This window comes from Homo sapiens, chromosome 10, assembly GCF_000001405.40.
Source record: "Homo sapiens chromosome 10, GRCh38.p14 Primary Assembly".
NCBI classification, from domain to species: domain Eukaryota; kingdom Metazoa; phylum Chordata; class Mammalia; order Primates; family Hominidae; genus Homo; species Homo sapiens.
The window spans coordinates 108,645,202-108,933,559 of NC_000010.11; the positions used below are offsets into that span (position 1 = coordinate 108,645,202).

The window sequence follows — 288,358 nt, forward strand, 5'->3', positions numbered from 1 at the left end:
ATTCTGCCCAGGCTATTCTAAAACTTCTGGTCTTGAGCAATATTGCCTTGACCTCTCAAAGTTTTGGAATTACAGGTGTGAGCTGCCACCACACCAGATCAAATATATTCTTTGAAGGAAGAAAAATATTCAAGAAGGCAAAAAAAAAAGTTCTTAAATCTAATAGAGGAATGACCAAGAAAGTCTTTCTGTGGTTAATGCTCAGGTCTTCTTGCAATGGAAACAGAATTATAATAATATAATAATATAGATCCATGTTGTGAAACACTTTACCTCTCATATATATATATATATATGAGAGATAGAGCCCCAATTCTGTGTCTTCCACTGCGCTTGGTACATCTCATGAGATTTTCACAAATGTGATGCGGTAACTTTGAGGGATTCAAGTCACTTCCTCCACAAGTGAAGCATTTTTAGAAATCACAGTATTTTAGCTTATTTATTGATTTAACTTGTGAAATGATCTCATCACTTCCAAAGTGCAAAATAAAAATGGCATTACTATGGCACTGTAAAAAGAGTCCTGGGCTGAGTGGGGAGACTATGGGAATGAGGTAGGAATCCTTAAGAGGTGGAGCTAAATAAAACAAGTAAAACAGAGAAAATAGAAAACCTCAATGAACTTCAGGCAAAAAAGACTATTTGAATATTTGACTATTTGAATAGTCTTTTTTTGTGTTTCCTCGGGCATTTCTGGGCTGTATTATTCTCTAATGTCACAAAACACTTAAACATGGTTTTCACCTGATATTCAAGGTCCAGTGTCAACTTGATGAGAAGTCTAGAGCTGAATTATAGGACTTTTTCAAAACAACTTTTCTTTTTCATGAGTGAAGCCATAGAAGGCACATTTTACAGTATATAGAAGACTTCCAGCAGAGGAAGAACAAATTTTAACACTCAGAATCATACGCAGGGCATCCAGCTAAAAGGGAGAATGAATATCAATACTTAAAAAAACCAAGTAGAATAAATTTATCATTGCTAAATTGAAAGATTTAAGATTTAAATTAAAAAAAAAACTCAAATTCATAAGTGTAAGATAGAGGAGCTACCATTTAAAAGCAATTCACTTTGTAGAAAACTCTGAAGGGATCATTAACCTCTGGCTGATTATGAACTTGTAGTCCAACCAGAAGAATAATAAGAAAAAAAAAGTTTTATATGATTTTGATATCTTTAGCCTCATTATTCTCAGTTACATAATTCTTTTGTATCAAGTATGGTGCTATACACTTAATATAAAATATGTCATTTAGCCCACACAATTGATTTTATGACGTTAATATTACTATCCTCATTTTGCAGCCAGGATTCCAATGTAGGTCAGCTGATGCTAAGGTCCCTGCTATTAATTCTGTATTATATTGTTGCCCCATAATGTCTATCAAAGGACCATGATCTGGGAATTTCAAGTAACCTCATAGCAATAAAATAAAATAAAATAACGACCAGCATAGAGAAACAAAAATAATAAAGGAGGTTAAAAATTGGTGCATGCACAAAAAAAATTTAACATTTTTTAAACTGAATTCTTTTGAAAGGTGAATGATTCATCTAGAGAAGTTGATGTGTGAAGACTATAATAAGTAGTCATTACAGAGACATAGAGCTGTCTATGGCTTGATATGCTCTGGGAATCTGAAAAGGGATGATAGTTCTTGGCTGCAGAAAGGCAAATTTTGTCTGAGTATAAAGAAGAAGCAATAATTTCAGAAATTGTACAATATAATTTGTAGCTTTGCAAAAACGTAAACCCCCTGTAACTGGCAGTGCTTGAGAAAACTCACGAAGATGCAAGTTGAGATTCTCAGAGGAAATGACAAAACAACCAACTTCGATATAATCTATCATCTATTCCTCTTTCAACTCAACAAATCAAGGTTCTAGATAATGGTGAACTTCTTTATCAGTGTACACAGAGTCAGAAAACAATCATTTGAGGCCGTGTCAATTATTGCTGAATGAATTGATCACTATCAGCTTCTTTTTTTGTAACTGTATTTATACATTTTTATTTAGCTAATCTTTAAATAAATGTTTCCAATACAGTAGTTAATACAGTAGGGTAGCTTTAATGATTTAGCCATGCCTTTCCTCACATAACAGATTTAACTTTAACAATGTAAATGGGCATTTTTAATAATCTCTCATTTACATTTATTTACATTACACTTTATTTTTGTGGAATTTTATTGAAAATTTCTAGAATGAAATTTGCACAAGTGACTTTATTACAAAATACCAATTTTAGCCATTAGAGGCCGAATCCACATCCAGTTTCCCAAAATTTACCACTGATACTAGATAATTTATTTCCCCTAAAGGAACCTAATAGGAGTATGTCCACATCAGTTTAGTTCTTCTCCCCTTCACTGTCCAAGTTAACATTGTTTCCTGAATTCTCAGTCATGGTTTACATCACCAGATACCCAGTTTCCATCATCAGGATTCTTGGATTTGCCCTGAAACTTGTCTTCTCTTTTACTATCCTCCCCACCAATGCAACTAATCAATAATCAATAATTAAAAAGCAAATAATCAGTCATTAAATCCTGTTGGTTGTACCACAGCACTGTCTCCTGAATTTAGACACACCTTGCTTAAGCACTGTAATTTCCCTAAGCCAGGTCCTCATGGTCTCTTTCACTCTTACAGTAGTTTGCCCTCTCCTTCCTACTTCCTCCTTTAGTCCATCAAATCAGTCTAGAAAATGTTGTCTCCAGATCTATTTTTCTAAAAATAGCAACCCTTTAAGCCTACAGGCTTACTACACACATTATATTAGGCATACAAACTCAATGATCACATTTCCCCCACTGCCAGTGAAGCCTGCTCCTCCTCCCTATGCCTGCTGTGTTCCCAACTGCTATGGTCTGAATGTTGGTGTTTCCCCACATTTGTATACTGGAACCCAATACCCAATGGGATAGTATTAGGAGGTGGGGCCTTTGAGAAGTTAATAATTTATGAGGGTCCCACCCTCATGAATGGGATTTAGTGCCCTTATAAAAGAGGCTTGAGAGAGCTCCCTTTCCTCCCTTGCCATGTGAGAACACACAGAGGCATCGTCCTTGAAGAAGGCCCTCACTAGGCTGAATTGGGGCACCTTGATCTTAGACTTTCCAGCCTCTAGAACTGTAAGTAATAAAATTCTGCTGTTTATAAATCACTCAGGCTGATTTTTTTTTTTATAGCAGCCAAAGCTAACCAAGACCCCACCCAAAGATACCTGCTGGGGAGCTACTTAAAATACTAATCTTTAAACTATTATTAAAATGTATTATGAAGGAGAAATTTGTACTCCCTAGTACAAATTTTGCATCAGGGAAAATATTGTACTGATTCGAAGGAACATTTTGGTATACCACTTGAAGGTGGAATTCGACTTCTAAAAGTCAAGAATGAATCACAACTAACCATTTTTTTAAGGTGAGTGTGACTGGTTTCCTGAAAAATGTTTTGTTCTCTTGAGAGGGGATATTAGCGTAGAAGGGAACTGATCAGAAAAATAAGAGGCAGAGTAGCCTCCCAGGTGTCCTCTTTAGTGATCACTACTCCATTTGGTAAGCCATTCAATTCTAATTAAGTAAATATAAATACATATACACAGAAACAAACAATATTGGTTTAAATAATCTCTTCTTATGATCGGGTCCTTTCACCTATCTGCCTAGGTCTGGCCCTTCTCGCTTTTGCTCTGAAAGTTTTCCTACGCTCTGGATATGCTGGACACTCACATTGCTGTGCCTTTACCCACGTTGTTTTCTGTGTCATGAATGACCATCCACTTTCTCACTCCCTGTCCTCCATTCCTGAGAATATTCTCATCGTTAGTAACTGAGCTTAAAGAGTATCAGCCTTTCCTTATAGCCCCAGGTACTGAATACCTCTTTGTGTTGTATCCTCCATGTATTTGTTCACACCATTTTATTTTTATTACCTATCATTTTTAATGTTATATATATTTTTTCGCAAGTCTATTTTCAATAATAGTCTGAGTTACTCCAGAGCAAGAATTCTTCACTTATTTTCATTTTCTTAGTGCTTATCTAGTCTCTCCGCATTGTCTAAGTGATCAAATAATGTTTTTTGAATTAACTGAATTAGTTTCTGTTACTTTTTAAATTTTACAAAGGAGGTTCTAGCCTTGATTGAGTCACTGACCCATTCAGTAACTTAAAAAGTAATGAGAATGGCAGGGCATGCCCATACACATTGGAGCGCTATGTGAAAAATCAAATAAGTTAATAAATAAAAAATGATACATTATAGTAAAGCACTGTACCAACTTATGTTATCTAGCATTAAACATCATTTTATCACATAAGATTATTTGTTAAATGGAGTGGAATGAATCAGTAGTAGATCAAGATCTGTGCAAAAAAAAAAAAAAAATCACATTAATGTGAAAGTCCAAGGTGTTTAGTTACTGGTCCATGTTCCCTGACCAGAGAGTGATTGGCAAAGACTGCATCATGAAACACCTCCTCTTCTAAGGAAATCTCCAAAAGTTTAGCATTCTAAGTCAGCAAGCACATAAGTCCAGAATAGCAAAGCAATTGTCCAGCGCCTTACCAGTCTCTAAGATACTTGTGGACATGGAAAGAAATCTGGGACATGGATACTCATACTGTTGAGAATGGATAACAGCACAGAAAGAAAATTAAAATGTCATTGAGACAGACCTTGGCAGGATTCTTCAATTACAGTGCTCTCTTGATATGGAATACAAAGGGCAACCATTACAAGGTCCTAAATGATACACTCCCCACCTGCAAATGCAAGGTGTCTACTGTATCACTTAGGATCTTGTAGTGGCTGCCTCTTTGTATTACTTGTCACCACACTCTATTCCTCCAAGAAACAATAACAAAATTAAACAAATGAGTCTACAAACTTGTTTCAGCTAACACCTGTTTCACTAAATATTCTAAATAGAGCCCCCTGGTAGTAAATACCTATTGACTTTGTCCAACACACATTACTTTGTTAAATATCTTTGATTTTCAGAACCCATCCATCCTCCAATCTCAGTTCATGTTGTTTGAGTGAGACTGACCACCGGGGGTAGATATGTGACTCTAGCCATCCTCTTGCCACACAAAGTGTTTCTTGTGTGGGCATGTGACCTAAGTTGGGTGATGAGAATCTTACCTAATCCAGTCGAACCATTGCAAAACAGAGACTGCTTGTTTCTAGGGTTGCCAAGTAGGTAGGTGTTAGGTCTGAGGCTACTGATGACTATTTTTCTTCTACATGTAAAGAGCTTGCTTTAGGATTAAATCAACATTAAGGAAGCAAGGAAAGAGACAGAAGGAGTAATATTTCTAATGACAGTGTCTCATTGTTTATAAACAATGAGCCACTTTTCCACTTAATCTAATTGTTCTTAGTTTTCTGTTTCTTGAAACCAAAAGATTCTTGAATAATACATCTCTAGAAGTCCTGCATTGTGTCCTCTCTCCAGAGCTGTGTTCACTCTGCCCCATTCACATGATGTATCCTTTCATCAAGTCCCTGATTAAGGCTTGCCTTCTCCAAGAAGTCACTTCCCAACCAGAGACAGTGATGGCCTTTTCCTCTGGTCTCTCAGACCACTAGTGATCTGACCCTTTCAGATGTACTTACTGTGGGTTTCAAGATTTTGGAGACATTCCTCTGTAATTGGGGTGTCAGTGAGAGAGCTATCCCCAAATCCTCATGCCCTACACTGCAACCCATCCACATCCCACTCTTCAGAGGTCTATGTTAACGTGGCTGATGAAAATATCCTAAAACACTGCATTTGGACATTCTTCACCCTTCCCGTGGTCTCTGCACATCAGAGAACTCAATTTCTCCTGAGCCGCTTGGCTTCCATCTTGGGATCTGCACATGGTGTTTATGTGTATCTCCTTTTTAAAGCTCTTGTTTCTTCTTTATGAATATTGCCTAGATGCCAAGGATTTGAAAGTTAAGAAGCATAAGATTGTGTCATCAGAACAGAGTATGCCACAGAGTGAAGATTTCCAGCATCTTACTGGTCTCTCTATATCTTTTTCCTCTCCCCTACTCGATATTTATCTGTCTTCACCCTATTTCCAAGAAGCAAAATGAACCCTGTTTATTTCTCCATCTTCTTGGTTTAGTGAGCATCTTTATTGCTTTATCTGACTATATGAAATTCTCAAGTCCTTGTCAAGCATATCTTCTAAATTAATCTTTGCTCTTCCTGAGAATTCCAATATTTATGATTACATCCATCTCACTCCTCTTTAAGCATGCATTGTTTTACCAACTTGATGCTAAGACCTTTATAAATAATGCAGTAAGGAGTCAAAGAATCTATCTTTGTGAATAATTTTTCAGTATTTGAATCCTAGTTCTACTGCTTTCCAACTCTGCAATCTTTAGCAAGTTAAGTCTCTAACCCTGTAAATCTTCATCTATTGGGATAATAAAATTTACCTCAAAGATGGAATAATGCACATTAAATGCCCTGCACATAGTGGGACCTCAATATATGTTAGTTTCCTAATCTACCTGCAGTATGCATTTAACACTTAACATATGTCTTGGCATAGTTTCTTAATAAATAACTAATGGTGTAATGATAGTGGTGCTCTGGCATTACAGCATAATACTGCACTCCTGATGAAAACTGGGCTCCCACACATATTGTGACTTTGATATGTCCCTGAAGCACGGCCTACCATTTTTATTTCCTAATAAGTTATCTGTCCTTTCATAGAGCATACTTATGGGTTGCTTTAAATTTAGTACTTTCTAGTCTTTGCCAAAATCCATGATTCACAAACATAAATAAGATTATCAGAACAAAAACTAAGACATGGGTGCATGGGTGCATACGCACATGTGTATATTTAGAAACTGGAAAAACTAAAATGAAGATAGCCTTTTTGGGACAAAATATCCCTTCATTAGAAATATTAAAAATACATAAGAAAATATCTCTTCATTAAAAATACTAGAAGTGCATAATTTTTATAAGCATACCCACAAGAATTACTACCTATCCCATTACCCAGTGAAATTGCTCCATATTGCCAAAGATAATACAATTAATACTAGTGCCCAGAGAGGCAGGTGGCACATCTCTAATTCTTACTAACACTGAGTGTTCCAAATAAAATATCGCTTCAAAACTCAAACCTTCATTATATTATCTAATGTAAAGGGAACAGTGGCAGTCACAGGCAAAGACAAAATTTCAAGAAACATAGTGCAACTGCAAGCTTAGAACCGACATCACCAGTGTTGTTTCTGAATACTGTAATCAAGTTGTACTTCATTTTACTTCCGTGAAAAAGATGTGGTCAAAAAATATATATGCACTGAGGCTTGGTGTTACTAAGAAAAGAAGAAATACTTCAGTAGGCAACTGTCTTTAAATGAATATAATTAGCTCAATTTAAGAAATTGACCATTGTTTTGAAACATTACATACAAAGGCTATTTGTATAAACTGCAAAGAGAAGTCTGTCTCTCCCTGTTTTAAACACACACACACACACAGAGGCAGAAGGAAAGAAAGAAGAGAGAGAGAGAGAAAGAAAAGAGAATACAAGAGAAGAGAAGAGAAGAGAAGAGAAGAGAAGAAAAGAAACGAAACGAAAGAAAGAGAAAGAAGGAAGGGAGGGAAAGGGAAGGGGAGGGGAGGGGAGGGAAGAAGGGAAATGTTTCAAGCTATTGTAGATTAATTTTAAAAATGTACCCAATTTTTTATGCCTCCCTGTATACAAATCCTTTGCAGTATGACCTTGTAGCTTCTCCCATTAAAAGCTGGAATCAATTGCACCACACTTTAATCCTGGTGGGCTTTAGTTGCTTTGGCCAATAAATTGAGGTGTAAGTGACATTGTGTCTGTTCTAACGAAGGCTGCAAAAGGAATATTGGTTAGTTCTCACTGTTTAACATACCACTCACAACCCAGTATCTTAGAACAATTAGCATTTTTTGTTGCTTGGAAATCTATGGATGAGTTGAGTGGTTCTGCCAATTTGGGCCATGTGTGGCTGATCCTGGCAGGGCCTGCTCATCATCCAGCAGGCAAACCCATATCTTTTCACATGGTGGTAGCAATTTCAAAGCGAGTCAGGAGAAGTGTGACAGGCCTCTTAATCTTTAGACATGGAACCAGCACATTTATTCTTTCTGTTTTCCAACACAATTCAAAGAGTCAGCATAGATTCAAGGGACTGGGAAACAGATTCTACTTCTTGATGGAAGGAGCTACAAATTAACATTTTAAAGGTAGTAAATATGTATAAATAGATAACTGAGGACATTTTAATAATCTAACACAACAGACTCTGAACACTCTTTTAACCCTTTTGAAATCCTACTTCCATTATAAGAACAACCCCAGTCAGGCGCCAGCCAACTTTCAAACTTGTGAGTAAGACCGTCCTGGAGCAACCGACCTCAAGATGACTAGTCAGCTGACAAAAGATGCAGGAAGAAAACAAGGAAAGCTCAAAACCACTCATCTAAGCCAGCTCGAATTGCTGCGCACAGAATACTGAGCTAAATAAATAAATAAAACTAAAAGTCAACCAAATCTTGGGAAAGTATATAAAGTAGAAGCATTAAGGTGTCAACAAGTCACTGGTACGTGGCTTTCATTTGATAGATGTGCCTGCTTTTATGATTAATCAGCAAGGAAGGAGCAAAGTGGACATAAAACACAATATTAGTCTCATGCTGCTGACAATCTTGCTAGTAAGACAAAGGCTCAGGCATCATCTACCATTTCTGGTGCTATGTTTAATATATGTTTATATCTGCATGTATTAAACTGCTTTCTAGGAAGCTCATAACATTTTTTATGTGTTAATATCTTTTTTAAAAATGTACTCTCTTCAAATATTTAACTAAATGTAGCATTTTCGCATACTGAATTCAGCCATCTGATAATGTTATGCATGATCCAAACCACGTTATTTTTATTTGCTCATTTCTATAATCATTCATTAAACCACAACCCCACTGTGGGCTCCAACTATATGTAAATTGTGTGGAAAATTTTAGATATATAGTAGTCACGTATATATAAGAATTGGCTTCAAGAGTCTTCCAGAACTGATAGATAGATAAAGAAATAGAGAAGCAAATAGAGAATTGCATACTATGCTGTCAGCATTGGAATGGGTTTATAGGAAAGTTTTTTGGGTCTAATATATGGAGAAATTAATACTGTCTTGGTGCAGTTGTGGTTGGCAATATCCTCCAATGGCCAATTTTATAAAAATGGTCAAAAAGCAGAGGGTTATGGGGGGAAGAAAACATTTAGGATTTTGTTAAAAATATCAATTGTAGGGCTCTAAAAACAGACTTGATGTATCAGAATCTCTGTGGCCAGAGCTGAGTGACCTACATTTTAAAGAGTATCCCAGGTGATTCTCCTGCCCAGTGAAGTCTGAGAGCCACCACTGCAGATTAATTGACATATGTTTGGAGACATGGATAACCAGTATTGCTAAGTTTGATTCTTACTTCCTCTTTAATGTGTTTAATACATGGACATTAATTTTTGAAAATGCAATTCAGTGGGAGAGATTTCTGAGACAGCATTAAAATGTAAGTCCTTGACAGACTGATTATTTTAACTGTGATTAGTAACAAATTACTTGCAGCCCACTCCATAACTGATGAAAACACAGGATGCTGAATTAAGAGTTCCTGTGTGAAATCCTGGCTCTGCTCCTTACGATCTGGGTAGGCTGAAATAAAAAACCTAGTTTTTCTCTGTCTTAGTTACCTTTATATGATGTGAAATAGGGATTTTAGTGACCTATCTACCTTATGGGTATCTGTGTGGGCAAAATAAGTTATTATATGTAAATTACTTGATATATAAGTTAATATATGTAAAGAATTTGGCACATAGCAAGGGCAAAAAAAAGTGTTAGGTATTATCTTTAATCTCAGTCTCTCAATCCTTTCCCTCTCTAGGCCTAGCCTAACGTCACTACCTCACGCTTTCTTCCACATCATTTCTCTGTTGTCTTTTCTGATGTTTTCCTGGACAGGCACATGAGACAGAGGTGTCTGATCTCCACAGGAGGGTTGCACTGTGAAGAGATTTTTTTCTAATGAAAGCATGGCTTTCATCCAGGGTCACATGATCCTTAGGAGAACCAGCCACTCTGCCCTTACAACAGAAATCTAGAAACCTGGTATTTCATTTTCACCTCTTACAACCAGCAAATAATTCCTCTCCCTCCGTCGTCAGCAGCACAACCCTTAGTTCTTCAAAATGAAGTTATTTGGATGTGAGGATTTGCTGAGAGTATGAATATTAGGCAGTTGGCATTTACTCTCAGATCTTTTATCTTCAGATGTGCTGTGTGAAAATTAGAATGCCTTGTGAACTGACTGGGCATGATGGCTCATGTTTGTAATTCCAGCACTTTGGGAGGTCAAGATGGGAGAATCACTTGAGCCCAGGAGTTCAAGACCAGCCCTGACAATATAGTGAGACCTCATCTATAACAAAAATTAAAAAAATAAAAAAAAGCCAGGCGTGATTGTGCATGCCTGTAGTCCCAGCTACTATGAAGGCTGAGGTGGGAGAGTGGCTTGAGCCTGAGAGGTCAAGGCTGCAATGAGCCATGATTGTTCCACTGCACTCCAACCTGAACAGAGCAAGATCCTGTCTCAAACAAAAAAGATTGTTACAATGCCTCTTCCTCCGCTCTCCTCTGTGTGTCCTACTTATATGCATGTGATGAAATGCGTCTCCAAGGTCATCATTAGGGACTACTCGAAGGCCTCTCTCTGCTCTTAGAAATTGCTTATTCTTCACGTCATGTAATATTCTAATAATGTAATTTGAGTCTCACTACATAGACCACTTCTCTAAAATTTGGTAAAATTCCAGTGCAATTAGTATACATATTGAATATTTTAAATCCTAAAAAAAGTTAGACAGATTTTTTACAGTTACTTACTTTAGAAATTAAGCCTCTTTGTTTAGTAAGAACAACTTTTATGGCTATGTTTAAAAGTGATGCATTTATGTATTTGGAACAAGTTGTGTCTCTTATTAATGAGTTATAATATTTTTAAATATATTATAGGTATGAGTACTTTATCACGTACATGTCTTGCAAATATTTTCTCCTAGCCTGTGTCTTTTTATTAAGAGCATTTTTTAAAAGCAAAAGTGTTTATAAAATCTTAAAATTGTTGATAAAGTCTTATTTAATGTTTTTTCAATGATTTTTGCCTATGTTCTACATAAGAAATCTTGGCCTAACCTCAGTTACAAATCTTCTCTCCTATGTTTCTTTTTTTCTGAAAATTTAAAAACTTTAGTTTTTGTATTTAGCTCAATTATCTATTTCAAGTTAAAATGTGCAAAATATTTGAACAGATGCTTCACTAATAATATGCAAATGAAAAATAAGCAAAGATACATAATACTAGACATTAGGGAAATTACATGAAAACTGTGATGATATGATATTGTACCCCTAGTCCAATAGCTAAAGTTCAAGAGTCTGATAATATTAAGTGTTGATAAAAAAAAAAACAGAGTAAATGAAACTTTCATACATTAATGATGGGAAATCAAAATACTATAGTAATAATCACCTTGGAAAACAGTTTTGCAGTTGTTTATAAAGTTGATCACAAACTTATTGCATGATCCAGCAATTCTGCTCCTAGGTAATTATGTAAGAAAAACAAATAACAGCAACAAAAACAACAAAAAGCTATGTCCACATAGAGACTTATAAAAGAATGGTAATAGTAGCTTTATCTGTAATGACCCCAAACTGCAAAGAACCCAAGTATCCTTCAACTTGATAAATAAATAAAAAATAATGATGGATTTATAGAGACACACTGCTCAGCAATAAAAATAAACTAACTATTGTTACATGAAATAACATGGATAAACCTCAAAAGCAGTATGCTAAGTGAGAAAAACTGGAGGCAAAAGACTACCTACTATATGATTCCACTTATATGAACTTCCAGAAGAGATAAAACTATAGTGACAGAAAACAGCTATGACATTTTTCGCATCTAAGGGCAGAGGGAAACGTTGACTGTGACAGGGCTAAGGGTATTTTTTGTAGTGGTGGGATTATTATTTTTCTTTATTGTGGCAATAGTTACATAATCATATTTATTGCCAAAAGGCATTAAAGTGTACACAAAACTGGTGAATTTTAGTGTATGTAAATTATACTTTGACAAGCCAGTTTTACAATGCAGTTAAGTAATTGTCATTAAATTGGAAAACAGAGTGACTTACAAAGTCTCATTTGCCCTTCCCTAAGAATAAATGAGTTAAATGTCTTCTGTGTATGTAGAAATTTTATGGCATTTACATTGTGCTAGAGGAACCATATCAAAGCTTTTAGCTCAGTGTTAACACTGACGGTTTTAACTGCCTCCCTTCTTATTGTAGCATACATTGTTTACAGATCACAAGGAAACTAAGAGCATAGTTATTTGCAATTTTTAAGGTATTTAAAACCATTTCACCTGTCCTCTAATTTCAAAGACTTTTTAAGTGGCTGCAGCACTTTTCTCTGGGGGAGTTGGGATTGGTTATTTTTTTTTTCTTTTTTTTTTATTATGCTTTAAGTTTTAAGGTACATGTGCACAACGTGCAGGTTTGTTACATGTATATACATGTGCCATGTTGGTGTGCTGCACCCATTAAGTCGTCATTTACATTAGGTATATCTCCTAATGCTATCCCTCCCCCCTACCCCCACCCCACAACAGGCCGCGGCGTGTGATGTTCCCTTTCCTGTGTCCAAGTGTTCTCATTGTTCAGTTCCTACCTATGAGTGAGAACATGCGGTGTTTGGTTTTTTGTCCTTGCAATAGTTTGCTGAGAATGATGGTTTCCAGCTTCATCCATGTCCCTACAAAGGACATGAACTCATCATTTTTTATGGCTGCATAGTATTCCATGGTGTATATGTGCCACATTTTCTTAATCCAGTCTGTCATTTTTGGACATTTGGGTTGGTTCCAAGTCTTTGCTATTGTGAATAGGACCTCTTCAAGGAGAACTACAAACCACTGCTCAACGAAATAAAAGAGGATACAAACAAATGGAAGAACATTCCATGCTCATAGGTAGAAGAATCAATATCATGAAAATGGCCATACTGCCCAAGGTAATTTATAGATTCAATGCCATCCCCATCAAGGGATTAGTTATTCTTTAATAAAATGCTCAAGGATCAGTTCAAGTAAACCTGTCCTTAGAAATATTATATTTTTTAATAAATTAAAATATCAGAGTATGATAATCTTTATTAAATTATTATTATCAGTAGTTTCTCTGCTTCTTAAAGCACCTAAAATTTTTTGGAAACAAGGTGAAGGAAATGAAAGCAAGAGAAATACGTCAGGGATTTCCAAAATATGTAAACTGTTCTCAGAATAGGTAAAATATTCTATGGGGCTACAAAATAACAAGGAGTTTATAATATGTTTTGGAGATTAAATACTGACAAAATAAAATAATGACATTATGTGTTCAAGAGCTTGTAGTCCCTCAGCTGCCAGGAATTTAAATATTAAAACATGACATGGTTCATCACACAACCTGTAGGATTTGAAAAGTTTGTTTAGAAAGAGCAAGCTATCAAGAGCTCGAAGGGGCAGCTACTAAGAAACTTACAGCACCTCCTTTTCACTGCCATGTGTATAGCAATGATCAAGTGTAAGAAACTGACTACAAGATTTCAGGAAAAGGAGAGAGAAGGACTGGGATAGTCAGAGACCTTCTTAGGAAACATGGGCTTAAGCTGGACTTTGTTGGATGAACAGGATGTGGATGGGTGAAAGGGAGAACAGAGAGTGCTTGAAACGAGATGGGATACACTGAGTATAGCGCACGGTGGTGAGTAGTTAGTGATGTGTTCAGTGACCATTGCCAGCATGCCAAGCAGTGTCTCTAGATCATTAAACCAGGAAAAATGGCTTGAATGAAAATATAAATGATTTTTAATGAACATAATGAAAAATTTTTAAAAATTTATCATCGACTCCTGACTGAAAATGATGGCTTTCAAAAGAATATTTACAAGCAAATTTTTCAGGACTGAATGACATTCAAGTCCAGATTAAAAGCATACACCAACCATTTATAAAAATGAATAAAAGGGATACAAACCAAGGCACATATTTGTGGAATTTCTGACTGCTAGGGCTGAAGTAAAGATCCACATGCATTGAGACAGCTAGAACAATATGGGAATCAGAAGGCCATCAGCATTTTCCCCAAGCAGCACCGAATGCTACAGACAATAGAACCATGTCTATAAAATTTTAGGCAGGGCAATTAATTTCAGCTTATAGTTGAAAGCAGTCTTCTTATTGATTGGTTTGTTTTTGTTTTGTTTTTGTTTTTTTGCTTCCAAAGCATCTTTTTCAAGAAACTACCACTGAGGAAGGAATCCCACAGAAAATGGGGTAAGTTAGCTGACTAAAAGAGAAAGAGAACACACATCTAAAACATAATAGATATGTAACAGATCGAAAAAGAAATTGATAGAGATTTCAATATTTCAATGGAAAATAGAAACTTTAAAAGAGAGATCTCAGAGAAAATAAAAATTAATCATTTTCAAAATTGTTTGAGCCATTTGGGGAAAAATACTGATAGCCATATAATAGTAATGATAGAAATAATTTATAATGGATATGCTAAAAACTATACAAGTGACAACAAACAAATATGACCATAGTTTATTATATTATTATTGGATAGTTACTTAAATAATTTGTATTAAATCTATTGGGAAAATAGGAGAAAAATAGGAACTGGAGATGCAGTATTATGTGATAGTAATATTAATAAACCCCCATCTATCATAACAGGATATGAACAGGCATACATTTGTAAAGCAAGAACACCAAGATATAGCATTAGAGATTTATGTCAATAATTAAAACCACGTTTTTTTTCTGGGAAACTGAATTTGGGAATTTGAAATAGTGAAAAGCATCAGTCTATTTTATTATAAATATTTTAGTTTGAATTTAAATGTTCATCTTTAAAATCTTTAAAGCTATCATCATTTTAAATTTCTTAACATTTTTCTAATGACAAAGTAAGAGACGTCATCAAATCTTTACAGAAAATTAAATAACTGCCTTTCTAGAACTGGAAAAATGAACTACCGATGTTTCCTGTGTTCTGTTCTACGATTTTCATTTGTTACAAAATGTGTTAAATGTTTTGGCAAACCTAAGGAGTAGTTGCTCCTCGGAGGACTGGATTGCTTGGTGGTGCCATAACAGGCCAAGTATTTCAGCAAACTTGGTAGAAGAATATTTCCTTAAGGAAAGTAAACTTGACATACTTTTCCTACTAGCCATTCCATATTTGAATGTTGTTTTAAATATCCTAGACCTATATGACTCTCATATGGAATACTGACTTCTGAGCCACCTTTCACGAGGCTGAGATATGGTGTAGGGTACTTAGAGGAATAAAAATATCTCTAGATCACTCATTTGTTGAATTGGTCAAAGAAATTAAAATTGCTTCACATGTAAAAGAAAAATCTGTTGGGGGCCGGGCGCGGTGGCTCACACCTGTATTCCCAGCACTTTGGGAGGGCAAGGCGGGCAGATCATGAGGTCAGGAGATCAAGACCATCCTGGCTAACACGGTGAAACTCCGTCTCTACTAAAAATACAAAAAAAAAATAAAAATAAAAAAAATAGCCGGGCGTAGTAGTGGGCGCCTGTAGTCCCAGCTACTCAGGAGGCTGAGGGGGGAGAATGGCGTGAACCCAGAAGGCAGAGCTTGCACTCCAGCCTGGGTGACAGAGCGAGACTCCGTCTCAAAAAAAAAAAAAAAAGAAAAAGAAAAAAAGAAAAAAAAGAAAAATCTGTTGGGACATGTAGGCTGGTTTATAATATTTCTGCAGGTCTATTCTAATATTTTGTGTGCTGAAAAAATACAACTGGGGCCAGTTGGTTAGAAGTCACAGAGAGGTTGATCTCAGTTTTATAGGGTCAAAAAAAAAAAAAATAAGGAGATTATCTACAATTATAATTGCGGGATAGAAGTCTGAGTTCTCTGTTCCTATAGTTGCTTGAGGAAGGCCAAAAATTCTCATATGTCATCCAGTAGAGCAACAGAGCTGTTTTATCCTGTAGGAAATTTAAATATTCTTGCATTTTATGTGATTAAATTCCAGAGTGTTAGAACTGCAAGGGCCTTTTAACACCGTGCAGTCAAACTTCTTGATTTAACAGATGATGAAACTAAGGATCAGAGGTATTGGTGGGATTCAGTGGGGTTACCGGATGAATGAGGATGGACTGAGAAACCAAGTCTCTTTGAATTCAATCCTATCTTTTTTCTACGTTTCATTGCTGCTTTAATGTGAATGTAATCCAAGAAAAAAAAAAAAGAGAAAGACACCCAGATGCAGATAACAGAACTATCTAATAGAATGACAAACACGGAGATTAACAGTGTGTACCAAGAGGCTGATCCTGAAAGAGAGCAAAAAACAGAACTATGGCTCTGCAATTTCTACTTTCTCTCTGGCTTTCTTTGAATGGAAAGGCTAATATCGGATTCTAGGCCAGGTGTTGGCAAACTTTTTTCTGGAATGGTGCAAATAATAAAAATTGTATGCTTTCCAGGCCACAGATACCCTCTGTCCCATATTATTTGTTTTGTTTTTATATTTGTTTGTTTGATTATCACTCTTTAAAAATGGGGAAAAATCCTTTTTAGTTTGAAAGCTACACAAAAATAGGCTACTGGCTAGAATGAACCACAGAGAGCAGTTTCCTGACCATTGGTCTGGTCTGTTTAGTAAGAGGGAGTAGGACATTAAATGTCCTTTGAGAGACAGAATGTTGCGGACAAGAAAGTATGCTCCTCAAGACAGTAGTAGGTAGATGTTTATTGTCTTCAGAAAATAAGTTAAGGGTATCTAGGCTGTTAAAAAGTCCTCTCCAATCTGTTAGAAAAAAATACATAATAATAATAATAGCCAAAGAAGAGAGACAACCATCAGCTCTCTATGGGCCATGTGTAGTCCCTGTGACTTGATGAGTTTTATGCAGAAAAAGACTGTTAGTTGCTTGATGTGAAATCAATTAGTGCCATAACACAGCAATCAGAAAGTAATTATAGTCAAATCTAACAATAGACTTTATGGGCAAAAATAAGATGAAGAAAATAAGATGCATAATTCAGTAATGGAAATGTTGTTTACTGAATAACTAATCAAAAACATTAAAAAATAATGGGGTTTTAGAAAATCTCTTCCCTGTCACATTTCACAGCAGGGAGAAGGATATGACTCCAGTGTGAAGCCATGAAGTAGGTGACTTTTCCTCAGGGCAAATTGAAAAACAAGGAAACAGAGGAATTAAAATCACACTTGTCCTTCCGCTCAAGTATTTTTGCAATGCTCCTAAACATGGAGCTCTCTGTGGGCATGATCTGGAGACAGACGATGAGAGAGCGAGAGAGAGAGAGACATACATACATACCTATATACATACAAACATACACGGATGATAGCTGTTGAGCTAGAGAGATACACAGATAAATATATTTGTACTGTGAAGTCCACTACTTCATACACGTTAATTAATCCTCATGAAGAAAGTTATACAGTAGTTATTATATTCCTCATTTTGAAGATGGGAAATTGAGGCTCGCAAAGGTTAGGTACTTCTCTAAGGTCTCAGGCAACAAGTGGTGCGGTCAGGATTAGAATTTTGGTAACTCCAATGCCAAATTTTTTACTTTTTTACCATCTCCTGCTTCCTCTCTTGTAGCCACCTTCTACCTCTGCTAATTACAAGATTCCAGGCTAATTCCCAGGCTCTACATTCTCTGAGGCAAGCACAGTAGATGGTCGATTGCTGTAAGTTAATAAGTAGACTCCACTGCAGAGTCACAAACAGGCTCTGCTAATACGCTGCCTCTGGGGAAATGAAATCTTGGAGAAAGAGGATGTCTTAGAACTGCAGCATGAGGCAATGTCATGGAGCCAGTAGAGTGTTGGTGAGAGAGCTGATAGATGGACAAAAGGAATCAGCAAAGGAAATCAAGGATGCCTGTACCCTGACTTACTGAATCAGCTTAATATCACCCACAGGAATAATTGCTCCCTGCCCCAGCTCTTAATCTCTGACTCTGCTGATTAATAATATTAATGATGATAATAACAATCATAATTTCTTTCATCAAAACTTTTTATACTAACAGCCTTTAGCTATTTAAATGTTCACATAGGATATTCTATGACCCTTCACAATTTTATATTGTCTTTTATGGCGTTCAATCTTGTATTAAGATAGCAGAATTCTTTTCCCTCTGTATCTTGTACATAAAAGAAATCTGAAACACAAAAGGATCTAACCAGTGAGAGAAAACACACTCTTCCTACTGTCTCAGAACCATCGGATGCTTATTAATATTTAAATTTAAGACAGTAGAACAGCAACAATAGGAGTCCATTCTTATCAAAGCTCAGAAACCCCAACAGAGAACACAGGAAGAGAAGCTGGAAGGTGGTAGAGGTGCATAGTAAAAGGGTCAAAGGATGGAATTTAAATGTAACAAGGACAGCAGGAATGTGTTCTAGTCAAATCAAAGACTGAATTCATCCCTGATGCTGTTTCACAGTGACAGGCATAACCAGTAACCACAAATGACCTGCAACTTCAATGCTGAGGTCAATCTGTCACAGGAAGACAATCTCATGAGCAGGAGCAAATCCCCTTTTTATGGGATCCAGACTTTTGATCAAGCTTAATTCACTGAAGGGGTACATGTGGGCATGTGTGTTTTCTGACCAATGTGAGCATACATAAGAGACAAGGACTTAGAAACACACACCTGAAAATTAGACATAGAGCAGAGAGAAAATACCCTATCAGTTAAACAGATCTTAAAATTGCAAACAATTAAATCTACTTATGTGTGTCAAATTGCTGGAATTGACCTCTAAATTTAACTTGGAATCATAAATACAAGCAGGCTTGAGAGAAAATGTCATTTTGATGGAACCCAGGTATTTAAAATTTTTTCATATAGGATAAGTTATAAGGTAGAAATGGGAGAGGCTTTGACAAGTAAATATATTTTTTTCAGAGGAGTTGAGTTTATTAATACAGTTTTGTAATTAAAACTTTGGGAAGGAAACCTTTCTTAAATTTATTTGGAAGGATGGCCACAAGGAAAGAGAAAAAAAACTGTCTCCAAAGGCATCACTGAGCAGTTGCATTAACCCAAGCCTAAGGTATTTCAAGACTTCTAGGGTCAAGGTGACTGTCTCTTGATGTATGTGTGTGTGTGTGTGTTTGTGTGTGTGTGTGTGTGTGCGTGCTCATTTAAACATTTACAAATTAATTTTCCAATACAAAGTCCTTCCATTTTCTGCAAATATCAATAAGGAGATTCTTCATTTGCTTGTTCTCCAGGTTTTCTTGTGAATTGGCTCCTGATGTGCTTTACTACTCCTTCATGTAAAAGACATAACCAAGTGTAAAGAATCCTGCCATCTCCCTCACAATAATCAACTCTAATTCTCAAAAGCTGATAAAGAAAGGAGCATCCTCCTAGCATGAAGCACATGGAATCACAAAGATTTCTTGAAGATAACGTGAAGCTCATGGGACTGGAATCTGTTTAAATTATCCAATTCTTTCCAAACAAGAAAGTTCATGGGACTCTTCCACAATCAGTAAGAAAGTTTTGAATTGACTATTGTATTGGCTCATTTTAATATGTAATGTAATTGCTGACTTTTTTTAATTCTGGTTGTTCATTTTACTTGTCCCTAATCTTTTAAATATCTAGTTCTAGTTCTTGAGAATGGCTAGGATCTCATACATGGTGGTATAATTATACATACTTTTAATTTTTTAAAGTTTAATTTGCCCTTTAAAGATAATTATTCTTGCTTCTAATATAATCTCATTCTCAATCAAATTTAGAAGCCAAAGTAATATGCCAATATCATTTGGACTGCGATCTAAACTTGCATTCAAGTGTACTGCAGAGAGAAAAGCCAAGGCTCTCAGGAGTAAATATTGATTCTTTGGAGGACACCCAAGACACCAAAATAAAGTTCTGAGAAGAATTATACAAACTAAATATGCAGGAGACAGGATAGTTACTCTGATCAAATAAGAATTTGAATGAGTGCCGTTGATTGGAACCTCAAAGGACATACCCCACCACTGTGGGAAAGTTTCACCTCCCTAGAGCAGAGGTCACAGGTTCCTCCTTAACTTGGGCCTCAGTGCCCACTGCCTGGAACTGCTATTTATTTTTTCTACACATACTGCTTTTCCCTGGCTAGGTTAGATGCCCCTCATGGACAGGCTGTTTCTGTAACTCCAATTTCTAGCCTGCACAATGCCTTAGATGTCATTGAAAAGCAATACAGCTCTGTTGTGAAAATTTATGCAGATGAAATGAATCGTAGCTCCTGCAACTTATGTTGACTCGCTTAGAAAAAAAAGTAGAATGATGACTTCAGAATTATAAGAGAATAGAAGATGTTACATTTCTAAAATGCTTTTTATGTATTTGATCTAAAAATATTCAAACTTAAATGAGAAGTAAAACTTATTTGCACTACAAGCAACATAACAAACATCATATTCTGAGGAAAGGTAATTTCATCCATCAACCCATAGCTTCTCACAAAAGAACTCAGACATCCTGCTTTCTGTCACAAATATTAATACTTTTATAAAAAGGAAACAGATTAATAATATAACAAATCTGTGCAGAATGTGTTTCATTAATTTTCCAGGAAGGCAGCATTGCAGAATTACTTGAGAGTCAAGTTTAACCTTATTTTCTACTATGTACTTACTGTTGTTCCAAAACATGATCAATTTATTTTCTGCAAGACACTGAGCATTGCTGCTAAAACAAGATTGATTCCGAATCTCTCCAAAGTAACTGCTTCTTTTATTTTTATTTTTTATCAATGTTAATGAAACCACAGTGTCTTGGCAAAATTCAATTTAAGATCCTTTTTCCACCTGGAATGTTTTGGGCACTTAAAAACCTTAGACATTTCTGGAACATGAGTTAGAAGAATATTTTTTTCTACAGTATTGTTTTAAAATAATATTCTAAAAAGATGTTATTTAAATGATATTCTAAAAGGATTATTTTTTAAGGGGAGAGAAGAATTACTCTATTTTCATACAAATCCTCCACAGGGAAATAGACAATAATGACTGTTCTCGAGGAATTTTTGCGGTTATTTTTGCTCACAAACAATCTAAAGTGGAACATGCTATTAGAATACTTTCAGTACTGTGTGGTAAAACTAGTATTTACTGAAAAACTAAAATGAAAGGTTTATTTTACTAGTCAGGCTTACAAAATAAAACATCCTTAGAAAATGCATTTCAAAATAAATCTCATGAAATGGATATTTTGCCTTTGCACAATGATCTTTTAATTTTAGTAAATATTTAACTTGCCACAGAATAGTAGCAAAATATACTGTCATCACCATTCGTTCAGGTTTCTATCAATTTATTAAGCACCTACTTTACGCTAGGGAATATAATAGATTCTATCTATTCTATAATTATGTCTACTTTTACAAGTTACTATACAACTATTCTTTTCCAGCTAAAGCAAATATTTCTCTAATCCCAAATCATGTGAATGGTACTTTTAAAAAAATTCTTGAAGATTAAAAAGTTTGTGCTGTTTTGGATGATTCCTTTGGGCACAGTATATTTGCTTAGTATTCATACGTATTTAAAACTTTTTAAATATCCATGATACTACACATTATGGATGTAGCTTTATTGTTATGGTTATTAAATGAGCATTATTTAACAAAATATTAATAGGATCAGTATTCTGAGGGATTGCTTATATTTACATAATTTGTTTCTGAACATATCTCCATTCGGTTACTGAAAATTTAGCATCAGATAGATGTTTTAAATATAAACCGGTGATGAGCTAATCTTTTCAAGAGTCATATGACATTAATGTATTCCAGGATTTAGTTTTAGAAGAATATTAAAACTTAGGCTTCTGCTCTCATTAATACCTCTAGTAAGAATTCATTTTTCTTTTGTCCTAGTTCCATTATCTTTAGTTTGAGCAGTGCTAAAATCTTCCTCTTACAGTGTATGTCTATATATATGATTGTGTGTGTGTCGTGCATGTGTATGACTGTGTATTGAGCAGTATATAGTAATTGAGAGTATGGGTATGAAATACAACAGATATGTGTTTTGATTCATCATTTCCAGACTTTGAGGTTAACCAATTTATTTATTTATTATTATTATTATTTTGGAGATGGAGTTTCACTCTTGTCACCCAGGCTGGAGTGCAATGGTGTGGATCTTGGCTCACTGCAACATTTGCCTCCCAAGTTCGAGCGATTCTCTTGCTTCAGCCTCCCGAGTAGCTGGGATTACAGGCGCCCACCACCACGCCCAGCTAATTTTTGTATTTTTAGTAGAGACAATGTTTCGCCATGTTGGCCAGGCTGGTCTTGAACTCCTGACCTCAGGTGATCCACCTGCCTCGGCCTCCCAAAATGCTGGGATTATAGGCGTGAGCCACAGCTAAATTATTCAAGTTCGTTAGCCTTATTTTTGTCAACTGTAAAATGGGATGGTATAAGCTATTGTGTTGTAATATGTTAGATCCATGTCACATAACTTCAATAAACAGGAGCTATTTATTTTATGTTAACAAATGTTCTCCTCATACTTATTGTTGATTTTTGATGAAATATTTTATTTAATCACAGTAAATGTCTAATAAGTATTTCTTAAGCTGAATGCCTTGGATCACATTTCTAGGTGAAAAAAGAATCATTAGCAACTGAAAGCCTTAATTACTCAATCACTGATGGCTGTACAACATATCTGCTATCAAAATGCCACATTTTCTGTAATATATTTAAATCCATAATTGTTTCATAAATCTTCCTGTAGAAAACATTTAAAAAGTTACATAATCTCAGCATCTAGATTTTATTTTTCATTGATAATTAATACAAGAATGAAAATATCTCTGTTGCAAAAGAGATCAGTTCTGTAACAACCCAGATTAGCAAAAAATATAAACATAAGTTTCATGTCTTGTTTCAAAAAATGTACAAAGATATGCAATTCACTCAATGTTTATGCCTTTAAAATTAACGTCTAAAGCAATCTGACTTTGCAAATTAAGTGGGAAGAGTTTTTGAAACAATATGCTTATTTTAACCAAAGTCTAATATACTGAAAAAGGTGATTAGTTGCCATTGAAAACAGTAGTCCAGGCAACAGGATTTAGTGGCATCTGTGTAAAACAATTCAGTGACTATATTCCAGTGTTCTCATTAGTTCACTTCTAAAAAAATACATTTTATTAGCTAAAAACTGCTTATTGATCTCAAAAATAGTATTTTAAACAGTGGTCATAGGTGCTTTGGTAGCCCACAGAAAGGATATAGCAAAACTATAGAACTTAGAGGCAAATTTGGAGAAAATAATTTGCTAACGTTAACAACATATAATGGGCATGCAATTCATGCAGACCTATATTTCCCAACTAGGCATTCGGGCTGTGCATAAAATTATTTAGATAAAGATATTATGTAACAGTAAGTATTTTGTTAAAGTGTAAAGGCATAACCTTAAAGTCATGGTTAGCACCCTTTAAAGAGAAAAAAGACCTGTCATATTCCAGACCATCACTGAGAACTACAACTGCATTATATAAGAAATCAAGAAAAAGATATATAAACCAAAATAGGTCCACTATTTCAATATGTGGTTAAGGTCACTTTCATTATGTTCTCTAGATGCTTGTGTGCTGGTTTATGACTACCTGGAAGAGAAAATGTTTCTTCCTAGGCTTATTTGTGTCTGAATTATCCATATCTTTTCTGGTTGGCAATCCATATCATAGGCACAGTAGCATATCAGGGTGGAAATAAAGCACGAGTGTTTCTAGCCTTGGTCCTTAAATGCTATTTTGTTACAACACATGCTTTTATTCCCTAATTCTGGGATACTGGAGTTTCCTATTTTCTCCTGTGGCTCAAGACTTTTTCTTCTATCTTCATTTATATTTTTATATTTTACTGTTATCTTTACACCATTGCACAATAACCAAAATCCTGATTTATCTTTCACAATTTAAGCAGTACATTTTATATATAGTATAGGTTTTATTTCATTTTGTTTTTTCTTTTTGGTTTTTGGTTTTGGTTTTCTTTTATTTTTACAATTCTCTCCAATCCCAGAAATTAAGGAGTCTATAACTTTATCTTGAGCGTCTCTGATATTGCACATGGGATTTGATCATAAACTAAAAAAAAAAAAAAGTTAAGTCAAATAGAGAGGGTGAAAACACAATGCAAAGAATATGTAGGACTTCAGTATTTTGCCTAGAATCACTTATCTCTAATTAAAAATGTATACAAATGAAGTAGCATATTAGTGCATTACCTTTCTCATATAACAAGGCATAGACATGGCCAGGATTAAATTGGCAGCTAGGTTGCATCATCAGGAACTGAAATGCTTTTATCTTTCTATTTGGCATCATCAACAAATTAGCATTTGCTCTCAGGCTTAGTCACTCTGCTCACACCATGGCTGCATTACTCTAGCTATCAAGTTTTCACACAAATATGTCAACATGTGAGAAAGAAAATATTTCCTTCTGCCTGTCTTTCTGAGAAATCCCTGTGTGGTCTTCCTCTCAGGTCCCATTGGCCTGGATAAAGTTACATGCTTATTATCCTGCTGTAAACTGAACTATGTCCTTTCCAAAATCCATATGTTGAAGCTCTAAACCACATGACTATGTCTGGAGATAGGGCCTTTAGGGGGCAATTGAGGTTAAATGAGATAATAAGGGTGAGGCCTGACCTAATTGGATTGGTGGCCTTCTAAGACGAGAAAGAGAGGGAGATCACTCTTTCTCTGTGAGCATCCACCAAGGAAAGACCATGTGAGCACACAGGGAAGGAGGCAACTTTTCGTGTACAGCTTACGAGGCAAGCCGTCACCAGACATCAATCCTGTTGGCATCTTAATATTGGACTTCCACGATCCAAAACTGTGAAAAAATAAATTTATATTGTTTAAGCTACCCAATCTATGGTATTTTCTTATAGCAACCTGTGTAGACTAAGAGAAATCTTAACTTCACAAAAGGCTGAGGAAGCATGAAAACTCTCTGGCATTTTCAGCTTTTATGTGGAAGTTGGTCTCTGTCAACAAACCAAAAGTAGAGTTTACGAACTAGCCATAACTTAAAAAAAAGAGACAGAGAGAGACAACAGACTCAGAAAATGCTTCAGATTAAACAGTATTGTGTGTGTGTGTGTGTGTGTGTGTGTGTGTGTATTAATCCTTATTATTCCAGAAGTCAATTGGGAGGATAGTGAACATATGCCTGAGAGGAGAAGGGTTGTAGCAGGCCTTGGATGTCTTCAGCCTAGCTCCAAAATAGGGAGCATGAACTTGGTATTTAATAGAAAGAGAAAACCTTATTTCACTATTCTACAACCCATTTTAATTCTAGGGCTCTACATTCCCCTTAATGACCAGCCTGGTATAATTGGGAGGTGTGAACTCAGAAATGCCTCTCAGAAGGAACCTTCTTGATTCAACTTGAAGCTGTCAATACCATGTGACTCTGCCCATGAACTTTCTACGATTCAGACTGTTAGGTTCAGTGGTGTTTTAAGTTCCTGATCCCTGTCCTGCAGTATTAGACACAACAAATATCCAAAATCCTAGAGAATTTTCCTATCGATAAAAAAATTCAAAATAGTCTAAAACAAATACAATGAGGAAACAAAGGTTATAACCAGGTGGTTCATTTTAAAACATAAGAAAACGTCAAGGAGAAGGTAGCAACAACAGTTAACTCAGAAGAATCCAGGGCATTAAATTACTTGCCTCTTTCCTGAGGAGCCTGCAATATTCTTTAAGTTTTATTTAATAAATGGTCATGTTCATTCTTATTCTTCTCCTTTTTTCCCCATTTAAATCTATGCTTGTCATCCATTACAGCTTGATTGTCCCTCTATGCTGAGGGCTGCAACACAATCTTTGTAATTTTCTCTACATTCTACTCTGGCTGAGGAGTGGTGCTGGATGGTGAACCCTACCTGGGCAGTTTCAAGACTTTTTAGTGCAAGAGAAAACACTGCTGCCAGGCTTGCACCAATATCCTATCAGCGGTGCCAATTCACTTTGGCTTTGAGGTTGATTTGAACTGAGAGTCATTTTCTTGCATATATTAAATATTTTTAAATGGATGTAGGTCAGAGAACACTTTATTGCTAGACATTAGTAATGGTTGGTAAGACATTGAAAAAAAATTTTCATTAACCCAAAAGTTTAAGTTCTAAAAGCAATTCTAGACAAGCGTACAAAATCATATGCAAAAAGATACTCATTTCAATGTTGCTCATGAAACATAAAAGTATAAGCTAGTATGCATCAAAAATAAATTATATCTATGCAATGAAATACCAGTGCAAAAAAAGGCAATATATTCTATTAAGTTGTACACAGATATTAATGGTAATTTGAGTGCTCAACATGTGCAGATATTGTAATATTCCTAATAAAAACTAATACACATGAAAACATTGAGAAATAGTAAAATTACATTACTTCCTTAAGGTCACGGAGCTTAAACTTGACTAAAAGAAAGTTTGAACCTAGTTCTATGTAACTCCAGATAGAGATCTATTAATTCCTTCATAAGACCACAAGAGCTGCTAGATCTTCAAAATATTCCTCACTAATGTAACAACTTTAACCAGTTTGCAGTTGATCAAAGCTGTTTTTTTTAAGTATCATGATTTTTACACTGTCATAATATTATTCACAGTTGGGACGAGATATTGGGGAAATACGGTCCTGGGCATAAAAAGGACCAAGAACCAATAAAATGTAAGCAATTTGGAACCATAAATCTAGATAGAAAATAAAGGGAACAATGCTGTTGGTTAATGAAGTATGCACAAAACACACAACATAATATGAGGGTAGAGGAAAGAAGATAGTTTTTAAGTGTGGTAGAAAGAGAAATATGCTTCTCCTTTGTGTACAAAGACAGGTGTTTCTCTTGAAGTCAGTGGCACTACAGACATGGCCAATGTACACATTGGATTTTCCAAGAAAGTTCCCAATATACGTAAGTTTATTGTTTTCAATTAGAGTAGCTCAATGAAAATTACAACTAAATATCTGTTTCTAATGGTTGAAAAGTTTTCAAATGCAGATAATTTTACAATCAGAAAAATATTTTGTTAGAACAATTATTTTACTTTGAATTTTGGAAAATATAGGAACTATAATCAGAAAATTTTGGTTTAGCTACCTATTTATTAGGATGATAAAAGTAATATGGATGACTTGGTTGTTTCTAGATTATCCAGCCTCTGCAGCTAAATTTTCCCAGGGCTTTATGAACAAGAATATCTACTAATAATAGCAATAATAGCAATGATGATGAAGCTAATTAAAAAAAAACCAGAACAAGAAAATATATGAATTGAAGCTTTCCTTTTTGCAAAGCTCTGTGATAAGCACTTTTCAGGTATTTTCTCAAGCAGATAGTGCACATATATCTTAGAGAATGTATACATTTTTTGCCATGTTACAAAACAGTAATCTTATTTGGAGAAACTACATAACTTGCACTAAGTAACACAACTGTTAAAGGCTAAACAGAGACTCTTTCTCTCCAGTTCGTTTGATTCCATATCCCTTGATCCCCATGCCTCTAGAAGAGTAAGACGTGCGTTATATAAATATATAATAGTAAACATGAACAAATCTAGAGGAAGGAAAGCCAGCCTTTACTTGTTACTCCAGAGTTGAGGGTCTCCTTTTGAAAGAAAACGTGCAGACACTGCTGACTTGTGATCTTTTGACTGGGATGCAGTATGGGAATATGACTAGCACCTAAGTAAAAACTCTATGCCCCTGGCCAGGCACAGTGGCTCACGACTGTAATCCCAGCACTTTGGGAGGCCGAGGCAGGTGGATCACAAAGTCACGAGTTTGAGACCAGCCTGATCAACATGGTGAAACCCGGTCTTGAAACCCGGTCTCTACTAAAAATACAAAAAATAGCTGAGTGTGGTGGCACTTGCCTGTAATCCCAGCTACTCAGGAGGCTGAGGCAGGAGAATTGCTTGAACCCAGGAGGCGGAGGTTGAAGTAAGCTGAGATCACACCACGGTACTCCAGCCTGGGCGACAGAACAAGACTCCGTGTCAAACAAACAACAAACAAAAAACTCGGTGCCCCTTGCTGGCTTTATGCCTTCAGCAAGATGTACTCTGCACCATACTTACCTCTTCAATAAAATAAAAAAGGGTAATAATTGCCTGTTTCTTAGGAGCAAATGCAATATTAGGGGTATATAATTTAAACAATAGTTCATATGCATAATAAAAACTCAATAAATTATTGATAATACTGTTCTTATATTGCAGCCTATTGCATGATTATATTTTCTTCTTTATCTGAACTTGAATAAAATAGTGCTTTACCTTACAACTTGAGGAATGATAATCCTTGCAAGGGACAACTCATCTTTCATTACATGAGCTTGAAAAATCACAGCACCAGATGCTCCACACTTACAGTGAGTCTCTACTATATACAAAACACTGGCCCTGGCATTGGAGCCTCATGAATGAAAGACAAACAGCTTCCTTAACTTTATGGACATTTCAGTATTCTGTGTGGTGTGGTATGTTTCACAGCAGGAGGGAATTGAAAGAATGTGAGACACAAGACCTACTTTTGGGGCTTAGGTTTCAGAAGACAAAATAATCACCAATGAAACAGAGAGTGTCCTGGTGCTAAGCCATTAACTTTAAACACAACATTCAGAGAAAATTAGAATGTAGGAGAAAACCTCTAGGAGGAATCTCTAGAAGAGGAAAATCTAAAGAAATGTGAAATGTAATGATACTCAGCCTAAAAATATTTTAATGTTTAAATTTAGTATACACTTTTTTCAGACACACAAAAGTATATGATGACCATTATATGCTTGCCTCTCAGCTGAGTGTTATCAATACCAGTTGACGCTGCCTTTGAACACATTTCTGCTGCATCATGTGATTCTTACAGATGTATAAGTCTGGACATCTATGTAATGTACTAGAAATAAAACACTTTTAATGATGTCATAAACAAGATTACTTACTTGCATGATATGCATAAACAGATATGCTCTGCTGCTGCAACACATCCCCATGTAGGGTACACGTATAGCTGATTTGTGACCTCTGGTATAGCTCTACAGTTTAGAACCAAGGGGAATCTACCTGTATTTTGCTAGTGTACTAGACACTTTCTCACATATTAGCTTATTTAATTCTCACAGGTATTTTATTTTTTCCAATTTTCAGATAAGAAAACTGTACCTCCTGTGAGATGCTGTCCAGGGTCACATGAGTAAGCAGAAGAGCTGGGTTTCTACTCAGTCCTTCTGACCACAAATTTACTTCAGTGTCTCTGTCCCAGTCCTGATGCTATTCAGAGATGTGATAACATTTAGGTTCCGTGATAATCCTACATGGGTTTCAAATACTGGTTTTAACAAATGCTGTGTGTGTTACTTTGAGCAAGTTACTTGAACTCCTTAGGTTTAACTTTTCTAATTTTCAAAGTAGAAGGAATAATGAAAACTATGTATTAAGAATATTCTAAATATTTCACGGAGCCACTTATTAAAAGTAATTAGCATTATCCCAGACACATAGTAAATGCTTAATGATAATAGTTATGATTGATATTTCTTTTGTGAAGGTGATTTTAAAGCTCTACAGCAAAATGTACAAGGCTGACACTTGGAATTTCTATGTAAATGAGTTGGCTTTGGGAGGCAAATATAGTGGATGTTGGTTATGACCAACTGTCAGAGAGCATCTGCTGCCTGCATGGAGCTGGGCTGTCCTTTTCTCTATGATTAAATAGCCCAGAACCTTGAAAACTGAGGTCTCCTCCTTATTCCACAATGACTGCATTAAAATCCTTCTCTTTCCTCTAGGGACTAGTCAGTTCAGTCTTATAACGACTTTCAAAATGCTGGAGAAAGGTTTGGCTTCCTGGAAAAAATTATACTAAAGAGTAAACGCATAGAATTAAAAGATATCATCTTCTTTGATAAATACAAAGTTAAAGCTGAAGGCTTCCTTTACTACCACTCCACTACCATCCTGTAACCTAATCCTCTGACATATTTCCCCTCCCACAAGAAGAGGAACACCGAATCTGAACTAGAAACAATCACTTTTCAGTTCATAAAACATAAATCTGAGTTTTTATTAAAAAAGAAAGCTGCTGAAATTTTGTTAACGAATGCAATGAATCTATAGATCAATTTGGATAGAATTGATACCTTAACAATATTGAGTCTTCAAAGAGCATGGTAAAATGTTATCTCAAAATATTTCTAATTTATAAATGCTATTTTTTAAAATTTTCATTTTCAAAATGTTTATTGTCAGCAATTAGTTTCTGTATACCGATCTTGCATTGTAATTTTGCCAGTTATTAATTCTGATAATTTTTCTTTCAGCTTTTAATTTTCTATAGATTCATATTCTATGTAGAAAATCATGTCCCCATAGAGATTTTTTCCTCTCTCTTTTTCTCATGAATTGCTATCTCTTTCCTCTTCTGTTCCCATTTTGATGCACTAACTATGTTGAATGAAAGTGGTAGAACCAGTCATGTTTGCCTTATTCTTGGTACTAGGGAAACAGAATTTTTCTTTATTAAATGTGATGGTAGCAGGAGGATGCTTTCACAAACACCTTTTATTAGGTTTAAGAGTGTTGTTTTTTTTTTTAATTTAAATCACAAATGATTGAATTTTGACAAATGCTTATTATTTACTGAAAGAACTACTTTAACTGATCACCTTTTTTTTCCCTTTTCAGTATATTAATTTGGTATATTTGACTTTCTGATATAAATTCCTTTTGATCATAATTGTTATATGTTTCTGAATTCAAATTACTACAATCGATTTTGTGAAGGACTTTTGCATCTATGCCTATAATGAACATTGTTATATAGTTTTCTTGATTTTATTATTTCTTTCCCTTTTTTGGTATTAAGTTAATGTTGGCTTCATAAAGTGAATTTGGAAATATTTATTCTCCAGCTTCTGCATTGCAGAAGAGTTGTAAATATCTGGCATCATTTCTTCCTTAAATATTTAATGGAATTACCCAACAGGTTCATTTAGGCCTACAGTTATTACTGTGAGGAGAATTTTAACTGCTAATTCAATTATTTTAAATAAACATAGAACAATTCAAATTATATTTTCTTCAGCAGGTTTTATCAGTTTGGACCTTCTACGAATTTTTTCTATCGTATCTAAGTTTTTAAAGTTATCTTTATTTAATTATTATTATTATTATTATTTTTGAGACAGAGTCTCGCTCAGTCACCCAGGCTGGAGTGCAGTGGCTCGATCTCTGCTCACTGCAAGCTCTGCCTCCTGGGTTCACGCCATTCTCCTGCCTCAGCCTCCCGAGTAGCTGGGACTACAGTCGCCCACCACCACGCCCAGCTAATTTTTTTGTATTTTTTTTAGTAGAGACAGGGTTTCACCGTGTTAGCCAGGATGGTCGCGATCTCCTGACCTCGTGATCCGCCCACCTCTCATTATTTTTGTGTGTGTATTGAAACTCCAGTGATGTCAGCTTTTTCATCCTTGGTATCAATAATCTTTTTTTCTTTATTGATATGGTTAAATGTTTTCCAATTAATTTCTTTTTAAGGAAGCTGCTTTTTTCCTGTGTTTTTTGTTTCTTTTTCTCTGTCTTTATAATTTTGTTCCATTTGATTAGTTTGAATTTAACTCATTTTTTATGTTCTGATGTCTTATAGTGGAAGCTTAGATAATTGTTTCTGACCATTCATTTTTTTTTCCAGGATAAGCAACTAAGATGATAGATTTCCCTGTAAGCACTGCTTTAGTTGCATCCCAAACGTTAATGTTTTGTCTTTTTTCCCATTCAACTTCTTTTCTCATCTTGTGATTATTTTTTATTCTTTCTTTATAGCAGTACTTTCATTCTCAAGTAGTTAGAAATTTTTCAGATATTTTCATTTTTTTCTATTTTTAATGTAATTGGATTGTGGTAAGAGAAGATACTTTGTATTATTTCAATTTCATTAAATCTGGTGATTTTATTTTTTTATGGCCCAGAATAGTCTACCCTGGTAAATGCGCCAGGTGAGCTTAAACAGAGTGTATAGTCTTCTATTTCTGGGTGAAATGCTTGATGAATGTCAGTTATGTCTAGTTGGTTGATATGTTTCGATGTGTCCCCACCCAAATGTCATTTTGAATTGTAACTCCCATAATTGCCATGTGTCATGGAACGAACCCTATGGGAGGTGATTGAATTATGGGGGCGGGTCTTTCCCATGCTGTTGTCCTGATAGTGAATAAGTCATGCAATCTGATGTCCTTAAAAAAAAACGGGAGTTTGCCTGTGCAACTTCTCTCTTTGCCTGCCATCATCTACATAAGATGTGACTTGCTCCTCCTTGCCTTCTGCCATGATTGTGAGGCCTCCCCAGCCAAGTAGAACTGTGAGTCCAATTAAGCCTCTTCCTTTTGTAAATTGCCAAGTCTTGGTTATGTCTTTATCAGCAGCATGAAAACGGACTAACACATTGGTTCATAGGATTGTTCAAGTCTTTGTATTATAATTTTCTCTATAATTTTACTAGTATTTAGAAAGTATAAATATCAGTAACTATTATTGTGGGTTAGGCTGTTTTTATTTCAATTCTATTAGTTTTGGAATATATAATTTGAATATGTAATGTGTTAAGTGCTTATACAATTATGTACCCTTGTGTTTGACTATGTGCATGTATTTGTGTGTGTCTGTCCTCTTCATCATCAACAAACTCATGAGAAGCTTCTGAATTGAAGCCTGGATGAGAATGAAGTATGACTGCCTACCAGAAATGTGACAAAAGTCAAGTTTATAACTTCTCTTAGACTCAGATTGGCCATCTTCAAAATTAGAATGTGTTCTATCTCACATCATGGTTTAGGGACATGAATTTAATTTTTAAAAATCTATGAAGCAGCCAGGCGTGGTGGCTCATGCCTGTAATCCCAGCACTTTGGGAGGCTGAGGTGGGCAGATCACCTGAGGTCAGGAGTTCGAGACCAGACTGACCAACATGGAGAAACCCCATCTCTACTAAAAATACAATATTAGCCAGGCATTGTGGCACATGCCTGTAATCCCAGCTACTTGGGAGGCTGAGGCAGGAGAATCAGTTGAACCTGGGAGGCAGAGGTTGCGGTGAGCCAAAATCACACCATTGCACTGCAGCCTGAGCAACAAGAGCAAAACTCCGTCTCAATAAATAAACAAATAAATAATCTATGAAGCACTTACCATATGGTCTAGAAACATAAAAGACAATCATTAGTGGCAATTCTTTGTTAATAGGTTTTATAGCTACCTTGGTGAAGAGTAGGATTAATTATAGAATTGTATAAAATTAACTACTAAACTTGAGGCATAATTTCTTTCCTATGGCTCCTACCTAACTCTCCAGTCTCCTCTTATAAAGTACTTCTCCACCAGGCAACTACGCTCAAAACACAATAATGTTCTCTTTGTTCTCATAGGACATCATGAAATTTTCAATTCCATGTAATTCTTCAAATCCCAGCAAACTGTAAAGTCCTTGGTAAAGCTTTTGCTAATTCTCCTAGAGTAAGGGAGATTATCACTACACTTATCTGTAATCCACATAACATTCTGTATGCTCATTTTTTGCCCTTCTAGTTTAACATTAGAGGTTGTTTATTTATACGACTCCATCAACCTGCAAACACTGAAATGGCAGAAAAGGCATAGTTTGTTTCATCTTTGTATCTCCAGTAAGCAGAATTGATTAATTAACTATAGTAAAGCTTAATGTACATGCATGTTCTGTAATTCAGTCACAAACATTTACTGTGCAGCTGTGTTAGCCAATCCTTGTCCTTGGTATCGAGATGGGAATAAAAGTATAAAATACACTAAAGAAGAGTAGAAAAATTAAGACTCAAAATCTCTGAATAAGTGCTGGATGTGTAATCATGGATTCTAGTGTCTTCATTTCTAAAGTAAAATCATTAAGAAATCCTACCACACAGAATTTTTTAAAACACAAATTAAATTGTGGCTATCAAAGTGTGTAATTTTTGGTTGTCTTAAAGACATAGCTTTTTGATTTTATGGAATTCCTAAGGTTTACATTGAATTTAATTGAGATTTATGACCCACGTATACCCAGGAAAATGCAATATCTATAACATGATATTAATATAAGACACTATACTATATGTCTAAAGAATAAGCCATTAGTTTGTTTTCTAACAAAAAAGATAAGAATAATGGAGTTGAAGGCATCAGAGGAGTCAACATAGGGGAGATATAACTAAAACAGATAAGATTTAAACATATGAACTGAAGACTAGATATGTATTTGTGAGTTTCCAGATACTGCAGCACAATGTGAATTTGCAGTGCATCCAGCAGTTTCAAAAGGTGACTGCTGGTTCAATTTGTTTGCAATGACAGGAAGCAAAAACAGCTAAAGGTGTAAAATGGCAGCAAATCCTTCTTCATAACATTATAGTCAACAAAGGTTATTATACAACCAGAAATATGACCAGAGAATGTCTTGGATAAGAAGGTGGAGATCACAAGAGCTGGTGGCTGCAGAACTGAAGACTTGGAATGGATCCAAGAGTACCGTTTCCCACTGCACGTCCCTCCACCCCATCACCCATTGGAACCTAATTCTTCACATTAACAACAATGAGCCTCCCCACCACCTACTCTTTCACCTAAAGGCAGTTTCTGATTTTTGATTGTGTTGATTTCCCAGGGTGCAAGTCAATAATTCTGTTTCTTTTCTTTCAACTGCACCTACTCATTCTGAATAATGTTGGATTTGCTGAATAATTTATCCAGATTTTTGCACGTGCATTTCAAGATAGGTCTCTTTACAGAATTGTCAGTGTTAAAATGATTTACTACAAAATAAAATAAGAATAAAGTAGGAATCAGAGCCAACTACCATAACCAGGAGCTGAGTAAGAGTCTTTTAGGTGGTTTTGGTAAAAATTAAGCCTTCTCCTTTCTTCCCCAACCCCTGACTCATAAACAATATCCTTCTAAATCCCTCCAGTTCACTTTTCTCCAGTAATAGAGTTCAAGTTGTCTTTCAATTTCTATTCTAATGGCATTGTATTCGATTTTTTTGTGTGTGTAGAAAACATACAATCTGTACACCTAGCAAACATGTTCAGGACTCATTAGATTTTGCTTTAAGTCACAGTAATGTTCTTTTTTGCAGAGGCATTGCACTTGACAATTACTCACCCAGATAACTGAATGCAATGAATAAATATGTGCTTTACAATGTCTGCAATGTCCAGAAGACAAATAGTAAAATAGACCTTTATTTGAAAATAATTCTGATCATTTATCATGCGAACATGTATTTATCTTCGTGACTCTGTTCATTGAAATTGGAATTTAACAAACTTTGTTTCTCAAGGAGCCAAGGACATTGGATATAGATATTTGGAAATAGCTCATTTTTTTATATTAAGACAGGCTGGTCCAGCCACTTTCTGCACAGAGATGACTGGAAAGGCTCACTTTATTCTGGAACCTGATGTTTTCAATAATTAATAAAATATTGGGTAAGAATTGTCCAGAATCACAGAAAATCTCACTGAGAAGAATCCTTGGCTCCACCATTTTAGATTGAAATTACTTGGTTTCTCCTTCTTTAATGCTCTTCTATAAAAGGAAAATGATTTTTTACCAGACTTTTGTGAGCAGACATTACACATTTCAGTCAATGGCAGAAACAATAATCGTTAGATTTTGCCACGAGGAAAGTTCTCTACTAAACCTGTTATATGGGTTATTTCATTTCGTGCTTCAGCAATCCCACTCACATGTCCAAAATTATTTCCTACATCCCTCAGTCTCCCCACTTTACACATACTGGCTTTCTTTAAGTTTCTGCCAGCTGCCATGATCTTACTTACATATGATCTTTGCACATCCTATTTCTTAGGATTGGGTGGAGTTCCTTCTCCCTCATTTCCCTCATCATTGCTCATTACCTAATACATTATTTTCATTTCAATTTTATTCTATTTTTAATACATAATAGATGTAAATATTTTCAGGGTACATATAATGTAATACATTCATATAATTTACAAAGATCAAATCAGTGTACTTGGGATATCCATTACCTGAAATATTATTCTTTTCTTTATTCTAGAAACATAATGATTATTCTAAGTATTTTGATTGAAATATACAATAGATCATTCTAAACTATTGCCACCTCACTGATCTATCAAACATTAAGTCTTCTTCTTTCAAATTGTATTAATATTTTTCTACCCTGAAAAATATTAAATTTGCCTATTATACATCTTATTATACATAGAAACTTAGGGCCTCCTCTTTGGAGCTTTTATCACATTATTCATTGCTTGCAAATTTCATCTTTTCTGTATATATCTGATTCCAAGTTCAAGTACTTAGTAGTTGCTAAAATTCAGGTTACCTAAAATTTCTCAAGGACAAAATCATAGACAAAAGGACGTCCATGTGGACAGTTAATCAAGGCCACAATAGTCAAGGAAAATAATAAATGAGTAGAATGTTATAGTTATATGTTTGAATAGTATAGTCAAATAACCAAGGAAGACATTTCCTAAATTGCACTTCTATTTCTGTAAATCTCTGTCAACATGGGACACAAGTGTATTAGTCTGTTCTCACACTGCTGTAAAGAAATAACTGAGACTGAGTAATTTATAAATAAAAGAGGTTTAATTGGCTCACAGTTCTACAGGCTGTACAGGAAGTATGGCAACATCTACTTCTAGGGATGCCTTAGGGAGATTTTACTCATGGTGGAAGGTAAATGGGGAGTAAGTGTCTTACATGGTAGGGCAGGAGAGAGGAGGAGGAGGTGGTGGTATAAACTTTTAAACAACCAGATCTCACGAAAACTCACTTACTCACTATCATGAGAACAGCAGCGTGAGTGCTAAACCATTCATGAAAGATCCACCCTCATGATCCAGCCCCATGGTCCAATCATCTCCCATGAGGCCCCACCTCCAACATTGGGGATTACAATTTGACTTGAGATTTGGTTGGGGACACAGATGCAAACTATATCACTAGTAAATCAAACAAGTTCCTAACACTGTACTAGAGAAATTGTAGGTGCTCAATAGGTATATTCTACTTGATTGATATAATCAATATCTATCCCACTCTACTCTCATAAGGAGTCTCTGGAAAAATTAAAGATCCCATTCTTCTAATCCAATGTGTGAACGTTTAAAAGATCAAGTTGGTGTAGATATTACCCCTCAGCCTTTTTCCACTGCGAGTTGTAAAGAAAGTCTAGAATGGAGGTAATAACTTTATTATATATCTGCATCCCAGATGGTAGCTTACAATATTTATTTGTTGCTGGGAAATATACAAACAGATTTATGAATGTGTCTGTATTATTAGAAAGACTATGTGAAATGTAAATCTTAAGTACCAATAAGCCTTCGAAAAATAAAATGTCACCATTTTTTTTGTCATCTTTTCTTATATTTGACTTCAACCACACACAGGCCTTACTCTGGGGTTGAGAAAACCTTTTCCCTTATAGGTGTTCCATTTGGGGTATTTGAGTCATGTGCGAATGTGTTTTGCTACAGTAAATTTCAATTTTTTTCTCTAATAAGAAAATATAATGTATTTATTTATTATAACAATAAACACAGCTGTAAAATGAACCATAAAAATAGATGACATGAAAATTCCTGTAACTAATGTGTCAGCTATAATTGAGAAATAAATTAAATGATCCATCTGCTTCCTACCATTGATTTCATCATTTTCTTCACTATTTGGGTATTTAAAACCAAGACAGCATTATTTATACTAATTATTCACTAACAAAATTGCCACATCTATATTGATTGGCTCTGTAGTATAATTTTGCCAATCTTTAACATACTGTTGCTTTTTCCAATACACTCAAACCTAATGAGCATAAGAACTCCTTGTCTCATTAATATCATTTTGTCTTTCAATTATACCATTAAGTTGTATCTGTGCTGGTTACTTACAGGCTTTTGTGCAATGAGTGGAAGAGTAATCTATTACTGTGGTTGTGATTTCAAATGAAAGAAGAAAATAAATAAGAAATAAATATGCATGTTTCATGTGTGTTAAATCATGTGATATAACCTTTTGGCTAATTTGGTTTAGTGGCAAGAGTCCAAATAACCAACAATCATTGAAATAAATTAACTATAATTATTTCACATATTTCCCCTCATATTTTTAAGCATCTCACAATGAGATAGGGGACACAGCAAGAATTTGTTTTCATTTTTTTCAAATATATGTGTATATGTGTATTATTATTAGTATTTTAACCCTTACCTATTGCTGAATTCATTTTTATCTTGAATTCACACACATATTCATGACTTAGCCTAACAAACTATTTGCAACACTTTAGAGAGGCAATGATAATACAAACCTGCCTCTGTAAGTGCTTTTACTTCCAATGTTTTATTTTAACTACATAAGAAATTCATGTAGAAATTCAGAGATAATAATAGAAACATAGGTAAGAAAAATAAAATATAATTCATCAGATTTAATGGCCCCTTACACCTTCTGTGCCTGCTCCATTTTTCATTGCTGCACAATGAAACACTGCAAAATCTTGAAACCTAAGACAAGAATGTTTATTTCACTCATAGACCAGCAATGTGGGTGGCAATGTGGGTTCAGTTCTTCTTTATTCCATTGGCATCAGCTGTAGTGGTTTGACTTTGAGAAGCTGGAATCATCAGAAGATGCGCTTGCTCATGTCTGACATGTCTCTGGGACCTCAGGTTAAGGAGTGGCTGAAAAAACTACATACATCCTTTCTATGGGGCTGTTTGACTTCTTTATAGTAGAATCAATGTGTTCCAAAAACAAACATCTCAACAAGGTTTGGCATAAACTATACTGGCCTTTTCGAAAAAGCATTTTCTTATTTGAGATCATTTTAAACTACAGAGCAGTTGCAAAATTAATACAAAGACTCTGAATACCCTTCACCCAGCTTCTCCTAATGCTAATAATTTGCATATTACATGTTTTTCCACCACGAATGCCCTTTTTTTCTGCTCATGATTTTGTGGTCTTGAGAGTCAGCAGTTTGTGCTGGACATATCTGTGTGTTTCTGCTCTTGAGTGCAGGACTTGCTGGTCTTAGTTCGGCTCACTCCTGTGATTGTTGGCAGCTGCTGGTTAATCTAACAAGTCTCAGCTGGGTTGGCTCCTCTCTACTCCACATGTTTTCTTAACCCCCAGCAGGTTAGCCTGGACTTGTTCTCAAGGGAAGAGCAGAGGTATTCCAAGAAAATGACCTAAAGTAAACCACACTTCTTCAGACCTAGGCTCAGAACTCATACAATATTGTTCTGCCATCAATCAGTCATATGGCCATCCTAGATTTAAGGGTGGAGACAAAGACACCATCTCTGATATTTCTCATAGGAAACTTAGTAAACTTCAATTCAAAAAGTCAAGTATTAGCATTAATAAGTCTGTTCTTTTATCCTTTATTAACTGGGATTCTCAGAGCCGAAACAAGAACCACTAACTTTCTTATGTCAATACACATAATTCAGTTTCTGTGAAACCTGATAGCTACCTTATTTTTGAAATTTTAATCTGGTTCTAGCATCTTTCCCTTGACTTTTCCAGCAGTCTTGCTTGGACTACTCTGTCCCCTGTCTCCAGACACTTGTCCTGCTTAACCCACTTAGAGGATTAATACAGTCCTCATTCCCTGACAGATCTCTGGTGTCACCTGAAATGCCAAACTCCAGATGCTAGGCTTTGACAGACTGTTTTCATAAATTTTCTTTTCCTCTGCCATTTTTTTTCTTCTCCTTTCTTGTCCTTGCTGCAATGTCTTCTGCCAATGAGTAGAGGCAGAATAAAACTGAGATTCCAGAATCTCATTAGCTTCAGAGGGGGAAAATGCTGCAATTTTTGTTTTAATATGATACAATGTGACAATATCTATCATTTATTTATTTCTCCATTTATCTATCTTTCCATATGCATGGGCACAAAATACAAATATGTGTAAATATATGCATATACTTGCTTATATAAGCTTCAAAAAGCAAAAAAAAAAAAAATGAAAAAACAAATTAAGAACCCCTTGAAAGAAGATTTATGAGGAAACAGCAAACATATTTAAAAATTGGAACATGTTAACTTTATATAACAAAATTTTTCAATTCAGTCCAAAAGAAAAGAGCAGCCATCACTTCTCTGAGAATATTAGTTTCCAGATCCACATCTTCCTTTCTGTGCTTCTTCTGACATGCCTGTCTAGCTTGCTAGTCCTATCTACTTGGATGCTGGATGGGACCTGGAAGATAGTCCAAAATTGGACTCTTTATCTTTACCCTAAAATGCATTCCTTATGCTTTATTTCATTGTTTTTTTGTTGTTGTTGTTGTTGTTGTTAAAGGTGCCAGTATCTACTTTGCTATCAAAACCCATAGAATACTCTTTGGTTTTTCTTTTTTTTTTACAATTTCCTAGTCCTAATTAACAGTGGAAATAAATGATTCTGAATGTCTCAAGCTCCTGACAATCATTCCCTTTCTTCCTAATGCAGGCCTTAGTTACCTCTTCCTCTGTGGCATTGTAGTCACCTGACTGCATTTCCGCCTGCAAGTCACTTCTTACAGGAGAGAGAGAGAGAGAGAGAGAGAGAGAGAGGGAGGAGGGGTCTTGATGCTAGCTGTGCTATCTTATTTTTACTTACTATTTAGGAGACCTTAGGATGTTATTTACTGTAGCATCTCTGAGTCTCATTTTCCGTTTCAGCAATACAAGCATAATCAAACCACGTAGGTGATACACTGTGAGTCGACAGCATTCTATGCCCTACTGTACATTCAATTTTCATATATCATAGCTCTAAACACACTAATCCCTGATGCTAACCCCTTTCATTGTGCTTCATTGCCCTCAGAATAAAGCACAAGTTTCTCAGCTTTGACTGATGGAGCTCACTGAGAACTCCCATTAACTCCTCATATATTCCTGACCCTGCTTTTATGGTAATGTCTTCATTTGTCCTGGAATGCCCTGTAGCAGGGTGGTTAGAAGCTGGGTTTTGCAGTCAGTCAACAGGGCTTTATATCCCAGTTCTATTGCTTGTCAGCTGTAGGCCCTTGGACAAGTGGCTTAACTCCAGTATGACTTCATTTACTTACTCATAAAATGGGATAATAATAGCTAATTCATAAGATTATTACAAAGGTTAAGAAAGTATTAAAGCCCTTAGAACAATACCTGAAGACATATTAAAGCCCTAAGAATACCTGAAGACATAGTGAGATTTCAATAAATATCAACTATTATAAAAGAGTTTTTACTCTTAGCATCCTTCAAATATCAGCTAAAGTTCATCCTTCAGGAAGCCTTTTCTAGTGCACTCAGTCAGATATAAACTTCCATTCCTAGCTCATACTCTACCTAGACGCAGTTGTTGATATTTAGTTTCTGTCATATATTATAATTAAATGCATGCAGTATTCCTACTAAAACATCTAGTCCTTAAGAGGAAAAATATCTCTTTCATCTAATACATCATTGCTAAACGCAAAGTAGAAGTTCAGGAAATATACAATGAATTAGTTGATTTCCACCTGCCTACCAAAAAAATCACACCAAAAGATAGAGTACAATTAATTTAGACCATTCAAAATGTCTTAACTGGTTTCATAAGGACTATAGAAAATGCCAGCTTCAGAAAATAAAGTGTTTCAACTTTATTTCCAGAAAATAAATCACAGAGTGTACAGCAACTGTAAACATTAAATATGTTTAATTGGCCTATCTTCATTAGAGGTCAGAATTAATTCTGCTACTGAGTTTCACTTATAGTACATAAAAAATAAACCATGAAAAATGAGAAATTTAAGGCTAAGGATTGGCATGTCTTGTTATACGTCATGTTTAAGCAACACATAGTAGCTCTTAGAAGCTCAAACTCTCACTATAAATTAAGGTATTATATATCAAAAATATGTTCCTGCCCATTTTGTTATCTGCTTTCTGACTTAAAAAAACATCTGCAGGGAACTAATGCCACACAATGGGGAAATAACAGTCTCTACAATAACGGTGCTGTGAAAATTTTATGTTTTCTTGCAAAAGAATAAAGTTGGACCCTTTGTGCCATATACAAAAATCAACTAATAATGAGTTAAAGGACTAAAAATAAGACCTAAAATCACAACTGGAAAAAATGCATTGGGAAAAAACCTTCATAAAATTGGGTTTGGCAATAATATTGTGGAGACAATATAAAAACAAACATAGACAAATGGGAATGCATCAAACTCCAAAAGTTCTGCACATCAAAGTAAACAATCAGTGGAGTGAAAAGGCAACCTACAGAATGAAAGAAAACATCTGCTAATCATAAATCTAATAAGGGGCTTATATCCAGAATATATGAATATCTCCTACAACTCAACAATGAAATAACCCAATTTAAAAAATGCTTATGAAAATACATCCTAACATCACCAAGCATGGGAGAAATTAAAATCGTAACCACAATGACATATCACTTTCACCCACTAGGATGGGCACAATTAGAAAAAAAACATATTGTCAAGTATTTGCAAGGATGCTGAGAAATTGGTTCACCTGTGTATTGCTTGTGAAAATGTAAAATGGTGCAACCACTATGGAAAACAGTACGGTAGTGACTCGAAAAATTAAAAATAGAATTACCATATCATCTAGGAATCTTGCTTCTGAGTTACATCCAAAGAAATTCAAATCAGGATCTTGAAGAGATATCTTCACAACCATGGGCATTGAAGCATCATTCACAATAGCAAAAATGTGGAAGAAACCCAGATGTCAAAGGATGGAAGAATGGATAAAGAAAATATGATAAATACACACAGACACACACAAACACACACACACAGTGGAGTATTATTCAGCCATAAAGAAGAATATTTTGCCATTTGTAGCAACACGGATAAATCTGGACATCTTTGTGCTAAATAAAATAACTCAGTCACAGTCACAAGACAAATACTATATAATTTCACTCATGGAAACAGAAAGTAGAATTGTGGTTTCCAAGGATCAAGAGAAATTAAGAGTTGGTGTTCAGTGGGTGTAGAGTTTCAGTTTTACGATATCAAAAATTCTAGAGCTCTGTTGCACAAGGTGCAGATAATTAACATCACTGAATTGTACATTTAAAATGATTAAGATAGTAAATTTTATGTAACATGTATTTTACCATAATTATTATTTTTTAGTTGTTCAGGATCCACAAAAATTAATTAACATGTTGGGATATTTTGGAAGAAGTCACATTGAACAGCTCCTTCTTTTTAATTGAAGAGATATTTCTCATTCATTTTTTCCAAAACTCAGAATTCTAAGTGCAACTCTACTGCCATTTCCTGAGACCAGACCTACCAGTAATTAAAAGCAGAATTTAAGGTAATGTATTAATAAGATAAATGAAGGTGATTCATATTTTTTCTTCCCTCCCACATTTCTTTTTCCTTTCATCTATTTCTAGAGATGTTCATCTCCTACATACATATTACCTAGGTCATTGGATCTGCTAATTAACCTTTATGTTGAGTATACCTACAACATACCTGGTAGCGCTGAGATAAAAACAGAGTAAGCTGGCATGACATATCTTATCAGGCTGGACAGATCAGTTCTCAAGTCTCTGGGGGGACCAAAACTCCTTGAAGGAAGAAGCTATATTTGCAATATTATGCTGACTGCAAGGGCATCAAAAGGGGCCAGTAGACTGTCTACAAAGTTTGAATCTGTGAAATTATTGACCAGGTGACAATGTTCTTCATACGTTTAGGCCAAACAAAACTGCTTTCATTCCAAAGGTCTTCTTTCTGCATAAGTGAATTGATCTCTTGGGAAAAGCCCTCATTCTCTGGGTACCCAGGAGTATATTTTTGGCTGCAAGTTACAGAAATCCTAACATAATTGACCTAAATGGTAAACACATTTATTGTCTTGCATAAGAAGAAGAACTGTAGAAGTAGGATATTCCTGGTTCATTAAACAGCTTAATGACATCATCATGGCTTAGGTTTCTCCTCCTAACTTTCTTTTCTGCCAGCCTCTCTGTGTTCACCCCTTCCATGGCCAAATAATGTCTATTGGAGTTCCATCTGGCATATACTGCTAAGCAGCATTATGCGAAATAATGAGGCTGTGTCTTTTCATGGGTCAATTTTGAAGGTTAAAAACAAGCCAAAAATACCATCTCTCTGAAGTCCCACTGGCAGATATCTCCTAACATTTCATCGGCAATCACATCACAACATTTATTGGAAATGGAAATTGGATGACCTTGTCTTACAAGCAATCAATAATGTTTCTCATGTTCTGCTACTAACCAGTTGTACAACTTAAGTGCCTTTTCTCTCTAGGAGTCAACTTTCTTTCTTTTTTCCTTTTGAGTATCTTATCTATATTTAACTATATGAATTCTTGGAAAATCTAATTCAACCAGTCTTTTCTATGTATTTGGTGAGTAGACTCCTACACTTGTAGGATTCTATGCTAGACTGTAAGAGTTTAAAAGATTACTGAGATATGCTTTTTGCCCTTAAAGATCTTAAGGGATTAGACAAACAGACATTCTCCCATGACACTGGATTCAATCTGAAAAGACATAAATCCATAGCTACTGATAAGTGACTTGACACCTGGGGGACTCTGAGACTAAAACAGTTGAGATCAGATTTAGGGGATAATAAGGAAAGACACTGGGTACTGAGGATACAACTTGAGCCTTAGACTGATCCCTTTAAAGCTAGGAAATTCTGGACTTTTCTATAATTTAGACCAGTAACATTTCTTCTAATTTAAAGGATCAAAGTGATAGAGTGAACAAATGCATGAAACTGGAGAAGGCCTGAGTGTTTCAGAAACAGCCAGAAAAAAATGTAAAAATTATCTTGGAAAAAAAGGAAAAGAAGAATAAAAATATTCTGCAATATAGGGTACTTGTCAACAACCAGCACATTTGCAAGTTGACATTTTCCTCTAATGCCAGCCCATATCATATATTTCCATGAAAATCAATCTAAAAGCTAATAGAAAGTGGGGCCAAGTTGATGAAATGTCATTTTCTCTGACTGCTTGATTTCCTTTCACCCTCCTCGAATTGACTCCCTGACTGTGTCATGCATAGGTTAATTGACACAGATGGTTTTTTTTAAATGCAGAATTGTGGGCACATACAGCTTAAGTTGTAACATGGAGATAGCTATAAGTCAGGCTAAGATGAGACATGATGATGATGATGATGATGACGATGACGATGACGACGACGATGATGGTAATGAAGATGTCAAAACTGTAACATCTACAATTTATTGTTTGTTTCCCATGTTCCAACCATTATTCTAAAGATATTAGAAACATAATTTCTGCATACCACCACTACCATTTTGTTGAGTGTTGCTGAAGCTCCAGAAACACAAGTTACTTTCTCATAGAACTATAGCTTTAAGTGACAGAGCAAAAACCAGATACAAATCTGTCTAACTCCAAGCTGTGGTATGTTATCTAATATACTATAGTTACTTTACATCTTGTCTTAGAGGTTCATGTTGGGATGAACCCCTGGCATGTACCTAATAAGTGTATGATGACCATGGCAATGGAATGCTGCCCATCCTTCTCTTACTGTCAGGGAGATTAATATCTCTTTGCTTATTGGGAGGGAGTTTGAGGGGGCTAGCTGGATACCCAGCTCAGTCTAGATCAGGACTTCTTAATCTTGTTATTATTGACATTGGGGACCAGATAATTTTGTTTGTCATGAGGCCTGTCCTGCAAATTGTAAAATGTTTAGCAGTATCCTTGGCTTGTACTACCCTCTAGATGCCAGCAGCACCCCCTGCAGGTATGACAACCAAAAATATCTCCAGATATCCATCAGATACAAATCTACATTTGGTTGTAAACGATTGGTCTAGAGTCTTATAAAAGAGATAACTTGCCTTAATTCATTTGTGCTACTATAACAGAATACCTGTGACTGCATAATTTTTAATTAACAGAAATTTATTGGCTCATGGTCTGGAGGCTGGAAGTCTAAGGTCAAGGCATTGGCAGTTTTGGTGTCTGGTGAGGCCATTCTCCTCCTCCAAGAAGGATGTGCCTTGTACTCTGCATCCTCTGGAGGGAGGTAGGCTGGATCCTCACATAGCAGAAGGTGGAAGGGCTGAGAAAGGCAAAAGGGAGCAAATTTGACCTCTTATAATTGCATTAATCCCATCCCTGAAGGTGGAGCCTTCATGGCCCAATCACCTTTTAAAGTTTCTTGCTCTTAATACAGTTACAATGGCAATTAAATTTCAAGATTAGCTTTGAAGAGGACAAACATTCAAATAGTAATATACTGATAAAACAGAGAGAGTCAACTTTGCTCTTTGTGATTGGAATTATCATATAATACATTGTTCTGAAATATGCTGTGTTTTTCTTTATTAAAAGCATAACTCCTATTGATTAAAAGAGAAAGACAAAGGCCAGACAAGGTAAGCCTCTCCAGGAACTAGACTAAGTCAAGTCAAGGACCCAAACATTCTAGATTGGGCTGTGGATAAAAACAAGCTCCTGAAGGGAAGTTTGGATCTGGGCCATATTTAAGAATCAGTAGGAGAGATTAGAAAAAAGAGCTTGGCAGGCTACTGACCTGGTATTCAAGTCTCATCATTGCATTATTTTAGGCAACTCTGTACTGCAGAGCAAGCTGCCCAGTTCAGCTTCAAGGAGGGAAATAAACTGGCATTTGCTGAAGCCCAGTTAGGGACTAGGCATATTTATACTTCATCTCATTTTGTATGTTTGCTGACCATGTATACAATATGCCTTTGAGTTAGTTCTTATTATTCCCATTTTAGCAAATACAGACTTGAGATATAGAGATGTTAATAGTTCTCCCAAATTGCCAAACTAGTAAGAGGAGAAATAGAATTAGAATTCTCCGATGTCTAAAGTCAGGCCCATTAAATCAAGCCCTCTCACAATTCAGAAGAAAAAAAGGTGATGGGACAGAGTACTCCAATAACTAGTAACTCAATTATTTCCATGAACAGGTAAGACAATTTTGTGGTTCTTACTCGTTTAAAATATGTATAGAAACATTGCATTTTTCCTTAGAGAGCATGCAACACTTTGAAATGAGCCAAAACATTCTTTTCTCCAAAGGAAATACGTAAGCCACTTTACATAAGTCAATTTCTAGCTCATAGGTCTCAGAAGTATCATAAAGAGCATAAGTAAATATAAATATGTGCACATATTCTCACAGCAATTGTTAAACCATTATTAAACTACATGGATAAGAAGACTAAGAACTGAAGGCCAAGAGGAGGAGTCTAGGAAGATGACTGGGTAGGAAGCACCAGGAATCTATCTCCCCCTTACATAACAATTAAGCTTGCAGAATCTGCCTTATATGACTGTTTTGGATCTATGGAGTCTATTAAAGCCTTGAAGCTTCCAAGAGAAGGCTTCAACACTCAGTTGTGGTTAACTTTGGTCAATTTCAGCTTTTAGCTCAACAGCAGCTACTACTTCCCCATGCACAGCCCCATGGCAGGCACCGGTGCATGTGCTCCTGAAGCAGCTTCCATGCATATCGTAGGAACTGGGGTGTGGGACAGCAATAAAGACCTGTCTTCTAAATATTGGGGATCTGTGTTCTGAACTCTGATTGCTGTTTCTAATCACTGAGGCCTAAGCCAGAGGTGAGCAGCTATTATTGTTTCACACCCCCCCATTAAAACAAACCCAATTCCCTTCCGTTGAATGACGTTGAGGAGATTGAAATGTCCACTGCCTTTTTTTTTTTTATCACTTTCCTTTTTCTCTTTTTCTTCTTTGTGGAGCCAAACTACACTAGGACATTGAAAAGCAACTGCATACTTTGGAACATTTTAAAAATTACTGTGCATACCCAGGCAAAGGCTCATGCTCAGAAAACACCTGAAGAGAATTTAAGTTTACACCTCAGGTTGATCATCAGCACAGAGACAGCCTACAGAAATTGAAAACAACAAGTCCTGGAGAAAGAGGAGAATCTGATTTTCAGAGCTGCCACATTATTAGTTCAGATGTCCAGTTTTCAACAACAACAACAAAACTACGGGGCATACAATTAAATTGGAAAGTGTGGCCCATTTACAGGGAAACAAAAAACACAAACACAAAAGAGGAACTATCCTTGAGAAAGACTTCATAGCAGATTTACCTAATAAAAAAAGACTTTAAAACAGCTCTCTTAAAGATACTCAAAGAACTAAAGGAGGGAATCACTTCCAAGATGGCTGTATAGAAACAGCTCTGGTCTACAGCTCCCAGCAAGACTGATGCAGAAGACGGGTAATTTCTGCTTTTGCAACTGAGGTACCTAGTTCATTTCACTGGGACTGGTTGGACAGTGATTGCAGCCTACGGAGGGCAAGCAGAAGCAGGGCAGGGCATCGCATCACCTGGGAGGTGCAAGGAGTTGGGAGATTTCCCTTTCCTAACCAAGGGAAGCCATGAGTGGCTGTACCTGGATGAATGGTATACTCCTACCCAAATACTGCACTTTTCCCATGGTCTTGACAACCGGCAGACCAAGAGATTCCATCCTGTGCCTGTCTTGGTGGGTCCCATGCTCACAGAGCCTTTCTTGCTGCTAGGACAGCAGTCTGAGTTCGACCTGCGATGCTGGAGCTTTGCAGGGGGAGGGCTGTCCACTATTGCTGAGGCTTGAGTAGGCAGTACTATGCTCATAGAGTATAATAAACAAAGTGGCAGGGAAGCTTAAACTGGGTGGAGCCCACTGCAGCTCAGCAAGGCCTAGTGCCTCTCTAGATTCCACCTCTGGGGGCAGGGCATACCTGAACAAAAGGCAGCAGACAGCTTCTGCAGACTTAAACATCCCTGCCTGACAGCTCTAAAGAGATCAGTGGTTTCCCAGAACAGTGTTTGAGCTCTGATAATGGACAGACTGCCTCCTCAAGTGGGTCCCTGACCCCCATGTAGCCTGACTAGGAGACACCTCTCAGGAGGGGCTGACAGACACCTCATACATGTGGGTTCCCCTCTGGGACAAAGCTTCCAGAGGAAGGATCAGGCAGCAATATTTGCTGTTCTGCAACCTCCACTGGTGATACCCAAGCAAACAGGTTCTGGATAGGACCTCCAGAAAACTCCAACAGACCTGCAGGTGAGGGGGACTGTCTGTTGGAAGGAAAACTAACAAACAGAAAGGAATCGCATCAACATCCACAAAAAGGGCATCCACACCAAAACTCCAACTGTAGGTCACAAACATAAAAGACCAAAGGTAGATAAAACCGCAAAGATGGGGACAAACCAGAGCAGAAAAGCTGAAAATTCCAAAAACCAGAACACCTCTTCTCCTCCAAAGGAACACAACTCCTTGCCAGCAAGGGAACAAAACTGGACAGAGAATGAGTTTGACAAGTTGACAGAAGTAGGCTTCAGAAGGTCAGTAATAACAAACTTTTCTGAGCTAAAGGAGCATGTTCTAACCTATCGCAAGGAAGCTAAAAATGTTGAAAAAAGGTTAGATAAATGGCTAACTAGAATAACCAGTGTAGAGAAGAGCTTAAATGATCTGATGGAGCTGAAAACCACAGTACGAGAACTTCATGAAGCACACACCAGCTTCAATAGCTGATTTGATCAAGTGGAAGAAAGGATATCGGTGATGGAAGATCAAATTAATGAAATAAAGTGGGACGACAAAATTAGAGAAAAAAGAATGAAAAGAAATGAACGAAGCCTCAAGAAATATGGGACTATGTGAAAAGATCAAATCTATGTACAAGATTCTATGTACTCAGTAAAAGACATCTATGATTGCATTAAAACCTCATAACACTGAGAAGTGTGTTTGCACCTCCTCTTACAAATGAACAATTTATGTTAGGAGAGATTAGGTAACTCACCCAAAACAAAATAGCAAGAAGAAGACAGAGACAGGATTGGGTTTGGAGATCCAGCTAAACTGAGGACACTAGAATTGGGAAAATTGCTGTAAGAGAGGCTCGTGAGAGAAGGAGGTTGGTAGGAGAAATTACAGATTTGGGAAATTAAGAGTGATTTCACCTAATTTTGCAGCAAAACAACTAATATTTAGGTCCCCCTTTAAAATAAACTCATTTATGAGTTCATTCAAATTATGTAAACGGCCTGTGGCTCATACCCTAGACTGGGCTATCTGTGAGTATTCAACTGCATAAATCCGTTTAAATGCCATCACATGCAAAGAAACACTGTTCCTTCCAAGAGACCAGATTTAGCCATAATTTCATTTCATTCACTCATTTGTGCAGTTACACATTTACTCTTTCAAATATTTGATTTTCCAGTAAATGTCAGACACTGGGGCTATAGAACCAAAGGTGTCATGCTCTGTCCCAGACCTGGAGGAACATCCAACCTTACTAGAAGCAGTAGTCAAGAGAATAGACCCAGACAAACACAGAGCCATACCCACGTGTCTCCAATCCTAACATCTCTTCTGTGCATTAAAGGTCAGCTCAACAAAATCCAACTCTTGGAAAGTCTTTGTGAAGTGTAAACACTTGCAAAACTCTCTCTTCCACACATTGTTAAGCCAACTGAATCATTTAACCACAGGTTCTCAGGATGATTTCCTGGTAAGTTAGAATATCTTTTTAAGCATCAATCAGTTTCTCTCAGTCTTCTCTCAACTAGAAATTATGGCATTAATTAAAAAGAGGAAAATCAATGGAAAACATGTGTGTTCCTTTACATCAATTCACTAGCCATTAAAGTTACTTTTCAGCTTATTCAATGAGAAATAAAAACCTATCACAAAATTAAAAAAATTGATTATATATGTGGAAAGAGTTTTTTTTTGTCTGTTCATTTTGTTTTCTTCAATAATCTTAAAGCTTTTCAGGATAAGAAAAATTTAGGTTTCAAGTTGCCTCAACTCTAAATCTGAACTTGTGAAATTCAATTTTCCTCTAAATCACAGGCCCAACTCCTTTCCATTCCCTTTAAGACAGGGATAAAATGATTAAGTAAACCCCTAAACTTAAGGGTTTGCTGTCATGACATTTTTCCTGAGGTAAGGGCAAAAAATGTGAAAAAGAGTATAAGTCCTTAATTGTATGCACAGTCAGGAGACAAAACATTGTATAAATGTAAGTTGGCCGATACTTTGGTTACTTTTCTTGCCTTCTGAAAATGCAATAAAACTGCACTAAAGAAGCAAAGGGGAGAAATGGCTTCTTGCATACAAATTTCTCACTTTCCAAAGACTGGCCAGAAAATCAGCTGTTTTTATCTGTGTTCATATCTCTCAACCATTTAGATACTTATTATATTCTTCATAACCTTGACGATATTTCATAAGAAACAGAAATGCTAACAAAGAAACTTAAACAAATTAAATGGAACCTACTCTTTGACATGCAAATGTGTTTTAGTTTTGCCCCGCTAGGTCGTATGTTTCATTATGATTAAAAATGTCAAACAATATTTCGCCTGCTGGGAGTGTAGGTTTTACTTCTACTTTTCAATCTTACTCAAACCTCCTTACTGAATAATTTATGAGGTACAGCAGCCTTTGGTTGCTTTTCTAAAATTACAAACTATGAACCCCATGGTGGCATTTTGCTAAATGGTTTTGCACATATTGGCTTTTGAACATTTACAGAATAAAAGTACACAATAAGAATATCTTTTAGATGATTATTCTCTTATGTGCAACTTTCAGGAAAGAAAATAATCTGGCTACATCAATAGAGCAACTGAGTGAGTCAAATCTTCTGTCTACTCAATTCATGAGTTTGTCTTTCATTTTGGGTGATGTAATCCTCAAATACTTATCAGTCTCTCTCATTCCTCACTAACACTCTTCCCCTCAACCTACCTTTTGCTGAAAAACTCATTGATTAGGAGTTATGTGGAGAGCACTTACTAGCTGAAAGCCAAAGTAGTATATTGAAGCCACCTGCTTTCTCTCTAACTACTTCCTCTGGTGTTCTGTGAGCTTAAATGAGCTTGCCAGGGGTGTTTTCAGTGTGCCAAGGTCACTGGAAAAATAATTCCCTTTGTAATATGAAATACTTAAAGGGCACTCATGAGAGAAATGGAACAACCTATTTGGGGAAATCAAGACGGTTGGGGACACTGAGGTTTTACAACTGGGGTTTTAAATAGGTATGTTTTGTTCAATAACTTTTTAGAATAATAGACTACCATGGTCGTATGTTCTTGTCCATCCAAAACAGCAGTTGAGAAGATCTAGTGAGATAATATACGCTTAATGTAGGTCCCATCCCATGGAAAATGTCCAGTATGTTTGTATTAATTTTCCCTTTATGTGAGAGTCACTGTAAACATGCCAAGGGGAACAGGGCTTTCTTTAGGAGGAACTCTGTATTAGAAAACTTACTTTAAAAAAAGGAAGATGAGAATTTTAGCATCATAGCCATGATTGACAAACGGGAGACTCTACTTTATACCCATTAGGATGGCTATAATCAAAAAGAGCCAAAATTAAAAAGTGATGCTGAATATGGGAAGAAATTGAAACTCATATACATTGCTAGTAGGACTATAAAATGATGTGGTCACTTTAGAAAACAGCTTGGCAGTTTCTCAAAATGTTAGATATAGAGTTCCTCTATGACCCAGCAATTTCACTTCTAGGTATATAATCAAGAGCACTGGGAGATATACCTAATGCTAAATGACGAGTTAATGGGTGCAGCACACCAACATGGCACATGTATACATATGTAACAAACCTGCATTTGTGCATATGTACCCTAAAACTTAAAGTATAATAATAAAATAAAAATTAAAAAAAGAGTAATGAAAACATATGTCCACACAAAAACTTGTACAGGAATATTTATAACAGCACTATTCATAATAACCAAAAAGTAGAAACAACCCAAATGTTTATCAACTGATGACTGGATAAACAAAACGGTATATTCATATGACAGAGGATTATTTGGCCATTTGAAAATAATGAAATGCTGATAAATGCTACGACATGGATGAACTTTGAAAACATCATGATAAATAAAAAGTCCAGATACCAAAGACGACATATTATTTGATTCTATTTGTATGAAATGTCCAGAATAGGAAAATTTGTAAAGACAGAGGATGCCTGATTGGTTGCTTCAGACTGGGGGATGGAACGTGACTGCAAATGGTACAGGGGTTTTCTGTTGGGTGATGAGAATGTTCTAAAATTATTGGTGATGGTTGCACAACTCAGTGAATATATTAAAATCACTGAATTGTGCACTTTAAAGGGATGAATTTTATAGTATGTGAATTATATCTTAATAAATACCTTAAAAAATAATAATTAGATAAGAACCAATTCACAGGGTCCCAGAATGGGAGATATTACATACATGTGCTGTGGTATCTTATACATTAAAGTAGTATATCAATTTGAAAAGTAATTTTTTCTATCAAAAGTCAAATCAGGCCAAATTAAAGACGTTTAGTTTATTGCACATATAAAAGAACAGTTTGAGAACTGAAAAACTACGAACTGAAAAGTGGTAAGAAGCCTGCTAACAGCAGTTACGCAGTTACAGATCACAGCGAATAAGGGAGAATGTATTTTGACCTTTTTAAAAAATACATTAGCATTGTGTGTTACATATTAGCATTCTTTTTTTTTTTTTTTTGAGATAGAGTCTCATTCTGTCACCCAGGCTAGCATGTAGCATGCAAGAGCAAGATCATAGCTCACTGCAGTCTCAACTTCCCAGGTTCAAAGAATTCTCTCACCTCAGGCTCCAGAGTAGATGGGACTAGAGCACCAATCACCATGCCTGGCTAATTTTGTTGATTGACATGGAGTCTCACTGTGTTGCCCAGGCTAGTTGTGAACTCCTGGGCTCAAGTGATCCTCCCATTTTGGCCTCCCAAAGTGCTGGGATTACAGGCATGAGCCAATGCACCAAGTCCATTAAGCATTCTTTTTTAGGTAAGCCGACTGTTTAAGCTGCTCTGTCTATAGCTGACTGTCTTAATTTCACTGAATCATGCTTATAAGAACTTATAACTTCCTTTTTTTATTTCATTTATGATTAGAGCTGGCATTCCAGTGAAATCAGAATGACTTATGTTTTGGTTACCTGGTTTAGAGCAGTTGGCCTTGGGGTATATCCAAACTATGGCCTCCATTTTTTCTTTAATTTTTAAATTTTTTATTATACTTTAAGTTCTGGGATACATGTGCAGAATGTGCAGGTTTGTTACACAGGTATACATGTGCCATGGTTGTTTGCTGCACCCATCAACCCATCTACATTAGGTATTTCTCCTAATGCTATCCCTTGCCTAGCACCCCCACCCTCCAACAGGCACCTGTGTGTGATGTTACCCTCTCTGTGTTCATGCATTCTCATTGTTCAACTCCCACTTATGAATGAGAAGATGCAGTGTTTGTTTTTCTGTTCCTGTGTTAGTTTGCTGAGAATGAAGGTTTCCAGCTTCATCCATGTCCCCGCAAAGGACATGAACTCATTCTTTTTTATGGCTAACGCTCCTTTCTCTGTATAATACATCTTGAGACAGTCTTAAGAATCTACCTTGGAGAAAGTGTCACAACAAACTACTATGTCTCTCCAAATACTGACTTTGACCTCTTTCAAATGGTCAGAACTGAGTACTTGATAACCTTTCATGCTCAGCATGAGGACCTGAGGAACCTCAATGAGTATTAGAGTGTGGATCTGCAAGACCAAGTTCAGTGACAGACAGAGCTCATTCTGTGCTTCTCACTTTTTCTTGTGTCTCAGGATCAACTCCCTGGCGTGTGACCCAGATAAAGAAAGTTTATTCTCTTTAGAGAAACAGAGAGAGGAAGAGGAGAAGGAGAAGGAGGAAGAGGAGAAGGAGAAGGAGGAAGAGGAGAAGGAGGAGGAGGAGAAGGGAGGAAGAGGGTAGGCAAGGGACAGAGAGGGAGAGGGAGGAGGAGGGTTGGCAAGGGAGGGAAAAGCAGAAGGGAAGGGAGGAGAAATGAGAAGAAAGAAAGAAACAATGAAGGGAGGGAGGAAGAAAAGGAGCCGTTGCATTCACACAGTGGTAGTAGCCACCTTCTTCTTGTTTTGTTTTGTGTTGTTTTATTTTCTTTATCTTTAGCTTTTAGTAGAAGAAAACTGAAGGCGTGTTTTTCTTTCACTCTCACCTTTTACTCTTTCTATTCCCATCTCCCATCAACCTGGTACGACTTATCTCTTGTAGTTCCAGAGTCTGGTACCTTTATGCTGACTGGACTCTAACATGATAGCTGGTTGTGGAGAACATACAGGCATGGTTCCTGTAAGCCTCCCATCACCCTGTCACAAAGTACTTACTGTGTATTTTTACTACTTTGGGGAAAATTCATTAGCAAAGGATTGTTGCTGCAAAGTCTGGAAATTATGTCTTTCTGTGCATTCAAGATAACCTCAAATGCTGCAAGAACCCAAACATTGATAAAAATAACAATGAAACTAAACACCCATTTAACATTTATCATATACAAGACTTTGTTCTGTGTTTTCTGTTTATTAACTCAACTAATTCTCATACAGCCTTATGACATGGATACATATTCATTTCTATTTTACAGATAAGAAAGTTGAAGCTTAGCAAAGTAAAAGACCAAGGTCACACAGTGATAAAGCAGGATTTGAACCTAGGCAGTCTGATCCTAGAATCTGGGGTCTTTGCTCCTGAGCTAGCAGTGCCCCAGCCTGACTGTGCAAATTATCATTAATTGAGAAATTTTGTAGATGATTAATGCCAGGATTATTCTCCCAATTTAATAAGACTTTCTGGAACCCTACGCATAAGTCAATTTTTAAAAGCTTCCTCAGGTGATGATAATGGGTAATAAAGGTTAAAAGCCATTGCTGTGAACTGAATCACCTAAATGAAGAAAGTTTGTCCTTTACAATTATTTTAATTATTTTGTTTTAATAAAGGCAAAGTCTCAGTTTGGAGCTATTATGTCAAGTTAGGTTTGATAACATTATTTTATTTTCACTGTATTTATTGTATTTATTTTTACAGTTATTATCTATATGTAGCAGATAAGAAATATATAGATGTATACAGATATATTGTTAAATATAGATATATGAAACAAAGATAGGGCAAATATTGAAAATAAACTTAGTTTAGTGAGCTAAACTAAGGTGGTTCATAGTGGGAGAATTAAGAGCAATAACATCAAAATGCAGAACTGGACGTAGAAACCCTGAAATCAGATACTAATGTGCCTCTAATCCTCAATCAGCCCCTTTGCACCTCTGGACATCAGTCTTTAATGCCAAGTGGACACCCAAAGTGATCCACTTCGAGTTTCCACTTGAATGGTCTGCTATTTAACTTCTTCACGGCTATGTAACACAGAGTGGGTGCTCAATTGTTAGTGAATTTAAGAAAAAAAAAAAAAGCGAGAGAGAGAGAGAGAAAAAAAAAAGGCCAGTGGGAAGATAGGAAGGAAAGATAAAAAGTTAAGGAATAACTTCACAAAATATATCGCCTTTCTCAGGGAATATATATATATATATATATATATAGAGAGAGAGAGAGAGAGAGAGAGAGAGAGAGAGAGAAAGGCATATATATATATATGTGTGTGTGTATATATATGAGAAAGGCATATATATAGATAGATAAATAGAGATATCTCTCTCTCTATATATATATATATACATATAGATATAGATAGATAGAGAGAGAGAGAGAGAGAGAGAGAGAGAGAGAGAGAGAGAGAAATCAGTACATTAGGCCAGAAGAATAAATCTTTATGTGGAATTTCAGTCACCAAGGATAAGTAGGTGATGAAAATAATTTTAAAAGAGTTTCCTAATAGCCCTCAGATGGCCCCAGGTTGAATGACTTGCCTTTTTCAGGCATTTTCTTTTTTCTGCCTCTTCTCTAGCTAAACGAATATACAATCTCTGCTTTCATTCTCACCCAGCATTAACATGACACTAGTAAGTACTATTCTGACAACCCAGGATTTGCCTCTACTTTGAGGAAGTTAATGCTCTGGTATAGCCACAATCTTGATTTCTGAAGGCAGAAAATACGTCTGGAGGTCTTAGCAAACTCACAGCTTAGACTCAACCCTGACTTTCAACTCACCCCTTCCCCAGCCAAAGCCCTTGGATCATAGAGCATGGATAGAGGCCTATGGCGTTTTCTTCCCAGTCCTCAGCAGACATATTACATCAGGAGTGGTCTGTTGTGTTTACAGCTGGTAACACTGGCTCCAGTAAGGCTGAAGGCAGAGAAAGAAGGTTGAAAGCTGTTGTAGTATCCAGCCAAGAAATATAGCAGGTGACAAATCTTTTAATGTGTGAGTATGCATGTGTGTGCTGATGTACGTAGGAGGTGGAGGTGTAGGCAGAGTGACATATTGTGAAAATAAATAAATGTATGATCAACAGGAGTCAGTGATTAATTTAGAAAGAAGGAGGAGAAAAGAGGGTTTCTTAGTTGATTTTATACTATTATGACAGAATGTCTAAGACACACTTATAAAGAACAAAAATTTATTTTTTTAAACCTACAAATTTATTTTCTCATAATTCTGGAGGCTGGGAAGTCCAAGATCAAGGCACCATCAGATTCTGTTGGTGAGGAATACTCTGCTTCCAAGATGACACCTTGAAAGCTGAGTCATCCAGACAAAAGGAATGCCATGTCTTTACACAGTAGAAGGCAAAAAGGGAAAAGGGGACCCATTCTGTGTCCTCACATGGAAGAAAGCAGAAGGGCAAAAGGGATGAACTTCCTCCATCTAGCCCTTTTATAAAGTTGCCTAATCTCATTCACGAAGGCAGAGCCACACCATTCAAAGGCCATGCCTCATGGTACTATTGAACTGGGAACTAGGTTTGAGCATGAATTTTGGAGATGACAAAAACATTCAAGCCATAGCAGAAGGTCTCTGGCCTGAATAGCCAAGGAGATGGTGATGTCACTAATGAGATGATGAATCCTAAGAAGGAGGTGTTTTGAGGAGCTCCCTGGAAAGCTCCATGAATCAGAGGAGGCTGTAGGATTTTGGGCTGAGAGTGAGCTGCAGCAGTTAAAAATTCCACGTGGAGATAGCCTTTTAAAACCAGCCATTTTAATTCAAAATAGCAAAAACATAGGATTCAAAGCAGGAACATGGAAGGAATACATGACATGACATATGAAATGAAGACCTTTCATAAGCACAGCCAATAAGAAGAGGAAGAGACTAAGGTGAAGGAAAGAGAAAAAAAATCAATAAAGAAATACAATTTTCCGCAACTGTCACTCTAGCCAGGAAGGCCCATGGAAACGAATTTTGATTAAGTGCAGTAATCCTCTGAAGCAAAATGAGTCACTGACCCCTACTATTAGGTTGGTGCAAAAGTAATTGCAGTTTTTGTCATTATTTTTACCTGGCAAAAACTGCAATTATTTTTGCACCAACCTAATAGAAGCTGGTTTTCTCTGAATCTATCAACTTCAGATGAACAATTTTATGGTAGAATATAATGAGTTTGAGATGATTTGTTTAAATGCCACGTGAATCACTATTCAATGATTTGAGGCATCATCTCAGACCACCTCCCATCTCCAAGCTGTCATAAACCACCCTATCGTATGGCAGAGTTTAGCTTTTAAATCACATCCAGAGGGGTTTGCACAAATGCAGACCAATACCTTAAAGATTACTCTGATGTTTACATGTGAACTTAGTAGTGTGCCTAGTTGGACATGATGTGAGGGCAAGAGAAATAGGCCCATCTATTCTGCAGGATTTGAAAAGAGGTAGAGCTGCTGAGATTGAACAAGTGTTTTGGGCCAACTAGAAATTCAAATGTCAAGTAAGCTGTAATGGCAGGCCCTAAAATAGCAACTCTGACCATAGATGGAAGGACAGTCAAATGAGAATAGTACTAAAAGTGCAATTGAACATTTACTAGACTTCATAGCAACATTTGCACCACAGAGAAAAGTCAGCATCAGCATCCTAAAGCAAAACGCTCATGACACATGAATTAAGAATGTTTGTCACAGCCAGGTGCCAATGACTAAAGTCTGCAACAGAAAAAGAGAATGAGCAAATACAAGGTAAATCATTTTTATCAGGGAGATAGCCTGCTTAAAGTTATAAATGGTCATTATTAAAAGGGGCTTTGTGTGTCCTCACTTGTATATTAATTTCATACATTTCACAGCAGGAACCCAATTAGTTTCTACTTCTATAGTTAATCAAAAATATTAGGTAATTAAATTAACTTTCACAATACAGTCTAACCATGTTCCTAATACAATAATATACTGAATGTTCTCCTCTCACTCAATGTATCACTTTACTGTACGTTCTTTTCTTCTGTAGACATTAACTGGGTTTCATATTTATTTGCAACGTTTTGAAAGCCCTGCTTAATGATAAGCTGAGTATTTTTCCTTAAATTGAAATTTGTTGAATGTTATTCAAATCATCCAACCATAAAATGAAAATGAAATTATATCTGTGGAGATCAGCTTGAACCACTTTCATATCTTTACTAAAATAACATCCAGGTAGCATTTTTAACTTTCCTAACAACATATATACCAAAGCATAATTTGTTACATTTCAGCATCATATGAAGTTATAAACAAAACATTCAAGACTACAGTTAACTGGTTCTCCTTTGAAACCTTATAAGTGAATTCATTATCTCCAATAATGTTATTGTCATCTCAGTTATCTTTCTAAATTGCATTTCTTTTAAGGATAAAGAGAAAACTAAATCACTTCGGCTTACTGTTAGTATAAGGTAGAAGGCAGTGATTCACTGCAAACTTGGTCAGTAAAGAGGCTCAATTTCCAATACTGTTTTGACTGGCACCAAATAAGTGCAAGAGAAGAGATTGTTTCACAGGGCTAATACATGTATCATACCCTCACGATACAAATCTGATATACTATCACGAATCACTAGCTTTCCTTCTGCTGAGCTAATCTTTTTATTTTTATTTTTTTTTTTTTTGAGACAGAATCTCACTCTGTTGCCCAGGCTGGAGTGCAGTGGTGCAGTGGCGCGATCTGGCTCACTGCAACTTCTGCCTCCTGGGTTCAAGCAATTCTCCTGCCTCAAACTTTCCAACAGCCGGGACTATAGGTGCCCACCACCATGCCCAATTAATGTTTGTATTTTTAGTAGAGAAGGGGTTTCACCATGTTGGCCAGGATGGTCTCCATCTCTTGACCTTGTGATCTTCCTGCCTTAGCCTCCCAAAGTGCTGGGAAACTAATCTTTTTTACTCCTAATCATATATATGATGGTGCTCCATGTTGACAGATAGTGTAAGAAAAGCCAACCTTAAGAACTATTTTTCAAATCCTTCAGAGGGTAAATCAACTTATTTTCCCAAGAATTTTTTTCAAGATTTTTTTCAAGGGCACAAATGATTGTGAATGGTCTAACATAGTTTTCCCAAATTGGTCCATATCAATCTGCCTATTTGCAGAAAGATAAGTAAATGGCAAGATATTTACATATGGCAAGATGGCAGAAATAGAAATAAAACAAGGACAAGAGATCAAGACAGAGTGACAGACAAGAAACTAAACCTTGACAGGGACATGGAAATGTATGTACATAAGTGAATAACTTGTCCCCTTAGTTCCATTCTTCCATTTTTAGCTTAGTTCCATGGGCAGGACAAGAATTATGGAGAAAGAATGGAGTTTGAATCTTGGCCAATCACATATTAACTATGTCTTTAGGCAAGTCACTTAACTTCTCTGAGACTCATGTTTCCCATCTATACAAAAAGACATACAGCTAGTTCACAGGGTAATTATGAAAATAAGCAGAAAATGCAGAAAATGTAGCCTTGCATAGAAGCAATATAGGTCCTGGCCCCACTTTCTCTCAACAAATATGTATTATCATATTTTTAAACATAGCTCTTTCAAAACGCCTTTCGTGGTACTGGTAGTGAAGGTACTGAGTTTATTTCTCAAGCACGGGTACAAGATTACCTTCAAAACAATTTAGCTCTATTTCCAGACCATGTCCACTTCTAATACTATGCTTGCTCCATCTTCTGCCTGCTTCCCAATGATTCTGGGTTTGTTGTTTATGTAACATGATTATGATTTGTCAGAGAGGATTTGTGGTAGGGGTGTGAACCTTCTATATGAGCATCTGTCTGGCTTGAATCAGAATAGCGAACAACATACAGATGGTCTTCCTGGAGTGGTTTATTACATTCATTACCTGAACATCACACAGCAGTTTTCCACAGTTGGCTAACACCACTCATGCTCCCCATCTCTCTAATGTGTATTACACATGTTCATAATAGCATTCACTGGCCTTAAACTAGTTTTTTTTCAGCGCGTTTTTTTTTTCAAATATTTCCTTGTCCCTGTAAGTGTTCTTAAAAGTCACTTTCAGTGTTTAATTTTTTACCTTTTTTCACTTGGCCTAGTATAACCATGTTTCACTCTGCTATATAGTCTGTCTAGCCATTAAATGGCTGCTTGTTATTTCTTCTAATGAATAAACTGTGGCTTACTTCACCATTTTCCTGTTGTTGAACTTCTGAAGCTATTCTAATGGTTTCAGAAATTAAATAATGTGGGACTGAATATCCTTACTCACCACTGCACTCCAGCCTGGGTGACAGAGCAAGACTCCATCTCAAGAAAAAAAAAAAAGGTCATAAAAGCAATAAGAATTACGGGGGAAAATGGGATTAGTGGCCTGACACTCAAAAACTTCATTAGTGGTTGGGGGGTGGGGGTGGGAAAGATAGGAGCATTCAAAAAGGATAGTAGCACAGTTTTGCATATATAAAATAGTTAAGAAATACATAATCCTTAATAAATGTGACACTTTAAGAGAGCTGAAGTTTGCTTGTGGAAGCAGTCACTTGAAGGGTGTAGCTTGTGAGTAAAGTAGTAGAAGGAGTGTTGTCTGAAATCAGACAGAAAGTTATTACACCAGATGTGCATGAATGTGGCTCAAAACACACCTGCAGTGAACTGAGGTAGCTTATAGGTGTTGGAGGTGTATGCATGTATGCTTGTTTTGTATATTTCTACAGAGTCTGTTCAGCTTGGTGAAGCTTTCTAAGTTCACGTAGTATTTCACATGAACAAAAATATGCATAGGCAAACACAAAATTTGTGTTGTGCTCAAATCAGTCCCTAGTATATCAGTTATTAGAAGAAATTCATGTTTTTAAAATATAATATTATCACAGAAATGACTGCATATACTTCATCCTCAGAATATATATATACACACACTGCATTGGATGGAGCATGGGCCTGACAAAACATTCTCAAGTGAGCCTGCTTTTCTTATGCAATTAACCAATACCCATTTTAAGAAAGCCAGCATTGTTTACTTTTCAAGAAGTAGATGGGATTAATGAATCACTAATTTCAGATTTGATTAAGTTGACTTGGTTGGAATCAGTTAGAGACCAGATAAATTGTAACGCCATCTATTTTTAATTTTGAATCTCTTTGATTAAGGCAAATTTATTTTGCAAATTAGATTTTATTCCACATTATGTAAAATTGACGCCCTTTCCAAGATGGTACTTATGTCACTGAAGTGGGGCAAAGTCTGAAAAGAAATACATTGGGTAGGAACCATCCTGAGCATTATATTTTTCTTCAAGGGTTCAATACCAGCTCGACAGCCATGTGTTTAAAACCAATTGTCAGGAGCCAAATCTCAGAGTGGCCAGTGCTCTATGAGACCCCCAGTCCTGATCCAAATTTTCTCATCTGAAGTTCCCTCTCCCACACTCATTTTAGAAATGGGATGTTCTTACTGAACAGCTACCTTTTTTAAATTATTATTATTATTTCTGGCTACATTATTTGTCTATGATTTTATTTATCCAGGGTTTTCTTATTTTTTAATTATAGTATATAATATATACATAGTTGAAATAGCAAATTGTATTTATGGGTTTATCAGCCGTGACAATAACAACAGAAACATGGAGAAAAATAAAATACTGCATTGTGACTTCACCCTCTCCCACCAGAACAGAATCTTTCTATCATCATTCTCGCCAATCCCCTAGGCAACAGCGGAGGTATGCTGGGAGATTTCCATATAAGGGTGGGTCTTACTTAAGCTATTAAATAGAGAGGGAGGAACAGGAGCAATAGTCTTTATCTGGAATAAGCAGCACTGCACATATTATTTTTTCCCTCCTCGTTTCATTCCTGGAGCCAGCCTGAGACAAATACACAGCAGAGCCTGCACAGTCCCTACCCCTCACTCTTGGTTTCACTTCCCTGCCCACCAACCCATGTGCCTGCTACCTTTCTTCATATACCTCACAAATCCCTTGTGCCTTAGCCCCACTTCTGTCCTGCTAAGCTTTTAATATTCTGTTTCCCCTCATTTTCTGTATCTCAGCCTTGTCTCAAGTCTTGACACCAAGAAGTGAATGACTGTTAACAACTGTGTTAGAGATAGGATTGCTTAGTGGTTAGCCCAGGACACTTGGGTTTCTGTCCGATCTTTGCAATTTTACTATGGCCTTGGGGAAGTTACTTCACTTTTCTGAGCTTCAGTTACACCATATCCAAAATTAATAAAATAACATTTCGTGATTGCTTTGAGCATAAAATAAGCGATGTCAAAACCTGGCATATAATAAGTATAGAACAAATACTTTCACATCCCTTGTAATTACATTCTTTGGCAAAGAAGAAACACTAAGAATTTAGGTATTAAAAGGTTAATCCTGGCCAGGCACAGTGGCTCACGCCTATAATCCCAGCACTTTGGGAGGCCGAGGCGGGCGGATCACCTGAGGTCAGGAGTTTGAGACAAGACTGGCCAACATGGCAAAACCCCGTCTCTACTAAAAATACAAAAATTAGCTGGGCATGATGGTGGGCACCTGTAATCTCAGCTACTTGGGAGGCTGAGGCAGGAAGAATTGCTTGAACCTGGGAAGGCAGAGGTTGCAGTGAGCCGAGATTGTATCATTGCACTCCAGCCTGGGTGACAGAGCGAGACTCTGTCTCGAAAAAAAAAAAAAAAAGAAAAGAAAAGAAAAGGTTAGTCCTACCCTCTGTAATACAAGTATGTCTCAAGGACAAAGGAAAAAGTTAATTGATGGTTGGGACAGGTTCCAAGACCTTTGCTTTAAAGATTTCAGGTAGTCTTTCAGATAAGATGTGATGTGGCCCATACATAAACCCTGAGACTGATTCAAAAAGACACAAAATCCTGACTCTGCTCTTATTAGTTGCCTGGGACAAGTTACTTAGTCTTTCTATGCTTTGCCTGTAAAATAGTGACGATAAAAATACCTATTTCATGTTGTGTGTGTGTGTGTGTGTGTGTACATGCCTAAATGTATGTTGTAGATAATTAAATAATGTATTTAAAGTCCTTAGGCCAGAGTCTGGTATGTATCAATACGTATTTTCATATTTATTATTTTGATGATGATGATAAAGATAATGATATCATGAAGCATAAAAAATTACCAAGACTTCAAACAGGCTTAAGATGTCTTGAAAACATCATGAAAGAGCCTATTTCTGCAACTGCTGTAGACGTTTAACCAGACCATTAATATTGATGTATAACATGCTGTGTGAATTTATTTCTCTGTCCAAGGATAACCAGATCCATCAACTGTCAACACAACATTAAATGCTTTGAAAGGTTGTCAGAATAATTCTCTGAGTAAAATGCTTACTGAACTTTCTTTCATTTTAGTGCTTCAGGTAGTAACGGCGCCAACATAAATTTAGTCATGGATAACTTCAAATATTTACGATGGTCCCCTGAGACACCACCTGAAATGAAGTCTCAGGTAAATGACATTATAGAGGACAAAAATGTTAACTGTTTACAATAGCTTTTTAAAAAGCAGTTAATCTTTAAGGAAGGCACAGGGAATATTTCCAAAGCAGACTGATTATTGGAGTAGATAAATACTAATTGCAAATAAAAACTAGAGATTTTTTTCTGTCCACCTTCAGGATCCTGTGTTTCCTGCACAGTCCACAAAGCACGATGTTGAGTCACCTGCTCTCAGAGTCCATGACAGGTCTGTACAAAACCCCTAACAGATAAATCAAGCCCAACCTCCCTGTCTTGTGGATTATTTGAGAATAGAACTGGAAAAATATGTCAATAGGATAAATACATTGCATTTAAATCATTCTCTCCACCTTAACTAAATAAGTGTTTTGCCTACTAAATATATCTGTTAAATAGATTGAATTATTTGTTTCCTAAGTTGACTTTCTAAATTATATTTTTCTCCTCATGAAAATATATATGCAAATTGGGCAATTATTTATGTTGAATATTCTCTTCACATACCTGGCACATTCTCAAACCTCAGAGAAAATCTTCCATTTGAGGTAATGTTCTAGCCTCTGTGCCTAGAGATACAATTCCCTTATCTGTTACCACCCAATTCTCTGCCTGGCCTAGAGGCAGACATCATCTGTTGTAGAACAATCCATATGTAGGTCTTAGAGCTATATTAGCCCTGTTCACACATAATATTTCCCATAGATAGCATTATGTTTTCATTATGACTTTATTTACTTCTAGAAAATAAAAGCATACATACAAAACATCATTATGTGATGTACAAACTTAATATTGTAGTACAAATAATAACTTGGAAACTTATCTGCTTCTTCTCAGCAGGTAAGCAATACTAGTCCAATGCCAACAAGCCACTTGTTCCTCCCAGCACAAATTTTAACCACCTTCCACCCTGTATTAGTCTGTTCTCACATTGCTATAAAGAACTACCTGAGACTGGGTAATTTATAAAGAAAAGAGGTTTAACTGACTCACAGTTCTGCAGGATATACATGAAGCATGGCTGAGGAAACCTCAGGAAATTTACAATCATGGTGGAATGCAAAGGGCATGTCTTACATGGCCAGAGTAGGAGGCAGAAAGATCAGGGGGAAATACTACACCCTTTTAAAGAAACAGATCTTGTGAGAACTCACTCACTATCATGAAAACGGCAAGGGGGGGATATCTGTCCCCATGATCTAATCACCCGCCACCAGGCCACTGCTCCAACATTGGGGATTATAATTCTACATGATATTTGGGTGGAGACACAACTCCAAACCATGTCTTTCTGTCCCGAGCCCCTTCCAAATCTCATGTCTTTTTCACATGTCAAAATATAATCATTCTTTCTCAACGGTTCCCCAAAGTTTTAACTCATTCCAGCATTAACTCAAAAGTCCAAAATGTCACCTGAGACAAAGCTAGTCCGTTTCCCCTGTGAACCTATAAAATAAAAAACAAGGGTCGGGCACAGTGGCTTATGCCTGTAATCCCAGCACTTTGGGAGGCCAAGACAGATGGATCATTAGGTCAGGAGTTCGAGACCATCCTGGCCAACATGGTGAAACACCATCTCTAGTAAAAACACACACACACAAAAATTAGCTGGGTGTGGTGGCACGGACCTGTATTCCCAGCTACTTGGAAGGCTGAGGCAGGAGAATCGCTTGAACTTGGGAGGCAGAGATTGCAGTGAGCTGAGATTGTGCCACTGCACTCCAGCCTGTAACAGAGCAAGACTCTGTCTCAAAAACAAAAAAACAAAAACAAAAAAACACAATTTCATTACTTCCAAGATACAATGGGGCTAGAGGCATGGGGTAAATACTCCCTTTCCAAAAGGGAGAAATTGGCCAAAACAAAGGGGCTACAGGGCCCATATAATTCCAAAATCCAGCAGGGCAGTCATTAAATAAAGCTCCAAAATAATCTCCTTTAAGTCCGTGTCTCACACAGGCCACAGTGACACAAGGGTTGGGCTCCCAAGGCTTTGAACAGCTCTGCTGCTGTGGCTCTTCGGGGTACAGCCCCTGAGGCTGCTTTCACAGGCTGGCATTGAGTGTCTGTGGCTTTTCCAGGTGCATGGTGCAAGTTGTCAGTGTATCTACCATTCTGGGGTCTGGAGGACAGTGGCCTTCTTCTCACAGCCCCACTAGGCAGCCTAATAGTGGGAGCTCTGTGTGGGGGCTCCAACCCACATTTCCCCTCTGCACTGCCCTAGTAGAGGTTCTACATGACAGCTTCACCCCTGCAGCAGCTTCTGCCTGGATATTCAGCTGTTTACATTCATCCACTGAAATCTAGTCAGTGGCTCCTCATATGGTTTGGCTGTGTCTCCCACTTAAGTCTCATCTTGAATCTTTTTCTTTATAAATTACCCAGTTTCAGGTATGTCTTCATCAGCAGTGTGAAAATGGGCTAATAGAGTAAGTTGGTACCAGTAGAGTGGGGCACTGCTGTAAAGATTCCCAAAAATGTGGAAGTGACTTTGGATCTGTGTAACAGGCAGAGGTTGGAACAGTTTGGAGGGCTCAGAAGAAGACGGGAACATGTGGGAAAGCTGGGAACTTGTTGAATGGCTTTGACTGAAATGCTGATAATGATATGAACAATGAAATCCAGGTTGAGGTGGTCTCAGATGGTGATGAGGAATTTGTTGGGAACTGAAGTAAAGGTGACTCTTGCTATGCAAAGAGACTGATGGTATTTTGCCCCACCCTAGAGATCTATGGAACTTTGAACTAGAGGGAGTTGATTTAGGGTATCTGGCAAAAGAACATTCTAAGCAGCAAAGCATTCAAGAGGTGACTTGGGTGCTGTTAAAAGCATTCAGTTATAAAAGGGAAACAGCATAAAATTTCAAAAAATTTGTAGCCTGAAAATGCAATTATAAAAGAAAAAAAAATTTCCTGAGTAAAAATTCAAGCCAGCTGCAGAAATTTGCATAAATAACAAGGAGCCAAATGTTAATGACCAAGAAAATAGGAAAGATGTCTCCAGCGCATGTCAGAGACCATTGCCATAGGCCCTCCTATCACAGGCCTGGAGGCCTAGGAGAAAAAATGGTCTCATGGGCGTGGCCCAGGGCCCCCCTGCTGTGTGCAGCCTAGGGACTTCGTTCCTTGAGTTCCAGCCACTCTAGCCATGGCTAAAAGAGGCCAAGGTACAACTCAGGCTTGGCTTCAGAGGTTGCTAGCCTCAAGCCTTGGCAGCTCCCATGTGCTGTTGAGCCTGCAGGTACACAGAAGTCAAGAACTGAGGTTTGAGAACCCATCCTAGACTTCAGAGGATGTATGAAAAAGCCTGGATGTCCAGGCAGAAGTTTGCTGCAGGAGCAGGGCCCTCATGGAGAACCTCTGCTAGGCAGTGTGGAAGGAAAATATGGGGTCAGAGCCTCCACACAGAGTCTCCACTGGGACAGTGCCTAGTGGAGCTGTGAGAAGAAGGCCGCCATCCTATAAACCCCAGAATCATAGATCCACTGACAGATTGCACTGTGTGCCTGGAAAAGCCACAGACACTCAATGCCAGCCCATGAAAGAAGCTGGGAAGGAGGCTGTACCCTGAAAAGACACAGGGCCAAAGGCCCAAGTCCATTGGAACCCATCTCTTACATCAGTGTGATCTGGATGTAAGACATGGAGTCAAAGGAGATCATTTGGGAGCTTTAAGATTTGTCTGCTCTTGATTTTGGAGTTGCATGTAACCTTTAGCCCCAGGTTTGGCCAATTTCTCCCATTTGGAATGGGTGTATTTATCCAATGCCTGTACCACCATTGTGTCTAGGAAATAACTAACTTGCTTTTGATTTTACAGGCTCACAGGGAGAAGGGACTTGCCTTGTCTCAGATGAGACCTTGGACTGTAGACTTTTGAGTTAATGCTGAAGGAATGATTGGTTTTGAAATATGAGGACATGAGATTCGGGAGGGGCCAAAGGCAGAATGATATGGTTTGGCTATGTCCCCACCCAAATCTCATCTTAAATTGCAGCTCTCTTAATTCCCATGTGTTTTAGGAGGGACCCAGTGGGAGATAATTGAATCATGGGGGTGGTTCCCCTCACACTGTTCTCATGGTAGTGAATAAGTCTCATGAGATCTGATGGTTTTACAAGGGGAAACCTCTTTCACTTGGCTCTCATTCTCTCTTGTTTGCTGTCATGTAAGACATGCTTTCACCTTCTGCCATGATTGTGAAGCCTCCCCAGCCACATGGAACTGTGAGTCCATTAAATATCTTTTTCTTTAAAAATTACCCAGTCTTGGGTATGTCTTTACCAGCAGTATGAAAACAAACTACTACAGATCCCAAGCTACAACTCTTGCCTTCTCTCTACCCACAGGCCTAACACTATGTGGAAGCCACCTAAGCTTTTGCCTTGCACCCTCTGAAGCAACAGCTCAAGCTATACATTGGTCCCTTTTAGCCACTGCTGGAGCTGGAACAGCCATGATAGAGGGTGCCATGTCCTGATGCTGCACAGAGCAGTGGGCCCTGGGCCTGGCCCATGAAACTGTTCTTCCCTCCTCGCTCTCTGGGCCTGTGATGGAAGGGCCTGCCACGAAGGTCTCTGAAATGCCTTCAAGGCATTTTTCCCATTATCTTAGTTGTCAACATTTGGCTCCTCATCACTTGTGCAAATTTCTGCAGCTTTCTAGAATTCCTCCCCACAAAATGGGTTTTCTTTTCTCCCATATGACCAGGCTGCACATTTTTCAAACTTGTATGCTCTGCTTCCCTTTTAAAAATAAGTTTCAATTTTATATCATTTTTGACTTACAAATTTGAGCATAGGATGCTAGAAGCACCCAGGCCACATCTTGATTGTATTGCTGCTTAGAAATTTCTTCCTTCAGATACTCTAAATCATCTCTCTCAAGTTCAAAGTTCCACAGATCTGTAGCATGGAAGCACAATGCCTCCAACCTCTTTGCTAATGCATAACAAAGTGGCCTCTGCTCCAGTTCCCAGTAAGTTCTTCATCTTCATCTAAAACCACCTTAGCATGGATTTCATTGTGCATATCACTATCAGCACTTTAATTACAACAAATTAACAAGTCTCTAAGAAATTCCAAACTTTCTCTCATCTCCTTTCTTCTTCTGAGCTCTCCAAACTGTTCAAACCTCTGCCCATTATCCAGTTCCAAAGCTGCATCTACATTTTCAGGTATCTTTAGAGCAATGCCCCACTATCTGTACCAATTTAGTTTATTCTCACATTGCTATAAAGATACCTGAGATTGGGTCATTTAAAATGAAAATATGTCTAATTGACTCCTAGTTTTTCAGGCTGTACAGGAAGCATGGCTGGGGGGCCCCAGGAAACTTACAATCATAATAGAAGGCAAAGGGCTCATCTTATATGGCAGAGCAGGAGGAATAGAGAATAGGGGGAGGTGGCACACACTTTTAAACCACCAGATATCATGAGAACTCACTCGCTCTCATGAGAACAGCAAGGGAGGAATCCACCCCCATAATCTAATCACCTTCCAACAGGCCCATCCTCCAACCTTGGGGATTACAATATGACAAGATATTTGGGTCAGGACAAAAACCCAAACCATGTCATACCCCATCTGCCTTTGTAGGTTAGTAGAGGGGTAATAGGGAAAGGAGGCAACACCACATCCATGAACTGAGAACTGACAACCTTGACAATAGTTATCTATTGTCTTGGTTAGCATCATAAGATGTTTTGTGTGGACAAAAAGGATTTGATGTTTGAGATACAAAAGGGAAGCATTAAACAAAAGTGGTATTTAGCACCCAGACTGAGACTCATGCGGGTTCTCTGTAATGATAATACTACAGGTTGACCAGTGGCTACAAGTCAGAGATCAAGCTGAAGCAGTGTTGGTTTCTTTTGAAGGCTGTGAGTAAAGGATCTGTTTCAGGCCTCTTCCTTGGCTTGCAGAGGTCTGTCTTCTCACCGGGTCTCTTCATTTTGTCTTTTTTTTCTGTGTGTGTCTCTCTGTCTGAATTCTCCTTTTTTATGTATACCAGTCATGTTGGCTTGTGGTTCATTTTAATGACCTCACCTTGACTTCCTCTGTAAAGATACTGTCTCCAAAGGTCACACTCTTAGGTACTTAGAGTTAGCACATCAGCATATGAATTTTACAAGGGACACAATTCAAACCATAAAACATGTACAGGAGCATTCATCACATAATTGTTGTGAGTGTTGTCAGCTAATACTCCACAGGAGCCTCCTACCTCTGAGAACTGCTTTCAACCAGAAGCTGCTTTGCCTGCATATTTATTCTCTATCACTGAGAGATTAGTAGGCCACAGATAAATATTGGCTGACTTGTGGGTATAAAAGTCCTGCCTCCTTCCTCCAGATTGGGCCAATAGTGTTATACAATTAAGGCTCCAGAGTGTCCCAAGGATTCTGGCTGTGATTTTGCAGAATCATTAAGGATTTTGTAAATTCAATTCATCATACCAGATTGCAAGCTCCTTCCATCTTGTATATGATTATAAACTTCTATAATAATTAGCAGCATTTGTAATTAATGATTAGCTTTGTCCATACATTAGCGCTTGTAACACAGCACAAGTGCATCCTTGATAAATACACATTTGGAAAAAGATCTTGCTAAGCTGGGGCTCAGCATCATTTACACAAAACACATTATGTACCCATATAGAAAGAGTAACAGATAAATGACAGTGCTGACTTTTATGTGATGTAAATGATCTTCTAGGCACTAAATGATGTGTGTATGTATTACATATGTGTATATATATTTTTACGTCTTACATGTGTGTATAAATATACATTGTGTGTATATATATCACACACATATATGTATGCATGTATGTTTATATGTAAGGTTTAAATATATACTTAAATATATAATGAGCTTTAAATACATATTTAAATAAAATAATAGTCTTCAACATGAATTTTAATCTTCATTAACTCAGGTTTTGAAAACAAATGACATACTAGTTTATTAAATAAAATAATAAACATTTAAATTTTGGAAAAATAAGAATTATGAAATACATTTAAAAGGCACAATAACCACAATCTGTGTAATAAAATGCTACCAAAAATAATTCCATAATGAGAATGCTTTAGTGAACTAATTCTGAAAATTTGTCATTACCATATTTACTGTTGGAATGAAAATAATGTTCCCAGAGAGACTTAAAAAAGCATATCTTTTTAAGTAATGTAAATTTTTCTTAATATACTTGCCTGCATTATTGCTTCTAGGATTTGTTCTTGGCAATGTGTTTTTACATTTGGGTTGGACTTCTAAAAGCAGATTATCAGAGGATTTCTGATTCTGGCAAAGATGGAGTGGTCATTTTTATTTAGCCCAACTAAAAACTCTGGACATAACATAATAAACAAGCTTTGGAAGAGTATTGAAGATGGATTGCCTCAAGTACTCAGTACTTGAACAACATGGTAATGAGTATCCTCAGTTTTCTTACTTCCTCCCATATATCTTGGGCAGGATATTGCATAAGCCTTTAACCTGTAATGGCCAACAGGCATGGAAAAAAAAATTATCCAAGAAAAGCCTGTCTCCTTTAGCCAAAATAACAGAAAATGGGTAACCTAAGGAGGAAAAAAAATCCCAATACACAACCTACTCCAGGCAAACACCACAGAAATCCCAATCGCATACCACTCCCACAGTTTCACTCGGGCCAACTGGGAGCTGACCTTCTACCCTACCACTAGAGAAGCATCCTGTAGAAGCAGGCAGTGATGCTCCAAATCTTCTGCCTAGTGATGTCTGCAGGACTGAATAGGGAGTTGACCATCAATTCTTTATTTATTTAGAGAAGGAATGCTCCAAATCTCATGCTCCAGTAGTGTCACTGGGTCACAGTAGGGAGCGGATCATCATCCTTTATCTGGTGGAAGCCAGATACTCTAGAACATACTCTGATTATCCTTCCAGGGTAGAATTAGTGGATTCCAGGGTCAAGCTGACTCTCCACTCCCATCCCCATTTAACAAGGGCCTGGGAAATGAAGTTGGTTAGCACTTTGTTTATTCCCATTCTTCCCCTAATGTCAGTGAGGCCTAGTGTGGAGCTAAGCGGCAGGCCTCAACTTAAAACAATAAAGTGATGTGATTCAGATATGTTTTCCCTCCTCGTGGTGTCAGAAGGGCACAGTAGGGAACTAATATTGGTACACCACTTTTAAAAGGGATGTGGAAGCTGAATTTCTAGCTGATCTATTTGCAAAGGGGCAACACTCCACTTTTTCCAGTTGGAGCAGGTGGAGGAGGGGATCCAGCAGAAAGCCAAACATACGTGCCCCCTTGCCCTCATGCTACACATCAACAGGGGGAATACAAGATTCAGAATATTGTAATATCAAAAATGTATAGGGTTCAGTTTTAAAAAGAACTTATCATACTATGGACCAGGAAAATCACAACTTGAATAAGAAAAGATCATGGATAGATATGCCAACATTAAAGTGAATTAGATGTTGAAATTGTCTGATAAAGATTTTAAATCCAGCTATTATAAAAATTTTTTAATGTACATTTACCAATTCTCTTGAAACAAATGAATAAATAAAACATTTCAACTGAGAAATAAAAGTTATGAAAAAGAACCAAATCGATAATTTAGAACTAAAAATTGCAGTATTTTTTCAAAATGGCTGACTAAGGACATTGGACGCCAGATTTCCTAAGAAAAAAGATGAAAGTTACAGGTTAACGGACAAGTTCTGAATGGAAAACTGAGTGAAGAAAACTAGGACCTCTCATCGTGTCCATGGGGAGAAGCTGGTGTTCACAAGAGAAAAGCAGCAAGACTCTGGCAAAGACCAACCCCAGGGGAACTTGAAGTTCTGTGGAAAGGATAGGTGGGAGTGCTTCTCTCCTTCCCTCACCCTTGTGACCAAACTGTTAATGAGCCCCTCTGTCCTCATGATCCAGGGCAATGCTGTCAGTGGAGATTTAGGGTTTCCTGAGGAAAGAACCAGGTTTCCATGCCTGCACTGCCTTCACACCTGAACTGAGGCATTGGGAACCATACTTGTTGTTCCCCTGTGGTGGGCCACTGCTCTGCCTGGGGATTCTCTGCTCTTGAATCACTGCACCACCAGATTCTTCATAAATGTACCTCACAACCTGGTCTGATTTTGGCAAGCACAGGCTAATGATGGGTCCCTGGAGAGCTGTGGAATCCCCTGGAGATCTAACCCTCAGCATGGACCACTCCGAAAAAAGGGGGAGTACAGTCCACCAAAACCTCCTTTGGGACAAAGGACACATTTCTGTGGCACAAATTGATGAAAATGGCAGCGCTGATACCTGGGAATAGATGTGGGGAGGGTGTCATCTCCCACCCCCCATACCCTGTCAACTGGTGTGGACACATTAGTGGTTCTTCCCACTGGGAAGTCTGCACATGTGCACTTGGAGAAAGCATTTTAAGCACTTTTCACAGTGGCATGACTTTTGCTGAAAGTGAGCCCTTGCTGCTTGGGCACACATGAAGGACTGGACCCAAGTCCCCTTTCCTACACAGAGTGACAGTATCTCACCAATGGAGATAAGAAATATCACAGAGTTGTCTGTACTGGACTCAGGGAAAAGGTTCTGCCCAAGCCCACTTTGATGGAGTGTATTCGTGGCCCACAGCTGCACTGTGGTTGGCAAACAAGAGGTCAAGTCTTTATGAACTGAAGGTCATGAGCCCAGAGACACAGGTGTGATAGGGAAATGAACCAGGTTTCTGCTGGCTCAGGATGAAGAACTGGTGCACTCACTCTTCCCCTTCCCTTGAGACAAGAGCACACCACACATGATCTCTTCCCAACACCCCCTGTCAGGGCAGGTGCTTCCACCCATTATCGACCTATCTGGGCATGAGCAAGCTATTACTCTTAAGCTCCACTTATGGACTACGGTCTAAAATGCATCACCAAATAACAAACCTCCTTCCAGAAAGGCTTAGTGCTTGCCCACAAGACAAGCTTGCTGACCTCCACATCCTCAGACCCACAGAAAATAGTGTGTCCACTCATTTGTCCAATGCATAGCTATAAAAGCAACATCCAAGAAAGTCACTGCACAGAAGTTATCCACAACCAAGCAACACAAACACAGCACTGCCCCACTGAATGTGTCCAGAAACAAAGCCAAGTGATCATATACAAAATACACCATACTCATACCATAAAGGGAAAAAAGAATTTTAAAAATATCCCAACCAAATGATAGGAAATTCAAAAATAAGAAGCAACAGCTCCTTAGAGATAAACACAAAAACACTGGCACTACAAAAAGCCAGAGTGTCTTGATACTACCAAAGGATCACACTAGCTCTTTGCAAATGGATCCTAACCAAATTGACAAGCCTGAAACAACAGATAAATAATTCAAAATATGGATCCAAGGAAACTCAATGAGTTCCAAAGGAAAGTTGAAATTTAACACAATCCAATAAACTGATTATATTTAATGACATACAAGATATATATTAATGACATACAATTTATGACATATATTAATGTCATAAATTAATATATTTATGACATACAAGATAGCTATATCAAGAAAAAATAGAACTTCTGGAATAGAAAATTTCGTGACAGGACTGTCAAAATATAGTAGGAAGCTTTAACAATAAACTAGATCAAGCAGAAGAAGAAATTTCAGAGCTTGAAGATGTCTTTCAAATTAACCCAGTCATACAAAAAAAATTTAAAACTAACAAAGCCTTTGGAATTATAGAAATATGGAATTATGTAAAATGATCAAGCCTAGAAATTATTGGCATCTCTGAGAGAGAATGATAAAAAATAAAAGAGGTGGAAAACAACTTTGAGAGAATAATTGAGGAAATATTCCCTAACCTTGCTAGGGAGGTCAACATCCAGATAAAAGAAATATCAAAGAAGAAGATAATATATTAGATGACTGTATGAGTTTGCTCTTACATTGCTATAAAGAGCTACTTGAGATTGGGGGATTTATAAAGAAAAGAGATTTAATTGGCTCATGGTTCCACAGGCTGTAGAGAAAGCATAGCTGGGGAGTCCTCAGGAAACTTTCAATTATGCCAAAAGGTGAAGGGAAAGCAAGCACATCTTCACATGGCCAGCAGGAGAGAGGGCAAAAGGGGAAACGCTACATACTTTTAAACAACTAGATCTCATAAGAACTCACTATTAAGAAAACAGTGAGGGAGAAATCTGCCCTCATGATTCAATCACCTCCAGTTGGTCCCTCCCCCAATAATGGGGATTACAACATGACATTTGGGTGGGGACACAGAGCCAAAGTATATCAATGACTATTCCAAAGGCATACAGTCATCAGATTATCCATTGTCAACACAAAAGAATAAATCTTAAAGATAGGTAGAGAAACAGCCAAATTATCTATAAAGGAAATCCCATCAGATTAACTGCAGATTTTTCAGTGGAAACCTTATGAGGCAAAGAAGATTGGTGGCCTATTTTTAGCCTCCTTAAAAAATGTCAGCAAAGAATTTCATATCCTGCCAAACTAAGATTCATAAACTAGGAGAAGTCTTTCCCAGAAAAGAAAACACTGAAAGAATTGGTCACCACCAGACCAACCCTACAAGAAATGTTCAAAGAGCTTCCGAATGAAATTAAAGAATGATACTTGACACCATAAAAGCACATAAGTTCAAAGCTATCAGATCCTATAAAGCAATTACACAATTGAGTTTACAAAGCACCCAACTAGCAACAATATGACAGGAACAAAACCTCAAATATCAATATTGACCTTGGATGTAAACAGCCTAGTACAATATGACAGGAACAAAACCTCAAATATCAATATTGACCTTGGATGTAAACAGCCTAAGTACTCTACTTGAAAGACATGAGTAACAAATTGGATTTGAAAAAAGGCTTAACCTCTGTTACTTTCAAGAGACCTATGTCACATCTAGTAATATCCACAGGCTCAAAGTAAAGAGACGAAGAAATCATGTAAGTGGAAAACAAAATGAGCAAGAATGGCTATTCCTGTATCAGCTACAATATACATTAAATCAACAATAAAAAAAGACAAAAGACAAATAAGGCCTTTATGTAAGATAAACGACTTAATTCAACAAGAAGACTTAACTACACTAAATATGTATGAACCCAACATCAGAGCACCCAGATTTATAAAACAAACAGTACTAGATGTAAGAAAGGAGATAGAGAGTCACACAATAATAGTGGGCTACTTCAGCACCCCACTGACAGCAGTATACCAAGGCAGAAAGCTAACAAAGAAATTCTAGAAGTAAATTGGACACTTGATAAATTGGACCTGGTAGTCATCTAAAGAATACTCCATTCGACAACCACAGAATATGCATTTTTTCCATCTGTACATGGAATATTTTATATAATTAACTACATGTTTGCTCATAAAGCAAATCTCAATAAATTCAAAAAAATTGAAATAATATCAAGTATCTTCTTAGACCACAGTGGAATAAAATTAGAAATCAATATGAAGAGGAACTCTCAAACCCACACAAGTACATGGCAACTGAACAAATTATTCCTTAAGAACTTTTTAGTAAACAAAACAATTAAGGCAAAAATCAAAAACACTTTTTAAAACAAATGAAAATAGAGACAAAACATACCAAAACCTCTTGGATGCAGCAAAAGCAGTGTTAAGAGGAAAGCTTACAGTACTAAATGCATACCTCAAAAAGGTAGAACTATCTCGAGTTAACGACCTAATATTTCTCCTAAAAGAACTAGAAAAACAAGAAAGAAACCAAACCCAATGCTAAAAGAAGAAAATAAATAGCAAAAATTATAGCAGAACTAAATGAAACTGAGAATAGGAAAATGATAGAAATAATCAAAAAACAAAAAGTTGGTTCTTTGATAGGATAAACAAAATTAACAGATCACTAGCTAGATTAACCAGGAAAAAAAGAAAGATTCAAATAAGCAACTTCAGAAATGACAAAAGTGACGTTACACACGTGGAAATACAAAAGATCCCCAGTGACTACTATAAAAATCTTTAAATGCACAAACTAGAAAACCTAGAGGAAATGAAAAAAATGCTGGAAACACACAACCTCCCAAGATTAAACCAGGAAGAAATTGAAATCTTTTTTTTTAATTTTATTATTATTATACTTTAAGTTTTAGGGTACATGAGCACAGTGTGCAGGTTTGTTACATAGGTATACATGTGCCATGTTGGTGTGCTGCACCCATTAACTCATCATTTAGCATTAGGTACATCTCCTAATGCTATCCCTCCCCACTCCCCCAACCCCACAACAGTACCTGGTGTGTGATGTTCCCCTTCCTGTGTTCATGTGTTCTCATTGTTCAATTCCCACCTATGAGTGAGAACATGCGGTGTTTGGTTTTTTGCCCTTGCGATAGTTTGCTGAGAATGGTGGTTTCCAGTTTCATGCATGTCCCTACAAAGGACGCGAACTCATCATTTTTTATGGCTACGTAGTATTCCATGGTGTATATGTGCCACATTTTCTTAATCCAGTCTATCATTGTTGGACATTTGCGTTGGTTCCAAGTCTTTGCTATTCTGAATAGTGCCACTATAAACATACGTGTGCATGTGTCTTTGTAGCAGCATGATTTATAATCCTTTGGGTATACACCCAGTAATGGGATGGCTGGGTCAAATGGTATTTCTAGTTCTAGATCCCTGAGGAATCGCCACACTGACTTCCACAATGGTTGAACTAGTTTACAGTCCCACCAACAGTGTAAAAGTGCTCCTATTTCTCCACATCCTCTCCAGCACCTGTTGTTTCCTGACTTTTTAATGATTGCCATTCTAAAAGGTGTGAGATGGTATCTCATTGTGGATCTGATTTGCATTTCTCTGATGGCCAGTGATGATGAGCATTTTCTCATGTGTTTTTTGGCTGCATAAATGTCTTCTTTTGAGAAGTGTCTGTTCATATCCTTCACCCACTTTTTGATGGGGTTGTTTGTTTTCTCCTTGTAAATTTGTATGAGTTCATTGTAGATTCTGGATATTAGCCCTTTGTCAGATGAGTAGGTTGCAAAAATTTTCTCCCAATCTGTAGGCTGCCTGTTCACTCTGATGGTAGTTTCTTTTCTTTTGCTGTGCAGAAGCTCTTTAGTTTAATTAGATCCCATTTGTCAATTTTGGCTTTTGTTGCCATTGCTTTTGGTGTTGTAAACATGAAGTCCTTGCCCATGCCAATGTCCTGAATGGTATTGTCTAGGATTTCTTCTAGGGTTTTTATGGTTTTAGGTCTAACATGTAAGTCTTTATTCCATATTGAATTCATTTTTGTATAAGGTATAAGGAAGGGATCCAGTTTCAGCTTTCTACATATGGCTAGCCAGTTTTCCCAGCACCATTTATTAAATAGGGAATCCTTTCCCCATTGCTGGTTTTTCTCAGGTTTGTCAAAGATCAGATGGTTATAGATATGTGGCATTATTTCTGAGGGCTCTGTTCTGTTCCGTTAGTCTATATCTGTTTTTTGAAACCGACAAGAACAAAGACACAACATACCAGAATCTCTGGGACACATTCGAAGGAGTGTGTAGAGGGAAATTTATAGCACTAAATGCCCACAAGAGAAAGCAGGAAAGATCTAAAACTGACACCCTAACATCACAATTAAAAGAACTAGAAAAGCAAGAGCAAACACATTCAAAACCTAGCAGAAGGCAAGAAATAACTAAAATCAGAGCAGAACTGAAGGAAATAGAGACACAAAAAACCCTTCAAAAAATTAATGAATCCAGGAGCTGGTTTTTTGAAAAGATCAACAAAATTGATAGACCGCTAGCGAGACTAACAAAGAAGAAAAGAGAGAAGAATCAAATAGACATAATAAAAAATGATAAAGGGGATATCACCACCGATCCCACAGAAATACAAACTACCATCAGAGAATACTGTAAACAACTCTATGCAAATAAACTAGAAAATCTAGAAGAAATGGATAAATTCCTCGACACATACATCCTCCCAAGACTAAACCAGGAAGAAGGTGAATCTCTGAATAGACCAATAACAGGCTCTGAAATTGTGGCAATTATCAATAGCTTACCAACCAAAAAAAGTCCAGGACCAGATGGATTCACAGCCGAATTCTACCAGAGGTACAAGGAGGAGCCGGTACCATTCCTTCTGAAACTATTCCAATCAATAGAAGAAGAGGGAACCCTCCCTAACTCATTTTATGAGGCCAGCATCATCCTGATACCAAACCTGGGCAGAGACACAACAAAAAACGAGAATTTTAGACCAATATTCTTGATAAACATCGATGCAAAAATCCTCAATAAAATACTGGCAAACCGAATCCAGCAGCACATCAAAAAGCCTATCCACCATGATCAAGTGGGCTTCATCCCCGGCATGCAAGGCTGGTTCAACATATGCAAATCAATAAATTAATCCAACACATAAACAGAACCAAAGACAAAAACCACATGATTATCTCAGTAGATGCAGAAAGGGCCTTTGACAAAATTCAACAACACTTCATGCTAAAAACTCTCAATAAGTTAGGTATTGATGGGACGTATCTCAAAATAATAAGAGCTATCTATGACAAACCCACAGCCAGTATCATACTGAATGGGCAAAAACTGGAAGCATTCCCTTTGAAAACGGGCACAAGAGAGGAATGCCCTCTCTCACCACTCCTATTCAACATAGTGTTGGAAGTTCTGGCCAGGGCAATCAGGGAAGAGAAGGAAATAAAGGGTATTCAATTAGGAAAAGAAGTCAAATTGTCCCTGTTTGCAGACGATGTGATTGTATATCTAGAAAACTCCATTGTCTCAGCCCAAAATCTTCTCAAGCTGATAAGCAACTTCAGCAAAGTCTCAGGATACAAAATCAATGTACAAAAATCACAAGCATTCTTATACACCAACAACAGACAAACAGAGAGCCAAATCATGAGTGAACTCCCATTCACAATTGCTTCAAAGAGAATAAAATACCTAGGAATCCAACTTACAAGGGATGTGAAGGACCTCTTCAAGGAGAACTACAAACCACTGCTCAATGAAATAAAAGAGGATACAAACAAATGGAAGAACATTCCATGCTCATGGGTAGGAAGAATCAATATCATGAAAATGGCCATACTACCCAAGGTAATTTATAGATTCAATGCCATCCCCATCAAGCTACCATTGACTTTCTTCACAGAATTGGAAAAAACTACTTTAAAGTTCATATGGAACCAAAAAGAGCCCACATTGCCAAGTCAATCCTAAGCCAAAAGAGCAAAGCTGGAGGCATCTCGCTACATGACTTCAAACTATACTACAAGATTACAGTAACCAAAACAGCATAGTACTGGTACCAAAACAGAGAAATTGAAATCTTGAACAGACCAATGAAAAATTTCAAAATTAAATCAATTATAAAAAAACTACCATCCAAAAAAAGCCCTTGACCAGAGAGATTCACAGCCAAAGTTTACTAGAAGAGCTGGTTTCAATCTTACTCAAACTATTACAAAAAAAAAAAATGAGGAGGAGTGTTTCCTCTCTAATTCATTATGCAAAATTAGTATAATCCTGAAACCAAAATCTGGTAAGGACACAACAACAACAACAAAAGAAAACTGCAGGCCAATATTTCTGGTGAACACAGATGCAATCATTGTCAAGAAAACAGTAGCAAAGCAAATCTAACAGCACATCAAAAGATAACTAACCATGATCAAGTGAGTTTTATCCCTGGATGCAAGAATTGTTCAACATAAGCAAATCAATAAATGTGATTCACCACATGAACAGAATTAAAAACAAAAAAAATATATCATCTCACTAGGCACAGAGAAAGCATTTTATAAAATCTAACATTCTTTCATGATTAAAAACCCTCAGTAAACTAGGCATCAAAAGAACATACCTAAAAATAATATAATCCATCTATGACAAACCCACTGCCTACATCATACAGAATGCACAAAGTTGAAACGATTCCCCCTAAGTACTGGAAAAAGACAAGGATGTACAGTTTCACTACTTCTATTCAATATTGTACTGGAAGTCCTAGCCAGAATAGTCATGAGAAAGAAATAAGTACATTCAGAAAGGAAAAGAGTAAGTCTAACTATCTCCATTGGCTGATAAGATCTTATAATTAAAACACCCTAGTGATTCCTCAAAGACACTGCTAGACCTGATGAACAACAGCAGTAAAGTTTTAGAATACAAAGTCAATGTACACAAATCAGTAGCATTTCTATACACCAATAATGTTCAAGCTGGAAACCAAATCAAGAATTCAATCCCATTTACAATAGCCACACATATACACACACACACAAATAAAATATAACTGAAAAGGTGAAAGATTTCTACAAAAGAACTACAAAACACTGCTGAAAGAAATTATAGATGACACAGCAAATAGAAAAACTTCCCATGCTCATGGATTAGAAGAATCAATATCACTAAAATGATCATACTTCTCAAAGCATTCTACAGGTTCAATGCAATTCCTATCAAACTCCCAATGTCATTTTTCACAGAGTGAAAAAAAAAACTATCATAATTTTCACATGGAACCAAAAATAGCCCAAAAAGCCAAAGCAATCTAAAGCAAAAAGAACAAAGCTAGGGGCATCATATTACCTTACTTCAAACTATATAATAAGGCTACAGTAACCAAATCAGCATGGTACTTCTACAAAAACGGACACATAGATCAATGAAACAAAACAGAGCATCCAGAAATAAAGCCACATGCCTACAACCAACTAATCTTCAACAAAGTTTACAAAAATAAGCAATGGGAAAAGTACTCCCTATTCAATAAATGGTGTGGGGAAAGCTGTCTAGCCATATGCAGAAGAATGAAACTGGACCCCTACCTATCACCATATAGAAAAATTATCTCAAGATAGATTAAAGACTTCAGTGTAAGTCCTGAAACTGTAAAAATTCTAGAAGAAAACCTAGGAAAAGTCTTCAAGACATTGTTTGAGGCAGATAATTTATAACCAGGACCTCAAAGGAAAATGCAACAAAAATAAAAGTTGACAAATGAGACTTAATAAAACTAAAGATCTTCTGCACCACAAAAGAAATAACAGAGTAAACAGACAACCTATAGCATGGGGGAAAACATTTGCAAACTATGCCTCTGACAGTAGACTAATTTTCAGAATCTATAAGGAACTTAAATTTATCAATAAGCAAAAAAAAATTAACTTCATTAAAAAGTGAGCAAAGACCAGGAACAAATATTTTTCAAAAGACATACAAGCAGCCAATAAAAATATGAAAAAATGTTCAACATCACTGATCATCAGAGAGATGTAAATCAAAACCACAATGAGATTCCATCAAATGGCTATATTAATAGCCAGTCAAGTGGCTATTATTAATAGCCAGTCAAGTGGCTATTATTAAAAAGTAAAAAAATAACAGATGTTGGTGAGGTTGTATTGAAAAGGGAATGTTTATACACTGTTGGTGAGAATGTAAATTAGTTCAACCCCTATGGAAAACGATATGGAGATTTCCCAAGGAACTAAAAATAAAACTACCATTTGAGCCAGCAACTCCAATACTGGATATCTACCCAAAGGGAAAAAAATAATTTTATCCTAAAGAAACCTGCACTCGTAGGTTTATTATAGCACTATTCAAAACAGCAAAGTCATGAAGTTTACCTAGGTGCCTATAAGTGGTGGATTGGATACAGAAAATGTGGTAACATGGATGCAGCTGGAGGCCATTATCCTAAGTGAAATAAAATGGAAACAGAAAATAAACTACCACATGTTCTTACTTACACATGCCAGCTAAACGATGGTACACATGGACGTAAAGATAGAAACAATAGACACTGGGGACTGCAAAAACAGGGAGAGAAGTGGGAGAGCAAGGGTTTTAAAATTACATACTGGGTATTTGTTGGAGGCCGCACAAATGTTTCTTGTGATTAGGTACCTCTAAAACCTGTTAGTAATAATATGAACCTGTGGTCAATTAAGCAGCTGACTAATCATATCTCCTCCTCCTTGTTCTTGTTACCCAATAAATAAAAAGGGCTGTGGAAGCTCAGGGCAGCTGTCTTTGCTCACTAGAAACAGGGAGCCCTTTTCTTCTCTCTTCTTCTTCCTCATGCTTAGCCTTTCCTTAAAATAGTTACTTATGTTTTTTGTTATCATTTCTACATTCGTCCCTTCGTTCGGTTGTAATGACGGTCTCAAGTGGTAACAGTAGTAACTGCTGTAGTGATGGTCTCAGGCAGTAACAGTAACTGCTGTTACTCAAGTAGTAGTAGTGGCAGTCGGCCACAAGTGGAACCTGCACAGGAACTATCAGGGACAAACAGAGACCTGAAGGGACCTGAAGAGTCCTGCAGGGACAAATAGAGATAAATAGAGATAAATAGGTAGAGGGAGGGAGGTGGAGGTGGAGGGAGGGAGGTGGAGGTGGAGGGAGGGAGGTGGAAGTGGAGGGAGTGAGGTGGAGGGGGAGGGAAGGGGAGGGAAGGGAAGGAGAGGGAGGGAGAGGGAAGGAGAGAGAGGGAGGGAGAGAGAGGAAGATGGAGGGAGGGGGAGGGAGAGGGAGGGAGAGGGAGAGAGGGAGGGAGGAAGAGAGGGAGGGAGGAAGAGAGGGAGGGAGGAAGAGAGGGAAGGAGGGAGGAAGAGAGGGAAGGAGGGAGGAAGAGAGGGAAGGAGGGAGGAAGAGAGGGAAGGAGGGAGGAATAGACAGAAGGAGGGAGGAATAGATGGAAGGAGGCAGGAAGAGAGGGAGGGAGGTAGAGGGAAGGAGGGAAGGAGATAGAGGGAAGGAGGGAAGGAAGGAGGGAGGTAGAGGGAAGGATGGAGGGAGATAGAGGGAAGGAGGGAGGGAGGTAGAGGGAAGGAGGGAGGGAAGTAAGTAGAGGGAGGGAGGTAGGTAGGTGGAGGGAGGTAGGTAGAGGGAAGAAGGGAGGTAGAGGGAGGGAGGGAGTTGGAGGGAGGTGGAGGGAGGGAGGGAGGGAGGTAGAGGGAGGGAGGGATGGAGATAGAGGGAGGGAGGGAGGGAGATAGAGGGAGGGATGTAGAAGTAAGAAGGTAGAGGTAGGTAGGGAAAGACAGGGACTTGAAGGAACTAACGGACCACAGGGACAGACAGGGTCAGCTAGGGATAAAGACTATCAAACTAGCAATATAAGGTCAGTGCCCTAAAGAGGTAAAAAAATGTAGACTAGCAAAGACTAGCAGAGATTTGCATGGAAGGTATGCTAGAACAGGAAGAAAAAAAAAAACCTAAAACCAACTAGATGAATGACCAACCCTGTTACAAGTCTTCAGGCAGCATGTACTGGTCTAAAAATGTACTGGTCAGTGCCCTAGATGTACAAAGAATGGGAAGCTTTTGAATTAGGGTAACAGGAGGAAGAATTTGGCTATTTCTTTTCTCTTTTTTGTTTGGAGTTTGGTACATACCATCTTTTATTTCAGGGTTTTAGAACATTTTTTGCCCCACCTACAGCACCTATTGAAAGTGGTGAACAGAAGAGGGAGGATGAAAATTGGCTTGTACTGTCTTTTGTGGCTACAGAAAGGCTAACTTTAGCTTTGGCTTTCGTGGATTGTAAACGTGCACTGGCACCTGTGAGATGTGCAGAGGACTTGGGAGGTTTTCTCAGAGCTTGTCAGGATATGGAAGCTGAGCTTCATTGCTCTGCAGTATTGACTCAGGCAATGGCTAATTGGGTAGCTGATAGATCTAAAGGAAGCCAAGGGTCAAGCCCTAAAGTGGGAAAGTGTTATAAGTGTAGACAAATTGGACGTTTCAAAAAAGAATGGCAGCAGACCTCTTGGCAAAAGGGATCTTGTAACACAGTTCCCCTCTTAATAGAAAAAAAGGCCAGGACTTTGCCCTCGTTGCAATAAAGGAAATCATCGGACTAATGAATGCCACTCAATATTTCATCAAAACAGCACTCTCCTGTCGGGAAGCAAGAAGGGGGCCTGGACCTGGGCACCTCAAACTATGAGGGCATTTCCCGTCCAGGCCACAACTCCATCTCAGGGGTGGGTTTCCGGAGGCACATGGATTGCCTCTCTCCAGGAACACCTGGAAATGCAGGATTAGATCTCCTAGATAACAAATTATGTTAATGGAAAGAAACAAACTTACTAAGATTCCCATTGGTATTTGACGACATTTGCGAACAAGATACATGGGATTGATTTTGGTAAAAGCTGTCTTAACTTACAGGCCCAGGAGTTGTTGACTTTGATTGTGAAGGAGAAATTCAGGTAGTGGTAATGTCACAAAATCTTTGGGTTTGTGAACCGGGAGAATATGTTGCTCAACTGTTGCTTATTCCCTGTAAATTGTACCCTTCTCTACGTAAGAAGAAGCAAGGAGGTCAGGAATTTGGAAGTGCAACTAGGAGAGAGATTTATCTTTCACAACCCATAGCATCTAGTGGACCCACCTGTACAGTGCAAATTGAAAGTTTAAGGATTGCTTTTTGCTATACTGTTGTATGAAAAGGATAAGCCTCGATTTGCTTTCTGTCTTCTGTTAATGAGAAACAGCCTGTCTCTCATTGTCACTGGAAAGTTTTACCCCACGGTAATTAACCAAAGAAGCAGAAGCTGAGCTAACAAATGCTCAGCAACGGCATGCCTTCTGGCTACAGCCACAAAAGGTTTTTGCTTCTGTTTCAGTAGGTTTACTAACGTGGGGACGAGGGTATGCTTGTGTCTTTACAGAAGATGGACAAGCCATGCAGGTGCCCTCAAGAAGTGTGCAACCATGGAATGGGAGACTGGTGGGACCCATGGATTCCAATTACAGGCCTGGTTCCCCTAGTATGAGCCATGAGCCAGTTGAATCCGAATGAGAAGACAGAACGCGGACCGACGGAAATCATGCTGACATCAACCCCCATAATACGGGGACAGATCAAGAAAACCACACAGGAAGCTGAGAAACTGATGGAGCGCCAGAGTTTCACCTTTTGCTGGAACTCAGAGGCACAATCGATGTTTAACGAACCAATGCTTTCTGACTGAGCTCCTCTCTACCCTGAATACAAGAGACCCTACTAGGCAGGAATATCATTGCCCTTACTCAGCATGAAGAAGTTGCAGAAGACGGACCTTCATCCTTCTGCAACCCTTAGGATTAAGGGTCCTCTTGTAAAAGGGAAGGGGAAAATATGTAAGAAGCATTCAAACCAGAGCAACTCTGTTTTGAATAAGGGTTAAGAAAAATGAAGCTGGATCACCAACTGGCAGTTAAGGGCTGCACAGCCTGCAATTGCCTTGCTCAATTAATTTGAAAAGGGGAGGCCGCACAAATGTTTCTTGTGATTAGGTACAGCTGAAGCCTGTTAGTAATAATATGAACCTGTGGTCAATTAAGCAGCTGACCAATCATTACCTCCTCCTCCTTGCTCTTGTTACCCAATAAATAAGAAGGGCTGTGGAAGCTCAGGGCGGCTGCCTTTGCTCACTAGAAGCAGGGAGCTCTTTTCTTCTTTTCCTCTCTCTTCTTCCCCATGCTAGCCTTTCCTTAAAACAGTTTCTTTTGCTTTTTATTATTTCTACATTCATCCCTTTCTTCAGTTGTAATGAAGGTCTCAAGTGATAACAGTAGTAACTGCTGTAGTGATGGTCTCAAGCAGTAGCAGTGGCAGTCTGCCACAGGTATTATGTTCATTACTGGAGTGATGGATTCACAAGAAGTCCAAACCCCACCATTACATGATACACTCATGTAACAAACCTGCACATGTATCTCCTGAACCTACAATTTTAAAAATGCAGCCAGTAACCGAAATTTAAAAAACAACAAACAAAAACTTTGGATATATTTAAGATACAAAAGAACTGGATACATTCAATTGTAAAGTGGTATGACAGGATAAAATCAGCTTGAGGACAGAGCAATATATTTTACAAAATCTGAACAGAGAAATAGTAAACTGTAAAAGAATTAACAGTATGAGGTACCTGTGGTACAATAACAAAGATGATATTCATATCTTAGTTGTAGTGGAGGAGAAAGTGACTAAATGTGTTGGAGGAAATGATTACTGAATTTCTCAAACATAATGAAAGATGCAAATCTATAGATTCAAGATGCTTAGTGAACACCAAATAGAATAAACCTAAGTATCATAATTACAATTCTGAAAACTAAAGACACACAAAAATTTTTTACAGCAGTCAGAAATGTGATGCAATACATATAGGGAAACACCAATTTGAATGATGGAAGATTTCTTACCTGAAAGCAGAGGCCAGAAAGAAGTGTAGCATTTTCAGCTACTGAAAGGAAAATACTGTTATTGTACATCTGCTAAAAAGCATCCTTTATAAATATATAAATTAAGGGGATAGCAAGATATTTTTTGGGAAAAGAAAACTAAAAATTTGTTGCTAGCCTAAGTATCCCTCAATGAATGGTTCAAAATAGGTTCTCTAAACAGAAAGGGAATGACAGAAGGAATAGAGTTTTACAAAGGAAATAGGATCAAAAAGGGAAAAATAGGGGTGAATACAGTATCTTATTTGGTATTAATTTCTTAAATAATATTTAATTGTTGAAATAAAAATTATAACAGCATATCACATGTTGCTCAATGTATGCTGAAGAAATAGGCAATTATATTTCAAAAGCAAGGAGAGTAAAAGTGACCCAAATAAAAGTATGATTTATATGCTTTATTCAAATGAATAAAAGCACATTCTCATTTAAACCATGCATGATCTTAGGAATGAGGTGAAGCAGGAATTACTATGTTCCCATGTAAATAAAGTGAAACTTAAAGATATTTCTTACTTGCCCAAAGTCATCTTTCATATACAAAATGCCCATTTTTCAATCACTTTAAGTCATGGGCTCTGAATAACAAAATTTTTAAACTATTTTTTTCCTATATTGACAGAGAATTTGAGCTTTTTGGGATAAATGAAAACTATCTAAAATAGCATTTTTGTAATAGTTGCACAACTGCTTAAATTTATTAAAACCCATATAAACTTACACTTCAAATAATTCATTTTACTGTATGTAGTTTACACCATATTACTGTTGAGAACAAGAAATATTAGTATGATTTTCCAATAAAGTAAAAATTCAAGGTCAAAAGCAAAGTTCTTTCATTGATTTTCTGTAGTTCCTAGTGACATGTTTCATGTCATAGAGACTCACTGAGGTTCAGGTAGAAAGAAGGAAGTCAATTTTGGTAGTTTTGAGCTGGGTTTGACAGAAGTGAGAAATTTCTCTTTAATTTTTTTGATTTTTATTTTTTTTAACTTTTAAGTTTAGGGGTAAAAGTACAGGTTTGTTATACAGGTAAATTGCATGTTGCAGGGGGTTGGTGTACAGACTATTTTGTCACCCAAGTGATAAGCATTATAACTGATAGGTAGTTTTGCATCCTCCCCATTCTCCACTCCACCTTCCAGTAGGCCTTGATTGCTATTGTCGCCTCCTTTGTGTCCATATGTACTCAATGTTTAGGTCCAACTTATAAATGAGAACATGTGTAATTTGGTTTCCTGTTGTTGTGTTAGTTTGCTCAGGATAATGGATTTCAGCTTTATTCATGTTGCTGCAAAGGACATGATCTCATTTTTTTAATAACTGGATAGTATTTCATTGCATAAATGTACCACATTTTATTTATTCAGTCTACCACAGACAGACATTTCTTTATCCAGTCTACCACTGACGGGCATTTAGGTTAATTCAATGCCTTTGTTATTGTGAATAGGGTAGCAATAAACGTGCATGTGAATGTGTCTTTTTTTTTTTTTTTTTTTTTTTTTTTTTTTTTTTTTTTTTTTTTTTTGATACGGAGTCTTTCTCTGTCACCCAGGCTGGAGTGCAGTGGCGTGTTCTCTGCACACTGCAGGCTCCGCCCCTGGGGTTTACTCCAGTCTCCTGCCTCAGCCTCCCGAGTAGCTGGGACTACAGGCACCGGCCACCTCGCCCGGCTAATTTTTTGTATTTTTAGTAGAGACGGGGTTTCACCGTGTTAACCAGGATGGTCTCTATCTCCTGACCTTGTGATCTGCCCGCCTCAGCCTCCCAAAGTGCTGGGATTACAGGCGTGAGCCACCGCGCCCGGCCATGAATGTGTCTTTATAGTAAAACAATTTATATTCTTTTGGGTATATGCCCAGTAATGGGATTGGTGGGTTGAATGGTGATTGTGCTGTAAATTTTTTGAGAAATTGCCAAACTGTTTTCCACAATGACTCAACTAACTTACATTCCCAGTAGCAGTGTATAAGCATTCCATTTTCTCCACAATCTTGCCAGCATCTATTACTTTTTCACTTTTTAATGGTAGCCATTCTGACTGATGTGAGACGGTATCTCATTGTGGTTTTGATTTGCATTTCTCTGATGATTAATGATGTTGAACTTTGTTAATCCCACATATGTCTTCTTTGAAAAGTGTCTGTTTATGTCCTTTGCTCACTTTTTAATAGGGTTACTTTTTGCTTGTAAATTAAGTTCCTCATAGATTCTGAATATTAGACCTTTGTAATATGTATAGTTTGCTAATATTTTCTCCCCTTCTGTAGGTCATCTGTTTACTCTGTTGATAGTTTATTTTGCTATGCAGACCTTCTTTAGTTTAGGACTCATTCGTCAATTTTTTTTTTTCTTGCAATTGCTTTTGTTGTTTTCATTATGAAATCTGTGCCAGGTCCTAAGTCCAGAATGGTATTTCTTAGGTTATCATCCAGGCTTTTTACAGTTTTAGATTTTATATTTATGCCTTTAATCAATCTTAGGTTGATTTTTGCATATAAGGAAGTAGTTCAGTTTAAATCTTCTGTATATGGCTAGCCAGACCATTTATTGAATATGAAGTGCTTTCTGCATTGCTTATCAATTTTATTGAAGATCACATGGTTGTAGGTGTGCAGCATTATTTCTGGAATCTCTATTCAGATCTGTTGGTCTATGTGTCCTTTTCTGTACTAGTACATGCTGTTTTGGCTACTGTAGCCTTGTATAGTTCACCATTGAGTAATGTGATGCCTCCGGCTTTGTATATTTTGCTTAGAATTGCCTTGGCTACTTGGGCTATTTTTTGGTTCCATGTGAATTTCAAAATAGTTTCTTCTAATTCTGTGAAGAATGACATTGGTACTTTGATAGAAGTAGCATTTAGTCTATAAATTGCTTTAGGTAGTACAGCCATTATAACAATATTAATTCTGCTATCCATGAGCATGGAATGTTTTTCCATTTGTTTTTGTCCTCTGAGATTTCTTTGAACAGTGCTTTGTAATTCTTGTTACAGCAGGCTTCCACTATTTTGGTTAGATGTTTCCCCAGGTATTTATTATTTTTGTGGCTGTCATGCATGGGATTGTATTCTTGATTTGGTTCTCAACTTGAAAGTTGTTGCCATACAGGCATACTACTGATTTTTGTACATTAATTTTATATCCCAAAACATTGCTAAAGTTGTTTATCAGATCAAGGAGCTTTTGGGAACAGACTGTGGGGTTTTCTAGGTATAGAATTACATTGTTGGCAAACAGGGATAGTTTGACTTCCTCTTTTCCTATTTGGATGCCTTTTAGTTCATTCTCTTGCCTGATTCCTATGGCTAGGACTTCAATTTATATCAAATAGGATGATAAAAGAGGGAATTATTGTCTTGTTCTGGTTTTCAAGTGGAATACTTCCAGCTTTTATCCATTCAATATGTTGGTTGTGTGTTTTTCATATATTGCTCTTATTATTTTTAGGTATGACTAGTTTGCTGAGAGTTTTTAACATGAGGAGATGTTAAATTCTATTAAATGCCTCTTCTGGATCTATTGAGATGATCACGTGGTTTTTATTTTTAGTTCTGTTTATGTGGTGAATCACATCTATTGATTTGCATATGTAGAACTAACTTTGTATTCTAGGCATAAAGCCTACTTGATCATGGTAGATTAAGTTTTTGATGTGCTTCTGAATTCACTTTACTAGTGATATGGTTTTGCTATGTCCCTACCCAAAATGTCATCTTGAATTGTAATCCTCATAATCCCCATGCCCAAGGGTGGGACCAGGTGGAGGTAACTGGATCATGGGGGTGGTTTTCTCCCTGTTGTTCTTGTGCTAGTGAGTGAGTCTCACAAGATCTGATGGTTTCATAAGTATCTGACATTTCCCCTGCTTGCACTCACCCCATCCTGCTGCCCTGTGAAGAAGGTGTCTGTTTATCCTTTGCCTTCTGCCATGATTTTAAGTTTCCTGAGGCCTCTCCAACAATGTGGAACTGTGGGTCAATTAAAACTTTTTCCTTTATAAATTCCCAAGTCTCAGGCATCTTTTTCATAGCAGTGTGAGAACAGACTAATACAATTAGTATTTTGTTGAGAATTTTTTGCATCAATATTCATCAAGGAAGAATATTGGCCTGAAGTTATCTCTTTTTGCTGTGTCTCTGCTAGACTTTGGTTTCAGGATGATGCTGGCTTCATAGAACAAGTTAGGGAGCAGTGACTCCTCATCAATTTTTTTTTTTGGAATAGTTTCAGTAGCAGTGCTGCTATCTCCTCCTTATAAATCTGATAGAATTTGGCTGTGAATCCACCTGGTCCAGGGCTTTTTCTCATTGTTAGGCTTTTTATTACTGATTCAATTTCAGAACTCTGTATTGGTCTGTTCAGGAATTCAGTGTCTTCCTGGTTCAATGTTGGGAGGTTATATGTTTCTAGGAATTTACCCAGTGCTTCTAGGTTTTATAGGTTGTGTGCACAGAGGTGTTCTTAATAATCTCTAAGGGTTTTTGTATTTCTGTGGGGTCAGTGGTAAGGCCCCCTTTGTCATTTCTAATTGTATTTATTTGAATTTTCTCTCTTTTTTTTCTTTATAGTCTAGGTAGTGGCCAATCTATCATATTAATTTTTTCAAAGGACAAGCTCCTGAGTTTATTGATTTTTTGCATGGCCTTTTGCATGTCAGTTTCCTTCAGTTCAGCTCTTATTTGGGTTATTTCTTTTCTCCTGTTAGCCTTGGGGTTGTTTTGCTCTTATTTCTCTAGTTTCCCTAATTGCGATATTAGGTTGGTAATTTGAAATCTTGCTAACTTTTTGATGAGGGCATTTAGTACTGTAGACTTTTCCCTCTTAACACTGCTTTGGCTATGTTCCATAAATTCTGGTATCTTGTTTCTTTGTTCTCATTAGTTTCAAAGAATTTGTTGATTTCTGCCTTAATTTCATTAATTACTCAGAAGTCAATCAGGAGCAGGTTGTTAAATTTCTATGTAATTGTACAATTTTGAGTGTTTTTTAAGCACTGATTTATATTTTTATTGCACTGTGGTCTCAGAGCATGGTTGGTATGATTTCAGGTGTTTTTAATAAGTTGCTGAGGATTGTGTGGTTAATTTTAGAGTATTTGCCATGTGTAGATGAGTATAATGTATATCCCTTTGTTTTTGGCAGGAGAGTTCTGTAGGCATCTGTCAGGTCCACTGTCCATATCACTATCAGCATTTTGGTCACAACCATTTAACCGGTTTCTAAGAAGTTCAAAACTTTCCCTTATATTTCCTGTCTTCTGAGCCCTTCAGAATCTTCCAATCTCAACTTACTACTAATTCCAAAGTTGCTTTCACCTTTTCAGTTATCTTTACAGCAATACCCCACTTCTGGTACCAATATGCTGTATTAGTTCATTCCTGCATTGCTATAAAGAAATACCTGAGACTGGGTAATTTCCAAGAAAGAATTTTAAATGACTCATGGTTCTTCAGGCTGCACAGGAAGCATAATAGCATTTGCTTCCGGGAAATCCTCAGGTAGCTTCAACTCATGGTAGAAGACAAAGCAAGAGCAGGCACTTTACATGGCAAAAGGAAGACTGAGAGAGAGGGAGGGTGCCACACACTTTTAAACAACCAGATATCATGAGCATTTACACAATAGCACAAGAACAGCACCAAATGGATGGTGCTAAACCATTCATGAGAAATCTGTCCTCATGATTCATTCAGCTCCCACAACGTTCCACCTCCAACATTGGGGATTACATTTCAACACGAGATTTGGGTGGGGATGCAAATCCAAACTACATCATAACACGTGCCTTCTTACATTTTGTGTTTGCTTGGTAGAATTTTCTCCATCTCTTTACTTTTTCCTTTGCGTGTCATTGCCTATGAGATGAATCTCTTGATGACAGCATGATGTTGGGTTTTGCTTCTTTATCCAACTTGTCACTCTGTGCCTTTTAATTGGGGCATGTGGCCTGTTTACATTCAAGGTTAGTATTGATATGTGCAGATCTGATCCTGTTATCATGTTGGTAGCTGCTTATTATGCAGACCTGTTTGTGTTGTTGCTTTATAGTGTCAATGGTTTATACAGCTAAGTGTATATTGTAGTAGTTAGTAATGGCCTTTCCTTTTTAACCTTAGCTCTCCTTTTAAGACATCTTGTAAGGAAGATATGCTGGTAACAGATTCCCTTAGCATTTACTTGTCTAAAAAGAATATTTCTCTTATGCAGCTTAGTTTGGCTGGATATGACATTCTTCACTGAAAGTTGTTTTCTTTTTTTTTTTTTTTTTTTTTTTTTGAGACAGAGTCTTGCTCTGTCACCCAGGCTAGAGTGCAGTGGCACAATCTTGGCTTACTGCAACCTCTGGCTCCTGGGTTCAAGCAATGCTCCTGCCTCAGCCTCCTGAGTACAGTAGCTGGGTCTACAGGCATATGCCACCATGCCTGGCTAATTTTTGCATTTTTAGTAAAGACAGGGTTTCACCATGTTGGCCAGGCTGGTCTCAAACTCCTGACCTCAAGTGATCTGCCTGCCTTGGCCTCCCAAAGTGCTGGGATTATAGGCATGAGCCACCACGCCCAGGCCAAAAATTATTTAAGAATGATGAATGTAGAATCCGAATCCCTTCTGGCTTGTAGGGTTTCTGCTGACAGGTCTACTGTTACCCTAATGGGGTTACCTTTGTAGGTGACCTGCCTCTTTTCTCTAGCTGCATTTAACATTTTTCTTTCATTTCTACCTTGGTGAATCTAATGAATATGTGTCTTGAGGATTTGTCCTGTAGTATTTCACAGGGGGTTGCTACATTTTCTGAATTTAAATGTTGGTCTTTCTAGTGAGGTTGGTGAAATTTTCATGGATGATATTCTGAAACACGTTTTTTGTATTGTTTGGTCTCCTCTTTTTCAGGGACACTAGTGAGTCATACATTTGTTCTCTTTGCATAATCTCATATCTCTTGTTCATTGTTCTTTATTTTTGTTTGAGTTATTTCAGAAAGCCAGGCTTCAATATCTGAGATTCTTTCCCAACAGTGGCAGGGGTGGGCAGGGTCATGCACTCTGCTGTCTGCGTGTTTCTTGGGACAAGAGGAGGCTGCACCCTCCAGCTGAGTTCACACTGAAGTGAGACCTCTGGGATGGAAACTCTAGCAAGTCTTGCCCCTCTGGCTACTAGTGGTGGGGATGGCTGGAGTGGCTGGTTGAGTTCCTGCTTAAGTAGGACTGCTGGGGTAGAAGCTGGTGTTGTGTACTGCCTGGCAAGGGGTGGAGGTGGAGCAATCTTACTACTCATAGGCCCTGCTACTGCAGCCTCTGCTGGGGCTGTGGTGATGGTGCTTGTCTGCTCTGGGGACTAAGGTGTGTAGAGGTTCCCTTAGACTCAAGTATTGCCTCTGCAAAATGTCAAAATGGCTCTCTGCCTCAGACTAGAAGTATGGTGTGGGGCTAGGGGTTGGGGAATGTTCATGGGGCTAGGAATATTCTCCCATTCCCAGTCTTGCCCATGTCCCTGTGGAAAACGTGATTCCCCCAGGGGCCTCTCATTCACTCACCCTTTCCCATGTTGAAGAGGTACTTCTGGCTCCATGCCAAGCCCAGTCAGGCTGCTGCCCAGCTTTGCTCATCTCTGCTGTGTTCCCCTGCTGCCATGATGGATCTTGATGTGTTTTCCCACATGAATGGCCTGCAAGGTCAATATTCATTAGCCCTTTCTTTCCTCTCCATGATAGCAGCACACATGAGCTGCTTCTAGTCTGCCATCTTGGCCCTGCCCCTCAAATTTGTCTTGTTAAAACATTTGTTAACTTGTTTCATTTAAAAAAGATATGCATGTACACACATAATTTCATCAAAAATTTAATAGTAGTTTTTCCCATCTGTTTAGAAAGAGTAGATACTTGAAACCAAATCATCTTTTGAGGTTTTATCCCAGAATCTCTCCTTCTTTCCTTTCATCTGTATTACTACTGAAGAGCATTATATATGAAGGAAATTAAATTCAAAATTTGCACATAACACATTTTTAGCTAGTAGCAGTTCTGGTTCAATTAATTCCTTTAAATAATAGGAGTAAAATATGGTTATTGTATTATTCTTGTAGCACAGCAGAATTGATATGGTTGAACATTTCATTTTGTAACAATGTTTAATGTCAATAACAATAGTGCTGAAAAATATTTCATGGAGTAGAGAGGGACAATCTGAGGGGAAATGTAAGCAAACATCTAGGTCCTGAAATCAAAGACATGACTTTTATTTATTATTGGGGATAAAGGGAGGGCTCTGTTGCAGAAATCAGAATACAAACATCAAATAAAAAACTGTGTAAGGCATCTCATTTTGATCATTTTAATCACTATTACATAGTAAAAGCTAATATTATTAATGGGACATGAAACAGCAACAATTAAAGGAATATGGAGTTGAAAACAAGTTGAACAATGTCCTTGAGGGTTGGTGAGTCACAACCTATATGAACTGACTTTTTTTGTCATCTGGAAGTTGCGATTAATAACACTATTACCTTAAGGATTCAATGCACTAATATTCGTAATGTGTATTGATAAGGTATAAATTATAACATGAATTTGGGACAATTGTTCCTTCTGAAGTTATTTTAGACTATAATACTTTGGTCATTAGTTCTAGATAATAAAAGTCTTCCCAAGATAGGGTTTAATTATAATAATAAGAAGAATATTCACCAATTTACTTTAATGCCCTTAAGATGAATAATTTGCCCTCTTCATTCCTCTTGAGTACCTATTTATTCATGTGAATAGGCTTTTTAAAAAGATAATAGGAAAGTTCATGACCTTGTGCTAGAACTGCAAATGGTTTCAGTAATTGAAGAGATAGCCAGAAGTACAGGGGTTCTGTAATGAAATTGAAGCCAGGTACTAAAGATTATTGGTTTATAATCACCACTGCATTCTACCTGTGGCTAAAACCCAACTCTACCCCACAAAGATAATAGACTGACAATCTCAAAAATACTTTATTCATTCACAGGTAAACTAAAGCTGAAGATGTTTAATTAATTTGCCTAAAGTCAGAACACTAGCAATTGAAATAAATGTATTTGGTGTGGATTTTGCCTGGGAAGTATGTTACCCATTTCCTTTTCACCACTCTGCACTGACAGAAAAAGCTAGGTATTCCTTCTTTAAAGCTGAGCCTTCAATACTGTCATTTACCTTTACTTAATGGCTAAGACTGAACCCAGCAATTCCTCTTCTAGCCTCCAACCTTAGGTAAAATATCCATTAGAGCTTAATAACACTCTAAGAAGAAAAGGTCATGTAGTTCCTGGATGGCTCCTATGAACCAAATGAGGGCAGCAATGAAAGGTAGATGGGCTTTTCCTTTCTCAGCAATATGAGAATGGAGAATCAGACACTGGGCAGTTCAGCAGCTTGGAATGCCAGGCCTCAGAATGGCCAGCTGGCTGCTCTTTTGTAGCAAGCCTGGGAGCAGGGGCAAGAACATCAATGAATATTGATCCTTTGACCAACCCATAAGCCCAAAGGAGGCATTGCCTCTTTTTCACACAAAAGAAACTAACCATGGGAATATTTACCTTCAAACACAAGGAGCCCATTTGTCCCATGCTGTTGCTTAGAAAATATTTATAACTAGCATCAGCCATTGGCATGTCCAGGGTCAAAGATTCAAGTTGGTGAAGTCATTGGACCATTCTATGGCAAAGCTTGACATGGCTTGCCTGTGCGTATGTATGCATTGTTTCCATTAGTTCATGTACTGGGAAGGCAATGATTATAAGGCCAGAGTTAAGAATGTGACATACAAATTTGCTTTTTCCACAATTCGTCCCCCTATTCCATCACATCCAACTCTGCAGAAGCCACAGAGAGGGCCAGGAAAGAAATTATGGGTGACACAAATAAAACTATCCAGCCTATTAGAAAAAAATTAAGACAATCCCCACCCCTTGAAAAAACAAAGAGGTGTTACCTGGCAGAGGCATAATAATCTCTTTTTTAATACAGGAATTATTGTTAGGCCTTTCCCCTAATGCTAGAGACAGATTTTTTTGTGGTAAGAAGTATCTTTGGAATAGACTAGACTCTTATGCAATTGTTTGAAATAACTGAATTTATGTATGTTAGTAGTGATAGGTTATGTTTTGATGCAACTCAGATCCTTAAACATCTGGCTTCAGACCTATCTGAACTACATATTCATGAGGATATTCAGCAAGGAATTATACAGGCAAATGTATTATTATACTTTTGTGTGTTATCCCCTAACCTCCCCACAACCCCTGCAGGAGGGGCTCCTAGTCTTATTTGATCAAAACTAAAAGAGACACAATACTGTAATCAGTTGGCAGAGACATCTGACATAAGAGGGCACATATCCAATGTTCTGTAGAAATGAAATGTTGAAAGAAAGCAGAAAGAGTAATTAGAAGGTGTGGATTTCCACCTACGAGAAAGAATCAAAAGCAGAAATGAGAGATTTCAGAGACTCAGAGAAATAGAACAAGGTAAAAAGAGACAGAAATTAAGACATGTAGGAAAAGATCAGAGACAGGGGCAAAATCAAAGATAAACAGAAAGGAGACATGGTTTTTATGTCCTCATAGTTTTCTAATTTCTTGATTCCATATTGATGAAATCCTTGATAGCACTGTATCCTTAAAATAATCCCAACCTACTTTCTACCCTGTATAGGCAAAATCATTTAAGTAAATTTCTTTCGTTTGTATCCCAAAGACAAGCGCATGTCCTCAACTGCATAGTGTCTGTCACACAAGTTCCACCCCATTTGGGGGCAGTCTCTTTAATCCTCACAGAAACCTTGTGGAGAAGATACAATCACTCTCCCCACTGCTAGTGTAACCATGAAATAAATCTTGCAAACCAGGACAAGTGAATATGGGCATAAACTAAGAGTGTCCTTAGCAGAGCAGATCATGTGGTCATAAGACCCATTACAGAGGTGAACTGGGGGGTACAGAGGGCCAGGGCTCTTTGGTGATCTCTCTAAGACATGAGGTCAAGAGATCCAGACCAGAGACATGTCCACTTTGTTCCTCTAGTTTCCTGATACCTTGCAGTTTTGCCTTCAGTGAGCACTATTGTTTACCAAATAATACACAAAACACACAGCCAAAAAAGAATAACAACAACAAAGGAAGAGGTCACATTGCTATATAAAGAATTACCAAATGCTAGACCGAAAAGGTGAGACATGCAATTAGGATCCTTAAAGTAAGAAAATAAACAACCTTTGCAAGTTTAAGAGATACTCCTCTGATTAGGCCATTAATCATGAACAGGTCTGTCTCTGTAGCCATTAATTCTGACACCACAGTCGTGGAACAAAGGGAAATAGCAAAGCTGACCTAGGTGTCTTCCTGTGAGCTCAGGTGCTTGACAGCTGACCTGGAAAGGGAGTTGTATTTGTCAGCTTTGTCCTTCTGATTCTGATGGAAGTGTGGTTGAAACCTTTAGAAGGAGAAGTCAACCCTGCCCTGGAGAGAGTGGTGAAATATTCCTATGCCTTTGGACTACATTTTATGATAGTCAGGGAGTCTGTGGTCATCTCTAACATGAAAGGGTAGAGGAGTAAGCAGATTGTACATTCAGCATATAACAAAAGAATTGCATGTTGCCAAAGTTGTCCTGGAAAATCTCCTGAGTCATCCATAATGTGCAATATGTGCAGTTGGAAATATACAGCCCTATACAGTTATACCTATACATGCTAAAGTGAAAGAAACACTGAACCAGATTAAGATGGAGGGACTGAAGTCCCCGTGTTGTAACTCAAATCATTCTGTTTTCAAGGGAACTGTTGGAACCCTGTCAATGTTTTCCCTTGAGAACTGGATGGGTCGCCCACACCCTAGTTGTTACATCCTAGTGAAAAGTGATCCACATTCTGCCTCCACATGGGCAGCCACAGCAGAGTGCAAACACCTTTATAAATAAAAAAGTGTCTGTTAGTATCAGCCATTTTAGAGTCTGTGCCTACATAATTTAGTATGCATCAGGTTAAATTCACCCTAATGCTCTTGGTGATGCAGATGTCTTTTTCACTCTTGATCAGCACTGGGATTATAATGAGCTTCCACTGTATTAACTCCAACCAAAAGAAACCATAAAACAAGCCCCTCCCTGAAGGAGGCATGGGCTCATGGCGGGGTGGTCATTGGTCGACCTGCCGTGTAATGTGCCAGTGCAAATGTTCATTAAGCAGAGCGCTGGCCATTCGCAAGGATGGATTTCAGGGAGACTGAAATGAAGCTGGAAATGTGAATGTTCACTCATGTTGACACCTGGACTTTGTCTGCTGCCTGCCCCCAGTGATCAATCCCAAGCTTCCTCTTTTAGGGATGAATTCCTCCAAGCCAAAGACTCAGAAATATGATCAGAACAACATAGGTCTAGGAAATGTGAGTCCTGGAAAAGGCCTTGTACTGAACTGCATCACTTTACAAAGAAGAAAACTGATGCCCAATGTAAACTTATGGCCTGTTGAAGAGAAAATTACACAAAAGAAAAAAATATGTCTCTAATACTAATATTCCTTTCACATCTATTACAGATATGCTTGTCACTGTGTTCATTTTATTTAAACACTTTTCTAAATTCAAGGAGAACTGAATCCTCACAAGGAAATTACTCCTTTCTCACTTGAACCCATTGAAGTGTCCTTTAATGTGCTTTTACTCTTTTAAATGTTTCCTTAACATGTCCACGACATTATTCTCATGTGCTTTGTTCAGGTGAAAAATCCAAAGAAGAGCAAAAGTTGTTAAATGTCTGATAAAGACCTTCACACTTTTACACCACTCATGTGTCTCATTTTAACACTGTACAGGGTGGATGGAATAGAGTTAATAATTAGTGAGAATCTACTCTTGGGGTGAAGATATTGTATAGAGGTCTATGATATATCCTGTAGCTTGCATCACTTCTGTGATAAAGGCATCATTTTGACCATTTTACAAGAGAGACAACTGAGTCCCAGGCAGTTAAAGAACATCTTTCCAGATTATTAATTAAATGATTGGCAAGAATTTAAATCCAGTTCTACCTACTTCTAAAGTGCACACTCTTTCAGCTCCTACACATCCTCCCTAAGGCACGACTTTAAGAACTAATGCAGTAGTAATCTATCTACTGCAGTGCTGATTTTTGAGTCAGAAGTAGGTATAATCTGGTGTTTTATAAGTGAGACAAAGTTGGATTTATCTCACAATATAAACAATATAAAAAAGGGAGGAACATATTTTTGTATAATTTTGTATGCTTTTAAATGATTTTCAGATAAACTTTATAACAGCTCATAAGGAAAATAGGACAGATTTTTATATCCCATTTTTACAGATGGGAAAACAAGAGGTCAAATGAAGTGCTCATGATTCCACGGTGAGTTAGCGAAGGGCCCAGGTTGACCCCCTCTAAGTCTAGATCCCTTCCTACTACATCATGCTGCTCGGATATATAAACAGAAGGACCTCATTTTATTCTGACATTACTGACATTAGGTACTTTTTTTTCCCCTCAGAGAAGCTAAATTATCCTTCACTCAAGACAGAAAAGTGCAAGGGCAAATGTTTCTTCCACCACCACGCTTAGGAGCTGTTGACACATCCTGGATTTAGCTCTTTTTGAACCCTCTCCTGGTCTCAATCCCTCCTCCCCAGAGAAACTGCAGGAACATTTCACTGGAAAATCTCCCCACAGAGGAAAGGACAACCCTGGCAGGGGTTCTGATGGGCCTCATGCTGTCGCTGGTTCAGGATGCTTGGCTGCCTCCAGCTGCACTGTAGGGACAAACTGCAGAGGGAGAGGTTCCCACTGTGCCCCATTTGAGCACTGATCTGTCTACTGCCTGCAAGCTTAACCTCCAAATGGACTCTGGGCCTTGCCAGTCCGAAGGACAAATATATTATCCTTTAAATAAATAAGCTAACATTTATAAGGAGCTTTACAAAGTTCTGCCACGTGTATCATCTAATTAAATCCTGAATCCAACCCCATGAATATCTGCATTTTTTTCACATGGGGAAGCTGCTTAGTGATGAAATTACTTTGTTGACTTAATTTGTGTCATTTGGCCTCCAAAATCCCATGCCATTTTCCCCCGCATATTTTGTTTACTTAATGACCTTAGACAATCATCTAAATCCTGGTGGTTGAAACGTCCCCAAGACATCATTCAAAGACCTTATCTCTCACTATATCAGATATCCAGGCGGCAAGCAGCTCTTGAATTCTACATGAGATCCCTTCTCAGACACATGTCACCTTTCCATTATCTGAAACGGAGGGGCTAGGCTTTGAGCTGATGCTCAATGAACCACATATGTGTTTCTGACTTGAATTTGCAATCTCAGTCTTCTCTCTTTATTTGGGATGATAATCCATGACTTCACGGCCAAAGCCCAAAATTGTCCTGATTTATGTTCATCTATCTCATCCTAGAAGCTTTAGGTTCTTAAGAAGTTTTTGAATTTGTTGTTGCAGAGAAAAAAATCTAAGTGTAGGAAGTAGGATGGAAGGGAAACAGCAGAGCAATCTATTTGGGCTTTTTGCTATACTCTCTAAACACAGCTGGCTCTTCCATGTCCCTTAACACAGCCTGTTTGTATGAGTCTGGGACATCACACTATAATATCTCCTCAAAAGAATTTCTCTGTACTGTTTTCTGCCTTGACCCACTACTTTTTGATTATCTCTACGACTCTACAATGTTGGACTCCATTTCCTGGACCTCTATAGTTGCACCTAGTCCTTCACTTAGTTAAAAAGTCAAACTTTTCTTTCTGGCTTAGTGAATTTATTCCTCATTTCTCAATTCTATCACCATAACCCAACGTAGAGAGTCATTAACCGTCAGATTTGTTTTCATCTCTAAAAGTAGGAAATTTGACTACATTATCTAAAGAAGGAAAGGAAAAGGGAAGGGAGCAGTACACACAACATGAATGATCAGAATTTCAGAGGTAGAAGGGAATTTAGTGGAAATAAAATCTATTGTTTTTGGTTTTACCAATGGAGAAACCATTATGTCAGTAGAATTTATTAGACAAAAGTATATGTACAGATAATTGTAGATATGCATATAATTTCACTGAAGCTTATCATAAACTTAGGTTAAGGACTCTGCAACTGGTGCTCAGGTCAAGACTCAATGCAATTGGTGTTTGGGTCACATATTAGGTACTTAATTTAGAACACATGTCTAAGTGTCACATAATTATCTTTCGTTATCTTTAGTTGCTTCATGTGTATTAAGCAAGTGTATTTAACTATAGAACTTGCTGAATATGTTTACATCAAACCTGTAGAAAAAAATAGGACAAGAAAAAGGTAAAAACAGCTAAGACAAATGAAACAATGAAATTTGTGATACAGCCGTCATTTTACATCAAATGTATTCATTTCCATGAGGGTAATAAAGCTTTATACCCTCATGTTGATTTTACCAATTAACAAACAATAATTATTTATCACATGGAATGTTCTAATTTTTAGTGTAGATAATATGATTCCCATATTGAGTGTTTAGATAATTTGAGTTCAACTTCTTATCTGAAGTAAGTTTAGCTTCCTATTCAGAGATATTTGAATTTGAAAGGTTATAAGGTTAGGTATTTATACTAAATGGAGGAAGTGAAAACTAGAGAACAAAATAGGTGCCTCTCTGCTTGGGTGATAAATGATTGTGCATCTAAAATGTTATTACAGTTCTACTGAATCATGAAACATAGCTTATATAATTAATCATTAAAACATACTGAATCTGCTGAAGAGAGATAAAGAAAAAAATGAACTCAGCAGTATTTCAAAGCCTAATAAAGAGGTGTTTAAAATGTTGATTTAATCTTTATTATTTTCAAGTAGCTTTATATTTTTATTTAAAACCAGTTTTATTATACTTCATTTAAAAATATATAACTACATAAGTAATCCATTAGGGTAGTCAGACTTCCACCAAAAACTACCAAAAAAAAAAAAAAAAACCTGGAGGGCAGATAAATGAAAATATACCAAATGTCAGAAAGCTCTCAGACACATAAATGCATTTTTCTTAACATGTTCAATAAGAAAGGCAAACAGAAGCTGAATCCTCAGCTATTATTAGTGAAGGAGAAGTTGTCCAAGTGATTCATGAGGCAGAGTTTAAAACTTTGTATAATTGCTGGTGCAACAAAATTCAGCTATAAAAATTCACAGGTGCCTTAGGTCTCCCTAGAGTAATGAACTCAATGTAGTCATCACACAAGGAACATTTCCCAAGATCTTTCAGCTAAAGACAAGTAAGACTTTAAGTGTTCCAGAGTCCAATTCCAATCTAGATAATTCAAACTCAGAAAGACTCATGTCGATTCCAGACTGGGATGTAAAGGAGTATGCATTCCCAACCATAACACCATTCCACTAAATGGTCTGCAGAAAATATAGATCCAGAACTGGAAGAAATATATGCTATATTTAGTCAAACTCATTCTGTTTCCGATCAGAAATATCCAACCAAAAACGGCTTAAAAAAGAAACAAAACAGCTGGGCGTGGCAACTCACGCCTCAAATACCAGCACTTTGGGAGGCTGAGGCGGGCTGATCATGAGGTCAGGAGATCGAGACCATCCTGGCTAACACAGTGAAACCCCGTCTCTACTAAAAAAACAAAAAATTAGCTGGGGGTGGTGGCGGGCGCCTGTAGTCCCAGCTACTCGGGAGGCTGAGGCAGGAGAATGGCGTGAACCCGGGAGGCGGAGCTTGCAGTGAGCCCAGATCGCGCCACTGCACTCCAGCCTGGGCAAAAGCGCAAGATTCCATCTCAAAAAAAAAAAAAAAAAAAAAAAAAAAAACTAAAGGGAATTTATTTAATTCCCTCCAATAAACTAGGAAGTAAAAGGAATCTGGAAGTAGATCTTCAGTTGCACCTGAACTCAAATACTGAAACAATATCAAGGGGGATTTATCCCACTCTTCATTATTCAGTTACGATACACATCTTCATCAACAACAGCAACATTATTAACTATATCCTGGAATATAATGAAGGAAAAATACCAATTGATTAATCTTTATAGTATAGTCTCACCCTCAGATTCTAAGAGAGCCTAAGCACATGGAGTATTTAATATTCATAATATTTATCATCAAATATTTTGTATTAATATTTTATTATTGTTGATGCTGGAAAATTTTCTCAGTTTTCATAGTGTGCCCTTAATACTATGCTAGAGATTAAGGTTGAAGTTGGCACAAGAATACTTGGGAGGTTCCATGAGATTGAGAGCGGCATAATCCTCAGTCAAATCCTTTCTCATCAGCCATGTGAACTTAGCTAATTAATTTATCTTTTCTGAGCCTCAATTTCTCCATTTGAAAATAAGGATAATAATGTCACCATCTACTCCAAAAGGTTATTGCAGCTAATGAAGGATACGATATATGTACACTGCTTAGCACAGTGCCTGGAACATAGAACTAACTCTAATTCCAAGAATTTCACTAACTGTAACCCAAACCCAGCAATTTTTATTGATTCAGAAATATTTATTGATTGCCTACTAAGGATCAGGTACAATGGTAAATATCAGGAATTTAAAATGTGGGCGATACACATTCTCTATTTTCCAAGCATTTAAACCTAGTCAGATGAAAGGAGAAAAAATATCAGGACCCCAATGGGGATATGCTCTAAGCCTTTAATGCTATACTGAGAATTGACCCTCTTTTCCCTGATCAGGAAACTGTAAGAAAAACTCCATCTCTCTGAGGAAGAGCTGTCTCTCAGGATGCAGCCTGGTCTCATGTAAGATAACTAGTTGGCAAACCACCTCACTAGTCAATCAGGCATACCCTAACATGTATGAATGCTAATGTTAGAACACAGCATAATAAAGTCACGGTGCCAATCTCATTCGACAATAGGTATTCAGAATCTGATAAAATATTGAACTGACCCTTTCCTCTATATATAATCTGATTGCATATATTCATTGAGGTCAATTATTTACTCACTTACAAGAAAAAGTCAGCAAAATTCTGTGATGGACCCAGAAAAAGAGTATCTGCATCAAGTGTGACCAACTTTAGTTGCATTTGTTTCTCCCTAACACAGATTCCTGCAGTCTGGCAATCACTTCAGGTCCTGAGGGTATTTTAAATGTTACTGTCACTTAAGTCAAAGTATTCAGTCAGCCTCTTTGAATATGGACTAATGGAAATTGTATTTGAATCCACAACTCATGGATTGAAAGAGGTGCTGAGGGAATGAGATTCTAAATATAAATCCGATAACCTTGGATACAGCTGAAGCATCACTCAGCCCCTTAACTTGATGTGTTCTGCCAATCACAAGGGACAGTGGAGAGAAGCGTTGAATAGTAGAGAATTGAAAGGGATTTTCTCAATTTACAATGTATTCATTGACTTTACTTGGATATACATAAGAGATGTATGAATACATACGTAAGAGAATATGAGTCATGTATACTGTTCCCACCATTGTATGTCTGGGACCTGATACAGTCTCTAGTATATCATTGATGCCCAATAATGAACTCCAAGTACAGATTGCGACACTCCACAGATGAGGTATTTCTCTTGCAGAAGGGTCTTCTGAAAACAGATGTTTACTCTGTCACTTGCTTCTCTCTTCACACTCTTGGCAGCCAAACTCATACAAAGTGCTCTTCAATGCCACCATCCTACCAATCCTCTACTAAACTAATATCTCAGTGGCAAAGTTGGACATCCTTCAGCAAAAACACTACTCTGGGGATGAATATATATGGCTCTGTTAAAAAAGAGGGTATATTCATTTGAAGAAGAGATCAATCAAAAACACCTTTCTTTCTTCATTCATACATTCATTCCTTCATATTTGGGTCTTAAATATGTGATTTGTCACAAAGCATTTTGGAGTCCTACAGTCCTAAATCCTAGCTCAGCTACCTAGAGTATTCGTCCATTTTCATACTGCTATGAAGAAATACCCAAGACTAGATGACTTATAAAGAAAAAGAGTTCAATGGACTCATAGTTCCACACGGCTGGGGAGGACTCACAAACCTGGTGGAAGGCGAAGGTGGAGCAAGGGCACATTTTGCATGATGGCAAGCAAGAGAGTGTGTGAGGGGAACTGCCCTTTATAAAACAATCAGATCTCATGAGACTTATACACTATCATGAGAACAGCATGGGAAAAACCCACCCCCATGATTCAATGACCTCCCACTGGGTCCCTCCCATGACACATGGGGATTATGGGAGCTGCAATTCAAGATGAGATTTGAGTAAGGACACAGCCAAACCATATCACCTAGTAATTGTGCAAACTTACACTAGTAAATTTTTCTCTCTGGGTCCCAGTTTCCTGTAAATTGGGTTTACAGTAATATCTCTCTTACAGAATTTTAACAGGAAATTTATTTGAGAGACCATGAGTTATGATCTTTCACATTCAGTATGAATCAATACATCAATTAAAGGAAAACAAATGGTAGTCCCATTCTATTTATTTCATTCTTCACTTATGAGTAAAAGTTGTATTAAACTATCCAGTCTTTAGGGCACATACCCAGTGAGGTACATAAGACAGCTGGTCTGGAACAGGAGTCCATGTGCTCTGTGTTGATAAAGATAGGTTTTATCCATGAGAAAGAATCTATCTGGGAAGTTCTATAGTACAAATGCCAGACTCATTATCCATAACACTGAGCCAAAGAACCCTGAACACTCAATACTAAGTGCCACCTTGGCTTCAGAAGCAGAGGAAGTGGTTTGCTTCCATAGTACATCCATGGCACACTTGGTCACGTGCCAAGTGTTCTCTTTAATGTCCCCAAAACTCTAAAGATTCTGAACATGAAAACATGTATCATACTGCCAAAATCACTAATGACCAAAAGCAAATAAGAGGAAAATGAGAGCACTAAAGCAACCTGACCCAATTTTGGATCCTGCCCACATGTTAAAGAAGTGCCAAGTGATTTCCACACGTCACACCTGCTTAGTTAGCAATAATAAAAGCTTTCAGAAGATCAGAGGGAAATTAAATAGTTACAGATAAATGATCTAACAATTTTATCTCAGCCAGAGAAGGGACAGGATGCAATTTAATAACATGATCACAAGTGGAATTGCAGTTTAATGACCTTGCACTTTATAATTTAATGGGACACACATAGTACCACACTGAAAGTAAATGGATTGTCAAATGCAAATGCATATACTGGCATTTTATAAATAAATTATTACGGCACTAATTGCAATTAAATTGCCATGGTTTAATATGGCCTAGTAATTAAGTCATAAGTGGCTTGCTGCCTGGTTCTTGCCTGAACCTGGCAACAAAGAAAACTATTTGACTCAGCTAAAGTAGTTCTGAATATACCCTCAAACTTTTGTAGGGCAATGGAGGTCCAAAGGAATCCCAGCTCTACACTTAAGGGTTATTTCTCCTCCCCCTTGCCTTTTTAAATGAATATTTACAAAGAAAAACAATGCCAAAGTAAATTGGGTTAACTTGAACTCTTCTTGTGTGTCAAGAAATACTGCCAATTCTGACTCAGTCTTCTCCAAAAAATTTTTTTTCCCTGAAAGCTTAGGGCACCTCTCCGGTTAGCTAGTTTCACCACCCATATATTCCTCGGTACTGAAAGGAGAATGCCTTTGTCAGAAATGCCACTACAGTTGTGAGCGTTGGTTATACATAAAACTTCCATGGGATCCCTTTGGGTCATCTGTCCCTGTCTGTGCTCCCATGGCTCCTGTGTTTAACCATGTCAAAGTATTGTTTTCTCCACATTTCAATCATTTATTCCTGGATATATGTATCCATTTACCTGAGGGCAGAACTATGACCCTTTGTATTATTTCCAGATCCTAAAATATGCTATGTATTCAAATCTATTGGTTGTTAGTGAAGGAAAAAAAAGAAAGTAAAGCTAATTCACAACTCATCATAATCACTAAAAGCCCATATGTAATAATTAATTAAATCAATTCATACTCATTTCAGTGTCTGCCAACTGCAAGGGTTTTTGAAGATATAAACAGAGATACATGATAATCCCTGTCTTCAAATGAAGTACAGTCCACTTACCAAAAAGAATACCCATATAAAGATAAAATCACTTTTTGCCAGACACTGCTTTGAAAACAATATGAGCTCTTCAATCCTCACAATGATGCTATTATTGTACTATTAGTATCCCTACTTCATATATGAGAAAATGCACACCAAGTTTAAGAAACTTTCCCAAGGCCTCTCTACTGGTAAATGAAACAGCCAGGCTTGTGTCCCAGGCTAGCTGGCTCCTGAGCCTACATGTTTAATTACTGCAAGATTTAACTACAAGAATACTCTATTTAAAGTATTAAATAGAGTATTTAAAGGAAGTGAAGGTCAATGATCTTTAATGCATTGAGGCAACTAAAGACAGGGTCAAAGCAGAAGTAGTGTCTCCAAGGGTGGGCAGGGTCAGATGGAGAAAGGAGTTGATGAGTAAGGAAAGTCAGAATGGAGTCAAAGGTGAACATGGTATGGTCAGAGCAAAGGGCTCAGGTGGACCACAAGGAAAGATAAAGCTATAGTAAAATTGTGGAGGACTTCACCACCCATGCTAAAGAAACCTTCAGATGTTGTTGACATCTGATCTTTGCAGCCAGAAAATTCTGGTCACTTGGCCCATCTTTAAGCTAAATTTCTTGACTGAATGCCCACTGAAGCAATAGCATTTTCTTCTCCCCAACTTTGTCATGCGGTCACTCAAATAAGGTTAAAGCAGCAGGTAGATAAACTCTGCCCTCCCTTTTCATGCCTTGTCACACACAGTAAGTCTAAAAAGGGTGAGGACAGGTACATTCCATCAAAAAAGGGCAGAACATAGAAGCTGCTTCTTTCTTCCTTTGCAGACACTTCCCTGGGAGAGTTTCTGCACTTGCTAGTGCTTTATATGTCAGTGCTGACTTCTTTGACTGAGGCCACAGGTTTTGGATAAACCAGGAAGTAAAATGCTTGGATACTCATTTCATATTGTCAGTGTCCTCCCAAATCTACTTTGGCACATGATAAATATTAGGAACAAAAGCTGTTTCATGCATCACTATTTTAACTGGCAAGGTATTTTATTAAACTAGGGTAATGAGTAATGGGGATGTTTTTGAACTTCATCAGTTATAAATGATCTCTTGTGTAAAAGAACACACAATAGGCATCTCTTACCCGGTATCAGTTAGGTCAATGTCTCCATAAGGACTGGATTTCTGGGTTACTCTATGACCAAATTCCATCTTGCTGATCCAAGCTCCAATCTACTAAAAACCACAAATTCTTGTGCTTAGTCTTGACTCATTGAGGAGAGCAGATTCCCACAAGGTAGACCCTGACCTTCAGGAATCCCCTGGGAAAATTTTAAACCCTTGAGACCAATTTCTCTGGAAAAATCACAAGCAGAAAAAGAGACCTGCAGAGCTGTCTGAAAGATGGTGGCTAACTAGGAGTCCTAAATATATGAAAAGTCTAAGCATTTCAAATCAATACTATTATCAACTAGGCTAATGATTGATGGGCTAAATGTGTAGGCTAATGATAACAGCAAAAGCATTAGAACTCCAATTTTGGTGTTCTACTATAGGCTAGGCACAGTGTTAGGTACTGCATCCCACTTCTCATTACAACCTTAGGAGGTGATCATTATTACATTTTCACATTTCTAGATAGGGAAACCAAGCCTCCAAATGATAAAATAATTTGCCCATATGGCAGGCAATAGAATTTGCCAGAGTTAATACAATATGTCTCTAAATTCTGTGGTCTTAAGCACCACCCTGTAGCTAGTTCACCAATCTACCAACATTCATCAATGTAGAACAGGGGTACATCTTCCAGATGACCCAGTATTTTTATTGAAGGACCTCTCCATCATGTACAGATTTGGAAATAACTAAATTCATCTGCCCAACTATTTACCATAGGCCCAAGATTGCATTGATTTAGCCTTGCTGGATTTTCTTTAAATTAAATTATTTTGTGTTTGAAGAGAGTTCACAGAAGAGTAGGGATTGACTGTTGCAATCATCAGCAGAATTAAAAAGAATTTTTGGATTATCCTCAGGTATCTGTTGGATCCTAAGTAAAATATATAAGAGAAAACAGCGTATGAACGGGGAACAGTCTATGCTCACTGTATAAATGAGGTCCTAAAACAAAGCAACCTAGTTTATTTGTTCTGTTGTTTTTCTGAAAATAACTGTCTTCAGAAAAATGGTCTTATTTGATAAAAGGGGCTAATTTTTTGCTTATTCATTTATGTAGGTAGGTATGCATATGTATACATACGTGTATATATATGTATGTGTGTATGTATATATATATATTTTTCCCCTATGTCCCAGACATTTTCAGTGACCAAGAATAACAGCTATTTTCCTCTTTCTCTTTTTCTTCCTCCTCCCCATTGTCATATACATTTGATACTTTAAGGGGAATTTGATCTTTATTAGCTTCTTTTTTCCTCTCAGCAACCATGTAGAAAAGGTAGGCTGATTATGACCAAAAGGTCTTAATGTTTCCTTCAGCTTGATGAGACTTTCAACAGGTCTCCTCCTAACTATAGGCCTCTGACCTACATTTTCTTTGAGCATTCACTTTAGAAAACTTGGTATTGTTAATTCTTTCTCTGCCACTTTGAGTTGGAAATCTTCTCCCACCTCTTGCTGGTTTTACAACCCAGGAATATCTTTCTCAAGGAACTGAAAGCCATCCTTTTGAAATGTAATCATTAAGGACGATAGTTCCCCTAGATCGCATCTCTATGGAAGGGTAGGGGGTTAACTTTGATAAGTGCCAATTAGAAAATACAGATGGCCTGATCTTATTGAATAATCTACCCACTAACATCCTTCAGTATTCTTCGCCTAGCTCACCCCAGCACTTAAAAACCCTTCTGCCCTTGTTTCATCAGAATTGACTTCAATATCTCTCCCCTGTTGCAATAGTTTTGAATGAAGTTTCCTTTGCCTATTTAATTCTGTTCAACAAAATTTTTCTTTGGCAGTTATTGTCACTACTGTTCTGCAGATGTGGAAACAGATTCTAAGAAAGTCAAGAATTTGCCCAAGGACACAGAACTGGCAATTAACAGAGACAGAGCCAGAATTTGTTTGTTTTGCTCCCACTGCTCTTTCTGCAGTAGCAATGGGGCAAATGGAGAAAAAGAGACCTCAGAAGTCAGATGTTTCAGACATTTAAAAGCTGGGGATCAAACTGCTTTTGCAAAAATTATAACTAGGAAATTACGACAGTGAAAGAGATCTGACCTAACCTACTCCATCTTGCTTCTAACCTCCAAACTGTCCTTGTTCATTTTGGGGCATCAGCCATATTAGCTTTGGGAGGAACTTGATTTATAATTTAACTTTGAAACAAAGACAATAACAGCATTTTCCCAAAACAAACCCCCTTCTTGCCTGGGACTAGATTGCCTTTTCAGGACTAAAAACTTAGTCATAAGATGAGAAATTGTGGTTTAGGAGTCACTGTTGAAAAACCTGAGATCAACACTTAAGATATTTTGCAGACCCTGCATTCCAATGTACCACCTAGATGGATAAACTGGCTCATCTGGTCTTGTGGCCCCGACCCAGGGACTAACAGCACAACAGGACAGCTTTAACTCCCTATGATTTCATTTTTGACCTGACCAGTCAGCACACCCCCCCTTTCTCAACCCCTACTCACCAAATTACTCTTCAAAAAGCCATCCTCAAATTTTCAGGGAGACTGATTTGAGTAATAATAAAACTCAGTCTCGGGTACAGTTGGCTCTATATGAACTAAACTCCTTCTCAATTGCAATTTCCCTGTCTTGATAAATCAGCTCGGTCTAGGCAGTAGGCAAAGAGAACCTGTTGGGCAGTAACAGGAGTGTTGATCCTTTCTGTCTGGGTTATCTCCTGCTTATACCCACATCTTGTGAATGAGAATCAAAGGAGTGTGTGTGTGTGTGTGTGTGTGTGTGTGCGCGTGTCTGTGTGCGCGCACACCTGTTTAGATGCACAAACAATATGTCTTTTGTTTTGTTTTGCTTAAGTGGGGGTGGAGAAAGTGAGGTAATCCTAAAGTCTTCTTCTAAGATGTAGGTAATGGCTAAATGTGGAATACGAACAGACCAAGTTTGCTTATGTGGAACATGGACTAAAGCCCTTCTTACATCCCCTTTTTACCTATTTCAGTGACTAGAGAACAGAGTGCTCTGAATGTTTTGCAGGTCGTCTTGTTGGGAAGGTGAAGAAGCTGAGCAGAGGTGATGAAGGGTGCTTTATGGTCTTTATTAGCCAATAATGACAATATTGTTTTAAAGCCTGCCTATAACAAAGGCAGTTTCATAGCACAGGTTTTGTGTGTGGGATATGCAACAATTCATTTCTTACCATATAGTGATCCATTAACAAGTGGAGGAAGGAAAGAATACAGCAATGTTTTTAGGGACAATTTTAGAATTACATTAAGCAAATTGATCACAGGAACAGACCAATGAACCATATAATCACATGCCTTGACTCTAATCATTCTAATTACTTCAGAAAGAACTGTTTAAGATAATGATAGTGACTCATGATTGCCAGGTAGTATCCATCTTTGGGGTATAAAATTCAGAATAACAAGTTTCAATATTCTTATTCTCAGAATGCTAATCTGAAATTAAGTAGAAGAAATTGCTGTTATTTTAACTCGACTTGGACAGTGCTGATAGCTGAAGCATGGTCTAGATGAACAATAAGAATTTGAGAGTTTAATTGGTATTTGCAACTTGGTCTGTATTATGAGGACACCAGAGGTATATTTTAAGGTTTCTCCCCATTAAAACTTATGTTTTGAATGAAGACACACATCTTAGACATAGCTTCATCATGCACACACAGAAAACTCAATCAGTGGTAGATGTTAATAGTTCATTGTTTTGAGTATATGCCCCAAAATTAATCACACCTAGGTTTATATTCCATCTTGGTCACTGTGTTTTCTTTGGTAAAATATTCAATCTCTCTGAAATTTTATCTCCTTTTCTATAGAAAAAAGATAATTATATTAGCTACCATATACAGTTTTGTGACAGTCCGATAATGAAAAGGCATAAGACAGTGTCTAAGACATAGTGAATGATCAATAAACGTTATCTATCACAGTTATTACTAATAAATAAAGATAAGATAAAAGGCAAGGCAGGGAATGCCTAGGTGAAGCACAGGGTGTGTATTGGAAGCAGCATCTTAAGGAAGTATTATGCCAGAGTCAAGAGGATGACCTGAAATTTGTCAATCTAGACAGGGCTAGTCAAGAGCATACCTTCTCTTGAAGTCCAAGGTGTGTGTAAGAAAGGAAAACAGATGAAAGGAGGGATTTAAAGCAAATGGTGAAAATTAGACCTGGGAGTTAATTCTTAGCTGGCATGCATGTAACTCAGGTGAGTTTTTACAGACTAGGTTGATGCAAAAGCACTTGTGGTTTTTGTCATTCCTTTTATGGCAAAAAATACAATTACTTTTTCAGCAAACTAATAATTCTTCCAGTCATTCGGCATCAGTGATGGTAGTAGAATGGACACCACAAAATATAAAGAGCCAATTATTATTATTATTATTTTTTAGAATTCTAACAACCACTTCATCCTCTTCCTCTTACTGCTGGGCTCATTTATTTTTATCATAACAACCTCTTCCTTGGAAAAAGACTATGACTACTAGGCCCCTGACTGTACTTCAGGTCTATTATTGCCCCTTACCAAGTAGTTGACTATCTGAGGACAAGCACAATTTGGTGCCAGAGTAGTTGTGACACATTTGAGATTAACTTTGATACCCATTATTTATGTACCTAACGGGGGCTCCTCCCACTCACAGCTCCTACAGAGTGATTATTTTAACATATAACTCAGTCAGTTCACTCTGAATACCTTAATTGGCTTAGAGATGGACATGTAACTACGAGTGGACCATCCAAAAATTGTCTTGGAAAGAAAAGCAATGGCAAAGAGACTCATAGTTTGGGAATATGAACTGGAAGACACAGATGGCAATTTCAGATGTTGGGGTTTCAAAGTCATGTAATCTTGAAGCTGAGGCTGCTGTTTCCAGCCTAGATGCACATACAATTATAAATGAGTAGAATCTAGGAAAAAGGGAATGAAGAGAGACAGAGAAGAAAGTACATTTGCAGAGAGTTAACCCAGAGAAGACAGGGAAAGGTGAAATGAAGAGAGTACTATGGAGCAGAACTGCCTTTCTAGATATTTGATTCTTAATCTTCCTAAGGCCTAGTGTCGAGCTGTTTTCAGAGTGTCCTGCAAACTCTCTGTGGCTGTACAATGATCCCTCCAACTGCCCCTTTTATTTGAGCTTGTTTGTCTTTCTTACCATAAATATGGACCTAACTAGGAGAGAAACCTCATGTTCACTCTGCAAGCAAAGAGCTGGAAGAACCAACTGAACACAAACTTGTTTTTTTCCTAAATTTCCACATCCATACTGGCCAATGTTATGAGAATGGCCCAGAGAAACTATAAAAAAAGCATCATAACCACTGGAAGGGTCATGGGACAGCCATTTTAAATGTAGTCCAGCTCAGTGAAGACAGTGCCTTTTCCCAAGTAGGTCTATTGCTAATGCAGTAGGAGCCTCACAGCTCAGGGGAAATAAGCAGGGACTGGACAGCCCTGAAGACCATGGTTTAAATCTGACTCCTCCACTTACTGACTGTGTTACCCTGAGAGAACTAGTTTACTTCTAAGACACTCAGTTTCTGCATCTGTGAAACTAGGATAGTGACATCTAACTTACATAGATTTGGAATAGACCTACTATAATAGTGTCCATGCAGCTTCCAGTACAATTTCTGCCATGAGTTTGAAAAAATGTAGCATTTTTTTCTTGCTGGACAATTTGTCAAGCTGAGTGTAGACTGGATTTCAGCTCCAATTTACTTTTTCAGCTCTGTCCTCTTCAATAATGGTGCATGGTGACCCTCAATATGAGATACAAGGTAAGTGGTGGTTATCATCATGTTTGTGTGGGTGATTTATATCAGGAAAACAACATAGATTCATTTAAGGAAGGTGAAACTAACGTTTTCCCTCAGAGAAGTTTACATAACTGGTAGAGAAGCTTGGATAAAAATTCTAAAACGAGGAATCACAAAGTGTTTCAGCTAGTTAGGAAAATCAGTACAGATCAGTGAGCTGTCAAAAGAATGAATTACTTCTCATTGGTTATAACGGAAATTGGTTTGCACTTACCTATTTCGGATTAATTTTTTAACCCGATGTCTGACCAAATGTCACCCTACGCACCAAATCAGAAACAAATTGACAAGGGAAGAAAACATGCCCCAGACTTCCAAAAGATAGGCTACCCACCAAGAAACAGTTGATCTCTGTATAATGCAGAGTACGTAACTGAAAATGACACTAAATGGGGAAAAAGTCTTGTCTAATTTTATGAACATGCTAGATACAGTTTGCTGACAGATTTATGGATTATAACTGGCTGACATCCTTCTGTTTAAATGTTCACTTGTTTCCTTCGAAGACAAGAAAATCAGTTAATCTTAAGGCCCTTTGAATGATCTTTCCCCAGAACTTAATGGACTTGAAATCTGTCTGAGAGCAATTCATTCAATCTGACGCAATGCTACAGATGGTAACCATCTGAAGCCCTGAGTTGTAGAAATTCTAAAAAGTGACAGACTTCCTCAAATAGTATTCTACATGGAGGTGAGAAATAATTAATGCATTCCAAATTAGAAATAAGAGGGAGGCATTATTTGCAATCCTTGATCTTCTTTGAGAGATCTACCTTATAAAATTGCTGAGTGACTCAAACCCCAGGATACTGTGACAAGTGCTTAGTCCTTCTGTGTTCTTTCTATACCTTTCAGGAAAGGTGGAAATAAAAGAACTCAGAACCATGTAATTCTTATCTTCAAAGCAAGGGGACAAGACAGATAAAAAGAGTGCCTTAAGTAAACACTGAAAATTTGTTTAAAAGTATCATCTAAAAGACAAGTCAGAAAAAATGCTTTTACTTCCAGGTTTGGCAGATGTTAAGAAGTTTCGCAGTTATCAAATTCAGAAAAAGCTTCAATTTTGTATTGATAATCATGAAAAAGCCAAGAATGTTTAATATTCCACCACTACATTATGTTGTTTTTATTTATTCTACCCATATACTTTATCCCAACTTCTATAAAGGTTTAAGAACAATAAAGGAAAATAGGAAGAAGATTCTTGTGAGACAGGTCTGAAAAAGGTTAGCAAATAGCCTAAAGTACAATAAATTCTCAATAAAATGACCTTCCCTTCCTCCGATAGGGCATCTTGATTCTATCTTAGGGATTCCTAGTAAGTCTAGTAGAAGGCAGCTGGCTAATCCTTCCCAAAAAAGAAGTAGTCCTGAAGAGTCTCTGAATCTCTGATAGAAAGCTGTTCTCTCAATAAGAGTGAATGGCACATCCAATACTGAAAAACACTCAACTCATATCGGAGGGTAGTGAGGGGAGATGCCTGCTAATCCTCCATCAGGATCAGTCTTGGGTGCCTACAGCCAAGAACTACACATGTCCTCTACCAGGTAAAAAGAAGTGATCATCTGGAGTCCTAAGAACTAAATAGACATGATTTTGAATCCTGTGGGACACAGTATAACTTTCTCTGACCCATAGTTTATTATTCAAGTGGACTAAAAATTTCTACTATGTAAGAGTGAAGTAAAGAATAAAAGATAATATGAGAAGATATTAATGTAGTTCCTGGCACTTGGTACATATTAAATGGTAAAACAGTAAGTTAGTAATATCTCCATGTGAATCAGGATACTAGAGATGAGAGGAGATTTCTGGGGAACATGGAACCCCAGCTGATGATGAAGAAGACTCAGTACATTAAGAAGTGGTAGGACTTCCAAGCACAAATTTTGCTAAATTTGCAAAATTCCACAAATCGTCAGAAGTATAATATTCTTTAAGAAGAAATAAAGTCAGCCATCTTTACATTACCATTATCTTATTCTCTCAAACTTGGGCTGAAATAAAAATAGTCCACTGGACTGATGTTAGAATACTGGGCACCAAAAGCTGTATGATAACTCAAATTCCAAACTCAACAGAAAAAATACAAATGTTCCAGACGTTTCTTTTTCTTTCTTTTTTTTTTTTCCAGACAGGGTCCTGCTCTGTCACCCAGGCTGGAGTGCAGTGGTGTGATCACCACTAACTGCAGTCTCAACTTCCTGGGTGCAAGTGATTCTCCTACCTCAGCTTGCCATCTCACCTCCCCAGTAGCTGGGACCGCAGGTGTGCATCACCAAGCTCAACTAATTTTTTAAAAATTTGTTTTTGTAGAGATGGGTCTCCATATGTTGCCCAGGCTGGTTTCAAATTCCTAGGCTCAAACAATTTTCCTCCCTCAGGCTCCCAAAGTCAGACATCCTTCTTGATGGGGAAAAAAAATGGAAAACAAAGAAAGAAATGGGAAGAAGAAAATAACATCCAGTCTTGAGAGCAATTCTCTGGCTTTTAGGTCCTAGCATCAAAGTAATCTGAGTTCACTGAGGCTTTGTAAACAGCCCATGTATGTTTCTGTTTTCAAATACCTGCACACATTCCTCCAGACCGTAAGACTTAAGAGATTTTAGGAACACAAAAGAAGAGATCATGGCTAAACTTATGTAATACATAGTCACATGGCCTGAGTTTGAATACCAGGTTGAATTCTGATTAGCATGTGACTTGTGAAGACACTCAGCCCTCTAAAACATGGATTCCTTCTTTATGAGGAGGACAAATACTAGTACCCACCTCATAGGGCTGAGGTGAAGGTTCCAATGGGATGTTGCATATTCAATTCTATGTCAAAGGCTGTTCATGATTAGTACCTGTACTTTGTGTTTTTGATTAGTACCTCTATTTTGGGCTCTGTGAATAATCTTATCACCTGGTTTGGTTGTAAATGTGATCCATAGGTTTTGAGTTCTTCTACCTAGATTTTCTGGCTAGTTTTACGTGGAGATTAAATAAGATTGAAAAACATCCCTACTGCATTTCTAGAATATTTACTGTTAGTTTTGAAATCTCCACTGAAACTTTTAAATAAGATTTTAATAAACTATTTTAGAACAGTTTTTGATTTATGGAAAATGTGCAAAGATATTACAGAGAGGTCTCATGTCAGCCTTTTAAAAAACTGGTCCTGAGTCTTCAATTTGATGAGTTTGTACAACTGTAGACAAGATGCTTAATTGTATACCAGCCATGTGACTGGTCTTTTTTCATCTTGCTAGCATGCTCTTCCTTGACCTCTTGCTCTCTCTCTGATGAAGCAAGTTGCCATGTTGCAAAGTGCTCTATGGAGAGATCCACAAGTCTTCTTGCCAACAGCTCCTGAGAAACTGAATCCTACCAACAGCTATGCGAGTCAGTAAGGAAGTAGTTTCCCCCTAGTCAAGCCTTGAATTTACAGTGACTTTATGAAAGATCCAGAGCTGGAGGACCCAGCTAGGCCATGCCTACAGAGCCCAAATACCTGCATACATTCCTCCAGACTGAGAGACTCCGAAGATTTTATTTTAGGAACGTAATGGTGAGGCTGTGGCTAAATGCATACACTTTAGAGTCACATTGTCAGAGTTTGAATACCAGGTTGAACTCGGATTAGCACTGTGACTTGCGGAGACACTCAGTTTCTCCAAGCCCCAGGTTCCTTCCCTATAAGGAGGGCAAATAATAGTGACCACCTCATAGGACCGACATGAGGGTTTTAATGGGATGGTGCATATTCAATTCTATGCCAAGGGCTGTTCGTGAATAGTACCTATATTTTATGTTTGTGATAAGCGTATCTAATGTACAGAAATTGTGAGATAATAAATGTAATTTTAAGTCTAAATTTTGGAGCAATTTGTTATGCTGCAATAAATACCTAATACAGGGAGCCACTGTATTAGGTATTAGTATTAGTGTAGGTATTAAGTATTAGTGTAGACTCTGTGCTAACAGCTGGGAATATGACAGTAACAATCCGGGTTCCTACCCTGCCCTTTGGGGCTTACAGTATGGGGTTTGCTTGGTGACTCTGAAAGTCCATGGCCCAGTGCTCCCCAGTTCTCTTTCAAAACCAAAGCCCTGAACCACCCTACATCACAAAGGGGCTAAATGGGAAGGTGGAGCATTTTTCTAACCAGAGCTTAATTTTTCAAATAGACTGGAAGAAAAGTTTCTACATGCACTCACTGCATGTTTGACATACCCCTCCTGGTTAATATTCATAGAACCTTGAAGGAATCCCTGTTAATACCCAGATTTGAAATCTCAGAGCCAAGTGCTACAGCCTTGGGGCCTGATTTGCATCCATGAATATGCAGCAGCACGAGCCCTTTGCTTGGGATTTCTGCCCTATGATGGGTGTCACTGGTAAGTGTATGGCTGTGCATTTTCTCTTTCTGAACTGAATGTCCAACTCAGGAAATGAAATCTGAGCTGTACAGCAGAGGATAACTCCCTTTTCTATTTTCTTTCTACAGCAAAAACTCACTCTGGCTTCAGCAGCCCCTAAAATGTTTTCACTTTTGTATAAATTCTGGGAGAGATGATGTGATTTTTTATGGCTTCCTCCAGCCCTAAGGTTTGAGGGATGGTGAGTAAGCCATTTAACTGCAGTCAAGTGTTCTACTAATATACCACTTAGACCCCAACAAACAAATAAGCAAACAAATAAAAATAAGCAATCACTGCCATGTATGATGATCTTCAAAATGTAGGCAAATAGCTCATTTCCAGAAACTTATGATTTGATATTTTCAAATCATACTATTTTCACGTGATTGGCACTTACCATGTAGATAAGAAGCCTTTGGAATAGACTCAGAAAAAAATTTAGAGACTCATTTTGTCTTTTGTTAAGAAAGACACCTCTCATTTTCTATAAATGAACAGCAGGGGAAATGGGTCTTGAGTCCTACTGGAATCACCACCGTTATGCACATGTTCACTATCTATCTTTATCTCCTTCATGTATTCCTTTGATGGGGCCAAAATGATCTCAAGAGGGTAATGGGTGCCTCCTTTGAGGAAGTAGTAAGAATTATGGCCCAGGTGGACTTGATGCTATCTAAACTCCATCTCCATTGGCAGGAGGTGAAGCAGCACCTCCTTCCAGACACTCGGTCTCAGAGTGTCATCAGGCCACTGAGGTAGCGGCTGGTCAGTTGGGTTCATTGGGCATAATGTCTCAGTTTTTTGAAATACTTGAACGAGATTCACAGGCAGTAATGCATAGCTTTAAAAATGCCAGAGTACCTTAAAAAAGATAGTATGCCATTTGGTAAAAAGCAGGATCACTGCTGTTGAACTAGATGAGTAAAGACTCAATCCAAAGTTGGTCTACACAAAGGGAAGGGAACCAGCATTCACAGAGTACCCACTGTTGACAAATGTTATCTTAAATTCAGCCAAATGCCTCAGAAGATATTTGTCATTATTCTCATTTCACAGTCCACAAAACTGAGACTCTGAGGGGTTAGGTGAGTTGCTGAGACTACAGGGTCTGTATATTGAAGATGCTGAACTCGAAGACAGCTATGCTTTTCATGTCTGGGTTCCTTCTATCCTACTGTGGTGGCATAAGAGATGTACACCTTGGCCTTGGCTCTGTTTCTAAATGGCCAATGGCATAGGCTTTTAGTCTGTACATTCTCTGCCACTGGGTTCTTCTGTGAGGAAATGAGTTGTTTAGATTAGGTAACTTCTGTGTTTCTTAAAGTAATAAGGTCCTCATCCTGTGACCTAAGGGGTCAGTGTGGTAGGTGTTCAGCAGAGGAGTAGAAATCAGACCTGAAAGCTAGGCAGATTGAAAGAATTACATTGAGATAATAATTCCAGTTTTCTTTAGAAGAGTGATTAACTCCAAAAACAACAAATGGGGAGGCTCACAAAAGCCTGCCCCAAAGCTAAACTGGCTTAGATTTGGCTATAGACATCAAAGAATAGGATGTAGCGTTTCAAGTCTGTGTGCGTGTGTTGGGGCTGCAGGCTCTTCAGACACCCTGTGACTGACAGGCCCATCCCCCAAGGAGACTGAGATGAACTATAGTCCTGGTCTCAGAGCCATGATTAGCAATACCATCCCCCACTGGCTTAGACAAGCAATTCTAACATTGCTGGTCCTCAATTTCTCGAAGTTTAAATCAGCATGGTGCCTATGTTCTCATTTAGATCACATGAAATGGTGAAAATCAGATGTAAAATTGCCTCAAGAGGATAAAATGATCTGAAACATTGCCACAACTTTAAGAGAAAGTATTTACAATATAAGATATTAAGTAGAAATTACATACCATTTATTTTGATAATGTATGCCTTTTCGTATTACTGGTCTGTGTAACGTTTTTAATGCAAACACAAACACACTAACACACACCAGAGAACAAATTATATATACATATGGGTTTTTTTTTTTTCAAATTTTGGCATAACATACCTGATATGGTTAGGCTTTGTGTCCCCACCCAAATCTCATCTTGAATTGTAATCCCCAGGTGTTGAGGGAGGGACCTGTTGGGAGGAAGTGACTGGATTATGGGGGCGGTTTCCCCCATGCTGTCCTCATGATACTGAGTGAACTCTCATGAGATCTGATGGTTTTATAAATGGTAGTTTTTCCTGTGCCCTCGCTCACTTCTCTCCTGCCACCTTGTAAAGAAGGTGTCTGCTTCCCCTTCTACCATGATTATGTTTCCTGAGGCCTCCCCAGCCCAGCAGAACTATCAGTTAATTAAACCTCTTTCCTTTATAAATTACCCAGTCTCAGGTAGTATCTTTATAGCAGTGTGAAAATGGACTAATGCGACTAATGCAATACCTGAGTAAAAAACACCTAGTAAACTTATTTTAAAAATCAGATTCCCAGGCTCCACTCAGAGCTACTGAAATTAAATCAGAATTTGATGGTGAAAAGTTTATAGGAAGCTGCATTTCCAACTCATTTCCCAAGTATTCTTTGGTCTCCAGACTATATTGTGAGAAAACTCAATATCTCTGACTATACATATTGAAATTCTCAGGCATAATTTGCTACTGTTGGTGTTTCTACTTAATCTGAGCCCTCAGGAAAACTCTGAGACCTGTCCTGTGAGGATTCAAAGATGCTGCCCTTGTGCTAGAATACAGGTTTATTGCAAACAATTGGCATTTATGTAGCTTTCAGACAGTTTGGGTAGGGAGACATGGTGGAAAATAGGAATTGAATACAGAATTCGTATGGGTTCTTTTCTTCCTCTGGTTCTCATTAAGGGTAAAGCTATTTCTTCATCTGAGAATGACAACCCAAAATGACTCCTAAAAATTTGAAAAGCACAAACCAAATTGGCTCAGTTTCCCTCCTCATCCCTACTTTCATATCTAACAAATGAAATATCCTCTCCCACCTTCTGCTGCAATCAGCATCAATGAGGCAAAGAATAATTTGAATGCATCTGATCAAAGTTTCCAGTATTTTTCCCAACACAATTTATTGGGCTTAACTAAGGGTAGGCATGAGAAGGGTCTTGCTTCCATGCATACCCGGAGCAGGAGTCCAGCAAAGTTAATCCAGGAGCTCCAACACATGGCCCAGTGAAAGCTTCCTCATCACTCTGTGTCTACAGAACCAAAACTGGCTCAGGAGGTGAGAACAAATCATTTGGTTTGTAATCCTTTCCAATACAACTGACCCTCCCTAGAAGCAATAGCGAAATAAAATATTTAAGAACAAGAACTCTGGAATCAGACTTACTGGGACCAATTCCCAGCTAGACCAATCATTTACTCCTCTGAAAAATAGAAAAAAAAGTTCAGCAAATGCTCGATAGTTTTTATAAATTGTAATTTGAATGACTTTGATAAGAAAACTGCTGGACAACCTTTATTATTTGTTTAGCTTAGTTGTCTTAAAGGGAGAGGGTGACACTTCCATGAGTTTTGTGGAAGTGTACCTTTTTTTTTTCTTCTAGGACTAGTCACCTTAAATGAAGGCTTAAATCAATGAGTGATGACTCTGTGAGTATAGATATTGTCCCTATGTGAATAAGTATTTTTTTCTTTTGAAATATACATCCAATAAAGTATCGTCACTGATATGACAAGTTCCCTTAATGATATCAGGCACTAAATGAATGACTTAAGGCTTACATATGTAGTGCATGAAATGTGTACCAACCTTTGCATTAGAGTGTACTAATCCAGGAAAGATGTTTCCTTGACACTAACCCATTTTGATTTGTATTAACAACTTCTATTGGGTAGATACCATCACCCACTTTTATGGGTGAGAAAATGAAGTTTAGGGAGATAAAATAAGGTCATTTACTAACAGAGTTGACATTTCCATGATTCTTCTACACAAGCGCATGCTCTGTGTAAAACACGAGGGTTAGATTTCACAACTCCTCAAATCCCTTTCAGAGCTAAATTCTGAGACTCAGTGATATTGTGGACCAAAATATGACCCACCCCCATATCATATCAATTTTATGCATTTAGTTTCTGATATAAAATGATTATTCTGGGATCCTAGTCTACAAACATTAGCCTTGTTTTATGGTACCACCCATCCTATCTTTACCTTCAATTCTCTTCAATCTTTCACATATGTCAGTCATTGTTGAGCACTCTCTTTTTTAAGGCCCTAATGATGCTCAAGAATAAATCTGATTTCTGTATACCCTGACTTGAAAGAACCACAATCTGGTCCCACAGTTTTTGCCTTCTGATGAAATTCAAAACTTTCTATCAAAATACCACCATGAAATTGGCCCATAATATCATTTAATAAGTTATTTCTTTTGACTTTTCTTCTTTATTTTTGACCTTGAATACACAGGCTGATATGCTGTGTGAATTTCAGGATGCTAAACCAAGAAGTATAATCCTCAGGGAACAGAACTTTTGTCACAATAACATAGTCAATTTAGAAATTTTCCTTCACTGTCCTCCATTGCCTTATGTTCTTCAATGATGGGCTATTTGATTGAATATCCTTTTCTGACAGATTTCCTCAACCTTACCCATAAAACAAAGCACTCATACCCAATGACATTCCATGATATATTACACCATAAAAAAATGAAAAAATAAAATGTTCTACGTATCATAGAGAGTTTTTCATTTAGTTATTATTTTAGATATGCAGGTTTGTCAGCTCTCACTAGCTGAATCATTAGTTCCAGATCATTACTACACATTACTAGAACAATGGCTATAAAAAGACAATAGGCATAAGCATGACAAGGGTAAGAAAAGATATGATTATTTGTACCTACTTGTAATATACCATTCTAACGTCATATTTTTTTCTTCTTCAACCAATGAAAAGTTGATACATATTTAATACAAATTTTATTTTGTTTTATTTTTAATCATACTTATTTCTACTTCCTTTTAAATTGCTCATCTGGATTCCAGTGACAGCCATGACAGAGCAACAGACGGCAGATCTAACCTCTTTCTTTAAATAACTACAAAGCCAGACCAACTATGAAGAAACTGTTTTTAGATGTTGAGTAAGATAAAGCATAGGACTCTGATCCATGAGCAAAGGAAAGAAATGAGGTGAGCTCTATATTTTCCATGACTTAAGACACTTTCCATACAGAGAAGTGAGTGCCAAACATAGAGCTTCCCTTCATTCCTTTTGGTCTCAATGAATGGAAGAAACAGAAATGATGTATGGAGCTGCTGTGGCTATTTGCATTTTGTGGGCAAGGTTACATAGACAAGGAACCTTAATTGCCAAAGACCTTGAGAAACTTAAATAAGAGTTCCCTTGAGACTTTGACCTAGTAATTAGCTGCATATGTGCAAGTGAGAACCAAGGAAGCCTGGCAGAATAAAAAAGCTACTTTGGACTGAGAGACAGTACACTGTTGAGAGATATTGGCATTCAGAGTAGATCAATCTTACTTCCCATCCCAATAAATATGTTAAAAATCCAATAAGCCAGACCTTAAAGAGCAGGGCTACTCTAGCTCTAGGTAAGGACTATTTAGCTCCAACATTATAAAGCCTAAGACCAAGCTTAGATAGAGCAAGCTGATCTGTCAAAATTTAAATAACTGCAAGAAAAAACACTTCTTAATAGAAGACAGCAAGCAGACTCTCAGCAATGCAACATCCACAATTTCCAACATAAATTAAAAAATGATAAAGCAATAAAGTGCGACACATAAACCAAGAGAAATGACAATAAGGATAAAAATGCTCAAAGATGATCTAGACATTGGAATTAGCAGATAAGAAGTTTAAAATAGCTATCACTAGTATGTTAAAAAAGTTAAAGGAAAATAAGATCATTATGTGTAATCATATGTGAAAACTCAGGAGATAAAAGGAAGCTATTAAAATAGAGAAACCAATGACTAAATACCGAGATATCTGAGATGATATATTTATTTTGTCTGGCATTTGAGTGCAGTGTTCTATAAACATTAATTAGTTAAAAGTAGTTGACAGTATTGCTCAGATTATCTATGTCTGTTTTTTTTTCTTTTTGGTCTAGTTATTATGTATATAACTGAAAGTCAGATAAAAATTTCATTTGAGATTGTAAATGTTTATTTTTCCTTTAAATCTGTCAGCTTTTGCCTCATATAATTTTGCTATTAAGCACATGTACATTTATGATTTTATTCCTAATTCATACTTTGACATTATGAAATAGCTCTGCTAGTATTTCTTTGTTTTGAAGACTGTTTTATTTGCTATTAATATAGGTTCTTCAGATGTATTTTGATTATCATTTATATGGTATAATATTCTATTTTCAGCCTATTTGTGTCTGAATATTTAAAGATATCCCTAATAGACAAGACAGAGTTGGTTCTTTTCCATCATTCTAATAATCTCTGTGATATTTATGGATTGCATATGCTATTCCACTTAATGCAGTATGTATGAATATTGCTCGATTTACTGTTTTCTTATTGTCACCTTTATTGTTTCTTATCTTTCCTTATTATTCCTTTCTTACCTCTTTTGTATTACTTGAAAAAGTGTTAGAATTTCATTTTAATTTGTCTGATGATTTTTATTCATGTCCATTTGTACTCTTTTTAAAGATAAGTTTCTCTGGGACATACAAAAAGTATTTTTAAGTCTTCACAGATTTCTGAGTCAATATTGTACCACCTCATGTAAAATGTGGAAACTGTGCAACCCCATAGATCCTTTAACTCTCCAATCTTTCTCATCTTACAGATGTGATAAACATCCAAGTCAATGTTATAACATGTTTTAACATTCTATATATTCTACAGTAGTAAGAGAAGTAAATATATTCTGTTGTATTTACCATACCAAATTGTCTTCATTTATTTTCTAAAGAACTGAGTCATCCTCTGGTTTTGTGACTCTTGCTCCTTAACTAAACTATGCTTTACTGTACGGCAGATATGATGGTCTGAGAGTACAAAAAACAAACCCAAAGTGTTTTATTCTCTCATACCACTACAACCAACACAGAAGACTTCTGTGACCAGATGTGTGGTCACACATCAAGCAAGCAATCAGTTCTGCACGGGGCACCAGCTTGATGTCCTCGAATGCAGTTCAATTCTGACACTATCTACCCAAAGGTAGTATCAGATCCTACAGGTTGAGGGCTTAGCCCCCAAGACTGCCCACCAGCCCCTTCAGATGCCAGTCACAAGCTCCAGGTTGTTTTATCTTTCTTTCTCTGACCGGCTGGCTATAAACTGGGAGTTCCATGACCTCTTCACAAAAACACACCCCCTGCTTCATGTAATTAGGTTCAATTAAGTTACTAGAGTGGCTCAAAGTATTCAAGGATATACTTAAATTTACAAGTTTATTTTAAAGGACATTACAAAGGATACATATGAGAAATGCACAGTGCAAGGTGTGGAAGAAGGAGTGTGGAGCTTCCATGCTCTCTCTGGCTATGCCATCCTCAAGGATCCTTCATGTGTTCAGCTGTCCTGGAGGCTCTTTGAACCCTGTCCTTATGGTTTTTTTATGACGGTGTCATTAAGTATGATTGATTAAACCATTATCTATTGATAATCAACTTAATCTTCATCCCCTCTTCCCTCCCTGGAGGTTCAGGAGTGGGGCAGAAAGTCTAAGCCCTCTAATCGTCCCTTCTTTCTAGTGACCAACCCCCATTCTGAAGCTACCTAGGGGCTGCCAGACATCATTAAACTCATCAGAGAACAAAAGACATTACTTTGGGGCATCTAAGGATTTAAGAAATTGTATGCCAGGAAACAGGATCAAAGACCAAATATATATTTCACAATATAACAGCTGGATAAAAATTACCAAAGAAATATATGTATTTCATTCTTATTTTTGCCAGATATACCAATATGACAATATCTACTGTCTCCCTACAAACACGTGCATGCATGCACATGTGAGCACACACACACACACTACTTTCAAGTGACTGTTGCATCATTACCTGGACTCTATAGTTTCTAATGAGAGGTTTTAAAACATTTTTCAAATCATTGTTTATCACTGTGTATCATTTTTATCTGGCTGTTTTCAAGATTTTGCTTGTTTTTCAGCAGATCTACCATGATGTTTTGGTGAATCTATAAATTTATGTTTCTGCAATTTGTGATGTTTTCAGATATTTCTTTGGATACATTTTACTTATTTTTCTCACTCTTCCTCAGGGATTCAAATCACATATATGTTAAATAATTTGATATTTTCTTATATGATTGTAAGTCTTTGACTTTTATGGATTATTTTTATTTCCTTTCATATTTGTGTCATTGGATAATTTCTATTGTTTCATGATCTTGATTTTTGACTTTTTCATGTCCTTTATGAAATTAAACAAGTCTTTAAGCCTTAATTTCATATTGCTAAATTTTTCAATTCTAAATGTTATTGGGCTCTTTTACGCACTTTCTGTTTGCTGATTTTCCTTACTTTTCATCTATTAAAATAATATTGTCTTTAATTTCACTGAATATACTTATAATAACATTTTATAAAATCCTTGCTGGCTAATTCCAACATCTCTGTCATCTTAAGGTCACTATATACTGATAATCTTTCGTTTTGAGAATGGGGCACATTTTTCTCTTTCTTCACATGTAGAGTAATTTTATCACATTATACACATTGTGAATGTTATACGTTTATTATTTTAAGTGTCTTTAAATGGAATGTGTGTGTGTATAACACACAATAAGTCAGTTAGACTGAACCTCAAAATGTCTTTGGGGTAGCTAAAATCTCAGCTAAGTTTTTATCCGTAGCTTGGCTATTTGCAGTTCGCTACACATTTGCATGTTTCAGAAATGGAGATTTAGGCAATAGTTTTTGTTCTTTCTCTGGTTGTCTTGTCCCTGGGATTCTCCCCTCATTTTCTAGTGGTTGTAAGCTAAGGTTGTTCCAAATTCTTCCCCTGGTTCTTCAGGCCAGAGAAATTTCAGGAATTGTATTGAAGTTTTAGCTGATCCTCTCACATGAATCATGACCCACCTTTAGGTTAAAAGATATAAAAACTGGAAATGCACCATATATTAACACTTTCATTCAAGTGTTGCTCATCTTACTAACCTGCCTTGTTGGGTTGATTTTTTTTCTTTTTTTACTTATTTTTAATTTTAAGTTCTGGGATACGTGGACAGGATGTGCAGATTTATTACATAGGTAAATATGTGCCCTGGTGGTTTGTTGCACCTATCAGTTGATAATCTACATATTAAGCCCCACATGCATTAGCGTTTTAACTTGATGCTCTCCCTGCCCCTGCCCTCCCCAACAGGCCCCAGTGTGTGTTGTTCCCCTCCCTGTGTCCAGGTGTTCTCATTGTTCAGTTCCCACTTACAAGTGAGAACATGAGTTGTTTGGTTTTCTGTTTTAGTGTTAGTTTGCTGAGGGTAATGGCTTCTAGATCCATCCATGTCTCTGCAAAGGACATGATCCCATTCCCTTTTATGGCAAAGGACATGATCCCGTTCCCTTTTATGGCATAGTATTTCATGGTACATATGTACCACATTTCCTTTATCCAGTCTATCATTGATGGGAATTTAGGTTGATTCCATGTCTTCGCTATTGTGAACAGTGCTGCAGTGAACATTTGCATGCATGTATCCTTACAACAGAATGATTTATATTTCTTTGGGTATATACCCAGTAATGGGATTGCTGGGTCAAATGGTATTTCTGGTTCTATATCTTTGAGGAATTGCCACACTGTCTTCCACAATGGTTGAACTAATTTACATTCCCACCAACAGTGTTAAAAGCATTCCTATTTCTCACAGCCTCGCCAATATTTGTAGTTTCTTGACTTTTTAATAACTGCCATTCTGATTGACATGAGATGGTATCTCTATATTGCAATATATAAAATTATGAGCTCTAGACAACTTGGCAATATGTGAATTGTTCCTTTCTCATTCAATGCCTGCAGTAGAAGTGAGAGCCCTAGATTCATTTTTGAATGACAGCCCAGATGTCATCTATAATTCAAAGGGCCCTGGAATACTCTATTCTCCCAGGAAGGGTATTACATCTGCGAAAAATGAAAATAAATAAATTTGAATTCCCAGTTGCTAAATGAAAACGTCATCTGTGAATTTACAGGTCAAAATATCCAACCACAATCAAGAGTCATGCATAATTCATGATTAAGGCATGACAATTATACATTTCAGCTTGTGGGAGAGAGGGTGAAGGTGTACAGGTGCTGAACAGGATGTCAAAAGCATTCCAGGCAGCCCTCCACTCTCTCCTTCTGGCCACCACAATTAATATACCAGGGTAAACAAAACTGCTTAGAATAGATTTAGATCATTTATTCATAGTTTTTAAAATTAAATGTTTGTTATAGATTTTTAATGCATTAGTAGTTCAATGTTTTCCTGAGTTTTCCGAAAGAAAAGGTTAGGAAAGAATCTCTTTTGTACTTCTCTTTCAATCCAATACCCAAGTGCATTCCAGTACTGAGGGAAGGGGATCATTTCTTTTTCTTTCTTTCTTCTTCTTCTTTTTTTTTTTTTTTTTGAGATGGATTCTCATACTGTTGCCCAAGCTGGAGTCCAGTGGTGCCATCACGACTCACTGCAACCTCCACCTCCTGGGTTCATACGATCCTCCTGCCTCAGCCTCCTGAGTAGCTGGGATTACAGGTGCACACCAACACACCTAGCTAATTTATATATATATATATATATATATATATATAGTATAGACAGGGTTTCACTGTGTTGGCCAGACTGGTCTCGAACTCCTGACATCATGATCTGCCTCCCTCGGCCTCCCAAAGTGCTGGGATTATAGGCCTGAGCCACTGTGCCTGGCCAAGGGGGATCATTTCAAGCACCTCATTATTACAACATTTTCTAACAATGTCAACAAATATGGTCTTTGGCATAATGCTGCTTAGCTATATGACATATAAAATCATACGGCTGAAAAATATAACAAAATTACTAGCTGCTGGCTGGCATTTTTAATACCACAAGAGTGGCTGAGTCCTCTTTCTATATATCTATAAGGTACTACAGAAGGGAATCAGTTTCACTGGTAACACTTCCCCCAGCAAACACATTCTCTCTCTCTGTCATACACACACACACACACACACACACACACACACACACACAGTCAAGGCCTAGAAGCCCTCTTTAAGGTACAAAAATGTCATCGTTGTATCATAGTCTGGAAATAATGACAGATTCCTCAGCAAACCCTGGTGCAGTTACATTATTTACTTTTTAAAAAAATTTCCAACTTTTAAGTTCAGGGGTATATGTATGTGCAGGATGTGTAGGTTTGTTACATAGGTAAACGTGTGCCATGGTGGTTTACTCCACAGATCATCCCATTACCTAGGTATTAAGCCCAGCATCTATTAGCTAGTCTTCCTGATGCTCTCCCTCCCTCTACTGTCCCCTGACAAGCCCCAGTGTGTGTTGTTCCCTGCCCCCATGTATCCATGTGTTCTCATCATTCAGCTCTCATTTATAAGTGAGAACACGTGGATATGGTTTTTCTGTTCCTATATTAGTTTGCTGAGGATAATGGTTCCGGCTCCATCCATGTCCCTGCAAAGGACATAATCTCTTTTCTTTTTATGGCTGCATAGTATACCATGGTCTATATGTACCACATTGTCTTTAATCAGTCTATCATTGATGGGCATTTAAGTTGAATCCATGTCTTCACTGTAGTGCTGCAATGAACATACACGTGCAGGTATCTTTTTTTTTTTTTTGAAACATAATATCACTCTGTTGCCCAGGCTGCAGTGCAGTGGCATGATCTTGACTCACTGCAACCTCCACCTCCTGGGTTCAAGCTATTCTCCCACTTCACCCTCCCATGTAGCTGGGATTACAAGCAGGTACCACCATGACCAGCTAATTTATATATATATATATATATATATATATATATACACACACACACACACACACACACACATATATGTATATATATATACACATATATATGTATATGTATACATATATATGTATATATATACACACACATATGTATATATATGTATATATGTATATATGTATATGTGCATATATATGTATATGTGCATATATATGTATATATGTATATATATGTGTGTGTGTGTATATATATATGAGTATATATATGTTTTTTTTTTAAATGGAGATGGGCTTCACCACGTTGGCCAAGCTGGTCTCGAACACCTGACCTCAAGTGATCTGCCCACCTTGACCTCCCAAAGTGCTGAAATTACAGGTGTGAGCCACTGTGCCCAGCCACATGTATCTTTATAATGTAATAATTTATATTCCTTTGGGTATATACCCAGTAATGGGATTGCTAGGTTGAATGGTATTTCTGCCTCTCAGTCTTTGAGGAATAATCACACTGTCTTCCACAATTGTTGAATTAATTTACACTTTCACCAACAATGTGAAAGCATTCCTTTTTCTCCACAACCTCTCCAGCATCTGTTGTTTACTGACTTTTTAATAATAGTCATTCTGACTGGTGTGAGATGGTATCTCATTTGCATTTCTCTAATAATCAATGATGTTGAGCTTTTCTTCATGTTTCCTGGCTGCATGTATATCTTATTTTGAGAAGTATCTGTTCATGTCCTTTGCCCACATCTTAATGGGGTTGGGTTTTATTTTTGTAAATTTGCCTAAGTTCCACATAGATGTTGGATATTAGACCTTTGTCTAATGGATAAATTGCAAAAACTTTCTCCCATTCTATAGGTTATCTATTCACTCTGATGATAGTTTCTCTTGCTGTGTAGAAGCTGTTTAATTAGATCCCATTTGTCAAATTTTGCTTTTGTTGCAATTGCTTTTGGCATCTTCGTCATGAAATCTCTGCCTATGTCTATGTCCTGAATGGTATTGCCTAGATTTTCTTCTCCAGTTTCTATAGTTGTGGGTTTTACATTTAAGTATTTAATCCATCTTGAGTTGATTTTTGTATATGGTGTAAGTAAGGGGTCCAGTTTCAGTTTTCTGCATATGGCCAGCCAGTTCTCCTAGAACCATTTATTAAACACGGAATCTTTTCCCCATTGCTTGTTTTTGTCAGGTTTGTTGAAGAGCAGATGGTCTGATCCATTGATCTATGTGTCTGTTCTTGTACTAGTACCATGCTGTTTTGAGTACTGTGGACTTGTACTATAGTTTGAAATTTGGAAGCATGATGCCTCCAGCTTTGTTCTTCTTGCTTAGGACTGTCTTGGGTATTTGGGCTCTGTTTTGGTTAGACATGAATTTTAAAATAGTTTTTTTTCCTAATTCTTTGAAGAATGTCAATGGTAATTTAATGGGAATAGCATTGAATCTATAAATTGTTTGGGACAGTATGGCTATTTTCACCATACTGAGTCTTCCTATCCATGAGCATGGAATTTTTCTCCTTTTATGTCATCTCTGGTTTCTTTGAACTGTGGCTTGAGTTCTCCTTGAAGAGGTCCTTTACTTTCCTTGTTAGCTGTATTGATAGGTCTTTCATTCTTTTTTGTGGCAATTGTGAATGGGAGTTTATTCATTATTTGGCTCTAAGCTTGCCTATTGTTGGTGTTTAGAAATGTTAGCAATTATTGCACAATATTTTGTATACTTAGTCTTTGTTGAAGTTGCTTATCAGCTGAAGAAGATTTTGAGCTGAGACAATGGGGTTTTTTAGATATAGTATCATGTCATCTACAAACAAAGACTTCATCTCCTCCTATTTGAATGCCCAGGACCAGATGGGATCAGAGCTGAATTCTAGTGGCACAAAGAAGAGCTGGTACCACTTATAATGAAACTATTTCAAAAAATTGAAAAGGAGAGACTCCTCCCTAACTTATTCTATGGGGTCAGCATCATTCTGATACCCAATCCTGGCAGAGATATAACAACAATAAAAAATCTTCAAGCCAATATCCTTGATGAACAGCATTGCAAAAATCCTCAAATAAATCCTGGCAAACTGAGTTCCAAAGCACATCAAAAAGCTTATCCGGTACAATCAAGTAGGCTTCATTCCTGGGATGCAAGTTTGGTTCAACATACAGAAATTAATGAATGTGATTTATCACATAAAATAACTAAAGACAAAAAACCACGATTATCTCAATAGATGCAGAAAGGTCTTCAATAAAATTCAACATCCCTTTATGTTAAAAACACTCAATAAATTAAGCATTGAAGGAACATACCTCAAAACAATAAGAGGCATATATAAGAGACCCACAGCCAATATCATATTGAGCGGGCAAAAGGTGGGAGCATTACTCCTGAAAACTGGCACACAACAAGGATGCCCTCTCTCACAACTCCTAGTCAACATAGTACTGGATGTTCTGGCCAGGGCAATTAGGCAAGAGAAAGACATTATTTATTTTCAGTACCCTCAATTTGTCGTTGAACTGATTTTTATATCACATAATTTTAATTCTTACTTCACTCATATACACAAATATGGTTAACTTTTTTCCCACTAATTCCAAAGTCTTTCACCAAATTTCTTTATAATTTGCCCCTACGCTTCTTTTCCATGTTAATCTTTCCTTCCTATCATTCAAAATAACAACCTGAGTTATGAAATATACGCTAATTTGTAGGGCTAGATAAATTATTAAACATCTATTCCATAATGAAGTACCATGCACTTTTTTAAAAAATAAAAAAGTTCCATATATTATTATGGATTTACCACTGGGATATATTGTTAAATGAAAAACATACAATCAATATGCATGTTTCTGAAAGTGAGAAAAAAAATGACATCTGCTGAAGAATACAAATAAACTAATAACATTGGTTTCCTCTAGGGAAGAAAGCCTGACAGCTGGAATTTGAGATAAGTGGCACGTGGCAGAATTTCTACTTTGTAACTTTTGTACCTACTGAATTTTGAACAATAAAAATGCATTATCTATTCAAAAAATAAACATAACTGCATTTAATTAAATATAATTTCAAAAACTGAATTCAATATGAATCATTATGTCCTTGGATTACCATTTTAGAACAATGTTTCTCTTACATGCTAGGAGGATGTCTCAGGGAGACTCTGAAATTCAAGTCAGAGGATGCTGTGAGGCTCTCAGCCAGGCTAGACAGGAGGGAAGACAAGAGTAGAGAGAAGTAAATAGGAAATGTTCTTGGGAGCTCACAGTGGGGAACTTCTTCCCTACAACTGGAAAGCATCTGAAAGTTACCCTATAGCCACACCCTCTCTTAATAAAGATCGCTCCCTTCAAATAAGAAATAATAAAGATGAAGGCAGTATCAAAAAATTAGTTCAAACTATCCTTTTAAGAGAGAAGAAGGCTCTCTTTATTCTTTCAAATATTCTTTAAGTCTACTAGAATAGATAGTGAAAAAGAATAACCATTGAAAAGTACATATCAGTATTTAGGAACATTTATATCAATGCCCTTCACTAATGCAGTTTTAAAGACTTTTTTTTCTTAGTGCCATGATCTTTGTCAATATAAGTGAGGAGAGAGGATGAATGTATGTGAAGATTTCTTTTTAAAGGTGAAAAGAAATGATGATCTGCAAGGCCTAGGAAAAAAACAAATAATATACTGTGTTAATAATTGTGCCAGCAAATTGACAAAATTCATATCTCTCAGGAAACCTAAGGAGTGGTAATCCTGATTTCCCTTCTGCAGGGAGATTTTCTTGAGCTCTTTAATTTTTATGTCCTAGGAAATAATTTATTTCTCACATGTATTGAAATTCTTATAGTTGCAAAGGGCTATATCAAGATTGAATTAATTATTTCAATGATTAAGGATATGGTTTTCAATTCACTCTACTTAACTACTTCTTACTGGGATTAAAGCCAGGGAGTCATTTTAAAGGAATAATGTTGTCTCAACCTTAACATTTTAAAAGAGGAGTGTGATGCTGTTACTTTGTCTTATACAAAATCACAGCCACTTAACCACAGAGATATATTTGAGTTCAAATACCTGCCCCAGAAAATGCCAACTACTGTGGAGAAGAGACAGGGAATGACTTGAATACTTTAACCAGCTGGTAAAACATATGTTGAAAATAAAAATGGGAAAAATGGTTGAGAACTCACCATGAACTCAACTTTGGGCCTCACATAGTTTATTAGTTTTCATATTCATTTTCTATTTAGTAAATTATCATTTTTTCCATAATAAAATCCTTATTTTTGATAACCGTTACAATCTTTGACCTCTTCAAAATGTCTTTACTAGACACACTAAAAAACCTTCTAAGAGGCCAACCCTGAGCTAATTTCTAAGAAAAAGAGAACTTCTTCATTTCCTCTCCAGTATAGAAAAGACAAATATCATCAGCGTTCTGCATAGTAGAACCAGTCTATAGATGCCTGATTACTCTCTGAAAGACTCCACACTTCAGATCAGCCACATGAAGCACATATGATGATACCAATTACTACAGATCCTGGAAGATAAGATAGGGTGAGGGCAATCGGACACTTTTCCTGAATTCTCATAGGGTGACTGGGAGGTTACTGTGGCTCTTGTCTGCTATTACTCACTTACAGGAGCATTTGGAGAAACTATGCATGACATTGCACTGACTTCTAGGAGTTAAGAAGAAATCACTTAGGCAGATAGTAAGGGTATGGGAGACTTCAGTAACTTTACTTTTTAATGAAAAGCAGCCCCAAATCATTTTCTAACAAAGAGTAGCCTGTAAAGTCGAGCTGCAACTGTAGACAAGCCAGCTGGGAACTTGCATGGGTGAATGCTGGCAGGAACTAGGGACTAGACATGTTCAAGATGGAAGCTCTATCTTTGCTTCTCTGCCAGCCACGTGTACAGTAAGAAGCAGACAAGATGGCACTGGCCAAGGGAAGAATTCATTTGTGTAATAAGATTATGGTGGGGCAACCAGCCTTCTGTATGCACTATGTAAACATCATACCTGATTGAACCTATCTGTGAGTCCTGTGTAAATCAGACATTGCTTCCTCTCAAGCCAGACTATAAAATCCAGTGCATCTGCCACCAGCCGATCTTCCCTCTTGGAAGTCCCCTCTCCCTTACTAGAGAGAGAATGCTGTTTTCCTTTCTCTTTCTTCTGCCTATTAAACCTCTACTCCTAAACTCCTTGTGTGTGTCAGTGTTCTAAATTTTCCTAGCATGAGATGACGAACCCCAGGTATACAACACAGACAACGTAGCTGTTTCATATTGGGGACCTCATCCAGGATACCAAGTTACAACAGTCATCAAAATGGTGAGTAGAGGAGTGAACTCCAACTCTGTCCTTTCATTTTGGGGCTCTTGGACTCCATTTTAAAACCAAATCAAACCAAATACTGGGCCACCTTTAGCCATTTAAAAATGAGTAGCATGGATGCTAGCCTTATAAGACTTAGGGGACAGGCTTGCTGGGGAGAACATAGAGAATGCCCCAGTACCCGTGTGTTGCTGAGCATGTTGGCCATATTTGTATCAGCTTCCTTTCATGGAAGACAGCCATCACTTGAGGCTGGAAGAGGTTCTGGGGCAACTGAGGATTTCTGGCTACCCCCCGGTGTTATCCAAAGACATCTGGACTGACACCAGCCTCCAACTGCCTTATGGGGTGTCAGCAACAAGATCTCCAACTTTTCTATCATAATTTCCTCCTTTCCTTTCCGCAACCACCATATCGTCTATCCTCTCTGTGTATGCAATGTGTGGGAAGTTTTACGGTTCAGGGAAGTAATCTTGTTAGGCAAGATCAGGGAATGCATAGTAACTGGGGAAGGGAAGGCATCTTTCTGATTTTCTACAGAGGGTCCCCTCCACCACAGTGAGCATCACTCTTTGCCCTTGGTCTAGAGAGCACAAGTCATTTTCAGATTCTCTCTGCCCTCGATCTGGAGAGTGCATCACACTTCCAGGTCTCTCTCTGCAGTTGGTCTGGAGAGCACATGGCATTTCTAGGTATCTCTTTGCCTTTGGTCTGGAGAGCACATGGCATGTCAAGGTCTCTCTCCCATTGGTCTGGAGAGTACATGGCATTTCAAGGTCAACAGCACCACCTAGTGGAAGAGGGAACCTGTCCATGAGGCACATTGTCAGTCCTTTACCTAAATATTCTATCTTCCCAATTATCTTCCCCTTTTGCTCCTTTCTACTAGAAATTAGGCTTCATGTTGCTTCTATAAACCAGAAAATCCTGCCTTCAACAACTAGGAGTAAAATATTCTCCAAAGCCAAATTTTAGTCTTGATACTGTTCCATAGCAGGAAAATGGCCATTTGGTCCCTCCATTCTTTTAAGGCACCTATTCCTCCTCGAATTAGAATGGTACTTAATTAGTAAGGGGATTTTAAGTTTGGAAGTTAACCAGAACCATTCTCTAAGGGTAAATGCTTTAGTATGCTATACTAAATCATATTTAAATTTAGCATACTAAATTATCTGGCTATAATAGCAGGATACAGACCTCAAACCAGTATACTTCCACCATTAAAGAAGGAAGTGCAAAAGTTGCCCAAATGTAATTGTCACATAGTCTCTCCCAAGATCCATTCTTTTGAGGAGCCAGGCGGGTCACACAAGTCTAGGAAGTCAAAGGGAAATCACAGGCAGAGGACTAGATCTGCATGGGTGAGTGTGACTAATCCCAATATCTTAGTTCCTCTGGTTCCATGGCTGGGGGTCACACCTGGAACGATGGGCATTGCATCTAACAAGGTGCGGGGACCCAGGAACCAAGGAAGGAAAACAGCAGGGGGGCCGTGCCCATCGTCTTCCTCTCCACCCTGGGTCACAACAAAAGGAAGGAGACTAAAGGGATGCCTTTTTCTCACTTCTCTTTCTAGATGGGTAAGAGATTATCTTCAGCCTATACCCCTCTGGAGTGCATTCTGAAGCACTGGGATTCCTTTGACCCTATGACTTTGAAAAAAAAAAGTGGCTCATTTTCTTTTGCACAAGGGCTTTACCTTCTTACCCTCTTGAACCAGCCTGGCCTTTGGAAGGGAGCCTTAATTTTAATATCCAACAGGTAGGTCTTTTCTGCAGATGGGAGGGAAAATGGTCCAAGGTACCTTATATACAGGCTTTCTTTGCCCTGTGAGACAACCCAGACTTTTGCAAGTGTTGCACAATCAACCCAGCCCTTTTAGCAATAGTATTAGGCAGCCCCAAATGGAATGATTCCCCAAGACTAGAAAAGCAACTTCTGGGGAAACCACCTGAGGCAGCTATTGAGTCCGCGAGCCCTTCCAGTCCCCCTTATCTAAGACCACCTCCAACAATGCCACCAGCTCTTCCACCTCTGCCATTTCCAAAATTCTCCACTCCCCCACCCTCACTCTGACCCAGACAGGAAGTGCCCAATGGAGGTGATGTCACTAGGATTCAAGTTCCCTTCTCATTGTATGACCTTAGGCAAGTAAAGGGAGACTTAGGCTGATTTTCTGACCCTGACAGGTATATAGAGGCCTTCCAAAATGTAACTCACATATTTTACCTCTCATGGTGGTATGTTACGCTGCTCCTAAGCCAAACTCTAACCATAACTGAGAAGCAGGCAGCTCTGCAGGCAGTAGAGAAATTCAGAGAGGAGCAAAATGTCTCCTACAGTCGGCCTAAGAGGAAAGGAGAAAATAGGGAAGGCAAAGAGATAATGGAAACACCATTCTCAAATGGAAAAGGAAGTAGAAGGAAGTAGTTCCTCTAGACAATGCTAATTGGAACCCCTATGATGCTACAGATGAATGGAAAAGGAAACATTTTTTAATGTGCATATTGGAGGGCCTATGAAGAACTACAATCAATCCTCTTAATTACTCTGTCTGTGATAGATCAAAAGCCAGATGAGAATCCTGCAGCCTTTATAGAAGGACTGAGAGAGGCTCTAATAAAGCACACCTCCCTATCCTCTGAGTCAGTGGAGGGACAGCTAATCCTAAAGGACAAGGTTATTACACAGGCAGCTCTTGATACTAGAAGGAAACTATAGAAGTAGGCTTTAGGACCAGATAGCACTTTAGAGAACATCCTGAAGGTGACTACCTCAGTCTTTTATAACAGGGACCAGGAGGGGGACCAGCAGTAGACCAGGAGAAAGAGAGGAAGCAAAAGAGAGGGTCAGAGGCTCTAGTAGCTGCCTTATAGGCTTGCAAAGCCTAGGATCCCTGAGGTGCATCCACCAGTTGCTATCAGTGTGGCAAGTCAGGGCACATTAAGAAAACACACCCAGGCAGCAAGAAGAAACCACCACAACCCTGTCCAGCATGTGGTGGGGACCACTGGAAATTGGACTGCCCCCAGAGATGAAGGTTACTGGGTTCAGAACCAGTCTCATGGATGGACCAACAGGACTGATGGCTCCCGGGGTTGGAACCCCCAGATCCAGTGGCTCAAACTTCATTACAGCACAGGAGCCCTAGAGGAAATTGAAGGAAGGAAGATAGATCTCCTTCTAGACACTGGAGCCAGGCTCTCTCTTCTCCTCTCTAATCCAGGCCTTCCTTCTTCCCATAGCACAACTGTGAGCGGTGTCTCAGGAAAAACTCTAATTTGATACTTTTCTCAACCCCTTAGTTGCAAATGGGGAAATCTACTATTTGCACATGCCTTTTTAATCGTGCTAGAAAGTCTCACTCATTTATTAGGTAGAGGCATTTTAGCTCATATGGGGACCAGCCTCCTTATGGCCCCAGGACAATCTCTTTGTCTCCTCCTAGTGGAAGCTGATATCAATCCAGAAGTGTGGGCAACTCAATGAAGTCTTAAGTGAAACATGCTGCTTCTGGATCTCTAGTCAAGTAGAAGAAAACCTACAGATGCTTTAAGATCAAGTTAAAAATCACTGACCAGTTAAGAGAAAATGCAAGCTCCAGCCCTGAATTACTACAAAACCTCTTTAATGAATTCCAGTCTTCTTTGTGGAACTGGTCAGCTCCATTATTAAACCCCTTCTTGCTCAAATGTTTTATACTAATGTTTGGACCTTGGCTACTGAATACTGTAACTCAAATAGTACCCTCTCACCTAGAAGCAATCCAACTTCAAATGGTGCTGTAGACCGAACGATGCATGGGCACACCTTTCTTCCAAGGACCCTTAGATCACCCGCAGGAGGAGCCCTCGCTGCTGTTCTCCACACAATGCCCCTTTTCAGCAGGAAGTAGCCAGAAAGAGTCATCACCCAAAACCCCCTAACAGCAGTTACGGTTACCACTCCTGAGGAGGGAAAGCTACAGGAGTTAAGAAGAAATCACTTAGGCAGATAGTGAGGGTAGGGGAGCCCTCAGTTGGGCTTTTCTTTTTAATAAAAAGCAGCTCCAAATCATTTTCTAACAAAGAGTAGCCTGTAAAGTCGAGCTGCAGACATAGACAAGCAAGCTGGGAGCTTGCATGGGTGAATGTTGGCAGGAACTATGGACTAGACATGTTCAAGATGGTGGCTCCATCTTCGCTTCTCTGCCAGCCATGTGTACAGTAAGAAGCAGACAAGATGGCACTGGCCAAGGGAAGAATTAATTTGCATAATAAGGTTAGGGTGGAGCAACAAGCCTTCTCCACGAGCTATGTAAATGTCATACCTGATGGAACTAATCTGTGAGCCCTATGTAAATCAGACACTGCTTCCTCAAGCCGTACTATAAAATCTAGTGCATCCGCTGCCAGCCAGTCTTTCCTCTTGGAAGTCCCCTCTTTCTCACTAGAGAGAAAGCTGCTTTCCTTTCTCTTTCTTCTTCCTAAACCACTGTTTCTAAACTCCTCATATGTGTCTGTATCCTAAATTTTCCTGGCATGAGACAACAAACCCAAGGTATATACCCCAGACAACGTAGCCACTTCAAAACCCACCTATGTCTAGGTAGTGATCCCATGCTGAACTGCCAATTATCCCTACTGCATTTGTTGTTTCTCCCTGGTTTTCTTATTTATAGTTTTGCACAACCAGAGACAGGCCTATTGCTTTTGATGGGCTTGTTGGGCTCTTCAGCTTTTGCTTTTTCACAGCCTTCAGATTGGGTCAGAGCTGATTTACTGACTCTCTCACATTCTCTGTTCTTCCTTTTGCATGAGTCAGAAAATCAGTGAGTAAAAGAAAGTGAGTCAAGATGAGAGACTAAGCTTATATGTCTCTTCCTCATCTCTCCTAAAATCAGATGGTATTTCAGAAACATAAAACACTAAAAACGTTGAAAAAACATATTTTTAGACCAAAAAATAAGGATCTGTAAAATAGACAACAGAAAAAATAGGAAAAGAATCTCTGCAAAAGAAGACTGCTCTGGAAGTAATCTAGTGATCAAGAACCATCAACTGCTGAAGACAGTGAGTGTCATGAATGATAAAAAAGAATTTAATAAACAGAAAATAAAATGATTCCCAAAGAGACTAAAGATAACAAATGATCAAAGATATTAAAATCAATAAATCAATACTGTTAGAAAAAAAGAGATAATGATTGCATCCAATTAAATAAGACAAGAAGTCTTATATAGAACATATTTCTGAGAATCATAAGTAAAATATGAATTAATTGACAAAGGCCATAAAATTGAAAAAAAAGTCATAGCCCAAAGTAAAATTGTCAGATATTCAAAATTTGTGTGTTGAAGGTAAGCTGCAAATTCGTCTAAGAGCTGCTTAAAAGCCAAAGCAAATTCCAAAATACAATTTGATACACAAATTACAGGGCTTACAAAATAATAAAACAAACAATTGATAAAGAGAAATTGCAGCTAGTCTCTTAGTGGAAGCTAAAAGAAAACTCTCCCACAGGTTTTCATAATGATAACATGCTCATCGACGTCTCTACAGCAAATATAATAACCGTGTTCATAAGAAGGTTTGTTAGCACATCCCTCAGGTCAAAAATGATTATTATTATTTGAAAGCATTTTTCCTTCCTCTCTTTAAATTTATATTAGCCTAGTGACCCTTGGCTTTTGTGGGAATGTACAGTATGACTCTACTTAGAAGTTACATTGGTCCTGATGTCAGCTTATAAAACTCTCCTTTGCCTCAGGCTTCCTGTAAAATCCATCTGATCTCTTTTAATTGTCACCATGAATTCCTGATTCTAGATGGTGCCTCTAAAAGAATAACCAGGAGAATGCCTTTAGTCTCTAATAAAAACAGAGTATTTATGTGGAAGGGAAATGATAGAGACCAGTTTTGCAGCAAGTAAATTCTGAAACATTCCCTTATCTAGAATTACTTGGACAACAGAAGAAATTGTTTCTATGGCTGTGTTGATATAATAAAATGTAACTAAGCTTGTTATGATAAATAATTTGCTATCAAATATATACAATTTATTTGAAAATAAGAGGAAAATAAAAGAAAAACAAACCTACATTCCTGTTGGAGTGCTGACAGCTTGATAGTAATACGAAACTATGATATTTCAATTCTTGTTGCTAGGGAGATTCTAGAGAACAGATATAAACACAGAAAAAGTCAAAGTAACTGGCACATTTTTATCAGTTAGCTTTAGTCCCAAAGCTGAGTTTTATGGATGTCAGCTTCCCCAGTCTTTCCCTCTGTTCCACCCCCTGTTGATAAAAAGAAGAGAATTCGGCATTTGGTATTAAATAATCACTACATGTGACATCAACTCCAGTGTATTCCAGAGGTTCAACAAAATTAGCCTATTGCAAGAAAGAGGAAGCCCCGACTAGCTAAGAGAAACTGACCAGTCTAAAAGTCTGACCTCTGGTCATAGCTAGCATTTTGACTTACTTTGTATGGTCAACTCTGCCAAGCTTTAATTTGGTTCTGATATTCAAAGAGAATTAATCCAGAAATGACAGAAGGAGCTCATGTATAAAGAGGAAGAAGGGTCATTGATCTGATCATGAGTTTATTTACAATAAGACATTAGCTTGTGGCTGATGATTCAGGAAAAGATTCACCTTTGCAGGAGGGGATGATGAAAAAGTCTAGGTAGCATGCCTAAGATTGGGCAAGTATACCAGGATTCAGAGACAGATTTGTTTTCTGACTCACTCAAGGTCTAGGATGAATAAGCCACAAGGGAGAGGACTAGTCATATTGAATCCAATAGGGCAGGAAGCTGAGGTTAATTTGATTGGCAGTCCAGGGTCTAAACCATACAAGTGGCACAGCAGATGCTAGGTCCATGGCATCAAGACTTATTCCAGACCTCATGCTTTGGTGTGCTGGAAAACCACTGGTGTATTTCCTGTCCTGGACAGGAATGTCTCAGGAAGTAGGCACGGTGTGACCTAAACACAGGAAGTCCCAGTACTTCTAATTTAGAGGGGATAATAGAGTAGAAACTACATATTATGTCTGCATAAAGCAAAGACTAATAACAGAAAAACCATGCAAGGGTTTTTAGAGGTCAAACAAGTAAAGAAACAGAGACATGGGAAGGGAGCTAGGAAAGGTGGGGGTGGGGAGACTGCCAAACCACATTGTTACATAGCAGTTGAATAAAGGAGAGAATGAAGGTTAGATGGAAGTCACCTAGGTAGTCCCAGGAAAAGTCAGCAAGGTCATCTGTGAGTTCTTGAGCCAAAGTTTAGCAGTCAGGGGAGTCTTGTGTCTCAAAGGAATGGGCCTGCCTTAGTATACCTGCTGTGCTCTATCATCGGCCAGAAGTCCTGAGAAGTGTGGTGTTAGCATAAACAGAGGAATGGATTTCATAGAACAACCAGGGCCCTTGCTTGATGATACTCTATGTTTAGAAGACTGCAAAGACATTCTTACGGTGCTATAGGCTGACTTAGCATTTCTCCTAATTTGGTGACTTAAGCTGGTAGAACAACATCAGTCAAGCTTGCCTAACACCTATTTCATAAATGTTTTGTAATTATTAGGTTATATAAGAAAGTATGTGTAATCTTTAAGATGAGAAAAAAAAGGAGACATAGAAAGTTTACTTACTAGTCCGAGTTGACCTTGCTAGGAAGTGAGCCAGTCAGTATATAAGGTAGAACATCCCTACTCCGGAGCCCACTTGCCGAAACACTGTACCTAATAAATGCCCACCTCTACTTGTTGGAACACCATCTGCTGAGGATAGAACAAAGAACCATCTCACAGCTCTGAATGCAGATTTGTCCCTATTGCTAATCATTATTTCATATCAGAGCAGGTCTTGGCTTTTGAGTATTAACAGAGACCCTGTGCGTGATTCATGAATCATAGGAAATGAGCTTTCCTTTGAATACTGGAGCATTTTGAAGAGAGGGAAAAATCAAAGTTGCCTGTGGTACTGGAGTTCAGTCAGGAATACAGGTTAAAACCAAAGGCTCTGTCTCATCATATAAGGTTATTATTTTCTATGTAACATCAGCAGAAATACCTGGGGGAGGAGATGTGAGCACGAATAGACAATACCATTTTTAAAACAAGAGTTATAACAAAATATGTATTAAACTCTGTTTGTTATACCTATTTTGAAATACACAGAAAATATTTGGCTATTGAATTCAGCATTTATGATGTGATAATGACTTTTAATCACGTTTTCCTCCAATGTGCTATTCCCATAAATTGGGACTTTTATCTCATTTTACTATAGGCTAATTTTTGGTATATTTCAAAAAAAAATAAACCTGAGTTTGATAAATTATTTAGTAAGTGCTGGATAAACAATCTAGTACCCCTGTACATAAAACAACTTTAAATAAATAGTATTTTTGATAAATGAGTTCTGCCTGAATGATTTATCAACCTAATGCGGAATTGTCCTACAATTTCATAGCACTAGACATATTTAACATTTGAAGCTTTTATTGCAGGCTGCAAAATGAAGGCAAAAGTAGAAGTTATTTCCAATTGGAGGTTAAGAATTAGTTTTGTGTAAGTTGACAGCGTATGACTCAAATAACAGAAAATAAAGCAAAAGCAATAAAGACACAAAACTTTACTTAAATCTGGACTCATGAAATGACTCATGTTTGCTGAGCAAAAGAAAAAAAATACCATTAGTATTAACTAAACTTACTTAACACTAAACCAAAATGTGATTCCTCATATCATAAACTTTCTCAGCAGTCTCCTGTCTACTTTTATTTAGTTAGCTGAGCATTAAGCAGCATTAAAGATCTTTGGTACAGTTTGAATAGGAAGAAAATTCTATAGCTAAGAGGTATACCAAGTATACCACCCAAAATCAGCCTCAGGAAGATGAAATTGCAGAAGTTTACAAGCTTAAGGGACTTACTTCATTGGCTCATAGGTTGCTATGACAAGTGAAATGATGCAATCAATTATACAAACTTAAAACCATATTAAACATTACCAATATAAATTGTGAAATAATTTTTAGTCCAGCTAAGGTAACATGCTGGTATCAATTTGGAGTTCTAAATACATAACATGCAAGCTATAAGATACATACTCATTTACTCACTTAATTAAACATGTATTAAAATATTTTCTATGCCTGATACTATGCTAGTCACATGGGCTGCTATGGTAAATAACACAGGACTATTTTATGCACATGTTGAATTTTAATCTAATGGGTGAAACTAGCATTAATAATGGTGTGTATAATAAATAAAAATTGTGCTTCCAAACATAGAGACAACTGAAAATTATGTATTTCTCAATGGAAGTACACAAGACCAGCTATTACTATAATATGCTTATTGCCCCTCAATTGGCACAAATCTGAGAAAGGCTCTGAAACTAATCATCAGTTCAAAGATAATACATGAGAAGAGGGAAATATGTTAAATAACACCATAGGGATACATTCTGCAAAATTCAGACTGCAAGAGAATTTACAGGGCAAATGCACTAGATTTAAGAAATTAATTTTTAAAATGAAATAATATAGGAAATAATTAAGACTCTTCAAAGATATATTAAGTAATTGTAATGCTTGAACTCTTATCATATTGATCATCAAATAAGAAACAGAGAAACTGTCTACATGGTTAACACTAATAGAATATTGAATATTATTAATTTTAGATTTGAAAATGACTTTTTTTCTAAAAAGACATACATTAGAAACATATACTGCCATGTTTATTGATGGAATAATATGATGTCTGAGATTTGCTTCAAAATAGTCTCAAGTTTATTATTGCAGATGAGTATGAGTGAAATAAGACTGACAAGTTGTCAATCACTGATGTTTGATGTTGAATATGTGTAGGTTTATTATGATAATTTATTTTGAAGCTAAGAGGCTTAGTTACACTGTAGATGGAAAATAAAGTATGAAAGAGAGAAAATTGCAAGAAGAGTGTGGATGAATTGTTGGTATCTTAGAAACCTTGTTAAGTATTTTGAGAACACTCTTACAATTAATGAGAAGTCATCAAAAAGATTTAAGCAAGAAAGCAACAAAATTAAATTTAGTTTTGGGAAAGAACATTGTCTCTTTCTTAGCAATGAATTAGAGGAGGGCAAGAATGGAGAGGATACTGCAATACTTCAGGTTAGGAAATAATGATGGGAATACATACATAGTAAACTGAATAGGTTCAAGAGATGCTTAGATAATAACATCACCAGTAACTGGCAGTTCACTAGATACACAGGGTTGTGTAGAAAGAGATGACAAGGGTAATTCCTATGATTTTTTTTATTATACTTTAAGTTCTAGGGTACATATGCACAATGTGCAGGTTTGTTACATATGTATACATGTGCCATGTTGGTGTGCAGCACCTATTAACTCGTCATTTACATTAGATATATCTCCTAATGCTTTCCCTCCCCCCTTCCCTCACCCCACAACAGTCCCCGGTATGTAATGTTCCTCTTCCTGTGTCCAAGTGTTCTCATTATTCAATTCCCACCTATGACACCTATGAGTGAGAACATGTGCTGTTTGGTTTTTAGTTCTTGCGATAGTTTGCTGAGAATGATGGTTTCCAGCTTCATCCATGTCCCTACAAAGGACATTAACTCATCCTTTTTTATGGCTGCATGATATTCCATGGTGTATATCTGCCACATTTTCTTAATCCAGTCTATCATTGATGGACATTTAGGGTGGTTCCAAGTCTTTGCTATTGTGAATAGTGCCATAATAAACATACGTGTGCATGTGCCTTTATAGCAGCATGATTTATAATCCTTTCGGTATATACCCAGTAATGGGATGGCTGGGTCAAATAGTATTTCCAGTTCTAGATCCTTGAGGAATCGCCACACTATCTTCCACAATGGTCAAACTAGTTTACAGTCCCACAAACAGTGTAAAAGTGTTCCTATTTCTCCACATCCTCTCCAGCACCTGTTGTTTCCTGACTTTTTAATGGTCACCATTCTAACTGGTAAGAGATGGTATCTCATTGTGGTTTTGATTTGCATTTCTCTGATGTCCAGTGATGATGAGCATTTTTTCATGTGTCTGTTGGCTGCATAAATGTCTTCTTTTGAGAAATGTCTGTTCATATCCTTTGCCCACTTGTTGATGGGGTTCTTTTTCTTGTAAATTTGTTTGAGTTCATTGTAGATTCTGGATATTAGCCCTTTGTCAGATGAGTAGATTGCAAAAATTTTCTCCCATTCTGTAGGTTGCCTGTTCATTCTGATGGTAGTTTCTTTTGCTGTGCAGAAGCTCTTTAGTTTAATTAGATCCCATTTGTCAATTTTGGCTTTTGCTGCCATTGCTTTTGGTGTTTTAGACATGAAGTCCTTGTCCATGCCTATGTCCTGAATGGTATTGCCTAGGTTTTCTTCTAGGGTTTTTATGGTTTTAGGTCTAACATTTAAGTCTTTAATCCTTCTTGAATTAATTTTTGTATAAAGTGTAAGGAAGGGATCCAGTTTCAGCTTCCCACATATGGCTAGCCAGTTTTCCCAGCATCATTTATTAAATAGGGAATCCTTTCCCCATTTCTTGTTTTTGTCAGGTTTGTCAAAGATCAGATGGTTGTAGATGTGTGGTATTACATATGAGGGCTCTGTTCTGTTCCATTGGTCTATATCTCTGTTTTGGTACCAGTACCATGCTGTTTTGGTTACTGTAGCCTTGTAGTATTGTTTGAAGTCAGGTAGTGTGATGCCTCCAGCTTTGTTCTTTTGGCTTAGGATCATCTTGGAAATGTGGACTCTTTTTTGGTTTCATATGAACTTTAATGTAGTTTTTTCCAATTCTGTGAAGAAAGTCACTGGTAACTTGATGGGGATGGCATTGAATCTATAAATTACCTTGGGCGGTATGGCCATTTTCACGATATTGATTCTTCTATCCATGAGCATGGAATGTCCTTCCATTTGTTTGTATCCTCTTTCATTTTTTTGAGCAGTGGTTTGTAGTTCTCCTTGAAGAGGTCCTTCCCATCCCTTGCAAGTTGGATTCCTAGGTATTTTATTCTCTTTGAAGCAATTGTGAATGGGACTTCACTCATGATTTGGCTGTTTTTCTGTTATTGGTGTATAAGAACGCTTGTGATTTTTGCACATTGATTTTGTATCCTGAGACTTTGCTGAAGTTGCTTATCAGCTTAAGGAGATTTTGGGCTGAGACGATGGGGTTTTCTAAATATACAATCGTGTCATCTGCAAACAGGGACAATTTGACTTCCTCTTTTCCTAACTGAATACCCTTTCTTTCTCCTGCCTAATTGTCCTGGCCAGAACTTCCAACACTATGTTGAATAGGAGTGGTGAGAGAGGGCATCCCTGTCTTGTGCCAGTTTGCAAAGGGAATGCTTCCAGTTTTTGCCCCTTCAGTATGATATTGGCTGTGGGTTGTCATAAATAGCTTTTATTATTTTGAGATATGTCCCATCAATACCTAATTTATTGAGAGTTTTTAGCATGAAGGGCTGTTGAATTTTGTCAAAGGCCTTTTCTGCATCTATTGAGATAATCACGTGGTTTCTGTCTTTGGTTCTGTTTATATGCTGGATTACATTTATTGATTTGCATATGTTGAACCAGCCTTGCATGCCGGGGATGAAGCCCACTTGATCATGGTGGATAAGCTTTTTGATGTTCTGCTGGATTTGGTTTGCTACTATTTCATTGAGGATTTTTGCATCGGTGTTCATCAGAGATATTGGTCTAAAATTGTCTTTTTTTGTTTTGTCTCTGCCAGGCTTTGGTATCAGGATGATGCTGGCCTCATAAAATGAGTTAGGGAGGATTCCCTCTTTTTCTATTGATTGGAATAGTTTCAAAGGAATGGTACCAACTCCTCCTTGTATCTCTGGTAGAATTCGGCTGTGAATCCATCTGGTCCTGGACTTTTTTTGGTTGGTAAGCTATTTATTGCCTCAATTTCAGAGCCTGTTATTGGTCTATTCAGGGATGCAATTTCTTCCTGGTTTAGTCTTGGGAGGGTGTATGTGTCCAGGGATTTACCCATTTCTTCTAGATTTTCTAGTTCATTTGTGCAGAGGTGTTTATAGTATTCTCTGATGGTTGTTTGTATTTCTGTGAGATCAGTGGTGATATCCCCTTTATCATTTTTTATTGGGTCTATTTGATTCTTCTCTCTTTTCTTCTTTGTTAGTCTTGCTAGTGGTCTATCAATTTTGTTGATCTTTTTAAAAAGCAGCTCCTGGATTCACTGATTTTTTGAAGGGTTTTGTTTTTATCTCTATCTCCTTCAGTTCTGCTCTGATCTTAGTTATTTCTTGCCTTCTGCTAGGTTTTGAATGTGTTTGCTCTTGTTTCTCTAGTTCTTTTAATTGTGACGTTAGAGTGTCAATTTTAGATCTTTCCTGCTTTCTCTTGTGGGCATTTAATGCTATAAATTTCCCTCTATGCACTGCTTTAAATGTGTCCTATGATTCTAATTCACACAATCGAATGTTGGTATCATACACCAAGATATAGAAGATGACCTGTTTGAGGGGCAATTCTCATGAGGTCAGTTCTGGACTACAAAATTTGAAGCACATTTATGACATCCAAGTTGAGGGCCAAAATAGTTTTATATAATAATCTATAGCTTAGAAAGAGGTACCTTGGTTAGAAATAGAAATTGAAGACTCTCGAGGAGATAAAATGGCAGAAAAAAATTGTGAATATAAACAGATCCTTCATTTAAGCCCTGAGAAATAACACTCCTTAAGGTGAAGGTGGAGAATTTTCCTTCTCATTAAGTGTCTTAGTCCATTTTGTGTCACTGTAAAAGAATACTTGAAAAGTGTTAATTTATAAAGAGAAGAGGTTTCTTTGGCTCACAGATCTGCAGGCTGTACAAGAAGCAAGGTACCAACAACTGCCTGGCTTCTGTTTAAGGCCTCAGGCTGCTTCCACTTATGATAGAGGTCACATGTACAGAGATGGCAAGAGCAGAAGGAAGAGAGAGGAAAAGGTGCTAGGCTCTTTTTAACAACCAGCTATCATGGGAACTCATAAAGCAACAACTCACTCACTTTCCACTCTCAGGAAGAATAATCTATTCATGAGGGATTTGCCCCCATGAGCCAAACACCTCCCATTAGGACCCATCTCCAACACTGGGGATCAAATTTTAACATACGGTTTGGTGGGGACAAATATTGAAACTATAGCTGTAAGATATAACAAGTCATTGAACTCATTGAGCATTCATTAAACATAAAGTGGGTAACTTATACAAATTATAGTTTTAAAATATTAGAGAATGATGCAGGAAACATGGACTATATGACTCATATTTCCAGAGGGATTATTTTCAAAGACAACTGAGTGTTCTAATTCTTTCCCTGAAGGCATTTGCTGATTGTGTGCATTAACTGAGAATCAGGTCTGGCCCAAACAAACATAGTATATTGGAGAAATGAGAAACCAACATGTGGTTGTCACGTACACCTGAGGTGACAGTCTAGAACCCTGAGTCACCTGAATAAGCACCAGTTTTTCTATTGTTCTCTCCTAAGGCTGTGTGTAGAATGCTGCAGGGTCATGCTAAAAGTGGTATATGATCTCTTGTAATCTTGCCAACTTTTATAGGCAAATTCTTCTATGAGAAGGGTGTCTGCTTCAAACATGTGTCTGACATTGCCATTGGGATTGTTACCAGAGGTGAAGCTGCAGAAGATGGGAAAATAAGACTTAAAGACAAAATATTAGAAGAGCGTAATTAAAAGTCTTTTATTCTTGTAGCAATGAGAAGACCAGTATTTGCCAGGTTATCAAACAAAAGGACAGGAGAGGTGCATATGGAGTACTGACAAACCAAAGTTGTGCTAAATCTTACTGTAATTGCAATACATTCCACATGTATTGGGGAGAGCAGGCTCATGTATTATATAACAGATGAGAACAGGGCTCTCTCTGGAAGGAGATATCGTTTACAGGCTCCACACATCTATTATATACAACATATGGCTTAAAATAAAAAAAAAAAACTACTTGATGGGCAAAAAGACAGAAAAAAAGTAACATTATAAAGATGAAGAAAAAAGCATACTGCAGAAGTAGACTCTCTCGTGACTGAGATATTGGAGTTAGCATACAAGGGATTTATATAATAACTATGACTAAGAAAATAGAGGATGATTACATTAAATGGGAAAAAGATAGAAAATGTCAACAAAGAAATCAGTGTCCACAAGGAAAAATTGAACAAACATTTTAGAACTGAAAAAAATAATATTGGGAAAATAAAACTCATTACCTAGATTTGATAGGCAAATAAACAGAAGACTAGATTAGAAAATTTGAAGCTGGGTCAATGGAAATTTGAAATTGAAACATAAGGAAAAATAATGAATAAAAATCATGTAGTGTAAGCAGCATATGAAACAAGTGAATGAAAAGGTCGTATGAGTATACGTTTTACTGGCATTAAAAGGATACAAAAAACATGTTATGAATAGCTTTGTGCCAGTAAACTCAGCACTCTATATAAATTGATCCATTTCTTGAGGAAAGAAACTTGTCAAATTTGACAAGTAAATTTTTTTTTATAATGAAACAACTTTGTGTCCCTTGAAGAAATTTAATTTATAATGAAAACCTGAACAGCAATGACAACAAAACCAAACTCTCTGAGCCAAGGTGATTTCATAGGAAAAATTTTACAAATATTTAAAAATATATATATAACTTATTTATTCTAGAAGAAAGCAGAATAGAATATTTTGCAACTGATCTTGTGAAGCCAATATACTATTGCTTTCAAAATCTGATAATGTTATGAGTAGAAATTAATAAATTAGTACCTCATAAATGCGTACACAAAAATGCTAAATGAAATAATATTAATCAATAGCAAATTATACCGCAACATCCTCAAGTAAGTATTTACTTTGTGTATTCAAGATGGTTTTCTCATTTGAAAAGTCAATCAGTTTAAGCAAATATACTAACAAAATTAAGGATAAAATATTTAAACATCACAACAAATACAGGAAAGTTATTTTGTGAAATTCAACACTCACTCATATAAAAATGTTGGACATAGTAAGAATAGAGAAAGCTTCCTCTGAGATTAAAAAATATAGGGAAATAAAGGTATAGATACTGAAAAGAAGTCAATTTTGTTCACTTCTGTCTGAAAAACAACACCATGCCTGGTGCATAGATTCTCAATGTTTAATTAATTAATATTCATGCTTAACTTGTCTTGACCTTGGGGTGTCATGTAAGAAGATAAGATATGAAAGGCATTTTCTCTATCAAAACATCAAATGGAATCTTAGAAACTGTTTAAGTTTCCAGAATTTATTTCATATATAAAATTAAACTCAAAGGATTATATAAAGAATGATCAAAAACTCGTGGGGGGGAATGATAGTCTAAAATGCAGATGTTTTCATATTCCAGAATGAGTATAGCTACAAATACACTTTTTAAAGACAATAGTTTAAAATTTCTATAGCAGGAATGAAGAACAAATTATATCAGAAAATTATTTTCCACAACTGTCAGGTACCAATTTTCTAGCAACCAGAAAGGAGGTACAGAATTATCTCCATAGTAACTGCTATTAAATTATTCTAGCATAATATTGCTAACAAAAGATGTATATCAGGCAGGGGATATGGCCTGTCCTACAATTTGTTTCTCTGAGACACTGACCTAACACTTCTCACATGTAATCTGGGAAAGAATAGAGCACAGTTTGCTGTGATGGCTGCCTGGAGAGAGAAAATAATTCTGACTTACAATCACCCCAGCTTCTCCTGGGAAATGTCCCATCTAACTCCATTTTTCAGCATGATATACATGACCCAAAATACAGTGATGAGTGCCAGCTGGGATTTTCATGCCTTTGAATTTGGGAAATTATTTTTATTGCTAAAAATTTTGTTATTATCTTTCACATTAATTTTGGCCATTATATATAAGATGTTTTGATTTTTTTGTTCCCTGTCTGCATGAAAGCAGAAACATTACAGGCCTCTTTTTCTGTTTTCCACAAAAGAAATAATTTTGAAGGAAATTACAAAAATGAATAGTCAAGTACTGCAGGCTGGGAGTAATTATCCATCCCATGTACCCTGGTTGGTCGCCTGTGCTCACCAGATACAGACTAAAGAATCTCTCACTGTGGTGCTTGGGCATTACCATAGCACCAACTGTCATGGCCTCCCTCCTGGTCTCTCTGCTTTCATTCTTGCTCAATGCAACTTATTCTCCACTCAACAGCCAGAGTGAGTTTTTAAAACAAGTTTTATCCAAAACACTTGAAGAAAATATTCCAGGTGTTTAACAGGTGAATGTTTACACAAATGTGGTACATATGCTGGATGTTTCCAAAAAGGAAGCTAATTCTGCTACTCTAGCCATCGACCATTGGACCAGGGACAGGAGCATGAACAAAAAGACTTCACACATGGATTGGACATGAAGGAACCAGACCCGCAGTGGCTTTGTGTGAAAATCTGACCAATGTTAGTTAGCACTCAATTTTTAAGTAGTATCAAATGTTCAGAGACTGTTTGTCAGAAAATAAACTCAATAAAAAATGAAAACAACAATGTGGGTAATTATGAGATGTTACTAATGATATCATAATATCTTTCCTGGTTTACTTTAAGGCCTTTATATAATCCATTCTTGAGAGCACTTGAATCTAGATTTCCTGATAAAATGACTTACTTTTATAGCCTATAGTTTAAAATATTTTAAAATAATTCCTCTCCTATTATTAAATATTTTCTATAAGTGTCTTCCTTGACAAGCTTCTCAGATATCTTACATAAATACATATTTCTAGGACTACCAAGATGCTCAATTTCAGCACCCCTTTTTGGTTTCCATATTTTATTAAGAAGCCTTGACTATATCTTCATTCTTTTTCTGGTATTTTCCTGATTCAAAGACCAACTCTCCTAGTACATGCACTCTATCTCTCCGTTCTAACATAGATAAACACAACTATTATTGTAAAAGTCAATGATCTCTTTAGTGAAGTTACCCAACTCTGTTCTTGGTAATTTGGGTGTGTGTGTGAATCATGCATCCTCAGATACCTTGCCATAAATGTGAGCATGTGATATCAGCAGGCTGATGAAGAGCACACTATACCTAACCCCTTCGTCAACACAGTCTTGTTAACAATGACATTAGAGTCATTTTGTGGACTAGACTTAATGGACATAAAAATTTTACCAAATGATTTGTTTAGGACATAAGAAATTATTCCAGAATCATTAGTCTAAGAAAACCGTTTGGAATGTGGAGCTAAGAGATGCAAGAAACAAAGTTGATGAGATCACCTGAGCCACCAAACCTGTTCCTGAAGTTAAATCCACACTTTGCCAAATCTAGATGCCCTCTTCTGTGACTCCTCAATCCAATCAATCAATCAATCACAGCCACAAAATGGTGCCATTGTAACACATTCTGAAATGTGTCTTGACTCTGTTGTCTGCCCTTTCTCCACACTTCACTTGTTTGTTCTGGCTTCCTTTATCTCTCACCTGTTTCTTGAAATAGCCACTAATTTCCAGTCTCTCTTCTCCCTGTATCAGGCATGTCCTCCATACTATCACCAGCCATTCCTCTGTATCACAAAATATGACTAAGTGTTGGTCTATCTAAAAGAGATCTAGGGCTTCCACTGCCCATTGCAGTGATTTCTAATGACTGGGATTTTTATTTGAGCTATGGAGGGAACAGACTTACATTTCCTTTTTATCTTTGATCCATTTTACCAAAAAAGAGTAAATTGGTCTGGGAAGGGGCTCTGAATTCTGATTTTTAAAAGCATACAGGTGATTTTGATATAGGTTTCCTTCAAATGACTCCTTAGAAAACTATGACTATGGCCTTTTAGAAGAAACATTCTGCCTCCTGTAACTTAACTACTGACTCATAATTCTCCACTGGCTTGTCAATTCTGTTAACTAAACACAGCATTCCATCTAACTCTGAAAGCCCAGTTCATGTGAATTGTGGACTTTCTGAACTAAAGACTTTACCACACATATTTTTCTTGTCTTTGTGTTTGAATCTCTGCCAGATATTTTGTGTAATGTTTCAAAATGGCACTCATGCACAATTGGGTCTGGAAAGGTGAGTTATATATTACTTTACACAGAAAAGTGAATATAAATTTGTAACTCCTTTCTTTGAAATAATTACTTAATATGTGCTAAATTTATTTTAGGTACTAAATTTAAATTCATATATGATGCTTTTATAATTCATATTTGAGATTTTTGGTGAATATTTGCATATTTACATATTTAAAAATATTTCATATTTTAATATTTTAATGTTATTAAATATATTTTTAAATATCCCATCTTTGAAACATATTGTATCCTGTTATATATGTGTCATAATATGGTTTAACTAAAAGCAATATAATCTGATGTGAAAGCATTAATCAGAGAAATGAAGGAAAATTGGAAGATTTTACTAAGAAATAAGCATAATTTCACAGCTAAAATGAGTTGACAGATATAAGCAAAAAGATGAAACTCAGTGAATTAAAGAGGTTAAAATAGAGATCGAATAATCTGTCGAACAGATGAGTTTTCATATATGAATAAAATAAGGAAAGTTAGAGGAAGGAAATGGATAAGAGAAATATCTGCATGACAGTACCATCTATAGATAACAAAATATGAGCTATTACTACCATGAAAGATCGGTGTTTAAAATCTTGAGTTTCTCTTCCATGAGTTGTATGCTAATTTCAGCCTCTTAGATGAGGACAGAAAATGAAGCTGGAGCAGGGAATGGCACCTCGCCAGGGGATATACTGCTCCTACTATGCTTCATTTCTTTCTTACTGGCTGCATTAGTTTTTAGCTTTTTCACTTCTATGACTCCCCATATTGTTTGCAGAATTGCACTGATCTACATATGACCGTAAGGTTTTTAATTAACCTACTGTGAATTCAAACTTCAGCTCCGTATTTGTTTGTTACTTGGGTAATCTTGACCAAGTCATGGCATCTTCCTAAGAAGGTACCCTTGTATGTAAAATAGGTATGTTAATAGTACCCTACTTACAAATGCATTGTGGGGATTAAATCAGTTCATGTATGTAAACATACATAAACCTGGGCCTTCTGTGGGTTAACCATTCTATCAATATTGACTGTTATTATTACCATCATTAGCAGTGACTTGGTTAGAATGCTTTTTGAATTAGTTATCTTGATAAGCCTTTAATTCCTAAAGACTCTTACACCTAAATTTCAGAGTGTTAGAGTTTCTTTAGTTCTTATAATACTCTACTTCTTCACCAGGTTTATCATGTCAGAAAATGTCTTTGTCTTTTCCTCGTTTTCCCCAGTTCTCCTATTTTATCACGCTTTTTGTTTTTCCTGGCCTTGATGTTGGGGACAGTCATTATTCAGCCAAATATGAATATGGTAGAGTTTAAGTCTTTTTTTTTTTTTTTTGAGATGAAATCTCGCTCTTGTCCCCCAGGCTGGAATGCAGTGACTCGATCTCAGCTCACTACAACTCCCGCCTCCCGGGTTCAAGCGATTCTCCTGCCTCAGCCTCCCAAGTAGCTGGGATTACAGGCGCTTGCCACCACGCCCAGCTGATTTTTCTACTTTTAGTAGAGACGGGGTTTCACCATGTTGGCCAGGCTGGTCTCGAACTCCTGACCTCAGGTGATCCACCTGCCTCAGCCTCCCAAAGTGCTGGGATTACAGGAGTGAACCACCATGCCTGGCCGAGTTTAACACTTAAAATAACGGATATTCTCTATTATCTACAGTCTAAGATTGATGAGTATATTATTAGCTTCCAGGAGTATCTGCCAATAAGCAGCAGTGCCTAGGACTCATGGCTGAAACACTGCTGTGATGGTCAGACATTTTTGAAAAGCTTCAGCTAACTGGCTAAAGAACACAGCTGCTGAGCTCAGACAAGAGAGGAAATAACTTCATTTTGCTGAGACTTCAAGATGTGATTTCATGTGTTCTGTGTGGGGTTGAATAGGAACAGCAGATAAAGGCTTTGGGAGTGTTTCAAGTTCTGTCCTTCCCTAAACTCTTCTAATAGCAAGCAAAACCTTGTTTTCTGTGGACAGCTTCACTTTTTAAAGGACTATTTATTCCCACAAAGACTCCTATATTTACAGGCTCCTCATGATTGCCACCAGCCTAGAAAAGTAGTTGTTCTTTGAACTGGCAAGGCTGACTTTTTGACCACTTCCTCTATGTCCTTCTTTAGACTCCTGTCCTTGCACTTCATTAGATTAGGCCAGGGGAAAATAGACCCCCAGCTCCACACAACTTCTCACAGTCTGATACCTGAGGTCAAGATGGTGTCTCTTGTGGGATACCTCAGTGACCCAACCTAGGAAAGAGAGCCCATTGGGACTTTGTCCATTTCCTCAAGATACTTAATGATGCAACTCTGTGAAGATGAAGGAGAAACAAGCTGAAATATTCCAAATATCAAAGAGAGCACATTTTATGGTATGGAGTAAAAATCAATTTAATTCCACTATTTTCTAATTTAGATTGCGCCATTTATCTCTGTCCTTACTTAAGCTGCGATTTAACATAGATTTAAAATTCCTTATTAAAATATGCTTCTAAGAAGCAGCCAGATGGACATAAATTGACTTTGAGGAGATACCCCTTTGCTTTACTTTTGCTTATTGAAGCCGCACACTTGGCAGACAAGATCCCATGTTAACAATTGCACCTCCCCCAGCGCTTGTGCCTTGAAAAAGAGATGGTAACAGTATTTGAAACCAACCAAGAATATCAAATGTGGCAGGGCAATGCATGAATAAACTATTAGAGTATAAAATATTTAGCTTGCATGTTGCCAAGGTGTATGAAAAAGCTGGGGTGGGATGTACGAACCATTTCCTGAAGTTCAGTCCTGCACCACATCCCAGAAGATAGATTATAGGCTCCAGAGCTGAACTATGGTGCTAATCATTTCAACTCAGCTTTTTGCTCTTTTACTGTATAATAGTAAAATTTAAAAAGTGTGAAGATTTATAGACAAAAATTCAGGGTTTTATTGTTGTGCAAATACCCAAAGAATCAGAGCCAGAAAATATTGTTTGAATGACTATTAAGTCATTGTAACAATTATTAAACTTCCTGCACTATGCTGAGGACATTGGGATATCCAGATATTTTTCGAAGAGTGTAAAATTTATATGAGAGTATAAGATTAATCTGAGAAAAAATCAGGAATCAGAAGAGGGTGCAAAAAGACATTAGAGGCTTAAATATAAAAGATATTTGGAGAGGTTGCCTATCAAAATTCTACCAAGCCAGGTAAATAAAGTGATCTCATCTAAAGTCTATGCATATGAAGATGCCTACATTTTCATGAAAGGTGTACATTAAAATGTCAAGTAGTTATAGCAAATGTTATCCCAGATCCCATCATCAATATACTTTAATGCAAATTTCAAAGGGACCTCTGGAAAAGTAGCAATGACTGTTCATTTCTAGCTAGTAAGGGTGAGCATATGCTGTGCTTAGTATTAGATCTATTTGTGTTACGTGGGAGCATCTCCAGAAACTCTAACTATCCAACAAGAAAGTGTATATCCTATGCTTTCATTTCTCTGCACATTTGCCTGTGTGAGACACTCACCAGGAAGGCTTTCATCATTTCCCACTATCTATGAAAACCTTTCTTGTTCTTCAATGTTCACTTCAAATTCTACTTATTAGGAAACTTTCTCAAATGTTAGAACTCTCCATCGTTCATTTAGATTTCCTGTGTTTCGCTTGCCTCCTCAAGCGAATCATATGTGTTTGAAGAGAAAAGGCTATGCGTGGCAGAGATAATGCTAAATGCTAAGTGTTCCCCAAATCTTCTCATTTACCTCCAGGAGACACATGAAAATGACATTCCAGCCTTTTGTCGCTATGTAGGGAAAAATGACTAATTTTGATTAGTGGAATGTGGGGAAAACAATTTTCAAATGTGGCTTGTAAAAATTCCACATCTTTATTTTCTTTCTCTAAAAGAGAAAGAAATGGGATTGTACTCCCATGTTTAGAGCAGTAATATTCAGAGTAGCCAAAGATGGAATCAACTTGTTTGTGAATGGATGACTAAAGAAAATTTGGTACATATACACAATGAAATACCATTCAGCCACAAAAAGAATGAAATCCTGTCGTTTGCAGAAACATGTATGGAAACAGAGGTCATTATGTTAAATGAAATATGCAAGGCCAAACAGACAAGTAACTTATGGTCTCTCTTATATATAGGAGCAAAGAAACATGGATCTCATGGAGATAAAGAGTAGATTGTTGGTTACCAGAGGCTGAGAAGGATAGAGGAAAGGAAAAGATAAATAGAAATTGATTAATGAGTACAAAAATACTCAGTTAGACACAAGAAATGAGGTCTAGTATTTGATAGTTCAGTAGGGAGACTATAGTTAATAATTTATTGTATATTTCAAAATAACTAAGAATTTGAATATTCCTAACATAAAGAAGAGTGTTTGAGGTAATGGATATTCTGATTACCCTGATTGGATCATTACACATTGCATGCATATATAAAACATAACATGATCCCCAACATATGTACAACTATAATGCGCTAATTTAAAACATGGAAAAAATCCTCCCATGTCCTGTTTTCTGCCTATTATCATAGCAATAGAAGCTCTGTGATGAGGAAGGGCAGTGACACAGGCTAGAAAGAGCCTGAATCCCTTAGTAACTTAATGGAGACGTGATTCCCAGAAGAAGTACCCAATAAGTAACTTTTTTTTTTAAGGTGGCATCTCACTCTGTCACCCAGGTGGAGTGCACTGATGCGATCTCGGATACCTGCAAACTCCACCTACCAGGTTCAAGTAATTTTTCTGCCTCAGCTTCCCAAGTAGCTGGGGCTACAGGCATGCACCACCATGCCTGGCTAATTTTTGTATTTTTTTTTTTAGTACAGGTGGGGTTTCACCATGTTTGCCAGGCTGGTCTTGAACTCCTTACCTCAGGTAATCTGCCTGCCTCGGCCTCCCAAAGTGCTGGGACACAAGCCACCATGCCCAGCCCCTATCAGTAACTTCTACATAGGATTTTGAATGAGTGAACATTTAACTCCTAGTGTGTAAAGGTACTGATTTTTTTTTTTTGTATTTTATGAGAGTTGGCATTAATTACTCTTAATATCTAGATATCACAAGACTTATATAGGTTTACACTAGACTTATATAGGTTTACACTAGACTTTTTGATGTTCAAAGAAAGAATTTCTATTGCAAATTAGAATAGTTTTAAGAAACTTCAGGGAAGTCAAGAAACAAAATAGCATAAAGTATGAGTTATACTGCTGTATCGCAAGAAGAAATGACATCTCAGGGGGTTTAGATTATGACAAAAAAAATGGTAAAGAAATTTAATGACATTCTGTTTAGGAAAAAAACTATTCAAGCTGTATTTTTCCTCTGCTCTTACACCGACCCAAAAACAAGCAACACAGAAGACTTCTGTGACCCCAAAATATGTGGTGTTTTTTTTTTCCCATAGCAAGCAATCAATTCTGTAGTGGAAACCATCTGGGTATACCCCAATCCAATTCTGTTGTTGTCTAGCTGGGGTCAGTGTTAGACCCCACAGGTTGAGGACTCAGTCCCCATGAATACCTCCCCCAACATCAGATACTATTAACAAGTATGGACCTCTGGAACTTCTGCCTGACTGACGTCAAATCGGGGTTTCCATGCTACCTGCTTTGGGTTTGATTAATTTGCTGGAGCAGCTCACAGAACTCAAGGAATCACTTACTTACATTTACCAGTTTATTATAAAGGATACAGATGAAGAGATGCATAGAGCAAGGTAAGGGAAAGGGGCATGAAACTTCCATGCCTTCCCCAGCTGCCCCACCCTGTAGGGATCTCCATGTGTTCAGTTGTTCAAAATCTCTCTGAACCCCGTCCTCTTGGGTTTTTATTAAAGCTTCATTATGTAGGCATGATTGATTAAACCATTGGCTATCAGAGATCCACTTGACCTTCAGCCCCTCTCCACTTTCTGGCAGTTGGGACATGCAGCTGAAAGTCCAACTCTGTAATCTTGCATTTGTTTTTCTGGTGACCAGTCTGCGCTAAAACTATCAGTCAACATTAGCAGAAAAAAAGACAACATTTTGGATTCCAAGGATTTTAGGAGTTGTATGCCAGGAAATGAAACCAGGAAGGAAGACCAAATGTATACTCTACAATACCACACATACCATTAAAGATGTTATTAAAGAAAGTAGATATTTTTAGACTACATATTGAAAGATTAGTGAAAAATTAGGGAGAAGATGTAGCAGGTCTCTATAAATCAATCTGTCAAAATACTTCAATTTATCTTTTTTGACCCCTTCTACTAGGTGGAGCTAATAGTGGGAGTCAAAAGGAGCTAAGACTAAGGAGTCATAAGGAGTCATAGGAGATTGCTTTTGGTTTGATATAAGCCATTTGTTCAGTAACCAAAATTGTCCAGATGAAAGATGAGCATCCTACTCCAGGGGGAGTGAGTTTTCCATATCGAAATCATTCAAGCACAAGCTAAGCATTAAATTATAATGGACATTTTAGAGGGATTTAAGATCAACTAAATGCTACTACTATTACTACCATTTCCAAAGCTGTCTAGTGGGGAATGTAACAATATCCAACAGGACTTCAGAGAGAACACGACAGAAAACTCTACCAGAACTTCAATCTTCAACTTTTATATGCCACAACTAGCCTTGGCCTTTTTCTACAGACCCTCTGAGAAGTTGTATCACCCATTTGTGGTAATGACAGAAATCTTTCTTGATGCATGACTATAGGAGGGAAAAAATATTTCTCCTAGGAAGTTATAAATTACTGATCTGAGGAAAGCCCTGGGAGAAAGTAAAATTTTTCCTATGTATTATAAACTACTCTTTAGAAAAATCATTTCCCCCCTCAATGCTTTCAAACTTCACAATTGTTATGGTGAGTCCAGTACTACGATACTCTTACATAACGCCTCCTCTGTGGGCCACTCAAAGCCATTTGTAAATGATACTGGAAACTCATTCTCTTTTTCTGAATGAAGTTCCTTACTTCTAAGGCACTTTGAATCCACCCACCGAATAACCAGTGCTCAGAATTAAGTACAATCGCCTATCCTATTCATTGCCACCTGGTTATTTTCCATTTTTCATCACTTACAAATTCTGACAAATTATGCATTGCACAATTGTCTCTACATTTCAAGTTTCAAGACTGATCTTTCTCTGTTAGAGAAAGAAAGTATCATAGTCTGAGAGAGCACAGATCTCCCTGTTCCTTTCTTACAAACAAGGTCTTATTTCTATTCTTGAGTCCTTTTCCTACTTGAATTTTGGATTCTTCCTGCTCACAAAGGATAGATCCTTTTTCAAAAACTGTGATGTTGCTCTGTTTCAATGTTTAAACTTTTAGCTAATTTTATTTCTTTTCATTTCTCTTGTTACTTATAAGAAAAGAAACTTCTGACTCTTACTTGAAGTGGCTTATTCTGAAAGAGCAATTCATTTTGTATTTTTGGAGCCCAACTCTATGAATGTTATATTTAGATAGCATAGGCTCATCTAAGCATATCAGCCTACAATGTCTTAACGACTCCTGCTGCTTCTTTCAGTTCTGGCTAATCACATTTAGAATGAACTAAGGAACACAGGAGAAAAGTTTAAATCTTTGTACTTGGACTACAAAATATATATTTCTGAGAAAAGGCACTGCTTGATACTTTTATAAATCTTCTTAAATACACTGAATTGGAAAAAAAGCTATAAGATCAGTAAAAAGAACACTGAATTTATTGATTATTCATGAGCTATGTATACATTTATGTTGCTTACTCTCCCTACTCTTGCACTGTTAGTTTGAACTCTTTTGTCTTTGTTGAAATCAAGGAGGCTACTGAAAGATAATGAATTTAAATTTCAAGGTATTTTTCATTATCTAAAAAAGAAAAAAAAGTCTTTCTTCACCTACTAATTATCATATTTCACAGTATATTACAGAAGTTCCATATAATATATTTATGTATTTTTTCTACTGTGGGCATCAGCCATTTTATGATTCTGGCCTTAAAACAGAGTATAGTAATGTCATTATTAGAATGGATAAGAATATCTGTCACTGACTGTAACATTGGAAAACTACTTAGCATTTACAAATCTTAATCTCCATATTTGTAAATTTAAAATAGTGATACAATTCCCATGAAGATTAAATAAGATTATACAAGTGTTAGTTTTGTTGCTACTTGAAACTCAGAATTTGTGTTTTCTATAGGCAAGTAATGGGAGTCATCAAAGGATGGTACTCAAAGGGGTGACATGGTGAGAGAGTTCCCTATAGAAATTGATCTGGCAGCAAGGACAAAGTTAAAATAAGAAGTCAGAAGTTGAGAAGTGTGGTGATCATGTATCTAGAGAGAGTTAAGTGGGAATAAAACTGCAGATATAAATCTGAAAGAAAATGATGAGGTAAGATATATCAAAATCTGCAATTGATGGGATATAGGGATCTCAAAAATTTAAATTTGAAGTGTTAACAAGTGCTACAACTTTTTTCTTTGTTTAAATATATATATTTATATTTGTAGAGACAGTCTTGGTTTGTTGTCCAGGCTGGTCTCGAATTCCTGGCCTCAAGTGATCTTCCTGCCTTTGCTTCCTAAAGTATTGGGATTACATGAGCCACTACACCCAGCCAGTGCTATGATTTGAATATGGTTTGTCTTTACCATAACTCATGTGGCAACTTTAATTTTTAGTGCAGCAATTCTAGAAGGTACAACCTTTAAGAAGTGAGGCTAGATTATTCAGGGTTCTCCAGAGGGACAAAACCAATAGGATATATGTATATGTGAAAGGGAGTTTATTAGGGAGAACTGGCTCACACAATTATAAGATGAAGTCCCACGATAGTACGTCTGCAAGTCAGGGAAGAGAGAAGCTGGTACTCGCTCAGTTTGACCCTGAAAGGCTCAAAACCAGGGAAGCTGACAGTGCAGCCTTCAGTGTGTGGCCAAAGGCCTGAGAACCCTCAGCAAGGCACTGGTACAAGTCCAAGACTCCAAAGGCTGAAGAATTTGGAGTCTGATGTCCAAAGGCAGGAAGAGAGGGTGGAAGCATTCAGCATGGAAAAAGGAAAGAAGCCAGAAGACTCAGCAGGCAAGGTTATCCCACCTTCTTCCACCTGCTTTGTTCTAGCTGTGCTGGCAGCCAATTGGATGGTGCCCATCCACACTGAGGGTGGGTCTTCCTCTCCTAGTCTACCAATTGAAATGTCAGTCTCCTCTGGTAACACCCTCACAGACACACCCAGAACAATGCTTCATCTATCATCTAGGCATCTCTCAATCCAATCAAGTTGACACTTAATATTAACCATCACAGAGGCCTAATGGGAAATATTTGGGCCATAAGGGCTCTGATCTCATGGGTGGCTTGGGACCTTTTTTGTAATAGTGAGTGAGTTCCTGCTCTGGTGACACTCTATCAGTTCTCATAGGAATGGATTAATTTCCAGGAGAATGGTTCATTAAAAAGCCAAGGATGCCTCTTTGGTTTAGCCTCTTCATACATGTCTGCTTTTCCTTTGACCTTCTGACATGTTGTGATGTAGCACAAAAGTCTTTAGTGGAAGCCAAGAAAATGCTGGTGGCATTCTTCTTGAACTTTCCAGCCTGAGAAACTGTGGAGTAAATAAAGCTATTTTTTAAAAAATTACCCAGCCTCAGGCATTCTTTTATAGCAATACAAAACAGACTAAGACAGAAAAATGGTACCAAGAAGTTGGGTGTTTCTTTGTAGATACCTGAAAATGTGGAAGTGGCTTTGGAACTGAGCAATGGGCAGAAGTTAGAAGAGTTTGGAAGACCAGGGGAGAAAAAACTTGTACTGCAATGAAGGAAGCATTAAATGTGATTGTGATGAAGGCTCAGAATAAGACAAAAATGTTACTGAAATGCCAGAGGTTCAGTCTAGGTTTTGTTGCTAGATGCACAGAAAGCTGATCACTGAGACAATCAGTATGGCCAGGGAAGAAAGGGGATGAGTAATGTCGGCTGGGGAGACAGGACATAAATTTCAAATCTATCTCCCCAACCATCTAAAATTGTGGGTTAATGTAGTGGGGGAGAAATACAACTATGTGTGGGAAAACAGGAATTAGAGAGGAGTAAGGAAGCAATCATAACAAATGAGGGATCTGGTGTTTCATTTTCTGGATGTGGTAATCTGGTAAGCTTCAGTTTCTTGATACTGTGAGGCCTGAGGTTCAGTTTCCTGAGAAAGGAAATCAGGTAAGTCCAATGCAAGTTTCCAGTTTTAAAACTGGGAAGGTCAATTTCTGTACTTATTCAAACACAACCATAAACATCAGTTCTATAGGGAAACTGGGTTGGTTTCAAAAAGATGAGAAAAAGATTGGAACTTCTAAGAGATTTGTTGAGTGTTCACGACCAAAATTCTGACTGAAATATCAACAGTAAAGGTCATTCTGAAGAGGTCTCAGAGGAGAATGGGAAGCAAGATATTGGGACCTGGAATGAAGGCCACCCTTTTTATAAAGTAGTTCAAAGCTTGGTGGAACTGTATCTATGCTCCAGGGCTTTATGGAAGTCAAAACATATGCGTGAACTAGTATATCTGGCAGAAGAAATTTCTAAGCAGCAAAGTGCTCAAGAAGCAATGTGGTTACTTTTAATAGGTCATGCCCAGTTATAGGAGCAAAGGAATTGCTAAAGGCAGAATTTGTAATTAAAAGAAAAGTGAAGCATAAAATTTGGAGAATTCGTAGCATGGCCATGTGATAGAGAATGAGAAATGATTTTTCAGGAGAGGAATTCAAGAGTATAGCTGAGAGACTCTTTGCTAAAATGATTAGCATAGCTAAGACAGAGGCAAGTGCTAACGGTCAGAACAATGGGGAAAAGGCTCCTAAGGTGTTTCAAAGATTTTCAAGGCCACCCTTCCTACCACAAACCCTGAGGCCTAGGACTAGAGAATGTTTTCTTGTTTTGTTTTGTTTATTTTTTTGAGACAGAGTCTCGCTCTGTTGCCCAGGCTGGAGTGCAGTGGCAGGATCTTGGCTCACTGCAAGCTCTGCCTCCTTGATTCACCCCATTCTCCCGCCTCAGCCTCCCGAGTACCTGGGACTACAGGTGCCCACCACCATGTCCGGCTACTTTTTTGTATTTTTAGTAGAGACGGGGTTTCACCGTGTTAGCCACGATGGTCTCGATCTCCTGACCTCATGATCCACCCGCCTCGGCCTCCCAAAGTGCTGGGATTACAGGTGTGAGCCACCATGCCCAGCCGGACTACAGAATGGTTTTAAGAAAGAGGACTAGGACACAGCTGCTCCCTTATCTGGCAGTTGCTTCTAGAGCAGCCATGGTTCAAATGACCCCATTTGCAACTCACGTTGATAATCCAGAGATTGCCAGTGGTAAGCATTGGTGGCTGCCACATGGTATTAAGTCCGAAGGCCTGAGAATGCAAAAGCTAGGTAGGCCTGACTTTCTCCACCAAGATTTTAAAGGATGTATGGAAAAGCCTGCAACCCTGGCAGAGACTTGTTCAGGAGTAGTGCCAACGGAGAAAGTCATCTCAAGGGCAATACCTAGTAAAGCTGCAGTGGCAAGGTCACTACTGAGACCCAAGAACAGCCTGAAAAAGCCACAGGCAACCAACTCCAACTTGTGAGAATAGTCACATGGGTTGCATCCAACAAAGCCATGGGGCAGGGATTCCTTGGGAGACCACCCCTAGCAACAGCGTGCCCAGATGCAGGACATGAAGTCAAAGGAGATTATTTTGGAGCTTTAAGATTTAATGTCAGCCCTGCTGCATTTTTGACTTCTGTGGAGTATGGCTTTCCTTTCTTTTGCCTTATTTCTCCCTTTTGGGAAGAAAGTGTTTACCAAATTCTGTTCCACAATTATATCTTAGAAATATATCATTTGTTTTGACTTTAACTGAAAGGAACTTGCTTTGAGTATAAGATGAGATTTTGACTTTTTGACTTTTGTGTTTTGAGTTGGTTTTTTTTTTTGAGTTGTTTTTGTCTTTTGAGTTGGTTTTGTCTTTTGAGTTAAGACTTTGGAACTATTGGTATGGAATTATTATATTTTGTATGTGAAAAGCACATGTGTTTTGAGGGCACGGGGAATAATGCTAAGGTTTAAATGTGATTTTTTCCCCATCAAAACTCATTTTGAAAGCTTAATTCCCAGGGCAGCAATGTTGAGAGGTGGAAACTTTAAGAAGTGTGACTGGACCGGGTGCGGTGGCTCACGCCTGTAATCCCAGCACATTGGGAAGCCGAGGTGGGTGGATCACAAGGTCAGGAGATCAAGACCATCCTGGCTAACATGATGAAACCCCATCTCTGCTTAAAAAAAAAAAAAAATTAGCCAGACATGGTGGTGGGCACCTGTAGCCCCAGCTACTCAGGAGGCTGAGGCAGGAGAATGGCATGAACCTGGGAGACGGAGCTTGCAGTGAGCCGAGAATGTGCCACTGCACTCCAGCCTGGGCAACAGAGCGAGACTCCATCTCAAAAAAAAAAAAAGGAAGTGCGACCTAATGAGAGGTGTTTGGGTCATGAGGGCTCTGACCTCTTGGGTGGCTTGATGCTATTCCTACAGTAGTGAGTTTCTGCTCTGGTGAAACTGCATTGACTCTCACAGGAATGGACTAGTTCCTGAGAGAGTGGGTTATCATAAAGCCACACACACCTTGGGTTTAGCCTCTTCACACATATCTCCTTTTCCTTTGATCTTCTGCCATGTTGTGACACAGCATGAAAGCCCTCACCAGAATCTGAGAAGATGCCGGTGCCATGTTCTTGAATGTTCCAGACTGCAAAACTGTGAGCTAAATAAGCCTTTTTTCTTTATAAATTGTCAGTCTCAGATATTCTGTTATAGTAACACAAACCAGACAGAAAGTTGGTCATTTTCAATCTCGAACTCCATGTTAATTTGGAAATTCAGTTATAGGAGAGAACCCCAAGTTGTCATAGACAAAAACGAAAGGCAAAGAATGAAAGACATGAATGAAAATAAAAATCAGAGATGTGGAAGTACAAAATAATGTAATTGATCAAGATTTACAAGAGCCCAGTGCAGGAAAGGTAAGCAAAATTCAAACTAAAAAGGCTTTGTGTTTGGGAGGTCAATGCACTTTTCAAAAAATAATTATATAATTACATAGATTTAACATAAATCTAATTATAGTCTCAGCAGGAATTTTTGTAGAAATTGACAAATTGTTTCTAAAATATCTATGGAAATACACAAGCAATTCCAGGAGCATTTTAAAAAGCAAACTGGAAAACAGAAGACTAGATTTCTAGGAATTATACTACTGGACATCAAAATATTTATCAAGGTAATATATTGAGTTGTGAAAAAAAGCGTTTTTACATATGATGCTGAAATAACTGAATATTCATTAAAAAAATAAAAACCTTGATTTATATCTTACACTGCACACAAAAATAAATTTGGGATGAATCATATACCAAAATATGTTAGTTAGCTTGATTTAATCATCCCACAATGTATACACATATCGAAACATCACATTGTACCCCATAAATATATACAAAATGGTGTTAAGAAAATGAATAGGGATTTAGAGTACCTACTAGAAAAGTAAATCTGCAATGATAATACATAGACTAAATGGTACAATAGCAGTATTCTCAGGCAATAGAGAGTAGGGATTTCCTGCAAAGGGCGCTACGTGAGTACAGGCATACAGGGGTGAATGCCTGAGTAAACCTTGTTAAGTTATGGCATTTTCATGTAGCTTGGCATAGCCGGGGCATAGTATGTCAACATGTATGTTTTAAGAGATGAGGCTGGATAGGCATGCAGGATTTGACATACAAATAAATAAGACCTTATGAAGGAGATGGGAATTTTTCAAAGGATTTTAATCAAGTGGAAAACATGATTCCATTAGTATTTTAGAAAGACCACTATGTAGCTACATGGTGACTGGAAAATGGTATGAGAATGATGGCAAAGTAGTCATCTAGAGAGAGTGTCAGTAATCCACATGGGCTTTGGTAAGGAGCCACACTAAGGTATATAAAGTATGGGCAAAAGAACTGAGGAGATGGAATGTAAAGCTCTTGGGGGATCAAATTAATAGATTAATAGGAATTCTAGGATCTGTTGAGCCAGGGATTTAGGAGAAGAGCCTACAGTCACTCTTGTAGCAAAGAAGAGTGTTGTTAATTAAGAATAAGATGGAGAGATAAAGGCAAAGTTTAGGATGTAGCCAGGGAAACTGATTCCGAGGGAAATCTAATCACATAACTGAAATGGCAACCCGCAGTGTTCAGGTTGGAACAAATGAATTTAATGAAGGCTGGGGAAGCTAGTGGGATTGAAGGTCAAGGTGCCTCAAAGAGCAGACCCAATGAAAATTAGAAAGTGGAGGTGGTAAAATATGAGGAGATCTCCTCTTCTCAAAAACATGTGACATATCTCCTGTATCCACAACAATGGCACCAAACACAACCTATTAATGACTATAAAACCTAAACTTCTCAGGTCAGGTAAGTCCTGAGTTACATTTCAACCTCCAGAATATTATCTTCAGGGGTAGGGAAGTTCAAACTTTCCATCTTAAGGTAGGAGTCTAAGTCTGCTGAAATGAAATGGCAATAGATAAATTAACAGGAGAAAAGGCATACAAATTTATTAGCATGCATATGCACATGGGAGTCCAGTTAATATGAGACTTAAATTAGGGTCAGATGATTTAAGTCTTCATATAATACAGAAAGAAATAGAAGCTTAGAGCATGGTGACAGGTTATGACAGGGAGGCAGGAGAAAAGGCTTGGCACACAAAGGCTGTCTTTTTATGCAGATGAAATCTCTGAGATAGCAGCTCTCTGGAGGAATGGATAGAAGCCTGTGCTAATAGTTCCTCTGCCAGAACTTCAAAAGCGTCAGACTTTTTATCTCCTTTTCCCGCGAATCAATCTTCTCTAGAAAGAAAGATCTAGAAAGCCTCTGCATCTGCTGTTTACCTCACTAATGTAGATTCTGTTTACAGATGCAAATTTCTTCCACATAGTGACAGTTTTTCAGAGCTGTTCCTGTGTCTGCAGCCCCTTCCAAGAGCCATATCAAAATATGCCACAGAAGTACATTTTGGAGTGGCATGTTTTGGCTTCTTCTACAAGTTATCCCTGGACTTCTAGACTTCTATATTCAGTGGACATCTCACATTTTACCCATTTCAAATCCAATTTATAGTACTAGGTCAGGGTTAGCATTCAAAACATTTCATAGCCAGAGCATCGTACGTTTTAACTAATCAGAACAGATGCCAGTTGACTCTGAATGGCAACCAGACATGAAGAATTGGAGCAAGCCAAACCACAACTTTCTGGCTAAATATCTGACATGTCACAAAACAATTTAACTTCCAAACCCTTTTGTTCTCAACTTCAGTTGATGATACCATCACCTAAGTCACAAAGTCAGATGCCTTAGAGTTATTCTCTATGCCTTTGTTGCATATAAGTGACTTCATGTCTATCTTTTCCTAACTTATCTTGTGGCAGACAATTTATCATTACTGTATCTTCAGTTTCTAGCACAGAATTATGTACTACATTTAGGAAATATTAAAAGCTTCTCTTTTTTAAAAAAGGAAGGAAGAGGATAAGTAAAAAGGAAGAAAGATAAGCTGTGTCTCTCCCTTTCAGCATACTCCACTACCCCACTACGTAATGAAGTAGCTAAAATACCTTCTTTGCTATTATTTTACTCCAAGTCTCAAATTTCAAGTTACTCATTTAAATTAATTCACATGGGACATGCACAGAGCAATTATATGTAGGCCACATGCCTAATTCAGATACCATAATCTAGAGTGCCCTTTTAGTCAAAAGGCAGAGTATTTTTAAAAGGAAAATCCTAGCTGAACTGAATTTAACAGACTTTAATTGAGCAAAGAATAATTTGTGAATCAGGCAGCTTCCAGAGCCATAGTAGCCTCAGAGACTCCAGCGGAGCAACATGGTGGAAAAGGATTTATGGACAGAGAAAGAATAGTGACAGATAGAAGACAGAAGTGAGGTACAGAAACAGCCGAATTGGTTACAGCTTGACTCTGACTTATTTGAACACAGTTTCAACAATTGGCCACCTTTCATTGGCCAAAAGTCACTGACTGGTACAAGAGTAGGCTACAGTCCGTTTACAACTCCCTTAGGTTATAGCTCACAATGTACAGAGAAATCTTCAGGCCAAACGTAAAATATTTTGTTTGATTTAGCAGTATAAAAGACAGTGTTATGGTTAATTTTATGTGTCAAATTCACTATGTTAAGGGATGTCAAATAGCTCATGAAAACATTATTTCTATGTGTGTCTATGATGGTATTTCCAGAAAATACTAGCATTTGAATTGGTAAACCTGAGTCAGGGCCATCTGCCTTCCTAATGCAGGCTGGCATCATCCAGTCCAACCCATTCATGGCCCACATAGAACCAAAAGGTGGAGGAAGGGTGACTCTCTATCTCTCTCTCCCCTCTCGAGATGGGACATCCTTCTTATCCTGTCTTTGAACACACAATCTCTCCACCTCTGCTTTGGGTTCTCAGGCCTTTAGCCTTGGGCGAAAAGTTACAACATCAGCTTTCCCGGTTCTTAGGCCTTTAAACTTGGACAAAATTATGCCACCAGATTTCCTAGTTTTCCAGCTCAGAGATGGCATATCATGGGACAACTTAGCTTCCATAATCACATGAGCCAATTCCCATAATAAATCTCCTTTTATAATCTATATTGTGTGTGTGTCTGGGTGGGGGCATATAGATTTGGATCCTGTTTTATTTTCTCTGAAGAACACCGACTAATAGAGGGTATTTATTCCCCAGACACGTCCAAGGGTGTCATTCTTTAAAAAATATTAACAGAAGCTAAATTAAGGCATCTAGTGGCATCATTGTCTCTGGACTGTAGCAATTTTCAGTTCAGTTTGGAAGACAAAGTTTTACCTGTGTATGTACAAGGAGCCACTCCAAGATAGCACAGAAGAAAATGCTTAACTGAGTAGAACTGATTCTTCTGCCATGAGAACTCTCCTGTGTCCTGAATTATGTGTATAATTTGTATAATAAATCCTGATAGTAGGTGTTTCAAGTTAAGAAAAGGACATCTTTATAACCCTATTAATATCATGGTCCAAATTAATTCACTAAATCAAATTCTGCAGATCACTGTTCATCAACAGTAATGACTGAGCTGTCCAAATAAGCCATAGGAAACAATGAAGAAAAAGTCTTCACCATGATAAATAATGTTGACACTACTTGTCCCTTAGGAACCACAGTCTATAAAATCAGAATCAACCCTCAAATACACCAATCAAAAAATGTGGGGAATCAAGTGATTCCCCACATTTTTTACTTTCTCATTTAAGTCAATATTACATTTTCTTCCCAAATGAGGGATCCATTTCTACAAAAAGAATTTATTTACCTATAAGTCTAAATGCGAAGCAAAAGCTCATCTCATTTTTGATCAAATTATTTTTGTATATTAAGAAATTCAAGCTTATGGGCTTTATTTCAAACTTAAGCAACACACATTATCATACTTAGAAAACTAAAGAAAAATGCAGTTTTCTTTAATAAATTATTGATTTAGCAATGCACAAAATTTACTAAAATCCTGCAAAAATTAATGCCTTGTTGTTAGACTAAAGCAAAAATATAATTAGCAGTCACTTCACAAAACATGACAGTGGTCAGCATTTTAAAAACAAAGTTTTATTTAGGAAATATAATTTTCTTCATGGACTCCACCTTGGCTTTTGACATCTCTTTGTGAGCAAGGACAAAATGTTTGTGAAAAACCAGAATGTTTTGTTATCCTATGCTTTACACTACTTTAAGTGAAATATGCCTGCCTTCTACCACATATTTTCACTATTTCTCCTGACCACAATGATGATGGCAGCATAAAGCACAGGTAATTAAATGCCTTCCATTATAAGAGCTTTCATAATTATTTTTATATTTAAGAAGTAAATGAGAGATTATGAAAATAAAATAGGGTTAAAGCCAAATAGTATTAACAGAATTCTCTTGAAATTTTAAGCATCATGATAAAAGGGGAGGAAACAAAATCATATACTTGGATGAAATGGCCATAAACTCCAAGACAGGCAGATTCAGGTCATGTTTTTGCCCACAGAGCCATCAGATGGGCCTGAAACAAAATAGTAATTAATGAGAAGAATTTTGATATTTTGTGTGTTTGAGTCTCCCTCTTGCAATAAATATTTTTAAAGTTCCCTATTGTTTTTAGAATAAATCACCTGGTAAGCCAAGTTATACAAATCACCAATTTTGTTGCTTCTTCTGGCTTAAACACTGAGATAGAAATTTTGCATATTTCATATCAAAGACTGATAATAATTTCATGCAGTTATTATCCTTAATGTAGCGAAAAAAGTTTTAAAGATATTAATTGTCCTATTATTACACCATGTATAAATGATAAAGCCAGAAACAAGAAATCCAGTGGGTTTAAAAATGATTCCTCATGTTAATTCTAAATCACAATTGTAATCTTGAGGCTGAATAATTTCATACTCAAATCTTATTACTCCCTTCTTCTTTACTCATTGCCTAGATTCATTTTGATTTGTATAAGAATCTACTCAGCTGATAGTATTTTAAGGTCCTCAAAAGCATCTTACTCTTTACTGTGGTCTGAATGTCTCTGCCAAAATCTATGTGTTGTAAATTTAATCCCCCAATGCAGCAATGTGGGAAGTAGGGCCTTTTGAGAGGTATTTAGGAGTTAGGCGGAGCCCTCATGAGTGGATTAAGAAATCCACTATAAAAAAGACCTGTGGGAGTTGGTTTTCTCTTGCCCTCTGCCTTCTGTCATGTAAAGATGCCATAGGAAAGCCTTCCCCAGATGGCAGCGTCTTGATTTGGTATTCTGTTATAGCAGCAGGACACAAACTAAAACAATCTTTTTGTGTCTTTTATTGCATGTCTTCATCTACTTGTGTTGCTATAAAAGAATAACAGAGGCTGGGTAATTCATAACGAGGTTTACTTGGCTCATGATTTTTCAGGCTGCACAAGAAGAATGATGAGCCAACATCTACTTTTGATGAGGGACCCAAGCTGCTTCCCCTCGCGGTAGAAGGCAAAGGGGAGCCCGCATGGAGAGATCACATGGTGAAAAAGGAAGGGAAAGAGAGAGGAGGCAGGTGCCAGGTTTTATCTAACCAGCTCTTGTAAAAACTAACAGAGTGAAGACTTACTCACCCCTTTTCCAATGTGGAGCATGAATCTATTCATGAAAGATCCACTCCCATGACCCAAACATGTCCCACTAAGTCTCACCTCTAATACTGGGCATCAAATTTCAACATGAGGTTTGGAGGGGCAAATATCCATACTACAGTACTCCATAAGGCTGTGGAGAAGGAAGCACCATTTAGTGGACCTGGAACTCTATCCATTGTCTGGCTAAAAGGGTGCTGAGACAAATGGCTAAATCCCACATTGATGTGGTAGGTAGGGCTTTCCATGTAGACAACCATAGTGAAGTCTTTTAGGTGGTTAGAAAGATTACTCACCAAAGGGGCTTAATACATTACTGGCTTCACCAGTGACAGCCTTTAAAAACTAGAGATTTTCCCATAGAGGGTTAGAAAAACCAGCTGTGATTGAGCTATCTAGCATTAAAGACAACATTCATCCTAGAAGCACCATTAATACTGGATTTCTTCTTTTACCCTGGTCATGACCCTAATCAAGCTCAAGTTTAACTATGTCCCTCTGTCTCCCTTCTAAACTTTGAACTGCTCTCTATATTTTTTCTAATGGATCATTGCTCACTGGCCCCTGGTGTCAGAGAAGAATGCCCAGACACATCAAATTTCTTGTTGTTTTCCAATTAGCTGTGCTTCTTTCACACCCCATCTCTCCAAATTTTGTCTTTTCTAAACCAGATGATTTTTTACTCATGTTTCAAAATGTAGTTTGACTATCTTCTTTATGAATCCTTTCACAAATATCATACTATGAAAACATGATTTTTTTCCTGTTTCTGTTCTTTTACTGCACTGAGTGTACATCTCTCTGAGAGCAACTGTCAAATTGAATCTGTTCTTACTTTGTTTTTATCATGTTTGAAAATTGGCTAGTGGATCAGTAAGTAGAAATTGATCATCAAGTAGGACTTAGAGACAGTTATTGTTGCCATCTATTCTGGCAGTGGAAACTAAATGATGCTTTTACAAGAAGATTTATTTGAGCCCTTGTAGATATTTGAAAGGTTCTGATAAAGTTGGGGAATTCTTTCTTCTACTCCCCAATCACAACAGCCTTTTCTACCTCTCACCTTACCATTTTACGCAGTTAGTTATAAGGCCCATGATTGAAACCAGATGATGAGTCTTCCTGGCCCTCAGAAGTGAAGTCCTTTAAAGATCTGTAAAAAGGGGAAAAATTACTAGATATTTCCTACCAAAGCGGTGTTGCCTGGAATTGGATCTAAGTATTTTATTCACTTCGTGGACATTTTATGTTTTTAGATTTCCCTATATTAATTTAATTATCTGCCTCAGGGTAGCTGATTAAAGGCATATTGTGTCCCTTTGAAAGTGAAGACAAATTGCAGCTGAGAGGCTGTTGAAACAGACAGTGAACAGAACATGACTGCTAAATATTTACTAGCTTCTGATGGCAAGGAATCTCTTTGATTTTTACCTCAGTAATATTGGGTGTAGGGGCCTTAATCAGCGGGACTACAGCATTAAGATTGCACCAACTAATTGTGAGGTGCTATTTATCCTTTTCAAGTTTTAGAAAGGAGCAAATTTGGCTTATAATTGTCACAACAGTAGCCATAATCACTATTTCTCTAAATAGGTCTTGCATAATGAGTTTCAATATTGAAGGCCCTGTTTTAATTTATATTGGGCTGTGTTTATTATTTTAACCAAGGAGGCAAGTTCATAGGGTCCAATATTATCAAGCCAATTCGTGTACCAGAAACTTCATTTAATTTTATTTTATTACTCATTGAGTGAGTGTGGATATGCTAACTATGGGCTATTTTAGGGCAATGAATGCTATCACTATGAAGAAATTAGGCAAGATAATAGTTCTGATGGTTCAGATGAGGCTTATCTGTTTTGTGTTTGGTTGTTTTTCCCCTAAGAGTATAAAAAGTATCTTGTTTAAATTGATAGCAATTCCCAGGCATAATGGTAATTTGAAGCCCAATATTGATTAAACCACAAAGTTTTGCCAGATAATACATTTTAGCATATTTTAAAGATGATTCAAATCTAGGCTATAGAAGAGAATAATATTATATAATTATTCATTACATATATGAATCTCACCTGTGCCAACAATTTATATTTTTATCTAATTTTTTTCTTAAAGTTTTAGTTTGTGGAGAAACTAGTTTTGCACCTGTATGGGGGCTCGAGTATCCTTTATCTGAAATGCTTGTTTTGGAAATCAGATTTTTTAAGATTATGGAATATTTGTATTATACCTACTGGTTGAGCATCCCTAATCCAAAACAATGCAAATATGGAATGCTCCAGTGAGCATTTTCTTTTGAGTGCCGCATGGCACACAAAATATTTTGTATTTTGAAGCATTTTGGATTATTGAATTAGAAATGCTCAACCTGTATGACACTCTGATTCCTCTTGAAGAAATCCAAACAACATAGAGAAGTCTTCTCATAAATTTTGCAATCTGCTTGTGGAATTTGGACACATATGTTAAGCAACTAAATGACATTTACAAACCAACTGTTAGCAAGTTCTAAATGTTATTACAAATTAAATACATAAGAAATCCACTTACATTTTTAATGCTCTCTTTAATACTATGTTTTATTGTCTTGTTCTTCTATTTACTAAAGTTGTAAAGATCTTTAAGAAGCATTACAAAAATAACCTGCATCAGAGACACGTGTGTTTTCTCAATAATAATTTTATTGCTTCTCTTATTTTGTTAGTGCAGCATGTGATTATTAAAACCAAGCTCTGGTGATTAAAATAAAGATATAGCATTCTGCAATCCAGGCTGCATCTCACTCACAGGTGAAGAGATTTGTGAAAAATGGTGGACCTTAAGATTTAACCACAATAAGTGACACCTTGGGACGTAACGTATTGTGTTAATATAAGACTCCAACAATTAACTGGAAGTCAACCCCTGGTTATCAACAGATATTCATGGACTCATAAGCAAGGATAAGGAAGGGACAGTTACCATAATAGTGCGTATTAGAATATCGTTACCAAGGCAGGAGCATGGAGCTTCATGATTTTTTAGTGAAGAGTAGAATGCTTTTATAATTTAGAATTATTCATCCCAAAAGCTCATTAGCCATCACATTATCCAGTGCAACAAAATTTACCAAAGGAAAAAAATGGGAGGGGAATAGTTAGCCTATACTTCCAAGAGGGAAATATCAGAATTTGCAATTTTCCCATAAGTTATTATAGTGTTCTCATCCAATATTGTCCCCAGTGATACTGTGCTCTCTTCTCACGGGGCTGTAGGTGGTAATATTTCCCTGAGCCCCTCAAAGACAGGAGGATTCAGAATAACTATAATAAGATCTAGGGCTGTTTTGCAGGCTTCACTTTTTAACTAAAAAATAACTAGAGATGGATCAATTGTTCAAAGAATCCCTGATAACTCATAAGTATACTGACAAATCTCTGAGTCCTTTTGTTTTGACATGGTGACCCTGTCAAAATGACACTGGAATTCTAAAATTAAGAGTTCCACTGTCCAGTTATGATTTTTAAAATAGTGGGATATGAAGCCCTGAAAAATCTACTGTCTTATTAAAAACCTGAAAACACCGATGAATATTGTCAAAATCAACTTTTACAGGATTTCAAAAATGAATAAATGCTTGCAAGAATAAGTAATATTTATTCAAGAAATAATTCTGAATTAAATTATAAGCTTTACACTTGTTGTGCTCTAACTTGCCTTAAACCCATCCCCTTCTCTCCAGCTCTGCAGAAGCCATAAAAGCAGCATCCTTACAACCAGGGAAGTTATGAACAACATGCCTATCAGCCACTGAGGGGAGTATATTACAATTGGAACTTTCAAAAAAGCCCCATCCCCAAAGTATTTTCACTATGTGACTGTTATTGGAAGCAACCTGTAAAAGATGCATTCACAGGATTTATCATTATTTGGCCCTTCCTAAGAATTTACTCAGTGTTAAAAGTTTAATACCCAGGAATTTGAAAACAGCAAAAAAAAAAAAAAAGGAAATTGTTTAACATCATACATGCCTGGGTGGGGAAAAACAATAGGTTTGTCAAAAAAATTAAATACCTTGGAAGTCAGATGTCTATGGGAAGTTTTTAAAAAGCTCCAACATACTCCTTTGAATCTTGTGGGCCACACATATGTGCTAGTATATGCATATGCTTTGAAAAAACTTAAAAAAAACACAATCTTTTGCATATGTATGACTTGAGGTTCTGCATAGGAAAGAAGTGAAGGCTAAAAAAAAGTTGTGAACTGCTGGAGAATTGAAGAGATGTCTCAACACAACAAGAACCACTCGACAAAGGCTGGGAGACTGTAAGGTTACATCAATTAAGGAATTTTCTGTCTATTAAATGAGTATTAAGGATATCAAGTGGAGGCTTAAGCAGCCACATATGACAGGAAATACATGCTTTACACGATTAGACCAGAAAGATCACTAAACAAAGGATTGACAACAGCAAGAAACATCAGCAAACAGCAACAACATGAAACTCTGAAGTGTGTGTGTGGGAGAGAGTTCTGATTTACAATATTGTCATGCTATATTATTTAAATATAATACATTTAATATTAAAATTTAATACTTTAACATTAAAATATTATCTATTTTATATTGTATTATTTTAAATGTCTAGTTTCAACATAAAATTGTAAGACATATAATGAAACAGAAAGTGTTGCTTACATATTTTTTTCACACAGGAAAAATAACTATGATAGAAAAGGTGAATATGGAAGCCAAGATGTTTAGACTTTAAATTTTAAAAAGGCTATAAATCAGCTATTATAAATATGTTTAAAGAAATAAAAGGACTGTTGTCCAAATAATTAGAGGATATATGAGAATAAAATTCCATGAAATAGAAAAGTTCAAAAAAGAAAAATTATTTCTAAAAGAAGCAAATATAATTCTGGATTTGGGAATTCTAGAAAAAAAAGAGGCATAATCAGATAGAAAAAATATTTGAAGAAATAATGGCCACAAATTTTACAATTCGATAGAAAACATTAGTCTCTGCCTTCAAGAACTTTAACACACTATGAGTAGGATAAACTCAAAGAGATCCACCTTAGACAAATTATAATAAAACTATCAAAAGTCAAAGACAAAGGGAAAATTTTGAAATCAGCAAAAGAGAAGTAACTCATCATATACAAGAGATCTCCAATAAGATGAACAGCTAGCTTCTCATCAGAAATCACTGAGCCCAGGGGCAATGGGTTGATGTATTCAAACTGCTGGGAAAATAAACACTATATTAAAAAATCTGTATCTAGAAAAACTATCCTTAAAAGCACGCAGAAGAAATTAAGACATGTCTAGATAAATATGAAGAGCATTTTAACAAACTGTCTCATAAGAACTATTAAAACAAGCATTTCAGGCTGAAATAAAAGAAAAAGAAACAGTGGGAGCAACCCATATCCATACAGAAACATAAAGAGCATCTGTAAAGGTAACTACTTTGGCAAATACAAATAATATTATAAATGCATTTTTATTTGTAGCTCTATTTTCCTATTTTTAAAGACATCTGCATAAGCAATAATTATAAAACCCTGTTGATGGTCTTATAATTATAAAGAAGTAATTTGTATGATAATGGCATGAGAGGGGATAGGGAAATATTATTTTTTGGCAAAATTTCAAATAATATAGAAATTAAGTTGATGTTAATCCACACTAGATAATTTGAAGATAAGATGTATATTATAATTCTCTGAGAAAGCACAAAGAAAATAACTAAAAAATGTACTATACATACAAGAAATTAATATACTAGAGAATACCTAGATAGCAGTAATGGGGAAATTTTAAAATTGCATGAGTCATATGGAAAATAAAAAGCAAAATGACAGATGTAAAACCCACTTTATTAATGATTACATTAAATAAAAATGGGCTGAACACTCCATTCAAGAGACTGTCAAAATAAATTGAAAAAACGTAATTCAACTACATTTTATGTACAACACACTTTTAAAACATAAATAGGGTGAAAATAAAATATTAAAAAAGATGTATCATGCAAAATGTAGTCAAAAGAGAGCTGAAGAGGCTATGCTAGTATTAGACAAAACAGTGTTTAAGCAAAAAATATTATTAAAGAAAAATAGAGAAATTTTATAATAATGAAAATAATAAATTCAGAAGACATAAACATTATAAACATACATGCATCCAACAGAGTCAATAAAACATATCAATCAACAATAGTCAGGAATGGAGAGAAACAATTCACAAATAATAATTAGAGATTTCCATACCCTACTTTTAACAATTGATAGAAAAAGGAAGCATATTATCAATAAGGAAATAGAACACATAAACAATAATGTATGTCTGGTAGGTAGAATAATGAATTCTTGAAGATGTACACATGCTAAACTCCAGAGTCACTGTTTTTATTATGTTACATGACAAAGGGGAATTACGGTTGAAGATGAAATTAAGATTGCTAATCAGTTTACTTTAAGATGAATACGCTATCCTGGATTATACACATATGCCAAATATAATGTATTAGTTAGTTCTCACATTGCTATAAAGAAATATCTCAGACTGGGTAATTTATAAGGAAAAGGGTTTTAATTGACTCATGGTTCCACAGGCTGTATAAGAATTATGGCTGGGGAGGATTTGGGAAATTTACAATCCCGACAGACAGTGAAGGGGAAGCAGGCACATCTTACATGGCCAAAGCAGGAGAAAGAGAGAGGGGGTAGGTACTACACACTTTTTAAACAACCAGATCTCATACTAACACTATCAGGAGGACAGCCTCAAAGAGGAAATCCACTCCCATGATCCTATCACCGCCTACCAGGCCCCAACTCCGACACTGGGGATTACAATTTGACATGATATTTGGGTGAGGACACAGACCCAAACCATATTATTCTACATTGACCCCTACCAAATCTCATGTTCTACTCACATTGCAAAATATAATCATGCCTTCCCAGGAGTTCCCCAAAGCCTTAACTCATTCCTGCATTAACTCAAAAGTCCCAAGTGCCATCTGAGACAAAGCTAATCCCTTTTACCTATGAGCATGTAAAATGTATTTAAAAAGTTCATTACTTCCAAGTTAAAGTGAAGGTATAGGCATTGGGTAAATACTCCCTTTCCAAAAGTGAGAAATTAGCCAAAAGAAAGAGGCTACAGACCCCACGCAAGTCCAAAACCCAGCAGGGTAGTCATTAAATTTTAAATCTCCAAAACTACCTATTTTGATTGTATGTCTCACATGCAGTGCACACTGGTGAAAGCTATGGGCTCCCAAGGCCTTAGGCAGCTCCGCTTCTGTGGTGCAGCAGAGCTCAGTCCCCAAGCTGTTCTCAAAGGCTTGTATTAAGTGCCTGTGGCTTTTCCAGGTGCAAGATACAAGCTGTTGGTGTATCTACAATTCTGGGGTCTGGAGGATGGTGGCCCTATTCTCACACCTCCACTAAGCAGTACTCCAGAGAGAACTCTTTGTGGGGGCTCCAAACCCACATTTCCCCTCCACACTGCCCTAAGAAGAGGTGCTCCATGAGGGCTCCACCCCTGCAGTCGGCTTATTCCTGGACATCCAGGCTATTCCATATGTCTTCTAAAATCTAGGTGGAGGCTCCCAAGCCTCAACTCTTACACCCTGCATACCTGCAGGCTTAACACCAAATGGAAGCCAGTGAGACTTACAGCTTTCACCCTCTAAAGCAGCAGCGCAAGTACTTGGGCCCTTTGAGCCATGGCAGGAGCTGAAGCAGATGGGATGCAGGCAGCAGTGTCCTGAGGCTGCGCAGGGCAGTGGGGCCCTGGGCCTGGCCCCTGAAACAATTTTCCCTTCCTAGGCCTGTTGGCCTCTGACGAGAGGGGCTGCTGTGAAGGTCTCTGAAATACCTTCAGGGCCTGGTTTCCATTGTCTTCGCTTTTAGTACTTGCTTTCTGGCTATGCATATTTTTGCAGCTGGCTTTAATTTCTCCCCAGAAAAATGAGTTTTTTTTTTTCTACCACGTAGCCAGGCTGCAAATTTTCTGAACATTTACACTCTGTTTCCCTTTTAAATATAAATTCCAGTTTCAGGTCACTCAGTTTGCTGATGCATATGAGCATAAGCTCTAGAAGCTGCCAGGCCATTTAGTGAGTGCTTTGCTGCTTAGAAATTTCTTTCCTCAGTTACCCTAAATCATTTCTCTCAAGTTCAAAGTTCCACAGATCCCTAGAACAGGGGAACAATGCTACCAGTCTCTTTGCTAAAGCATAGAAAGCATGATATTTACTCCAGTTCCCAGTAAGTTCCTCATTTTCATCTGAGTCCTCCTCAGAGTGGACTTCACTGTCCATCTCACTATCAACATTTTGGTCACAACCATTCAGCAAGTCTCTATAAAGCTCCAAATTTTTCCTCATCTTCCTGCCTTCTTCTGAGCCCGCCAAACTGTTTCAGCCTCTTCTCGTTACCCAGTTCTAAAGTCACTTTCACATTTTCAGCTATCTTTATAGCAATGCCCTACTTCTGGTACCAGTGTTCTGTATTACTTAGTTCCCACATTGCTATTAAAATATCTGAGACTGAAACTTGGTAATTTATAAAGAAAAGAGATTTAATTGGCTCACAGTTCCACAGGCTGTACAGGAAGCATGGCTGGGGAGGCCTCGGGGCACTTACAATTATGGTGGAAGGTAAAGGGAAAGCAGGCATGTCTTAGATTGCAGGAGTGGGTTGAGGGGTAGCAGCAGGTGTTACATACTTTTTAAACAACCAAATCTCACAACAACTCTCAATCACAAGAACAGAACTGAAGGGAAATACCGCTCCCATGATCCAAGCACCTCCCACCAGGCTCGACCTCCAACAATGGGGATTACAATTTGACACGAGATTTGAGTGGGGACACAGAAACAAACCATATCATATAATCATAAGGGCTCTTAAAATTGGGTAAGGGTAGTACAATAACAGGTCAGAAGGATATAATGTGAAAATTCCACCTGCCATTGCTGGATTTGAAGATGGCAAAGAAAAACATCATGAGCAAGAAGTACAGGTAGCCTGTAGAAGTTAAAAAAATGACAAGGAAACAGCGTATTCCCTAGAGACTCCAGAAGGGAGTGAATCCCTGTCAACATATTGATTTTACTCAAACTCTGCCCTTAAACAATTGTTATATATTTGTGTTGTTTTAAGCCACTGAGTTTGTGGTAATTTTGTACAGCAACATTGGAAAACAAATGTGATAACTAGATCTAAAACATCTATACAGCACTCCACCCAAGAACAGAATACACACTCTTCTTATGTACATGTGAAACATTCTCCAGGCTATAAAATATGTTACATTATGGACAAATCGGTTATAGGAAAAGATTAAAATTATTATATAAAGTGTGTTATTCAACCACAATAAATGTATAAATCAATAATATAAAGATATTTGGGATATTATATATAGGTGGAAAGTAAACAGCAGCATTCTAAGTAATCAACAGGTCAACTAATAAAACATAGGTAAATTACTAAATAATTTTATATGAATAAAATCATATAGTAAAATTTATGTGATGTAGTAAAAGCAGTGCTTAGAGGATATTTATGACTATCAAAACCTATATTATAAAATCAGAAAGGTCTCAACCCATCCACCAAATTTTCCACCTAAAGAAACTAGAAAAATAAAAGCAACTCAGCCAAAGCAAGCAGAAGAAAAAAAATAATAAAGAGTATGATGTAAAAGTGTTGCATTTTCTTCACAACCTCACCAGCATGTTATTTTTTGATTTTTTAATAATAGCCATTCTGACTGGTGTGAGAAAATATCTCACAGTGGTTTTGATTTGCATTTCTTTAATCAGTCAGTTCAACCATTGTGGAAGACAGTGTGGTAATTCCTCAAAGACCCAAAAATAGCACTTCCACTCAACCCAGTAATTCCAATACTGGGAATATAACCAAAGGAATATAAATCATTCCATTGTGAAGACACATGCATGCGTATGTTCATTGCAGCACTATTCACATTAGCAAAGACATAGCATCAACCCAAATGCCCATTGGTGATAGACTGGATAAAGAATATGTGGTACATATATGCCACGGAATAGTATGCAGCCATAAATAGAATGAGATCATGTCCTTTCCAGGACATGGATGGAGCTGCAGGCCATTATCTTTTGCAAACTAACACAAGAACAGAAAAAGCAAATACCACATGTTCTCACTTATATGTGGGAACTAAGTGATGAAGACACATGGATACATAGAGGTGAACAACACACACTGGGGCCTTTCAGAGGGTGGAGGGTGGGAGGAGGGAGAGGATCAGGAAAAACAACTAATGGATACTAGACTTAATACCTGGGTGATGAAATAATCTGTAGAACCAACCCCCATGACTTATGTTTACTATGTACAAACCTGCACATCCTGCACATATATCCCTCAACTTAAAATTGAAGTTAACAAAAGAGTACAATGAAAAATAAATGAGAGAAAGAATAAAAGCACTAGAGAAATAGTACCAAGAAGCTATTTTGTAATAGATTGTCTAAGAAATAAAGAGAAAACCTCATATTATTGAAATTATGAAAGGCAGAACATGAATGCCGACCTTATAAAATTGCATTAGATTGTAAGATAATACTATAAACACTTGCTTGAAAAAAAAAACTTCAGGCCATGCACGGTGGCTCACGCCTGTAATCCCAACACTTTGGGAGGCCGAGGTGGGCGGATCATGAGGTCAGGAGTTCAAGATCAGCCTGCCCAAAGAGAAACCCCATCTCTATTAAAAATACAAAATATTAGCCAGGTGTGGTGGTGGGTGCCTGTAATCCCAGCTACTTGGGAGGCTGAAGCAGGAGAATCACTTGAAACTGGGAGGTGGAAGTTGCAGTGAGCAGAGATCACGCCATTGCACTTCAGCCTGGGTGACAGTACAAGACTCCATCTCAAAATAATAATGATAATAATTTTCAACCCAAAATGAAATGGACAATTCCACAATAAACTATTGAAACTGAATGATGAAGACATTCTAAAGCTGAATAAGCTTATAATAAATACAAAATAATTTTGTAATTAAAAAATACTTTGCACAAATTATGGCCAGGCCAGATGGTTTTACTGGTGAATACTATTCAACATTTAAAGAACACACAATAGCATACCTTAACTATTCCAAAAAAGGGAAATTCTAAACTCATTCTAAGAGGTAATTATTATTCCAATAGCAAAACCAGAAAAAGGCATGGAAAAAAACTCCACACCAACATTCCTTGTGAATATAGACATAAAAATTCTCAAGAAAATGCTAGCAATAGAATCATTAACATGTAAAATAGATTATACACCATGGCCAAATGAAGTTTTTCTCAAGAATGTTTCACCATCTTAAAATTAACCAGTATACTCTATGGAATAAAAGTCTTAAGATACTTAGAACTACAGTATCTTATCAATACACATAGAAAAATCATTCAGACAAAGCCAACACATTTTTCATGTGAAAACACTCAACACATTAGGAATAAAAGGAAAACTCCTCAACCTGTTTAAGGATATTTAAGAAAAATGCACAGATAACATCATACTTAACAATGGCGAAATATTATGTATTTGCCCCCTAAAGTGAGGAGAAAGACAAGATGCCCACTCTTGCCAGTTATATTCAACATTGTATTGGAGGTTCTAGCTAGATCATTAGGTTAGAATAACAAAGAACAAGGTAAGTCAGATCAGAAAGGAACAATTAAATTGTCTCATTTCGCAGAATGGCATGACATTCAATGTAGAAAAATCTAAGAACACCAAAAAATTACTATGAGAAGTATTATACACATTTAACAAGGTTGTACAATAACATTTTCATAAATGAAAGTTAATTGTATCTCTATAAATTGTTAGTGAAAATTATAAAAATGCAATGAGAACACATTTGTGTTTCAATAGAATTATAAATAAAAAAATACTTAGGAATAAATTTAACAAGAGAGGTGTAAGCCTTAGACACTGAAAACTATAGCGTATTGTTGAAAGAAATTAAAATCTACTAAGATGGCAACACAGTCCACGTTTATAAATTGAAGTACTTAATGTTGTTAAGATGACAATACTCCCAAAATAATCTACAGCGCCAATGCAAGCATTAATAAAATCATAGCTTTTTTCTAGCTTAAATTGATAAGCTGACCTTGAAATTTATATAAAATTGCAAGTGATTCAGACAACTCAAAACACCTTTAATAAAAAGAAAGAATAAAGTCAGTGGGTTCACACTTTCTTATTTCAGAACTTACTACAAACTAGCAAATGACATTAATCAAGATACTGTAGTACTACTATAAGGATGGACATATTGATCAATGGATGGTAACTGAAAAGTTCAAGAGCCTATACATTTATTATAAACTGTTATTTGACAAGGTACAAGATAATTTAATGGTGGGAAATAATCTTTTCAACAAAAAAAACTGGTAGGACCAAAGGAGAGGTACAGGCAAAAAAAAAAATTAGACCCTGTTCTCATATCATACATTAATATCAACACAAAGTGAATCATAGACGTATACATAAAAGCTAAAACCATAAAACACGTGGAAGAAAATGTAAATTTAGTGACCTGAGCTAGGTAATGCCGTTTAGAGTATAAGTGATAAAAACAATAGATCAATTGGACTTTAGCAAACTTAAAAATTTTGTATTTAAAGGGCACAATAAAGAAAGTGAAAAATCAGCTCATGGAATGGGAAAAAATATTTATAATAATATATCTAATAAGGGACTTACATTCAGAATATATATTTTTAAGTCCTATAATTCAAAATTAAAAAGACAAATAATCAAATTAATAATGGGTAAAATAGCCGGGCGTGGTGGCTCATGCCTGTAATTCTAGCACTTTGGGAGGCCGAGCTGGGTGGATCACGAGGTCAGGAGATCGAGACCATCCTGGCTAACACGGTGAAACCGTCTCTACTAAAAATACAAAAAAATTAGCCCGGCATGGTGGAGGGCACCTGTAGTCCCAGCTACTAGGGAGGCTGAGGCAGGAGAATGGCATGAACCAATGAGGCAGAGCTTGCAGAGAGCCTAGATTGCGCCACTGCACTCCAGCCTGGGGGACAGAGTGAGACTCTGTCTCAAAAAAAAAATAAAAATAAAAAATAAAAAAATAAAATAATGGGTAAAATATTTGAATAGTGATTTTTCCAAAGAAGATATACAGATGGTCAATAAACACATGAAAAATGCTAAGCCTCATTCATCATTAGGGAAATATAAATCAAAACCATAATAAAATACTTTTTCATACCCACTAGTATGGCTAAATTTTAAAAAGAACAATAATAGTAAGTGTTGGCAAGGATGTAAACAAATTAAAACCTCATATATTGCTAGTGGAATTTTAAAATGATACAATCCTTAAGAAAACAGTTTAACAGTATCTCAAAATATTATATATGGAGTTTCCACATAACACTGTAATTTTATGCTTAGGAATATATACCCAAGAGGAAAAAATGTATTTTCACAAAAACACCTGTGCACAAATATTCATAGCAGCATTACTTGTAATAGCAAAAAAGGTTTAACCATCCAGTGTCCACCAGGCAGTGGATGGATAAACAAAATGTGCCTTATCTATATAATAGAACACATTATTTAGCAATAAAATGAAATCAGGTACTGACATATTCAAAACAGTTTTGCCTAGAATACCTGTAAAAACAGCAGTTATAAATGACTAGATATTTTATAATTCCATGTATATGAAATGTTCAAAAAAGACAAACGCATATGGAAAGCAAGTAGATTAGTCTACTAAAGTTAAGGGAAGGGGGAATGAGAAGCTTAACCATCCAGAGGGCCTTCTAAAGACAAGTCACCAATGTCTAACTGAAGCAGTCCAGTGCCTCTGCTTCATAGCTGTGTTCTTTTCTATCCCTTTCATGAAATTTGCCAATAGAATTAGATGTTAGAATTTTTTAATAGGAATGTCTTCTATTTACGGTAAGTATATCAACTGGCTGCTATCAAAGTTTCATATATACATTGGATTCTTTAACCACTCGGAGTTTAAGGGTGCCTACTCCCATTCATTAGAAAATCAGTGTATAACTTTTGACTCCCCAAAACTTTCTTAATAGCCTACTGTTGAAGCTTTACTGACTAGTCAATTAACCATATCTTGTATACAAATATATACTGCATTTTTATAATAAAGGAAGCTAGAGAAAGAGAATGTTATCAAAATCTATTCATTAAATGGATATGGATCACCGTAAGGGATCACACTGAATAGATTGAAGAAAAGGAAGAAGAAGAGAGGTTGGTCTTGCCGTCTCAGAGGTGTCAGAGGTGGAAAAAAATCTTCATATATGTGAACCTGTATGGTTCAAACCCGTGTGTCTGTGTGTATGTGTGTGTGTGTTTACATATATATACACACACATATATATACATACACACACACATATATGGAAGTTTATTGTTCTCCTGTTAAACTATTTTAATATTTCCTAAGGAAATTATTTGCACATTTCATCTCAAGCCATAAACAACTTATTTTTTGTTGTTCATACGATACTTCGTTTATTTCAGCTGTGATGTTTTTACAATTCCCCTTTTATGGGAATTTTACTTCTGAGAGATTCAATGATTTTCCCAGAGCCAAACATTTATCTGTGACGTACTTCTACCTATCATTTTGTTAATTATTTAATTTAAATTCGATATCCAATTTGGTTACTTCTTAAGGCCAAATCCTACCTGATTTTTAAAGTCACGAGTTTGGGTCTCTTGACAATAACAAGGGTTATACATGAGCGAGTATGACTAATACCTGAATAACACTTTCTTATTTCATCTAAGAGAGTTAGATGAAAGGGTTGTTGATATTTGAAAGAAGTAGTCAAATGATTCCACTAACTAGGAAATTAGTAACAATGATAAACAAATGAAATCTCCAAATCCTTCAGAGATTCTAAACTTACTTTTTAGTTACTTGAATTGACAGTGTTATTTTCCAAGTAAAGAGAAAGCGTAACTATAAGAGTGTGAGGCTTTGATCTTGTGCATAAATTTTGTTGTTTTGTTTTTCAACTTTTCTTTTAGATTCAGGGTCCATGTGCAAGTTTGTTAACTGGGTATATTGCATGATGCTGAAGTTCGGAATACGAATCATCCTGTCACCCGGGTACTGAGCATAGTACCCAATAGTTTTTCAACCCTTACGCCCCTCCCTAGCTACCCCCTCTAGTAGTCCCCAGTGTCTACTCTTGTCATCTTTAACTCTCATTTTTAAGTGAGAACATGTGGTATTTGTCTGTTCCTCTGTTAATTTGCTTAGGATAATGGGTATCAAGTCCATCCACAGGTAAACAAATATTTTTTGACAAGAGTTCTTTTTTTTTTCTCAGCAGGAACAGAAAAAAAGGCAATATATTTTTAATTAGGAAAACACGCAAACTACAGTGTAGACTTCCAAGATAGGCATAATGTTATGAAATTATGAGATAAAGAAAAATATGCTGAAATTACTCCCTTTCTTTTTTAAGTAATTATAAGATCTGTAATGGAGATTGATGGTGAAACTTATCTGGAGGTTATACTTTTAAATTACCAGATTAAAAGCGGTTATGGAATACTTTTAAAATCTAGATGTATTTGGAGCTCATTTGCTCAGCCCATTTTCATCATAATAGGATTTCAAAAGTGAGTGCAGGGGAAGAAAGGACCCATTACAGAGAGGTCACCTGATGCAGCCCTAATGACAATACTGTATTGTTCCTTTTAGCACTGTCTGGAGGGCTTTGTCCAATCTCATTTGAAATTTGCACACATTTCACCTTCCTCATTATTTTTAGCTTGAATACCTATTTTCTAATGGCAGTAATGAGTAGTCTGCCAACACAGTCATCTTCCTCTAAAGATGAAAATAGCAGTCTTTTGGTATGTGGGGCAAAGAGCAGAATTGGTTCACAGTTTCTAGGAGATAAATGAGTAGCTGAAGTTGTACATCTATTTTTGAGTAGAACTCAACTCCCTGAGACAAGCATTATTTTAAGGGAATGAAGAAAACAAAGAGGAGATTCTGGAAGCTAGATAGCGTGTTGTTTGAGCTATTTCAGATAGCACTGAGGATACCTTGGAACCACAGTCACCCGCATCTCTCCTCTGGTTTTCAGATGTGGAAAACATGGAGAAAACTAACTTTGCTTGAGAGATTGTGCTAATATTTGTTATGTTTCAATGTGTGAAAGCATTGTTTCAAAATATGATATCAGTTAGTGCTAGGATTCACTATTATAAATTAAATCAAAATTTCCCAGCTTTCTTCATTAGTAATTATATCACAGAGACATCAAGCCTAGAAATACTGTAGAAAAATATAAAAGCCCAACACGATGTCTCTCACTATTTCTTCATAAAGGCCAGCTATAGCTAAGGCATCTTTTGTAGTTATTATTATTTTTTATCATTTGACGGTTTCTTCTGCAGCCTACCAGCAAGAGCCTCTTGTTTCTACAGGCACCTTTTGATTTCACATTGCCATTTTCTCACGACTCAAGTGAGCACTACCATCTGCCGAGGCGATGGGTCCCTGCTAACCACAGCAGTACAGTAGGCACAGGAAGAAGCAAGGTACAGAGAGGTGAGAAGAAAGCTCTGGATAAAGGCACAGACGTTGCTGAGTCTTCCTTTAGGAGTATTTTAGACAACATCTTCCACAGGCAGGACTTATCTGTATCTGGCAACATACCAGATACATACCTCTCATAGAAGATAGCTATGATACTCTGATGATAAACAACTTGGATAAATCAAATCCTGCATGAATTAATGTTAAAGATCAGGGAGAAGAGACATTGGAAATGTATGAATAGCATATGTGATGAACCAAACTGAATGCATCAAAAAAAATAGGAAATTTTTAAGGAAAGGAAGAGAAATTGATGTCTAGCATTAGACTAATAAGGCCTGATAGCCATTGTGAATCCAACATCAAATGTATCAAAAAATCATACTGTACCCCATAAATATATAAATTTACTATGTGTTAGTGATGAGGAATTTTTGCTCCTTAGTTCAGCTAAAAATGCGTTCTTGTCAAACAACCAGAAAAGATTAGGCACATGGACACATTGAAGGGTGAGGAAAGCAGAAAAAAAGGAGTACTGCTAATAGGCTCCTTCGTAAAATGGCTTTATGTGTTTTCTCTTCTCCTTTACACAGCATCTGTTATCTGGAGACTGGCTGCTCTCAGTGAAAAAAGAAGGAGTACTGCTAATAGGCTTTCACCTCACAGCCTGAATGCCAGGCCACCACACAAGAACTGAAGAGGCCAGGCTCCTCCCCATTCTCCCAGTGTGCAGGTGGGCCCCTCATCCATTGCAGGCATGTGCAGAAAAGACCCTGGGCAGGTTCCCTCATCTGCACAAAAGCATCTGATGTAAACACTTGTGGGGTGAGTCGGAGATTCTCTGGGGACCCTCCCTCATCTGACTCCTGCATCTATCACTACCATTACCTCAAAAACAATAAAAAAGTTAAATTGGCATTTTTTTTTAACCTAAAGGCTAGTGTATCTGGCAACATACAAGATACATACCTCTCATAGAAGATTAAAAGCTTTTTCGTACCAGGGATTGTGTCTTTCACTTTGTATCATTCAACCTAACACAGTGCTTAGCACCCAAAAACTACTCAAAAAACTTAGCCAAGTTCATTATATTCTAAATATTAAATAAATCACACACATACACATATATGTAAAGCTGTCAAAGACCGATTTCTCTCTTCAGTAAGATTGTCATACATAATGAAATGTAGTAAAAATGTTCAGTCATAACTGTCTTCATTCCCTTCTGCTTACAGTTATTTAGAAAACAATATTTGTATCCTAATGCCCATTGAACTCAAGCTAGAAAAATATTAAGAGTGAAAGATTGAAAAGTGAAATGATTTAAGTCAAAGGAGGGGGGAAAATGAGACTTTAATGAATGTAAGTATGTTAGGGTTTAGGTTTGTATTCTAGAAACAAGCCAGACAGTTTTCTATTGTGCCTATATATTATATAAAGAGCTCTAAAATATGCATAAGGTACTAAGTGTCTTTTGAAATATAACAAGAAAAAAATATTTTGTGTGGCTGGAACAACCACTCAGGTAAATAAGATAAGACTTGAGACTTCCAGGAGACACACTCCAGTAACAAAAGATGTTCCTTAAACTGCCTCTATGGGAGTTAATTTGGAGGAGGAGGGAAAAATGAGTAGTCTGAAAAGAAGAATAGGAAGGAGACAGGATAATTGGGGGAATATAAATAGCAGGAAAAACAAAATAGGCACTTTGGAGCACTACCCTTGATATGTATCAACTCTGACTATTTCTGTGTCACCCTACCTACCCAAGATTCAAATTCCTGGGAAAGAATCAGGAGATTTCAGATTTGGCTTGGGGAGTACAGGGAGCCTCTACTGACAGTCTTACCAAGACTTAGAGTAGAAGAGAGTTGTACTTCAAAGGAAATTTTAAAAACTTGTTAGCAATAGCTGGAGGAAAGGGTGCTGTACAAATCTAAGTATCAGATGTTCATTACACATAGTTATGGCACGAAACTATTACTAGTGACTACTTAATAATATCCACATGAATAATGCACTTTGTGGCAGGTTCTGTCTTAAGACTTACTGATATTAACTCATTTAACCCTCACAAAAACTTTCTTTATTCCTCTTTTGCAGATAAAGACACATGTACTTAGAGAGAAAGAGTTGATTTAAAGTTACACAGCTATGTAGCAGCAGAAACAAAATTTGAGTCCAGGATACCTGGCCCCAGAATCTACCTCTACTTCACATGGCTTCTCAAATACATGCTGCCTGGAAAATAGAGCAGCCAGTCTCCAGCTAAGAGATGCTGTGTAAAGAAGAGAAAAAACGTAAAGCCATTAAACCATTTCATTATACCACTTTATTGCATTTATTGAAAGAGTGTTTGAACTTTCATTTCATGAATCAGAATTCAATTCTTGGCCTCAATTTCATGAAAGCTTGGAAGATTAAAAATCTCACTTTTATACATGAAAGTTAAGTGCTTAACGATTCAGTGCATATAATCAAGGTTTGGAGTTTTTCAAAAGTCCACTATCTTCTCCGTCAAAAATCAGAGACTTCAGTGCCTAAATGTTATCAAAAGATTCCTTTTGTCATTTATTCAAAGATTAGAACTTCTTGCTTGAAGTAGGTGAGATCACTAACACCATATCATTTCAGTTCCCTCATCACAATATTCAACAGAATCACATAATTGGAAGCTTAGCCAAGCATAACAGGCATTAACAGGTGATGGTACAATCAGATACCACTCTTATCTTCTTACTTGCAAACCCAGGCCATTTCACACTGGAAAGGATTTATAGTCTCAGAAGGCACACAAAAAAAAAAGCAGCCCGTGAAAAGAGAGTCTTCACAAAGGCAGGGATATCAATACCCTCTAGCAACTGCAGCGATAAGCAGAGTTCAATTTACCCAGGTCCTATGCTGGGCGAAAAAGCAGATGATGTCAAATAAGAGCCTTTCATTGGACTGGCCCCTAGAACAGGCAAATAGCAAAGCTTATGAAAAAAATAATTTGTGACTAACCATTAAACACTGGCTACATCAATTATCCATTAACTCTCATTTGCTAGCAATGAAATTTTGTTATAAAATGGGACCTGTATTTTGAAGACTCCACTCCCAAATCTGTGGCTTTAAATGAAATAAATCACTGATAACACTGATGCAGAAGCTTAATATTAACTAAAAATAACTTCATTATTTTCTCAAAAACTATTCATCATGGACTTCTATGATCGTTATGATCATCTTATTTTTCTATTCCATATCCTATTAGTAGCAGAAAGTGTAGTAGAGTCTTAGAAAATCCATACTTAGATTAAGTATTAGAAAGCCATTTGAGGCAAGATACCTCATCAAAATTATTGCCATATAAAGGAAAGACACTAATCCACATCCATTTGCAGATTCAGCAAATGTCAATGCAGAGAAAAGTCTAAAAGAAAGTCACTATGGGGAGGAGACAATGGACTTAATTATAGTCCAACTTTACAGTAAAGTTGTCTAGTCCGATTAAACAGAGAGAGAGATGCCAAGGTATTATGGTTTCTTTCTATATTATTTACCTCATATGACAAACTTCGAGATGAAGATTAAGAACATTCCTTGTTTATAAAGGAGAGAAAAGATTGTTTGCAGGGAAACTACCAATTCAACAACTGCAGGGACACCACCTAACTGCACACATTTTCAATCTCTTGTTCAGAGATTGAACAAGAGTGTTTGAATCTCCCTAACAAATTTATTGATTTCATGGTACTTCCTGCCATGCTCCCAAGGAGAGAAGTAACCATTCTCTCTCCAGAAAGGGTTCACCTTGTTTTAGAATTTCTTTCATGTAGTTTTTTCTGCATCCTGGTCTGACAGTTTTTTTGAATTTTTTATGTTTTTGGAGTTTATCTAATATGTTTTCATTGTTAAGTCTCTTGTGACTTTGTACCTCTTAAAGGGACCAGAAACAACAATTATAATTCTAAGTGATGTTTTCATTATTACAGAAGTTCACATATATAGAAAATCAACTTTTTTAATGCCTTAGATGGGTATCTGTCTAAATGCAAAGTGAAATAGATCAAATCCTTAGATTTTTTTTTATTTCTTCTTGTATTCACGGTAATGACAACTTAATAAGAACTGAATGTCAAACACTTCACCAAGAAAAGGTTTTTAGGGCTTTATCTTGTAGTTAGTTTGGTATTTTATAACACATGGAGACTGTCCTATTAAAATAGTAGGTAGGTAGGTAGGTAGGTAGGTAGGTAGGTAGGTAGGTAGGTAGAATGATCAATCAATCAATCTAACACTCACAGCATCCTCCCGCATCGTTCTTTATCTTTTCTTAATATTTCTTACCTAAATTGATGAGATGATGTTATCCATAAAATAAACAGAACTATAGTTTTAAAGTTATATCAGGGACTCAGTTTATATTTGATGCAACTTAAATATGGTGAGAAAACATACAGACCAAACTTTACAGTTAGACCAACTGCTTAATTTCTCTAAACCTTCAGTTTCTTCATCTGAAAACTGAGAGTACATTTTTTAAATTTAATTCTCAAAACTGGATAATAGGAGTTACTATGACTGCCGGCATAGAATTTTGGGCAAGCTAGACCCTCAAACATATTAATTAGAGTGCTTAATATATATCACACGATTACTAAGTTCCAAGCCATATGCTGAGTGGTTCACATGCATGATGTCCTCTTTTCAGTGTAACAACCCTGTGGGATATAAACTCTAACTATTCTCAATATTCAGTGAGGAAATCTCTCAGAGATAACTTGCTTAAGGTCACATAGCAAGAAAATAGCAGCACTAGTGACTCTAAGGATAGACTTATAACTACAATTCTATACTGTGCTCCATATACCCTTACCATTGTTTCCCTCTCCATTCCCTTTTGATGCATGATGAACCTGTGTTGGCCTGAATTCTGCTCCAAACAATATGGCATCATCACAAGAAGATTCCAAGATAACACTACAAAATTTTCAACTCCCTTCTGCATAATCTCACCAAATAATTATTCCCTGCCATTTCAATTGCATATCCTTCAGATGATCAGAAAGCTCTTTCACTTCTATTCTCTCATTCTTCCTCTGTCATCCTTCCCAAGCCATCAATACTTGGTCTCTTTATGCAGAAGTCAACTATTTGACTTTATCATTTTGCCTCTTCTCTCTCCTAACCATTTTCTTCCTCATCAGCTGACAAGTTTTAGCTATAGCAATGCTTGGAGAGAAAACCTACTTCTAATGAAAGATTCACAGACATCTTTACTTCCATTTAAGGAGAGAGATACTGATTTCTGAATTCATAATACACAATGTCCCCAAATATGGGGAAAAAAGTTTCAAAAAACTATAGTGTCACTGTGCTTAAAGCAGTGATCACAGATACACGGTTGCATGAACTATAAGTGTAGTGGAAGATGGAACCTAAATCAGATTTCTGGATGCAGAATCACAGAATAGATGACTAGAGTGCATTGAACCACAGGGAGCATTGTGCTACTCATCTCCAGAAATATTTTAATAAAACTTTCTTGATGAAGAAAAAAAAAACTTCATAACACAAAAGTTGAGAATGCTGCCAAAGTTAGCTGTCTCAATTCTATGAAGTTTTAAAAAGTAAATATCAAATGAATTAGGTCCCATTTGTCAATCTTTGTTTTTGTTGCAATTGTTTTTGAGGACTTGGTCAAAAATTCTTTACGAAGGCCAATGTCCAGAATGATATTTCCTGGGTTTTCACTGAAGATTCTTATATTTGACATCTTACATTTAAATCTTTAATGCATCTTGAGTTAATTTTTGTATATGGTGAAATGAAGGGGTCCAGTTTTATTCTTCTGCATATGGCTAGCCAGCTATCCCAGCACCATTTATTAAATAGGGAGTGCTTCCTCCATAGCTTATTTTTGTCAACTTTGTTGGAGTTTAGATGGCTATAGGTACGCAGCTTTACTTCTGGGTTCTCTAATCTGTTCCATTTATCTATGTGTCTGTTTTAGTACTAGTACCACACTGTTTTGGTTACTATAGCCTTATAGTATAGTTTGAAGCCAGGTAATGTGATCGCTCTGAATTTGTCCTTTTTGCTTAGGATTGCTTTGGCTATTTGGGATATTTTTGGTTCTAAATGATTATAATTGCTTTTTTCTAATTCTGTGAAAAATGACATTAGTAATCTGATAGGACTGGTGTTGAACCTGAAGTTTGCTTTGAGCAGTATGGCCATTTTAACAATATTAATTCTTTCAATCCATGAGCATGGACTGTGTTTTCATTTGTTTGTGTTCTATGACAGAAAACACTTCTTTCAGCAGTGTTCTGTAGTTCTTCTTGTAGAGATCTGTCATCTCCTTGGTTAGATATATTCCTAGACATGTTATCTTTTTGTGGCTATTGTAAATAGAATTGCATTTTTTTTTGGCTCTCAGCTTGAACGTTGTTGGTGCTTAGAAATGCTACTAGTTTTTAATGTTAATTTGATATCCTGGAACATTACTGAAGTCATTTATCAGTTCTAGGAGCCTTTTGATGGAGTCTTTAGGGTTCTTTAGGTATAGAATCACATCAGCAGGAAAGAGATAATAGACTTTTTTTTTCCTATTTGGGTTTCTTTTATTTTTTTTTCCTGCTTGATTGCTCTGGCTAGGATGTCCAGTATTATGTTGAATAGGAGTGGTAAGAATGGGCACACTTGTCTCGTCCCTGTTCTTAAGGGGAATGTTTTCAGGTTTTCCCATTCAGTATGATGTTAGTTGTAGGTTTGTCATAGGTGTCTCCTATTACCTTGAGGTATGTTCCACTTATGTCTCATTTGTTGAGGGTTTTTAATCATGAAGTGTTGTTGGATTTTCCTAAAAGCTTTTACCACACCTATTCAGAGTATCTGAAGGAACTGTAAACAGAGAAAAAACACAACTTGCCAAGTGGGAGAAAATATTTACAAATTATGCATCTGACAAAAGTCTTATACAGAATCTATAAGGAATTTAAACCAATATACAAGCAAAAAGCAAATAACCTCATTACAAATGGACACTTCTCAAAAGAAGACATACAAATGGCCAAAAAACACATAAAGAAATACTCAACATCACTAATCATCAGAAAAATGCAAATCAAGACCATAATGTGATAGCATATTACACAAGTCAGAATGGCTATTGTTAAAAAGTCAAAAATTAACAGTTGCTGGTGAGGCTGCAGAAAAAAGGGAATATTTATAAACTGTTGGTGGCAATGTAGATTAGTTCAACCACTTTGAAAAGCAGTTTGGCAATTTCTCAAAGAACTTAAAACAGAACTAACATTCAACCTAGCAATCCCATTACTGGGTATATATCCAAAGGAAAATATATAATTCTACTAAAAGACATATGCACTCGTTATGTTCACTGCAGTACTATCCACAATAGCAAAGATATGGAATCAACCTAGGTGACCATAAATGGTAGATTAGATAAGGAAAATGTGGTACATATACACCATGGAATACTACACAGCCATAAAGAAGAATGAAATTATGTTCTTTTGCAGCAACAAGAATGCAGCTGCAGGCCATTATCCTAAGTGAATTAACACAAGAACAGAAAACCAAGTACTGCATGCTCTCACTTACAGATGGGAGCTAGGCATTAGGTTCACATGGACATAAAGTTGGCAACAGTGGTCACTGAGGAGTACTAGTGGGGAGATAGGGAGGGAGCAAATGCTGAAAAAGTAACTATTGAGTACTGTGCTCCAAACCCGGGTGTTAGGATCATTCATACTCTAAACTTTAGCATCACGCAATATATTCATGTAACAAACCAGCACATGTACCCTCTGAACTTAAAATAAAAGTTGAAATTATCTTAAAAAATAAAGTAAACAAGAAAGCAGAGAGGCATCCCTGGCACAGTGTAAACCCATGCTTAGCTCAAAAGGCATTATATATGATTTGAAGCTACAAATGGCACATAAATAACCAACTCCTTTCTGGAAAGGCTGAGCCTGGAAGACAAACATAAACACAAGAGAAAAGAAGACAAGCAAAAGTGACAGAGTGGCAGCCAAGGCTGAAAAGATAGTGTTTAACCTATAATTCAGTAAGCTCTTGCTACGTATCAGGCACTGTGTGTGTGTCTGTGTGTGTGTGTCTGTGTGTGTGTGTGTGTATGTATATGTGCATATATATGTATATATGTACATAATCTCGTTTAATTTTACAGCATTGTGAGACATGACATATTAAATAAATCATACAGGTGAAGGAAATCAGGTTCAGACTACTAAATAGCAGGCCCAAGATCATTATTTATTAGGAAAATGCTCATCACAATGAAATAAAATCTTATACCCACTACTAGTGTGGCAAAAATTAAAAAGACAATAAGACAATACCAAATACGGTTGAGGATGTGGAACAACTATGTTTTTAAAGTAAGGCAGTATTTATAAGGTAAAATATACATTTGCCCTAAGACCTTTCATTTGCACTCTTAAACATTCACCTACAAGAAGTAAAACAGTATTTTCACAAAAAATTGTAAAATAATACTTATGGAAGCTTTATTTATGGTATCCAAACTTGTAAAAAATGTAAATCAACCAGAAAATTGTTAAATATATTGTAGTATATTTATGAAATTTTATGCAGCAGCTAAAAAAATCAAACAAGTGACAAATCTACAACAAAGGTGAACTCAAAAAACATTATTTTTGAAAAAAAGATATAAACTATGTAACTGCATTTACATTAATTAGAAAGAACTAATATAAAGTGATAGGAAATCAGAACAGTGGTTTTCTATGGCACGGGATTGCCCTTGGTGTGGTAGCTACAAAGGGATTTAAGGGAACTTCCTAGGGTGATACAAATGTTCTATATCTTGACTGAGTAGAGATTACACGTACATACATTTGTCAAAGCTCATTGAACTGTACAATTCCTTTCTGTACAGCTCACTTTATATATTTTTCTTCCTTTAAAAAATGCTAATATATTTGAATCAATTAGCATACCACCTGGTGCAATATGCTCAATAATGATCAGTTATTGTTATTCACATCTAACTCTTGGTATGGGATGGGGAGAGAAGATATGTTAAAGATATGTAAGTAATTCCTCAAGTGGGCCAAGACTATAACCAGAAAAGCAAACCAAATCTCTAGTATTCATTAACTAAGAGTTGGATCATCCCCATACACAGTAATTCTTACACATCCTTTAAAACAAAGATGTTATTATCCTTTTCATTGGAAAATAAAATATTTCTCTCAATTTGGCACTTTTATTTAACAAAAAATACACAAAAATTATTTTCAAAATTAATATAAATTATTACTCTTCATTTCACTTGTTAGGCAATTCTTGTTTCCTGAAAAGCATGATTACTCTTGTGCCATTCCTACATTAAAAATATGATCAATTCCATTAAATCAGAGAACATTATCTGTCAAGGATATTAATATAACATTTATTTATAAGAAGCGGTTTTTGAGCTCTCATACTCTTAATTTTACAAGTGTGCTACAACTTTAGAAAATGTCCCATAAGGCCTATGCTTATAAATGCAAGAAATAAAGAAAGAGCAGGGAGGGGAGAGGGAAGGAAGGAGAGAGGGGAAGGAAAGAAAGTGAAAAGATGGAGGGAGGAATGAAGAGAGAAAGAAAGGAAGGAAACAGAAACAGTATCACTTACCTATGCAAAATTACAAATTACAGAATTAATAAATGAAATAAAAGATATCCAGCCAGAAAAAAGACCAGATGGAATTTATTATAAATAATTCAAACAATATAAAAAGCGTTAAAGATCTCTATCTCCAAGGGTGGGGTCCTCATGGAGCATGTCAAAAGAAAGTATGATGATGTCATCAAGGAAACATTCATTTCAAGAAATACAGTATTTCCTGGACTCAGGCTAAGATCAGGGATTAGTAATCCAGTTTAAGTCAGGATTGTGGGGAAAAAACTGGCTGAGAATTTATGTGGAAAAAATCTGGCTGAGAATTTCTGTACACTGAAAATTCCTTTTAATCACCTCAAAGCTAGAAATGATATATGTGTAAACACAGTATGTGCCACATGCCCCAATATAGTTCATATTATTAAAGTGTTAGCTAACAGCGTAGCTTCCTCATGAGTCCAGACCCAGGGTTTGACTCAATGGTAATGGAAATGATGGAAGGGAGATAGCTCTTTCACAGCATGGCCCAGCACAAGCATTTTACAGAGCAGCAAGTCAGCCAAGTACCAAAGCAGATAGCTCTGACTCCACAGCACTGTCATATGTTAGAGATCACATATAGGGAGCTTATGCCTGACAATCTGCCCTTGAAGGATAATCTTACGGATGCCCCAGTGACATTTATAACTGAATTTGTCAAAACTCACCAAAGCGACATGACCAAAACGCCAGTTCACCCTTTATTAGGCAGCACCTCAGGAGATGCGAGAATTCCTCAGAAGAGTTTGGCATCATATCTACCTTGCTAACATGATACACTTACAACCAGGACTGTGGTAGGTGGACTGTCAGGGTAATTACCTACACGATGCTATGTGGAGTCTCTCCTTTTTACTCCAAATGCAATAGCAAGACAATCCCAAAATACATGTGGAGAAAGATCCTGAAAGAGAAGCAGTGACAAGTTTCAAGCACAGGCCTGAAGCCAGACCTCAGAGGTGAGCAAGATGTGAGAAAACTCCATGAGGTCAACCTAGAGGAGAGGTCTACCATCAAGAGAGTGGGGAGCAGATGAAACCCAATTTGACTGAATCTCTGTGTAATGGGCTGCTCTGCACTCAACTGATGGTGGAGAAGACAAAGGCTGCAGGAATCTAGCAGGCTCATGTACTATAATCAGCCTTAACCCCCTGCACTCTGTGAATAACCCCATTCTAAGAAAGAGAATGCTACTTTCATCAAGCCAAAGGACAATGTTTCCATCTATGGTTGTGATAATGGAGTGAAGGATTTGAATGCTGACATGGGGAAACTCTGAGATATGATGCTCTGTGTATTCTCTCAAAGGATAGAAAAAAAATAAAGATAAGAAGCTTAATGAAGCCATACATGAGTTTTGGATTATAGCAGGGATGCAAATTCCAAAATGATATTCTGCAGAGCTTCAGCTGGAATGTTGTGAAATCAAACATAAAATAGATTCACTAAGACTGGCAGAAATTGTGTAGAAAAGCAAACCACATCTCATGAATCCAATTAATGACAATTTGAAAAAATATTTTTTAAAAAATATGAAAAAATATTCCCTAAATGAATTTTATATATTTTATTACATTTTGATACAGTTTAATAATGCTATATATGTAAATACAGAAATCATTGGTAGTAAAGTATTAAGAAAAACTCACTTCCTAGAAATATTATGTTAGAACTGCTTATTCTTATGTTCATAAGGCAGTAGATGGTATTACCCAACAAGGTTCTTCAGTAATAAAGTAAATAAACCAACTATGAACAGTAAGCAAGAAACCAAGTATAGTGACATTTCTGCTTAATAAGCACTTAAATTTTTAAAAAGTCACCCCGAGTTTCACAACCTGACTATAACCACTGTGGACATTTTGAACATTCTTTCAGACATCATTCGGAAACTGTATGTATCTATAAAATGTACATCTGCAATTTTATACACAGAGAATACTGCAATTGCACCTGCTGTTTGGTGGTCTGGTCCTTTTCAATTAATAATATATTATGGACATACTTTGAAGTTACTACATGAACTTATATGTCTTTAGTTTTAATGGCTATATAATCTTGCATTGATTTTCTTAACTCAGCTTTCCTCTACAAAGCTCCTACTCAGGAAATTTTAGGTTCTTCTCAGTTTTCTGGAATTGTGAAGTATAATAAGTGGAATATCCTTTTATATATGCCATCATACATTTAGTTATTCCTCTGGAAAAGAGATTAATCAGTTTTTGCACAAAGTGCAAAATCTGTTGCTTGAAAAGCACTGAACTGTGAATCAGGAAACCTAAAGTCTAGAGCTAGTTTTCATTTCTTTCACTTCCTCTTTTCTGTCTCAGTATGCATGAAAGAAAATAAGAGAATAAGAAAGATGTCTAAGACTCTTCTAAGCTTTAAACTTCAACTCAACAAGTAAAAATATTCTTAAAAGTAACATATTAAAAACCATTTATATCTGGTTTTATCATGTATTTGTATGAAATTATAAATTTTAATCCATTGATTTAATCAAATACTTTTATTTATTCTCTCATAGGCTCTGTATGTTTGTCTAAATGATGGATGAAAGTCAGAATATATATTTTGTAGTTATTTGCATGTGAAAACCTTAGCAGAGGATGTGGCATGTAAACCACAAACTACTTCCAGTCTTAGATTTTGTTAGGATTTTAGTAACATGATAGATTTTTTAAATACATAAACATAAACATTTCCTATTTTGTCACAAACAACACTACAAGGGTATTAAACTATACACAGACCTTCGGCAGGTAGTTGAAGTCTGAAAAGGATTTGAAAGGTGATCTCAATTATTTTCATAGCATCTCTTGATGATGAGGTACAAATGGTTGGGATTATTCTTACCTCCGTTTTACAGATGAGAAAACTAAGGAACAGGAATGGAGAAACTTGTCCAAGATTGTGCGGCAAGCCAATGTCAGAGACTCTTGGTTGAACTCAACATTCAACTTCCTGATCCAGGACATTAGCTGCCAGCATCAAACATCAGAGAAATCTTAATATCAGTGACATCTACTTGCTGTAGTAGAGGCACAGGTTATTATAGCATCAAATGACATACTATGTTATAAATTTCCAAACTTTACTTTTAATGTTAATACATATTATTGATTATGGAGCATAGACATAGACCATTTATAATATATTGAAAGCCTAAAAACTCATACCATTTATTATGATAAATGTATTTGTATAAATCGGAATTTATGTTGCATATATATTACAAATACAATAAATATTTATGAACATAGAATGCTTAGAAGAGCAAAAACCCCAAGACCCACAGGGCATCATGGGTTACAATATTTTAAAATGGAGATATGATACACAATCCTTAAAAATCAAGATCTAGGCTGGGCGCGGTGGCTCACGCCTGTAATCCCAGCACTTTGGGAGGCTGAGGTGGGTGAATCACCAGAGGTCAGGAGTTCAAGACCAGCCTGGCCAACATGGTGAAACCCCATCTCTACTAAAAATACAAAAATCAGATGGGCGTGATGGCACACGCCTATAATCCCAGCTACTCAGGAGGCTGAGGCAGGAAAATCACTTGAACCCAGGAGGCGGAGGTTGCAGTGAGCTGAGATCGTGTCACTTCACTTCAGTCTGGGTGACAAAGCGAGGCTCCGTCTCAAAAAATAAAAATAAATGAAAATCAAGATTTAGAATAATATTTAATAACAAAAATATTTGTGCAATATTAAGTGAGAAAACAACTTACAAATAGTGGACATTGTAGAATACCAATTTTATAAAATCTAGCTCTAGATAAAGCACCTAGGGATATTCCTAGAACAAAAATGAAGAGTCTACAGAGGAAAAACGATTATTGAGGATTTCCTTCATATATGTATATGAGATATATATATCACATATTTATGATCTTTTTTCTGAATTTTCCATATTTTTACTTTAAATCATTGATCCTGATTATATTCAGTACAAATAATAAGAACATACACCAAATTCTATTTTCCTGACTGTGAATAATTATTGGTATCTTAAATCGATTTTGAAATTAATTACCACTTAGCTAATTGCTTCATATCAGTATCCAAATTCAAGACATATTTTTCTAAAACAGAATCACACTAAAATAAGTTGCTTATCTTGACAACTTTTCTAGTCTCAGATCCTAAGATAAAAATGGCTGCTCCCTCACAGATCTCCTTCCATGTGGCAATGGCATCAGGTTGAAATATTGAGCAAGAGCAATTCCTGAAGCATAATTTACGTACCACAGTCAGTGAGGATTTCCATAGGTCTTCAATACCGCAAAAGATCCCTAGCCTCTGTGCTCAGTACAACCCAAAAATTTCCCTTTGTGGTTTCATCTTTACTGCATTAAACATGCCCACTCTCTACCCGAGACTTAAACTGAAAGTGAAGCTAACTGAATTTCAGGTCATAGCGCTTCTAATTATGGTTTGTCACAATTCTTATATTTTGTAATTATAATATCATTATCAGGAACAAGAGGTCCCTTAGAGAAGAGTGGAGGCACTTACAGTTCAATATCAGTTTGTTCCTCAAATATAGATGGTTGGACTTCCGCTGGGTTTTGCGCCCCTAAGAATGCAATTATTCTCCAGTATTATTTTGTCTGTTTCCCAAGAAGTGTTTAATGAGCTATATAACTGTTCTTAAATACAATACCTCAATTTATTTTTTTATTAATTAACCAAGGGATTTGTCACTCCTGAGTACGAATTCTCTTACTGACCAGAATCTTCAATTTAATTATTTTCTTTAAGGAAGAGCAGAGTTCTCAGTCATTCTCTCTACATTCATTCCACATCTCTGTACTGATTTTACCTTCTCTTTCTGATGTATAAAACAGCAAAGCAACTAAGAACTTGCTGAAATGTGATTCTCTTGGCAGCCATCTTTGCATTATTACCCAAAATAAGTTCCATCCTTTCTCATCATAAGCATCACAACTACTTCAACTACTCCTCAGCTATTAGCAGAACTCTGGGGAGGTGTTATGGCTTCACACATCTTGAAGAATTTTAAGTTTAGTGAAAACTGAAAATGACCAGCCAGATGAGAAACCTAGAAATCTTTTGATATGGTATTTCACTAGAGAGTCAAGGTATTTTTAGAAAAAAAGATCTGGCAAAGACAAAGCAATAGTATCAATAGCTGAAGATTTACAGGAAGATCATTTGAGTCAAAATGAAATATTAAATCAATTAATTCAACCATTGTGCCACACAGCAAATAGATCTGCTCCATGCACTTGGCAAACCTGAGACAATAATTAGAGTAAAACAAATATTGACTTCCTCTAAGAAGAATTTGTTTCAAACCCAGAAATTTAAAAAAAGTAGACATATATCACCCCATCCTTAAAAACTTTCCATCAAAGGCAGGAAATATATGTCAGCAAGGGTATAGTAGAGCTTTTTAGCTGGGATGCGTTGTTGAATTTCATGACCTCTATGACCCATCTAAAATTCTAAAATTAAGAACTTTTCAGTGAAAAGCTTCTCATGTCTCCTTTCATAAAACCAAAGTATTTGAGAACTAGCTAGAAGATGATCCATAGAAGACCAATCTTCTGTATTTCTGCAGACGTGAGTGGCCCTCAGAGAGTGTAGGACATATTTAACCTGTATCTATATTAGAAATCTTACATCCAGGAGATGCTGTAGTATTAGAATAATGTATAGAGGACTAGATTAGGAATCAGGAGGCTGAATTCACTACTTATTGGAGAGCTGGATGACATTTTAATAAATTACTTCTCTGAACTTCAGTTTCCTCAATGTGGTTCTGAGGATAATAGTATCTGCCTGGCTTTCTTCCAAAGATCATGGTTAAGTACTTTCAAAGCCATCAAATAGTACAAAAATGCAAAAGAAAGTAATCACATGACTTTTCTGAAAATTGAGTTGAAGGGACATTTAACGTGGGACTACTACTAAATTCATATTCAAAGAGCTATCTCCCAAAAAAGCAACAATATCAATTTATATCCCAAATAATTGATGCAGCTTATAAAATCACAACATGCTTGACTCATAGTCCACAGAATCTTCCAGTGACACTTGACACAATTGTTTTTACAAAATGAATAAAAAAGCCATGATGTTGTTGGTTTGCACCCTGAAGTTTCCTTTCCAACATCTGCGAAAATAATAAACCAATTAATTATGAAACCATCTGGAACAAAATATTTTTTAAACCTCTCCCTGAATAATTGGCACTATAATAGATGACATGTCAGAACAATATTAACAAAACCATTCTCATTAAAGAAAGAAGGAAAAGAATTTGTATGAAGAAAATAATAACTGCTTGTAATCAAAGTGGGGTCACATGCTGATCCACAGCTGAGATAGGCTGAGCATCCATCGTTATGCATATTTGAGACACAAGCTGAGATTCTCAGCTGGTGCATTACTTAGTGACCTTGGGCAAGACATTCACTCCTACAGGACACTATCCTCTTCAATAAAAACATGAATTTTTAACTATCAGCCCATACTACAGAGCCACAAAATAAATGAAGAAATCCAAGAAAATGTTAGTTGCAAGGCTTTACCCAAGTTATTCATCTAGTTTGAGAAAATAGAAAAAATTCAAAACCTACCACTCACAATCTGTTACTGATACTCTCAGGGTATCTTCTAACCATCTTATCTACTTTGTATGAATAGCAAGATAGTAAAATATGGTAACTAAGAATAAAGTAAATCTGCTTTGAATTATAAATCTCAAAATTACTGTATAATCTTGATCTTGCTAGCTGTTGACATTTCTAATACTCCATTATTCATTTGAAAGTTGAAAATTATTGCAGTAAAATATTCAAAGACTTATATGAGAATTAAAATAATTCATATAACCCTTGTGCCTTTTTCTCTTTTTCCCTTGTGCCTTTTAAGCATGTAAAACATTTAAGCAGAAATACTTGCCATAAAATATTAATCATCTTAATTTTTAATTATTTTCTTATAAAATTATAATAAAACAATTTTTTCTCCTCTTTTGACATCCTTTCTTAAAATTTGTTAAATTTAGAAATCAATTTTCTAATCAAATTTAAAAATCCTATAAAAACTGGAAAGTTATCAATAATTACATTTAAGCAAAATAAAACACATAAAAACAAAATATCTATATACTTTTATTAGGTTAGCAAGAAAATCTCATTATAAGAAAATATTTGTGCCAGACTTGGCTCTGCTACTCAAATGCCCTCATCTCTTTGTAAATTACTTAAATTTTCTCATTGTATCATTTTAAACATGGAAAAACTATGTACTTTTCTCAAATAATGGTCATCAAAATCAAAGACCTATACTATCTTTGGATTCTTTTTTTTTTTTTTTTTTTTTGAGATGGAGTTTTCCTCTTTCACCCAGGCTGGAGTGCAGTGGCACAATCTCAGCTCACCACAACCTCCGCCTTCTGCTTTCAAGCGATTCTCCCGCCTCAGCCCCCTGAGTAGCCGGGATTACAGGTGACCGCCACCACACCTGGCTCATTTTTGTATTTTTAGTAGAGACGGAGTTTCACCATGTTGGCCAGGCTGGTCTCGAACTCCTGACCCTGTGATCCACCCGCCTCGGCCTCCCAAAGTGCTGGCATTACAGACGTGATCCACTGGATTCTATTTAATCTGTATCAAGATCATAGTCACATTTTTAAATTAGAAATAGAAAAAACAATCCTAAAATTCTGCTCTATGAAGAAATGTTTACATATCCAACATAGTTAGAAGATAAAAGACATCAAACAATTATATAATCAAATATAACAATGTAAAACATGTATTGTCTGGAAAAGATGTAAAAATTAAACCAGTTGCATAATAGTTGTAGAGTTTTATATTATAAAATCTTAATAAGCATAAACTAATGTCTTAATGCATTTCTTTTTAACTTTATGTTTTTAAATATAGGCATAGGAATTTACCAAACTAGTACATACAGTCCTTCCCATATTTCCTCAAAGGTAACATCTTATGTAACTATGATACAATATCAAAAATGGAAAATTAACATTGATACAATACCGTTAACTAAACTGCAGACTCCTTTACTTTGCCATGCCACTAGTGATGTATGAGAGTTTCAGTTGCTTTACATCCTTGTCAACATTTGGATTCCCCTGTCTTTTTAAATTTTAGCAATTCTGATGAGTGGTATAGAGTGGTCTCACGGTGGTTTAATCTGCATTTCCCTAATGACTATTGATGTTCAGCATCTTCTCACGTGCTTATTTGCCATTTTTATATTTTCGTAGATGAAGTGGCTAAATATTATGCCCCCTTTTTAATTTTTAGAAGTTAATTGTTAAACTTTTATACAACTGTTTAGATTTACAAGAATATTGCAATGATATTACAAAGTTCCCATGTATCACAAGGCCAATTATACCTATTGTTAACATCTTACATTGGTATAATACATGTGTCACAATGAATTAACTAATATTGATATATTAATAACTAAAGTCTATATTTTATTGAGATTTTCTTGCTGCTCGCCTGATGTCTTTTTTATTGTTTCAGGTTTCCAATAAAGATAATACATTACATTTAGTTGTCATGTCTCCTTAGGTTTCTCTTGGCTACGAAAGTTTTTCAGACTTGCCTTGTTTTTGTTGGCCTGGAAAATTCCGAAGAGTACTTATCATGTGTCTTGTCAAATGTCCTTCTATTGAAATTTCTCTGATCTATTTCTTATTATTAGACTGAAGTTACAAATTTCAGGCTGTCACAGAAGTACTATATTGATCACATAACATATATATAATATTATACTATTGACATGACTTCTTACTGTTAATGCTGACATTGATCCCTTGACCAAGGTAGTATTGGTCAGGATTTTTCACTGTAAATTTATACTTTGTTTTCTCATTTCCATACTGTACTCTTTAGAAATAAGCTACCACGTGCAGCCCACATGGAGTGGGATGGTATGCTTTATCTCTTGAGAGTATAGTACTTACATAAACTATTTGGAAATCTTTGCCATAATAAGTTATTTTTATTATGAAATATTATTTATAATAATAATTATAAAATTTTATTCATTCATTCGTTTACATCACTATAGATTAATGGATATTCATTTTATACTTTGGATTATATTTCAATACCACTTTATTTTATTTTTCACATTGGTCCACTTTGGCCCTTGGAAGCTCTTTCATTAGGCTCCTGTGCCCCTTTGACACACTCCCATCAGTGTATTTTTGTTTAAGAATTTTCTTAATTTCTGGCACCACATAATACTCAAGGCTTATCCTGTACATTTCCTGACCATGTCCTATAATTAGCCATTCCTCTAACTAACATTTTAATGGGAAAATGGTATTTTATTATTATTATTATTATACTTTAAGTTTTAGGGTACATGTGCACAATGTGCAGGTTAGTTATACATGTATACATGTGCCATGCCGGTGTGCTGCACCCATTAACTCGTCATTTAGCATTAGGTGTATCTCCTAAAGCTATCCCTCGCCCCACTCCCCACCCCACAACAGTCCCAAGAGTGTGATGTTCCCCTTCCCGTGACCATGTGTTCTCATTGTTCAATTCCCACCTATGAGCGAGAATATGTGGTGTTTGGTTTTCTGTTCTTGCGATAGTTTACTGAGAATGATGATTTCCAATTTCATCCATGTCCCTACAAAGGACATGAACTCATCATTTTTTATGGCCGTATAGTATTCCATGGTGTATATGTGCCACATTTGCTTAATCCAATCCATCATTGTTGGACATTTGGATTGGTTCCAAGTCTTTGCTATTGTGAATAGTGCCGTGATAAACATACGTGTGCATGTGTCTTTATAGCAGCATGATTTGTAGTCCTTTGGGTATATACCCAGTAATGGGATGGCTGGGTCAAATGGTATTTCTAGTTCTAGATCCCTGAGGAATCGCCACACTGTCTTCCACAATGGTTGAACTAGTTTACAGTCCCACCAACAGTGTAAAAGTGTTCCTATTTCTTCACATCCTCTCCAGCACCTGTTGTTTCCTGACTTTTTAATGATTGCCATTCTAACTGGTGTGAGATGGTATCTCATTGTAGTTTTGATTTGCATTTCTCTGATGGCCAGTGATGGTGAGCATTTTTTCATGTGTTTTTTGGCTGCATAAATGTCTTCTTTTGAGAAGTGTCTGTCATGTCCTTTGCCCACTTTTTGATGGGGTTGTTTTTTTCTTGTAAATTTGTTTGAGTTCATTGTAGATTCTGGATATTAGCCCTTTGTCAGATGAGTGGATTGCGAAAATTTTCTCCCATTGTGTAGGTTGCCTGTTCACTCTGATGGTAGTTTATTTTGCTGTGCAGAAGCTCTTTAGTTTAATTAGATCCCATTTGTCAATTTTGGCTTTTGTTGCCATTGCTTTTGGTGTTTTAGACATGAAGTCCTTGCCCATGCCTATGTCCTGAATGGTAATGCCTAGGTTTTCTTCTAGGGTTTTTATGGTTTTAGGTCAAACGTTTAAGTCTTTAATCCATCTCGAATTAATTTTTGTATAAGGTGTAAGGAAGGGATCCAGTTTCAGCCTTCTACATATGGCTAGCCCGTTTTCCCAGCACCATTTACTAAATAGGGAATCCTTTCCCCATTGCTTGTTTTTCTCAGGTTTTTCAAAGATCAGACAGTTGTAGATATGCGGCATTATTTCTGAGAGCTCTGTTCTGTTCCATTGATCTATATCTCTGTTTTGGTACCAGTACCATGCTGTTTTGGTTACTGTAGCCTTGTAGTATAGTTTGAAGTCAGGTAGCGTGATGGAAGTCAGTGTGGCGATTCCTCAGGGATCTAGAACTAGAAATACCATTTGACCCAGCCATCCCATTACTGGGTATATACCCAAAGGACTATAAATCATGCTGCTATAAAGACACATGCACACGTATGTTTATCACGGCACTATTCACAATAGCAAAGACTTGGAACCAACCCAAATGTCCAACAATGATAGACTGGATTAAGAAAATGTGGCACATATACACCATGGAATACTATACAGCCATCAAAAATGATGAGTTCATGTCCTTTGTAGGGACATGGATGAAATTGGAAATCATCATTCTCAGTAAACTATCGCAAGGACAAAAAACCAAACACCACATATTCTCACTCATAGGTGGCAACTGAACAATGAGAACACATGGTCACAGGAAGGGGAACATCCCACTCTGGGGACTGTTGTGGGGTGGGGGGAGGGGCGAGGGATAGCTTTAGGAGATATACCTAATGCTAAATGACGAGTTATTGGGTGCAGCACACCAGCAGGGCACATGTATACATATGTAACTAACCTGCACATTGTGAACGTGTACCCTAAAACTTAAAGTATAATAATAATAAAATAAAATAAAAAGAAAATTACAGTACAAAAAAAAAAGACAACACCTCTGTTGCTGTAAATCTCTCTGTCCAACTGTCATAAAACATCTCATGTATCTTTGGGTTTACTTACAGAAGAAAGAGAAGAGAAGAGAAGATGGGAGAAAGGGAGGGAGGAAAGAAAGAAAATGAAAGAAAGAGAGGCAGGAAAGGAAGGGAGAAATAAAGAGAAAGAAAGAAAAAATTAACTTTTTTTTTCTAGAGTAAATGTGAAAATGATGCTTTTTCCTCTGCTTTTCCTGAAGTCTCTGTGCAATTGTATCAGAAAATAAAGAGCGATTATCTACTTTTGATTTCACAGAAGTATTTTACTCTTGGTTCTGAGAAGTTTGGGTTTGAATTTATGGACATACATGTTTTATAATTTTTGTCCAACGCAAAAACAAAAATCAGTAATGCAGCACTGATCAAAGTGGCTAAAGTAGTGTAAAAGAAACACATTCTGCAGGTATTAAAAATACATATAAAAGTGAGAATAGTTATTATGGTGCTTTGCAACTATGTGGTAGTAAAAATATTGTATTATTCATAGGTAGACATTTTATTTTTCACTTACTTTGCAGAGCTGATGACATTTGGAAGACACTAAGCTTCCTGAGGCTGGTGGATCTGATAGTTGGAGGTCTTAGGCTTCTAGAGCACCCTGGCTGTTTCTCTAATTTATAAGCTTATAAGCAATGGCCTACTTGCCAAAAATATTTAAAGCGGTTTACAGCACACTTGCTTTTCTACCAAGGCGGTGTTTTGCATGATCCTACGTCTTTTAGAAAACCTGAAGCTGGCCCTATTCATCCCATGAAAGTGCACCTGATGGTCTAGGGTTAGTGAGGGATGAGATGGAGGCAGAGATCATCAGATTACTATTTTGAATGTAAAAATGTATAACAACTAGCAGCTGAATCACTGCACATTTGCATCAACCTCAAAACTTCCAAAATGATAGGCACATTCCAGGCCGGTCATTCTCAAATGTCTGTGTTCCAAGATCGCCTGGGAGCTTGTAAAAAATATAGGTGCCCCAAGCCTAGTCCCCAAAGTTTTCATTCAGGGACCTTGAATGACAACCAGAATTCTCAGTGTTTAACAAACACCTGATGTGCATCTGATGAACTAGAGTCCCATTTTGAGAAGTACTAACAGTGTTCTCTGACTGGTAGGTTAATACCTTTCACATGACTTGTTGATTTTAATCCATTGATCCCATGACACACACCCCCCTCCCCCCCGCCACCATTCTCCTTAAATTAATTTGCTTAGTCTATTGCGTGTGGCTAAATTGGCCCCACCTGTAAAGGTCACTGTACAAGAATACAGAGACCTGTAACTGCCCCCTACACCCTCAGCCATTCAGTAATAGCAATGGAAAGAGAAGCAGACATGGCAGAGATAAAGGGAGATTTCAATTAACCACCACAGAATATTTATAAACATTCGTATTACAACTCCTCTCTTTACTAGTTGAAGAATTTGATGTTCAGAGAGCTCAACTAATTAAGTCAAGGACACACAAATGGGATAGGAAAGACAGCAAAATGAGGAAGGGAGATTATTGCAAACTGGACATTTGTCAAGTCTCAGTTTGAGGGGGCCATTATAGATGTTAAGAAATCATTATTCCCTGAGGGGTCAAAGTTGGCCAATAGCTGACAGTGCTAAATAGTGTGGCTTTGAAAAGAAAATGGTAGTATTTGTTACTAAATCACAAATGAAAGCAACTAAAATGTGAACCTAAGAGGCTGGATTCATCTACTTAAAAAACCCTACCAAAGGGGTGTGTGTGCGCGCACACATTTGTCTATATCTACATGCATATGCGATAAATCTCCAGGCAAAGAGATTACTATCTTTTCCTAACAGAGAACAGCTGAGATGATGCTGATCAAAGGCTGGTACCAGACATGCAGCCTCAATAATTAAAGTTTCCATTTATAACCTTGCTTCTAAGAGAATACAGGTTGATTATAAGTTTCTCAAGTCAAATAAATTAGCTTCACATAATTCTAATTTCCAGGCTCCAGTCCCTCTCAAACCTATCTCTCCCAGCCATCTTGAAGCTAGTGTATAAGATTACCTTGCGTAGTCTGACTGGGAATTGGAATCACGTGTTCTCAGTCAGATGGAGAAATGTAGCCCAGTGTGTTCAGGCATCTCAACCATAAAATATTGCTGGCATTATGCCATCAGCATGAACATAAAATAGCATTTCATAAATTTCAACTTTCATCTCTATGTAAATTTAGCCAATGTATTTAAAAGAATAATTTATGAATATATTATAATGTTTGTCTATAAAGGCTTTTAAAAATTGTGTTTTAAATTATGGTTCAGAAGCACATTATTTCATTTTATAAAACCCAGTAATTGGCTGCATGTGGAGCTACAGAACAGAGATCCATTTCCCATTTAAAGAAAATTGTAACCACTAAAACCTTTCTAAGCTAAAAACCTAAAAAGGGGGTGATGCTGAGCATAAAGGTACCAGAATTGAAATGTAATTTAAAATATAAAATGATTCTGAAAATGCACATTTTAAAAATTATTACATAATTGAGTAATATAAAATATAAAACCAATAATGATTGAAATGCTGATATTTATTCAGAATTGAGTTATATTCTAAGCATCACGCCAATGATCTTATTATTTCCCTCGTCATGATCTAGCACACTCTACAACATACAGTATATAAATTTAAGAGTACATTTATGATGATGGAAACACACATTTCATCATGCTTCTTTTAAAGGATATAGACTTTGTATCAGTCAGGGTTGTCCAGAGAAACACAACCAATACGATGTGTTTGTAGTGACCATGGGAGCTGGCAGTTCTGAAATCCGTAGGTCTGGCCGGCAGCCTGGAAACTCTGGCAGGATTTCTGTTTTAGAGCCTTGAGGCAGAATTTATTCTCTGGGTAACCTCACTTTTGCCCTTAAGGTATTCTGCTGATTTGATGAGGCTTACCCATATTATCAAAGATAATTTCCCCTTTACTATAGTCAACTAAGATAGATTGAATTACATCAACACAAAATTTAAAACTAATAGCTAGTATTTGACCAAATAACTGAGCACAATAGTCTAGCCAATTTGACACACACACAAAATTAATCATCGCAGACTTTGAAGGGGGAAAAAATGCCTCATGTTGAAAACTATTGGGGGTGGAAAGCTTCTGGGACAAATATGCTCCAATATTTTTATAATTTAACAAAATAGAAGCTTAATTTTTATTCTTATAACAGCCCTATGTGTTATTCTAGGTTGATGATTTATTCTTTCTGCACATGGATATTTAAAGATCTAAGTTCCTTTCATCCTTGGCTTCCACATTCCCACAGGGCCTCTTTGTCCTCTGTGGTCAGCAAACTATATAGGAAAGATAATGTTGAATGTGCACAGTCACTTCTTCAAAGCTTTGCCGCAGAAGCTACAAGCATTATTTCCACTCACATTTCAATGGCAAGAAGTAATCACATAGCCATCCTTAGAAGCAAGTGGGCTGGGCAATGTGATTGGTACCTAGACAGTCCATTTTTTTGCAAAATCTCTCTACTCTGAAAGGAATACACATTTTGTTAGCCATCTATACACCTAAGACAGAAAGGGGATCTCAGGACATCTAAACATCAGAAAATTGTTTACAAATGAGACTCTGTGTCATCATCACTGTGTCTAGGGAGTTTATTTTAAAATGCATATTCCTGTGGCTCTTGACTCATGAATCAACATTTAGGAAGTCTGTGGTAGGGTCTACAAATGAGATCACCCTGACACAGCCGAACCAGGCCACTTAATTCAAATCCTTCATCTACCTATAAGTGGGGGCATAGACTATGTCTTGCATGGATACTTATCTTTGAACACAAATACAGTCAAACGTACTGATCATATAAATCCTACTCTGTCTCCAGAAATATTCATTTTAACAAATTTCCCAGATGATTATATTAACTAATTTTTATTGAGCATAGAAGATGTAAGTACTTTCTAGAAGTGTCATATGAATTACCTCATTTGTTCTGCACAGAAACATTACAAGTTAGCTATAATTAACCAAATTTTATGAATGGGAAAATTGAGGCACCAAAATATTAAATTAAATGAAAAAGTTATACTGGCAGATGGCAGAGATGGGATTTAAACCCAGGTAGTGTGACTCCAAAGCCTGCATCTTTCCTAGCACCCGATATCTAGGTAATCCTGAAACACTTTGTCTAAAATACATTGAGTAAAGGAAAGCAATGAAGAAGGTTGAGATTGTACAAGATTTTTGTTGAGAATCTCTGTAGTATATAACATGTTCTTTACTCTTCCTCTCTCACTTAAATCATCCAAACAAGCCCTCTGAATCCCAACTCTGTAACTCCTCTTCTGATTGTTTTAAAAGCACATGTTATATCCTAAAACAAACAGATAATCTTTCTCTGAAAATTGTCTTTTTCCAGTGTTACACATCAAAACAAATGGTTACAACTCCCACAGGTATTACAAGCTTCTCATCTGGGAATCATGTTCAACACATTTTTCACCAACTTTCTCCACCATGTCAATCCAACAATAAATTAGTCTAACAATTTATCTCCAAAATCCTCCTTAAAACCATGCATTCTCCATTTCCACTATCAATTCCCAAGTCTACGTCATCATCACATTGCTTTGGCAACTGCAAACGATTCCAACTGGACTCTAACTCTCCCACCTGCCAATCTATTCATTATGTTGTAGCAAAAGTGATCTTTCTAGCATGTAATACCTAAAGCCCTAAATTCTTAACGTTTATTGGCAAACTCTCTATGTGCCGGCCTTGCCTGTTAATCAGTCTTGCCTGTCAACCCTCCATTTGCCAGTCTTCCAATCAGACCACGCTTCTCATCTTTCCAACTTTAAGCCATCTCCTTTGATGTTAACATCTTTGTATGCAGGCCTCTCTGCCTACAGTTCTCCCTTGCCCTGGTCTGAATGTTGTTTCCCCCCAAAAGTCAAATGTTGCAACCTAATCACCAATGTGATAGTATTGGGAGGTGATTAGATCATGAAGACTGTCTCATAAATGGGATCAATGCCCTTATAAAAGAGGCTCCAGATGACTACCTTGACTATTCTGCCATATTAGGAACACAGAATGCACCATCTGTGAACCAGGAAGTGAACCCTAACCAGAAAATAAAACTGCTGGTGTCTCAGTCTTAGATTTCCCAGCTTCTAGAACTGTGAGAAGCAAGTATCTGTTGTTTACAAGCCACCATCTATGGCATCCTGTTATAACAGCCACAAGGGATGAAGACACCCTTTAATTCAATCTGGATGGTTACTTAAATACTCCAAATGTCATCATCTATAAAATTGGACTTAAATGCCACCAATTGGGAGTGATTAGTTTAAAAATGAAATAAAATCTGTGGTTGGTATATAAAAGGTTTTCAATGATTTTTTTCCTGATACGTTCCAGCTTTTTAAATGCTATCCAACACAGATATAAAATATATATCAATTTGCTTGTTTCTCTAATCATGATTTTATTAAATCACTAAGTTAGAAAGAACATTTAAATAATTTATTTACCTTTATTCAGAAATTTATTAAAATCACAGTGCATCTTTATCTGAAGGAGGCTCGTAGCAGTTTAAAATTACCGTCAAATTAATACTATCTTTAAGCATTGTATCTTTTCCAAATAAAGGTCCTGAACTCCTATCATTTTCAACACAATTGCTTTGTTATGGAATCATTAATAAAATATGCACATCTTTGTAGGCCCTGACATGAAAAAAACAAGTTTCAAATAAGTGAACAGGTTAAAAAATATATTAACTACTGTCTAATTTGAAAGAGCAAATGGCAGCATTCAAATATTTTAAAATGAATTGAACTTTTGTATTAGTATAACAATTGGAAGCATAACCAAATTCTTATTGAGGTAAGATCAATCTTAACCATACACATTGTTAAGAAAATTGGCTTACTGAAGAATCAAAGACATAGTATGTAAGAAATATCCATCTCTGAGTACACCCAACTTGGTAAAGCAAGGAGGTAGAATATTGGAAGAATAGTGTAGACTTGTGAAAAGAGAAAAAGAAGATACTGAAGATAATCAAACAACAAAAGTAATGACAACAATTGTGTTATTTATGCTAAGTTTAAATGATTGGATGTTAGCTGATTTTAGAAAAATCAAAACAAATGATTTTGTTTATGATACTAATAATTGGAAGAATTGAGTTTTCTTTTTAAATTAGCTTCAAGAAATTATAATTATTAAAACACAGTACTTAATAGTATATTAAATTCCTTTGGGGGAGTCTTTGTAATTCTCAATTGCGTCAACTAGGAAGTGTTTAGATGGGTGGAATTATAATTTTAGTGGAGAGAACTGTATACAGATGATGGAGACAAAGGATAGAGCATCAGTCATGATTTCTACAGTACCATGTCTAAGACACAGGGCTTTAGACTGAGATAGATATAGGTTCAATTTCACAACTTACACTTCAAGGCTGTGCGAATTTCACCAATTATGTAATTTTTCTAAGCCTTGATTTCTTCAGCTGGAAAATAAAGATAATGTTACCTATTAATTTGTTTATTTTGAATATCAAATAAGGTTATCATGTAATGTGGCAGAACCAGAATTACTACTGGGGTCCAATGCCAGAACCCCTAGTCGTAAAAGGATGATGCTACACCCACCTTTCCAGTCTACCTACATGATTTGAATGCATGCAAGTGTGCTTGGCACATAGTAAGTACTCAGTAAAGGTGAGTAGAGGCAGAAATACCATTGAACTCAGCAATCCCATTACTGGGTATATACCTAAAGGAATACAAATCATTCTATCATAATCCAGAATAATTTTACATTTGTGGCATTTGATCAAAATTGATCAAGACAAGAAATACCCAACTTTGGTCTAGCATGTCACCTTCAGAGATTGAAAACTGCATGTGAGATCCAGGAGGAAGTCAGATGAGGCTTGGAAAAGAAGAAAATAATTGGTGTGAACATCAGCAAGTTACCCATTTCCCGGAGGCACTTGCAGAGGTAACGTGGTATGTTATAAGCTTCAGTTTTATTTTTTGTCTTTTTATTGCTTTACTCATCCCAAGCAAATGTCAGCCTCTCAAACTAGCACTTCTATAGGGAGTTAAAGTAGCTTGCCCTATGATAAAGGCTTCCAATTCATCTGGTCCTGGGAAGAAGTCTATGGTTTACAAGTCAATCTCACATTTTATACTAATTGAAAAAGTTTTACCCCTACATTTTTGAGAAACTATATTTTATATATGCTAGAGGAGATCATTATTTTAAAAGGTTAAAAGAACTTCTGCACAGCAAAAGAAACTATCAATAAACAGACATACTCCAGAATGGGATAAAATTTTGCAAATTATGCATTAAAGACCTAATATTCAGCATCTATAAGGAACTGAAATTTACAAGAGAAAAACAACCCCATTAAAATGTGTGCAAAGGACATGAACAGCCACTTCTCAAAAGAAGACATACATGGTGGCCAACAAGCATATAACAAAAAGCTCAACATCACTAATCATTAGAGAAATGCAAATCAAAACCACAATGAAATACCATCTCACACCAGTCAGAATGGTAATTATTAAAAAGTCAAAAATAACAGATTCAGGTGACATTGTGGAGAAAAAGGAATATTTTTACACGTTGGTGGGAGTGTAAATGAGTTCAACCATTGTGGAAGAAAGTGTGGTGATTCCTCAAAGACCTAGAGGCAGAGATACCTTTCAACCCAGCAATCCCATTACTGGGTATATACCGAAAGGAAAAGAAATCATTCTATCATAAAAACATATGCACATGGATGTTCATCGCAGCACTATCCAAAGAAGCAAAGGCATGGAATCAACCTAAATGCCCATCAATGGTAGACTGGATAAAGAAAATGTGGCACATATACACCACGAAATATTATGCAGCCATAAAAAAGCACGACATCATGTCCTTTGCAGAAACATACATGTAGCTGAGGGCCAATATCCTTAGCAAACTTACACAGGAACAGAAAACCAAATACCACATGCTCTCACTTTGAAGTGGAAGCTAAATGACAAGAACAACATGGACACATCCAGGGGAATGACAGACACCAGGACCTATCAGAGGGTGGAAGGTAGGAAGAGGGAGAGGATCAGAAATAATAACTAATTGGTATTACGCTTAATACCTGGGTGACAAAATAATCTGTACAACAAACCCCCATGACATGAGTTTACCTATATAACAAACCTGCATGTGTACCCATGAACTCAAAATAAAAGTTAAATAAATAATCCTCAGATAAAACATTTTTTTTAAAGCAACCAAAGTTTTATTAAAAAGTACACATGGGCTATTGTCCATTTGGTTGACTGCTATATTTCCACTATCTGGTACAGTTTGGCACATGCAGAAACATGTCACAAATGTTTGTACAATGAATGAATGAATATATTTGTTTAATGGTGATCACGATAGTGTCTACCTCACATATTTGTCATAAGATGCACTGAGATAATGCACAACACATCTCATGATGTATGGATAAAAAATAAGAGAAGGTCTAATTACACATGAAGGCAAATGCAATGTGCTATGCAGAATAATGTACAATGGGGTCATGTCGTGTGATTATTTTTTTGCATCAGTTATGACTTAGGGAAACATATTCTCCTTAGCAAATTAGCCCCCTCTCTCTTGTATCTCATTTCTAGGAACCTCTCGTGGCTGTAAAAAGGGTGAGGCTAGAACTGTGAAGGACATGGACAATTAACATTTTCCTGAAGAGAAAGAAGAGGAGGATGAAGGAAAGGGGAGATTCAAACAGAAATGAGGAAAAGAAATTGCCCCAGGGAGAGAGACTTTGAAAATATCCTGAGACTCTTGCCTGTTCTGTCTTCTTAATAAGTTTATTTGAGCCCCTTTGATTTTTCAAAGACATAAAGGGACCTGCAATGATAGACTGAGGTAGTCTAAACAATTGAGAAATTTTAATCTTCATTTTTACTCAATTAAATTAATGGGAAACTGCCCCCCTTGCCAACCTATTAGCACCTGACAATAAAGTTATTAACAGAGGCTTGACAGTTGATTATTCTCCTTGAAGGAAACTAACCTGCTCACATTTCATTTTTAGGTTGAGTGCTGATTAGCCTTTCAACTGAATCTTGACCTTGTAAGCCTGAGCTGTTTAAAACTGTCTGAAAAGGAGAAGAGTTGGATACAGACCTCTAGGATAATGCATAGGAAAAGAGGAAGGCCTGTTCCATTTTGAGATGAATGTGTGAGGCTGCTATGGGTCGAGCAAGACCAGATACACAAGAAAATATTGCAACGGGGAAAGTGATGCTGGCAGGAGGCTATCAGCCACTGCAGGCCGGAAACAAACAAAAAAACTGCATCTGGGGAGGCCTGTGAAGATATATGAGTCAAGGGTACACATTACATCCCAACAGGTAACATCTTAAGGAAAATGAGTCCTGTGTCCTCTCAAGGCCAAAGAATGTGGAATATTAATACTGATATTCATTATAAGGTACAGACACATTACTCCCCAGTATGTACTGCTTTCCCTATGTACTGCTGAGAAGGTGTGGGTGGACAGAGTGTGGGTGGCTTGAATATTTAAAGCCAGACAGAGGGCATGGATAGTGTAAGTGCTATTAACGAAGGCAGGTTTTATTCCAGTTTTATAGAAAAAAAAAAGTACACCATTGAGAAGAAACAAAGGAAATAAGAGACACCAAACTTAAATTTCAACAGAAAAACTCAGTGATTTGAACCATGTGAAAGTTTACTTAGTATCTGTGGGCCTCTAATTTATTTTCCCTTACTTTCTAATAGTAATACAAAGACTTTTGTAGGGAATGTGTAACTACAGAAAATAGAAATAAATGTTAAATAGTCTATAAGCTCACAGCATAAAGATGACTGTTATATTTCCTCCTAGTTCTTATCCTATGAATATATACGTGACTATTCCCCCATGGCATGATTCTTTATACATAATCTGGTATTCTAATTTATTCTGAATGATATTACATATCAGATATTTTCACATATAATTAAGATTCTTCAAAACCACAATTTCTAATGGTTGTACAATGATCCATTATATACGTGTAGCATCATATATTTAACTATTTTCATATTTTAAAATAATTACATTGTTTCTTATGTTTCACTATTATATAGCATACCAAGGTAGTCAACTTAAACAGCTTCCATTTCCTTGGGCAAGATGTGAGTTAAAGCTACTCTTTGAAGATTATGATGGTTTCCCATTTCCAAAAATTATTTGATACTCCTCCCATGAATTGGTGGAGACTATGTATCCTTTCCTTAAAATAGGTGGCCCTTTGTGACTGCCTTGATTAATGGAATTTTAGTGGGCGGGGAGTGATTATAATAACTTTTAAGGATATGTGAGCAAAGACCCAGAAGCTCCTTCCAGTGATGGTTAAGAAATCTTCCTCCACCAAATAAGAAGTCAACCCATATTAAGGCTGCCACATGGAAATATCATACAGAGATAACAAAGAGGGGTGAGGGGCGGGGAAAGAGGGAGGTGGGGGAGAGGGAGACAGAGGGTGATAGAAAGGGAAAGTGACCCAAGGATCTCCAGAGATTCTACCACTAGCTGTTTGAATACCAGCCTGGTGCCAGAGATGTGAGTGAAGAAGTCCTTGGGATGAACCTAGTTTCTACATCATTTGCATGAAACCGCAAAACTGATCCCAAGTGAGAACTGCCTATAGGAGTCCAGTCAGTCTCCAAATTCATGAATCTACTATGTTGTGGTATGTTTTTTTCCCCTGCTTAATAATAGACAGCCAGAACAGATTAATGGGGTGCTGTTAAAAAACCTAAAATATGTCATAGTAGCTGTGACATTGGATGGTGGGCAGAGTTTAAAAGAGACCTGAAAAGACTGTTAGTGAAAGCCCATTGGCCCCAAATCATATAGGTGGCTTGTCAGCTATGAGGGATTAAAGTAAAGTAAGGATAAAGTTATTGGGAGCTGGATGTAAGGATAGCTTTGTATGTACCAGCAGTAAAATAATCAATACTGCTGACTGCTTTGATGTAAAAGAAATATAAAATATATATAATGAACCAGTGGATTTGGCTAACAAGATTTCAAGGCAAAACATCAAAAGTAACAATTAGTTTCTTTCTTTTAACTACCTAAGATAAAAATCAAGAGATGGATTAAATAAGGAACTCTTAATTAGAAATTAAAAATGTGCAGGGAACATAAAGGATTGAGGTAGCTCTAGGTCTAAAGACAGTGGAGCACAGTGGCTCATGCCTATAATCCCAGCATGTTGAGAGGCCAAGGTGAGAGGATTGCTTGAGGCCAGGAGTTTGAGACCAGTCTGGACAACATAGTGTGGTCCCATCTCTACTAAAACATTTAAAAATTAGCTGGGTAGTGTGATACACACGTGGGGACCCAGCTACTTGGAAGGCTAAAGTGGGAGGATCACTTGAGCCTGGGAGATCGAAGCTACCGTGAGCTGTGATTGTACCACTGCACTTCGTCCTAGGTGACAGAGACCCTGTCTAAAATAACTAATAAGTAATTAAAAAAAAAACATTTATTGTTTTCAGTCTTGTAGATGGATGATTCTCAAAGTTAAAAGAGGGTCCCAAGTCGAAGATCAAATTCAGGTAGGAGTAAATTTTGTAATTAAGAATTCAGAAATATCTAAGCATTGCCAAATTGACCTTGTCAAAGTACAAAAGACATTCAATCATCAGGGCATCCTCTTTGATCTTCTCATATAGACAAGGAAATTTCAAATCTCAGGGCTTTGTCCCACTGAAGCCTTAGAGAAAGCCCAGGGTAGACAAGTGATTAAATCAACAAGATCTGTGAGCGTGCTTTTGTTCTGATAAAGTGGATTTCAATAATATTCGTAGAAAACACAGACATTTCTTAAGAGAACTATTCTGACAAAAACAGCATTGTTCTTAAAGAAACATACACAATAAAAAATTAAAAGAAGACTTTAGACACCCAAATTAGCATGAAACAGGTCGACAAAAGTCCATAGCTACAAACTCTAGATACTTCTTTTTGAAAACAAGGAATAATGCAGAGGACAGGATGAGGAGTCCAGAGAGCTGACTCTGGGGCAGTGGAAAATTATTCCCAAGTTATGGAGCTAATTCCTAATCAAGGACTTGATTGGTCTAATTTCAGAATTATGAAGGAACAGTGATCGCTGTATTTCTTCCCTTTTCAAAATTTCTGAAGTGTGTCTGTAGTGGTTATCTCATGCCAGTTCCACATTGTATTATTGAGCATGGTTGGGGGGACAGTAGCTTGTCTTTAGTTCCCAAGACTTGAGGCTGAGAAGAACGGCACTCAAAATCCTACCCAATGCATGAGCTTTGAGAAGCTCCCTCTACACCTGCATCTGGTTTATGATTAGATGTTTATGATGATAGATACTACACCTTCAGTCTGATGCTGTAATAGATGACATTTTTTGGTATCTTAGAAAATAGTGAATACATTTTGCGTTTGGGAGGAACGTAATGCGTTTGGGAGGAATATAAATAATTTTGGCAAGGGGACAGTCTTTGGTGGTTTTTAAACATCAGTAAACTGTGGCACTCTTCCCATCAGAAGGTGGATTCCCTTTAACTTGAATAGCTTTTGGGAATGGCTAGATGAATAGAATGTGGCAAAGGTGATGTCGCATGACTCTGAGGCTAGGTTAGAAAAACCAAATTGCCTCTGCTGGTATTCACTCTAGAATGTTCAACTATCATGTAAAAATTCAGTCTATCCTGAGGCTGCCATGTGCAAAGACAAGTGAGAGGTAAGGGAAGGAGGAGGGGGAGAGGAGAACAGCACCCATCTGTCTGAGTCTTCCTAACGCAGTTGTATCAAAATGACTGAAGAAGGCTTTAATGCGACCCTGGGGTCATTGCCTGACTATAATCTAAAGAGAAATCCTGCACCCAGTTGAGCCTCATTAACCCTCATACTTATGAGCAAAATACATGATTGCTATTATTTTAAGCACCCATGATGGGGAGGTTTGTTATGCAAGAAAAGGAGTTTAATGATACAGTGTTATTTAATACAGAAGACATGACATATGGTGCATATTGCAGTTACTTGACCCCTCTTTTGTGGAGTATAAGCAATTAAGAGTTAGAAACAGTTTCTAGAAACCTTTAATTTGATCCTTCTTCCTTTATATATCACCCTAGACAAAAGTGTGACCACGTCCCTCCAGGTGACCACTGTAGAAGAATCTACAACGTTTCCTGGAAGTAAAGGTTTCTGGTTGTAAGGTCTCTCTGGATTTATTACTTTTTCATCCACTTAATTTAACATGAATGTACTGAGCCCCTGCTACATATTCAGGATTATGCTTGATTGATGGTAAGATAAATATAGTGTTCACTTTCAAGGAAGTTTTGGAAATTATATGGCCAGTGCAAGAGCTGCCTCTCCTTAGTACTTCACCTAATTTACGTTTCTAGAGCCACTGTCACCTTTAACAACCTCCTTTTCTCTACTTGTGAGTGTGTATACCTTTGAATGTGTGAATATACTGCGAAATAGAAAGTGAAACATTCATTGAGTTTTCTAATAGTCCCTGTGTTAAGGAGGTTGTATGATTATCTCATTTTAATTATCTCCACAACCCTATGAGTAAGGTATTATTTTCATCCCTATTTATAGACAGTAAAATGAGTGAGGCCCCAAATGGTTAAATAAATGCCCAAGATCATGCAACTCTTACAAGTCAGATTTGGGCATTAAACCTGAGTCAGACTGACTCCAATGCTTACGTTTCTGATAAGAGACTGGAATCAATCTCTCTCAACCTCATTTTGCTCATGTGTGTAATAGAACTAATAACAATAAGATCTTCACTGGATTTCTACAAAGTCTTGCAGTTTAGTGGAGGCAGACAGACCTCAGTTTAATCCTCACACCTACTACTTACCACCTATCAAACGTTAGCAAATTTAATATCCTTAAATCTCCATATCATTATTAGTAAGGTAAATAGAACAATGTCACCTTTATTAGTGGTTACTGTCATGACTTAATGAGGAAATGGAAGCACACTTATCTTGGGATCCGACACATGGTATGTTTTAATAAGTTGTGGTGGTGGTAATGTTTTTGATATTCATCCATCTGGTCTAACTGTTCACTTATCTGTGCAATTTATTCCTGGGTTATTATATTTGTTGACTCCATTAACATGTATCTAGTGTCTGCACCACTGTGGAAACTGTGAAATACTACACAGCCATAAAACAGAATGAGATAATGTCCTTTGCAGGAACATGAATGGGTCTGGAGGCCAATATCCTTTGCAAACTAACACAGGAACAGAAAACCAAATACTGCTTGTACTTTCTTACAAGTGGGAGCTAAATGATGAGATTACATGGACACATAAAGGTGAACAACAGATACTGGGGCTTATCAGAGGGTGGAGGATGGGAGGAGGGACTCAGGAAAAATAACTAATTGGAGCTAGGCTTAATACCTGGGTGATTAAATAATCTGTACAACAAATTTCCAAGATGCAAGTTTATCTATGTAACAAACCTGCATACGTACCCCTGAATTTAAATAAGAGTTAAAAAAGAGAGTCTGCTCTGCTGCAGATTTTGAGAGCCAAATATTTCTAAATGGCACTTCCTTTGCCAAACAATATATGAAGCTGAAGCTTTCAGCAGAAAACAGGCAGGGGACGCTAGTAAGAAGATCAAATGCTGTGCCCTAATAATTGGAGCATATACTTCAAGTATCCTGCCCCTCCCCCTCCCCCTCCAGCACCTCTATGACTCTCCCAGTCAACAAATTATGCCATTCTATCCCAAGAAAGGCATCTTCTTAGGTCTCTTTTATTTTGCCCTGGGAGGGCAAGGGTGTCACAATGTGACAGCCTCCATCATGAAAAGCTTCTCCACCCAGGTTCCCAGAATTCCCTTTCCCATACTTCAGAAAAGTAAGGTCTTGATGGCTAGAAATAAAATAAGCCAATGACAGGATAAAGTGCTCCTCTCCCTGACAGTAAATAGACAGCAATATAAGCAAGTCTTTAATCACTGTGTCAGGCATTCCTCCTAGAAACTTCATTCTCTCCTTCTTGAAAAGAGTAAGACAGACACGTGAATTTTCTATGGTCCATCTGCCAGCACTTGGGGAAATGTGGGGCCAAGTGACTGGATGAGGACCTATGAAGAAATGAAAAGAATATAGGGAGATCTAATTCCTCTTACCACAGGGCTTAAATGGCTGGGAAAGTGACCTCAGGCTCACTTGCTATTAACTACATCATTCTGGCAGCCCCTGACATCTCCCATTTGAATAGCAGGAAAGAGCAGGCTAGGAAAATGTCCTTTAGGGAGCTGTACTCTGTAACAAAGTTCTGATAAATGAAAAGGCCAGAATACTACAAATTTCCTGGTTGACAATTTTTGCTTAAAATATTTTTTAAGGTTCATGAGTTTGGGCCTAGTGATTAGAAACTTCTGTTTTCTCTTGAAAAGTAGAAATGATAATCATGCCTATTTATTGTGCTGCTTGAGGCCAGGTGTGTACAAATCTTGGCATAGAGCTTGACTGGCAATAATTCATACATGTTAGATAATAATACAATCAAACATTTCTCAACGATTAGAAGCAAGTTCTATTTTCAAGACATGGGCATAGACACTGTGAGAAATGACAAGCATCTGCTTCCCAGAAACATCCATGGTATTGGGAGTGAGGGTCAACTAGAAAAATACCAAACAACAGAAAATATGCCAAACCAGGCAGGCTTTGGTACAATTCTGGCATGAAGCCACATTTTAAGAAATCTCAGGATGGCAAACATACATAATTGAAATATTTATTCTCTTTGAAGTCTATTTATGTGTACTAAATGGTGATCCCATTTACAACCCTCAGCAAATCTTAAATTCTCTCTCACTCAATCTCTCTCATTCACACATGGCAATGAGGCTTCAAAATCTTTCTCTCCTTTCCTCTCTTCTTAAATCTCCTTAAAAATACAAAAAAAAAAAAAAACCTTTTTCTAAATCACCCTTAAGCTCAAACAAGCTTTTATGTTATTTTGCGCCCCACCACCGCCCCCAACCCACCACCATTTCTGCCTTGGTTATTTTCATTCACATCAACTTAAGCTTGTTGCTACTTTAAAATTTTCTAAGCATCTTTACTAAGATTCTATGCCCTAAAGAAAGACCCAAGAGTTAACATGGAAATCAACAATGACTCCTCCTGAAAAGTCAGCTGGGAAGAGATTCAATTGCAAACATTTATGAAATTATATATTTTATCCTTGTTACAGCTGTAAAGAAATTTTAGCACTAATATATTCCTTAAAAGTTCTAAAACAAAATGCCATGTGTTGGGACAGTGTTAAAGCAGCTCTGCTGTTTTAAGATGGAGTGAAAAATGTAAGATTAAATATTTGAACCAATTAAAAGAAGAAAGAGAGGATGAAGAGTGGTCCCTGTCAAAAAAGGCAAGGTTTCTTACTTCCAAAGCAAAGGACATTTGGACTGATTAAAATACATTCTTTTTCAGATACCTTCAGAGACCACCCCATCCCAGACATGTTATTAGGATGAGGAACTTTAGTTCACTATTCATTTTATTATTTTATATTATAATATAGAAAACAGTATTAGGAATTCGTTGGAAATTTTGAAGACTCAGTGGTGTGTTTCTATATGGTATTATCTAGCTTTGAGAATTTGTGGTAATGTTCCTTCAGCTACCACATCTGTTATTTCAACAGACAGAATTTAACATACAGATTAGTTAACTAGGTATAAAGTTACAAACAGGTAACCAAACACTTTAAAAGAAAAAAGACACTCCGGTATAATAAAGTTAGTGAATAAGGAAACACTTTCACTTTTAGAGATAAAAGAAAAAAAAAGGAAACTGAGTTTAATTTGGAACTATTAAAATTTTGAAATATAAAAAAGAGGTAAAACTCAGCCCTCTAGAGACAGGAAACATTATGGGACAAGGACCCAAACTTCAGAGGAGAGGCCGCTTGCTGGCCAGTGCTGGTGTCACTGAATTCAGAGGATCACAGAACCTGGGACCCAGACTTCTAAAGATGGGTTGCTGGGCAACTGGTGCTGGTGTCCGTCTGGGAGTATGTGGAGTGCAGTGTGAGAGGATGGTGTGGAAATTATAAAGAAACTGATTATATTAAGTGCTGGGAAAAGTACAAACTGGATTCAGCTGCTGCTGCAGCAAAGAAGCATTTCTGGGGTGATGCTTTTGGAAATCACAAATAGACAGAAGGCAACCTGCGAAGCACCTCCTGTTTGGACAGATTGCAACATCCAGTCACCCCTGCTCATTCTGTTTGTTTACCAAAACCAATACATTTCCTCACTGTGGGCTTACCCTCATCCAACTAAGCTTCTGTGGCATGTTATCATCAGAGTCCTGCCTAAAAGACAGAAGATCCCAGTATTGATGTTTGTGTGTTTACATCTTCTCATCTCTTTGATTTCAGTTCAGGTGTTACCTCCCCAGCGGAGTCTTCCCTGATTATCATATCTAATGTCCACAGTTACTCACTGCTGCACATGCACACTTGTTTTATTGAATGCATAGCCCTGAAGCCATATGTGGTGATCTCATTTGTAGTTTTGCTATCCGTATCCCCCATGGAATGAGAGTACTCTGAGGAAAATACCCTTGTCCATCTTGCTCTCTCCAAATCCGCAGTGCTTACAAAGAAGGCTGCACAACTCAAGCTCTCGACAAACATCTGTGGAATGAGACTAGCAAGAGAAGCTGGAAGCAGATGTCAGTAGGTGCAGAGTCTGGACTTTATTCAGATAAGTCAGAACTGGACATAAATTGCCAGAGCTGTGTGTTGCTAGGGAATTCATCTGGTATGAAGGAGGCAGACGGTAGCCAGGCACAAGGGGCAGGAAGAGCAGCTTAGTAGCACATCCAAGCACTAGGTAATGTTTATTTGATTGAGTGAACGATCTGAGTCTCTGAGACTTCTCTCCAGATGATACTTCACAGCAAAAGAATGACAAATGGTTTGTGACTCTTCCTTTCCTTTATCTCTCTGAACAGGCTGTTCTCCCAGACTTTCAACTTTTGCCAGATACTGATTTGTAACCACACATGAATAGTGTCTTACACATGAATCTGTAACAGCTATCTTCCCCCTAGGTAGCAGCTTTGAAAAGAAGACAATAGCAATGGCTGCTCCATCAGATAATGAAAGCAGAGTGATTCTGAAAGTTCTAGGGCAGAGCCTGGATCTTGCAGGCTGCCCCACTCCAGGGATCCTGAGTCTGAGCCAGAGCAGGCCAATTTCATATCCTGCCACCAGACTTATTTATACCCCAGAATATTCTAGTCCAGAATGAACTATGCCCATTTAGCCTTTTATTGGTTTGTTGTTTTACATACGTCCATATTTGATAAAGGTGGGATCACATTATATGTAGTACTTGGGACTTGTTATTTTTCTCTTAACCTTAGGTTTTAACTTACTTAAGTTGAAATATTTAACACTAGTTCATTAATTTTCATCACTATATGGTTTTTCCGTTGAGTGTATATACTACCAATTATTTAGCTATCATCTTGCTGAGGAACATTTAAGATAATTATAATTATTTTGGGTTTTACATGCAATTTTACTTTGGACATTTTTCCAAATAATTCCTGTGCAAATATAATCTAGGATATATATATACACAGTTACGGTTGCATATATCTCAGATGTGCAACCCTCATTGTCGTCTACGGGGTACACACTTGATACTGTATGTGTGTGTCTGTGTATGTCTATATCCTAGAGAAATCATATCTATTTTATACATAAATTATACATGTAGGGTATATCCATACACAAAAACAAATATATATACAGACTCATCCTTCCACAAGGGATTAGTTCCAGTACTCCATGTGAATACCAAAATTCAGGGATGCTCAAGTCCCTGATGTAAAATAGCATAGTATTTGTGTAAATCTATATGCACTCTCCTGTATACTTTAAAGCACCTCTAGATTACTTATAATATCTGACACAATGTAATGTTATATAAATAGTTGTTACACTGTATTTTTATATTATTTTTATTGTATTTTTAAAAATACTTTTATCCATAGTTGGTTGAATCTATGAATGCAAAATACACAGAGGGCCAATTTTACACACATACATACATATATATATATATATTTACATAAATATATATAATTGCTTGTTCAAAGAAATATAATTATTTCTATTCAACTTTACAAAATAGTTCCAACTTGCAATCTAAATGATTTTACCAATTCACACTCCTCCTATCAGTCTATAAGCATTCTAATTTTCAACATCTTTGCCAGCTGCTCAGAATTTTGCAAATACTCTAAGTACAGAATGATACTTCACTGATATTTTAATTTACATAACCCTGGGAGTTGGAGAGGTGAGCAGTTTTTCATATCTTCATTGACCATTTGTGTGTCCTCCTTTCTAAATGGCATTTTCATATGTCATCCTCCTTTGTTAACTTATCTTTTTCACATGATTTGTGAATTCTTTTTATAATTCTTTGCCAGTTTTATTCATTATAATTACCCTATGTCTGTGATTTGTATTTGTACAAACCTTTTTTTTAATCTTTAAAAAGATTAAACATTATATTTTATGGTTTGTAATTTTTCTGTCTGGTATAAAAAAGTCTTTCTCCGTCCTAATATCATAAATGGAGTCTATTATACCATCTATTTAAAGTGTTAAATTATGGTTTATACTCATAGAACTTCAATTCATCTGGAATTTAATTTTTATTTGCCTTTTTCTGCCTCTTCTCAGGAGCTCCATTCTCAAGTACTTGCATCTGCTACTGCCCTAATCTAAACCCTGATTTCTTTCTAGTTCCATTGTGGGAACTTCCCTGACTGCTCCTGCCCTTGCTGACTTTCTCCTTCCTAGATAGCTAAAGCATCAGCCATTGTATTTGTACTGAATTATTGCTTAACCAAAGGCTGTACACCAATAGACTGCCAGTGCCAAGAAGGTAACCCAAATGGGTGCAATGGAGCTGAATTACAACAATAAAAAGTATACAAAGTGTGGAATATGGGCCCTGAGTTGCAAACCATCTGAAATTCTATACATATAAATATCCTTAGGAATCTGTATTTTTATCTAAAAACTTGATTTGTATATGAAAAAAGTACTTCTACTAGTTTTTAAAGCAATAATAGGCCAGAAAAAAATGTATTTACATTCTTCATCTCTTTGGCCTTCAGTCTGTTCCCTTTGATTTACCTTTGTTTAGTTATCCCATTATTTCTAATCACTACTTGTCTCCTAAATAAAAACTTATGCCATTTGAATAAAGAGACTCTCATTACTATCTATCACAGATCCTATCTCAGGGAAAAATCACAACATTAATTATATATATGTTATATTCGGGACATATTATATATATATATATGTTTTATATATATTATATATATAATAGATCTTAGACACTACTGCCATATATATAATTATATGTAATATATATATTTATATATATTTATGTTACATATAATTTTACATATACATATACATATTTTTATATATATAAATATATATTATATATAATTATTTATATAATTATATATAATAATATTATTATATATAATTATTTATATAATTATATATAAATATTATTATATATAATTATTATGTATAATCTATTTTATATATATAATATTTTGTAAAAATATTTTTTACAAATAGGATGTTACTGTTTTAAAAGTACGTGATTCTATTTTATAGCTGAGACCTGAAAAACTGACCTTGTTTTCTGAAGGGTCTTTGTAATAGTAGCACAGAGTAATTTAGGAGCATCTGGACTAGGTAGAAGTTTCTTAATCTCTGCCTTTGTTACACAGAAACTCTCAGGCACATATACATGGTTCAAAGATAGTTTCACTGACACAGTCATGCAAACATGCTTGGACATCTATGTATATAGTGCCAGAAATAACTTCAGAAACACAGTCCTATTCCAAGGTATTCTCTAGCATAGGCACAGAAAATAAATACATTCACAACATAGGCACATAGACATACACACTCATGCATATACATATATATAGACACAGGTATAGATATAAGCATACAGAGATATACGACACGTAAAAAGACAGACATAGAAACAGATGAACATAATGAGGCTTAGTTGTGTAGACATAGCCCTAAGCACACAGATACACCCACAATAAAGACATTCAAGGGCTAACACATACAGAAATATCCACACCAAGACATAGCAGTTATACATATCTCAGATATTAACTCCCCCAAGACATAGAGGCACTAGATACCAAGCCATAAACTGACATGAATAGATGCACATATACTCAAAAACTGACCTTAGAAATTTTTAGCTTTTTGTTGTGTGCAGGGTATTGAAATGTTATTGAAAATTATTTGCTGCCTCTCTCTGGGTATGACTTGGCCCAGCTCAGTGCAGCCTCTGTGATCTCTCACTGAGATGGGTATTGAGGAAAGCAAGATGGCAACGGTAGCCTCAAGGCAGGAAACCACTCAACATTTTAATGAGAAAGGCAACTTTACTGAAAATTTCCCACTCTCTGACCTGGGATAGGGTGCTGACAGACATTTGAATAGCACAGCAAAGGAGTCTTAAAATGATAATTAAAAAATAATATTTCAATGACATCATACATTTATCAAGTGCATTCCTACTGTCAATCTCATTGTATTATACCTTCATCTATAGAGAGCTTTACAGGTTTGATTTTAATCTCATTTAATCATGTGAACAACTCAATTAAATTGGTAGATTTCTTACCCCCATTTTACAATGGGATTGGAATTGACATTCTGATTATTCTTACTTTACAGAAGAAAAAACAGGTTTAAAAGACAATTAAGTACCCCATTCAAGGGTACCCCAGGACAAACCAAATTCTTAGTTCAGGGTCAACTTCACTGTGACAATGAGTTGTATGGGAACTTGGCCAGGTGTAAAAATGAGTGATTTAACTTACATATGAAGTACCCAGCTCTGGAAATTAAACAGTAATATGCATGCCTCAAATAAACTTAGAACCAAGTGTGCATTCTCTAGAATACAGTGAGGGAGTTAATATCTGAGATATGTATAACTGCTCTCCATAGCACTCAGGCTGATGTCATTTTAATAGATCTTAGACACTACTGCCTTCTCATCTGTTGGGTGTTGAGAAGATCTGGATTTTGGGAGGAGGTGTCTGTTCATTTGCCATTTTCTCTGAATATGGGTCTGGATAAAAATAAAACTGGATGGAAAGGCATTTGGTCACATTGACATGTGGAATTATCTTTTAATCCTTTCCTCTATATTGGACTGTATAGAGAGCTGTGTGCTCAAAGGTGTGAGTTATAAGGATCTCCTGTCAATCAACATGAAACTGGATTTACTGAGCAGTTATCTTGTGATTTTTATATAAAATTTTTCTTATAAAAATTTAATTATTACATCTTTTCTGAGATGAGGCCCAGACATCAGTAACTTTGAAAAGCCCTCCTGTTGATTATAATATAAAGCCAGGCTTGGGAATTAGTATACTGGTGAAAATGCTGAAACTCTTCATAGAAAGCTTCAATGTGCTTTGATTATATCTGACTTTGCTTATATCACAGTGGGGAAAGAAAGAGTATTCAAATAACTTATCTATGTAGAAAACATCTCCCCCCATCACTTTCCTGATGAGGAAGTAAGTGCCCTATCAGACTGGAGCCTGCGAGATAATAGCCCCAGATTAACCAACAGAAACCACTGAGGAGAAACTTTTTCCTCAGCCCACCTCTCTTTCGGCCAGCACTTGTTTGCTCTTATGTATACCTCAGTATAACTAAGAAGAAAAATTGATTTCTTAATTTACATATAAACTCTCCATAGCCACTGTGGGCCTTTGGCAAACAAAAAGAGGATTAGTGTAATAAAACAAGTACTACATAAAAATTTAAATGCATGTTTTGAGATGTCCTTTACATAGCAATGAAAATAGGAAGGAAAATAAATGCATCAGAATTGATAGACCTGAAGAATGAGAATCGAAGGATAGGAGAGACACAGTGATATGGTTTTGCTGTGTTCTACCCAAACCTCATCTTGAATTGTAGTTCCCATAATCCCCCTGTTGAGGTAGAGATCCAGTGGGAGATAATTGAATCATGGGGGTGGTTAACCCCATGTTGGTGTTCTCATGATAGTGAGTGAGTTCTCACGAGATCTGATGGTTCTATAAGGGCCTTTTTCACCCACTTCACTCTGCACTTCTTAATGTCGCCTTGTGAAGAAGGATGTGTTTGCTCCCCCTTCTGTCATAATTTAAGTTTCCTGAGGCCTCCCCAGCCATGATGAACTGTGAGTCAATTAAACCTCTTTCCTTTATAAATTACCCAGTCAGGCAGTTCTTTATTAGCAGTGTCAGAACAGACTAATACAGAAAGGTTGCAATAATTGGGAAGAAAAAACATAAAGCTGCAGGTATTTAACCTTGGGAGACAGGTCTCTTTTTTAATCCTACAAGACACCTTTGCATAAGCTAAAGGCCCCTCAAACCTTCAAAATCCAGCCCCATTTGCCTCCTCAGCAGACACCTTTTTTTTCCAGTAAATATGCTAGAAGCTCAGATGGAGAGGGGCAGCCTGCCTAGTATCCACCTAGCCCTATCCTCTCCTCAAACTCTCATACTTGGGGACCTCTCTGTGGGACTCATAATTTGGACTCTGTCACCCATGAACATAAAATCAGGTGAATAGACAGACTCTTGATTAAGGAAGAAGAAAGCCAGGTTTAAAAACACTCCTCAGTTTCATTACTGTATTTATCTGTAAGAAACATAGTAAGATGCTGAATAAACATTTCCGGAATAAAGAAATGCATTATGTACTGTTTAACAACCTGTCAGAACTGAATGGGCCACTCAAAGAAACTCTCAACTAAAGTCAACAAGAGAGTCAAAAGGGAGCTCAATAACATCAGCATAGTTATCACCAAAGAGATATACCTTGGGAAAAAAATATCCTTGAAAAAGCAAAAGGAAGACATTATTTTTATGATTTTCTTAATTGATACCCTTAACTACCTAATGGACAGAAATATCCATCAGATCAATTTCATTGATGAGAAAAACAAAGTCCAAGAAGTTAAATAGAATTAAGGTCCAGTGATATGTAAGTAGCAAAGCCTGAATTCCAGTTCAAATCACACGACTCTAGAGGCCCATGTGCTTAACAGATACACCACCCATTCTCCATCCACCATTGACAAGATAATAGAGCAACTGAAAAAGTATAGATGAGTCCCATGTCATGTTTTCTCTTATGATGTGCCTCCATGTTACATCATACCCTAAGCTACTGGGGTATAACAGGATGCTTTTTGATCCCCAAAAAGTTGAGGAATGCTTTATTCAGGAAGGTGTGCAGTTGTCTTACTTTGGAGAATTTTCAAAGAAGAAAGATGGGTCAGGCACAGTGGCTCATGCCTGTAATCCCAGCACTTTGGGAGGCTGAGGCGGGTGGATCATTTGAGGTCAAGAATTCAAGACCAGCCTGGCCAACATGACAAAACCCCATCTCCACTAAAAATACAAAAATTAGCCGGGCATGGTGGCATGCACCTGTAATTCCATTTACTCAGGAGACTGAGGCAGGAAAATAGCTTGAACCCAGGAGGTGGAGGTTGCAGTGAGCCAAGATCCTACCACTGCACTCCAGCCTGGGTGACAGAGCAAGACTTTGACTCAAATAAATAAATAAATAAAGTTAAGTTGGCAAAGCCCCCTGGAGGTGGTGCAGTCCAGACCTCTCATATAATTTTGAGGAAACCAGTTTGCAGTGATATAAAGTTATTTATCTCTGGTAACAGAGCTTATCAATGATGGAATCAAAACTAAAGAGTATTCTCCTTTATCTTTTACTCTTTTTAATATATCATGCTGCTTTACTTCCATCTAGAATGTCCTGACAAACACAGACTTATTAACTTTGTGTCTTAATAAATACAGACTTGTTGACCCCATTAACCTTTTCCTGGACTATTCAGCCCTGATACATTCTGCTTCCCTGATCCACATTAAATTTATCAATACAATATCAAAATAATTTTCTCCCTCTCTGAGAAATAATAAGGATTCTTCTTTCCCTTTTCTCTGGATGCCATAACTTTGTAACATGTGGCAAATGCTTCTAAGTATTATTGTGCAAGCAAATCCAGCCATTAAAACATAAACTGAAATTACTCTACAACATTACTTTGGCTGCTAACTTGGAACGATTCCTGTGGGGTCTGTGTGTGTGTGTGTGTGTGTGTGTGTGTGTGTGTCTGTGTGTGTGTGTGTGTGTGTGTAAGGAGGCAGGGTGAATCAATGGCAGGTGCCCACATTTTTTATTACGTCAAATCTCTTTATAAGAGTTGGGAAGAAAATGAAGCAAAAAAGATTAATAAATAAGATTATAAATAAAAAAATTAGGAATATATTTAACCAAAGAAGTAAAAGATCTCTCCAAGGCAAACTATAAAACATTCATGAAAGAAATTGAAGAGGACATAAACACAAACACAAATAGAAAGATATCTCATGCTCATGGATTGGAAGATTAATTTTGTTAAAGTGTCTATATCACCCAAAGTGATCTATAGATTCAGTGTGATCTTTATCAAAGTACTAATGTGATTCTCCACAAAAATTGAAAAAAAATTACAAAATTTGTATGGAACCACAAAAGACGTCAAATAACCAAAGCAACCCTGAGCAGAAAGAACCCAAATTTGTAGAAGTTCATGCAATATTTGGTCATTTAAGTAAGGTCATCATTGGAAGTTAGTAACAGTAACAATCTGGTAAGTTGATTGTGCTCATAGGCATTCAGCTTTTTATCTGACCTGCAGTCTTTCTTCTTACTCCACATACACCGTCCCCTCACCACCACCGCCATGTGTATTTCTCCTTGTGACACTGTGAAACCAAAATTATAGACTGAGACTTAATGTTGAAAAACAATTAGCCTTTAGAAGTAACATTTCAGGATTCCAGACATGCAGATGAAGGAAAGCAACTGCCAGGCTTTACTTTGGCAGTGATTTAAAGGGTGCTTAGAAGTGAGTAATTGTTTACACCGCCTGAAGAAATCAAATTGACAATATTTGAATACTTTGACTCCCTACACCCAGAACTGGACATTTATTCTAAATAAATGAATCAAGTGTTGATGTCTGCTATTGTTTAGCCATTTTCTATGATTTTTTAGAAATGAAAAATTTATAAATAACCAAAAATAAACGCATGATGAATTTTCTGGTAAGGATATTTTATTAGAAAGATTTTAACTGCCAAGACATTTGAAAGTCACTAGAATAGCCTAAAAAGTAAATAATTCAAATTCTAAATTTGTTGGTGATTTGAGATTGTTATTCATCTGTGACAAACTTACCCTGACCTTTAAAAATTTTCTGTTGTTTCACGTGGAACTTTTTAAAGTTAAAACAAAGTTTCTCTCATTAAATATAAGCAAAGGTATCCAAATGCCAAATTGGATTACAGACTATTAAAAAAGAATATTGAAATAAACTGTAATGTAATTATTCAATATTAACACATTCCATATGTAGATTTTTTCTTTTTTAAAAAAATCAATAAACCAATATTTTATATTTTACTTTTTTTACTGCCACGATTTCATATGTGAAGTTCAATTTTTAAAAAATCACTCTCTGCATTTATTTTTGGTCATTATTCTTATTGCTCATTGCACTTATTAAAATAATTTTTTCACATAAAAGAAGGGGCTGTTAAAAAACCTGATCCACTCTGTTGTCAAAAACCTTAGTTGCATCACTGAATTAAGTAGTTAGAGGACCAGATGAAATTCACCCATGGTCCTACTTCTATTCTTCCAGCTTCTCAAACCCTGAGAGCATGTATGGTCATTCCAAGTTAATGTATAGTGAATGAAAAATGCTATCTTGTGCCACGTTGAGGATTTGGTATATGAGTGTTAGCTAATTTTAATACAAGATGATAAGGGATGCTTTAAGCCACCATGCACAAAATGTCCATAAGTTAAGAAAATCTAAGTAGTCTGCAGTTGCTTATCAGCATGTCTCAGTTTTGTACTTTCTTACTCCCGAGATATATGTAATTATGTAGTTATTTCTTTAAAACCTGGGGAAACTACAACCCAGTTCCTGAAAGCCTTCTTGCCAGCAAGTTACCCAGCTGTTGGGGAAGTGAGTATATCAGCAAAGATAAAAGGGCAAGCCTCAATCAACTCAGTGGATATGACCCTCAACGTCTCTGGGCAAGCTTACTATTTGCATCAAAATGCATAAGGGATACCTACAATCTGACCCGGCAGTAACTACAATTGGAAAGTGAATATTGTCTTTAGTTAATTAGCTGTACATGTGTAATTTGTAATTAGCTGTACATGTGTAATTTGTAATCACATTTTTTGACCATTTCTTTGTAGAAGGTAGAACAAAGACCTACATCAAGCACCTTGAGGAATGTGGAGGAAACTCTTAGAAAACCTCCTGTTTGACCAATCTATGAAAAGGGAAAAAAGCCAAAGCAAACCAAACTCAACACTTTTGAAATATTCAAAGACAAGTCTTTGTTTCTTTGGAATACTTTCAATCTGAGGAGCAGAAATTACAGATACAAATAAGAGAGAAGCAGCAACAATTAATAATAAAAAATTAAAGTAGATATCAGTCAAGGTGTTTTCAGCTGCAGGTAAAAGGTAAGCTGATGGACAACTGCTTAAACCTAAGGACATTGACCATTTATGCAGTAGGTCATCGGGGGGAAAGTGGTACCAAATTCGGTTAGTACCTCAACAATATAATCAGAGCCCATAATCTTTTACCATTCTATTTGGCTTTTTCCTACCATCTTTAAATGTCACTTCTCCCAGTGTCAAAGATATTCAAAGCAAGAAGGGGAAAGAGATGGAATGTAAGAACTCTCCTTACACACCTGACTTCTAACAGTAATCACAATGTTTCCCAGAATCCACCTAACAGATATCTCATTTCTCTTTGTCCAGAATTGGGTCACTTGGAGAACCCCAACTTTGCAAAAGAAGCTGGGAAATTAAATATTGGCAAAAGGTAACAGAATTATAACCTCATTCCTTAGAAAATGCAAGTCTGTTAGCAAAGAAGTTGTGGAAAGAAGCAAGGAATGACGGTAGTTGACTATCCTTGATTTATTTGAAAACTATCTCTGATCCACGGAGATGAAAGTTGATGTCATCCTCAAACATTGATGACTGGTTCCTCATCTAACTTATAATTTGAATATAAAACAAGAAAAAAGATACCTAAACAAGCTATTTTCAGTGGATTTTATAGAACAATCAGCCTGCAAGATGGCCCAGAAAAAAAAATAAATGTAGTGATTTTTAATTCACATTATCATATTAAATGCTCTGGTAATCTTGCAGTAAATCTATTAAAACAATAACAATTCTTAAAACAGTGCTTCTCAAATGCATTTATTTTATTTATAATTTATTTAAATAATCTGTTGTTTTATGTGACATCCATGGAATTCATTCTAGAGTACATTTCTCTTTTCATTGTTATCTCAGACTGTACACATATTTTTGCTTGGGAATTTGGTATTTTCTGAGGAAAGACCATCTAATGTTATTGATACCCCAATTAACAGTTCACAGTGATGTCTATCAAAAGTGTTTGAGATATTTTATTTTCTTTCTCTCTGAGCAGGCAAAGTACAAACCTAGAATGAGTAAACAATCATAACTCTTATTTAACAAAGATCTGACAGAAGCATGAGTTTAACCAGGCAAAGGCAAAGCTGAGTACAAAGTTACTGGAAACTAGAATTATCACGTGGTACAAGTAAATACTGTTTGACAGAAAATAATCACTATTTGCTGATAGAGGAATGACAAAAACTGGGGACAGTCAACTCACTTGTTAATTTCAGTGAATGGCTTCATGTGGCATTTCTCTTTCTTCAAATACCTATTCTGAAAATGGTTTTCAAGAAAATAAAGCAAAAAGTCATGGAAATAGACAAGTTTTAAAATTACAACCTTTCCTACCTCCACATACCATTTTCACCTTCCTCGATTCTCACTATTCACTATACTAGAGTTGTCAATTCATAGGTAAGTTTGAATTTAAAAACCATGGATGGGCTCTCATGCGTTCCTAAGGCTCATTAATATTATTTCCAACAGCCGTGGCTTCCAGGCTGATGGACAACACAAAATAAGTTCTCACTTGAATAGACTAACTCCATTTTCCAAAGGAAATTTCTCACTACTATCATTGGCTGGCTCAGGAGACAGTAAGATCAGATTTTATGCATACCATAAGATCACTCCAGAATCTTTCAACACAACCCTCGTGCAGAATCCCTTGCACAAGGCAATGTCTCTCTGGGGGACAGAGTTTTAGTTATTTCCCCATACACTTCCAATGTGATACAGACTCAGAGGCCACAACTCTTCATTATGACTTAAATTTTTCTTCCTGCTAATATAAATCCACTTTCTTTAGCTGTCAAAATGTCTATGTTCCAGGACCTAGCAGCGTTTTACTGCATTCATTATAGCAAATAGGCTAGATAGGAATTTTAGGGCTTGGACCTTATAAATATATACCCACATGTCTGGTTCCTGCAGAGACTTCTAATTCCAAAAGATTCATCATAAATGCTTTTCTCTCCTTTATCTTCCATGGTTGTGTTCCTCATCATGGTACTGTCAGGGTTCTCGAGGTACAAAACCAATAGGATATATGTATATATGAAAGGGAGTTTATTAGGGAGAGTTGGCTCACATGATCACAAGGTAAAGTCCCACCATGGGCCATCTGCAAGCTGAGGAAGAAAAAAGCCAGTAGTGGCTCAGTCCGAGTCCAAAAGCCTCAAAAGCAGGAAAGCTGACAGTGCAGCCTTCAGTCTGCAGCCAAAGGCCCAAGAACCCTCGCAAACCACTGAGGTAAGTCCAAGAGTCCCAAGGCCAAAGAACTTCAAGTCTGATATCCAAGGGTAAGAGAAAGGGGAGGAAGCATCCAGCATGGGATAAAGATGAAAGCCAGAAGACTCAGCAAGCCAGCTTATCCCACCTCCTTTGGCCTGCTTTGTTCCAGCCGCACTGGCAGGTGATTGGATGATACCCACCCACACTGAGGGTGGGTCTTCCTCTCCCAGTCCACTGACTCAAATGTCAAGCTCCTCTGGCAGCACCCTCACAGACACACCCAGAAACAATACTTTACCAGCTATCTAAGCATTCTTCATTCCAATCAAGTTGACACCTAATATTAAATATCACACATCCACCCCCTGTCAACTTGGCACCCATACACATCTCCTGAAATCAGTCTCCAAATAAAGACAACAATATGGTCATAATTACATCTATCATAAGGCAGCTGTCCTTCATATAACCAGAAGCACACTAATCCTTAACCTAAATGTTATTACATAAAGTTAATGACATTTAAATGCTGATATGAAGTCAATAAATCCTATGTTACATGATAAAGGAAAAAGAAAAGCAATAAAATGAAGGTATTTTCTTAGTGCAGGTGTATACATGCACAAACATATTCTTAACAAAATAAGGAGGAATTACTCATGACAATTACAATCTTCATTTCTACAACTGGTCAGTGGTTGTAGCTGTTATTGATGACTACCTACTTCTACTACCCATTCTGTATTCCCTTTGCCTTCAGCAAGCACCTCAGCACATCGTGACTTTTTTCCTGGTGGAGTGACCCAAGCTCATTACTTAAGGGACTGAGTCATTTGTAGCCCTGTCTAGATTGGGCTGTTATAATTTCCCATTGACCTTAATCACAGGGCATGTTAATACTACAAGACACCCTAATGGATCTCCTGTATTCCACACATACTCTTCTTTACCTCTATTGTGGAGTAGTAGATTGATTTCCTCTTAGCCTGTTGCCTTAGAGGTAGGAGGAGCCCAAAGTGGCCAAGTGGCAATCTTAACTTCCAGTTTAATGGAATCTTTGTTGTGTCTCCCGGTGGCAGCATTCCTCCTTCTGGAGCTAAGACCTCTAGACCAGCAGAACTTAACATTGTGGGAACAGGAAGCAAAAATTTTGTTAGTCGGTCATTAGGGGTGCTGGTGAATGGTGCCACTTTCACTTCCACCCCTTGATTCTTGGACCTATGAATCCTGGCTATGGGAGAAACAGTACCATATATTGGATACTGGTTCAGAGTGTACAGGACCTTCTGGAGAACTTTGCATCAGCTCTGCAAAGTATTGTCACCTAGTTGGCATTGTAATTGTGACTTCAAAAGGCCATTCCACCATTCTATCAAGCCAGCTGCTTCAGGATGATGGGGAACACGGTAAGATCAGTCAGTTCCATGAGCATAAGACCACTGGCATACTTCTCTAGTTGTGAAATGAGAGCCTTGGTTAGAGGCAATGTTGTGAGGAATACCATGATGGCAGATAAGGCATTCTGTGAGACCATGGATGGTAGCCTTGGCAGAAGCATTGTGTGCAGGATAGGCAAACCCATATCTGGAGTAAGTATCTACACAAGTGAGGACAAACTGCTGCCTTTTCCATGATGGAACAGGTCCAATGTAATCAACCTGTAATCGAGAAGCTGGCTGATCACCCTGAGGAATGGTGCCACAACGGTGCCACTGTCCTTCAGCGATGTCCCAGAAAGGGGTTATAGTTGGCAGCTGTCCACTTTCTGGTGGTTCCTGCATATTTTGCACAACCATCTGTACACCAGGCCCTAGTCTCCTCTTCCTTTATCAACTGATAATAGGGAACTTCCCAGGAGGCCATCAGTGCAGGCTCCAGGAGGGAAGGCAGGGTGGCAGGAGTGGGAACCATGTGCATTTGAGCCACTTCCTCATGTAAGTTACTTGTGCCCTTAGAACCTGCTCAAGCCCAATCATGTATATACCACTTCCATTTGAGGATGGAATGCTGCTGTGCACGCCCAACTTTATGGCTAGATTGGTCATATAGGCAGTTCAGATCTCATGGTAACTTGGTGAACCATAGTCAACCACTCAGTTTCTACCGAGGCCCAGTAACAGGCCAAGAGCTGTCTCTCAAAAGGGGAGTAGTTATCTGCAGAAGATGGTAGGGCCTTGTTCCAGAATCCTAGAGGCCTCTGCTGTGATTCACCTATGGGGGCCTGCCAAAGACTCCAAACAGCATCCCTATCTGCCACTGACACCTCAAGTATCATTGGATCTGCTGGGTCATATGGCCCACGTGGTAGAGCAGCTTGCACAGCAGCCTGGACCTGTTGCAGAACCTTCTCCTGTTTTGGACCCCACTCAAAACTTGCAGCCTTTCAAGTCACTTGATAAATAGGCTGAAGTAACACACCCAAATGAGAAATGTGTTGTCTACAAAATCCAAATAGCCCACTAGGCATTGTGCCTCTTTCTTGGTTGTAGGCAGGGCCAAATGCAACAAATTATTCTTCATCTTAGAAGGAATATCTCACACTACTGGACCCCTAAAAATTTTACTGAGGTATAAGGTCCTGAATTTTAGTCGGATTTATTTTCCATCCCCTGGCAAGTAAATGTTTCACTAGTAAGTTCAGTGTGGTTGCTACTTCTCACTCACTGGGTTCAATCAGTATGTCGTCAATGTAATGGACCAGTGTGATATCTTGTGGAAGGAAAAAGTGATCAAGGTCTCTGTGAACAAGAATATGACACAAAGCTGGAGAGTTGATCTATCCCTGAGGTAGAACAGTGAATGTATATTGCTGGCTTTGTCAACGAAGGCAAATTACTTCTGTGTGCCTTATGGACAGGAATTTTTAAAAAGGCATTTGTCAAATCAATGGTTGCATACCAGGTACCAGGAGATGTGTCAATTTGCTCAAGCAATGAAACCACATCTGGTACAGCAGCTGCAATTAGAGTTGCCGCTTAGTTAAGCTTACCATAATCCACTGTCATTCTCCAAGAACCATCTATCTTCTGCACAGGCCAAATAGGAGAGTTGAACAAGGATGTGGTAGGAATTATCACCCCTGAGTTTTTCAAGTCCTTAATGGTGGCACTAATCTCTGCAATCCCTTTAGGAACATGATGTTGGTTTTTATTGGCTATTTTTCTAGGTAAGCCAGCTCTAATGGCTTCCATTTGGCTTTTCCCACTATAATAGCTCTCACTCTACCGGTCAGGGAGCCAATATGGGGATTCTGCCAGCTTCTAAAATATGTCTATTCCAATTATGCATTCTGGCCCTGGGGAAATGACCACAAAATGAGCCTGGGGAACCACTGGACCACTGTAAGTTCGACCTGAGCTAAAACTTCATTAATTACCTGACCTCCTTAAGCCCTTACTTGTAACTAGGGGGCCACAATGACATTTTGGGTCTCCTGGGATCAATGTCAACTTAGAACCAGTGTCCAATAGTCCCTGAAAGGTTAATCATTCCCCTTTCCCCAGTGAGCTGTTACCCTGGTAAAAGGCCAGAGGTCTCCTTGAAGGAAGGATGAAAGAAAGATTAATAGTATAAATTATTGGTAGTACAGTGGGGTCCTTCCTCAAGGGGATGCAGCCTCCCCTTCATTCAAGGGGTTCTGGGTCCGTAAACTGGCTCAAGTCTGAAAATTGATTGAGGGGCCATGATTCTCTGTTTTTATAATTCAAAGTAGTCTTTTGTCTACTTTACCAGGAAGTTTTCTGCTTGTACACATTAAGTAAGAATGTAGTAGGATTCTTACCTACTTCACTTCGAGGAACACCATGATTAATTGGCCAATGCCAGAGCTCTACACATGTCAGACTATTCTGATTTTACTGCTTTGCCTCTGCTGGCCATTATGGTAACTAAGCCCACCTTGCCTTTGACCGTTGAGTGTCACCACTTGGCTCCTGCCACCCCAGGATCCAATTATTCCCATTGCATTTAAGTTTTCCAATTGAGTAACTGCAGTTTCCACTGTAAGATTAGGCATACAGAGAAGACCAATCACAAAGCTCTTCATGGTTGCAGGCTCTCTCCTCACAAATCTACTTTGCAAGGTATTGGAGAAGTCTATGTCTTCTGGACCCTCTCAGCTGGGGTGAGTACGTCTAAAGTGACAAATCCATTCTAGAATTCCAATCTCCCTAAGCCTTTGAATCCCTTCCTCTACATTAAACCACAGGAGATCAGGCATTCTGGCTCACTCACAGTGGGCCATCTTTTGATCCATGTTTCACCTAGCCAAGCAAATAAACTGTCAGAATCTTTTTTAACTCCCCAAGCTACAACATTAAATACAAAATCTATGCTTAGTGGGCCCATATCAATAAATTCAGCCAGACCTAACTTTATGTTTCTTCCGCTATTATCCCACATGCTTATTATCAATTCCCATACCTGTTGTCTGGATTTCATACACTCTAGAAGAAATCACTCACTGTTCTGAATTTTCACAGGCTTTTGTATTTTTTCTCTTATGGAATTTACAATTTACCTCACTGTGGAGTTATTGATGCACATCTTATCTCTAAAGGACCATACCCTCTTTGCAAATGCCTTGGTAATTGTTTATCTCCTTAGCCTCCCCCTTGTCTAGAGTAGAACTGGACACATAGAACTAATGTATCTATTCTGGCTCAATTAGAATCTTTAAAGGCAATAACTTAGCAGTCAATACACTGGTGATTTGTCATCATCTAAATAACTTTTAACCATAGAAAATAACATACTTGAGTATTTAAAATTCAAACCTTACTCTCAGGCTGAGGTCTGAGTTCTTGCTTAAGCACTTACAGTGACATCTTGGTTTAGGAATCTAACCATGCCATGTCGCAGTTTCTTTTTTTGTAAAAATGAGAGTACAAATAAGACATGATAAATTGGGGCTTTTTTGTAAGAATTAAATGAGATGATGCCTTCAAAGCTTCGCTTATACCTTTCAATACCCATTTAAAATTGGCTATTCCTCTTTCAGTTAAAAACGAAAGACCAAAAACATAAGTTCTACCTCTTCTTCTCTCACTTCCTCCTCTGCTTCCCCTGCCACCCTCTCTCACTCTCGCTCTCGCTTACTCTCTCTCTCTCTCTCTCTCTCTCTCTCTCTCTCCCTCTCTCACTCCTCACAGAAGTATCTGTAGTTGTCAAGAAAAACAGATTGACAGGCTAGGTTATGCTGCAATAACAAACAACTCTCAAACCCGGGTGGCTTAAAATACTTACTTCCTGCTCTTACTTCACGCCCATCAGCCACAGCTCTTCTCACTGGTGTTCTCAATGTCAGAATAAACACCCTCTAGGTATCTCCTAAGGTCTAGCAGAGAATGAGCAGCATTAGCTTCAATTTGAGAGGGGAAAGAAAGGTCCGCCAGGGCCTTGTCTATCCTCTCTAGATAAGAAACTTTGATTAAGAGGAGAATGTTACTTCCCTGGCTCTTGTTCTTGACCAATGCCCAGAACATTCTGGTCCTGCCTTCAATGTGTAATGTTGGTGGATTGTGAGAAAATTTATTTCTTCCTTTCAAAGACTCCCCCAGTCCCTAGGGAGGATTCTCTGCCTAGACCGAAAGAAGACAGAGCACCAGGTTCACACAAACAACAAACCAGCCTGCCAGCCCACAGCCAACTATGCCATTCTTAAACTCATTATTCTGGGAGACTCTGGGGTCAGCCATGTTGGCTTCAAAACTTGATATGGTTATTTACTAGCTATAACACTTATGTACTGAATGAATCTCTGTCTCAGTTTTCTCATCCCTAAAACATAGAAGATAATGGCACCAACTCTGGAGATTGTTTCTTGTGACAATTAAAAGAGAAAATTCACAGAATTTCACCCCTATATCCAGAGACCCAAAGTGCACTCTTAGTTGTTTATTTATTAACTATGTGAACTCTAGTAAACTCCTTTCTCTCAGAGCCTCATCGGTAAGATAGAAATAACAGTAGTACATCACAGAGTTCTTGAAAGGAAGAGACAAGATCTAGTTATAGATCTTGCCCAGCACAATATAAGTGTTCAGCAAGTATCTGTGTTATAATGTTTCCTGTGAAGTCTAGCACTAAGGAGAGATCACTATACTAGAGATCAAGAGACCCAAGTTCTAATTCCCATGCTGACTCCTGACTTAGGCAGGCCACCTTTACTTTTTGAGCCTATTTTTGCATCTTCAAAATACGGCTTGAGGCCAGGCGCCGCGGCTCACACCTGTAATCCCAGCACTTTGGGAGGCCGTGGCGGGTGGATCACCTGAGGTCAGGAGTTGGAGATCAGCCTGGCCAACATGGCAAAACCCTGTCTCTATTAATAACACAAAAATTAGCACGGCTTGACGGTGTGTGCCTATAATCCCGGCTACTCAGGACGCTGAGGCAGGAGAATTGCTTGAACCCAGGAGGTGGAGGTTGCAGTGAGCCAAGATTGCACCATTGCACTCCAGCCTGGGTGACAAGAGCAAAAGTCTATCTCCAAAATATATATATGGTTTGAGCTGGAAGCCCTCCCAAGTCTTTTCCAGTTCTGATGTTATAAATTCCTTTTAGCAAACAATGTCAAGGTTCTGTCTGCTATTTTTGCTGCCAAACTCTCAGTGGTCCATTCCCTTGAACACTTTCCAGGATCAGGGAGTTGCCTTTGAACACTGATGTCCTGCTTGGGAAGGGCAGCACAAACTTCCTCTAAATCTCACAGTTTGTATTGCAAATATATATTTTTAAAATTGTCAACTTTTTATTTTGTTTTGACATCTTTAAAAGCCTTTCTGTCTTGGGGAAGACTGCCCCTCTCAGAGCTACCAAATCCCCAGATATCCCTACAGATAATAAATAAAAACTTGCCTATCAGTGTACCTTTCATGTACAAACCAATACTGAATTTATACCCCTAGCTACCTCTATATCTAAGTCTCACACACCAAGCCAATATTTCCCCTGCCCTATGATGTCACCTAAATTGTCCCAGGGAATACCTCTATGCCTTAGAGTTCCCTAAAATTATTCAAACTAGCCAGTCCTAAACTGGTTACCTTGCCCCACCCTGCCTTTCTCAAAGAAACCCCAATAAAAGCTCTTGCCTAACTTCTCCTCTGCCTCCTGTCATCTGCCTCCTGACCATCCTGGTTAGGGCACACAGTGACTGCCTCTCTTGGACCTGTGAGCATAATAAACTTCTTTCTTTCAAGCCTCACTCTCCTTTTTTCATGTGGCCACACTGACTTCACCATATCAACAAGTACATTCTTAAAACATGGTGCCTCCAGACACACACCGTATCCTCCACCAGGTAGACAAAACAAAACAATAAAAAATGAAAAGATACATATAAAGATTTCTGGCATCAAAGTATCATGGTGTTTAGTTCAATTGCTTCTCATACAAAATAGATGTTCAATAAATTCCTGTTAATGAGGAACAAATGATAGAAAGAAGAAAGTGACAGACTTCCAACTGCCTACAGCTTGTCTAGCTATCTCTGGGGGGCACCACCATGCTCTTTTTGGATGATTCAGAAGGGACCAGGTTCCCACGGCACTAGATGTTGCACTGTCCTCTCTCTCTTTTGTTATCCAGGGCTGGGTAAGCTACTACTGGCAAATGGGCCATATAAGGACAATGCCTACTGACAATAAATAAAACTTTCTCTGTTTCCCAACTGTAAAGTATAAAGAAATGAGGCTCAAAACTGCCAAGGTGACCAAGTTTCTCTTGTCTTCTCTGTCTTTCACCCTTTCACCTGTTTTTCTTGCTTTTGTTTTTGTTTCTTTTTTTTTTTTTTTAAAGACACAGTCACACTCTGTTGCCCAGGCTGGGGTGCAGTGATATGATCTCAGCTCACTGCAACCTCCACCTCCCAGGTTCAAGCGATTCTCCTGCCTCAGCCTCGCAAGTAGCTGGGACTACAGATGCGTGCCACCACACCCAGCTAATTTTTTGTATTTTTAGTAGAGAAGAGATTTCACCATGTTAGCCAGGATGGTCTCGATCTCCTGACCTTGTGATCTGCACACCTCGGCCTCCCAAAGTGCTGGGATTACAGGCATGAGCCACCGTGCCCACCTACTCTTTCACCTTTCAAGCTTCCAATTTGTCTTCTTTCCTCAAAATATCACCATTATGCATAGTAACTAGATTAAATCATACCATCTACTAAGAAGATCTGTGTCCTACCTGAGGACCTAGAAAATCAGATTATCAGCATGGGGTTGTACTAGGGAATTTTTCCATCTTCTACATTTCTTTCTTTCTTTCTGCTTTTTTTTTTTTTTTAGTCAGAGTTTTGCTCTTGTTGGCCAGGCTGGAGGGCAGTGGTGAGATCTCTGCTCACCGCAACCTCTGCCTCCTAGGATCAAGCGATTCTCCTGCCTCAGTCTCTTGAGTGGCTGGGATTACAGTCGCCTGCCACCACACCCGGCTAATTTTGTATTTTTAGTAGAGATGAGGCTTCTCCATGTTGGTCAGGCTGGTGTTGAATTCCCAACCTCAAGTGATCCGCCTGCCTCGGCCTCCCAAAGTGCTGGGATTACAGGTGTGAGCCACTGTGCCCAGCCTCTGTATATATTAATACCTTGCTGGTGACATTGGTTTTTCTTCACTTGCTGTTTCTGTATATAGTACTGCCCTTGCTTACTGTATCAGTGAAGATTAGTCAGAAAAGCAGAGCCAGTACAAACATTGTGAGAACTAGGGGCTTACTAAAGAAATTAGACCTTGCACATACCTGGGGAGAGCTGGATAAGTGAAGATATGGAAGATAAAACAGAGTATCAGAGAATGTCTTTGTTCACAATGGCCTGAAGCCTGGTATAAATGCACAGGTTGGTGTTTGCAGAAAAACATTAGAACTTGTGTATGCCTTACACTGACATAGAAATGCAAATAAGGGATTCTCTGAAACAACCTACAGTCATGTACTTGGTTGGCCTAGGAACCAGTGTTGATCACAGGAGCCAACACAAAGATAAGCTACAACCTAGAGCCCACTAGACACTGCTGGGTACCTGCCTTACCACTGAAGTCTTTGGATAGTTATGATGGCTGCTTCTTACCTGCCTTCCAAATCTAATGAAAGTTCTCCATTTTGGGAAATGTAGTTCCTAGCCTTGCCAGTGTGACATAACCAAATCCAGTTCCTGATTTTTGTCTCATGCCTGTATTTCTTAATTTATTTAAAGAGAGATAAACTGATTCTCCCAAGCTGTTCCCAATGCCTGGCAGAGAGATGGCACTCAGGAAATACCTGCTAGATGGCAAGTCGGGATCAACTATCTGGACATCACACTGAGGTATCAGTGGACCAATATCCTACCAGAATATAAATCAAACACCAGTCTGGGAGTTGCCTCAATCTTCTATCATCATTTAACTCCCTGATTTACAATGAAAAAGAGATGGCTACTTACAATATATTGTCTGAGATAAAAATGCTATCATTTTAAAATAGGAATGAATGTAAATAAAGACAATGCTTTCTATATAATCAAGAAAATAAAAGCAGACTTTCATTTTACATGAGTGTTTGCCAAGGCTGAAGTTGTTGTATATTTATTTGGACACGGCTTCACCTAGAAAGGCAGGAAGAAACAAAAGCACTGATAATGTGACCCAGAAACCAAGACCTTTATATCTTTCAATGTTTCTGTATTTCTAGAGATGACACAGAGTGAGAGAGGAAATAAAATAAAGGGGAAAAATTCAGCCTAGAAAGACACAGAAGTTAATGAGTAGTTATTTCATTCAACCCACAAAAAAAATGAGAACAGAAGGAAAAAGTTTTAAAGCCCCAAATGAACTGGCAGTTAGTCCAAGATCTGCCTCCCTGAGCCTCCATTATTAATTAAAAGCCCAAAGTTAGATCAAATATTTTATAATCCCTTCTAGCTCTATCTCATGCCATATGACTTTGACTCCAATATTTAATCAAATAAAAATTCAGTAGCAATGGTTTATGAGTTTTCCAAGGCCAATTTTAATTGTCCTCTAATTATAAAATCATGGGCTCAGAGTGTTCCAAAGTCATACTAAAGTCTACCGTGTAGTACTAAATTGAGGTATATGACTTTCTAAGAAGAAAGGAAGGAAGGAAAGACAAAAAAGGTGGATTAAGAAAAAGAAGTACAGGAAAGAAACAGGTAGGGAACCGGGGAAAGAAAAGGAAGGGGAAAATTGGCCATTACTAGAAGTCACCATGGAATGGATTTTTACAAAAATTATTATGCTCAATTATCCTTGCCATCTGATATAACTTGGCTCTGTGTCCCCATACAAATCTCATCTTGAATTGTAATCCCCACGTGTTGGAGGAGGGGCCCGGTGAGAGGTGACTGAATCACTGGGGCGGACTGCCCCCTTGCTGTTCTCTTAATAGTGAGTTCTCACAAGATCTGGTTGTTTAAAAGTGTGTAGTACCTTCCCTTTTGCTTTCTCTCTCTCTCTCCTGCTCTGCCATGGTAAGACAAGCTTGCTTCCCCTTCAACTTCCATCATAATTGTAATTTTTCTCAGGCTTCTCAGTCATGATTCCTGTTAGCTGGCAGAACTGTGAGTCAGTTAAACCTCTTTTGTTCATAAATTATCCAGTCTCAGGTAGTTATTTATAGCGGTGTGAGAATGGACTAGTATACCCAAGACTGTATATCTGCATGGGGAGAAGGAAATTGCAGGAAGAAACACACTGTACATACACACACACACCCCATTTTGAAAACAATACTGGTGCTGTTATGATTTTGAAAATGGGAGAAAGGATTTCATTCTAATTGGTGAGTCTGATTAGATTCAAAGAAAATATAATGTTTGCTTTGGACAAACATCAGGGACAAAGAATATATTGGATGGATTCAAAATTGATTAAAACTCATAAATATGGCAACCTTGAAAGCTATTTCTAAGGTTTGCTTCAAGATTTTTTTTTACTTGACCATGGCTGATACAACATTTAATATTATCATGTCAGAAAATTAACAGAAAAAGCTTTTTATTACATTGAGTTGCAATTTTACGTTTTTTTCTTTTTGTTTTATTTTTATTTATTTATTTTTTGAGTTGCAATCTTAAAACCAAATTAAGTGATCATCATGTTAGGGGGAAAATAATCAAGATTCAAAACAAAAAAATATTTGAAATGACAATTTAGCAATATGTACCCAAAATAAAGTACTGTAAAAATATGCATACCATATAATTCAGTGACTCAAAATTTCAGTATTTTATCCTAAGAAAATTAGGCAAGAGACAATGATATAACACTAAAATTTCTCATTATGACTTTACTTAAAATAGTAAATAATACAACCTGCACACCCAAGAGTACAAAATTAGTTTTGATGTCAAATATTTTTAAAATAAAATGATTTTTGAACCATAAAATGACTATGATATTTGACAAGTGGGGGTTACAAGAAAGCTACAATCAGCATTACAGCATAATGACATTTTCTATTTAAACTTCCTTGATTGATTAAATAGGCACAATCACAAAGGTAGCGGCTCATGATCTCATGGACTTTTACAAGTTGAACCTGTTTAATTTAGCTGTGGGAATTATCACTGTATTCAATGTGGGCAAGGTGTTCTGTTGGCTAAAATTCATAAGATTTATGCAGCAGCATGTGCAACAAGAGAAGCAGGAAACACAGCTAGAACTATAAATCAAGAGCAAAAAACAGTGGCTCATGTTTGTAATCCCAGCACTTTGGGAGGCTGAGGCAGGTAGATCATGAGGTCAAGAGATCGAGGCCATCCTGGCCAACATGGTGAAACCCCATCTCTACTAAAAATACAAAAATTAGCTGGGCATGGTGGCACGTGCCTGTAGTCCCAGCTACTCAGGAGGCTGAGGCAGGAGAATCACTTGAACCTGGGAGGCAGAGGTTGCAGTGAGCCGAGATTGCGCCACTGCACTCCAGACTGGCAACAGAGCAAGACTCCATCTCAAGCAAGAAAAGAAAAAAAAAATGAGCAAGAAACGAAGTGAGCAAAGTTCTGGAAATAAAATAAAAGTGTATGGAACTCAGTGAAAAATAACCAGGAAAGAACCAGGAAAGCATATTATCTGAGGGGAAATAGTGCCAGGCACCCCAACAGGGTGAGCCCCTTTAAGACATTTTAAAATCACGAGTGGAAAGTGTGGAGGGACATTCATTTGAAGCACAAAGCAAAAATACATTAAATACAGATAAAAGAGATGATTTGTGGGTTTTAAATTTGCATGCCATTTTGTGATTTAGAATGTATTGCATGGAATTTTATCTCACATTCATCTGGTGGGTTATGTGGAGCACACATCATCCGACCCACATTAAAATGGGAAAATGCCACTTGCTGTGTTATTCCACAACAACAAAAACAATAGCAATCTCTCACAGCACAAATCTGAGCTGTCCTGGAAAGGCTTTATGGAGGTCATGCAGTTTGGAGAGTCCAGATAGGCTGAGCCATACAGCAACACTGTAAATTCCGTGAGGGTCAACTGCCTTGTATAGTACTGAATCATCAACATTAAAGCAATAACTACCAAATGAAGGAATAAAAGAAAAAAAATACATGAATGAAATGTAGCTGATTATAAATATCTTCCAAGTATTGACTCCTTCAGACCAGAGACCACCATGGAGTCTCTGACCAAGAGGCCAAGGAGCAGCAAACAGCCCCCTGGAGAGCTTGCTTGAATCTCTGCTGTGTGGTCTCCCCCAGCTGTGGTGAGAAGAGATAAATAGGCAAATATTTTTAAATAGGCAAATGTTTATCTAACACGCAGTGAGGAGCAGGCGCTGGCCTGGATGCTTGATTTTCCTGGCCTGGCTCAGGCTCTCTCATGATTCCCCAAGAACACAGCAAGGGCCCTTGTTGCCCTTGATGTCCTGCTGTCCACTCAGTCTTCCAGCCAGGAGGGTCCAGTGAATAGGACCACTCAGTCAGAACCTGGGGTCACCAAGACATCAGGCTCCCTTGTACTTATGAGTGGAAACATCAACTTTCCCTTTCTCTCCATCTGCACACCAGGCTTGAAATAGGGTCAATCTCTGGCAGGAAGCAGAGATGGAATCTTAGTTGTTTCCTCACTGTAGCCAGAATAAGAATCAAAGAAAAATGAAGAGTTGGAAGCAATTTCAGTTGCTTCCAGTGTCAACTGCTTTCAATTTCAGTTGCTTCCAGTTTCAATTTCTTACAGTTTCAAACTTCTTCAGAAAGAGAGACTTGGAGGTGTAAATGGCTTGCCTAAGGCCAGAAGCTAGTAAACAGCAGCCTCTTCCCACTCTCCTACCAATATAATCACTTTCTCTCCACCTCTGAAGATCACCCTGATGGAGCAGAAGGTCATGGAGGAATTGACCCTTTCAAAGGCAGCCACGTGCCTCTCCAGGACCAAAGGACTCTTCACTTAAAATGAAAATGTGCATTAGGGGAGCAGAAGTAGCTTCCAGGCCTGCCCTCCAATACATAATAAACCCCTGGCTGCTCCCTAACAGCTGGAAAAACATGAAACATGAAGAAAACGTGATTTTTAAGAAGCTTCTCTGTCAACTGTTATTTTAACATTTATTTCTAAATGCAGTTTAACCACTCTGTGCTAACAGCTGCAATCAAATCGTGTAAAATGCTTGCTCCTGTCAACGGGAAATACAGTCGGGCCTCTGCACTCACAAGTTCCGCATCCTCAGATTCAATAAATCTCAAACAGAAAAACATTCAGGAAAAAGAAACAGAAAAAAACAGGAGTAAAAGATAATACAAATAAAAATACAGTATAACAGCTATTTACATTGCATTTATGTTGTATTCTCGGTACTATAAGTAGCCTAGAGATGCCATAAAGTACAGGGGAGCATGTGCCTAGGTTATATACAAGCACTACACCATTTTATATCAGGCACTTCAACATCTTTGAATTTTGCTATTCATGGCAGTTCTGGAACAAATTCCTTGTGAATACCAAGAAAAAACTGTATTGTAGTTTGAAGGGAGAAGTCAGTAGTGGGTGTTTCAGGGGACTTAAAAGTCAATTCTCAAAAGTGAGCTACAGGAAAGTTTATACACTTACTGTAAGTTGATGTTGCATCTACAGCTAAACCGGGAATATCAGGGACAAGAAGAAAAGTGAGGAAGAGAACAGTAGGAACAAAAGAAACAGAAGAAGGAAAATGTGCTTCAGATTTAAAGATGATGAGCAGCTGTTCCCATTAAATGCAAAGCTGTATGCTTTAATTCAAAAGTCTGATGATAAGATATGACCTCCTTAGGATTGTATGCAGTTTTAAAAATTTCTCCCCAGGCCAGGCGTGGTGGCCCACGCCTGTAATCTCAGCACTTGGGGAGGCTGAGGCAGGTGGATCACCTGAGGTCAGGAGTTCGAGACCAGCCTGGCCAAAATGGCGAAACCCCGTCTCTATTAAAAATACAAAAAAATAGCTGGGTGTGGTGGCAGGCACCTGTAATCTCAGCTACTTGGGAGGCTGAGGCAGAAGAATTGCTTGAACCCAGGAGGCAGAGGTTGCAGTGAGCTGAGATAGCACCATTACACTCCAGCCTGGGTGACAGAGTGAGACTCTGTCTCAAAAAAAAAAAAAAATACAAATTTCTCCCCAAATAATTTCCAAAGGTGTGATGTTACATAATTCTCACCACAACCCAGAGAAATAAAATAGCTTTCATAATTTTCCTTCGAAAAGATAGTTCTCAGAAATATACAATATGACTTGCCCAAAGTCGCTCCTCCAAGAGATAGTGCGAAAGCTGGGATTCTCACCTAGATCTCTTGCCTCTCTGATCTATGCTCTTTCATCAGAGCAGGGTTAGGCAAACTACTGCCCTGGGCCAAATCTGGCCCACAGCCTCCATTTGTAACATTTTATTGGAACACAGCCAGTCTACAGCTGCTTCAGAGCTACAACAGCAGAGTTGAGTAAGTAATTACTACAGAGATCATTTCATGGTTCACATAACCTGGAATATTTACTAACTGACCTCTTACAGAAAAAGTGTATTGATTGCTGCTGTGCACCCACCCACCAACTTCAGGGTCACTATAAAACCTTTAAACCAGAGGTCCACCTCTGATAATGGCTCAAGGGGTGGTTTGAGGCAGAATAACTGGCTCCGTTACATCAATTTTAAAATCCATGATGACCCCACACATCCTCTCTGGAGTGACTCATTTGTCATCAAGTTTCTTCAGTTCAGCTCACGAATTGAGCCAAGCACTCACTATATCTAAGGGATGGTTTGTACCACTTGCATTTTATTTCTTCAATAAAGAATCATAGCTCTATAACTATGCCTTTCATTTAGCCATATAGATGGCTTATGATTTCACAGATCTGAATCTAGCACCGCTGACCTGGTGCATCCACTTTCTAGCCTGGGGTGTTAGTTTAGGCCACCCTCCCCCGATCCTCCCCATGACCCAGCTGTTGGTCTCTCACTAGGGACAATTTCATTGTGTCCTCCTTGCAGGCTGTAAGACCTTATCACCCAGCTGCATAAGAGGATGCAGCGTGTGATTTTTCCACAGGTTCACAGAGTTCAGCAGTGGGGTCCTCAGATGGGCTTCCTCATTGAGAGGCCAGAGAAAAGGAGGAGGGAATTAAGGGAAGACAGAAAAGGAGGTAGAAAGCAGAAGAGTAAAAACAGAGAGAAGAGGGATTTTTCCCTGAATTATATTCCAACTGTTATGTTTTCATCTGTTTGTCTACCAGACTGCTATCTCCATGAAAGAGAAGACCATGTATGTGCTTTGTTCACTGACTTTCTGCCCTGGAACAGTGCCTGACACATAACAGGCACTCAATGAATACAAGCTGAAAAATGAATACAGTTAGCAGAATCAGTCTTTCCTATGGACTGAGAAGGGTAAATTTAGCCTCAAATACATTTTTGCCAGCAATTACAACCATTGCATCTGTCAGTGTTGAATTTTCTTAAAAATCACAGGATGGAATTTTAAACCAGTCTCAGCAGAAGGGAGATCCAAGGCTCAGGAGGGAAGAAACACTCAAAAAGAAAAACAAACAAACAAAACCCTCAAAACAAAAAACACCATGCCAGCACTATCTTTATGCAATAGCAATACGTTTCTTTTCAAACAAATTCTTGTCTACAAGGACTAGCCTCTCATAGAAGCCAAAATCCAAGTTTAAATATAATTCCCTTAAAGTTCCCTTCCTTGTATTTCTTTCAGAATATTTTTTAAGCACAGGCACAGATTTTGAACAATAAGGGCACATCCGGTCACCACTGCATGCAATGTCAAGTTTTGCAAAGCTGAATGGTTTAACTCAGTAATTTCTCTTACCTTGTATCCCGTAGCCCAGTGAAAGATTTAAGATTTATTTGTCCTCTATTTTGTTTCCTCAGGACCTTCTATGAGATGTTTCAGCAGAAAAGCAGGCAACCAAACATCGAAATCATGAAGCAGAAAAGCTAGTTATCACTCACTCATGTCAGATGGCCAGTTTCACTAATGGGGGCTTTTGGGTGCCAGGTGGCTTGATAATTAGATTAAATGAGCATGAATCATCAGAAAGTACCAGAATGCCAAAAATTAACCTGCAGATTAGCCCTGAGCTGCCACACCTGCTCAGGGTTGTTATCTGCCTTTTCTGGGGTAAAATCTAAGCTTGTATCATTTACCGTGGCTTCTAAATACGAAGCCAGCTTCTATCCAAGGCAAATTCTATACATGAGAAAAGATAACTAAACTAGGTTAAACTTAACCTAACCTAAATATCCATTTGTGAAAATAGAAACAGGTTGTAGAGTAAATTATGGTACATCCAAAAGTAATTTTTTTTAAAAAAAAGAGGCATCCACATCGATAGCACCAAGCCCAGCTGCCCTGCAGATCCCTCTGGGTACTTTCAACCTAATTGAACCCCAGCCTAATTGAATCAGAATCTCTACAGGTGTGGGTGTGGACGTGTGCATTGTTTTCAAAGATCCTCAAATGAATATAATGCACATCACAGGTTGACAAACAACTCTATCCTCTACATACTAACTTAAAAACAATACATGACTGATTAATGAATAAAAAACACAAGTTTAGAAACAATAGGAACAGTTTGATTTCATCAACTGATGAAATCCAACCAATTTAATTGTGGGTGTATATTTTTGAATAAACAAAGAAAAAAACTAAAATATATCAAAATGTCAAGTTTTAATAAAGATGTTTTCTTGAGTGAATTAGTGCCTATTATACTACTTTGTAATAATTTATATATGATAATAATTTCTTTTTGAAGAAAATTGTGTAAATATTATAAAAAGCACATCAAACCTTAACACTGGATACATTTTACATTTTACTTTTTTGAGGCTTCTCTAAATATTGCTGTTAACATTATCTCCCACAGTTATACGGAGGTAACAAAAGGAAGGAAAACATAGAGAAGGTGTCTCAGGGAACATTTCCTTAGGGACAGTCCCTCTTATGGTCCAGGAAAAAGCCCCTAGCTTCAGACTTCCACTTGTCTTTTTTGAAATTCAGCTTCAAATTTTTTTATGCTATCATCACTAAAGATTTGTAGATAGAATTCCATAACCCAGGTACTGAGAGGAAGAGAGGGAGAGCTGGCCCAGGAAAAGACAACTGAAACAGTATCTCAAGAATCTGTTAAGCTACTTAGAAGAAGGAATGATGGGATGTGATAATAAATAAGAAAGTATGCAAATAAAATAAGCATCAGTTCTTTCTAGCTCCTTAGATTATTTTGACACATTCTAAAGGTAACATAATCACAGGTTATGATTATCTCTAGGGTCCTTTCCCAAACTGTTATTTGATATGCATTTTTCAAGGCAAAAACATGGATTCTGTAATAATCATTTGTTAGATTCACATAACGGTCCACTGAGCATAGCCACTCCCTTCCATACTTCACATTTCAGCTAAAAAAAAATTCTCTTTAGAAAGCAGTTTCTTAGCCAACCAACCTAATGTATCCCTTTCTGTCACTTTATGACATCATCCTACTTTATTATCTTTATATGATTTAGCATCATAAAAAATGATCAGTTTCATGTATTTTATGTTTATCTCCTGTCAGTCTAACTAACCTCTTATATTAAACAATGTTATTATTTGTTGAATAAAAGAATGAGTGAATGGGTCAAGTACCTCTCATATATTGATTAATAATTGCAATGCCCTATGGCTCAGAGAAGCGAACTGACTTGCCCAGGACTACTGACTAATTTAATCGCCATATGAATAATGAGATTCAAATTATTCTCTTTGGCCCAAAGCTCATGCTCTTTCCACTACACCACACTTAATCTAAAGATTGACATCTGTATATGTGCCTCACCCATCTCTATCTACTGGCTAAGCCAACATGAACAACGGAGACAGTTGTTACACTGTGTGTTGTGTTCCTACCACACTTGTGTCTCCTCACCTATGTCACCATACAAGTGTCTCCTCTTTCAGACACTGTTCCCATAAAATATTTGTATCAGACCAGGAATCTTATTTGTTTCCGCTACCACTACCAACACAGTGCTTGGCATGCTGGCTGTGCTCAAAACGTGATGAATGAACTCAGTTGCAGTTATGGTCATGGTCAACATGGCATAGACTTTACCACATGTGGGATGTTTTATGCACAGCATCTTCCTAGATTCCTGCAATATCCTTGGACCGATAAAGAAACAGAGACTCAGAAAGCCCTTCTGGGTGGTAGATTGTAAGCTGGAACTCATGTTGTTCTTTGTCTTTAATAAATCAATTTAATTATATTACAAATGTATGTTATAATCTCACTGCAGAGAGTTGAGGAGAAACAGCTGATCTAAGTAACTCTGGGAAACACTGTTTTGGATTGGATACTCTAAGTCTAAATACAAAACTATCTGTATGAAAACACTACACCCTAGTTGGCAATTTTGTTTATCCTAGGGGTATGGGTTAGCAGTGCTAAAACTAATTCATGTATATTTTAGGAAACAATAAGTAAATACATAGTATATAACAGGAGCCAGTTTTTCACTGTTGGAAGAAAGAAGTTACAAATAAGCAAGAATGAAAGGTTAGAATACACGCTGTGTGCAAAAGTAGATTCAGTGACATCTCTCAAAAAAGGAAAGCACCACTCCCTGGTACTTTGGTGTGGGTTGTGCACAGTGATTTCTTTACAAACAATACAATTTGGAAAGGGGGAAAGAGTAAATTTCCAGTAGAGAAACCTAACACACTACCTTAGCTAGGTGCTCAAGATTAATATTGACAGCAATGATTCATGTAAATAGTACATACCCATATCAGGTGATGAAAATAACGCTTTGTGGCCTTCTCCTCAACACACCTAAATAATCATGGGAAAAAAATCAGATAAATCCTAATTCAGGGACATTTTATAAAATACCTAATCAGTACTCCAAAATTCCAAAGACCTCAAAAGTAATGAAAACCAGAGAAAACTGTCACAGTCAAAAGGAATGTAAAAGAAGACACACCAACTAAATGCAGCAACGTATCCTGGATGGAATCCCGGAACAGAAGATGCATTGGGTAAATACTGAGGAAATCCGAATAAAGTACAAACTTTAGTTAATAGTAACTTAACATCATTTCATTAATTGTGACAAGTACAACATCCTAATGTAAAATGTTAGTAATAGGAGCAGCTGGGTGTAGGATATATAGGAACCCCAGCTCTAAATCTTCCCAATTTTTCTATAAATCTAAAATTACTCTAAAATAAACATTATTTTTAAAATATCATAACCCCACTCTACTCCTGGGAAAACATCAAATGCCAGTTGAGGGACATTCTACAAAAGAGTGGACCAATATTCTTCAAAAATTGTCAATATCACGAAAAACAAGAAAAGATTAAAAAACTGTTTCAGATTGAAGGAGATTGGGGAGTCATAACATCTAAATGCAGCATGAGATCTTGGATCGAATCCTAGAATAGAAAGAAGACATTAATGAAAAAAGCTATAAAAAATAAGATTTGTAGCCTAGTTACTACTATTTCATGATGAAAGTTGCCAGGACCAACAAGAAGTCACGTGTGTGAAAACCTTGACAAATGGAGCTGAGGAAGGGCATAAATGGAGAGTTCTCATGCATGTATGCCTGAAAACAGGAGCTATCACTAAAGGCTGCAAAAACCACAACTTTGCACAAAGCCAACCTAACACAGAAAATAATTCTGCAAGGATATCTGCCCAACAACTGCCGAGCTAATCTCGGACTGGTGCCACCCTTGTTATTGATTTTTGTACCTCAGAATAATTCTCTCAAAATAACTTATGTAATCCTCCTCATTTTACCGGAAATATTCCTCCTTGCCTCAACCTCCTTGAATATACACATTGTCTACTATGGTAACATTGCATATTCCAACTGCCATGTTACCCCCAAGCAAATATCACTTTGTTTTAGAGTCTGTCTGTTATTTAGTTTGACAGTATCAATGTTACCCTCTTCTTTTTGATAAATGTACTATGGTTTTATAAGTTATTAACATTTGGGAAATCTGGGTCATTGGATATAGAAACTCTCCTCACCATCTTTGCAACTCTTCTGTAAAACTAAAATTATTTCAAAATCAAAAATTAATAACACATAAAAATGTTGGCCTACAGAACATTCCCATATTATTTTTTTTTAACCTAGACCTTGGAATAAATTCTATTCTTTCATATTAAACATCACATAGTAGGTTCCAGTTTTGCTTCATGTAAATATTTTGAATACATTTTCCACCCAAAGTAAAGAGAGGCACATGCTTCTCCAAGAAAACCATTAATCTTGTATTTGTGTGGCTTATGTTCACGTGAACCACATCCCTGGTTTTCTATTACTTTTGGTTGTTGCTGGAGATATTTGGCCAGTATCTCCTTTTCAGGAAAGACAGAATCATTGTCTTCATTTTTCAGCTAGAGAAATAATATAGTAATTAAGCTAACACAAAAAGGAAAAACAGTATTTTGCATATTAATTTAGAGGAAGAAAATAAATTCTTACTTCTCAACAACTATGTACACCCTGAAAAAGCCACCTCTTCGTATGTTTGGAGTGGTTTCAGAGAAAAGAGATTTCACTATTAAACATGCCTTGGTTCCTCAAATGTTTAACAAATACTGTCCCCTACCATTTGTTCTTTGTCTCAGAAATCTCATCCTATCATTCTCTTCAGATGTTCTAACCCCGCTCCCTCGCCCCCACTCCCGCCAAGAAAACAAACGAACAAACAAACAAAAACCACTGTGATTTAGAGGATTTAGAGCACTTTAGGTAAAAGCCTGGCAGTCTTTCCTGCCATTTCTTAACTGGAGCTATGGATTTGCCAAAGATGTGCTCTCTTCTCCTCAGTCTTTCCAAGATCTTTCTTTCAAGATATGAACAAACACAGAAGCCAAAGGAGCAAGGGTATTTCCCAACTTAGATAGCATTAAAAAGAAAAATTAATTCAAGTCCAAAGTTCTTTCATTCCTGGCTCTGAAGTATTACCTGTTCCACAAATATAAATTTTCTGCTTAAATGCAGAACTTCAATTAATTACCTAAAGCTGTAGGAAAGTTATTAAATTAATATAAGAAGATTCAAGTTCAAATTGGAGGATTAATTTTCAGGGTTATGATAGGAAAGATATGGTGATTGAGTTAAGAAGTGAAGACAAAAGTCTCTCAAACCTGAATGGGAAGAATTTCTGATTCAATTATTTGATTAAACTACTGCTGGGAAGGATATAAAATCAAAACCTCTGACATGAAGGCTGAATTGCAGGGCAACTCCTGCAAATCATCTCATTCTAAATGCTATTATCAAGGTTTTCCTTAATACAATATACATCTATGTATCAAGGAAATAAATGAGCTGTTATTTTGAAACGTATTCAACTCTTAATAAAAAGCTAAAGATGAGTCCAACTAACTCAAGTAGCACTTTTTCTGTAAAGGTGTCTGGCAATTGCATTACAACTAAAATCACAGGGGAAGATATCAGACTGGATGATCTGGGCAGTTTTGAGCGGGTAGACTGAGATTAAATTTGTCTGTGCCTTCGAAGTTTCCTGAACACGGCTTTTGAATGAAATGGAAATAGTTTCATCCTCAGCTAATATTAAGTCCAAGGAATAGGTGAAGGATTTCCTTCACAGCTGCTCTTAAATCCAGAAGCTCCCATCCAGCCCCATCTTCCCTCTAATTCTCCGCGGGCTTGAACCCTTTCCATCTTTCATCTGTTTACACACAGCCCCAATACCTTTTCTCTAATTGCTCTCCCTTTTTAATTTAGTTTTATTTTTAAACAGACCATTAGACCATGGCTTGTTTCTGGGCTGAGCCTCCCGCTGGTGCAGCCCTGCAGATGGTCCGCTTCAGCTACTCCGTTAGGAGGCGGGCAGTTTTGTCTGTGTCTTACTCCTTCCGTCCAGGGCATTCCGCAGACTCCTGCTCCCTTCTTCCTCTCCACTTGCTCTCAATAGAGGGCGCGCTGGGCGAAGTAGGGGCGTGGCAGGAGCCCCGCTCCGCGGATCCAGGTTGAAATTCCTCCCTCCTGGAATCCGACCGTGAGCATTTCTGAGCGGTGGTGAGGAGGAGGCCACCAAGACACCTCCCTCCCGCTGTGCAAAGGAACGCAGGAGCCCGGCGCAGGTGGTGGGCTTACCGCGCGCACGCCTGGCTGGAGAGGTGACGCCGCTGTCTGCCAACCTTTCCCAGCTTTTCCCACGATTGGAGCCAAGAGAGGTCCCCGGGGATCTCAGTTGGGCAATTGTAAGGGAAGGAGCTCAGGACACTGACTTCAAGATGAAGGGGGAGGTCAGCGAAGACAGTTCTAGGGTGGGCGGCGGCCGCTGACAGAGCAGGAGCCACAGCCACCGGGGCTTGGAGATAGGAGCAAGTCGCAGGCGGAGGGGGCTGCGGGCTGGCTGCCTGGGCAGCACAGGACTTGAGGGAGCTGCGGGGACTCCTGGAGTCTCATCAGGCCTTCCAGTCGCTGTGGGGACCCCGGCTGCGCGCGGATCGCCTGCGCCACTGTCCCCACTGACCCGCCCGCCGGGTTTGCCAATTACCAGCGCCACCTGGTCCCGCACCCAACCCCACATTTTCTCTGTCAAGGGCTTGTTTCCAGGGCTCCAGGAACTTTCAAAATGTTATTGGTGTGTGTCGGGGGGGTGGGGGGCGGGGGGGTTGTGTGGGGGCGGGAGTGTAAAGGAGGAGGGAACTCTTCTTTTCTCTTTGTCTTTGTAAATGGACACCTCGATCTGATCTAGGGCATGGTCTGAGTGTCCTATCTGGAGCATCCTAACCGAAGAACACTCCAGAGATGCAAGCCAGGTTTTCTACCTATGTGGGGGGTGGGGGTGCCTCTATGTGTCGGGGGCGGGTTGGGGGGCAGGGTGTGGGGGGAGTGCTGGGCGCGCGCTTCTGTGGCAAACTTCTAATTCCTTTTCAGTTCTCAGAATCATAATATATCTCCATTTAATCAATGAAAGAATCATGCCAAAAATACAAATAACAATTACAATAAAATAACACTTCCAATTTCTAATATTCCGTAACTTTGTCTTTTCTTAGTACTTACACGGTAACCTCACTGAAAATTTAATCCCTGTTTCTTTAACGGTGACACCGTGAAGATCAAGTAATTGCTTCTTATTGAAAATGACAAATTTCAGGTGGTATCTAAAAAAATTAGTTATGACAGATTGTATTTTTTGAAAATGGCTGCAACAATTTTATTCATTCTAAGTGCTGTACCTATCGCATGACTTTGATACTTTCCATAGACAGGCTGGGTCTATGTTCCTTTTTGTTGTTGTTGTTCTGGGAAGGCTGAGGCTATGATAGAAGTGACATTATGCAACTCCCGAGGTTAGCTGACCTAAGACAATACAAGTTCTGCCTGATTTTCTTTGAACACTTACTTTGGAATTCAGCCACCTTGTCACAAGGAAGAGGAACTGAAGCCCACACAACCTAGGCCCTGGCTGAGCTCCCAGCTGACAGCCAGTGTCAACTAGCCAGTCATGTGACTCAGCCATCCCAAATGCGTATTCTCAGTCCCCAGAAAAGCTGCCCCAATTGTTGCCATGTGAAACAGAGCAGAGCTGTTGCTGTCAGGTTCCGCCAAAATTGCAAATTCCTGAGCAAAATTAATTATTGTTCTAAATCATTAAATTTGGAGCTGAAGTGTAACACTAATAAAAAACTGATATGCTTTATGTTACGCCCAGCTTCACAAAGTAGTGTTTTTCAACAATTCTCTTACCCAAAACTAATGTGAATGGAAGAAGAGGAGGCTTCTCAGCTTTTGATATTGGGTGAAAGGAAGGATGAGAAAGTGTTACGTCTGTCATCAGAGGAGCCTGGGATGCGTGTGAGCTTCTTTGTTACCCTTGTCTAATGGCTTATTCTTGGAACCCAGGCCTGTACACTAGTATAAAACTGTTACCACCTGACTAGCTGTGGTCTCTAAATAAGAAAGTGGAACCAGAAAATCTTTCCCCATCCCTCTATCACAATTAATGACAGTTCTTTGTGGAAGCCCAGGACTGCCATTCCCCTTTCCTCTTTGAATGGGTATCAGAGATTTGCAGCACTATTTGCTTAAGGTTTTTTCTTCATGTTCTGCTAACCTCCTTTCACGGTCTGAATAAGTGAGTGGGAATTCCTCTAGGATAGGAAAATATATTAAAAAGTCAAAATTTAAAGAGATACCTGTCAAAATATATGGCTGAAAATGACACGATGAAAAACAAAAAAAAAAAAAACAGTGAATTTGAAAGCAGAGAAACAAAGCTGATTTTGAATGAACACTTAATTATCTAATCCTAAGCTATTATTGACCTTGCATAAGCTAGAAATGTTTTTCCAAAATAAAACATTTCCTGCACAACTTGGTGAAAACGTAGATGAATTTTTGTCTCTCCATAAAGATGAGACCTAATTTCCCAAACACACTTTCCCCAATTATTTCTTAAATGGGGTTTTTAAGATCAATTAAATGTCAATTTACTGACACCTAAAGATTTTTGATGCCTTATGCTAGTTATACATGTGAGGGAAATGTTCACGGATGTCTATTAAATTGGCTTCATTTTTTTTACATCATTACATTTAATTTTATGCATTTCTGCCACCCAATGACTTCTGTCAATGAGCAGAAGTGAAAATATCACAAAATCTCCAAACCAATCCCATTGCCAAACATGAAGAAAGTGAGCTAGTCTAATTAAATGTGTTTTTGATCCATTGGCTTACTAAGTGCCCTCAACAAACTTCAATGAACAGGCATTCAGTGGAAAAACCATTGATGTTATAAGTCCAGAAGTGAGCATAGTCATGTAATTTCTGTAATAAATCTGTCAATTATAAATGAGATTATATATTATATATATTATTTTTATTTCTATAAGGAAAATACATAAATTTATATATACATAAATTTGTTTATATATTTTATATATAAACATTTATATATAAATTAATAAAGTTTATATATAAACTAAAAATATATATTATATATAAATATTTGAATATAAATGTTTATATAAACATATTTTATATATAAAGATTTTATATATATTATATAAACATTTATATACATATCTCTCTCTGTCTCTCTCTCTCTCTCTCTCTCTTAAAATCATTCCCTTTTTACCACCAGAATTGCCAGCACTCTAGTTGACGTTGTCATTTATTTCTATCTGGACAACCACAGGGCTGCCTATCACTGCACCCCCTGCCTCCACCATTACTCCTCTCCAATTCCTTTTCTACCACACCATCTCCAGCATGGGTTTCATTAACTCAGCAGCACCACAGGACAATGGACACAGCATTAAAATAACAGAAATGTTATGTATACGTACTTTTCCCTAAAAAAAATAGAAATTTACTCTTATTATTGTTCTGTTACCTAATGATTTCATTTAATGACTTCAATCTTTCTTGAGTAAAATTTGTTGGAAGCCATTGTTTTGGACCAAGCTTCCATACTAGGCCCAACAGACCAAACAAAAATGGGCCCAATCAAGCTGAGCAGGCATGATAAGGATGTCCCCTCTGCTTTAACCCTTCTAAGGAAGGTAACCTGAAATAACCTGATGTTAACCAATCTACTTCTTTGTATTAAGCTGTTTCCTTGTTGCTGCTCAAGCTACCTTACAAAAACCAAATGTTCTGCGATGTCCAGTACAATGCCTTTCTAATTTATAGATGAGATACTGCCCAATTCACACATCACAAATAAAGCCAATTAGATATTTAAACTCAATTTGTTGTAATTTGGTTCTTTAACAGTTCATATATAATTTAAAGCAAAAATGGAAGATCTACTATTTCAGTGAAGCATTTTAATTGGAGATAATCTGGGGAGAAAACATGTCTCCCAAATTTTATATAAGGATTTCTCAGTCATGGTTTTTTCTTACTTCTAATAAGATAGTCCCAACTAAAGCAAATTGAAGTTTTCATCATATATAATTGTTTTTTACAATTTTCAAAATAAAAAGTACAACATTTTTAAACTTGGAATGTCTGCATATAAATATATATTTGCTATATTATTTAGCAATTGGTTAAAAAGTGCTTTTTTCTCCTGAAGCCATTCATTTCATATCATCATTTTCAAGTGAAACTGAAAATATAACCTATGGATTACTATACTTATAATCTTTCTTTCCCCATCATTATTCTTTATGCTCCAGTGAACTCTTCCAGAGTCAAGTAAAAAGCTATAGTGACAATGATGTGCAAGATTATTTTGTGTTCGTCAATTCAAATAAACTCCTCTCTAGTAAATAACAATGTACTTTGTTAGCAAGAATTAACATCTAGTAAGGACAAATGCTACACAATCACAAGCTGAGCTGATGATATTTTAAATATTAGTCTTTTAAAACAATCCATTATTTCTTTGACATGGTTTGAGCACATTCAGTGTCTTTACTCTCCCCAATGTTTTTGTCATTGGTTTCATCTGAAACTCATCTGAAAAACAATACACTGTCTCACACCAGTACCCATTAAAAACCAATAATTTTGTGAATTACTGAAGAAACACTGTCTTAATTATGGGATATATGATTTAGTGCAAGATGAAGCCAAATTTACTCAGTAAGAATAGACTGAATTATAAGAAGGAGAGAAAAACAAAAGGAAAGTTATGTTACCTAGTACCCACACTGTAGTATGGTATTACATGAATAGTGACCATGTTACTTATTTGATCGTTGTTGTTTCAACACAATAGCAAATTAAAATGGTAATTTTTTCCTTTAGATACTTTGTGCAATCAGATTTGTTTATAAAACACAATTTAAAATAACTCAAAGTGCATATCAGAGAGTCTGGACATAATGCCCCAATAATTATGTTATTAGTTGTAGAAGCAGTATTGCACAGTGGTTAAGCACATATTGTCAGAAACACTACATAGGTTCAAAGCTTTCCTCTTCCACTAACTTATTAGGAGAAATTCATTTAGAGATATGTGTCCATAAAGCAGCAAAAGAGATGTTTTAAACATAAAATGTGTCATGCTACAGCTTTGCTGAAAACCTTTCAATAAATTCCTATTCCACACAATGAAATCCAAGAACCTTACAATGGTCTATGGGATATTGAATGGACTGAACCCTGATTACATCTTCAAAGACATTTACATGATATTTCCTCCTCTCACAGTGTACCTCAGGCTCCCTGGTCTATCAGTTCCTTCAACGTGCCCAGCATTTTTCCCTTCTCATTACATTTGCACATATGGTTCACCTACTTGGATGCTTTTACCCACATCCTTTACACAGCTGTCTCTTATCTGTTAAGCTGATCACTTAACAGATGAGAGACATAGTATAGTCTCATAGTATAAAAGATGAGAGACATAGTATAGAGATGTATAGTAAGTGTCCCCTTCTTATTGATACCATTTCTAACAAACTAGATAATATAAATCACTATTTTCTATGTAAATACCTTATTACTTATTTATAGATTTTATTAAAATATGCAATTATTTTATTTGACTCTGTGTTTTGTTTGTCTTCCATCCAGATGGAAACCTTTTGAGAAGAGAGACCAGGACTGCTTGATCTTAAATTCCCTCTCAGTGTCTGGCTCCCTGTGGTGGTCACTAAATAATGGCTGGCTAAGTGATAGCTCTATAACAGCTCTATCTAAATATTACCACGCAATATTTATCACATGTTCACTATGTACCAGGAATTTGCTACATATTCTACAGGTATTATCTCATTCATTTTTATAAAAATCTAAAAATTATTATGGTTTAAGTAATACTATAAAATATTATTAGTCATATAATAGTACTTATGTACTACTAATTTAAGTAATTGCCCTGGTCACATAGTTGCTTAGTGAAGAAGGCAGGGTTTGAACCCTGGAAGTCTTTCTCACAATGCATATATAACTATTATTATCAGATAACAACTATTGGTTGGTTATTATTTCTAACTCCTTTGATAAGTATTTTGTGTCATTTTTAGTTACTCTGTACAAACAGATCTGGTTGTACAAAGTGTTCAAAGGAAAAAGAAAAGTGCCATATCAATTTGCTCTTGTGTTGAAAGGACAATAATCAAATAAATAACATGGTCACTGTTCATGTAACCCTATGGTGCGGGCACTAGGTAGCATCATTCTCATTTTGTTTTCCTTCCTCTTCGTATAGACTTTTTATACTTGATGGGTAATTTGGCTTCATCTTGCACTTAATTACATAACATGTCTTCTAATAAGAACAATGTTATTATTAAAATTAACAAAATAATTGGTTCCTAATGGGTATCAAAGAGAAAAAGTGTCTTGTATTTCAGATCAGTTAAGAAAAAAAAAATCGTAGAAAACTGGGGAGAAAAAGGACACTCAATGTGCTCAAACCATGCCAAATAGAGGATTTTTTTAGGAGTATTCTTTAAGGTACTAAAGCACTACTTGTGATTATGTATACACTGGTCCTTTTTGTAGATATCACTGGATGTTTCTCCTTGCTAATAAAACAGCTTGTCATTTACTAGTTTGGGGGTTATTTGAATTGACAAAGCACTAAATATCCTTGCTCATCACTGTCACTATATTTCTTCACTTGATTCTGGAAGAGCTTAATGGAGGAAAGGAAATAATGATGTGGAAGGGAAGATTACCAGTGAAATGATCTGTAAACTGTGTTTTCAGTTTTCATTAATAATGATGGTTAAAAAAGGCTTTAAAAAACTACCTTTTTTCTAATTGGCAAATAATGGGGCAAATACATATTAATATGAAGAGTTTCTAACTTAAATAAAGGACATATTCTTTAAACATTTTTTAATGTAAAGAACAACCATTTATGCCTAAATTTTTAATTTAGTGTAGAGAGTATCACCTGATTAAAAATTATAATTGTGTAGGATCATGGTGGATAGGAGGCAGGACTAGACTGCAGCTCCCACTCAGACACAGCAGAGTATGGAGGCTCGCATCATGAACTTTTGCTTCAGAATGACTGCAGACATACATTAGGAAAGCTGAGAGAACCCACAGACCCTCTGAAGGAAGCCGATTGCTCTTGCAGGACCTGGAAGACAACCCAAATACTGTGAGGGCCCAAGCTGTGGAAGTGGGAAAGGGAGATTGTCTGCCCAGGAACACACACCTGCACTAGGGAACCTAAAGTTCTAGATTATGGGAGAAGATTCTTACTTTACCTGGAACTGAGTCCAGGTAGAGAGCCAAGTGTAATACAGGGTAGAGGAAGCAGCAGGAAAAGCCCTGTGAGCTCACTAGGTTCACTAGCAAGCCATTTCTGCCTTGCCTCCCAGGGATCCAGGCTTGCTGGCTGGCTAGATCCAGAAGAAACATAACAATCACTACAGCTTGGCTCTCAGGAAGCCACATCCCTAGGAAAAGCAGGAGGGTACTACATCAAGGGAACACCCTGTGGGACAAAAGAATCTGAACTACAGCTTTGAGCCCTAGACCTTCCCTCTGACAGAGCCTACACAAATGAGAAGGAAGCAGAAAATCAACTCTGGTAATATGACAAAATGAGGTTTTTTAACACCCCCAAAAAATCATCTAGCTCACCAGCAATGGATCCAAACCAGGAAGAAATCCCTGATTTACCTGAAAAAGAATTCAGAAGGTTGGTTATTAAGCTAATCAGGGAGGCAGCAGAGAAGGGCAAAACTCAGCTTAAGGAAATAAAAAAATAATACAAGAAGTGAAGGGAGAACTATTCAATGAAATAGCATAAATAAAAAAACAATAAAAACTTTAGGAAACAATGGATACATGTATAGAAATGCAAAATGCTCTGGAAAGTCTCAGCAGTAGAATCCAACAAGCAGAAGAAAGGACTTTAGAGCTCAAAGACAAGGTCTTCGAATTAACCCAATCCAACAAAGGCAAAGAAAAAAGAATAAGAAAATATGAACAAAGCCTCCAAGAAGTCTGGGATTATGTTAAATGACCAAACCTAAGAATAATCAGCATTCCTGAGGTAGAAGAGAAATCTAAAAATTAGGAAAATATATTTGGGGGAATAATTGAGGAAAACTTCTGTGGCCTTGCTTGAGACCTAGACATCCAAATACAAGAAGCACAAAGAGCACCTGGGAAATTCATTGCAAAAAAGATCATTGCCTAGGCACATTGTCATTAGGCTATCTAAAGTTAAGACAAAGGAAAGAATCTTAAGAGCTGTGAGGCAAAAGCACCAGGTAACCTATAAAGGAAAACCTATAAGATTAACAGCAGATTTCTCAGCAGAAACACTATAAGCTAGAAGAGATTGGGGCCCTATCTTCAGCCTCCTCAAACAAAACAATCATCAGCCAAGAATTTTGTATCCAGCAAAACTAAGCTTCACAAATGAAGGAAAGACACAGTATTTTTCAGAAAAATGCTGAAAGAATTTGCCACTACCAAGCCAGCACTACAAGAACTGCTAAAAGGAGCTCTAAATACTGAAACAAATAACAAATTATTATTGATTATTATCAATATCTACTTTGCTACAAGAACTGCTTCTCTAAGATCCATATAGCCATATCCTTGAGTATAAATCACATACTGAAAGGTATTAAAAGTAAAATTTCGAACAGGCATCAATATACAAATTAGGTTTTTCATAGTGAGGTTTCAAATCATCACAGGTCAATGATAAAAAGCAATCTTGTAAGTAAACTCTACAACTTTTGTATCTCTCAACTAAATAAAAGAATAAGTAATTAGTAAGTGAAAAGAAAAGAGTATTTTTAAAGAAATATTTAAGAAGTGTTTTTCCCTAAAAAGACTGTTGTGTTCTGATTCTCCCACCACCTTGCTGTTCTAACTGTTTCACCTCATCCCCAGTGAGAGAGGTCATCCTGGGTCTACTCAGAATAAATGCATCCTCTGTGGTGGGCATGACTCCTACCAAGGATGGAATAACAATCCAGACAGTGCTACTTCGTGAGACATCAAAATGAGGACTTGCTATGGTTTGAATGTTCGCATTCCTTCAAAATTTATGTTGAAATATAATTCACAATGCAAGAGCATTAAGAAGTGAACCTGTAGAAGGTGATTCACACAGCATTTGTTCTTCTTTTTTTTTTTTTTTCACCTTCCATCCCTTTCACCAGGTGAGAACACAACATTGATCTCCTCCAGGGGAGGTAGCAACAAGGCACTATCTTGGAAGCACAGAGAGAGCTCTCACCAGACACCAAGTCTGCCAGTGCCTTGATCTTAGACTTTCCAGCCTCCAGAACAGTGAGAAATAAATTTCTATTATTTAAAAACTTTCTACTCTGTGATACTTTGTTATAGCAGCAGAAATGGACTAAGACAGGGCAATCAGCCTACCTCCAATAGTTAGTCAGGACAAGGGATATGTAGGTATATCTTACAAAGAGATGAGAATCACCAAAAATGAGAACCAATATGAGTTCATATTGGATCTTTTCCAAATCAGGTCACCACAAGAGATACACAAATCCCAGTAGCAAAAACTAAAGGGGCTTTGCATTTCTAGCCATTGCATAATTTAGGGAAAAACATCATCCACAAAATGATTCATCTTCTTGTCCAAGGCATGTGAACTAAAGTGGGAGAGTCCTATTAAGAAAGCCATAACAAGTCTCTGATAATACCACACCAAAGAATAAAAAAAAAAGAAAAAGAATCAGCTTAAAACACCTCTGAGGCCCAGAGATTATAAAAACAGCTTATTACCATACCATTCAAATAATAGGCTTCACTTTTCTTTACTGTTGTATACTCTGCCTGCCCCAGCTCTGTAGGGGTCAGAATGTGCCCAGCAGGGTGAAGTTAGGGTAGAAAAATACAGATAAAAATTTAAGAAGAAGCTGATCATGCCCCCTTCCCTACTGCAGGCTTCCATTCTAAAGCAAGTTCTCATGGAGAGAAAAGAGAGGTGTTTTTCTTTTTAAATTTTATTTTAAGTTCAGGGTTACAAGAGCAGGTTTGCTACATAGGTAAACGTGTGTCATGGGGGTTTGTGGTACAGATTATTTCATCACCCAGGTATTAAGCCTAGTATCCATTAGTTAGTTTTCCTGATCCTCTCCCTCCTCCCACTCCCCACCTTCTGAAAGGCCCTGCTAAGTGTTTTTCCGTTCTATGTGTGCATATGTTCTCATTGTTTAGCTTCCACTTCAATGCTAAATAAAATTGAGTTTTGATTAATAAGTTGTGTTGGATATTCTGATTTCTGATATAACACTGGTTTGGGACTAAAGTGGGTGTAGAATATCCCATAGCCAAAAAATGAGCATAAAATCACTGTCATGCTTCATTAACTTACTGCCTTCACATGCATTGAGACAAGAAGTTTGCTTTGATTCCAGTCTAGAGAGGAAAAGCTAAGCCGGGGCTGTGCGTTGAAAGCTATTCTGCAGCAAGTCCACCTGTGGAAACAAGTGTAGATGTGGTAAGAGACACTGACTGTGGATTTCATTTCAGTATCATTTGTAAAGTTAAGGAGTCCATTCTCAAGAACAATGTGATATAATAAATCTAGACTTTTCATATTTGATCTAGTACTGTCTTGCAGCTCAAGATCTGTTACCTTTTCTGTAATCCTTAACTTTTATATCTGCAAATTACAGGCTGAACTGACTTGAATTTATTAATGGTGAAATACCAACTTATAAAATGTTTATTCAAAAGAGTTAATGAATAAATGATAAATTCAGTTGCAGTCCTTACCATTAACTTATAATGTGACCTTTGCAAGTTTCCTAATTTCTCTTTGCCTTAATTGACTTTTTTATAAATATCTGCTCTGTATTCCTATAACGTGAGCATGAAGTTCAAATAATAACAATAATAATAGGTGTGAACATTTCTAAAAATTTAAAAACCTTATGCAAATGCAAGATGCAATGGGAATTAAGATGGCTATTCTAAAATTGGGTTAAATGAACACTGATTTGTTTGAAATGTTCCACAATACAACCAAAGCTAGGGAGGGAAATTCAAAACTATTCCACTTCCACATTCCATTTTTCTCTTTATCTAAATGATATATCCTTCCCTTCACTATTTCATGCACAGAAGTTCAGCAAAAACCTCTACCATCAATTTGATAATTTCACAATTCTTATAATTACATCTTTATTTCATTTAATCAAGCTATGTTGATAAAAAGTCAGATGACAATAATTGTTATCATAATTTGTGCTATCAAAAAGAAAATATTTTGTTTGAATATTGAAAGGGAAGAAATTCAACCTTAAACAAGTTAGGAGCTGATAACAAAGTGTTTTACGTTAATTATTCTTGTTTTTATGTGACATCGACTGTTTGCTAGAATTATCGTAATACGTCAGGCTGAAACATGTTCTAAATTGTATTTTGCTAATGGATTTGTGATCACTGCCTACAGAGAAATCAAAACAGGAAAATGTTTTGAATAAAATGGAATGATTCAGTATCTAGAGTGTGTGTGGGATAAACTTAATGATATTACATATACAAAATTCTCTCACTTGACTTATTAAATAGCAATATATAGATTTTTCTTTCACACATGGTTTCTTCTTGGCAATTGATGCATTTGCAAGTTCAGACTCCCTACACTGGCTCAGCAAACTCAATTACATTTTTATCTGACTTTTTTTCTAATAAAAGATTCTTAATAAGATAGAAAATTTGCATATTATTTCCCCAGAATTTTGACAGATCTAGGTCTCCTTTCTTGCTTGTATCTGTGAAATGGAAAACTCTTTGAGCCAGTAACCTAATTTTTCTTTCATCTAATTTCTCTTCCGGTGGCTTCCATGTTAAAAACATGAGATTGGGAGATGCATTTATTTTTTAAGGCTTAGATCATCTCTCCACCTCTGTGAAAGTTTCTGGTGCTTATTACTATTTCCAGAATATTATCATCTTTTGGGAGTAGTGTTATTTGGTATTTGGTCAATATTTTTAATTAGTCCTGAGTAGGACTAAGTAGCATACTTATGTAGCCTAGTATTACTGGAATTATTACTCAGTACTCGCGACATTGTGAGCTATGATATCTACATGTTATTCCTGGCTTCTCATTTTCCTGCTTCTCTTCTTCTTCCCACAGTCTCCTACATATTTGGTCCCCAGTGAAGAAACAATACCCTCCACTAAGAGGTGCGCGTTATCAGTCCTGCAGTATCTCCAGCAGCCTTACCCACACAGCGAGCCTCTCCATCCTGAGACCACTGTACTTACTTCTGTCTTTCCTGCAAGCAATAATAACTCTTGCTGCCATTCCCATAATTGATCCCCTTGACATAAAGAGATAGTGGTTACCACACTTGTCTCAGGCATTTCTCTTAGAGAGAGGAAGGTGTGAAGTGTTGAGCCACATCCTTTCCTACAAGTAAAATTTTTTAAAAAATTCCTAAAGACTTGCAGTCCAAGGTAAGAAAGATTTTTGTAAAATTATAAAAAGCTATTTTCAAATATATTGTTTTGAAAACAACCCAGCTGGAAATAAGTAGCTATGTAATCCAAGAGTAGCTATGTAATTCATATTCTTGACCTTGCACATAAAATTTGTTCTTTATTAAAATTGCTGAAATTGAGAAGTTTTGCTTTCTCTCAATAAAAACTGAAAAAGTGGAATTAGGTACTAATTTAATTGAAGATCTGTTAGTTATTGGGAATCATAATTCCTTCTGATGGAGACAATTAGAGGATTAAAAACATGCCCTCCACACTTTAGTATCAAGGATAGATTGTTTAGAAGTTAAGAGTTTAGCTTCCAGATTCTGCAAACCTTGGACAGAATTTCTGCCTCCTTTCTTCCTTGCTGTACATACTTCAGAGAGTTATTTAATTTCTGTGCCTTCGTTTATTCCAGAGGTATCTAGAAGGAGTCCAGAGGTATAGCCCCCCATCACAGCACATTCCCACAAAGTAATTTCTATTCTAACCCTTTCAAATTTTCTTTCTTTCTTTTGTCTTCCTTCCTTCCTTCTTTCCTTCCTTCCTTCCTTCCTCCCTCCCTCCCTCCCTTCCTTCCTCCCTCCCTCCCTCCCTTCCCTTCTTTCTTCCTTCCCTTCCTTTCTCCCTTTCTCTCTTTCTTTCTTTCATCTCACTGTGTCGCCCAGGCTGGAGTGCAGTGGCATGATCTTGGCTCACTGCAACCTCCACTTCCCAGGTTCAAGCAATTCTCCTGACTCAGCCTCCCAAGTAGTTGAGACTACAGGTGCCTGCCACCATACATGGCTAGTTTTTGTATTTTTAGTAGAGACTAGGTTTCACCATGTTGGCCAGGCTGGTCTCAAACTCCTGACCTCAGGTGATCCATCTGCTTCAGCCTCCTGAAGTGCTGGGATTACAGGCATGAGCCACCGTGCCCAGCCTCAAATTTATTTCTTGATATAACAGTTATGAAGACTGCAATAAAAAGAAAGCTTCAGAGAAGATCTGTGTTTGGTGCATTGCTAAGGCCAGCTGGAGGACAGAGATTCAAACTAGGGAGAAGAACATAATAAATCTTAAGATTTAGGGATGAATGGTTACAGTATTTCTTTCCATAAGGAAGTTACAGTTCAGAGAAAGCAGGATGGTGTTGGAAGAGGTTTTGTCAGAAAAATGGACAATAAAGGCTGTGTTGAGTTTCAACTGGGAAAAAGGACAAGTTTCTTTTGCATTCATTAGTATAGTGAATTTAGAGAAATCTAAACTCTTTCTCAGGAGACAGTTAATTGAGTTTAAGAAGAGTTTAATTAAGAATAATATGTTCAGAGTCTTAATTAGAATAACCTTAGTGCAGAGAGCAATAATAAATAAGTGGTAGTCCAAACATTCATTTTGTAAACCATGCAGTAAGAGTTAAATGCACAAATGTGATAAGATTCTTATTAACAATGCTTTATCACATATTAGAATATCACATAATCTTACAGTATGAAACGGACCATAGTATGAAATAGTGAGCTCTCACTGTCATTAAAACACTCTAGATAATGGCCCATTCATCTATTGAGTCCATGAAAAAACTATGCTATTGGCTTAAGATGGAAAGATTGCATTATTTCTCTGTGTATCTCTGTCTCTGCCCTTGTCTCTTGCCCTCTCTTTCTGTCTTCCCCACCCACCCCCACCCCACTTTCTTTCTCAGCCTTTTGTGACTGGATTATTTCACTTAGTATAATGTCTTCCAGGTTCATTCATTTTGTAGTATATTTCAGACTTTTTTTCTTTTTAAGGCTGAATAATATTTAATTGTTTGTAAACAATTACATTTTAAAGGAAAAGAAGCTAACTATGGCTTGCAAAGCCACCCAACGTCTGCCTTTCCCATTCCATCACTCCAGCCTCAATCTGATCCATTTCTGTTCCATGTTGAATCACCATGATCTCCATTCTGTCTCTTGAATTAGCCACATTATTTTTATCTGCTCATTGCCCTTGCACACATTGTTCTCTCTGCCTGTATTGACAGTGTCCACTCTACACCCAGCTAACTCTTAGTTCACCTTGAATTTTTCCTGAATACCAGACTGGGACTGTGGTCCTTAGTATCATTTCTTGTAGCTACCTGGTTAATGCAGCTAGTTAGTGGTGTTGCTGGAATTCTGGACTAGAAGGGTGATGTTAAACCCTGTGGGCTTAGTAACTCTGTTCTGCTGACCAATCATTAATGCATCTAATTTTATTTCATTCAGGATCTGACAATATAGAATTATATTTTGTCTCATTGTTCAGAAACACAAAGACTAGTTTCGAAACGTTCACTCTAAGGACTCAGACACGAAATGTGCTTCTTGCATAAAGTTTCAGAGCCTTGCACACAACACAGTATCCCTTAGGGTGAATAATTGTGAGCATGAATGAACATTAGAAGAGTAAAAGTAAACAGGAACCCACCATCCTAACAATAGCATTAGACCAAAGGAGAAAAGCCAGTAATAATTCTATTTCTTGGTCCTGGGCACTAGATTAAGGGTCGGCAAAAATTTTTTGAGTAAAAGGCCAGATAGTAAATATTTTAGGCTTTGTGGGTCAAGAGACAAAATTGAGGATGTTATGAAAGTATTATAGAACTAGAGAGAAAACACATTTCTACACATTTTTGATGACAGTCAAAATATAGTAAGAATAATTTAGTACATTTCGAAATAAAAGTTTCTTTTTTCAGAAGAATGACATTTTCAAGGATGTGGTGGGGGGTAATGTTTCACTTAATTTGGGTTCAGAAGTAGTTTTCTCTGCCATCAAAATTAATTGGAAATTTTCATCTATTAATGCTTATCTGCAATGAGATCTTATGTATTTCATTTTTGAAAATGTCTTATTACACAGTTAGGTACTGCATAATACTGATACCAATCCATAAGCATATGATTTTAATTGAGCACATTTATTGTTCAGAGGCATTGATACGATTCTATTGGATTTTTTCTTGATATTCACCTCTTAGTACGCACAATACTGCAGACTAAAATCACTTCCAATTCAAGGTTAGATTGAAGCTATTCAATTACATGGTTAAATAGATTTTGAAATATGAATATTATTTCTGAACTTGCATTGAAATCTGAAACACACTGTTGGAACTGTAGGTTGACCTTGAAAATCTGAACATTTAGACTACAAATTTGTGTGAGAATGATGATCTTGCTTCTTGTCTTAACTTGTTAGCATGGATCATTTATAAGGTGGTTTATTTTATTTTTGCTTCAATCATTAGTGTTTTTGGAAACAGCTTTAAAGTAGCATAGGTTTCACGAATCAGCTTTGTTTTGTCTTGAAATTTTATGTTGAAATCACCAAGAACTATTATCAAGTCTGGAATAGAAGCTAATTTCTAAAGCCAGTCAGTGTTTAATGATAGTGGTTGAGGACAGTTCTTTTCATTTAGAAAAATTTCAATCTTGACCCTGAGCTCAAAAACAGTAATACAATTTCTGCCTGGTAAATTATAGACCTGCTAAGTGGTAAAGAATAAATATTAGTATATTTAGCTTTTATTTCTAGTAAAAATTCATGGAACAGCAATGTTTAAGTCCACTAGAGCAAATTAACTTCACCATTGATACTGCTGGTTCAATACCACACTAAAGATTCAAATACTTTCTACATAGTGCATGCTGATAGATATTATTATAAATAAACATAAAGTTTTAAGCAACTTACATTTTCACAAGCTTTTAAAATCTGTTCAAATAAGATTTTTTCTGCTCCACCCATACTTTTACCAGCATTAGTTATGATACATCTTGGCAGATTCCACTTCAGGTTTTAATGAATTTGTGTTTTCTGAATTAAATATGTGTACCTACTATGTATGCTCAAAAATTAAAAAAAGAAAAAAAAACCTTGCCTGCAGTTGCTCCACATAGGGTATATATAGAGGCCAATCCCTCAGTCATTTCAACCTTAATAGTGACCCCTTGAAAAGACAAAAGCTGTCCACTCATCAAGATTCAAGAAAAACAACTCAGAATCACCCAGCTAACTTTTAATTGGCTATTGAGATAGCTTCTAATGTCCACAGTTCTTCAATTAAATTTTCTCACAGAAAGACTATGGTTTCAAACAAGTTTTATTTCTCAAGATATTTCTTCAGCTGTTGTAATCAAACATGACTTAATTAATTCATCATTGATAAAGAGATTTATTATTTTTTATTTTATTTTTGGCTTGGCTAACAAATGAGTCACAGAAACACTTTCATTAGTTGTAGTTTCATTTTTATTTTTGTAAAGAAATTCTGCTGCAAAGATGTTCTGTTTTAAATTTTCTAATTTTTCTCACCATCACTTTCTAGTGAGTGGGAGTATTTTGGTAAGCTGAGTGCTTACTTTGATCATGTTAATGTCTGCTTTATTCGTTTAGAATAGCTAACATACCACTGCATCATAAACACAATGCTTTGACATTCAATTCAATAACAGAATAATTCACACTCTGCTGTGCCTTAAAATACATTAGAAGTCAATTTTGTTCTTGTTGTGGTTTTGACATCATAAGTATGCAGTACTAATAAAAAACATATATCTTGATATAGCCATATATAGCACACTCCAAACACAGTTAAATTATAACTGCATCCCTGCCGAGTGGTAGTGCGCCAAGCAACAGTGCAAAGTGATGCGAGCACTGTATACGGTCTCTGTTGCAACTACTCAACTCTGCCATCATAGCAGGAAAACAGACATGGACATTACATAATCAGCATTGCTATGTTGCAACAAAATTTTGTATGGATATTGATATTTTAATTTAATATCAGTTTGTGTGGTTAGAAAATATTCTTTTTATTTTTTTCAACCATTTAAAAGTGGCTCTCAGGCTATCCAAAAATAGGTAGTGGGTCATTTTGGCCCTCAGCCTGTAGTTTGCAGATCTCTTGTTTAGAATATGGATTTTGATTTTGGTGCCCCTGTCTCAATTACTTTCTTGGGCAACTGATTTTTTTCAATAGCAAGTCTAAGCTTTAATCTCTTTATAAAATGGGAATAATAATGACCATCTAATAGGGGCATTGTGAAAATTACGTAAAAGTGTGTAAGTTAGATGTTCACCTTGGTGCCAGGTACATAATAACATACACTGAAAATAATTATTTTTCACTTTTGTCCCTCTTGACTACGAACTTGGGGGTTGATTTAATGGGTTATCAATTAGCCCAGGCATAACAATTACTTTATTCCACAGGATTTTCTAGAAAGATGAAATGCCTAATGTTTAAGCCTCAATTCTTATTTCATTCCTGTTAACCAACAGACAGGAAAAATACCTGCCCAATGTTGATGAGAATGGAACATGTGGGGACACATTTGTGGAAAATGTATACCTGATTAACTCCATTACTTATATCGTAAACTACACAATGGGAATCTAAAGCAGTCCTTCCTGTTCACTCACAGCAGTGGCCAGATCACATCAGGGCACCTCTTTTTCAGGAGTCTACGAGCCATAAATTGTTTTAGCTAAGACCATCTCAACACTTTCAGCAATTGTTTATAAATAAATTCAATAGACAACTTCAGTTTGCAAAGGTTAATCTAATATACTCAAGCTGTATTTCTTCTGTGTAAAATGGTTGGACAGAAAATTAGTTGCTGTGGGACACTTATTTTGAAATGTCTAGTAGGTCATGAGTGGAAAATAAATGTAGAAGAACTTTATTTATTGTTTCTATACAAGACAAGGAAGCCTGGAAAAGAGTTATTCAGTCCTTTTTGGTTGGTGTAAACTGTCACAGAAACAAGTGTCATCCCTAGTTTGATCATTAGGAGTATGTTTACAGATTCATCTTAATTACTGCTGAAAGAAGAGTAACCTGGTCTCCAAAATTGGTGACATCTAAGGGGTGACCTGGGAAACCTGTAACTACAACAAGCCACACTCACCTCTCCAGTCCCAAACTACCTCAATTAATTATACAATGTAGATTAAAGCAATGTCTGATGTGCAAATGCAGCTTCAATACAAGTCTTAAAGTCCCAGCTTCCAGGCGCATTGCCCCTTTGCTGTACAAAAAAACTCCTTAATATTTTAGCAGACACTATATCCAACTAATATGAGAGTTCATAGAGCAGCCAGAATGAAACCATACACACGTTGCAATAGACTATAGTATTCAAAAGATCACAGGAAGTGTAAAAAAGGACAGGACATGTACAAAAAGACATATTTGCTTTGCTAATTCATTTTTAAAGATTATTTTACTTCAACTTAGACTAGTTCAATGTAGCTATACCAGTGATAATAGTTTGAATGCAATTATAATTATTCATCCTTCATTGCCTGAGCCCTAGCATAGTTTATTTATAATCAGTTTATATCATTTCGTCTCCCTCCGTTTCGAAGATAGGGATGGAGTTGGTGGCTGTCAATAAAACTAAATTGCACAACCCAATCCATTATAGTATCCAGGGAAACATAAACAGCATTAAACAGAAATGCACATTACGGTAGCTCAAGTCCAGCCTAAATTGGTGAATTTTCTATTCAAGTGCTGTTATTACCATGATCATAACTGTTTTAATTTGCTAGTGTGAATAGATAGCTTTCCTTAGAATGAAAGTGTGGCTGTAAATATAAAATTAAGATGACAAAGTTCTCTGAGTACCCATTTGGAGGGCAATTGATCAGGCAGCATTGCATTCAAGATGCTTGCAGCAATGTTAAGCAGAGCATGGATTCTTACAAGTTGGGAGGAAGACGTGGAAAGGACACCAAACTTGAAAACAAACTGTCATTGAATTCTTGCACAATATCGGACACGGCATTTGTATTAGTCTGTTCCAACACTGCTAAGAAAGACATACATGAGACTGGGTAATTTGTGAAGGAAAGAGGTATAATTGACTCACATTTCCACATGGTGGGAGAGGCCTCATAATTATAGCAGAAGAGTAAGGGACCTCTTCCATGGTGGCAGGCAAGAGACAGCTTGTGCAGGGGAACTCCCCTTTACTAAAACCATCAGATCTTGTGAGACTTATTCACTATCATGGGAACAGCATGAGAAAGACCCACTCAACAGGTAATTCAATTACCTTCCACTGGGTCCCTCCCACAACACGTGGAAACTGTGGGAGCTATAATTCAAGGTGAGATCTGGGTGGGGACACAGCCAAAACATATCAGTATTCCATGTCTATGCAATTTGTTTCACATATATTTGTACTTAATGCCGCCATGGCTTTGCTTAAGCTCTTTCCTCTGCTAAGAATGCTCTCTTTCTTTTCACCTAAGATCCACTGGGTAAGCTCTTTCGCTCCTTTGAAGTTTTAACTTAAACATCATCTTTCATACATGCCCTCACATCTTTTCAGGTAGAGTTAGCCATATAAAGCACTCAATGTATAAAATTCTGGATCACAAGGTGGTTTTCTGCCATTTTAGCACTTTAAATATACCATTTGTTGTCTGTTGGCCCTCAGCTTCTGATGTGGAAGTTGCTGGAGTTCTTATTTTTATTATTTTCTATGTAATACGTGTTTCATTCTCTTTCTGTCTTTAAGAATTTTTCTACATCTTTAGTGTTCAGCAGTTGACTATGATATATGTTAACAGATTTTTTTGTTTGTTTATTCTGCTTGGGTTCCACTGAACTTTCTGGATCTCAGAGATCTTTCTGGATCTCTGTTCTTGATGAAATTTTGAGGAAAAAAAAAAAGTCAACCAACATTTGCTCAGTTAGTTTTTGCCCCGTTGTCTTCCTTCTGTCTTTCTTGAGTTTCAATTTAATGAATGTAAACATGTTCAATATTTCCCCACAGGTCACTGATGCTCGATTCATTTTTTTATTTTTTCCTCCATATACTTGTTACTCTATGTGTCCTATTATTTGGTCATTACATTGATTGTTTATTTTATGTATTAATTAAATTTGCTTATTTTTTCTCTCTCTCCTGAAACTCTTAATCTCTTTCCTATAGATTCATCATTTCCCATGTACTATGAGTTTACTTATTAAAGTTTTTTTAAAGTCTCCTAATTTTTAACATCTGGGTAATTTGTAAATGTTTTACTTTAGAGTAAAATTTTACTTCACTCTGGGTAATATTTTCTATTTTATTTTCATGTATGGTGGCTTTTCAATTTTTTCAAGGCATTGTGGGTAATATATTAATGAGAGTGTGGCTTCTGTAATCACTCTCAAAAGAATAACAATTTTGCTTTTCTATCAGCCAATTAAAATATTAGCACATCAAACTCCTCATGTAGAACAGGGGTTAGTAAGCTATAACCCTGAGCCAAATCTGAACCATCATCTATTTCTGTAAACAAAGTTTTATTGGAACACAGCCACAGCTGTTTGTGTAGGCATTATCAATGGATGTTTTGGGGCTAGAACAGCAGAGATGAGTGACTGCTACAGAGACTTCATGGCCTACAAAGCCTAAAAGATTAAATATCTGACCCTTTGCAGAGAAAGTTTATCAATCCCTTTCTACGGTATAAGCGTTATAAGTAGATTTTGGAATAAAATAGTATTTCCAGATAATTCTAATGCATAGCCTGGGTAGAAACCACTCCATTAACATATTATAGTATCCTTAACATTTCTGAGATTCTTTAATTCTAGTTATCAGTGTTTATATTGGAGTATAACATCACAAAATAGCACATGCAACTTTAATCTTAATGAGTCAATATTCCTCTTCTCCTGTAAGTATGGTCATTCTTATACCTTTACTGTATTTAAAATATGAAGAACATTATTCAGAAGGCCAGGGATTCAAGAAAAAAACTTAAATAATTTAAAGATAGCTGTGGTCTAAGATTCAGATCATATTGATCATATTTTAGTTTTTGTTTGTTTGTTTGCTTTGCTTTATTTTGTTTGGGTTTATACCTTTTACTTCTTCCTCAAACTGGCTATTGTCTGCACAGCCAAGAAGGCAGCACTTGGCCCTAGGAGGCAGAGAGACATCCCAACCAGAGAAGACACTCCACATAATTTACTTTGAAACAATGTATGAGAATTTTCAGATGTCAATTGCAGAGATTTTGGACATAAATGAGGTGGGAAATGCTCATTAATCAAGCTCAAGCTGCCTATTTCTCAAAGGACATAAAATCAATATAGGTCAAATTTTCTATTTCTCCAAAGCCTATCTCAC

The 288,358-nt window shown here is 37.2% G+C and overlaps 1 long non-coding RNA gene and 1 pseudogene across 1 annotated transcript, besides 6 other annotated features; both read left to right on the forward strand.

Annotated features, from left to right (window-relative positions):
- Positions 56,190-56,359: an enhancer, noted in NCBI's record as "experimental_9735 CRE fragment used in MPRA reporter constructs". NCBI's record gives its function as "activates a minimal promoter by MPRAs in K562 erythroleukemia cells, with activity observed for both the introgressed and non-introgressed 10:110461234 variant alleles {active_cell/tissue: K562}" and the evidence as "EXISTENCE:reporter gene assay evidence [ECO:0000049][PMID:34662402]".
- On the forward strand, positions 63,338-195,485 carry LINC02661 (long intergenic non-protein coding RNA 2661). Its single transcript, NR_187538.1, has 5 exons — positions 63,338-63,377; positions 65,267-65,334; positions 116,368-116,418; positions 193,752-193,891; positions 195,262-195,485. It is a non-coding gene; the product is annotated as a long intergenic non-protein coding RNA 2661 (long non-coding RNA).
- Positions 83,792-83,961: an enhancer, noted in NCBI's record as "experimental_9749 CRE fragment used in MPRA reporter constructs". NCBI's record gives its function as "activates a minimal promoter by MPRAs in K562 erythroleukemia cells, with activity observed for the introgressed 10:110488836 variant allele {active_cell/tissue: K562}" and the evidence as "EXISTENCE:reporter gene assay evidence [ECO:0000049][PMID:34662402]".
- Positions 109,921-110,090: an enhancer, noted in NCBI's record as "experimental_9758 CRE fragment used in MPRA reporter constructs". NCBI's record gives its function as "activates a minimal promoter by MPRAs in K562 erythroleukemia cells, with activity observed for the non-introgressed 10:110514965 variant allele {active_cell/tissue: K562}" and the evidence as "EXISTENCE:reporter gene assay evidence [ECO:0000049][PMID:34662402]".
- Positions 164,682-164,851: an enhancer, noted in NCBI's record as "experimental_9792 CRE fragment used in MPRA reporter constructs". NCBI's record gives its function as "activates a minimal promoter by MPRAs in K562 erythroleukemia cells, with activity observed for both the introgressed and non-introgressed 10:110569726 or rs117608798 variant alleles {active_cell/tissue: K562}" and the evidence as "EXISTENCE:reporter gene assay evidence [ECO:0000049][PMID:34662402]".
- Position 164,767: a transcriptional cis regulatory region, noted in NCBI's record as "Neanderthal adaptively introgressed variant 10:110569726 (GRCh37/hg19 assembly coordinates) or rs117608798 in the experimental_9792 CRE". NCBI's record gives its function as "modulates activity of the experimental_9792 enhancer by MPRAs in K562 erythroleukemia cells {active_cell/tissue: K562}" and the evidence as "EXISTENCE:reporter gene assay evidence [ECO:0000049][PMID:34662402]".
- Positions 203,002-204,358, forward strand: MAPKAPK5P1 (MAPKAPK5 pseudogene 1; annotated as a pseudogene).
- Positions 224,468-224,637: an enhancer, noted in NCBI's record as "experimental_9822 CRE fragment used in MPRA reporter constructs". NCBI's record gives its function as "activates a minimal promoter by MPRAs in K562 erythroleukemia cells, with activity observed for the introgressed 10:110629512 variant allele {active_cell/tissue: K562}" and the evidence as "EXISTENCE:reporter gene assay evidence [ECO:0000049][PMID:34662402]".